The following is a 281,216-nucleotide window of genomic DNA, read 5'->3' on the forward strand; positions in this document are numbered from 1 at the left end:
GTGGGATCTCTTCACAAAGGGAGGTAAGGGAGGGTCATTGGTGTGGGCAGACTTGATGGGCCTTGGCCCTTATCTGCTGTCACTTTCAATGTTTCTATGTTATCAATCCCAAAGGATTGCCCACAGCTATACATCATATGCCTCTCCATAGACAACTTGTTTCCAGTTATTCAAAGCAACACTAGATGTTGGTAGATATCCGAATAATTTGGCCCATCCAGTCTAACCAGCTAAAACAGAAACAAGGATATGACTGCCTGTCTAGACCTCCCATCTTTAAGTCCCTCTCAGCTTTATCCTTTCTTTCCCTCACAGATCTTTTGTGTATCCAATTCTTTCTTGAATTTTCTGATGCCATTTTTGTCTCTGGGAGGCGGTTCTGTGTATCCATGACCATTTTAGAGAAGAAGCATTTCCTTAGATTACACTGGCGTCTTCTACCTTTTACTCTCATCCAATGACCTTTTCTTCTATTTATATATATATTTACAAGAAAGCACATCTTGCTTAGGATAATACAGCAGAAATAAATATTCAAATGTTCAACATCACATTTTACTAGAAAAAAAAAAATAAAAAGGCAATACAGACCTGTTTTCTTAGACCACAAAAAAGCTATTAAGGGGGGTTAAGCAGGTAACTAAGAAGTTAATCAATCATGTTGGGAAAAAGGTACCATAAAAGGCTATATCATAACAATTATGTATTCTAATTCAATTTATCACCTATACAGCAGCGGCCATTTTCTTCAGCTCCAGAAAAGATCTTAACTGCTCTGGTTGAAAGAAGACATACTTGACTTGAGCATATTTGACAATACATTTACATGGATATGCGAGCAAAAAGGACGCCCACAAAGCCCTAGTATCCTGTCGCATTGCTAGGAAAAGTTTCCTCCTTTCCTGGGTAACCTTAGTTACATCCAGGTATACCCATATCTTTTTTCTATAGAACAGTTCTTTAGAAACACGAAAGTAAAGTTTCATAAAGGAATCAATGTCCTGTTGGAAAATAAAAGATGCCAAAAGTGTCATTCTTGGTGTCGTATCTGTAATGGATTCCTCTAAGATGGCTGAGATATTATTTATTATTAATAATAATAATAACTTTATTCTTCTATACCGCCATAATCTTGCGACTTCTAGGCGGTTCACAATGAAGAAAAGCTGTACAGACAGCGAATTACAGAGTATAGGTTGATGAGAGAACATTGCCAATTAAGTCCAATTGTGAAGTCTGTTCTCCAGCCCCCATTGTATCCTGGTTTTTAGGTGAATAAGGCAGGTAATAAACTTTGTTCAAGGAAGGAATATTATCCGAGGAATACTTTAAAATTTCCACTAAACATTTCTTGAACATATCATAGGCTAGTATCCCGGGTACTTTGGGGAAATTCAAAATCCTAATATTCAGCTTTCGATTATAATTTTCTATATTATCAAGTTTATGATGCAGAATCGCTGAATCTTTAATTGCAGCATTTTTAAAATCCAAAAGAGATTTCACCTCTGTTTTTACTTCCATGAAGATTTTTTTTGCCTCAATATTTTAATGTTCCAGGATTTTGGTTAAATCCTCCATCTTACCTCTGTAGAAGTCTTCGTTGCCTCAGAGTCCATCTTCTGTAGCAGTCCCCAAATCGCTGCTAGCGTCACCTCACCGGAGAGGATAAGTTCCCCAATGTTGGTTGCCATCGGCAGAAGCTCATCATCTTTGGGCACTTCCCCCATTGGAGCTCCATGTGCAACTTCGGCAACACTTCCCGTTCCTACTGCCAAGACAGCAGAGTCAGCCGGACAGGTTCGGTGAATGGAGGCGAGAGTGAGATCTTATTTCCGTGTGGGCTAAAGCCTTCTTTGCTCTCTCCCACTGCTGGAGTTATTTCGCCTCGCTGAATACAGATATCAGGTAACAACTGCTCAATCATCTGCTGGCTAATTGGGGGCAACGGCGTCGAGGAAGCTGGCGCTTTAATGCTCCCTTTCCTCTTATGGGGCATTTTTTTTGTGTGTTTAAAATTCCCAAAGCAGAGAGAGCTCGATCTCAGCGTCTGGTTGATGCTGCCATCTTGGCCCACCCCTGGATTCGCAAACAATTTCTTCCCAATGACCTTTTCTTCTAAACTCTAGAGCCCATCCTTGAGACACACCCAACTAGTCTGGTTTCCAGGATATCCACAATACTTATGCATTGGACAGATTTACAAGCATTGCCTCCATCATATGCAGATATTTCTCTGGCATATTCATTGTGGATCTCCTGAAAACCTGGCCAGGTGTGGTCCGAGGACTGGGCTGAGAAACAGTGCTCTAGTCTAGAGTTTCATCTCCTCACATGTGAATTCTTTTTCCACTTGCTGGAAGAGTTCTCCATGCAGAGAATCAGGATCTCCTTGCTTCTACTTGTCTCTTCCTATGCTACACTAAGGGCCTCTTTTATTAAACTGCACTAGCAGTTTCTAGCACGGGGAGCCGCGCTGAATGGCCCGCGCTGCTCCTGATGCTCATAGAGTTCTTATGAGCATCGGGAGCAGCGCGGGCCATTCAGCAGGGCTCTCTGCGCTAAAAACTGCTAGCACAGTTTAATAGAAGAGGGGTATAATTTTATCAGCACTTACAGAGTGCTATAAACCATTTTGGTTTTCTTTTATGATATGGTTTTAATCTTTGTTTGGGCATTGGATCATACAGTAACTAAACAATTATTTTTTCTTTTTCTCTTTTGACTTTCTTTACATTTGTACTATAATTATTAGTGTTCCTTTCCTTTTTAAGTGATGTACACCGCACTGATGCTGTAACAAAGAGCGGTATATAAATACAAATAAACATAAACACGCTGCTTTATATATACAGTGTGTATATATTTTTTAAAACTACAAGACGTGAGTCCTTGCTTCAGTGCTGACAGTCTAAGGCAGGGTCTCGCAAACTTTGTCGAGCCGCAGCACACTAAACGTAGTGGCCGCGGCTTGAGGCATCTGGAAGTGGGTTGACGTCGACGTCCACGCATGTGCAAGGGCTCTCCAGATGGGCCCTGATCTGCCAGTAGGGGGTGCCGGCAGGGAAGACGCGCGGAGTGAAGGAGCGGCGCCAGCGCCTCTCCTACTTCCCAGTGTCTTTTGGCACACCCGAAATCTCATGAGGCACACAGTATGCGATATGCTGGTCTAAGGGATGGATTGACTGGAACATAAACTGCTAAAGTTCCATTCTATAAAATAGGTTCCATTCCCTGATCTTTTGTGTTAGCATGCCTTTTTTTTAATTAAAATTTTATTGCAATTTTACAAATACAAAAGTATAAGAATAAAACAAAACAATAAGCTACAGATACCAAAATATTCATAATAATATGCAAAATATAGTATAGTTAATATACACAGTAAAGTTAATTAAGATTTACATGAGTCCTTACATATTTATCAAGAAGGGTCCAAATTTTTGTGAATCTGGCTATGTTATTTTGTTTGAATGTTATTATTTCCTCATACTTTCTGATGATACATATGTGATTCCACCATTCGTAAAAATTAAGCCTAGAATTGTCTTTCCAATTGGAAACAATATGGTGTGGATAGCTAAGGCAATCGTGAAATCAAATATTTTTTTATATAACGTTGGTATTGATATATCTGGATTAGAGGAATTCAATATGATTGATTTATAGGACATGGGCAACTCATTAATATTCATGTTTAAAATTGAGCAGATTTTGGACCAAATGTCTGACCAGTAAACTTGTAAGTTAGGTCATTCATATAAGAGGTTAGCGTGCTTTAATACACTGGCCATGGTAGTAAACTTAGCCCTAAGAATGTACCAGAAGCATCCTTCCATGCCCTTACCATAACACATTGTACTACAAATATATCTCCCAACTGTCATCCATACACCACCTACCAGAGGTCATTCTTTCTCCATTTTGTCCTTAGCCAGGCAATTCTACATTAACAGGAAATCCAATGGATCTTCAAAGACAAAACAATTTGACACCACACAGAAATGTCTACATATTTGCTACAAGTTAATGAGTCTCTAGCACACTTTGAAGTTTGTTGTAATTTTGCACATTTTTCTTTGAGGAACTTGAACTGACAGAAGGGGGTCCATGAGCAGTGTTAGGTAACAAGCTGATAGTCAATAAAGCGCACATTTTCTTCTTCGGTATAAAAACAAAGAGGAAGGGCAAAGTGAGCTGAGCTAAGGTAACCATGAGAGCTTTTCCTCAATGGGTGGCTCCTCTTTGCTGCTGGCTAATGGTTTTCAAGCCTGGCCAGCCAGAAAGACTCTTCCACAGTAGGGACCACTCGGATCTCCAGGATTCTTCTTCAGAGCAAGCAAAACCAGTCACTGACCTACACTCAGCTCAGGTAGGAGTTCTTAAGAAATAAATAAATATATATATATATACACACATAATAAAGTTATATTTTATAATGGTGGTTCCTAGCTCTGTCTTTGGGGATCCCCACTCAATTGGATTTTCAGGACATCCACAGTGAGGTTGTATGTCAGGTAAATTTCCATGGAATGGAGGCAATGTATTCAGATTTATCTCTCACATATTCAAGTGGCTGGTCTTCCTTTAAGCAGGCTCGGGAACTGCTGATTTAAAACACTGCATAACCTAAATCAAGTGTACCCAGGTCCTTGAAAGCCCTTTGTCTCCATAGATTGGTTGGTCAATAAAGCGATTCCTGCTTTGGCCAATTTCAAAAAATTTTTTAAAAGAGTTTATGATCTAAACTGGAGCACAATGAGTGCTGGAGGTTGGGGGTTCAAGTTTCAGAACTCTGGTTCAGCAACTGCACCACATCGAAGACCAGAATGTTCCTCTCACACCTCTTCCCATAGAAAAGACTGAAACCCTTTTTAAATCAGAGATAAGAGAATGCTGCCTTCTGGCGCTCCAGCAGGGTTTTTTTTTTAAACATTTAATGTTCTGTTTTCACACCTGTGTGCCTCCAAGTGACTTCTCATATAAGCTTTTCCCATTTTTAATTGTCTCAATATTGATTTAGCTGTATAACACCAGGGTGAAGCTGTGTTTGTTATTATTAGGAAACAGCTTTTTTTTTCTTCCTGATAATTAATTTACATCTCAATTTAATTAGAATTTTTGCCCAGCGCTAGGGTGCCTTGGATTTATGTAATTCATTTTCATTACTTTGCATTGGGTTGGCTTTACAATCCTCTGTTACCAAGTTTTTGCTAGTTAATTGCCCCTTCCCGTGCTGGTTTTCATGAACTGCAATGCGGAATCATTTTTAAAACTGTGTGAAAGTTTTAGACTGCATTCTTTCACATCTTCAGTGAGATATGGATGGAATCGGTGTGTCCCAATGCAGTTCCGAGGCATATGTAACCATTGTTAGCACAGGAGCTATGAATATGCAACAGGTAAATTTGCATAGATTGGGTCTTAGGGCTAGATTCACTAACTCCCGATTCCATGTCCGATCCATGCCCGATATCTTGCAGGCCAACGAATTCAGTAAAGGCCTGCATGCAAATGGGTACGATCATTGACATGCCCCCCACCCACAGCGTGGTTCGCTAGAGAGCAATCCTTGAGCATGCGCAGCCCATCTTCTTTGCCAGACGGTTTGCGCCTGCTCTCAGTAGGAAACTTTTTTTTTTTTTTTTTTTTTTGCAAGCCCGTGGTTTTAACCCACTTTAAGCCTGCGGGTTAAAACCATGGGCTTGCACTGTGGCGAAAGGTGGGAGAGTCGGGGCTGCAGGAGTTCAGGGCAGGCAGGAGATCGGGGCAGGCGGGAGAGTCGGGGCTGCAGGAGTTCGGGGTAGGAAGGAGCAGTGGCGTACCTAGGGTATGTGGCACCCGGGGCCCATCATTTTTTGACACCCCCTCCCCACCCACCCTCCATGTAAAAAATATTTTTTGTAATAACCATGAAACGGTATAAATGGTCAGAATAGAAACAGGCAGTGAAAATTTTCTTATATTCCAAACATAACATAACATAAATTATGTCTGAATTGTCATGACATCAGAAGTACTTATGGTGTAGTTGCAGGTGATACTTGGGACAGTTCTGATTGTGTTAGTTCGGTTTTATGTGTTTTTTGAATAGAAGGGTTTTTATTTCTTTTTTGAAGGTTTTGTAGTCTGTGGTCAAGGTCAATAGGTTGTAGAGTTGGAGGTCAAGTGCTAGGAGGTTGTCGAACAGTTTTTTTCTTTTGATGTTTTTGGTTGGAGGGTGTGTGAATGGTGCGTGAGTTCTCCTATGTCTGGTTGAGGTGGATTTAATTATTTAGCTGACTAAATTAGTTACCCCCCCCCCCATTCCACACACATTAATTCTCTTCCATTTTTGTTCCCATTATAAAAAACACTGATAAGTTCCCAGAAAAAAAATACATTAAAATAAGAAGTGAAAACAAAGGTCCCTACAGATGAGAACATAACATATGAATAGCCTAACTGGATCAGACCAATGGTCCATCATGCCTAGTAGCCCATTCTCATGGTAGCCAATCCAGGTCACTAGTACCTGGTCAAAACCCAAAGAGTAGCAACATTCCATGCTACCGATCCAGGGCAAGCAGACACTTCCCCATGTCTTAATAACAGACTATGGACTTTTCCTCCAGGAATTTGTCCAAATCTTTCTTAAAACCAGCTAAGCTATCTGCTTTTACCATAACTTCTGGCCACTTCATTTTTAAGCTTAGATCTTTCCTTCCAAACAGAGACCTTGCTAGATGTCAAATACAACACAAGGGAACTTCACACGGACTTAGCTGTGCAGGAAATGTGAATCTCCTCATACACCCACCTATAGTGCAAAAATGTGCAAAGGTCTGTTTTTTTTCTTTCGATCACTAGATAGCCTAATGACACACAAGCAGCACTGTTACAAAAGGTCAATGATAAGGTTAACAAAGTTTCCTTCCTTGGACCACAAGGAAATACTGACAAACCACTGGAAGAGATCCCAAAACAACTACCTAGGCACAATACCCAAAGACCCACTCAGTGTGTGAACTAGTTGAGTGGAGTGGACTAACTGGGGGGTGGAAATGGGCCCGGAGTTTGCTCAGGAGAATTTCCCAGACCACCTCTTCCTCTCAACACATTGACACACTACCGCCACCACCACCACCACTAGGAACACCACACTGGGTAGGCCAGCAATGCTTATAAACTTTATAAAACACATTATTATATTTTTTTATAAAGCACATATTTTAACTGAACTCTCTGACATCCTCAGCCTTTCCATTCACAAAAATAGAAGGAAGAAAAGTTCCCATTTCCTGCTGTCTCATGTCCCCGGTCTATACAATATTTTTCTTCTGCAGACCCTTCAAAAGTCTGACCAAATCCTCATTTCACTTGCATTATAAAGTACTGAAGATGCCATCTCTCCCCAATCCCAGGTCCTAAAGTCTGAGACAGTAGCGCAAACTGCCCGATTCAGGAAGAAAAATTTCGATTCAGCCTATTTAATTGGTTTTTCGATTCGATTTTCCTGCCCAGTTGGGTGATTTTTTGGTTGGTTTTATAGCTTTTTCACCCCCTTTGGCTTCTCCTAACCACACTGGCGCTGTGGTGTAAATAAAATAAAGAAACAAAAAGGACTTTTCCTCTTTCTGTTAAATCCTAGCTCACGTTTGCAGTCCAACACTAGCTCTGGCAGGATACACATTTCAAATCTGACATGTTATAATCACAAAACAGAAAATAAAATTAATTTTTCTACCTTTTGTTGTCTGGTTATATTTCAAATCTTGTTGGTCCAAGGCTCTGGTTTTCTTCTGATAACTTGCTTGCCAGGGTCTCCTTCTTTCTGCATGCTAACCATCCATCTGCCAACTCTGTCCTCCCTTTCCATTTCCCTTCCCTTCCCAGGAAGTCTGGTATCTTTCCTTTTTTTCATCTCCCTCCACAGATCCACCTTTTCTTAAATACCCTTTCATCCGGCATCTCTCCCTCCTTCCCCACCATCCCAGAGTCCACCATCTCTCCGTTTCTTTTCCTAATTACCCTCCTATCCAGTATCTCTATCCCTCCTCCACACCATCCCTTGTGTCCAATTTCTCTCCCTTTCTGTTCCTTCCCTCCCTAAATCCCATGGTCCATCATCTCTCTCCCTCTCCTCTATTTTCAGACCCATTATTTCTTCCCCCCCCCCAAAGTTTGGCATATGCATGTCTCTTTGAACACCCCCTTCCCTCCGTGTACTTCTAAATCATGGTCCCCCCCAAAGGCCTGTCCCCCCTTAAAGGTCTGCCTGTCCCACCTTGAAGGCCTGCACCCCCCTTGAAGGCCTGTCCCTTCCCCTTGAAGGCCTGTCCCCCCTTGAAGGCCTGCACCCCCTTGAAGGCCTGCACCACCCCCCTCAAAGGCCTGCACTCCCTTGAAGGTCTGCACCCCCCCCCGAAGGCCTGTCCCCCACTTGAAGGCTTGTACCACCCCCTTGTAGCTTCTCCCCCCCTTGTAGGCCTGTCCCCCCCCTTGAAGGCCTGCCCGCCTGCCTTGCCCCCCCTTGAAGGCCTGCACCCCCTTGAAGGACTGCATCCCCCCCCGAAGGCCTGCACTCCCTTGAAGGTCTGCACCCCCCCGAAGGCCTGTCCCCCCCTTGAAGGCCTGTCCCACCCCCTTGTAGGCCTGTCCCCCCCTTGTAGGCCTGTCCCCCCTTTAAGGCCTGCCTGCCTGCCTTTCCCCCCCTTGAAGGCCTGCACCCCCCCTTGAAGGCCTGTCCCCCCCCCTTGTAGGCCTGTCCCCCCCCTTGAAGGCCTGCCTGCCTTTCCCCCCTTGAAGGCCTGTTCCCCCCCTTGAAGGCCTGCACCCCCTTGAAGGTCTGCACCCCCCCAAAGGCCTACACCCCCCCTGAAGGCCTGCACCCCCCTGAAGGCCTGCCTGCCCCCCTTGAAGGCCTGCACCCCTTGAAGGTCTGCACCCCCCCCGAAGGCCTGTCCCCCCTTGAAGGCCTGCCTGCCTGCCTGTCACCCCCTCCCCCTTGAAAGCCTGCTTGCCTGCCCGCCCGCCCCACCCTGAAGGCCTGATGCCCCGACTCACCCCGAAGGACCGCTCGCCCCCCTGGCCTCCCCGCACCACCTATGAAGCAGCCGCAGCAGGATCGCGAAGTCAGCGTCAGCGATCCCTGCGCTGCTTCCTGCGCCACGGTCCCGCCCCTCCTCTGACGTCAGAGGAGGGGCGGGATCGCGGCGCAGGAAGCAGCGCAGGGATGCTGACGCTGACTTCGCGATCCTGCTGCGGGCTGCTTCACAGGTGGTGCAGGAAGGTCAGTGGGGCGAGCGGTCCTTCGGGGGTGGCGGGGGACTGAACGGCAAGGCCGGGAACACCCCCTTAGGGCTGGTACCCGGGGCGGCCCGCCCCCCCGCCACCCCCTAGGTACGCCACTGGGAAGGAGATTGGGGCTGAAAGTAGGAGTTTGGGGCAGAGAGCAGAAAAACAGGGCAGAGAGCAGGGCGGCAGAAGGCAGGGCAGTCGGAAAGGACCTAAACGACTGGTCCTCAGCAGTCGCTTGTTTGTGATCGGCCAGCCCAATCGGTGCTGCAGGGTTTTGGTTTGTGAATCGCTGCCTGCCATCATTTGAATGCCGTTCCCCCTCATTTGAATGCGCAGATTGGAGGATGATCGGGACACAGATTAGTGAATCGGGTTGGAGGGAAATCGGGTTGCAAAGGGCTCGCAAACCGATCGGTACACAATCGGTTTGCTTAGTGAATCTAGCCCTTAGTGTTCTCAGCTCTTGTGTCATGCATATTCATTATGGATCTGTGAAAGCCAGCTCAGGGGTCCTTTTACTAAGCTGCAGTAAAAATTGGCCTTAGCAGTTAGCACACCCTTGTGTGGGTCTTTCTTGCAAGCTAAGGCTATTTTTTCCACTGCCATAAAATACAACATAACATAAAATTTTATTTATATACCGCAATACACCGTGAAGTTCGATGCGGTTAACAGGTTAAAAATTTTCTATTTTTTCCATGAAAGACTGTGCTTTAACATTGCCATTAGCGCGTGGCCCTTTCAAAAAATTATGCCACCTATTATGCACCTGGATGCAGTAAGGGCTTCCACATTATCCATGCACTAACCAGTTAGTACATGGTATTGTAGATATGCTAACTGATTAGTGCAGGAATGCCCTCTCTTAAACCCGTCAAAAAAAAATATTAACCATGTGGTTAGCACATGCACATGGCAAAACTAACATGAAATGCTTTAGCTCATCCTGCTTTAGGTCATATTTACTATGCGAGGCACGATTTAGCACAGGGGTGGGCAACTCCAGTCCTCGAAGGCCAGAATCCAGTCGGGTTTTCAGGATTTCCCCAATGAATATGCATTAAAAGCAGAGCATGCAAATAGATCTCATGCATATTCATTGGGGAAATACTGAAAACCCGACTGGATTCCGGCCCTCGAGGACCGGAGTTGTCCACCCCTGATCTAGCGCTTAAGGCAGATTAGTAAAAGGGCTCCTCGCTTAGGCACACCTAAGCCACTTTAGCCTTTAGCCATCCCTTTTATCATTTTCGTCACCCATCTCTGTACCTTTTCTAATTCCGCTATATGTTTTTTGAGATACGGCAACCAGAATTGCGCACATTATTCGAGATGCAACCATACCATAGAGAGATACTCACCTTAATTCCTTTCTATGTTATTGCGAGCCCTTCAGGAACAGATAAAAACCTACCACATCTAAAGATATACCACTATAATAGCCATCACACTTGCAGGTGTCTTAAAAATTCAGGTACAGTAGGTATTTCTACATTCCAGGTTGGCTTATATATTTATTACATTACATTACATTAGTGATTTCTATTCCGCCATTACCTTAATTAAAACAGTTCTAGATAATAACGTCCTTCTTTTCTACCCTGGCCTTTTCTTCCTGTTCTATCATCATTGAAAAACTTTCTAATTTTGGTCCAACCCTAGTACCACCCAAAACAGATCTCCAATACGTTTCCTTGCTATTTAGATGAACTGCAATGTAAAATGTCCAGATTTGGTCTTTTGAAAATTGTATTAATGCATTTTCAGCAGATAGACCTTTTTTTTGTGAATGCCATTTTCAGACTTCTATCTGCTTTGAAAATGAGTGTCATGGAGTCCTGAAATAACCAAGCTGGGTTAATGACATAAATAGGCCAGTGGCTTTCATGCCTTTGACCCCACAGCCAGTTGGGTTTTCAGGCTGTCTACAATTAATTTTCTGCAGAACCAATATGGAAACCAGAGCTCTGCGCAATTGTTAGTTTACCACATAACACATGTGGTTTATTATCATAAAAAGAATTTCTATATATAACTAGAACATAAAAACAAAAGAAAACATCTCTATCCATCTTACACTAATCCCTTCATTCCTACTATTTTTCTTTTAAAGTACCATACTATTCATTCTCAAACATTATTCTCAATCTTTTCTATTTCTTAAACCTTTATTTTCCTTTTCATTCCTGTTCTCCTCTTCCAATCTCTTCTCAGCTTCTCTCAGCTGCATTCTTTCTTCTTTTATTTCAGTTTCTTCTATTAATATTTTTTTTATTTTCCTATATTTTCTCTCCCTATTGAATTTTGATTTTCTTCTTCTCCTCTTATCCATTGGGATTTTTTTAAACCTATATTTTTACATTCTGCCGTCCTTTCACCCTTCTTTCCATCTTTCCTCTTTTTCTCTTTCTCTTGCACCCTCCATCTTTCTCAACACATTCTTCCTTTCATCATTTAAAAAATTTTATTTATATACCGCCTATCAAGGTTATCTAAGTGGTTTACAATCAGGTACTCAAGCATTTTCCCTATCTGTCCTGGTGGGCTCAATCTATCTAACGTACCTGGGGCAATGGAAGATTGAGTGACTTGCCCAGGGTCACAAGCAACAATTCAGAATTTGAACCCACAACCTCAGGGTGCTGAGGTTGTAGCTCTAACCACTTCTTCCATCTCTTTTTCCTGCCTGCCATCCCAACAGCAGCAGCAACTCTGATCAAATACAGTTCTACCCATCTCCAATCTCCCTCCACCACCAAGTTCCTGCTTTGAACAGGTGGGCAGAAAGAGAAGGGGATTGGGGTGGGGGGGTGGGGAGAGGCTGTAGGGACAAACAGTGCTGTGCACTCTCTCATCTCCCTGCAATCTCCATTGCTACCATTGTTCAGTGCTCTTATAGGATCAGTTAAACAGCAGGAAGGTGAGGTCAGATTGCAGTATCTCTTCCAACATGCAGGATTTTCCTGATTCTGGATGAAAAATTGACTGCCCAATCAAACTGTCTCCTGTGAAATGCATGATATTGTACAATCTAGATTCTATTATAGCTGTGATATTGAAAATTTGTTTGTGTCTTGTTACAGCAATTCTTGTCTAGGTATGGATGGACAGAACCCGTTAACTGGGAGGAAAGCTTCTATCAAAATATCCCAGCAACAAATTATGATCAATTTCCAATAGAAATAGATCTAGTGCAGGAAGGGATATCCATTTCAAGGCGAGGGCAGGAATTTCCAATAGAGCCTGCCAAAGATCCTGTTTTCACAGAGGCACTGAAAAAGTTTCAAAGGGCAAATGATCTACCAGTGACTGGGATATTAGATGATGCCACCACAAAAGCAATGAACAAACCTCGGTGTGGTGTTCCAGACAATCAGGTCACTGAGAATAAGAATGCTACTCTTGTTACTCCTCAAAGCAACACCTTCATACAGGTGAACGATACAGCCCTCAACCAATCCATAGGCTCCAACTACACCGTAAATCATGAAAAATCACCCTCAAGAATCCGCAAGAAACGTTTTCTAAACATGTTACTCCCTCCAGACAGAGATAAGAATGGACAAGTTGTACTTGACAGAACTGAGACAACAGCTTTTGCCAGGAGAAGTCTGAAATGGAGACTGATTGGGGAGGGATACAGCAGCCAGCTCTCCATAGAAGAACAAACATATGCCTTTAAGTTGGCATTTCGAATGTGGAGTGAGGTTACGCCTTTGGACTTTGAGGAAGACACTACCTCACCAATCTCCCAAATAGACATCAAGCTGGGTTTTGGAACAGGTACCATGTTATTCTCATACGTATATCATCACCTGCTTCATTATTTTCATTGTCCTGTTCATGTCAAGTAAACATGTGGCCTAATCTCATTGCTAGAGTGGAAAAAGAGGTTTACAGAGCACCTGCACAATAAAACCCAACTAAATAATCAAACTATAGGCTACAGCTAGAATTCATAGCATCTATAAAAAAAATATCCTGTGTCATAATGATGAAATGACCCATCTTAATAATAGAAAATTGCATAGACTCACGGGCCAGATGGTGCTGGTAGCTTCCAAAAATTACATTAGTGCCCAGCAGCCGAGTTAATCAGAAAACTGGAATGCAGTGTTCCGACAAAAGTAAGAAACAACAAATATTTCAGCTTTTCAATAAAGAGAAGACAGCCTTAAATAAATCACCAGAAAGAACGGCAGGCACTTCATTCATATTAAAACAAAGAAATAAAGCAAAATTCCATTAGAGTGTGAGATATCAAGCAGCGTATAGGACTCCTTTTAGAAAAAACTGCAGTAATTGCTCCAACACCCAGAGGGATAATGGGCATAGGAGCATTTGCCATGTGGCAGTCGCTACTGCAACTTTGTAAAGGGGGGGGGAGGGGTTTATAACATGCTCTTTTGTTTCATGTTAGCATCTTCTCTTTGAGCAGATGCACTAGAAAAAGCACGTTAGCTGGCTTTGTGGGTTTGTTCATATTTTTTTGGTCTGTTCGAACATGAGAGGGTGCACTCACATCCATTACATTTTTTGATAAGAACATAAGATTTGCCACTACTGGGTCAGACCAGTGGTCCATCATGCCCAGCAGTCTGCTCACGTGACGGCCCTTAGGTCAAAGACCAGTGCCCTAACTGAGACTAGCCTTACCTGTGTATGTTCTGGTTCAGCAGGAACTTGTCTAACTTTGTCTTGAATCCCTGGAGGGTGTTTTCCCCTATAACAGCCTCCCGAAGAGCGTTCCAGTTTTCCATCACTCTCTGGATGAGAAAGAACTTCTTACGTTTGTACGGAATCTATCCCCTTTCAACTTCAGAGAGTGCCCTCTCGTTCTCTCTACCTTGGAGAGTGTGAACAACCTGTCCTTATCTACTAAGTCTATTCCCTTCAGTACCTTGAATGTTTCGATCATGTCCCCTCTCTGTCTCCTCTTTTCAAGGGAGAAGAGACCCAGTTTCTCCAATCTCTTACTGTACAGCAACTACTCCAGCCCCTTAACCATTTTAGTCGCTCTTCTCTGGACTCCTTCTTCATGTACGGCAGGGGTGTCAAACTCAATAACGGCCCGATATCCAAAACACAGGCTCTAGTTCTAGTTCAGTGTATCGCAAACTGTGTGCCACGGCAGATTCCAGGTGTGCCGTGAGATGCCGGCTGACTGCTTACAGGACATGCCTCTCATGGCGAGAGACACGTCCTGTAGACAGTCAGCCGTCGCTGATGACTCTCCCACCTCCCTTCCTCTAGGATCCCCCACCGGCAAAGTGACAGGTTCAGAGTCGTAGCCAGAGGGCCTCTGCGCATGCACAGATATCTACAAGATGATGTCACACATGCACGTGATGTCATTGCTTCGACGTCCATGCACTTCCGGATGTGGCACTGGGTTTAGTGTGTTGCGGCACCAAAAAATTTGCAGAACACCGTTCTAGTTAGACTGTTCTATGTCAAACAAGATGGGGGGTAGTGGCATAGCGAGGGTAGAAGGTGCCCAGGGCGGTGGTGCCCCCCCCGTGCTCTCTTCTCCACCCCGCTCCTTCTGAGCCCCCCTCACCACACTCACGCCCTCCCTTGCCCCCCTGTACCTCTTTAAATCTTCGCCAACATAAGCAGCTTCTCCAGCCTGCTGCTTGCACCGGCATTGGCTTTCCCCCCTAATGTCACTTCCTTGCCCCGCGACCCAGAAGTGATTTCAGAGGGGAGCCAGGCCGGCGTGAACAGAAGGCTGGAGAAGTTGCTCATGCTGGTGAAGATTTAAAGAGGTTTGGGGAGAAGGGAAGGAAGGGTGCAAGTGTGATGTGGGAGGACACAGAGATAAAAACACGCCCACCAATATGGAACCTGCAGTGCTCTCCCCCCCACCCCCCCACCCCTTACCATGGCACTGGGGGAAGGGGGTCATGATTATGTTGTATTCTGGAAGAGTGAGAGCACTTTTTCACCAACAACACTTCTCTGTATTGGTTCAATCAATCATTTTGTCAAGGCTGAATTACTGCAATTCAGTGTATTTGGGTCTTTCAAAAGGTCAGTCTGCAGAGACTTCAATTAATACAGAAGAATGCAGCTAAACTTATTTTCGGTAAGAGTAAATTTGATCACGTAACCCCTCTGCTCAAGGAATTACATTGGCTTTCAGTGTATCTCAGAATTCAATTTAAGTGCATTTGTATTGCATTTAAGATCCTATCTGGCATTTTTGCCACTTTGATTCCTTTAGACTGGAATGTTCATAGATCTCATCTTGCCAGAAGTTCTCAAAAATTAAAACTTACATTTCCCTCTCTCAGTGGTAAAAACAGAACCTTCAAGAGATTTAGTTATTCTTTTGCTTTTAAATTAACCGAATTCTGGAATGCTTTACTGCTTACAGTAAGAAGTTTAGGTTCTTTTGCTTTGTTCCAGAAAGTTCTGAAAAATTTTTGTTTGCTAAACATTTTGGAAATTAACTATTTCAGTCTACTTTTTCTTGTCAAATTTATGTATTATGTTTTACATCATTGTAAACCGAGTCAAGCTCCTCTTGGTTGATGACTTGGTCTATAAAACTAAGTTTTAGTTTAGTTTATATATATGGGGCCTATTTACTAAAGTATATCAGTATTCCAGTTCCAGTTATTGGAGTAAATTACCTGTAAAGTTATATGAAATAAGTACATAATTAACTTTTAGGAAAGGTCTGAAAATGTGGGGCCCAATTTTCAGTCCATGACAATCAGCAATCTGCTGACTTTAGCCAGCGCCATACCCAGAAATCCAATGTCAGGTAATGTCCAGCCTCCGACACTGAATTTCGGAGGACCTAGAGCTGAGAAAAACATAGCCAGTTAAGTTACTGGCCAGTTAAGCACTTAACCTAGTGTATTGCAAATGGTGCGCCTCCTGAGATTTCAGGTGTACCATGACATGCTGGCATGGAGGAGAGTTGTCCACGCCAGCTGAATGCCTACAGGACTGATTATAATTATTAGGGCTTTTTAAAAAAAAAAAACAACAACAAACAAACATAAAATCACTAAAAAGTGACATATATTGTGTTGGTTTTCAGTGTGCTGAGGCTACTTTTAGTGTGGCGTAATAGCTACATGTGAATTTTGAAATTAGCGCCTGGCCATTAGCACTTGAACCTTACTGCCACCTATTGAGTAGCTCTGTGCAAGGCCTTACCTTCTTATTTATTGGAACATTCACTCGCCAAATTTTACATAGCTTTAAAAACTTATCTTTTGGAAAAATAGTTTGGGCTAGATTCACTAAGGACACCGATCATGTCCTGACCACTTTGCGACCTGATTTTCCTCCGACCCGATTCACTAACCTCGTGTCCGATCATCCACCGATCCGATCCGCGCATACAAATGAGGGAAAATGGCATGCAAAATAGGAAGGACACAATTCACTAGACAAATTGAGGCATACCGACTGGGCTGACTGATCCAAAAACAAGCAACTGCTGAGGTCCAGTCGCTTGTGCAAAAATCCTGTTCTGGCCATAATTCTCCTTCTCTTGCTGCCCTGCTCTGGCCACCCTGCTCTCTGCCCCGATTCTCCTGCTCTGGCCGCGATTCTCCTGCTCTGGCCGCCCTGCTCTCTGCCCCGATTCTCCTGCTCTTGCCACCCTGCTCTCTGCCCCAATTCTCCTGCTCTCTGCCCCGATTCTCCTGCTCTGGCCGCCCTGCTCCGTGCCCTGATTCTCCTGCTCTGGCCGCCCTGCTCTCTGCCCCGATTCTCCTGTTCTGGCCGCGATTCTCCTGCTCTGGCCGCCCTGTTCCGTGCCCTGATTCTCCTGCTCTGGCCGCCCTGCTCTCTGCCCTGATTCTCCTGCTTTGGCTGCCCTGAAAGCCCCAATTCTCCTTCTCTGGCCGCCCTTCCCCCACAGTGTGAGCCCATGGTTTTAACCCACGGGTTAAAACCATGGGCTCGGGAAAAAAGTAAAAAAAAGTTTCAAGCTGCTTTGTAAGCATGCGCAGACCATCTACAGGCAAAGAAGATGGTCTGTGCATGCTTTGGGATCACTATTCAGCGATCCATGCAGTCAGTTGGGGGCGTGAATACGATCGCTCCCATTTGCATGAGGACGCTTCGTGAATCAGCCCCCCGGCCACAGATCGGATCCGATGACTCACTGATTGGATCGGATCCGTGGGCTTAGTGAATCTAGCCCTTTGTTTCCTGTTAAGCTTTTGTGAGAGAGGTTTGCTGAGAGCTTAACCATGCAGCAGTTAGCGTTTAATTGTATATGTACCTTGTATGATTATTTTGTTTCTGTCCTATTTTTAATGGTGTTCTTTTTCATTTTATATTAATTTCAATTGTCAACCACATAGATTTGCGCTGCAACAAAGGCAGTAGATCAAAAGTAATAAACGATAATCTGTCAGTGCACACCAATGCTCGCATGCTAATTAGTGCAGGGCACGCCCCCAAACACACCCCTGGGCTAAAGAGTAAATCTATTTTTTACTGCATGGGAAGCATGCATCATTTCTAAAACTACTACAGGACACCTGAGTGTGCTCTGTGAAAGTGTCCTTTTTTTTTTTTCATGCAACATATGTAAATTATTTGGGGGATAGTTTGTGGTCTTGTGGTTTGCAGAAATGTTTTATATGTTGCTGTATCTATGCGTTTATTGCATTTGTCATGTTTTTTTATGATTTTATTATGTACGTTACTTTGTAATCCGCTTAGAATTGCTGGATATGCAGACTATAAATTTTTTAAATAAATAAACCTGTGTTAAGCACACTCTAGTGCAAAGGACACATCCCAGTCAGGTTTCAGGATTTCCCCAATGAATATGCACGAGACCAATCTGTACACAATGGAGGCAGTACATGCAATAAATTTCATGCATATTCATTGGGGAAATCCTGATAACCTGATTTTATTTACACTGGACTACCGTGTTTCGCTGAAAATATGATCCAACCCAAAAATAAGCCCTAGCATGATTTTCAGGGTAGGTCTTAATATAAGCCCTACCCCCAAAATAATCCCTAGTCCTGGATTCGCAGGCAGCAGCCCTTTCTCCAGCCCCCCTCCCCCTGCCTCCGCCGCTCAGCTGAACCCCCGCTGACTCTTCCATCTCTCCCTCCCGTCCGAACCCTGCCGACCGTGAGACCTACTACCTCCCTCCACAAAGCAGTGTCGGCAGCACTCTAAACAAGCTGCTTCGTGGCCTTCTCCCACCTGGGCATTCCCTCTGACACATCACTGATGATGTCATAAGCAACATGGTGCACAGAAGGCCCCGGCAGGAGAAGACTGCGAAGCAGCCTGTTTAGAGTGCTGCCAAAGCTGCTCTGTGGAGGGAAGTATGTAGGTCTCATGGTTGGCAGGGTTCAGATGGGAGGGGGAAGGATGGGATGGTCAGCGGGGGTTAGGCTGTGCAGCAGGGGGGGCTGCTCAAGGGTTCTGCTGCAGCAGCATGGAAGGGAGGGATAGAAGCCTGGTAAGGGTTCTGCTGCACGAGGGATGAGAGGGAGGGAGGAAGGGATAGAAAGATGCTACAGAGGGAAGGCACAAGGGGATGGGTGAGAGGGAAGGAAAGATACAGCACATGTGGGGGAGAGAAAGGAAAGAGGAAGAATTGGGGTGGAGGAGAGGAAGGGAGAGATGATCATTATACATGAAAAAAATAAGACCTAATGCATTTTTTGGGCCCAAAATTAATATAAGAAACTGTCTTATTTTTGGAGTAACACATTTTGATTAACTTTTAAGAGCTTTACCACCTCATAAATGTATACCAGAAATCCCAGAGACACAGTCCATGGACCTTCCCTTCCATGCTCTCCAGCTCTGGTACCTGTTAAAATGCACTTCTTTCTGGCTTCTACAGGTCGGCACTTAGGTTGTGCACATACATTTGATGGTGAGGGGCAGGAGTTTGCACATGCCTGGCTACAGAGCGACATTCACTTTGATGACGATGAACATTTCACAGCCGCTGACACCGAGAATGGGATCAGTCTTCTGAAAGTAAGATACCCAGCATATTCTTGCTTACTTGATTTCCACCTGAAGATTACTACAAGCAATGTATAAACACTACAGGGGTAATTCTATAAGGAGCAGCTTGCTTATAGGCTTATGCACATAAATCGTGGTATTCAAGTCGCTTAGGCACGTAAGCGTCCGCTGCATGTAAATGCTTCCATTGCATGCAGATTTCTCTCATGAATGTTTATTATGGATATCCTGAAAACCCAACTGGCTCAGGTGTTTCCAGGACCAGGATTAAGAACCACTAGGCTAGTGCACAAATGTGTGCATGCATAGGGTTACCAGATGTCCTGGAAAACCCCGGACATGTCCGCTTTTTAGACCGTTGGGTGCCTGGAGGGATTTCCAAAATCTAGCAGTTTGTCCGGGTTTGAAAGTCCCTGAGCTTGGGGCCACATCTGGAGGCCCTCTGCGCATGCACGGACATCGATGTGATGACATCATATGCGTATCCATGCACATGTCATGATCGCATCAATGTCCTTACATGCAAAGAGGTCCTCCAGACCTCAGGGAAGGAGACAGAAGGTTCAGCTGGGGTAGGGCAGGGGGTAGAATAGGATAGAGCTAGAGATGGAACAGGGCGGGGCCAGACATCCTTTTTTTTTTAATGATGAAATCTGGCAATCTTATGCATGCAAGTTATAAATAAGATCAGTTGCAAATGTAGCAGTAATGCAGCAAATGAACTGAAGTAGGGTTACCAGATTTTCCATTTGGAAAATCCGGACCTCTAGACCCACCCCTCCACCCCCGCCACGTCCCCGCCCTGCCCCAGCCACTCCCACGCTGCCTGCTCTTGTCGGGCAGGAGGGCATCCACACATGCATGGATGGGCTCCTGCCCAACAGTGATTTGTTCCAAGCTTTTCAAAATCTGGACAAAGTGCCGGGTTTTGAAAAGATGTCCAGGGAAATCCAACGTTTGGTAACCCTAAACTGAATCCCATTCAATTCCTATGGCAGGGGTAGGGAACTCCGGTCCGCGAGAGCCGTATTCCAGTCTGGTTTTCAGGATTTCCCCAATGAATATGCAATAGATCTATTTGCATGCACTGCTTTCAATGCATATTCATTGGGGAAATACTGAAAACCCGACTGGAATACAGCTCTCGAGGACCGGAGTTCCCTACCCCTGTCATATGGGCTTCAGTGCATCTGCTGCAGGAGAATCATTACTGCGACTTTGTAAAAGAGGGCCTAATTTTTTCCATGAAGTGTTTGCTATCTCCATGAATGGCCAGTGTTTTGCAGTCTTCTGACTTCAGCTTGCTGCTTCAGGAAAATGGCACGGGCCTTATCACATTCCTATAACTATATACCGGTAACACATTTATTACTTAATTCTGACCCAAACTCCAAAACAAACTCTGATGTTCAAATAATCACTCTAAGACAGCTTCTCTACTTATTTTCGCACAAAAATGGCAGCTCAGCTTACCCAGATGCTGGCCAACATTGGAGACAGACCTATTTATTTCAGATAAATGGGTCTAATGATGCTTAAAGTTAAATTAATTTTTCACTAGCTGCGAATGGAGGGCTTTTTGCCAGTGACGGGAATGAATGAGCACAAAAGCTTACGAGTGTCCAAGAGAAGTTCTGAAGCTTTTTCCTTCTTTTATATCCACACTCATCATTTGTGTGACTGATATCGAAAAATAGCAATGCATTAATTGACTCACAGATGACATCGTATTGTGCAGATTGGCTATTATAGTTCTGTATGTACATTTATAGGTCGGAAACAAAACTATTCTCAGTGGAATATAAATGGCTGTGAGAATAGATGTGAGGGATAACAGTGCAAGATTTATGGACTGGAAGCTGGAGCTTCATTGTAGGTTGATGCGAGACAGAAGTAGGTCAGTGAATCGCAAACTGTGTGCCGTGGTGAGAATCTGGGTATGTTGCCAGGGTTTAAAGTCTAACATTAGAGAACTGTTTAAAATTTAGAGCTCGGGATCCAAGATGGCGATCTGAGACAGGACGCGCTGAGCTGCGTGTCCCAGGATTGTGCTTTTTCAACTTTTCTAACGGTAATTACTTACCGCAATGCCGAAGAGACGGGGCCGGAGTGCCGCTTCTGCCTCGCGGCGTCCTGGAGCCCCGGGTCTTGGAAATATTCAAGAACTCTTGTGGCGCATGCAGGAGGTCGCAGCGACGTCGGATGGCGGCCCGCGGAGAACACAGGGAGGCGAAACCATCGTGGATGCTCCTGGGCCCGATACCACACTGAGCCCCGACATTAGGGCACCGCCCCCGCAACCCCAGACGACCAGCTCTCCCAGGGGCGGGGAAACCCCGGATTCACTGGTTTTCTCCTCTCCAGAGGCAAGGGAAGATTCACTGGAGAGTTTGGAGGCTGGGGCCCACTTTTCCAGGGCCCCTATGGAGGTATCTGGGGGAATATCATCTCAACATGAGGGGGAAGGGCTGAAGACATCCCCCGAAGGACTTCAGAACGGTGAGCACTCTACATTTACACAAACCTCAATTGAATTGATTAAACCTGCAGAAGTGACTTTAGACTCTATCTGGGACTTATTGGCTGGTTTTGTTAAAAAAATTACTCCTACACTTCAACAAATTGAAGGGAAAATTAAGGAACATGATAAGGAATTGAAGGATTTAAGAAAAGAAACAAATACTTCTAACTCATCTGTTCTAAAAATGGAAAAAGAAATTGTATCATTGAAACAAATTCAAGAGGCCTTAGTCAAAGACAATATTAACCTAAGGAAGAAGACTGAAATGCTTGAGAACAATTCACGCAGTAATAACTTAAGGTTAATTAACTTTCCAAGACTTGAGTTAGTAACACCTAGAGATATGCTTAAGAGATATCTAGTAGAGAACTTAGAGATACCCGAAGATTCATTACCACCATTTTCACGGGTATATTATTTGCCTGATAAAGAACAAAATCAACAACCAAAAGAAAAATCTTCAGATCAAGAACCCTTAAATATATCACAGATTTTAGAAACATCTGAGAAAGATTTAGCATCACCAGCCACTATGATTATTACTTTAGCTTTGCCAATTGATAAAACATGGTTGTTAAAACTTTTCTTTAAAAATAGACAAAAAAGCTTCCTTGGGTATAAAATACAAATGTTCCCAGATTTGGCACGGGAGACGCAAAGGCGCCGCCGTGAATTTCTTCTGTTGAAACCTGGGGTTTTATCTTTGGGGGCAACTTTTTATTTGAGACATCCGTGTAAATGTATTGTATATCACCGTACTCTTAAATATGTGTTTTTTGAACCATTACAATTGACAAATTTCGTGGCTATGTCTCGTCTGAATGTTAACAATCCTTGAGCCCTATATTTGGGATATTGTGACCCCATCTCAGTGCTATAGTTCTCAGTTTCTTAATATTATAACTTTCTTTTTTGATAATTTCGCCAATTTTCTTTAATTCTTGGATCTTAATTGTGGACTTGAGCATAAATAGTATATTTGTTTAATTTAGGAATTATATTACTATTGTATTTGATTTCTATTCTATTCTTGCTTTCTGTACAAGTGTTATACTTGAAATTTAAGTTGAAAACAATAAATAAATAATTAAAAAAAAAAAAAATAATTTAGAAACAGTATCCATGATGTTTTTCATTGCAACTCTCAGAACAATAGTTAATTGGCTCTCAGTGGCACCACCTGGGACTCAAAACATTTTCATAGTCCGAGGCTTTATGTATCAGTTCCTCATCGAACCATTATTACAAGACTTATTTATTTTCTCTTTTTATATTAGACTTTAAAAAGTACTTAGCTTTGTGTTCGGGAAGTAGGGATATTAAGCCGACATGTTTCACCTACAATGGTTAGTTCAAGGCGATAATCCCTTCCTGCTTACAACTACTAATTTTGACAACAACCGTCATGCAAAGGTTTGAAGGACACATGACGTATACCGAGTGTCACTTCCGGCATCGGCGCCTCTGTTCCTCTCCACCCCCACACGAACTTCATCTTGTTTTCCCTGAGCTCGGGACCGCGTTTGGAGGGCCTTCAAGCATGGGTGGACGTCAATGTGATGACGTGAACATGACATCATCGTGTTGACGTCCACGCATGCTCAGAGGCCCCGAGCGCAGGGAAAATGAGAGGAGGTTTGTGTGGGGCGGGGATGGGAGTGGGGTGGGGTTGTGGGTGTGCCACAGAAAAACATTTGTTCCATTAGTGTGTCGGAGCAAAAAAAGAAAAAAAGATTGCGGGACACTGGAGTAGGTTTCCATAGGCAGTCCCAGGTCCATTTTAAGAGAAGCCAGCTTTATTTTTGTTGTTTTGCTAAGAAGCGTGGAGTAACCTGAATAATATGGATCCCCTGAATTAGCCAGTGTTAGGCGAAACAGAAAGCCTTTTGCTGACCAAAACAACAGACATCAAAGTTTTCCGAAAAGAAATCAAAACTCTTCTATTCAAAAAACACCTTCCATCATTCTAACCTACACGCACACGCATACCCCTTCATAAACACCACCCCTATAGTATCCCCCAGCCAAACTCTTCAAACCTTCCCCAAAATCATATTCAGAAACCTAAAAATACAACCTCCATCCGGGATCAGTATATTGCTTCCCTTAACGCTATGTAAGCAACCTCCATCTGTAACCAGAATATTCCTTCCCTCAACGCTATGTAATAATCTTCCTAATTTGTATGTATTGCTATTGATATGTAAACTTGATATGTATATGTTATATACCTGATATGTAAACTCCCTGGAAATGTCCAGTTTTCACCCAATTTTGTAATCCGCTTAGAACCACAAGGCACAGGCGGAATAGAAATCTCTAATGTAATGTAATGTAATGTAAGAAGTTTTTCATCTCCAGATGAGTGATACCTTTTCTTAGAGATATATGATACTCTGGTTTTACAAGCCACGCAGCTTAACCGTTTTTGTATGCTTATAGCTGAGCTGACTGCCATAGTTTAGCTAGTTTGGGATTTATTTACCTTCTTAGGACATATTTGGAGGTTGACACTGAAAACATTGAAAATACTGAAAGAGAGATTGAAAAATTGAAAACACAGAATTTATATGTATGAAAGTTATTTATACTTGTACGGAGATTTTTTTATAAACCAGTGATGATGTGGGCGGCTTAGGGCACATGTGTAGTCACGGCTGCCCACAATTGAGGTTTATTTTTCTCCGTTTTGTTCTATTATTTTGTCAACAGTTCCTTTTGTCTTTGTGGTATGAATGAATCCCTGCTGCTACATATTATTTACAATACGTTTTCAACCATATATTTTTTTGATTAGATACGATTGTACCTGCGGATATATTTAGGTTTCCATAGCATCATTCTGCCACCGAGGCTGAAGTTGAATCACTTTATAGCACATGGCGCTAACCTGCTGAGTCAGGGGGGGGGGGCGGGGCTCAGGCAGTTTGGGGGTTAAATTCCCTAAAGCAGAACAGTTCAGGGAGGCCCCAAGTCAAGAGATTTCTAGGAAGAGATCTCCGAGACAGATGATCAGAAACATACTGTTTGAGTAGTGCCAGCTGTAGCCAATCTAGCTTGTGAGTCGGTTCAGCCCCCAGTGCACAAAAGGGTTCTCAGTATAGGCTTACCAAATTTTCCATCTGGAAAATACAGACCCCTAGTGCCTGAGGGGAGTGCCAGGGAAGTGAGGCAGCCAGAGCTAATACAATTCTCCCTCCGTATTCACGGTGGATAGGTTCCAGCTATAGCCGCAAATATGGAAAAACCACGAATAACTATTGTATATGTTATTTGTGGGGTTTTTTTTTTTTGTAAAAGATGGCGGTTTTATTATTAAAACCGCGAATAACATATACAATAGTTATTTGCGGTTTTGTAAAAGGACTACTACTAAATACTATTCCTATTCTCAATATTGGTGGAATAACGATACAGTACTTCGATTTTGTAGGAGAAAGTATGGAAGCAGAGTGAATATTGGTAAAAGTTAAACCTTTTTTACATTACAGCAAAAGGAAAGGAACTTTAATCATGACGTGCACGCTGTGAACCAGCGATTTTCAGAGTGAAAGTTTTGAAACTTCGATTTTGTAAGGAAAAGCATGTAAGCAGAGTGAATGTTGGTAAACACTAAACTTTTTTTTACAGTACAGCAAAAGTAAAGGAACTTTAATCATGATGTAATTTTGGGGGGCGGAGTCACCCAATGAAAAATCACAAATATGTGAAACCGCGAGTGCCGAAACTGCGAATACGGAGGGAGAAGTGTAAGTGTTTCTCTGGTGTGAGGAACTGTAAATAGTCAAGTCAGCCTCCGGGCGTTCATGATACATGGGCAGAAGACTGCCACGGTAGGAGACAACCTTGCAGTGTATTCCTATAGAGCAGGGGTAGGGAACTCCTGTCCTCGAGAGTCGTATTCCAGTAGGGTTTTCAGAATTTCCCCATTGAATATGCATTGAAAGCAGTGCATGCAAATAGATCTCATGCATAGTCATTGGGGAAATCCGGAAAACCTGACTGGAATACGGCTCTCGAGGACTGGAGTTCCCTACCTCTGCTATAGTTTGGGGTTTGCCCAGAAGGGAGCTCAGATTGCATTAGTTGCCGTAGAGTTTGGGCTGACTAGGAGCCAGTACCATGAAGAGTACAGACTGGAACTATATTGAAAGTAGGTAAAATCCAGACCCATAGACACGCCCAGTTCTGCCCATATCAAGCCCTGCCCCTTCAACCTGCTCTCGTCGGTCGGGCATCCACGCATGCGCTATGCCCTCCCAACACCATCCCAAAGAAGAAGCTTTTCATAACCTGGATAAAATGCTGGGTTTTGGAAAAGCCATCCGGGTAAATCCGACGTCTGGTAACCCTAATTGAGAGATACTCTACTTCAGGGGTGTCCAACCTGTGGCCCAAGGGCCGCATGCAGCCCCGTGAAGTATTTTGTGTGGCCCCGGTTGAGGGCAATGCAGTGTTTTCCTCTGCTGCCCCCGGGTGTTTACCGTCTTGCCGGCTCCCTCCTCTGTCTTGCTGCAGCGTTTGTGCGGCCCCAGAAACATTTTTTATGGCCAATGCGGCCCAGGGAAGCCAAAAGGTTGGACACCTCTACTCTACTTAAAAGGACTAAACCTGTGAAGTAATTGATGCACATAAAGTATTTTAGAAATGTACCTGCAACCTCTGTGTGTTTCTGCCTAGGGTTACTATATTTTCTTCTGCAATACCCTGGAAACATTACCCAGCCCTGTCCCGCCTCCAGCCCTACCCCATTCTGCCCCAGCCCTACCCAGTTCAGCCTCCAACCGCGTTCTGCTCTGCCCCCAGCCACACCCCCACACAGCCTCCTCTCTTCCCCGATAAGCTCCAGCCGCGTCTGGACAGCCTGGAGCATGCGTGGATGTGTGTGACGTCATCTGCGCATGCTCAGAGTCCCTCCAGATGCGGCCGGAGCTCATTGGGGCTTTCCAAAGCCCAAACTGCTGGGTTTTGGAAAGCCCATCCGGGAACCCAGACAGCCCTCTAAAAAGAGGACATCCGTCTAGTAACCCTATGTCTGCCACATTTCTATGAGCCGTAAGCCCTAAGCCACGCTACCACAGTTGCCCTGGAGATATAAAAGATGATGAGATAGTCTCACTTGCAGGGCTTTGTTTTATTTTCACAGGTGGCCGTTCATGAAATTGGTCATGTTCTAGGACTGGCTCACAGCCACAGGAGGGGATCAATCATGCAACCAAATTACATTCCTCAGGAATCAGCGTTTGAGTTGGATTGGTCTGATAGAAAAGCAATACAGAAATTGTATGGTAAGGGACACACTGAACTGATCAATATTCAAAATGATTTAATCTAACTAATGAGCATAGTTTGCCGGTCTTATGTTTTCAGGTGGACTTCCTGGGACACCAGGCCGCTCAGTAGCATAAATTAATATCTAGATTTTTGAATAAGAAACCAAAGACTGGTCTGTGTGACATTTGGAGTAGAGAATGAAACGGTGACAAAATTCATCACCGTCCCCGTCCCCGCGGATAACCGCAGTAAACTATCTACATGTCATTCTTTAAGGAGAGAGGAAAGAATCAGAGTATGAATGGCCACTACCACTGACCCTGAAGCTTTGCTTTGAAGAATGCTGGTGTAGAAGGATTGAAGTTGAGATAGACACTACAGAATGACAGTCTCTGGTTCCAAAGCAGATATTGTGATGTCATAATGCCTCATTCCACCAGTGCCTAAGAGCCAATCACATCAGTGATGTCACAATGGCTTCATTATCTTTGGCTCACATAAGAATCAGAGTATGAATGGCCACAACCACTGACCCGCAAGCTTTGCTTTGAAGAATGCTGGTGTAGAAGGATTGAGGTTGAAATAGACACTAGAAAATGACATGGGATTATTTCCCGCGGTTATCCGCGGGGATGGGAACGGCGATGAATTTTGTCACCGTGTCATTCTCTAATTTGGAGCATTGAGATAAAGCATCAAATTACTGCGTCTCAATGGCCACAAATTTGGACTTGGAGGATGAGATGTACGGCGTCGGCATCTATGAGACAAACTTGGGGTTTTTTTTTGTTACATTGAGCATTTTGGACCCCAGTTCGTTTACAGAAATTAGATAGCTCTAAGTCTAGATGCTGGCACTGTCATCTCAAAGATGGGACATTAGATAATTTACTAGTATTCTATTGTCCATTGATACTTAGTTTTTGGAAATCCATCTGGGGCCAAGTGAATAATCTACTGGCATTATCATATGACTCTGTGTTATTTGGTACTTCCATGAGAGCCAAGAGTCAAATCTCTTCTAATAATAATAAACTTTTGCTCATCATGACAGGGGTTGCCATACAACAAATTATAAAAAACTGGAAAAATTGGGATCAGCTGAATTATAATTTTTGGTGGACTTCGTTATGCCAAATCTTTAAAATGGAATGGGTAATAGCCATACAGCAGGGGCATTTTAAGAAATTTAGGGATGTTTGGGAGCCATTAACAAAATATTGTACAGAATTAATATTATTTTCTCCCTTTGTTCATACACGTCCAGGGTGGGGAGGGGGGAGGGAATATTTTATGATTTATTATGCTTAAGTACAATTGTTGGATATAAGGGGGGGGGAAGGATATTTGATGTGAGTTAAACTTTGATGGTATTTTAAGTGATGTTAAAGAATAAAATGATTGTATCTTATGTTACACTTGTTGAAAGTTTTAAAAATGAATAAAGACTTAAAAAAAAACCAAAAACCCAAAATGATTTAATTGGCCAGAAAGGGCCACTGACTGGTTAAATTGCTTGCTTGGGGCTATCTGCTAATTTGCACCAGCACTTAAGGGACTTTCGCCACTGGAAAGTAGCAGTTAGCATCTAAGCAGCTATTTTGGCAGTGTTCTGGGGACAGAGGGCTAGATGCACTAAAGCCTCCGAGATCATCACTAAACCAGTTTGACTGGTTTAGCGACCGATCATATTTGCCAACCTGATGCTCTAAACAGACTCACTGCGTGGTTTTCCATGCGGTCCTATATTCTCTGATTCTGGCATGCAAATGTAATGTAATGTAATTTATTTCTTATATACCGCTAAACGAGGTCATTAATATTAAAACCAGGCATCCAATTGATGCCCTAAACTTGTATGTCAGAATCGGGTTAGTAGGACTGATCTGGAAACAGCAGACAGCGGTCTACCTGTTTGGGGGGTTTTTCTCAATTTTTTTCTATGGGTACAGCTGTGTGTATGTGTGTAACACACACACAATATCTGGCCCATAAAAATAATGCCGTGCCGCCTCCGCCTGCCCGCCCCCCTCCCCCCCGGAATTGCAAAACTCCCCTGTGCCAGCCAAAATCAGTAGGAGTGATGCCCACTCCCTCCTTAACCAGCTAGGGTAACTATAGAAATGGGAACACATAAAACTTTATGCAGAAATGCATAGCCACTTAAGTTCTAAACATGGACTTAATCAGGTATGTGTTATCTGATTCTGAATAAACGGGATATTCTGTGCTGAAGCCTGAACTTGGCCTAGCACTGAATATCCAGGAATAAAACTGGCGGCAGTCAGCAAGACATTAGGAATATAGGAGGACAGAGACGTAGGCAGATTCTGTGAAATTTAAAGGAGTAAAAAAACAAACCTTTATTTACAATTATAGCTTGCCCTAGCATCTGGTTTTCAGAACAAAATTTTCAAATATTTTTTCTTTTGCTTGATACAGAATTTTTACAGAAGAGGCTATTTTTTGTGGTGGGCAATATTAGGCCATCTCTACATCAGACAGTCTTACTGCAGTATAGAAGACTTATGTTCAAGTTTCCAGCTTGATTATAATCATTTAGTTTTTGTGAAGCAATATCCCTTATCTCTGAGAGGGATGGAAGACAGATGATGCTCTAGCCTTCAATGCTAACAAGGGCTTCCAGTGTTGCCCAAGCATGCTTTCAATGGTGGGGGAGGGGACATGGGATAACAAAATAAAACACTGCAAATTATAAAAAAATTCTTACACTGTATTCATTTTAGGGTCATGTGAGGGACCTTTTGACACCATATTTGACTGGGTCCGAAAAGAGAGAAACCAATACGGAGAACTGGTCGTACGATATAACACGTATTTTTTCCACAAAAGCTGGTATTGGCTCTATGAAAATCGTCACAACAGAACCCGCTATGGTGATCCAATTGCAGTGCTGATAGGATGGCAAGGGATACCAGCAAGTGACTTAGATGCCTTTGTACATGTCTGGACGTGGAATCAAGATGCAAGTTACTTTTTTAAAGGTAAAGTTATGGTTGGATTCAATAATAATAATAATAATTATTATTATAACAGTTTATATACCGCAGGACTATGAAGTTCTATGCGGTTTACAATGATTAAAAATGTTACAAATTGAGTAGAACTAACAAAGTTAAAAACTAGTGACTAAAAGCTCTAGAGATCAGTTATTGTGGGAAAGATTGTACAAATCAGCTACCTAAGTACTTCAGGAACAGATATGTTTTTAGGTGTCTCCTAAATTCCCCATAAGTATTAGTAAGCATAAGTAATTGTTCCAGATCTTTACCCCATAATGCTGCCTGATATGAGAAAAGATGTTGATGATGTCTTTTAAATTTACATCCTCTGGTGAAGAAACAAAATTCAAGTGTGAGCTCTTATGTCTATTGGTTGAGAAAGAGAAAAGATCAGTTATGTATTTAGGGGCTAAATCGAATAGTACCTTAAAGCAAAATCATCCAAACTTAAACTTCACTCAAGCCTCCATCGGCAACCAATGCAGGAGTCGGTAGGAAGGAGTTATTTGGTCGAACTTCTTCAACCCAAAAATCAGCCTGACCGCCACATTTTGCACCAGTTGTAATCGCTGCATATCCTTCTGGGAAATCGCCAGATAGGCGATATTACAGTAATCAAGTTGGCTCAAAATTCTAAATGATGAAGCATCAAAATATGCTCTAATGGACCAAAGCTTCCAGAGAGTAAAAAAACCCTTTCTAACCAAAGAGTCCAGCTGGTCTTTCATGGTTAGGCCCTGGTCCAGTATTACACCCAAAACCCTCATAGTAGATTGAATAGGGTAACTAAGTTTATTGATGCACAGTGATGTTTTAGTATCAAGCGGGTGTGACAAAGATTTAAAGAACATCATCATCAGGCACCTTACCAGCAGCACACAGAGGGTGATGTGGTGTGGCGCAATGGTTAAAGCTGCAGCCTCAGCATCCTGAGATTGTGGGTTCAAACCCACACTGCTCCTTGTGACCTTGGGCAAGTCACTTAATCCCCACATTGCCCACCGGGACAGATAGGGGAAAATGCTTGAGTACCTGAATAAATTCATATAAACTGTTCTGAGCTCCCCTGGGAGAACAGTATAGAATACTGAATAAATAAAAAAATAAATATACAGTATTCAAGACAAGATTGACTGAGGTGGCAATAATTACATTACACTAGTGATTTCTATTCCGCCGTTACCTTGCAGTTCAAGGCGGATTACATAAAGATATATCTGGCCATTGGTTCAGAGAGGAGAGGTGGTTCTTGTGGTGTTAGATTGTTTTGAGAATAGCGATGGTGTTAGGTTGAGTTCAAGGAATTGTTGGATAGTAGGGTTTTTTTGAATAGGATTGTTTTTATTTCTGAATGTTCTGTAGGCTGGGGTCGTTATCAGCAAAGTGGAGAGTTGGTGGTCTAGTCTCGCTGCTTGGTGGCCATTCATTTACTTGCTCTGAAGTGCTGTGAATGCAATTAGCAGCTAGATTCAGATTTACTAGCCAATGGCAATACAGCAGAAAGCAAATTAGAGAATTGAAATTTATACTTCCTCTTTAAATTATCATCAAGATACTTAGAGTATATAGCAGATGCAGGAAGCACTCAACAGCCGTCCATTTTTTTAAAGCATTGTCTGTTGTCAGCTAAATTATTCCTGGATATTCAATGTCAGGTCATGTCCAAGCACATGTGTTGGCCATCGTCACTTATGTAGATCTTGACTAAATATTGGTTTAATCCTATCCATTTAAATCCTTTTGAATATCATACCCAACGAAGTTTACAATCCAGTCAAGATGGCGAAGGCAAGGCACAGAATGAAAAATGATTGAGCTTAAGAGTCGATCCATGGAGGATTTTCATCACCTCTTGGAAAGCATTATTTGAAAATCCTGTTTCTAGTCAACATGAATACTGTAGCTTTGAAAAACCAGCAGTAGCCAATATTTATTGTATTTTTAATATCTAAAGGCAGAAATTGTAGTCAGCTGCAGCTCGGTATGTTTATAGATTCTTTGGAGGATTTTTCATTTCATGCTTGGTTTGTGTTGGCTATTTTTCCTGGTATTGACTTTGCTCAAACATTTATTACAGCATCAGTGTCCTGGAGGGGAGGAGTAGCCTAGTAGTTAGCACAGCAGACTGTGAACCAGAAAAACTAAGGTTTTGAATCGCACTAGCAAGCCTTGTTTTTTGTGGTGGTTTCACAGTTCAACTTGAGCTTCCTATTGACTTCTGCATTCATGTCATATCACTAATAACCTATACTTGCTCTCTCTCTGAAGTTCCATGCTACTTTTTTCCTCTTTCTTCCCTCTTATGACCTCCATTCATCAGACAAGCTGTTCTTATCTGTGGTCTTCTTGTCCACTACTAATTTCTATTTTGTATTTATTAATAGGCTATCGCTTTGATTACTCCTCAAACACATCAAAAAATATAAATAAAGCAGTATAATCATTGGTCTTTTCATATCATCTATTATTTAGGTCAGATATGCTTTTCCATTTATTGATTACTTTAAATCATCAGAAACTTATGAACAGCTTAGGAAACATAGAAACATGATCGCAGATAAAGGCCAAATGGCCATCTAGTCTGCCCATTCACAGTAACCATTATCTCTTTCTCTCTCAGAGAGATCCTACGTGCCTATCCCAGGCCCTTTTGAATTCAGTCACAGTCTCTCTCTCCGCCACCTCTTCTGGGAGACTGTTCCATGCATCTTTTCTGTAAAAAAGTATTTCCTTAGATTACTGCGGAGCCTATCACCTCTTAACTTCATCCTATGCCCTCTCATTGCAGAGTTTCCTTTCAAATTATGTAGGTATTTAAACGTCACTATCATATCTCCCCCTCCTGCCTTTCCTCCAAAGTAGAGAATGACACGGTGAAAAAATTGGTCCCCGTCACCGCCCCGTCCCCGTCTCACCATCCTCTTCACCGCCCCGTCACCGCCACTGCCACCCCATTCACCGCCCCGTCACCGCCACTGCAATCCCATTCACTTTTCTTTATTTACGTATAAAGGAAACATTCTTTAAAACTTTAAAACTTTAAAACTTAGTTAAATATTAGTTAATAACTATACAAAAACAAAACACGCAGAGAAAAAATTAATTAATAAAAATTCTCAAAACTGACACATTTTGATCACTAAATTTAAAATAGTTATTTTTCATACAGTTTTTCAATCACTAATCTTCCACCACCCCTGGGGCTAGCAATGCAAAAACAAACACGACATGTACTTTAAATGCTGCCGTGATTAGCATAGTGACCGCGGCTACGGCTGCAAGTCTCCCCTCCCCCCAGCGATCACGGCAGGAGGGCACCCAACCCCTCCTGTAGACCCCCCCAACGGCCCTCCCGACAATCGCAGCAGAAGGGTACCCAACCCCTCCTGCCGGTCCTCCCAATGGCCTCCCCTAAGATCGCCGGCAGGAGGGTACCCAACCCCTCCTGCTGGACCCCCCCCCAACGAACCCTCCCACCCAGGAACCCCCTTAGTCTTACTTTCCAAGTTGGACCGGACGGCTCCTCACACGTATGGCCAGCAGGCTTGCCTCCGTCCAAATGAGGCGGGCCCGCCCCTACCCTGCCCAACCCACAGGATCCTAGGGCCTGATTGGTCTAGGCACCTAAAGCCACTCCCGCTATAGGAGGGGCCTTAGGTGCTTGGGCCAATCAGGCCCTAGGATCCTGTGGGTTAGGCAGGGGAGGGGAGGGGCGGGCCCGCCTCATTTGGACGGAGGCAGGCCTGCTGGCCAGACGAGCGAGGAGCTGTCCGGTCCAACTTGGAAAGTAAGACTAAGGGGGTTCCGGGGTGGGAGGGTTCGTTGGGGGGGGGGTCCAGCAGGAGGGGTTGGGTACCCTCCTGCCGGCGATCTTAGGGGAGGCAGGGGAGGGGAGGGGAGGGGCGGGCCCGCCTCATTTGGACGGAGGCAGGCCTGCTGGCCAGATGAGCGAGGAGCTGTCCGGTCCAACTTGGAAAGTAAGACTAAGGGGGTTCCGGGGTGGGAGGGTTCGTTGGGGGGGGGGGGTCCAGCAGGAGGGGTTGGGTACCCTCCTGCCGGCGATCTTAGGGGAGGCCATTGGGAGGACCGGCAGGAGGGGTTGGGTACCCTTCTGCTGCGATTGGCAGGAAGGGTTGATCTGACAAATGAGGAGCACGGTGAAACACAGGTAAATGGCGGTTCCTAGAAGGGGGTACATTGGCCCGCGGGGACAAACCTGTTCACCGTTTCCGCGGTCGGTGAATGGCCTTGTCCCCGTCACCGCAGCGCTCCCGAGAGAGGTGGTGGAGAGTAAAACTGTGACTGAGTTCAAAGAAGCGTGGGATGAACACAGAAGATTTAGAATCAGAAAATAATATTAAAGATTGAACTAGGCCAGTTACTGGGCAGACTTGTACGGTCTGTGTCTGTGTATGGCCGTTTGGAGGAGGATGGGCAGGGGAGGGCTTCAATGGCTGGGAGGGTGTAGATGGGCTGGAGTAAGTCTTAACAGAGATTTCGGCAGTTGGAACCCAAGCACAGTACCGGGTAAAGCTTTGGATTCTCGCCCAGAAATAGCTAAGAAGAAAAAAAAAAAAAAAAAAAAAAATTTTTAAATTGAATCAGGTTGGGCAGACTGGATGGACCATTCGGGTCTTTATCTGCCGTCATCTACTATGTTACTATGTTACTATGTTCTTCCCCGTTTTCGGCGGTGACCCGCGGCTTAAATGCGGTGGCCGCGGGTAAACCGTCACCGTGTCATTCTCTACTCCAAAGTATACAGATTGAGATCTTTAAGTCTGTCCCCATACGCCTTATGATGAAGACCACATACCAATGAATCTTAACGCTCAATCATTACTTAGCACTCCTCATTAACCACAATTTTCACAAATTATTTTTATTTACAAATTTTCAAACTATATTAAAATAAAAGCATTTATCTGTGTGTTCTATCTTCTTTGTCAGCTTGGGACTCTCTTCACCCATGTTTTGCCAAATGGCTGTTTCAAGGATGTCCCCTATAACTCGTATGTCATAATAATAGGTCTATAGTCACCCAAGTAGTACATATTGTTTATCTTAAATAATTCCTTCTTTTTTAAATTTTTTTATTAAACAGTTTACCTACAATTGCTGTTTAGCCTGAGTCTCTCTACATTTATTGTAATTCAAAATGGCTGACTTTTTTTTTTTTTTTTTTAAAGAAACTTTATACTCAGCCTAGCAGATAGCCTATAGACAGCAGTAGAGAGGTTAATATCCAATAAAATGAACATAAGTCTAGAATTAATACAGGAGTTTTGCAGGCTCCGCTCATCCAACATTAGCAAGAGAAAAAGCATTCAATAGATGACATTAGATGGAGAGTTATAGATCAAGCAACAGTAGGGTGAGAGGGTGGTAATCATGAGCAGATATTAAACTATAAAGAGCAACATTGGAAATTCGCTTTAATATAGTGACTCCCAATGGATTAAACTTAGAAATCGAATGGGCGACTCTTCTATAATAGATCAGTTCTGACAGTTAATCAGCGTTACACTGGATTGGCTGTCTGTGATAGGTTGAGTATAAAGTTTCATTTAAAAAAAACAAACAAACCACCATGGCCATTTTGAATCACAATAAATGTAGAGAGACTCAGGCTGAACGGTAATCGTAGGCAAGATGTTTTAATATAATTTAAAAAAAAGAAAAAGAAAGAATTATTTAAGATAAACAATATGTACTACTTGGGTGACTATATTATGATTATATATATAGTAGGGGACATCCTTGAAACAGCCATTTGGCAAAGCATGTTGAGTAAGGAGAGTCCTTAACCGACATAGAACACACAGATAAGTGCTTTTATTTTAATAGAGTTTGAAATTTTCTAAATAAAAATAATTTGTAAACATTTTGGTCAATGAGTAATGACTGAGAGTTTAGAATTGTTAACAAGACTGTGCATATGTTTCCGATCTTTTTTTTTTTAAATTCTTTATTCAGTTTAAAACTAACAATAAGTGCAACATAATTAATAAAAACATTTTAAAATTTAATAGCACTTAATGTTCTATCAAATTATAGTACATAAATTATATATATCAACCACCCACACGCTATACACCCAACAATTGCCCTCAACCCTAAATAGATCAAAGTATTCCCACCCACTCTGGACGTGTATATTCAAAGGGAAAAAAATACTAATCATTCCTTACAAAATTCTGTTAATGGCTCCCAAACATCCTTAAATTTATTATAATGCCCCTGCTGTATGGCTATCACACGCTCCATTTTAAAAATATGGCATAAAGAGTTCCACTAAAAAGTATAATTAGTTTTTCCAGTTCTTCATAATGTGTTGTATGGCAACCCCTGTCATAACAAATAGAAGTTTATTATTATTAGAAGATATTTGGCTTTTAGCCCTCATTGACATGCCAAATAGCCACTGACATGCCACTGGATTTTCCAATAAATTATTCACTTGACCCCAAATGAATTTCCAAAATTTAAGTATCAAGGGGCAATAGAGCAGTAGATGATCCAGTGTCCCAATATCAAGATGACAGTGCTAGCATCTATTAGACATGGAACTATCTAATTTCTGCAAGGCAAATCATAGGTTGCATACGCAGGAGTTTCGTCAGCCGTAAGCCTGAAGTCATTATGCCATTGTATAGATCCATGGTGAGACCACACCTGAAGTACTGTGTGCAATTTTGGAGGCCGCATTACTGAAAAGATGTGCTGAGACTAGAGTCGGTCCAGAGAATGGCCATCCGGATGATCGCGGGTCTCAAGGATCTCCCGTACGAGGAAAGGCTGGATAAGTTACAGCTCTACTCACTCGAGGAACGCAGAGAGAGGGGAGACATGATCGAGACGTTCAAGTATCTCACGGGTCGCATCGAAGTGGAAGAAGATATCTTCCTTCTCAAGGGTCCCACGGCAACCAGCGGGCACCCGTGGAAAATCAGGGGAGGGAAACTGCACAGTGACACCAGGAAATTCTTTTTCACTGAAAGAGTGGTTGACCGCTGGAATAATCTTCCACTTCAGGTCACTGAGGCCAGCAGCGTGCCTGATTTTAAGGCCAAATGGGATAGACACGTGGGATCTATTCACTGAGTTAGGTGGGGAAGGGTCATTGCAGTGGGCAGACTAGATGGGCCGTGGCCCTTATCTGCCGTCTATTTCTATGTTTCTATGAACAGGGGTCCAAAATGCTCTATGTAACAAGAAAAAACATGTTTGTCTCATAGATGCAGATGCTGTACATCTCATCCTCCAAGTCCAAATTCATGGCCATTGAGACGCAGTAATCTGATGCTTTATCTCAATGCTCCAAATTTTCACGAAGACCAGTCTTTGATTTCTTATTCAAAAATTCAGATATTAATTTGTACCACTGAGCGGAAGTCTGTCTGGAAGCATAGTATTGGCAAGCTATACTGATTTTTAAGATTTTGCCAATCAGGGAACCCATTCTGAATGGCTTGCTTCAACTGCAACCATCTATAACTTTGAGACTTAGCAATACCGAATGTGTGTTGCAGTCAAGCATCTTTCCATCTGATACTACATCATCCAGAGAATGTATGCTTGCTTTCATCCAATGCTTCCAGATGACCTTAAACCCACCAATTTGAATCTTGGAGTTCAACCAAAGGGACTGACAAGTGGATCTATGGATCATAATAGGTGTTAAATTATTAATAAATTTTAAAGTCTGCCAAGTGTCTAACAAAATTCTATTGTCCTTATATAACCCTGGAAGCTTGATACTCAAAACGTGACCTAATCGCAGTGGAGACAGGAGTTGCCATTCCAACCATAGCCAATCTAAAAGATTTCCCATGAGCTCAGGGAGGATCCAATACATACCCTGACGCATTATATTGGCTTGATGATACCTATAAAAGTTTGGAAAATTTACCCCACCTGCTGCAATTGGTTTTTGCAAAGATACTAAAGCAATTCTTGCAGCTTTCCCTAGCCAAATAAATTTAGTCAGAATACAATTTAATTTCTTATGTTTCCGATCTTTCTATTTTGTGACACTTTGCCCCTGGAACTGCCTTGCTAAGTTGGTACTTCTTGCTCTGTCTATGACCTTGTTTAAATCACCCTTAAAACTCTCTGAAAGAACATAAGAATTGCTAAACTAGGACAGACCGAAGGTCCATCAAGCCCACTATCCTGTTTCCAACAGTGTCCATCCCAGATCCCAAGTACCTACCTAGATCCCAAGTAGTTAAACCGTATTTATGCTGCTTATTCTAGGCATAAGCAGCAGATTTCCCCAAGTCATCTCAATAATGGCCTATGGACTTCTCTTTTAGGAAATTATCCAAGCCTTTTTTAAACCCCGCTAAGCTAACTGATTTTACCACATTCTCCAGCAACGAATTCCAGAGTTTAATTACATGTTATGTGAAGAATTATTTTGTCTGGTCTGTTTTAAATCTACTACTTAGTAGCTTCATCGCATGCCCCCTAGTCCTAGTATTTTTGAAAAGCGTAAACAAGCATTTCACATCTACCCTTTCCAAACCACTCAGTATTTTACAGACCTCTGTCATATCACCTCTGAGCTGTCTTCTCCAAGCTGAAGATCTCTAGCTGCTTTAGCCTTTCCTCATAGGGAAGTCGTCCCATCCCTTTTATAATTTTCATCATCCTTCTCTGTACCTTTTTCTAATTCCACTATATCGTTTTTGAGATATGGCGACCAGAATTGCACACAGTATTCAAGGTGCAGCCCCTATTCTCATCTTAACCCTGTGATGCTTCAATGATTATTATAAATTGTTTTGGTTTTTTGTCTGCGTGCCTCAACTTGAATGTAAGCTCGTAGAGAAGGGTATGTTTCTTACATGTTATCTGTATAATGTCCCATAGTATGTGTACTAGGCTACAGAAATCTTAGATTCAGTAATTTAAGTGAATTAGAATAAACTCAGACCATGTCTATCTTTCCACAAATTTATGATGGTAATACTGATTTCTTGTGTGGGGGGGGGGGGGTTTCTATCAGGTACCCAATACTGGAGGTACGATAATGAAAATGACAAAGCCTACACAGAAGATACCCAGGGAGCTCATTATCCCAGACTCATTTCAGAAGGATTTCCTGGAATTCCCAGTCCCATTGACACAGCTGTTTATGATAGAAGAATCCAGTCTATATATTTTTTAAAAGACTCCTTGGTAAGTAAAATTGTTTTAAACATTTAGGGGGTAGTTATAGAACAGGTATCTCCACTTAGGTGCCTCAATAACACAGGACGAGAGGCTTAGTTATATAGACACTGGGGCACTTGTGTCTTTATTGAATACTAGTGAATATTTAGGTGCCTGTATTCACATGCCCATATGGGGGTGCCTAAATGTGGCAAGCATGCATGCAATTTAGTCTTGGTCTTATTTTCCATCCCTTTACTAATAATTCCTAGCATCCCATTTGCTTTTGGGGCTGTCACCGTACACTGGACAGATTTCAGCATACTGTCTACAATGACACCTAGATCTTTTTTTTGGGTGCTAACTCCTAAGGTGGAACCTAACATCTGAAATTGGGATTATTCTTCCAAATTTGCAACACTTTGCATTTGTCTACGTTAAATTTCATATACCATTTAGATGCCTAGTCTTCCAATGTCCTAAGGTCCTCCTGAAATCTTTCAGAAGTCAGCACATGTGTTAAGAACTTTGAATAGATTTTGCCTCCTCTATGAATTTAATCACCTCACTTGATGTTCCAATTTCCAGATCATTTATAACATATGTTAAATAGCAACAGTCCCAGTACAGATCCTTGTGGCGCTTCACTATTCATTCTCCTCCATTGAGAAAAATGGCCATTTAACCCTATATTCTGTTTTCTGTCCAATAACTACTGTAATTCCTAATCCACAATAGAACATTGCTTTCTATCCCATGACTATTGAATTTTCTCAGGAAACCAAGGATATTACAATACCTCTGTATCGCTCCATGGTGCAACCCCATCCCACACTCCCACCTTTTAAAGCAGCCATTCTCAACAAAGTTCTTGGGACATATCAAGTTAGTATGCTTTTCAGAATAGCCACAATGAATATACATGTTATAAATTTGTATACACCGATGGCACTGCATGCCATACTGGGACTAACCAAAGGTCCATATCAAGCCCAGTATCCTGTTTCCAACAGTGGCCAGCCCAGGTCCCAAGTACCTAGCTAGATCCCAAGTAGTAAAACAGATTTTATGCTGCTTATCCTAGGAATTGTCCAAGCCAGGCTAGAAGACTTGAACATCCGAGGCCAAAAGAATTGCCAGAATGGATTCTCTCTCCCACATGACTGGGCTAGAGACTCCATTCTGTGAATTCAAACAACAGACATGAGGAAAAGCCATGTAATAAACAATTAGAATTTATTAACAGTGCTCCTATTGTCTGGGAAGAGCAAGCCATCAAAATTTCAGTGCTCTTCAAATGGAGAAAGCAAGGAAAAACAGATTTATACCCTATGTGACATCATTTGTAATAATTATCATGCTTTAGAATACAATGGCACACACACACAGTTGATCACATGACTTCCTTTTCAAAAATGCCTTACATCAATTTTACATTTAAATCCTTAAATTTAATGTTAAGTCCATTCTGTTAAGTTTTTAAACCCGCTGTAGAAAAAACACAAAAAGGCAACCTAGTCACATCAAGGTTTGTGTGGGGGACGCTCAAGACGCCAAAATTGGCTCGCAACTAACAAACCAAAATGGGGTGAATATAATATAGGGTGCTCTCAGTGTGAACCCTCAGTGATAGGAGCACAGCTCCGACACTTCACTTCTGGGTCAAGGCGGTAAGCCTCCACCCACACACCATCATTGAGCACCCTGAGTGTGCTGAAATTAAAGGGACCACTAAATCAAACAAATCAAACAATCAAAGTGAGTAAATTAAACTCAACACAAACAACCTGAGCGACCCCCAAACAAACCCTGCCAGCCAGACCCCCCGACTAACAACCAAATCAAAAATCACCATGCAAAAATCAAATGAACATAATACTTATCTGAAACTATCTCACAAACTGATAAACACAAAAAACCGCGCCAGGAGGAGAGGTTCGAACGCGCTGGTTTCGGGAGGAGCCCTTCTTCAGGAACCTGACCCCCGACGGAACACGAACAAAGAGGTCGGCTGGAGGGCGGGGTGCCCGGGCGGAAGAGCACGCCGCTTAAAACGGATCTGTAGGTGACATCATGCACAAACCAACCAAACATACAACACTAACAACCAATCACACTCAGGGGCGAGAACACGCCCATGAATACACAACCATGCTAAACGAAAGACATAAAACGTGATCCATGCTAAAAACAACCCGATGACCCCAGCCAAAAACCCCCACTGAAACACAGAACCCAAATGGAAATACGATGAACACAGTTAAATAATGGTGTTCCATTCCACACCTTCATTAAGACCATTGGGATGGACAGATTGTAATTGGAAAATCCAATATTGTTCCCTAAGATTCAAATGGGACTGTCTATCCCCCCTGAAATCCCAAGGAACTTGCTCAAGCACGAACCAAGACAGATCGGTGAACCGATGGCCAAATTCAGCACAGTGCGGCACAAGGGGGGCAGAGTGAGATCCAGTGCGAATCCGGCTCCTGTGTTCTTGCAATCTGACCCTGATTCTTCTGCTAGTCCGCCCCACATAGCACAACCCACAGGGGCAGATGATGATATAAACTACCCATTCAGAATCACAAGACGTCTGAGATCTGAGGTGGTAAGTGCGTTGAGTCCGGGGATGTTGCCAGGTAGAAATAGACAAGGATAGAGGGCACATATCACAATGACCACATGGTTTATGACTGCCCCCAATATGAGCCCGACTCCTCGTGGCCAATAAGTCCTTCAAGTTTTTAGGACGGGCATAAGCTATACAGGGAGCCTCCTTGAAAACAGGATGGTGATCCAGGACGTGCCAGTGCTTCCTCACAATGTTCGCTACCTGGTGGGCTTGATTGGAAAACGATATGACACACACCTGCTGATCTAAAGGAGGCCTGGTGGTAGGAGCCCGTAATAGCTCAGGGTTAGCATAGCGTGCTCTACGATACGCTCTTCTGATGGTCCATTCAGGATAGCCGCGGGCCTTAAAACGCTGGAATAGTAGTTTAGCTTGAGCCTTGTACTCCCGCAAAGAAGAGTAAATACGACGAATCCTGAGGAATTGCCCCACAGGCAACGATTGGCGCAACCTGACAGGATGACAGCTGGTGTAATGTAAATATGAAGTCCGGTCCGTGGACTTCCGGAAAACCGTCGTGACCAATTGCCCATCCGTTTTGCTAACCCTGGTATCCAGATAGGTGACACTAGTTGCGTTGACAGTGGCAGTGAACTTTAAATGCCTATCAAGAGTGTTAAGCCAGGTCAAAAATTCATAAAAACTGGCCCTAGTGTCAGTCCATATGAGGAACACATCGTCAATAAAACGAAGCCATGTGGCAACGTGCGACATCCACCCAGACGGATATAACAACTGTTCCTCAAAATTTGTCTATTTCTACCTGGCAACATCCCCGGACTCAACGCACTTACCACCTCAGATCTCAGACGTCTTGTGATTCTGAATGGGTAGCTTATGTCATCATCTGCCCCTGTGGGTTGTGCTATGTGGGGCGGACTAGCAGAAGAATCAGGGTCAGATTGCAAGAACACAGGAGCCGGATTCGCACTGGATCTCACTCTGCCCCCCTTGTGCCGCACTGTGCTGAATTTGGCCATCGGTTCACCGATCTGTCTTGGTTCATGCTTGAGCAAGTTCCTTGGGATTTCAGGGGGGATAGACAGTCCCATTTGAATCTTAGGGAACAATATTGGATTTTCCAATTACAATCTGTCCATCCCAATGGTCTTAATGAAGGTGTGGAATGGAACACCATTATTTAACTGTGTTCATCGTATTTCCATTTGGGTTCTGTGTTTCAGTGGGGGTTTTTGGCTGGGGTCATCGGGTTGTTTTTAGCATGGATCACGTTTTATGTCTTTCGTTTAGCATGGTTGTGTATTCATGGGCGTGTTCTCACCCCTGAGTGTGATTGGTTGTTAGTGTTGTATGTTTGGTTGGTTTGTGCATGACATCACCTACAGATCCGTTTTAAGCGGCGTGCTCTTCCACCCGGACACCCTGCCCTCCAGCCGACCTCTTTGTTCGTGTTCCGTCGGGGGTCAGGTTCCTGAAGAAGGGCTCCTCCCGAAACCAGCGCGGTTGAACCTCTCCTCCTGGCGCGGTTTTTTGTGTTTATCAGTTTGTGAGATAGTTTCAGATAAGTATTGTGTTCATTTGATTTTTGCATGGTGATTTTTGATTTGGTTGTGAGTCGGGGGGTCTGGCTGGCAGGGTTTGTTTGGGGGTCGCTCAGGTTGTTTGTGTTGAGTTTAATTTACTCACTTTGATTGTTTGATTTAGTGGTCCCTTTAATTTCAGCATACTCAGGGTGCTCAATGATGGTGTGTGGGTGGAGGCTTACCGCCTTGACCCAGAAGTGAAGTGTCGGAGCTGTGCTCCTATCACTGAGGGTTCACACTGAGAGCACCCTATATTATATTCACCCCATTTTGGTTTGTTAGTTGCGAGCCAATTTTGGCGTCTTGAGCGTCCCCCACACAAACCTTGATGTGACTAGGTTGCCTTTTTGTGTTTTTTCTACAGTAGGAATTTTGGCAAATTTGGAGTGTATTGTTGTTGTTGTGAAGTTTTTAAACCCAGCAGATGGCAGTGTTTCACTTTTTCTTTCTAAATCAATTTTGATCTGACCTTTTCAAATATCAATCATATCAGTAAAAAGCCCTACTTCCTGCAGACACATTTTAACTTCTATATGACCTTCCAATTAGCATTGTATAAGGAACAGATTCTCTCTGTAAAACACCTAAGTTTCCTGTTCCTCTGAGAACCTATAACTCCATGGATGTATATGAAGAATGATACATAAATTTATGTCTTAAGAGTCACAAAATCAACCTTCTGAACTTCCGTAGCATACAGCATAATTACAAGGTCTCAAGGCTTTCTCACTAAACCTCATCTGAGTTTCCAAATTTTAATATATAGGTGCTACGTTCTAATTTATTCACTTAATTTTGATTCATTCACAATCTCAGTTTTCATATCGGTGACAACTCTCACACCTGTAAACAGGAAATCTTCAAAAGAATAAGCAGTGGATTTCCCCAAGCCATCTCCATAATGGCCTATGGACTTCTCTATTAGGAAATTATCCAAACCCTTTTTTAAAAAAAAAAAAATCCTGTTAAACTGATTTCATCATATTATTCAACAACGAATTCCAGAGTTTAATTACAGGTTGTGTGAAGAAATATTTTCTCCAGTCTGTTTTAAATTTACTACTTAGTAGTTTCATCACATGTCCCCTAGTCCTAGTATTTTTGGAAAGACTAAACAAGTGATTCACATCTACCCTTTTCATTCCACCCAGTATTTTATAGAGCTCTATATCATCACCCCTGACCTGTCTCTTCTCCAAGCTGAAGAGCCCTAGCTGCTTTAGCCTTTCCTCATAGGGAAGTTGTCCCATCCCTTTTATTATTTTTGTCACCCTTTTCTGTACTTTTTCTGATTCTGTTACATACATATTTATTGTGGATATCTTGAAAACCTGAATGACTAGGTGTTTCTCCAAGAACTAAGTTGAGAACCACTGCTCTAAACAGTTAAACAAGGTCATATTATTTTAATATTCTATTTTCACATTGGATTAACAGTAAAACAAAGATTAATCACAAATGCTTTTTTTTAAATTTTGCTTTGCAGGTCTTTGCTTTTGACATCAACAAGAATCAAATAGTTGACCATTTCCCCAAAAGACTTACTGATGTTTTTCCAGCTTTAGTAATAAATGACCATCCCATAGGAAATATAGATGCTGCATACTATTCCTACACCTATAATGCCATTTTCCTGCTTAAAGGAAAGGAATATTGGAGAGTGGTCAATGATAGAGAAAGGTGGCAAAATCCCTCACTGCCTTATAATGGACTTTTTGCCAGAAGAAATATATCTGAGCAGTGGTTTGATATCTGTAATGTTCATGCGTCCATGCTAAAAATGACTTAAGAATAGTTACATCTAAGTTGCATTGGGTAAGAAGAACATCTTAAATTTCAGGAACAAAACAAATTGCAAGGCATCATTATAAAATATATTTCAAGTTGTGCTTAAAATACATATTATAGTACTCAGTATGTCAGACTGTGATTTTATTGGGGGCTTTCTTTACAACCCCCCCCCCCCAACATAAACCCTCCCTCCATTTTCTCACTTCAATAACCCTTAACAAAGTAATAACAAGCCCCCTCATCCAACCAAGCCACCTGGGTTAGTAAAACTTTCCCTTTTTTAGATATATTCTGAATGTCTACTATTAAGTCTCTATCTACTTCTTCTGTCTGTGAAGGAGGCCTGCAGATCACACCAATGTAAATATATTCACTATTCCCTCTTTCCAAATTGTCCCACAGTGCCTCTTCCTTGCCCTGCAGATCCTGCAATTGTGCGGCTTTAATATGATTTTTAACATATAATGCTACTCCCCCTCCTTTTCTTCCTACCCTGTCTTTCCTGAACACATAAGCCTGATATAACTACATCCCAGTCCTAGTTCTCCGTGAACCACGTCTCTGTGATCACTACTATATCCAATTCATCTTCTTTCATCACAGCTTCTAGATTCAGAAGCTCATTTCCCATACTTGGAGCATTAGTATATACTGCTTTCCAGACATTGCCCCCTTTTCCCATCCACATAGAGGAATTCAATGATTTACTTACCCGAGGAAATCTTATACTCACCTGCGGGCTCTAATCACCCTGCCCCATCACTTCTAGTTTAAAGCCCTCTTCAGTAGATTAGCTAGCCTGCTGCCAAAGACACTTCTTCCCTTCTTTGATAGATGCACACCATCCCTTGGAAAATCATCCCATGGTCCAAGTAGCCAAAACGCTCTCGACACCATCCATGTAGCCATGCATTCATCTCCAGGATGCGAGCTTCTCTGCCCTAGCTTTTACCCTCAACATGGAGGATGGACAAGAATACTATCTGCGCACCTGTCTGCTTCACCTTCTCTCTCAGTGTCACAAAGTCGCTTTTGATACGCTAACAGGGGTACCTGGCAGTATCGTTCATGCCAACATGGATGAGCAACATTGGATAATAGTCATTAGGCTTGATGAGTCTCAGTAAGCTTGCTGTAACATCTTGGATTTTGGCACCAGGCAGACAGCATACCTTTCGTGACATCATGCCTGGTCTGCAGATGGATGCTTCTGTATCCCTCAGAAGGGAATTGCCAACTACCACCACCTTACGACTCCTAGTGGTCACGGATCCAGTAATTTTTGGGATGTCAAGCTTTTGTTCCTCCTCTCCTTGAGACGCTCTAATCTCCTCCACTTCCACGACAGCATACTGGTTCATCAGTTCAAGGGTGGGGAGTGTCATAGTACCAATCTTGCAGTGTTCCGTAATCTGAGACTAACTGTCTTCCCTCAGCACAGCCTTTTCTTCCCCACTGGTGGAAATCTTTGACGCATCATGAACCATAACATCAGTGTTAGAATTCTTAGTTTCTTCCCTAATTATAGTTAGTATTTGCCTGGTACTCCTGGTGGCCGAGGATCCTGGAAGGTATTTCATTATTTTGGACTCCTTGACCTGTGTTCCAAGGTTAATTCCTCTGTTGATGGAATCTCCTAGCAGCAATAGTTTTCTATTTTTGGCTTTTTTATTTATGCTTAGGGTGTTCTTTTCATCTCAAGTTACCTTCATCGGTTCTAGTTCCACCTCAATTCTTTTTTCTTGAGCATTGCAATGCTCTAATGCAGCAAAGGAATTCTGTAGGAGTAATAATTGTGATGGTGGCTGTTTCTATGTCAGAGGTCAGTCTACCTCCGTCTATTATGACCCATTTATTCCTGGGTTATTTTGATCTTTGAGGCAGTGGTGGTAAGTTGGTATGATTCTGTGGAGTAATGGAAGTTGCTTTAATTGTCTCCAATTCATGCTTCAGTTTCCAGAGAGACAGATGGGCAAGCCTTAAGTCTCCAAATGGTGTACCTTGGAACTAAAGCACAATGATTGCACTGAATAGAAGTCATCTTGATTGGCTGTAATGGGAATTGAATGAGTATTCTTGATTATTAACATAAGAACATAAGACTTGCCTCTGTCGGGTCAGACAGGAGGTCCATCGTGCCCGGCAGTCCGCTTACGCGGCGGCCCCTCAGGTCCAGGACCTGATACTGCTCCTACCCTAAAACTCACATATGCTTTTCGCTTTTGTCCTGTAGAGTAACTTTCTATCTATACCCTGCAATCCCCTTCGCTTTCAGGAAGTCATCCAGTCCCTTTTTGAAACCCAGTATTGTACTCTGTCCTATTACCTCCTTTGGAAGCGTGTTCCAGGTGTCCACCACCCTCTGAGTGAAGAAAAACTTCCTTGCATTCGTTTTGAATCTGTCCCCTCTCAGTTTTTCTGAGTGACCTCTTGTTTTTGTTGTCCCCGCTAGTCTGAAGAATCTGTCCCTCTCCACCCTCTCTATGCCTTTCATGATTTTATATGTCTGTATCATGTCTCCTCTCAGTCTCCGCTTTTCCAGGGTAAAGAGCCCCAGTTTGTCCAATCTTTCGGCATATGAAAGGTTCTCCATTCCCTTTATCATCCTAGTTGCTCTCCTCTGGACCCTCTCAAGTATCGCCATGTCTTTCCTAAGGTACGGTGACCAGTATTGGACACAGTATTCCAGATGTGGTCGCACCATTGCTCGATACAATGGCAGGATGACCTCCTTCGTTCTGGTAGTGATACCTTTTTTGATAATGCCCAGCATTCTGTTCGCTTTCTTTGAGGCCGCTGCACATTGCGACGCTGGCTTCATTGTTGTATCCACCAATACCCCCAGGTCTTTTTCTAGGGTGCCTTTCCCCATCTCCCTTCCTCCCATCGTATAGCTGTACATGGGGTTCCCTTTCCCGATGTGCAAGACCTTATAGGTTGTCTATATGAGTAGGAAATCCTGGAATAGGTGGGGTGTGGGGAAGGAGGGACTAAAATGCTATCCAGAGAACACAGAACAAAACTACCCCAATACAGTGAAGGAACAGAGGATTTTTTTTTTTTTGCTAAAAGCTGTATAGGAAATAAACTACTATAATCAGATTAAGACCAGAAGTATGAAATTCTAAATATCTTAGCTTTTAGAAGTGCTCTTTCTCCCAGAGCTGTGTCCTAGGGAATGCCTTACTCACTGTGCCATATGCTTACCTGCTTCAGTTCAGGAATACAGCTGGGATAAATGGAGAGGAACTCTGCCTCACAGGTTCACTGGATGAACGTGGTCTTCAGGCTGCCAATCGGACCAAGTTCGGACTGAGCCTCAACCCACGGAAAACCTTGCACCATGAAGGGGAACCATGCTGCTAGTCTACTATTAATCCTGGCCAAGCCATGAAGGAACCAAATAGCCTGTGCTCAAGATCCTGATAAATCAGGGATGTGAGCAGCTACACAGGGGACAGCCCCTAAACTAAAAAAAATACAAAAGCAGGCTAGCTAACTCCAAGGACTGATCCTGCTAGCAGCAGACTTCCACAGAACGAGTCTGTGTCTTCTCCCAGGCAGAAGTCTCAACAAGTGGGAACCTCTGGTTACCGAACCTCAAACCGAACATTTAGAAAGAAAAATACCCCCAAATAATAAAACCACAGAACAAACACTTCTGAGCAACTTGCTTACATAAAAAAAACTGAGGGGCAGCAGCAGCAGCTCCATGTAAAGGAGGTGGAGTTCAAAAGATGATTGACAGCATTCTGCAAGCAACTTGTGGGTTTAGTGTTCAGGACCACTAGTCACATCGCACTAGAAATACAAAATATCAGAGATGCATATTTCTTAAAACTCAAGAAAAGATTGTTCATTTTTAAAAATTATCTCAAAACTGGTGAATAGGTGAAGTCTCAACACTCGACCTCAGCAGTAGCACCCAGGATTACCTACATTTAGTATTCACTGGGACTTTATGCACCATAATTGTCATTGGTTATAGAAAGGCTCTTCAGATCTTATAAACAATTTTTAAGAACACAAAAAATTATCTTCTTAAACCAAACTTTAGATATATAAGCTCACAAAATCCCATTTTCTTTTTCACTTATGTCAGCTGGGGACCTCTTCTGATATGACAAATTTCATTGTCAGGCTGTTTTGAGGACATGTCCCCTTATTTAACCAGACCCTTCACCTTGACATCACATCTCCGTATCCTTTCCCCCCTCTGTTAAAAAAACATCTGCCCTCTTAGTCTCTTTATCCTCAAGTTCAATTTATTTTATATACTGCAAATATAAAATCAGGGTAAATCTAAGCAGTTTACAATAAAATGTAACATGAATAAAAAGAAAACAAAAACTGAAAAAATAAAATAGGGTAGGAAACAAAAAAAAAATTAAAGAAAACATGAAGTACAAAAAAATGGTCAAACATCATAGAAACATGAGGAGAGTAAGGAATTGGTAGGTTACAATAAAAGCAAAAGGTTGGGGAGAGGGAAGGAATGAACGATGGGTTTGGGATGGAAAAATTAAGTGCATGAGATGAAAAGGTCAGAAATGCCAGTATAAAAAAGGTTGCCTGCAGCATTAAGAACAGAAAGCCAAGGATAAATAGTAGGCCTTTAATTGCATCTTGAAAGTCAAAAATGATTTTTCTAAACGGAGATAAAGAGGCAGAGAGTTCCAGAGAGTGGCAGCCATGGCACAGAATGAAGAATTCCTATGAAAGTCGAGGAAGAATTTTCAAAATGAGGGAACAACTAATAACTCTGTGCCCCTTATCTTAGTCTGTCCAGCATCCACTCTCTGTGTCCATATCTCTCTCCTTATACCCAGCATTACTCCTATGTCCTTGTTCATATGCTCTCTCCAGGCCCAATGTCTCTTCTCTGCTTCTCACCATATCCGTCGTCTTACCTTTCTCTTGCAACCCCCTATGGTCTGGCAAATCTCTCTCCCTCCCTTCATAAGCCCAGTATTACTCCCCCACTCTTTCTTCTAACCCCCTACAACATCTCTCCTCTCTCTGCTTCCCACTCCAGATTCAGCATCTCTTTCTGTCTCACCTCTTCCACACATGTCCAGAATCTCTCTACCACTCACCCCACCATTCTTCTATAGCCTCTCCATCTGGGTCTAGTCTCTTTTTGTAGCTAATAATTTAAATGCAAATGCCCCCCACACACCTGGTCCTCTCAATGTGCGACAGGTTGGCAACAGACACGACAACTACATCTGGCTACCACTACTAGGGCCTTTCCTCTGCGGTGTCCCATCCATAGGAAGTTGCATCAGAGAGGCGAAACACAGAGGAAACTTATTTTTTATTGTTGCCTCTGCTAACAAATTGTCACATGTTGGGAGGATCATCAGGGCAGGGGAGCAGAGGAAGGGAGCGATGCTGGAACTGCGGGGATGAGGATCAACTGCAATTTATATTCTGTTTGATGAAGCATATGAGGCAGATTCCAACAATTATATACAGTATAATGGACTGACACCTATATGGAAACTTAGAAAAAAAATAAAAAGAAATAAGCTGATTCTGTACTTTATTCTTTAATAAATAAACTTTTTATAAATATGTCTTACAAGTTATTCACAGCTTGAAGTGGAAAAATGAAAACAAAATACAATAATGTATTTGAACATACAATTGTAAAATAAAGAGAAAATGTCTTCCTTTCATGCTGAGGTGAAGTGTGGAGATTTCAGTGCATGGCAAATTTCTTAGAAAAACCTGGCATGGTAACTCAAGGCACAGTTTCAGTTTTTCTGCATGGGAATTGTTGAGGTTAAAGGAAAAAACATTTTTCCACACCCAAATACTTGCAAAAGTCTTCACACTTCCAATTATATCATTTTTAAAAAGGATGTAAACAATTCAGTCTGTATGTCAACTTCACAAAACTGTTTTATACAATTGCATGTCTTAATTTTCATAGAAAAAAGAAACTTGTGCATGTCTCTGTGTATAAAAAGTAGATTTTGCATATTTTTGTCATAAAAGCTTTACATCTAGATTCTTGCCACACATTTAAAACATAAGTAACAAAGAAAAAGTCTTGCTAGAGGGGAAACAATGGACTATATTCATCCACTGGCTCAGCTCCGGTGGTTTGGACATCTGCAGTGTTTCTTGCTCCACAACTAGAAGCAAGAATCAAGATGGACTAAGCTTGGCAAATCCCAGGTTTCAAAAAGGCACTGATCGTATCCAATACCCAACACTTTTTGTACGTCAGGTCACAGTTACAGTATCACTTGCTTCTCTTTTAGGAGACAGCTGATCCAATAAATTTATAACAGTATCTATTCTTTCCAATAGAGAGGTAGTTTTATTCGCAATGGCCCGGAGTAGGCTGGAGTAAACTTGCTTGTTTGTCTGAAGTACTGCCTCTTCTTTACTTCCACTGAAAATAGAATTTGACACTTCATAAATTTATATAAATTGTCAACACAAAAATGTAAAATTCATCTATTGCCTCTATACTCATGAATTTACAAATCAAAATTGCCTTCTCTGTTTTGAATTTAGATTCTGCATATCATCACACAGATAGTTTTTCAGGGTTGAAGAGAGCTTTTTTGTAAGTACTATATATAGAGACTGTATATATCCCAGTAACAGCACAAGGACAGCCTGGGCTAGGTAGATTAGACCAGTGGTTCCCAGCCCTGTCCTGGAGGACCACCAGGCCCAATCGGGTTTTCAGGCTAGCCCTAATGAATATGCATGAGAGAGATTTGCATATAATGGAAGTGACAGGCATGCAAATCTGCTTCATGCATATTCATTAGGGTATCCTGAAAACCCGATTGGCCTGGTGGTCCTCCAGGAAAGGGTTGGGAACCACTGGATTAGACAGTCACCTAGGGTGGAAAGTTCTAGCTGGAAGCAAAGAACAGTTGCCATTAAAAGACCCTGGCAGACACAGTAACTCAAGAAGCCATCAACTTGCACTTTTACTTGTATGGAGGGCAGTCTATTTTCTAATAGCCCATGCACCTGGGTAAATGTAATTCAGAAATTTCCTTCTTGAAAGAAAGTACAACAAGTAAAAGCTGGTGTCTAATTATGCACTTTTACAGAATTGTTTGGAGAGGAGGGGTTGTTGATGTTATCATGTTTGTTCAGTCTATTTATCATATTTGTGAGGGAAAAACGGCTGACAGTCAGAGCTAAAAGGGAGGTTATGATCATATAGGATATCTCCATTCTGACCAATAAAAAGCTAGATCACGATAAACCAGAAATATGGCAAAAGAGAAAGCACCACAATGGCATTGATCATATAGGTGTCCGTCTCAAGCTATTGCTCTGTGAATGAAAAAAAGGCAGATTTTCAAGTACTGAGAAATGCAATCTGAAATAAAGAAAATGTAGCAGAAGGATACAGAAAGTTTTCTCCTCCTTTTGAGTTTCATGGACCTGATTAAAAGGAATTCTCAAGCACACCTGGATAAGTTGTCCATAAATGTAGGATGAACTCCAGAAGGAAGCTCTTTGGCATGATGAAAGTATTACAGTGAGCATTTGAGATCATACGCCACATGTCTTTGCTTACGAGTTCACAATAATTATCCTCTAGGAGATTTTTTTTAAATTTATTTTATATTTACTATATCACTGCAATCATACAGGACAGAATTACAGTATATACTCAAATATAAACCATGGTGATCCCCCCCAAAAGGAGGAAAGAGGTTGATGTGAATATAAACCAGGCTCTGCACCCAACCTCCCTCCCTCCCTGCCCAGCCCAGCCCCCAGCCCTACTCCCAGCCCTCCAATGCCAGGCTCTGCATCTAGCCTCCCCTCATTCCCTCCTCTGATGCCTTGCAGGCCTCTCCAGGCCTGACATAAGCCCTGGTGGTCCGGCAATGGGCCAGGAGAGGAAAGATCCCTCCCACCTCCTGTCCTGGCTGACTGACACATCCCACCTCTCTGACTTTTAAAAATACCTACCTCTAAAGTCCTGGTGGTCCAGTGGTGAACCGGGGCAGGAACAATCTTCCTATGCTCCTGCCCCATGCAGATCCACTATCTGAAATGGCTGCTGCAAGTTCTCATGGCAACCTTGTGAGTTCCTGTAGGCTCACAAGGTTGCACAAAGCAGGAGTGTAGGAAGATCACTCCTGCCCCAGTTCACCACTGGACCACCAGGGCTTAAAAGGAAGGTTTTTTTAAAAAGTCTGGGAGGGGGCATGTGCAAAGAGTTGACTGGAACAGGAGGCGGAAGGGCCAGCCCACCATTGGTCCACCAGGGCCTATGGCAGGCCATAATTACATCTGGGAGGGGGGTGGATAGGCGCTGACCCAAATATAAACCAAAACCCCCCATTTCTGGGCCATTTCTTTGGCCCCAAAATCTCAGTTTATATTCAAGCATACAGTAAGTGGTTTATAATCTAAAATTTTGAGAAAAAAAGAGAAAAAGAATACCATTGACCCCTCCCCTGAAATCTGCCTAGAGCACATAATATTTTGCATCAGCTCTGAGGATAGGTGGTTATATTAGAAGCTCTATTCTTGTTTTGGATGTCTGAAAAGTGGCATTTAGAAGTCCATATTGCATGGATGTCCAAATTCTAATTTCACAAAGGCAATTTGAACTATATTCACATCATTCTCTTCTTGGTTGGGCTGAGAACTTTTCAGCACCCCCTCGTACAGAGAAAGCTGATGTTCATAGCAAGGAATTGAAGGAACAGGATAGTGAATAGAGCAGTCTAGTAATGGAAGGAACAGGAGTCCATAGACAGCAAAAACCAAGGGCAAGAAACTGAGACTGATGCAGAAAGCTGCACAGTAAGAGCCATGCCGATAGCTGAGTGCATGAGTTGTACTGCAAACTTAGTGAGAAAGATCTACCACTGCTGCTTTTTAAGATCCTCTTTGATCCCTTATAATTGTTTTGTATTTTAATACCTTAATGCATTTTGTAGTATATTTTATTCAGCACATAGTAAATTTCATGCACATTATCTTAGGTTCTGCTATTTAACACCTTTGAGAGCTGCATTAGATCACCAAGTAAAGAATTGTCAATTTAAGATGTTAATAAATATGCTTTTGCAATGTACCATAATGCATGACTGATTGCACACTTGGGGCCCTAGAAGGAAGGGCAGTTCAAGTTTCTCAGACAATGCAACCGCAGTAGCCTATGTAAACAGGCAAAGAGGCACCAAGAGTACACCGCTGAGCTTGGAAGTTCACCTGCTCTTTGGTGGGCATAAGCCCATCTCTTGGCCATATTGGCAGCTCACGTAGCTGAGACAGAGAATGTGCAGGCGGACTTCCTAAGTTGGCAGATCTTGGATCCTCGGGAGTGGCTTCTCTCTCAGAAGGCCTTTAACTGCATGATCAGGCACTGGGGGCGTCTGACATTCAACCTCATAGCCTCAGTATCCAACAAAAAGGCAGCCCATTTCTTCATCTGAAAGTATGAGCCAGGAAACACTGGGCTGGATGGTCTAGTCTAAGCCTGGCCTATGGAAGAGCTCCTGTATGTGTTCCCCAATGGTCAATGATAGGCAGAGTGCTTCGGTGGATCAGAATGCACCGAGGACAAGTGATCCTGGTAGCTCCATATTGGTCGAGGTGGCTGTGATATGTAGACTTAGTACATCTGCAGAGGGACAAGGCTCTAAGGTTTCTTTTGTCATCCGAATTTTTTCTCACAATGTCTCATTGTCCTGGAGAATCCAGAGCACTTTGATCTTAAGGCATGGTTCTTGAGCACAAAGGCTTAGGGCATAAAGTCTATTCACCTGATTTATTGCCACACTCCTGAGGTCTAAGCAGCAGTCCAAGTTAGCGGCCTAAGTAAAAGCCTGGAAGTGTTTCAGGACCTGGTGCAAGTGACAATGCTCAGACCAGGTGACCACACCAGTTTCAGTGGTGCTCGACTTCCTGCAGGTAAGTCTGAAGAAGGGCCTGGAGGTTGGCTTTCTCCAGATACAGATAGGAGAAGCAGCAGAAGTGGCCACGACAAGAGGAGGGAGGGAGGTGTGGGTGTGATACCAAGTTGAAAGCTCTGAGCACGGAAAACACCGAATAAAAGTGAAACACACCGAAAAAAAATAAGAAAAAGGGAGAGCAGCACAGAAACACTCCTTCCAGCTTGTGTGCAGAAGGGAAAAACTGCAGGTGGCAGTAGAGTTCCCAGTGAAGTAGGAGGATCACAGAAAAAAATCCATAGTGGAGTCCTTCTACATATGGCTTGCAGCAACAAGGAAATAAAACCCGCTTGTCCAGAATGATACACCTTTTGCACTGGACATGGTATTACAATAATTAATCGGGGATATAACAAAGGCATTGAATAATGTATGAATCAAGGGAAATCCAGAACTGAATAGCATGTATTCACAAAATCCAGAAAAACCCTCTCTATGACCTGCAATATATGCTGCTCAAAGAACAATTTAGCGTTATCTGCATATTTTATCACATCATTCATTGCTCTTTTGTAGATTAATGAATTAAAGAACACTGATCCTACTACATATCTTGGGCATTACTCTCCATTTGAAAAATTGATCAAATCCTCTCCTCCAACCCGTTACTAAGCCACAGCAGAAGATTTTCTCCTACCATAAGTCTTTTTTCAGGAATCTCCTAAGGGACTCTTAAATGGCTTCTGAAAATCCAGGATCTCTGGATAGATAAGGATGGGTATAGGAATATTCCAGATAAATTATACAGATATGAACCTTCTCCGTCAGTGTGCAGCTTGGGAGTGGTACATGACAGAAAGTTATTTATGATGCCCTATATCTGTGTGTTTGTTTTTCATGTTTTGTTCCAATGAAACTGATCCATCAGGCTCAGCATTTTATATGATATGGTTTAAGAAATAACAGTAAGTCAACTGTGTCAAAATTAAGGGTTGAACTATAAAGGAAAACTTGTACATATACTTTCATGACTAAGTCCATGAGGCTCATTTTCAAAGAACTCAGACACACAAAATATAGATTTCTATGGTAATTTGTATGTCTAAGTGCTTTGAAAATGAGCCTCCATGTATGCATTGTATTTAGAGACACAAATTCTGCAACTTTACCCAAGCCAGTACTATTTGTGAGAATATACCTGTTTTTCTTTTTTGTTGAAGTCAGCAGTTTAATTAGTTGAAGAAGCAGGAATGATAAACGTGATTCAAATATATTGAGAAGTTTCAATATTTCCTCTTTGTTGAAGCTGGCTGAGGAATTGCTTCCATCACTAGCATCCTTAAAAAAATAAATAATGAAGGCTGAGACATCACATGTTATATACCTCATGCAAGGATAAATTCACATTTCTAATCTGCAATTAGACAAATTCCCCTGATATTTTTTAAAAAGGTTCCACAGAAGATCCGGGAAATTATAGACCGGTAAGCCTGACTTCTGTGCCAGGCAAAATAGTGAAAACAATTATAAAAATAAAATTATGTAACACACAGACAAATATGATTTAATGGGACAGAGTCATCATGGGTTCAACTAAAGGAGGTCTTGTCTCACCAATTTGCTCGACTTCTTTGAAAATGTGACTAAACATGTGGATAAAAGTGAGCCGGCTGATGTAGTATACCTAGCTTTTCAGAAAGCTTTTGGCAAAGTTCCTCATGAGAGACTACTGAGAAAATTAATGTTATGGGATGGGAGGTGATGTTCAGCTATGGATTAGGACTTGTTATTTGACAGAAAATAGGGGGTAAGGTTAAATGGCCACTTTTCTCAATGTAAGAGGGTAAGTAATAGAGAGCTACAGGGATCTGTACTGGGGCCGGTGCTATTTAACTTATTTACAAATGATCTGGAAATTGGGATGACAAATGAGGTGATGACACAAAACTATTCAAAGTTGTCAAAGCACAAGGACTATGAAAATCTGCAGGAAGACCTTAGGAAACTGGATGCCTGGACATCCAAATAGCAGATGAAATTTGATGTAGACAAATGCAAAGTGATATACATTAGGAAGAATAATCCAATCATAGTTATTCGATGCTAGGGGCCTCCTTAGGAGTCTGCACCCAAGAAAAGGATATGAGTATCGTTGTAGGTACTATGCTTAATTTTCTGCCCAGTGTGCGGCTGCAGCAAAAAAAAAAAAAAAAAAAAAAGCAGCAAACATGATGCTAGGAATTATTAGGAAAGGGATGGTAAATAAGACTATTATAATGCCTCTGTATTGCTCCATGATGCATCCTCACCTTGAGTACAGATACAGTTTTGGTCGCTGTATCTAAAAAAGATATAGTGGAAATAGAAAAGGTTCAAAGAGCGTCCAAAATGATAAAGGAGTTGGAACTCCTCTCATATGAGGAAAGACTACAGAGATTGGGCTCTTCAGCTTGGAAGAGAGACAGTTGAGGGGGAATCCTGAGTGGTGTAGAACAGGTAAGAGTGAATCGATTTTTCATCCTTTCTAAAAGTGCAAAAAGCAGAGGACATTCAATGAAATCACAGAGGAATATTTTTTTAAATAGGAGGAAATATGTTTTTACTCAAAGAATAGTTAGGATCTGGAACATGTTGCTAGATGTGGTGGTCACAGCAGTTAGTGTAGACAGGTTTAAGAAAGGTTTAGACAAGTTCCTGGAGGAAACGTTAATACTTTGCTATCGAGACAAATATAGGGGAAGCCACTGCTTGTCCTGGATCGGTATCATGGAATGTTACTACTACTTGGGTTTCTGCCAGGTACTATGACCTGGATTGGCCATCGTTGGAAACAGAAGACTGGGCTAGATGGACTGGTCTGACCTTATGTTTTTATGTCAAAGGAGGAGGGAGGATTAAGGATCCCAGACAGACATTATAATTTATAATATAGCTAGTTTGTTGCAACAGGCACAATACTGGATTCAGGGATCTAATTATTTTTGTAATCCTGAGCGGCAAATAGTGTACTCAAATACAAATGAACTATGTTTTGCATGCCAACAGAGGCCCTGTCCCCTTACTTGCAGAATAATATTCTCACACAATCTTTGCGCTGGGCATGGAAACAAAGCAGAAACATTTAGATTATCTAGTATTTGTTCTTCCTATCTTCCACTGTGAGGGAACACAGACTTTTCTCCAAGACTGCAGGGTATGGGCTTTTAGAAGTGGGAAGATTCAGGAATACATATGTGTGGAGGAATACCCAACAATCCAATCTTTTAACATGGCCTGGAGAAACAGCACAAATATCAGTATATGCAATTGTGCCACTAAATAAATCATTTTAATCAGTGTTCACAGAACTGGAGAAATGTAACTTTTGATCAATTTTGGCAATCAGAAGTAGATATAAATTGTATTTATTGGATTTAGAGCAGTGTTTCGCAAACTGTATGCCCCGGCAGATTCTAGTTGTGTCGCGAGATGCCGGTGTGGAGGAGAGGCACCAGCAGACTGCTTACAGGATGTGCCTCTTGCGGCAGTGCCTCTCTCTTCACCAGCACCTCTGCTCCTTCTCCTCACCTCTCCTTCTGTAGCATCCCCACTGGCGGTAATAGGAGGCTCAGGGCCGCAGCTGGAGGACATCCGTGCATGCGCAGATGTCGATGTGATGATGTCATGCATGTGTGTGATATCATTGTGTCGACAACCGTGCACTTCCGGGTGCCCTCCAGCTGTGGCTGCGAGATTAGTATGCCACACCTTAAAAAGTTTGTGACACATTGGTTTAGAGCACAGGTGTCAAAGTCCCTCCTCGAGGACTGCAATCCAGTCGGGTTTTCAGGATTTCCCCAATGAATATGTATTGAAAACAGTGCATGCACATAGATCTCATACATATTCATTAGGGAAATCCTGAAAACCCAACTGGATTGCAGTTCTCAAGGAGGGACTTTGACACCCCTGGTTTAGAGGATGACCTGGAACTTGAGAAAGAACAATTTTTATCTATATGGAAAGCATGTTTAATATGTAAGCTCTCCACATTGTCACAATTAATAAAACAGGAGTGCCTACCTTGACATTATGACAAAATCAGATGCATTTCTTATTGCGAATGGAGCACTTTTCAGTTATTAGTAGAGAAGAAGATCTCAATTTATCAGGTTGTGGACTCAACAACGCCTAGGCTGCAAAGTATGCTATTTAAGTTTGGTAAGCTAAATGGAAATATGTTTTTGTACTACTCATACTGCCTATGTCAATATCTGATATATTCCTGTGGAAGGAGTTTATATAGGGGACGGAAGGGGAATGGAGGATGAAATAGGGGGGGGGGAATGATGTTATATTCAGCTTAATAAAAATATTGTTCTATAAAAATACTATGTCTTCCATTTACCCTGGATCGGTAGCATGGAATGTTGCTACTCTTTGGGTTTTTGCCAGATACTAGTGACCTGGATTGGCCACCGTGAGAATGGGCTACTGGGCTAGATGGACCGTTGGACTGACCCAGAAATGCTATTCTTATGTTATGTACCTGTTCACACTCAGTTGCAAGTTCATTCCTGATTAGATGGAAAGCACATCGAGTGTTCACCATTATATCCAGAGCTCCTGAGAGTGTCTTTAATTTTCCCACACTGCTATTCTGACCTGAGATGATAAAAATTAAATCAAATTAGAAATAAGTTCAATGTGTTCAATTCATCAAATTTCCATGTATGTGGTTGCCTATTAAGACGTTCTCCATCAATGTTCAGAAATTAAGAATGCTCTGTTCAGCTCCTCTTTTGGACTATGAGTAAACTTCACCATTTTTTTTTTTCAGGCGGTTTTATTTATTTATTTTAAAAATCTATCATCCACTTAAAACCTATGCGAGTTACATAAAAACAACATAAAATCAAATACCAAAACCTAAAAAAAGTCACACATTGATTATAAACACCATGACTACGCAATTATAAATTCATCTTGCGAGCCTTCTATCCCCCCAAGAGAGCTCATGTAATGAGGATTAGTGCGGAGCACAGTTGTGGTAAATGCGAACAGCCCATGGCATCTTTTGGACATATGTTCTGGACCTGCCCATTGGTGTCTGCCTTTTGGTTGCAATTGATATCTGCTGTGGCCCAGTTGTGGGGGTGCTCTTGGAGACTACATCCGAGTTTCCTCATTACTCTACAGATTCGTTTCCATCCACCCAAGCCGGGCTGTTCGGCCTTTCTTAAGAGGACTATCCTGCTGGGGAGGAAGTGTGTTCTGTTGCAGTGGCTTTCTTCTCAACCCCCGACTGTTCAGCAGTGGAGAGCATTAATGCTACAGCAAATGTTGCTGGAGCGCAGAGACATTGTGGACTTGTCAGCCAAGGCTGGCAGACTTTTCCGTCAATGTTGGTATTCTTTTAGTTTGACCTTTACTCCCTGTATTCGTAGACAACTCTGGGATGCTTGAGATGCTTCTTGTTTATTTCTCACATTGGTTCTAGTTGCTGCTGCCTGGGTGGGGTGGGAGGGGAGGTTGGGGGGGATTGGGAATTGAGCTGGTATGGAGAAAATGTTTTGTTTGTTGTATGCTGTCTTTTTATTCTCTTGTTCAATAAACATATTTACACATAAACACCATGACTATCTTCTTACAGCACATATTAATAAGCAGTACCACCTGTGGAGCCCTTGGTAACTTTGCTGTCAGTGGCTTCTCCAGCATATGCTGGAATGTTTAACCATTCTTACTCAGAACACCTCAGTTAGAAATCAGTTAAGAGAAGCAGAACAAAAGCTGATGAATGGACTTGATTTTTCTACAGCAGAGGAACATTTCATGCATTCTTTATATTATTCACAAGACAAGGTTTACCATTCATCTCAGGTGGAAACTTTTCAATTATTTCCAAGCAACTACCCATGTACAAAATGTGGATTTTATCTAAAGATCTTCCCTTGTGTGCAAAGCAAAGGTCTTTCTGAATTAATTCAGGCTAGAAATTCTGCCACCCTCTATGGATTGCATAAAATTTTGGTACACACTCAACCAATTTCCAACATCAAAGGTTATGCACCCTTTCTCTACTCAACAAACATTCTCATAAAAAAATCTCACACATGGATAATTTTTTTTAATTATCCTGCATACGTACTTGCCATCTGGAATTCTGAAAATGCTACTCTCTCTAATTGTACACGAAGGAGTTCACACGGAGCATCTTTCAAAATCTGAAAAAGCTTTACAGCCTTGCTATAATGGAGGTCCGCCAGCATCCTGTGCTGCTTTCTCAGATGTTCACCACCAACCTGTAATTAGTGAAAATATTATGTAAATTTTCTTATGATATAGGCAAGCCCCTTTTGTTACAAACAGAAATTAATATCGTGAGTCAGGAAAACAAAATTGCTTTCCTATAGTAGTTTTTTCCTAAAGACAGCAGTTTACCAATCATACACTTGGGTGATGTGACTGTGTACTGATAAATATATTCTTCTAGAATTGCTTTGACAAACTTCTTCATCTGCCCTACAATTCCCAGTAGTTTTAACAAGATAGCTGTGGGGGATGATCTTCAAAGTTAAAGGAAAGCAAAAATTGGAAGATTGATGAACTGCTGCCTTCAAAGAAAGCAAAGTTACTAACTTGTACCAGGTGTTCTCTAAGGACAGCAGGATATAAGTTCTCATATATGGGCAACATCACTGACAAGAGTCTCGGGTGTGAATCCTGCCCTACGTTCTTAAAGCTTCTGGAAATTTTGGCAGGCTCAACCATGCATTCGTGTGTGTATGCCTTCCCACCCACCCACCCAACTTGCGTAGGACCCTAAGTTGCAAAAAAATAAAAATTAATTGATTAATTAATTAAATAATAAAATTCCTAACACCTGCTAAAGGTAAGCAAGTTCACTTTCTCCGAGGACAAGTAGGATCTCACATGTGGGGATGACTAGCTACTAGGCTTACCTAAAACAACAAACAATAGTCAATATGGAGTTGCAATGGCAAGGTCAACAAGAACCAATGACATCAATGACAAAAAACAAACAAACAAACCCCAGTCCTATTGCGAAGGTGCAGCCTGGAACAGAAAAGAATGGGCCATGAGGGTAGAGTTGGATTCTAGATGCCAAACAAATTTCTGTAAAACTGAGTGTCCAAACTGACTGTTGCGTCGTATTCTGCTCAAGACAGTAATATGATGTGACTATGTGGATTGTAGACAACATTGCAGCTTTATAGATCTCTTCAATGGAGGTTAGCCTCAAACGGACTACCTACACAGCCATGGCTCTGACATTTTGAGACATGACATGACCCTCCAAGAGTAGGCTCAGACTGGGCAGTGAGGTGGGCAGTGGTTAAAGCTATTGCCTTAGCACCCTGAGGGTGTGGGTTCAAACCCATACTGCTCCTTATGACACTGGGTAAGTCACTTAATCCCCTCATTGTTCCAGGTACTTTAGGTAGATTGTGAGCCCACCAGGATAGACAGGGAAAAATGCTCAAGTACCTGAATAAATTCATGTAAACCGGTCTGAGCTCCCCTGGGAGAACAGTATAGAAAATTGAACGAATAAATAAATAAATAAATAAAAGATGCAGTTTGCAAACCAACTGGACAAAGTGCATTTATCAATGACTGCCCCCTGTCCTGATAGTTCAAAAGAAACAAAAAGCTGGGTGGACTGTCTATGGGCTTTAATCTGCTCCAGATAGAGGCTCGCTTGCAGTTCAAGGTGTGCAGTGTGCTTTCACCCAGATGGGCATGAAGCTTTCCGAGAAATATTGGCAAGACAATTAACTGATTGATGGAACTCCAACACCATTGTTAGCTAAACTAAAGGTGAACAAAACAATGGGGCTGGATGGCATACATCTGGCACAGGAGGGCTGAAGGAGAAATTAGGTTCTTACCTGCTAATTTGCTTTCTTTCAGTTCTTCCAGACCCGGCACAGAATGGTTGGGTTTACACTCCTCTGCCAACAAGTGGAGACTGAGACATTGACTTTTGGCTGTAGTACAAGTAGGCTGTGCAGTCCCATCTACAATCAGTCTGACAAATAGCCAAGCAGGAACAAACTAAGAACTGTGAACTAGAAAACACCAACTGCACTCCCATAAGGAGAATACCAAATAATAGTCTAGATTGGACAGGGAAAACACTGTTGGATACTGATAAAAACAAAAATCTTCGAACAGCTCGCCAGCTAAGCTAGACAAACCAAATGCCACTGTTCTTACTACACTCTCCCAAAACAACAAAATCTGTACTCTTTACGAAGACACCAAATAAAAAATGACAGGGTGGGGGTCTGTGTCAGTCTGGAGGGACTAAAAGAAATAAAATTAGCAGATAAGAACCTACTTTCTCCTTCTTTAGCATCCCTTCAGATCAGCACAGAACAGATGGGACATGTCAAAGCAGTTCCCATCATGGGTGGAACCCCCCGAAGGGACACCACAAGAACATGCTCATCGAACACTGCGTCCTGACATGCCTAAACATCCACACGGTAGTGTCAAATAAAGGAATGGAGAGAAAACCAAACTGCAGCTTTACAGATATCTACTGGAGGCACCAGAGAATACTCAGCCCAAGAAGCTGCCTAGCCCAGAATGGAATGAGCCTTGAAAAAATCCGGAACAGGTTTCTTCTGAAGAAGTTACGTTGAAGCAATAGCCTCCTTGTTCCAACGTGCAATCGTAGCCTTGGAAGCACTGTCCCCTTTACGAGGACTTGCTAAATGGACAAAAAGACGATCCAACTGACTGAACTCCTGGGTATGTTGAACATAAGTGCGAAGTACCCTACGAAAATCTAACTTGCACAACTGTTTCTGCTCAAAAAAGCCATCTTGACTACCTAAGTCCATAAGGACAATGGACTGGTTGACATGAAAAGACAAAACCACCTTTAGCAGAAAGGAGGGAACCAGCTGCAGCGCGGCCCACTCCCTAGAGATCTCCAGGAAGGTGGCCTACATGAAAAGGCCTGCAGTTCAGAGAAACACATCTTATGGAAGTAATGACCACAAGGAACACAGCCTTATAGGTAAGGTCCTTCAATGTGCAGGAGCTGAGAGGCTCAAATGGAGGATAAGCAAGTATGGAATGAACCAGATTGAGATCCTAGGCTGGAACCGAAGAATGAACTGGAGGCCAGAGCAATTTTGTCGTTCTCAAGAATTGAATTACTTCCGGAGAAGAGGCCAAACGCTGACCATGCAACAGACTGCAAAAAGAAAACAAAGCAACAATCTGAGCCCTGAGGGAGGACCAGGCAAGGCCCTGGTAAAGGCCATCCTGCAAAAACTTCAAGATATAAGGCAAAGATGCTGAAGGGGAACAATGCCACGTGTGGAACACCACTCCTCAAAAATATGTCATACTCAAACATAAGCCCAAGAGGTGGAAAGTCTCTGAGAACCTAAGAGGGTGGAGATCACATTATCCGAATAACCTTTCTTACTTAGGCATTCCCTTTCAAGAGTCAAGCTGTAAGACAAAAGGGACATGGATTGAACATTGGAATGGGACCCTGAGTCAGAAGGTCAGGCGAGAGGGGCAATGGAAGAGGATCTGCCACGAGAAGACAAACCAGATCAGAGTACCATGGATGCCTGGGTCAGTCCGGAGCCACCAGGATCATGCGGCCTGCATGCTGAGCAATGCGAAGAACTCTGTCCACCAGTGGCCACGGAGGAAAGACATACAGCAGGCCATCTGTTGTCCAAGTATGCATCAGAGCATCCAGTCCTTCAGCCTAGTAATCCCTGCGCTGACTGAAAACCTTGTAGCTTTGGCATTGACACTCATGGCCATGAGGTCACGGCTGGCCCCAGGCTCCATGACCAGCCAGCCCCAGGCATGAACAATCAACTGGAAGGCTTCCAGTCTTAGACACCACTCTCCGGGATCCAGCAAATGACAACTGAGGAAGTCCACCTGGACGTTGTCCACTCCCGCTATATGGGAAGCCGAGATGTCCAGCAGATGAGTCTCTGCCCATTCCATGAGAAGGGATGTCTCCTGCGCTACCAGATGACTCTTGGTTCCACCCTGATGATTGATGTAAGCCTCCACAGTGGCATTGCCCAAGAGAACCCGAACCAACATATCCTTCAACAAAGCCTGGAAAGCAAGTAACGCCAACCGAATGGCTCTGGTCTCCAGAACATTGATTGAGCAGGATTCTTCCTCCAGTGACCAGCTGCTCTGCGCTGCCCTGCTCGGTTGGGGAGCGACTGAGACATTGAGCTCCCCAACCGAGGAGACTGGCATATGTAAGAAGCACTGTCCACTGGGGCTGATCCAGACTCACCCCCTGAATCAGATTGGAAGACTATAGCCACCAGTGCAGGCCGCGATGAACTAACCCCTGAAGAGGGACCGGAGAGTCCAGATCTTGAAACTGTGAGTGCGAGCCCACCTGACCACTTCCAGAGAGGTCACCATTGACCTCCCGAGGGCAACAACAATCCATCAGTAAGCGAATCTGCAAATGCAGTTTCAACATCTGGGCCTTGGGAAGGAAGACTCTTCTCAAACTGATGTCGAAGAGAACTCCAAAATACTCCAAGCCCTGCAACGAAGCCAAATGGCTTTTGGACAGCTTGACCACCCAGCCCAGTGACTGCAGAAACTCCGTAACCCAAGTCGTGACCCTGGAGCTCTCCTGAAAGGACTTCAAATCAACCAGTTATCCAGATAGGAATGAACCAGAATGCCCTCCTTGCACAAGGCTGCTGCCACCACCACCACCATAATTTTGGTGAAAATCCGTGGAGCGATGGAAAGACCAAAAGGAAGTGCACAAAACTGATAGTGCTTTCCCAAAATCGCAAAGCAAAGGAATCGCTGATGGAAGGCCCGAATAGGAACATGCAAGTAGGCATGTTGAGAGAAGCCAGAAATTCCCCAGGCTGAACGGCTAAAATGACGGATTTCAGGGTCTCCATGCGAAAAGATGGAACCCAAAGCGCCCTGTTGACAACTTTCAGATTCATGATGAGCCGAAAAGACCCCTCTTTCTTGGACACCACGGTTTCGTACCTGCCAGTACGAAACGCCTGAGGAGGCACAGGGACTACCGCTTTGAGGTCCAGCAACCTTTGCAGCATCTGATGAAAAACCTGCTTTTTCCTATTTGCCTGACAAGGAGAAGAGAGGAAATGATCTGGCAAGGGCCGGGAAAACTCCAGAGAATAGCTATCCCAAATAATATCTAGGATCCACTGATCCATTGTGATCTCATCCCACTCTCAGTAAAACTCTCACAACTGGACTCCCACCGGAACCACAGGAAAGACCTGCAATGAGTCATTGGGCCGGACGGACAGAGGAGCAGATAGAGTCATGACCCCCTCTCTCCCGGTGGGCTCCACAAAAGGACTGCATGCTCTGAAAGAAATGCCCTCTAGAAGGAAAAGAGGCTGCCCTGGCCAGGGCGATACAGATGAAAATCACACAAGCATCCAAGGGCGAAGCCACCCCGTGACGCCTGATGAGGACGGTCCTCTGGAAGCCGGGGTACCTTAGAATCACTCAAGGCCTGAACAAGCTTATCTAACTCCACCCCAAAAAGGAAGGAGCTTAGCCTTGGAGGCTGCATCGCCAATCAACCTTGAAGCCACAGGGTCATACATGGCATCAGATCATACATGGCATCCGAGAGATAAGAAGCGCTGAGATCAATTTTAGCCACCTCCTGATCCACCAAGGATGAGTCATCAGACTCCCGGTCCAGGACTCTATCAGACCACAGGAAAGTTTTCAAGTTCAAGTTTTTATTGGTATTTAATGGATCGCTTATTTAATTTACTAAGCGATGTACAATTTAATAAATCAAAACAAACAAACAGGGAGTGCTGATGAACAAAATAACTTCAAAGTTATTGGGTAAAACTTACATGAGTCGTGAGGAAAAAGAGAGAAAAGTTACAATTCTGTGATAGAGAAGAAGAAAAACAGTGATGGGAAGAACAAAAGGAAGGGTGAATTTGATTTAAAACTTGAGACGTCATATTATTGGATGGAAGGTAAAAGATTGAATGCGTCTTTAAAAAGGTGAGTTTTTAATTTTTTTTTAAACGATGATAAGTCTTTTTCTTCTCTGATATACTGTGGAAAAAATTCCACAGTTGAGGGGCCATAACCGAGAACATGTCGTGTCTTCTGGTGCCTATGATTTTCAGGAAGGAATGGAAAGAAGGTTATGAGAAGTCGAACGGAGAAGTCGAGAGGAGTTATACGGTATTAGCATCCTAGTGATAAATTGAGGCTCATTGAATCCCAGAGATTTAAAAACCAGCAATAATATTTTAAAAGTGATGCGATGGCTGATTGGGAGCCAATGGGAATTAATCAATAAGGGCATAACGTGATCATATTTTTTAGCATTGTAGATCAATTTAACGGCCGTATTGTGTATTAATTGGAGCCTTCTTTTTTCTTTTTGAGAAATGTTAAGTAGAAGAGAATTACAATAGTCAATTTTGGATATTACCAGAGAATGAATTAAAATGTTTATGGATTTAGGCTCAAGGAATTTAGTTAGCAAGCGTATCAGGCGTAATTTAAAAAAACATGATTTAACTACATTGCTAATATGGTCATGATATGTGAGTTTATCGTCGATGATGACACCTAAGATTTTTAAAGAAGGCACCAGTTCTAAGTTAATGGTATTAAGGGAAAAAGGAGTGCTAAGAATTGTGTCCTTTTTCCATGTGAAAAGCATCGATTTTGTTTTTTTAATGTTTAGTGCTAATTTATTGGAATTAAGCCAATTTTTAATAATATCAAGTTTCTTGTTGATAGCTCTAATGTCTTCTTTATTTTCTGGGTCTAGAGGATGAAGGAGCTGGATGTCGTCCGCATATGCAAAAGGTGTGAAGCCTATTGATGGAGCTATACTTAAAAGTGGGGAAGGAAGATGTTAAAGAGAAGAGGGGACAAGATAGAACCTTGGGGGATACCATAGGTTAGAGAATAGGATTTTGACATTTCGTCATTGAATCTAACTATAGAAGAGCGGTTAGAAAGAAATGAAACAAACCAATTTAGAACTTGGTCCTCGATACCCAAAGATTCCAATCGTTTGAGTAATAAATCATGATCGATTGTGTCAAAGGCCGCAGATAGATCCAGTGAGAATAGAACTATTGATTTATGGTGGTCCAGGTAGTAATGAATGTTATTTATCAACCCTATCATTGAATACTCAGTGTTATGAAATTTCCAAAAACCGGTCTGGTTTGGGTGGAGGGCGTTTGTGGATTCAATGAAATCTGAGAGCTGGTCAAAAACCAGTCTTTCAGTTAATTTGACGATGAAAGGTATGTTGGCGATAGGCAATCAGGCCACCACAAGTTGCCGCCTGGACAGCCACGTCAAAACTCGATTTACGAAGAAACTCCATCTTACGATCCTTGGAGTATCTCAAGGCCGAGCCACACTTACCTAGCACTGTATGTCTACCCACGAAAGCCGAGACCACCGCATCTACCACAGGAGACTTAAAGGTATCCCTATCCCCCTCAGGAATGGGATAGAGCCTGGTCATGGACCACTCTAAGTGAAAAGGCACGTCCAGAGTCTTCCAATGTATGTGCACCACATCCAGAATATCCTGATGCATAGGAAAAGAATGGGAGGCTGAAGAAACCTTAAGAATAAGCTCCTAAAGCTCTTCCCAGTAAAAAAAATGCATCCTCACCAACCGGCGTCTCATAAAAAGAGCAGACCACATCATCAGCCCCCCAAGAGGATCTTGGGGATCAATCAAAGGGTCCAAGTCCTCATCAGGCAAAAACGTGTCCGCGAATAAAAAATTCCTCATCCCATGAAACCTGCGGCCACTTGGATGAAGACAGTGGTACTGGGCAGGAGCAGACACCGAGGAGGGCTGAACAGGAGCAGATGTGGAAGGCAAAAGCTCCCCCCCAGAAACTAAAGACCCCCGGGGAAGAAGCAGGACTCCCAGCCAACTGTAAGTAAGCCTTGTACATGACTAAAACAAAAATCAGGGGCAACATCCACCCCAGCAGCAATGAAGCACTCACTGCAAAAGTAGGAGACCAGAAGGCGAGACCAGAAGGCTTTGAGCATGCGCAAATGCTCAAAGCCCAGTCCAGCCCGGCACAGGGAAGAGGGAGGATCTCCCTCGCACCGCCCAGCCCAGCCCAGCCCAACGAGGGAGGATCTTCGGGCACTGGCACTGGCACGTCCTGTGCATTGGTGTTGGTGCCCAATCGGGTAAGCGACCGATGTCTTTGCGGTGCTGGGGGGGATGTAGGATCGCGGGGGAGGGGGGTGACGCGAGCGGGGGGGGAGGATGCCGGTTCGCAGGGGGGATGCTGGATCGCACTGAAAAAAAAAATTTGTATAACGCGCTCACACATATAACGCACATGGTTATACTCGGTTTGTAAAATCGTGTATAACGCGCGCGTTATATGCATGAAAATACGGTAATGAAAAGGCATTAAAAAAAAAAAAAAGAGAATAATGGAGTTTCTGGAATCCAATGGATTACATGACTTAAGGCAACATGGTTTCATTAGAGGCAGGTCTTGTCAGACAAATCTGATCAATTTCTCTGACTGGGTAACCAGACAGTTGTATAAAGGGAGAGTGCTAGATGTGATGCATTTAGATTTTAGCAAAGTCTTTCACACTATTCCATACAGGCATCAAATAAATTGAGTGCCCTCAGTATGGGCCCCAAAGCGATAGATTGGGTTAGGAACTGGTTGAGTGGAAGGTGACAGAGGGTAGTGGTACATAAGGCTCACTCTGAGGAAAGAGATGTTACCAGAGATGTGCTGTAACATTTGGTTCTTGGGCCTGTACTTTTTAATAGTTTTGTAAGTGATATTGCTTAAGGGCTATCTGGTAAGATTTGCTTCTTTGTGAATGATACCAAAATCTACAATAGGGTAGACACCCTCGATGGTGTGGAGAACATGAGGAAAGACCTAGTGATGCTTGAAAAATGGTCCGGAATTTGGTAGCTAAAATTTAATGCAAAGAAATGCAAGATCATGCATCTGGGCTGCAAAAACACAAGGGAACAGTACAGTTTAGGGGTAAAGAACATTTGTGCACAAAAGAGGAATGAGACTTGAGTATGATAATATGTGGTGATCTTAAGGTGGCCAAATAGGTAGAAAAGGTGACAGTGAAAGAATATTGGGTACAATTCTGGATAACTCACCTTCAAAAAGATATGAATAGGATGGAGTCAGTCCAGAGGATAGCTACTAAAATGGTTGATGGTCTTTGTTATAAAATTGTACGAGGACATACCGTATTTTTCACTCCATAAGTTGCACTTTTTCCACCCCCAAAAAGGGGGTGAACTGGCAAGAACTGACAGGCAACCATTCGGAGTGCAGTGCGGGACCAAGCAGGCATGCAAAAAATGCGCGCCTGCCTAGTGCACCACTGTGCCGCTGCCGGAAGAAAGCAGGGGAACCGAGGCAGGAGCTCAGAAAGCACGCTGGACCGCCAGAATGGGAAAAATAGGTATGGGGGGGGAAGGCGGAGCTGGCTGGCTTGGGGTAGGCTGGCGCCTTGGGGCTGGATGGTAGGCTTGGGGCTGGCTGGCTGGCTACTACTATACGTGCCTACCATTAGACATGCCCACTACTAGACGTGCCCTGTACCGGCCTACCACTAGACCACCAGAGGGGGGACAGGTTACAGGGCACACCATTTGGTTTAGAATTTATTTTTTCTTGGTTTTTCCTCCTCTACAGGTGGGTGCATCTTATGGTCAAGTGCGTCTTAGATAGCGAAAAATACAGTACTTCAAGATCTCAATATGCATATTTTGGAGTAAAGCCAAGAGAGGGGAGATATGATAGAGAGTTGTTTAACTATCTAAGAAACACAAATGCATATGAGACAAGTCTCTTTCAATTGAAAGGGAACTCTTGAATGGGGTGGGGGTGGAAGGCATAGGTTGAAGGTAAAAGGAGATAGACTCAGAAGTAACCTCAAAATACTTTTTCATGGAAAGGGTGGAGGATGTAGAGATGAAGGCTAATCTGAAATCAAGAAAGCTTGGGGTAAGTACACTGGATCTCTAAGGGAGATGAAGGGATAGTAGTTAGCATGTATAGGCAGACTAGATAGAAAAATAAAGGTAGATAAAGATCACATTTCTTATGTTTTTCTATGGTTTCCTATGGCAGTAAAATCCTCAAACACTTCTCTGCACCAAGCTAAAATAAATAATGAAGACTGCCGACTACAAGAACAAAATCAGACAAGACAAAAACAGATTGGTCGATTGTCTAAATTGAAAATAAAATACCACAACATATCTAAGACTAAAATTATTATTATTATTATTATTATCTACAAGCTCTGTGTACTAATTTATTGAGGAGATAAATTGCAAATTACCTGGTTCCTCAAGCAGCTGTGGTACATAGAAGCCAATCTATGATGAATAGTTGCTGCCCGATACTGGCACAAAGGCTGTCGTGCTGATGGGGTATCAATGTCGCAGTATTTCAAAGATTTCTTCATGGCTTCAGTAACTTCCCTTTCGACCTACCCCAAAGAGAAAAATACAAACTATATTCAGCATTTCTAAACAGGGCAACTAATGAACATTTTATGTTGGAGTTTACTTGGGAAACAAATATGGGGGCCAATGCAGAAAGCTTGTTTTAAAAGTTGTGCGCTGATGGCTAAGTGCACACATGTAACACAAATGCAATACCCAATTTTTGCTTGCGTGCTAATGCAGTAAACAAATTATATGCAAAAGGACTTGCACAAAAATTTGTGCACTAATCATTATAGAGCACACTGGATGCATGTGCAAAATATTCTGCACTAAGGGCAGGTAGAACTGTGTGCACATCTGAGCAGAAATGTGTATCAGCACACTTCTGCCGAATTTTGTCTTTTTACACAGGATTTTCATGGAGGCCACATAAAAGCTGGTGGGTCCCTCATGCTGGCAGAAAAAAGAACAAGCATTACATTCTCAGATGTTGCTGCAGAAGAATAGCCCTTACATGCTTTCTCAGACCTGGCATTCAAATTTCTGCATTGCGCTCACACCCTAAGTATTCTGCACAGTTCTCTGCATTGGAGCAGAATATTTAATAGCTTCATTACCATTAACTTTTAATATGCTATGCTGTGATCTGATCTCTAATGCAAGATTTTGGGAATGGTTAGTTTCTGTAGAAACTACTCTTCTGGTTTGTGAATCCAGAAAATTATGCATGTGCAGATATCATGCAAGTTTTTCCCATCGGACCCACAGTCCTTTTCAAACTAGAGAGAGATCTGTGTTTGGATGGTTAGAAGGGAATAATTCCCTATAAAGGATGGAGGAGTAAGGAATTACAGTTTCTGATCTCTAGGGCAAAGACCAGGAAGCATACCTGCTAAAGCTGATAAAATGCTAGCATTTCGGAACTTGGAGGCGAGGAGGATGGCAGTTTGAGTGCAGAGCTCCTCTCCCTGCAGTTCGCTTGGAAAATCAACTGCTTTTACACCTAAGCAGCAGCAGGACCAGCCACCACTACCAAGAGCCCTTTGCCCCGATCCAGCCAGGCATGTGAGCTCCTCCCTCTGCAGTCCATTGGAGAGATCAATCTACCTGCTTTTAAATATCAGCAACAGTGGGAAATCAACTGCTTTTACACCTCAGCAGCAGCGGAACTATCCGCAACTACCAAGAGCACACAGACCCGATCCAACTAAGAGTGTGAGCTCCACCTCCCCCTGCAGTCCACTAGGAAGATCAACTGTTTTTTACACCTAAGCAGCAACAGGACCAGCCACCACTACCGAGAGCCCTTTGCCCTGATCCAGCCAGATAAGTAAGCTCTTCCCCCAGCATTCCGTTGGAAAAATCAATATGCTTGCTTTTAAATATTATCAGAAGTAGGAGATCAACTGCTTTTACACCTAAGCAGCACCAAGACCAGCCGCCACTATCGAGAGCTTTTGTCCCAATCCAGCCAGACGTGTATGCTCTTCACCATACAATTTGTTGGAGAGATCAATCTGCCTGCTTTTAAATATCAGCAGCATTGGGAAAACAACTGCTTTTACACCTAAGCAGCAGCGGGTCCATCCGCAACCACCAAGAACCCACAGACCCGAACCTGCCAGGAATGTGAGATCCGCCCCCCCTACAATTCGATAAGAAGATCAACTGTTTTTACACCTAAGCAGCAATAGGACCAGCCGCCACTACCGGGAACCCTTTGCCACGATCCAGCCAGACATATAAGATCTTCCCCCAGCATTCCATTGGATAGATCAATCTACCTGCTTTTAAATATCAGCAGCAGTGGGAGAACAACTGCTTTTACACCTAAGCAGCATTGGGACCAACCGCAACTACCAAGAGCCCATAGACCAGATCATGACAGGAGTGTGAGCTCCACACCTCCTGCAGTCCGCTAGGAAGATCAACTGCTTTAACACCTAAGTAGCAGCAAGACCAGCTGTCTATAATAGGAGCCCTTGCCCCGATCCAACCAGGCATGTGAGCTCCTCCCCCTATATTCTGTTTAAGAGATCAATCTACCTGCTTTAAATATCAGCAGCAGTAGAAAAACAACTGCTTTTACATACAAGCAGCAGCGAGACCTACCGCAACCACCAAGAGCCCACAGACCCGATCCTGCCAGGAGTGTGAACTCCTCCCCCTGCAGTCCATTGGAGAGGACAATCTGCCTGCTTTTAAATATCAGCAGCAGTGGGAGATCAATTGCTTTTACACCTAAGCAGCAACGAGACCAGCCACAGCCACCGAGAGCACACAGACCCGATCCTACCAAGAGTGTGAACTCTTCCCCCCATGCAATCTGCTAAGAAGATCGACTGTCGGCTCCGGGCGGCTTTCCCGCAGAGGAGAGAATCCTGCATTCACCGTGGGCCTCATCTGGGGCAACCTCCTTGGAGCGGCTGGGGCTGGGGCACGGGCAGTGTGTCTGGGAGGGAATGCATGGATGGGAGAACATCGCAGGGGAGGAGACATAGGCATCCTGGGACTGTCTGCCAAGTCTCTTCCCTGAAGAAGCCCTTTCTGAAAACGTCAATCGCTCCTCCTAAACTTACTTGCTCCACTTCATCACTGACGCTGAAACCGTGGATTGAAGACAAAGTTTTATTTTATTTTTCTTTCCAGCTTATGATTTATCTTTAATCTTATCTATTGTTTTGCCTTTTGTCTTTGTTTTGTTCTATTTCTATCATTTAAATTTCTCCAGAATTCTACTGTTCAACGGCTCCCCCTTCTGCTTCTATTCCTTTCTCTCCTCTCTTCTACCTTCCAAAGTATTTAGATCAATGCTGTCTTGTTAAAATGTTTATTTTATTTTTATTTTTCCTCTAACTCTACTTTTCACTTCTCTATTACCCTCCAGGTACTTTAGTTAGATTGTGAGCCTTCGGGACAGTAAGGGAATTTTTCAAGTACCTTTCTTATTTCTAATCTTAATGTATATTTTCTGTAAACCGCTTAGAACCTAACGGATGTAGCGGTATATAAGAAATAAATTACATTACATTACATTTCCATAGCAGACACCACCTCGTGCACATTTATGTCACATAGGTATTTAAATGTCTCTATCATTATCTTCCCTCTCCTATCTTTCCAAAGTATCCCTATTAAGAATTTTAAGTCTGTCCCCGAACTCCTTATGACAGAAAGAGTGGCTGCGGGGCCAGGCAGGCTTGCACTTTTTGGATGCATGGAAGACAGCCTGGACACTGTCTGCAGCTAAGTGTTTGTTTGTTTTTTCCTGCCTACCATTGACTATGTTCGAGACTCATATGTGCTGCTTGCTTTACTCACATTTTTTTGAAGTTTTGTTATTTGGCGTGCTAGATTTGGGGTTTTTTTTTTTTGAGGTAGTTCCTATGAGGGCTACTATAGTGTTTCTCACTGCTGAGTGAACTGATACATTTTGGACCTTGCTTAATGGTTGTTTATAAGTGGAGTTTTTTGCCATATGAAGATGAACTGAGGCTTTTTCTCCACTTTTTTTCTTGTTTTTTTGTATGTTAAGTGAACGAGCGGGTCTTTGTATGAGTGCAGTGGGTAGACCTGGTAGTGTCTAGGTAGGACCCTCCTATGGTTTCCAATAGGGCATAATTCATTAGTTTTAGGACTCTGACAGGGCCCCCATGCAGAGATTCTCCTCACCATTGCATTTCCAGACGCTTTTTAAAGGCAATCAACCACACATGACCATATGCCTGTCCACCCACCACTGCTGTATAGGACAAGTCAGTCTAATACAAAAAGCTGATAGAATTCAGCTCTTAAGTGGAGAAGGGCAGGGCTGTGTGGATATTCAGTCTGCTGTCCTAGAGAACTTATGAGATGGATAACTGTTTTATCTGAGGACAAGCAGAATGAAGAATTCAAACTGATGGGAATCCCTAACTATCAGGCTGCTTGGTACAAAATCAGGGGGAAAAAACCCTCAGAGCCTTTGTTGTTGTTGTTGTTTTTGGATAGCATGGAAACAAAATGGGCCTAAGAGGGTAGAGTTGAATTCTAGATGTGAATATGTGGAATGACGACATATATCGCAGCTCTGCAGATCTCAACAGAGGATGATCTCAAGTGGGCAACCAATATCAGCATAGCTCTGACATTTTGAGCTATGACCCAACCTTCCAGAGTCAGTCCAGCCTGGATATAAGTGAAGGAAATGCAGTCCGCTAAGCTAAACAACTGGATAGTATATATTTGCTGCAATTTCCATCCTTTTGTGGGTCAATGAAAAAAAAAGATGGGTGGACTATCTATGGGCTTTAATCCAATTCAAATAGAAGGCTAAGGCTCTCTTGCAGTCAAGTGTGCTCTACATTTTCACCATAATGGTCATGGGACTTTGGGAAAAAATGCTGGCAGAACAATTGTCTGGTTAAGATGGAACTCCACAAAAGTGAAAGTAAGGAAAAAGTAGGGAATTACAGGCCAGAAAGTCTGATTTCTGTGGTAAGCAAATTAATGGAAACACTTTTAAAACAGAGAATGGTAAAGCTTCTGAAATCCGATGGATTACAGGATCGGAGGCAACATGGATTCACTAGCCAAATCTGAACAATTTCTTTGACTGGGTGACCAGAGAACTAGATAGAGGGAGTATGATAGATGTTGTGTATTTAGATTTTAGCAAAGCCTTTGACAGTTTTCTACACAGACATCTAATAAACAAACTGAGTGCCCTCAGGATAGGCCACAAAGTGATGGGCTGGGTCAAGAACTGGTTGAGTGGAAGACGACAGAGGGTAATAGTCACTGGCGATCGCTCCGAGGAAAGGGATGTTACCAGTGGCATGCCTCAAGGTTCTGTTTTTGGGCCTGTTCTTTTTAACATTTTTATAAGTGATATTGCTGAAGGGCAGTCAGGAAAGATTTGCTTTTTTGAAGATACCAAAATCTGCAATAGAATAGACACCCTGGATTGTGTGAATAATATGAAGAAAGACCTGGCGAAGCTCGAAAAATGGTCTGAAATTTGGCAGTTACATTTAAGGCTAAGAAATGCAAAGCCATGCATTTGGGCTGCAAAAACCCAAGGGAATGGTACAGTTTAGGAAGTGAAAAACTTATGTGTACGACAGAAGAGCAGGATTTGGGTGTGATTATATATAATGATCTTAAGGTGGCCAAACAAGTTGAAAAGGTGACGGCAAAAGCTATAAGGATGCTAGGGTGTATAGGGAGGGGTATGGCCAGTAGGAAAAAGGAGGTACTGATGCCCTTGTATAAGACTCTGGTGAGACCTCATTTAGAATACTGTGTACAATTCTGGATGCCGCACCTTCAAAAAGATAAAAAATGATGGAGTTGGTACAGAGAAAGGCTACTAAAACTGTACTAAAATTGTACGTGGTCTTCATCATAAGGCATATAGGGACAGACTTAAAGATCTCAATCTGTATACTTTGGAGGAAAGGCGGGAGAGGGGAGATACGATAGAGACGTTTAAATATCTACGTGGTCTAAATTCGCATGAGTCGAGTCTCATTTGATAGGAAGCTCTGGAATGAGAGGGCATAGGATGAAGTCCCAAGTACTGCAAGCATCAGTTTGACTCTCTATTAAGGACATGGCCTTGGACCACCAGGAATAGTTCTTAAAACTACTAGGAGTTTTCTGGGACATAACTATGCTGAGCCACTAAAAACTTAAAAATGATGAAAACCTAACTGAACTAACAGGTGCGTAGCACAAGACACACCAGCCCTGCGAACTTCATGACTGAACACTACAAAGAAAACTTGTGAACTGCGATAGAGCCATAAAGAAATATGTAAGTCAAAGGGAGATGAAAAGCCTCTCTACTTTGTAGGAAAACAAGAGACTGACTAGTCCAGCGCAGCAATGGCAGGCAGGAAGGTGCACCAGGATGCAAGGCTGCTTTCTTCTAAAAGATTCTGGAAACGGAACCTTGAGGAGCTTCTCTATGGCAAGGCACCATCAGTTATGTCATTCATCAGTGTAGATATTCATCCTGCTTCTCTTCAGAGAAACAGAGTGCACCTTATTATGTCAACCTCTAAATGAGCTCAGGCAAATACCTATTTTCCTATAACATAAGTTCAAATACATCCAAGCAAAGGAGAATAACAGAGGCATTCAAATATCTAAAGGGTAACAACATGTTTTCTCTTACCTGTTCTTGAGCTTTTCTAGACAAGGGAGCATAATCTTGTTGTAATGTTGCCATTGTAAAATAGGAAGTGGATAGTTCCCAGTTCACAGAATCCCAAACAGCTGGGTGTGTGTCTCTTCCACCAAGTGATCGAAGAGCCTTGAAGTAGTAATCAACAGCCTAAGAAATATAATATACTGACTATAAGAACAGCTTTTCTTGCTATATTCACACTCTGTTTTCTAAGGTGTTAATTTTACAATGCACTTTGTCAATTATTTCTAATTTCAGATAAAGTAATTTAAAATATCTTTAAGTGGGAAAGTGATGTCAAACTAAGAAAGCAGTGCTCTGCATGAGGAACACAACAATCTTTGCAATCACAATAAATTAACTGTCACCATCACCTATAGAAACATGACAGCAGATAAAGGCTAAAAAGTCTTCTAATGCCCATCCAAAAATAAGAGATCTTTTTACATATTGGAGAAAAGAAGGCTCCAACTGACTGGCATCATTCCAATGTTACTGTATCTGAAAAACCCAAGGCCTGCCTCAAAAAAAATCCTGCTACAAAACTGATCTAATTAAAAGTGGAGCCTAAGAAAAAGAAAGTGTGGGAACCAACGGCCTGTACCACCAGACCACCACAAATGGCCGCCTGGACTCCAAGGCAGAGACATTAAAATTCTGCTTAAGGAGGGTCTCCAACTTACGCTCCTCAGAGTCTCATAAGGCAGAACTGCCCTCTATGGGCATAGTATGCCGCTTAGCAATAGCTAAGACCATCGCGTCTACCAATGGCGACTTCAAAGTATCACGATCCCCTCTGGGATGGGATATAGATGAGCCATGGAGCGCGCAAATCGAAAAGGCACCTCCGGCATCTTCCACCACGCCATGGCAATATCCCGAATATCCTGATGCATGGGAAAAGAGCAGGATGCAGAGCGAATCCCCCCTAAGAAAGAGGATCCATCTCTCGCAGGGTGTCCTCAAAGCGCAACACCGAGGAGACCTGCTAAATCAGATCCAGTTCATCCCGCTGAAAAATGCGCACCACGGACATATCCTCACTGGTAGACAGAATCTCAGAGGCCCCGCTACCAGCATTTGTCCCCCCGACAGGATCCTGGAGGTCTCCCCAAGGGACCAGGTCCTCATCCATGGAAAACTGCTCCTCAGAAACCAATTCATCATCCCAGGCCACCCTCGGGCGCTTGGACGAGGGAGGAGGAGGAGGGGGGAATAGTAAAGGCACTGAGATGGGCAGAACCGGAGCGGTTGCAGAGGGAAACATCCCTCCCCCCCCCCCGAGGTGGATGCAGGACCCCGGCCGCTTGAAAATAAGCCTTGAGTAAGGCAAAAAAAAAATCAGGGACTCACTGCCAAAGCAGAGGACCCATGAGAAACCTGCCCCTGCCATTCCAATTCAGGGGGAAGGTCACCTGAGGCTGTAGAAAAAAATGGAGGATCTTCCCGCCAAAATTGGTGAACATCCCGCTGAAAATGACCCCTCCGCAGCCTGGAAATCTGAACTGTCCCAGCCGCTAAAGCAGGCAAGCTGGCAGCAGCAGTAAGGGAATCCCCAGCAGCTGCGGCGGTAAGGGAATCCTTTTTACCCTGACCATGGGTGGCAAGGGAAGCCCTAGCTTCCCCGCTATCAGATGCCGATTTGCGAGGCACTAGCGGCGGGATGCAATGGCTGCCAGCACCTGATGCCAACGAGGCACCCCCACCGCTCTAGCCTGCACAGCGCTTGCGCAGGCTGGCCACGAGTGCCTCGTGTCTGTAGTACAATGAGCACTTTTTCCCTTGCAAAGTGCTCATTGCTCCACATGCTACCTATCTAAAAGAAAAGTGCCGGTTAGTTGAAAAATACAGTAAATTACAGCAAATTACTCGAACACACTGTTCACCGCCGTTGCCTGGACTTCCTTTACTCTCATAATATTCGACCTTTTCACTCTACTGAAACTGCCCTTGCTAAAATCTCTAACGACTTGCTCCTGGCCAAATCCAATGGGACTATACTCCATCCTCATTCTTCTCGATCTGTCTGCTGCTTTCGACACTGATCACCGCATCCTCCTCAATGTGTTGTTCTCGCTGGGATTAGAGAATGACACGGTGACAAAATTCATCACCGTTCCCGTCCCCGCGGATAACCGCGGGAAATAATCCCATGTCATTTTCTAGTGTCTATTTCAACCTCAATCCTTCTACACCAGCATTCTTCAAAGCAAAGCTTGCGGGTCAGTGGTTGTGGCCATTCATACTCTGATTCTTCCCTCTGTCCTTAAAGAATGACATGAAGATGGTTTCCCGCGGTTATCTGCGGGGACGGGAACAGTGATGAATTTTGTCACCGTGTCATTCTCTAGCTGGGATTCCAGGGTTCTGCTCTCTCCTGGTTTTCTTCCTATCTCTCTCTCTCTCGTCATACCTTCAGCGTACTTTATGGTGGATCCTCCTCCGCTGCCATCCCATTATTGGCATACCCCCAAGGCTCTGTCCTGGGCCTTCTCCTCTTTTCCATATATACCTGCTCTCTTGGTACGCTGATCTCCTCTCATGGTTTTCAATATCACCTCTACGCTGATGACTCCCAGATCTACCTCTCCACGCCATATCTCTCTAAGGGAGTTCAGGCCCGAATTTCAGCCTGCCTGTCTGACATTGCCGCTTGGATGTGTCGCCGCCATCTCAAACTGAATATGGCTAAAACTGAACTTCTTATCTTTCTGCCTAAACTCACCTCCCCCCTCCCGCCGTTCTCTATTTTGGTGGATAACACTATCCTCCTCCCTGTCTCGTCGGCTCGCAACTTTGGGGTGATCTTTCAGTCCTCTCTCTCCTTCTCTGCTCAGATCCAACAAACCGCCAAATCCTGTCGCTTCCTCCTCTATAATATTACCAAAATCCGTCCTCTTTTCTCTGAACACTTGACCAAAACCCTTGTCCACTCTCTCGTCACCTCGCGCTTAGACTACTGCAACGTACTTCTCTTGGACCTCCCGCATGCCCATCTCTCACTTCTTCAATCCATTCAAAATTCTGCTCTGCGACTCATATTCTGTGAGAGCCGCTATTCTCACATTACTCCTCTCCTCAAGTCACTTCATTGGCTCCCCGTCCATCTCCGAATACAATTTAAACTTCTCTTACAAGTGCATTCACTCTGAAGCCTCCCCCCCCCCCCCCCCGGATATCTCTTTTCATTTATCTCCTCCTATACTCCTCCCCCGTGATCTCCGTTCATCGGGCAAGCCCCTCTTATCTGTACCCTTCTCTTCTACTGCCAATTCCAGACTCCGTCCCTTCTTTTTTGCGGCGCTGTATGCCTGGAACAGGCTGCCTGAATCAATACACAGTGCTCCCTCCCTAGCAGTATTCAAATCCAAGCTAAAAGCCCACTTCTTTGAATCTGTTTTCAACTTCTAACTCCCACTCACTGCTGCCAGATACTTATACCCACTGTATCATTTCCTCTACCATAATCTCCCCAACCCCGAAATGTCCTGTCTAAATTAAATTGAAAGCTCTTCTGAGCAGGGACCGTCTATTGTATGTTAAAATGTACAGCGCTGCGTACACCTTGCAGCATTTTAGAAATAGTAAATAGGAGAAGGAGTAGGAGTCAATAAATAGGTACACTGCTGAAATATAATGGCTAATATAAACATCTAATGAGGTCATCATCCCTCCACAATGCACAGAAGTAAACAGGAGAATTTAACACATGTGCAATCTATGAAATTTATCATCAAGTGAGGCAGCATGGAAGGTTTAGTTAAGATGGCATTTACTAGTTTTTTTATGCACAAAAATATCAGATCTTGCAGCCTACATCTGGTATGTTTTGCACACTTGGAACTTGCATCTCAATAGCTTACCAATTTTACTGTAGAATATTTCTCATTAATCTCAAGGTAGAAGCAGAGTGCTCAGCTGATGACATACGGCTCTATTATATGACTTTCTGCATTGACCTCTAGGAACATATATAATACCACTCTGAGGTGGATAGATTAGTTCTATGTTTATGGAACCTGAAATGCGTGAGATCTCAAAAGATGTGCCAGTATGTAGCAACAAATACAATGATCATAGAATGCTTGAATTTTTATCCCAGGTCCTTCAGGCTCAGCTTGACCACTAGCCTACAAGTTTTTCTACAGGCTTATTTTAAAAAAAACAATCTGGTGTGTTACCTTATTATAATACAATGATTCTTCTGGTGTAAATTCGCCTCTTCTTAAATCATCTCCAACAGCACAATGTGCCTGGGCACAAATTCGCATCAATCGTCCCGTGTTGCACAAAAGGAGGGCAGAGTTTGTGGAATCATCAATAACATCAAAGTTTTGAATGCCTTTTTCAAAGCAAGAGAAGCTTTTTTTCCACAGCTCCTGTTCCATACTGGATACACCTTTGTTTGCTAAATTTAAAGGGGAAAAGTTCAGATATTCTCCGTCGATTGTTCCCAGTTTATCTATTTTGTTTAACAATATTTGATTATACGCTTCACCAAAAAGCAATGTTTTATTTTGAAATCACTAACAAATAAGTACAAAAAAAAGCACTCAAGAAACAATTAGTCCACAACTCAAGAGGAAGAAAGAGGCTCAAAGGAGATCCAACATACTAATACTAAACCAAAAGAAAATATCCTACCTGATCTAATTTAAGACAATCTTACATCTATATCCACCTAACAGATTAAACTATGGTACTTAGTTTCCCTAACAACTGCTCTGGTACAAAGAATGCATATTGTGTATTTGAAAAAGTTGACTGTGCAAGTACAGGCTATCCTTAATATTAGAAGTCCATGCTTGCTGCAAAGACCCAACCTGTATTCTACCTTCTTTAAGGAAATATCTAAAGAGAACCACTTTAGAAACCACATACTGAGAAAAGTCACAGTGCTGTTGGTACTGGAGCATTGCTTTGGTCCTCTTTACCACTATCCATTCCTCCAACAACAAAACTTGTGAGGAACCAACTTTTGACACTGGTACATTTGAGGTAGTTTCAATCCATAATCAAATTATCCCTCCAATCAGCAACACCCTTTCCTAAAACAGCTAAAATATTAGATATATCCACCAATATATTAACTCATAAAATTAAATCAGAGTATAAAAAGAGAGAAAGGTTCTTACCTTGTTAATATCATTTCTAGTAGATAGGTGTGTCATTCTGGATGGATGAGTAATATCCTAGTACTCACGAGCCATACAGAAGGGATACACTTCAGCTTTTGAATACCCTCTCCTTCACTAGCGGGCTGTGCTGCCCCTTCAGTTTGTACCAAAGCAGGCAATAGTCCTATATAGAAACATATGTGAAGGAGGGATATGGGGGAAACACCCCAAACTACAACTCTGTTCTGCTAAAAAAAAAATTTGAACATTGCCAATGAACAATTAAAACAGCAAAAAAATCATGCCAAACATAAACATTTATGGAGCTCAAATAATACTTCAATGTATTATAGCAATCAATGATTATTCATACCCTTAAGCTCGACTGACATCCAAATTTCACTTTGGACTCGAACTTTCTGACTGAAACAGTAGGCAGATATAGGAGATAACTGATAGGGTAGGGCTCCAGAATGACATACCTATCTACTAGAAAAGATATTAGCAAGGTAAGAACCTAATCTCTTTTTCTAGTGCAATAGATGTGTCATTCTGAACGGACGGGACGTACAAAAGCAGGATCCAAAGGCGCAGTCCTCCATTGCTGCTACATCTACCTTATAAAACTTGGAGAAAGAACATCTGGCTGTACTCATTGTCTGAGACTTGCACTTATCTGAAGACACACTAGGTCTGCAAACCATGAACTTCGTGGCCAATCTGGAGCCCTGGGAATTACTGTTCTCCGATGGTTTGAAATCCTGTGGAGAATCCAGTCTATCATCTCATTTAAAGTGGAACAGAAATTTAAAAATAAATCATGGGCCACGAAGGAAACACATACAAGAGCTTGCTCTTTGGCCACAGCTGGACCACAGCATCTAGACCCGTGCTTCCGGGCTTGGATCTTCAACTGATCGCCATCAGATCAAATGTCAGGTGACCCCAGTGATGAACAATGGCTTGGAAGGCTGCTGCAGGCAGCATCCATTCACCTGGTCTCAGTGCCTATCTGCTGAGGAAATTGGCTTGGACATGATCCACTCCCACTACAGAGAGCCTGAAAATGAAGCTCCGCCCATCTATAAGTGAGCTACCAGTCTCAGCTGCATACTCTTGGTGCCTTCCTTGTGATTGACATATGCCACCACTGTAGCATTGTCTGAGACGAACCGCTTGTCCCTTCTTCTGCAGTCTCTGCAATGCCTGTCAAATGACTCAAAGTTCTAATCTGTTGATTGACCACTACTATTGGGAGGCCGACCAACGCCCCTGGATTGGGGTACATTGTAGTGAGCCCCCCAGCCAAACAGGATGACATCCATTGTCACAGTTACCCATGAGGCTATTTGGAAGGGTATGCCCCATAAAGCATGTGGGCAAAGCCACCCAGTCCATACTGGCCCAGGCTTTTGGTGTCTAAGGCAGAGACATCTGCAGGGAGTCCAACTGAGGTGACCACCACAATAGCAATGTGTTCTGGAGAGGACGCTTGTGAGTCTTCACCCAGGGGACCACATCTATCGTTGCTGTCATAGAATCTAAGAGGTAGTGCCATACGGAAGATGGCTTGGCCAGCAAGCTTGTTAACTGAGTGCAAAGCTTCTGTCTGCATAGAAACATAGAAACATAGAAATAGACGGCAGATAAGGGCCACGGCCCATCTAGTCTGCCCACCCTAATGACCCTCCCCTATCTTTCTCTGTGAATAGATCCCACGTGTCTATCCCATTTGGCCTTAAAATCGGGCACGCTGCTGGCCTCAATCACCTGTAGTGGAAGACTGTTCCAGCGATCAACCACTCTTTCAGTGAAAAAGAACTTCCTGGTGTCTCCTCGCAGTTTCCCTCCCCTGAGTTTCCACGGATGCCCTCTTGTTGTCGTGGGACCCTTGAAAAAGAAGATATCTTCCTCCGCCTCGATGCGGCCCGTAAGATACTTGAGCGTCTCGATCATGTCTCCCCTCTCTCTGCGCTCCTCGAGCGAGTATAGCTGCAATTTGTCAAGCCGTTCTTCATATGGAAGATCCTTGAGTCCCGAGACCATCCGGGTGGCCATTCTCTGCACCGACTCCAGTCTCAGCACATCCTTGCGATAATGTGGCCTCCAAAATTGCACACAGTATTCCAGGTGGGGCCTCACCATGGATCTATATAATGGCATAATGACTTCCTCCTTACGGCTGACGAAACCCCTTCGTATGCAACCCATTATTTGTCTTGCCTTGGATGAAGCCTGCTCCACTTGATTGGCAGACTTCATGTCCTCACTGACGATTACCCCCAAGTCTCGTTCTGCTACCGTTTTTGCTAGGATCTCGCCATTAAGGGTATAAGACTTGCATGGATTTTGGCTGCCCAGGTGCATAATTTTGCATTTTTTGGCATTGAAGTTGAGTTGCCATGTCTTAGACCAGCGCTCCAGAAGGAGTAGGTCGTGCATCATGTTGTCGGGCATTGAATCTTCGTCTGTTGTGCATTTGCCCACTACATTACTTAGTTTGGCGTCATCGGCGAATAATGTTATTTTACCTCGAAGCCCTTCTGCCAAGTCCCTTATAAAGATGTTGAATAGGATTGGGCCCAAGACCGAGCCCTGTGGCACTCCACTGATCACCTCCGTCATTTCGGAGGGGGTGCCATTCACCACCACCCTTTGAAGCCTACCTCCAAGCCAGCTCCCAACCCATTGCGTCAATGTGTCACCTAATCCTATAGAACTCATCTTACCCAGCAACCTGCGGTGTGGTACACTATCGAATGCTTTGCTAAAGTCCAGGTACACGATGTCTAGGGACTCCCCAATATCCAGCTTCTCCGTCACCCAATCAAAGAAGCTGATCAGGTTGGATTGGCATGATCTCCCCTTAGTAAATCCATGTTGTCGGGGATCCCTTAGATTCTTTTCATCCAGGATTTTATCCAATTGGTGTTTAATTAGAGTTTCCATTAGTTTGCTCACTATCGATGTTAGACTCACTGGTCTGTAGTTTGCTGTCTCCATCTTTGAGCCTTTCTTGTGGAGTGGAATGACGTTAGCCGTCCTCCAGTCCAACGGGACGCTGCCTGTACTAAGGGAGAGGTTGAAGAGCGCGGACAGTGGCTCCGCCAAGACATCACTCAGCTCCCTAAGCACTCTGGGGTGCAGGTTGTCTGGCCCCATTGCTTTGTTAACCTTGAGCTTCGACAGCTCACCGTAGACACTGCTGGGCGTAAACTCAAAGTTTATAAAAGGGTCAACTGAGCCAACCCTTGTCTGTAGCTGAGGGCCGAGCCCCGGCGCTTCTCGGGTGAAGACTGAGCAGAAGTATTCATTTAATAGTTGGGCTTTTTCCGAATCCTTATCCACATAGTCTCCGTCTGGATTCCTAAGGCTTACAATCCCGCCTGAGTTTTTTCTTCTGTCACTGATATACCTGAAGAAGGATTTATCTCCCTTCTGGATGTTCTTTGCCAGAGACTCTTCCATGTGGAATTTAGCCTCTCTGACTGCTGTTTTGACGGCTTTTGATTTGGTCAGGTAGTCTGCTCTAGAGTCCTGCTTCCCAGATTTTTTGTAAGAGATGTATGCATGCTTCTGGTAGACAAACATAATCTTCTGCCGTGTTGAAGACATCCAGTTATTCCAGGTATTGGAATGGAACTAGCTGGCTCTTTGGAAATTCACTATCCAACCCAGGCTCTGCAGAACCCGGACCATGTGAGCCACTGCTTGTTCTCCTTCTGGAAATGACGGAGCTCTGATCAGCCATTCGTCCAGGTAAGGATGAACCAGTAAGCCCATCTTGCACAGATATCAGCACCATCACCTTGGTGAATATGCAAGGTGCTGTCGACAGCCCAAAGGGAAGAGACGAGAACTAGTAATGGTTTTCCAGTTGTATGTAACTTGTTGTAAACTGCTTTGAACTTATGTTGTAGCGGTATATAAGAAATAAAATTATTATTATTAAAAATAAAACAGGTTTTAAAGACCCCTCCCGATTTTCCTCATAGACTAAGCCTTACCGTGGCCTGTGCTGCAGTCTGCCTCACCTCCAAAGGTAGCTGGATCTGGGAGAAGAAATCACTGCCTCAAACACACCACTCCTCCAGCACTGTGAATCTTTGAGCTGCCAGTCTGACCGGTGTCTGACTGAGTCTCAAACCCCCATGGACCCAAAAATGAGGCAAAATGCAACCAGCACCCTATGGGACCCTGCTGAGCCCCCTACAGATGCCTGACAGCCTGCGCTCAAGCCATTGTGGCGCAGTAGGCGAGCAATGCTACAAGGGGAATGGATCCAGAGTTCCAAAAGGTTTCTGCAAGCTGGCCAACAGGTTTTACAGAGGGATTGACCCGTCACTGCAGAAATCAGTCTGCTTCTCTTCCATGCAGGCAGACCTGGAGTCTCAACTAGGAGAGCTCTTAGTACCAAAAGCAGTCAAAATTGTGAAAAAGACCAAAAAAACTAAAGAAATATACAGAGCTGATCAGAAAGACTCCTTCCAGCTTGCGTGCTAAAGGAAAAAGTGAAGGCGGATAGCACAGCTCTCTAGTGAAGGAGGAGGGATTAAAAAGCTGGGGTGGTTTCCTTCTGAATGGCTTGCTAGCACCTGGATATTACCTATCTGTCCAGAACGACATACCTATTGCACTAGAAACAATATTTTTCTTTGCTAAATTCATACAGGAAAATTAAAAAACAATATGTTTAAGTATCAAAAAAAATCTAATGAGTAGAAAATCATCTAAATTCAGATAGTAAATCCAATCCTGTTGCTAAAACAATGATCTGCTATTGCAGCAATACTATTCACAGCAACAAATAAGCTTAGTTAAGTGATAACGGTTTAAAGCGAGTTTTTAGCAGAGAACAATATTGCTGCAGCATAAGATCTGTATTCTGAAGGTCCCTTATATAAATTTTTCAATATATCACTGTTTAGGTATGGGCAACCTTTCTATATAGAGGACCATATGAATGTCAGTATTATCCCTGGTGGGCTACAATATTAGTGTCAGAACCAGAAACACACAAAGCTCCATAGATTTTGTGTGACAAATTTTTTCTTATTTATTTAACTAAAAAGGATGGAAACAAACTGCTGTGGTTATTCTGGAAAATATTTCAGAAATACAGTACTTAAGTCACTAAAACTCTGGTTAATGTTTGCTCTCATGGTCTCACAGGCCACATAAAATCAATGGCGAGCCACATTTAGCCTGCAGGCAAAGGTTGCCCATCCTTGTATTATATATTAGCAATAGGACTGGATTTAGTATTTGTATTTCAAATCATATACAAGACAATGCTCATCAAATGCGACTATTAACAATTAAATAAATCATAAGTTTCTTCTCTAAAATCCTTGTTGGATTTTTTTATTTTTTAAACAAATGGGGTATTTCCAATGTTTCTCTTGCATATGTACAGAACTTCTGGGGATTTCTTTCAGATAATTCACTGCAAACTCCTACAAGGCCCTAGCACATAAGAAATCTAGTAGTATAGCTATTTCATACAGCCTGCAGAGGAGCACACACAGTTCTGGCAATGAATTACTGTATATACAAGGGGCCGCTGAAAAGTTCTCAGCCCGACTAGGCCACAAACACACACATAATGCAACTGTAACACACATCCCAATTATGGAGTCATAAAACACACTTATAAAAGTAACATACTATTGTAGAGTTAAAAATTATTGAAAAGTTATGTCTGAAATGATGAAAATCCATTATATTTTGTTTATGTAATATACATATTGATTTATATACTGTGCTAATAAAACTTTTGAAAACCCAAGTAAAATAATGAGAATTAAAGTTCTTATCTGAACTTAATTGAAACTAGTTTTTAATGCAATAAAAAAAGATTATGGTGAAGACAAGCATAAAGGAGCCAAGAACATAGCTTTATATAGCACAGTTAATATAATAAATCATTTTGAAGTTATAATAAAAAGGAATTAAAATGGATTTTCAATAGATTAAATATATTAAAATTAGAATGAAATTATAAAATGAATTTTGCCAAAGTGCAAGAGGAGGCAGAGGGAGGGGAGGTAAAAGCAAAAGTCTTGAGTTCACACATATAGGGTTTTTTAAGGTGATAGATCTATTACAGGCCTCACCCCAGGCCTAGCTTATGCCCTGCTGGTCCAATGGTGAGCCAGGGCAACAGCGATCCTCCTATGCTCCTGTCCCTGTAGTCTCACTACTCAAAATGGCTGATGCGCATTCCCATAGCAATTGCTATGTTTATTTACTGCATTTTCATGAAGAGATTTACCCAAAGTAGTTATAATAGATCGAATAGTAATCGGGCACTCTTAAGTATTTTCCCTATCTGTCCTGGCAGGTTTACAATCTAACTGTGGTATCTGTGACAATGGAGGGTTTAGTTCAGTGTTTCTCAACTTCTTCAAGCCAAGTACCCTCTAAGTCTAACAAATATCAACCGAATACCCCTGTCCAAGCTCCACCCCCAGAACCCACCCCATAATAACAGTACTAATTATAATGCAATTTCTTCCATCCATTTTTCATATAAACATAATATAACCTTATTAATACATAATAGTAACCACAAAATAATTTAAAAAAACCCCAAAGAACACTGTATGCAGAGAAAATGTTAATTATCATTTATATTCGGGGGGGGGTTTCAAAGAGGTCAAGGCAGTATGGCTTTACACTAGTTATGTTATTTATGTGCTAATTAGCATACCTAGCTAGTTGACAGTATTTTACTAATACTTCTGTTCATAGGGGATCTATTAAGCATTCTGATTTGGTTTTAATGTTTTTATGATGGGTATTTTTATAAACAGATTTAGTATTAAGAGCCTTTATTTTATTTGACTCCCTTCAGGCTTCTTTCCTCTTTTCTTCACTTTTAGTGATTTTTGGAGGAGACACTACTTAGTTTATAAAAAGGTTACAATTTTCTTTTTCTTGAAAACAACATATACAGTCGACTCCACTTAAGTGCAAGGCCTCCGGATCGGACCGGACCGCGACATGTGCTTAAATGGAGTGTGTGTTTAATTGGAGTACCACTTTTTAGTCATGAAAAATCACAGTACACTGTAGACAAATGCAATAAAATTTTTATTCAGCAAAAAAACCCACAATTTAACACAGTTCAGTTTTAGAGACAGCACTGTTTCGTCTAATGCAATACACTGTAAACTTTTTTAAACCAACATTCTACTGAAATAATCAGTCATTATTTTCTGCACGCAGATTGCACGATTCAGACTGTCTATCTGACTACTGATGCTGTAAAACTGTCCATAGTCATGACATCCATTTATCTCCAGATGATAATGCAGCGAGTGTAGGGACTTCAGCACGTCTGAGAAGGAAACAATCTCTGCAGGTATTTCATTAGTCGTGATGACCACAGCAGTATCTCCATCCTCATCAGACTCTTGGTTGTCTGCAGTGCCCTTTATGACTGCACAGATATCAGAATTAGTGCTGTCAGATGATGTGGGCACATCGTTGTCAATAGCGACATACAGCTCAAACTCTTGTGGCGAGAGTCCAACTGGGAGTTCAATGGACGAAGTGTCAGCTTCAGTTGTCTCATCAGATGCGTGAACAAAGCTCGCCCATTGATAGCAATTTGAAATCGTGGATGATGAGACTCGACTCCACGCCTCTCTTACCATGTGAAGAGAGTCGAGCACCATCATTTTTCTCGCAAGTTCAGCTCGGGGGCTGGATTCCATGCTTGCATCAATCACTGCCATCACATATCTTAAGACGAGCAATCTGTAATGACATTTGAAGTTGGCGATTATCCCCTGGTCCATCAGTTGGATCAAAGAGGTTGTGTTTGGTGGCAGAAACACGAGTTTGATGTTGGTTAGTTTTAGGTCATTGCTGTGTGCTGCACAGTTATCACACAGCATTACAATGTGCCTCCTACACCTTCTCATCAGATTGTCAAGTTTCTGCAACCATTCAATCCACAGTGTCGCCATCATCCATGCATTTTTGTTGCTTTCATATTCAACAGTTTAATGTTTTTGAAGCACTGAGAATTTCGATTCTTCCCAATCACCAGTGGCTCGAGCTTTTCACTACTGTCCATATTGCAACTGAGCAGCAATGTCAAGTGTGCCTTTGGCACCTTGAAGCCAACAATTTCGCTGTGTTTGAAAGCCAATGTTCCATCAGGGATGGCACGCCAGTACAGACTCGTCTCATCGGCATTGAAAATGTCGCACGATTCATATCCACCAGTGACTGATGGCAACACTTCCATGACCCATCTTTCTGCACCAAACTAATCCGCATCTTGTTTTTCACCATGCTGCTATTTAAATTTTATGCCATTACGAACTTTCCACCTCTTTAGCCATCCGTTTGTTGCTTTGAAGTCTTCTACGCCCAGTTCTTCGGATAGCTATGCTGCTTTCTCCATCAGCAGAGGTCCACTGATTGGCAGTTGACGATTTCTAGCTTTAGAAAACCATCACAGCAACGCCTGTTCAACGTCTCCAGCCTTCCCAATTCTTTTCCGTTTCCTGGTAGGATTGCTGTTATTTTGCCAGTCTTTCCCATATGGCTTGCTTTTTTTTGTGAATCCGAAAAATCTGGCTAGGATGAACGCTGTAATAAACATTAATGTCTAGATTCAGTAAACATAAAATGATCTACAAGATAGCCTGGTAAGAGGCCATGTAATGCCTTATAACATACAACCAAATTTTAATATTACTCTTGCCTCCACTGGGAGCCAATGCAATTTCCAATAATATAGCGTCACATGATCTCTCTTTTTTAAATTGTATAAACAGCAAATATAAAAAAGCTATTTCTATATTTTCAAATTAATTTTTCTTAGCATCTTTTTATTAGTAATCATTTAATAGTATAAAAAATACAACTATTCCAATTCACAATTCTTTTTTTTTTCCATTATATTTTTATTTTCAAATTTCATAAAAAGTGTACATAATAATAAAATATATTTGATACATGCATGGTATCACTTTTATATCTATCACAATGTATGTCTGAATTTGATTTTCCCCTTCACCCTCCCCCCACCCCTTCATCACTTTAATATAATTTTTTCAAATTTTATAAAAGTATATAACATGTTTGAATACAATTGATAATTATTCAATATCATATTTATATCTACTGCAATATATTCTGTATAAATTTTATTCATTTTCCCTCCCCCCACCCTTCTATTATCCCTTAATCATTTGTTACATTTTGTATCATATATTATAATATATTATATCTAAATTGTTTTCCTTACCCCCCCTATATGTGTGTCATAAGAAGATCTCTAAAAGAAGAAAGGAAGAAAAAGTATTCTATTATTTAATCATTACAGTATTTTGTCAATGGCCCCCATATTTTTATAAATTTATTATATGTCCCCTTTTGTATTGATATTGTTCTTTCCATTTTAAAAACATGGCATATTGTATTCCACCAAAATGTATAATTTAGGTTGTTGTAATTTTTCCAATTGTTAGTTATATGTTGAATGGCAACCCCTGTCATAATTAATAAAAGTTTATTATTTTCTGGTGAAATTTGACTTTTTTTTCTCATCATTGTTCCAAATAAAATTGTATCATATGATATTGCAATATGATTTTCCATTAATTTATTAATTTGTGGCCAAATTGAATTCCAAAATATTTTAATATAAGGACAATGATATAATAAATGATCTAATGTCCCTGGTTCTAGATTACAGTGCCAGCATCTATTAGACTTAGAACTGTCTAGTTTTTGTAAACGAGTAGGGGTCCAAAAAGCTCTATGTAATAAAAAGAACCATGTTTGTCTCATAGACGCTGACACTGTACATCCCATTCTCCAAGACCAAATTAGTGGCCATTGAGATGCATTAATTTGATGTCCAATCTCAATGCTCCAAATGTCTCTTAGACCGTTTTTTGGTTTTTTATTCAAATATCCAGATATTAATTTATACCACAATGCGGCTTGATGTTCTAGGAAGTCTGCTTTAAAGCATAAGAACTTTAAACTATATTGATTGTTTAATGATTTCCATTCAGGGAACCCAACCTGAATGGCCTGCTTCAATTGCAACCATTTAAAACTTTGTGTTTTATTAAGACCAAATCTATGTTGCAATTGTGAAAAATCCAGCAGTTTACCTTCTGAAATAATATCATCTAGAGATCTAATTCCTGCAATAATCCAGTTCTTCCACAGGATTTGAGCTCCGCCAATTTTGATCTTGGAGTTTATCCATATGGATTGATTAGTTGATTTATATATTGGGATGGGTGTTAATTTATCAATAAATCTCAATGTTTTCCAAGTATCCATTATTATTTTATTTTCTCTGTATCTTTTAGGTATATTAATACTTGGTAAATGTACTAAATTTAGGGGAAACATAAGGCGCCATTCTAAATATAACCAATCTGGTGCATTATCTATAAGTTCTGGGAGGATCCAATACATACCCTGACGTAGAATATAGGCTTGATGGTACCTATAGAAATTTGGAAAATTTACCCCTCCCTCCTTAATTGATTTTTGTAAGGTTACTAAAGCTATTCTAGATGTTTTACCAAGCCAAAGAAATTTTGTTAAAATTCTATTAAGATTCTTATAAAAGGACCCCTGAAAATAAATAGGTATCATACTCATTTGGTAGCAAACCACAGGCAAGATCATCATTTTAATAGTTTGAACTCTGCCCCACCAAGATATATGTAATGGGTTCCATTGCTCACATAACTCCGTAACTTTTTTTAATACATATTTTTCATTTTCTTTTACAGTATCTTCAATTGTTTTTTTAACTTGAATGCCTAGATATTTAAATCCTTCTTCTTTCCATATGAATGGAAAAGTATCAAATAATCCTTTTACACAGTAAACATTCAAGGGTATAATTTCAGATTTATTCCAATTAATTTTATAACCTGAAAATTTGCCAAACTTATCAATTAATTCCAATAAAGAAGATAAGGTAGACTCTGGATTTCTCAAATAAAGCAAAATATCATCAGCATAAGCCGAAATTTTATATTCCATATCTGAATATGGAATTCCTTGTATCTCCCTCGTTTGCTGTATTGCTAACAATAAGGGTTCTAATACAACATCAAATAACAAAGGAGATAAAGGACAACCTTGTCTAACTCCCCTCTGCAATTGAAAACCATCAGATATCTTATTATTAATATTTAATCTTGCAATCGGGAAGCTATACAATGTTTTTACCATTTGTATAAATCCAGAACCTATACCAAACCATTCTAAAGCCTGATACATAAAATTCCATTCTACCCTATCAAATGCTTTCTCAGCATCTAATGAAACTGTAAATGCCGGTTCATCCATTTTTTTTGACAAGTTTAGCATGTGAAATAATAGTCTAGAGTTATTGGAGGAATGTCTTTTAGCAACGAAACCCGTTTGATGCATATCTATAATATGTGGGAGAGCTTTGGCTAATCTCAAAGCCAAAATTTTCGCCAAAAGTTTATTATCAACGTTTATCAAAGATATAGGCCTGTAGTTTGAAACCAAAGTAGGATCTTTATTTGGCTTAGGCAAAACAATTATTATTGATTCAGCCATAGTACCTTTTATATTACCTTTAATAAGTTGTGTCTGATATAATTTTAATAAATGTGGGGAGAGGATATTTTGAAATGTTTTATAAAATTCTACTGTGTAACCATCACCACCTGGAGCGGATCCAACTCTAAGAGATCTCAATGCTGTTTCTAATTCTTTTAATGATATAGGTTCTTCTAAACTTCGTTTTATATGATCAGGAATCTTAGGTCCATTTATTAGATCTAAAAATTTTTTTCCATCTTTTTGTTTCTCCAAATAAGGTTCGGAAGAATATAGATTCTTATAAAAATTTAAAAATTGTTTTAATATTATATTTGTTTGATTTGTTATTATACCATTATCATCTTTAATTCCATTAATAATTGTTCTCCTTTTTTTTGCCTTAAGATAATTTGCTAATAATTTTCCCGCCTTATTAGAATTTCCATAATACATCGCTTGTTTGGAAAACAAATCTTTTCTTATCATTTTTGAAGTTAATTCATTATATTTACCTTTTACTTTCAAAAGAGCTTGCAAAACTTCATATTCCCATTTGCTTATCAATTTAGCTTCTAATATTTTTATTTCTTTTTCTAATTCTATATGTTGTTTTTTAATTTGTTTCCTAATAAAAGCTGAATATGATATGATATTACCCCTCATAGTTGCTTTAAATGCATCCCATACATTTTCTATAGATGTATCTTCCACTAAATTTATTTGAAAAAATTCATTAATTTGTGTTTTAAAATTTTCCAAAAATTTGTCATCTACAAGCAATGTATTATCAAATCTCCAAAGAGGTCTATTATTTTCTAATTGATCTAATTGTAATTCTATCCATATTCCTGCATGATCCGAAATGATAATAGGATCAATGGAGGCTTTACTCACTTGTTGCACTTTATTTGTTGAAACAAAAATATAATCTATTCTTGAAAATGATTTATGAACCTGTGAACAAAATGAATACTCCTGATCATTAAAATGAAGAATACGCCATATATCTTTCAAATCACATGATCGAACTAAATTATCTAGACCTAAAGATTTAATATTTTTACCTGGTTTTTTATCCAATAATGGATCCATTACAGCATTAAAATCTCCAGCCACCACTAAATTAGAGGCAGCCAGTGGTAATAACATATTTTGTAGCTTTTTGAAAAATTCTGATTGATTCGAATTAGGGGCATATATATTAAATAACGTCAGGGTATCATTTCCCATACCTATATCGATATGTATCCATCTTCCATGTGGATCTGAATTTTTTATCTTTATATTGGCCATACATTTTTTATTTATAAGGATTGCAACCCCTGCTTTTTTACCCACTGCTGGAGCAAAAAAACATTCTTTTATCCATCCACCTGATAATTTTTGTGATTCCTTCATATTAAGATGGGTCTCTTGCAGACAATAAATATCTGCATTTTGTTTTTTTAAATATGTTAATATTTTTTCCCTTTTAATTACATGATTCAGGCCATTGACATTAATAGAATATATTTTAAAAGACATTATATATTTTAATACTTTTCATTTTCTTATTCTTCCTCTCCTCTTTCATATTTAATAACCAAAAAATTTTCTTCATGACACACATATTAAACCCTAATGTATCTCCCTTAATTATTCTAATAAATATTCTTCTTATCCCTCCCTTTCCCACCCAATACATTGGCTGCTTAAGGATACACATTGGAAATATAATCCTAACATTCTCCCCATTCCAGGCAATCAATATTCAATTGTTTAAACAAATTTCCCTTCTATCTATCTATATTGATCTTTTATATTTATTTAATCATTTTTCATAACATTTTATTAATGTATCATTTTCCATTTAACAATATGTTAATTTGTATTTCCTTAGTATTATGATTTCAACATATAATTATTTTAAACTTATATGCAGTGTATTATTTAATAATTTTCATATATTCTGTTCTTTCTTTCATATAATTATTATTGTCTTTTCTTTGTATTGTTTTCCTCCATTTCTTCAATATTTCGATATGTTGTATTTCCTAATTTTTCATAGAGTCTTCAAAACCTTTTTAATATATTTTTTTTAATATATCATAGGTTCTGGTTTAGAAAGAAACTCTTTTAGTTTTTCGGGATCCTCAAAATATAACGACTTGTCTCCAGATGACACTCTCATTTTCGCTGGATAGTATAGACCATATTTAAATCCTTTTTCTTTGAGTAGAGGTCTCATATCTAGTAGTCTTTTCCTTTTAGTTGCTGTGTTTTTGGCGAAATCTGGTAAAAACCATAATCTTGATCCTTTATAGTTTAAGTTTTTATCTTTTTTTGCAGCATTTAGTATCTCTAGTGCTTGTTGGTATCTCAACATTTTGAAAATGATTGGTCTTGGTCTGTTTTTATTTTCTGAATTTTTTATTGGGATTCTATGTGCCCTTTCAATTTCAATTGTTTGTTTCAAGTCTAATTGTAGAATTTTTGGAATTAAATTTTCAAGGAAAAGGATAGTATTTTTTCCCTCTAGATTTTCTTGTATTCCAAAGAGTTTGATGTTCTTTCTTCTTCCTCTATTCTCGTAATCCTCCAGTTGATCTTTTAATTTGTTTAATTCCAAGTTGTCGTTTTTACATCTTTTTGATTCACATTCTATAATTTCCATTTTTGATTCTAATTCAGTTGTTCTTTTGTTGTTGACTTCCATTTGTCTATGTATATTTAAAATTTCTTCTTTCATTTCAGACATATTAGTAATAGTTTCTTTCAGCATTTGTTTGATTTGTTTTAATTCTTCCATGACTTCAGCTTTGCTTAATGTGTCTGATTCTTCAATAGGAAGTGGTATTTTGCTTGGTGTTATTTGTTCTTGTTTCTGTCTTTTTGCAGATGTACCTGTCTCATTTTTGTTTTGTCTAGTACTTGCCATTTTATTGTTCTCTTTTCCTTGGTATTATTATTTCTTGTATTTAAATCTTTTAGATTTGGTATTCTTAGGTTTTTAATCTCTTTTCTTCCAAGATTTTGTTATATCTTTGAATTAGAAATTTTTCTTTTTAAGTTCTTTTCTTTTTCCTTTACCTATGTTAGTTTGAAAATTCTTTTCTCATTTTCATTTTTTCAATGATGTAGGGGAACTCTTTTTTTTTTTTTTTTTTTTCTCTCCTCTTACAAGCCCAATCGCAGCTCTGATTAAGGAGAGCAACCCTTTATTAGAGTTATTTTTTCTATTTTGACCAGCTTTAAGCAATTTTCTTCTGTTTTTTTCTCAGCGTCTCTCAAATTCTTCAATATCTTGCTGTTTCAGTTTTTTAAAGTTCCGTTGAACCTTTTTTTTTTTTCTGTCTCCTCTCTCACAAGCCCAATCGCAGCTTTGCCAGAGGAAATTGATATTCAGTTCAGTTCAGTATTTGTTTTTTATTAGTAAGCTGACATTTATTTGTCTTCAGTGCTTCAGCACCCAATTTCTAAGAGAAATGTAAGTCCTCCTCTCTCTCAGTTTTTTTAATCCCCTTTTTTATCAAAGAATAATTTTTTTTCAATATAACTGGTCAGAACACAAATTCCTTTTTTATATTTTTTCCAATCAATACTGATCTTTCACTTGTACTTCGCTGGTTTCAACGCTGCATTCAATTTCTATGAAACCGCCAAAATCACAAATGGTTTTCTGCCTTCCCGTTTCTTGTCTGCACTTATCTCACTTCAACTGCCGCAATTCAGGTTATATATTTTTTTTTTTGGCTATATTTGATCAGATCACATTCTGGTCTTTCACATTCAACAGTATCAGTACTGCTGCAAAGTCTTTCGAATCAGTTGAAATACAGACAGTTCTCAACTTTCCTGACTTTAAACAGCTTCCTTTTTATGTTTCAGTATATATTTGTTCAGACTATAAACTTTTCTCCTCTATTTCGCCAAACTGTTCAATCACATATACCACGCGGTTTCAGCGCTGCATTCAAACTTCAATAAACCGCCAGCACAAACGGTTCTATGTCTTCCCGACTCTCATCCGCACAAATCTCGCTTTAAATATAGTAATTCGGCTTTTTTTTTTTTTTTTCTTTAGTTATATTTTGTCAGAACATATTCATTCTTTACTTTTTCTCAATCTAACATATATCTCATAGTCTATTGAAATCGCCGACACTGACAGCTCTCTGCTTACCGATTCCCTTCAGCCTTTTTTTTTTTTTTAGTTTACGTTCGTCTCTCCGTCTCAGTGCTGCTTTCAAGCCTCTCCAAACATCCGAAAACACAGACTACTTTCCCGATTCCCCTCAGCTTCTTTGTTATATTTGATCAGAATATAAACACATACTTCAGCGCTGTATTCAATTCTATGTAACCGTCAGCTCAAACGGCTTTCCGTTTTTCCGTCTCCTGTCTGCACATACCCTTCTTCAAATATCGCAATTTAGGATTTTGTTTTGTATCTTTTATTCAGCTTTCCGTATATAAATTTATATACTATTATTTTGAAGGAAAAATAAATTTTTCTTTATTTCATTGCCTGAATGGTGAGGAGCTTCAGGATCACACCTCCATCCGTGCTCGCGCTAAGCCACGCCCCCCCTCCAATTCACAATTCTAAAAAGATTTTTCTATGTTAGAAAACAATAATTAAATTTGCTGATGACATAAAGTTGTTCAAAGTTGTGCAATCACAAGAAGATTGACAAAAATTGCAAGAGGTCCTTATGAGACTGGGTATCAAAATGGCAGATGATGTTTAATGTGAACAAATGCTAAGTGATGCATTTGGGAAAGAGGAACCCAAATTATATCTACGTAACGCAGGGTTCCACGATAGGAACCTTTGCCCAGGAAATGGATCTAGGTGTCATCGTTGAGGACACATTGATACCCTCAGTTAAATGTGTGGTGGCAGCGGCTAAGAAAGTGTTAGGAATTATCAGGAAACAAATGGAAAACAAAGATGAAAATGTTAATAATGTCCTTGTATCGCTCTATGGTATGGCCGCACCTTGAATACTGTATGCAGTTCTAGTCACCATATCTCATAAAAGATATAGCGGAATTAGTAAAGGTACAGAGAAGGATGACAAAAATGATTAAAAGGTTGAGATGACTTCCCTATGAGGAAAGGCTAAAGCAGCTAGGGCTCTTCAGCTTGGAGAAGAGAAGACTCAGAGGTGATATGATAGAGGTCTATAAAATACTGAGTGGAATGGAAAGGGTAGGTGTTAATCGCTTGTTTACTCTTTCCAGGACTAGGGAACATGCGATGAAGCTCCTAAATAGTAGATTTTTTCATACAATGTGTAATTAAACTCTGGAATTTGAAGCTGGAGAATGTGGTGAAATCAGTTAGCTTAGCAGGTTTTAAAAAAGGTTTGGATAATTTCCTAAAAAAGAAGTCCATATGCCATTATTGAGATGGCTTGGGGAAATCCACTGCTTATTCCTAGGATAAGCAGCATAAAATCTGTTTTACTACTTGGGATGTAGCTAGGTACTTGGGACCTGGGTTGGCACTGTTGGAAACAGGATACTGAGCATGACACACCTTCAGTCTGTCCCAGTATGTCAATTCTTATTCTTATTCTTATTCTCATTCTGAGTCTTCATTTATTGGTGTCAGGTCAAAAGCGTGCCGGGACAAAGGCGCACCCAGACAATTGAGCGCAGCGTGCGCTACCGCGCCACTCTAAATTACTGTTTTTAGCGCTCTGACGGGGGGCGTGGGGGGGAACCCCCCACTTTACTTAATAGACATCGCGCCGCGTTGGGGGGGGTGGGGGGGTTGTAACCCCCCCATTTTACTGAAAACTTCACCTTTTCCCTGTTTTTAGGGAAAAAGTTCAGTTTACAGTAAAATGTGGAGGGTTACAACCCCCCAAACCCCTCATAACGCTGGCGCGATGTCTATTAAGTAAACTGGGGGGGTTCCCCAACAAAACCCCCTGTTGGAGCCCCTAAAAACTGTAATTTAGAGTGGTGCGGCGGCGCGCGCTGCGCTCAATTGTCAGCGCGCGCTTTTGTCTTTCGCGCCGTTGTCTATGAACCTCATTTATTCAATTTAAAGCCAAGTTAAAAACCACATTTTTTAAGCTAACATTTTCTAGAATGTTCAATGAGAATTTGTAATTACTTTTCTGTGTTAATCTGCAGTGGGAGAGCATGTAGTCACAGCAGTACAAGGCTTCCACAAATTTCAAATAAATGGATTAGTACACCCTGCCATCCAAACAATATATAATCACTTTGGTGACACAAGAAGCCTTGCACTGCTGTGACTATAATCTGACCCCCTGATGTAGGTATTTTGCCAAAACCAGGGCCATGTCAGGTCCCTAAATGAAATTTGCTTTCTCCAACTTTTGGTTCTCCCTCATTGCTTCATCAGTGGCTCAATAAACTGTTGACCTTTGTTTGGATTGTGTTACTGTTTCCCTTGCATTAAAACTACTTAAGCAGCACTCTTGCCACAAGGCCATCACAGATTGCTGCCTGTATCTCAGGCTAGTCCTCTCGAAGATTTGCTTCACAACAAATGCCAGAATTGTCAAAGCCATACCCATCTCCATCTCCCAGCATGATGCCAGAATAAGGAATGCATTCTAGACAGCCTCTAAAGTTTCTCCTGCTCTTTTTTGGGAAGGGAGTAAATTTAGCTATCACCTTGTCACTCTAAAACTGGCATCCAGGGTATATCATTCTGCTGCTCTGTTTCACAAATGGGTTGAAGAAAGGGAAATGCCCTGGACTGCTTGCAAGTGAGGACAGGGTCCAATATGGGCATCTCCAAAGAAGGCTGCTTATCCCGGTTATACCCACAAAGACTTGCCACTTGAGAATAAGAGAAGCTAGTTTCATCTTGCAAAACAACTGCACTACCAAGACTGCTGCCTCAGAGGCAGAAGTTATTTTCCTTTCTTCCAGCTGTGAGGAAGATTCCTATTCAGGCTTTCATTAGTAACTCTTGAGGTCCTTCCAGGTTAACTGCAGTTAACCCTGTAGAGACCTCCCCTTTTCCTTCAGAGTTCAGGCATTCCAAGGGCTGGACCATCTTAACCCTTTGTCACTGCCTATGAGGACTTGTCCTCCATTTAGAACTATATGTCCTCTACTTAGAACCCTGCTGCATGTTGAGTTCTGGGTCAGTGCTCTGTACATCATCATAATAAACTCTGTAAAGAATTTAACTTACTGTAATCCTCTACTGACTGCTACAATGCCTTTGATGCTTCTGCAACCCTGCCTGGACGGTGCTCAGGCACCAAGGAGTTGACATGGTCATCTCTCCAGTCCTGCAGACATGCCAAATGGCCCAGTTCCAAAAGTAGCACTCTCTCTTGCTCCTGCAGGGAGCACCATCTTGCTCCCCACAGCTGAATCTTGGATAAAGAAACCGCTGAAGCACTAAAATTGCATGTCAGGAAGATGCAAATGTTCTCAAGTTCACTACTTTCACAGCTGTTCCATGCCAGAGAAGCAGCACTCACACAGGGACCTGGACCCAGTTCTAGCCCTGGATTGTGCAAACTGGATTGTACTTTGCCTTGCTGAACATCTCTATAGATGAAGATGAATGAGGAGCGGCGTTCTTCCCCCTCAGCCTAGACTCTTAGCTGCTGCCTTCCAGATTCTACTTCTTTGAGGAAGTAAAGGGGTAGATAGACAAGGGTGACCTGGTCGACATTGTATATCTGGATTTTCAGAAGGCGTTCAACAAGGTTCCACATGAACAACTTCAGAAAACTGCTAGCCATTGAATCAAGGGTGAAATACTCATGTGGATTAAAAAATGGCTGGAGCATAGGAAACAGAGAATGGGGTAAATGGACAATACTCGGACTGGAAGAGCGTCACCAGTGGGGTGCCACAGGGCTCGGTGCTTGGACCCATGCTCTTCAACATCTTTATAAATGATCTGGTCATTGGTACGACGAGTGAGGTGATTAAATTTGCGGATGATACAAGTTATTCAGAGTAGTGAAGACACAGGGGGATTGCGAAGACCTGCAATGTGACATAATCAAGCTCGAGAAATGAGCATCGACATGGCAAATGAGGTTCAATGTGGATAAGTGTAAAGTGATGCATGTCGGTAACAAAAATCTCATGCACGAATACAGGATGTCTGGGGAGGTACTTGGAGAGACCTCCCAGGAAAGAGACTTAGGAGTTCTGATCAACAAGTTGATGCAGCCGTCCATGCAATGCGCTGTAGCGGCAAAAAGGGCAAACAGAATGCTAGGAATGATAAAGAAGGGGATCACGAACAGATCAGAGAAGGTTATCATACCGCTGTACCGGGCCATGATGCGCCCTCACCTGGAGTACTGCGTCCAGCACTGGTCACTATACATGAAGAAGGACACAGTACTACTAGAAAAGGTCCAGAGAAGAGCAACTAAAATGGTTAAGGGGCTGGAGGAGTTGCCGTACAGTGAGAGATTGGAGAAACTGGGCCTCTTCTCCCTTGAAAAGAGGAGACTGAGAGGGGACATGATGGAAATATTCAAAATACTGAAGGGAATAGACTTAGCAGATAAAGACAGATTTTTCACCCTCTCCAATGTAGGGAGAACGAGAGGGCACTTTCTAAAGTTGAAAGGGGATAGATTCCGTACAAACGTAAGGAAGTTCTTCTTCACCCAGAGAGTGGTGGAAAACTGGAACACTCTTCCGGAGTCTGTTATAGGGGAAAACATCCTCCAGGGATTCAAGATAAAGTTGGACAAGTTCCTGCTAAACTGGAACGTACACAGGTGCGGCTGGACTCATTTAGGGCACTGGTCTTTGACCTGGGGACTGCCGCGTGTGCGGACTGCTGGACACAATGGTCCACTAGTCTGACTTAGCAGCGGCAATTCTTATGTTCTTATGTATTCTACCTTTTTTCTTTTCTTTCAATATTGATAACATGCATTACCTAGAAGCTAGAATAGCAGCACTTGCAAGGTCTTCCAGCCAACCTATAGCCTTCAATCAGCCCTCCTAGTTCCGGTCTCACAGTTAATATAAAGCAAGGAAATTACCTACAGATGATACAGGGAAATCAGTCCTCATCCCCATTTTCCACCAAACTTGTCTAAACATTCTTAACCACACTCAGGCCTATTGAGGGAAATAGAGTCTCAGCCCTCTGTCCTTAGCCTCCCTCCGTACACTACACTGTTCGATCCTCAGCTGCACCCACCTTAGCAAATAATTTAATTTGAAAAGTTTTTCTCGGTCTTCATAGGCTGGCAGAGGGGCATAACCCACTTTTGTGGAAGGGTATGGTAACAGAAGGAAGAAAGCCCTGTAACAATGAAGCTAAATTAAAATCATCACAAAATAGACAAACCTCTTTCAGCCTGTATGGCTGCTGCCTGGTTCATGTAATACACACCAATCTCATTCCGGATGTTACCAAGTCGCTTGAGAACTTGCTTATGCTGTTCTGGATTTTGATTGTCAAGGTGAGTGAAAAGTAGTGTTTCATCAGCTGCTTCATAGCATCTGCAGCTGATGGACAGTTGGCATTCGAGATCTGTAGACAAATCAGTTGCCCAGGCAAATCCTTCAAGACAAAATGTAAAAAAAAAAAAAAAAAAAAAAAGAAAGAAAGAAAATGAAAATGAAAATCTACTTGAATGCTCTTATGACCTGGAAAGCAATATAAAAATAAATTAAATAATATGTACACAACAGCGGTTACATTAAAAATAAAACTAGAAAATACTTTAAAATCTTATTTGTTGTACCTAAAATGTATTGCTCACAAGAGAAACTGTGTGCTAAAATCATATTTCAAAACTCAATAAAAAAAGTAACTTTTTTCAACCAAATGTTTCATTGTGAAACTGACCCGATTAAAACATAGATCTCTGATCCTTATCACTACTACTACTAATCATTTCTATAACGCTACTAGGCAAACCACCTTTTTTGTGGCTTAGATCAAGGGTAAGGTCTGAGTCATATGCTCAGGACAGTCATCTTTGTGGCTTTTTGAACAAGATATGTTTAATACAGGGGAGTTCAATTCCTGCCATCTACCGTATTTTTCGGACCATAAGACGCACCCACCTGTAGAGGAGGAAAAACCAAGAAAAAAAAATTTGATTTAGAATTTTTTTCTTCTTGGTTTTTCCTCCTCTACACGTGGGTGCATCTGGTGGTCTGGTGCTGGAAAGCCCAAAGCCACCCGCAGTCTGAAGCTCCCCGCAGCTCCCCCCCCACCCCCGGTACCTTTGTTAATGGCAGTGGTCCAGCGCGGTCTCCTGGATGGCTGCCTTTGTCTTAGAAGAGCAACGCACAATGAACACTAAGACCAAAGGGCCTGCAGAAAACACTGCATCACACAAAACAACCACATTAGACCCAAAGTCGGTCAACCTTCATGCTTTATCCATTGGCATCTCCTCACTTAACCTAAACACAGGCCCCACGACCAATTCGCTAGAGGAAAAGGCACAGGTGTGGCACTCTGGCATAAAGTCATTCTACGAAAAATTAGTTAAAGCCAAAGAAGTCAAAACTAACATAAGATCTTTCTCATTACCCTGGTTCACAGAAAACCTGAGAGAATGAAAACGGAGAGTCAGGAAAGTTGAAAAAAACCTGGTGCAAAACACACAGCGCTGAAAATAAAGCTATCTGGAAAACCCTCTTGAAAGAATACAAACTAGCGACACTCGAAACAAAAAAGGTACACTTCAAACCTAATATCCAAGATCCCAAGCAGATAAAAGGCCATCTTCTCACTGTCCAAAAACTTGCTTTCCTCCTCCCAAGGATCATACCACAACCAAAAAACAAGCTTAGACAGTGAATCCCTCTCAAACTTCTTCCCGACAAGATATCCAAGATACAAGAAACCCTAGACTTAGAAGCCAAAGTCCTGCCAAACATCCCAAAAACTATGCAACACAAGAACTCTTGCAAGTCAGAAACTCTAAATGGCTTCAAACCAGTATCCATTGATGACCTTAAAGACACAATAGTCTCCTTACACCCCACAACCTCAATCTTAAACCCATGCCCATCCACCACTCTGCTAGCTACCAATAAATCATTCCTGAGCTCCATTTTACCTCTAATTAATGAGTCCCTACAATCAGGCATAATACCTCAGAGCTGGAAAGCTGCTGTAGTAGACCACTCCTGAAAAAACCTACTATTGGTCCGGACTATCCAAGCAGCTATAGACCAGTCTCAAACCTCCCATTTGTCTCAAAAGTACTATAAAAAATAGTACTCACACAACTGCAAGGCTTCATGGAAACAAACACCACCCTCTCCAATCAGGATTCAGGAAGTACCACAGCACAGAAATGGTGCTTCTAGACATTGTAGATGACAGCTGGAAAATCTTCGATGAGGGTAAAGACGCATTGCTGGTTCTACTAGACCTGAGTGCCACCTTCGACACTATTGATCACTCACTTCTTTTATCCAGACTACACTCCATCAGAATCCATGATGTCGCACTGACATGGTTCTCCTCCTTCTTAAAAGAAAGATTTCAGAAAGTACTACAAGTCCCATCTTGTCAGAACCAAAACCTCTCTGCTATGAAGTACCCCAGGGTGCATTGCTATCCCCACTCCTCTTCAACCTGTACGTCAAACCAGTACTCGACATCGCAGAAAAATATCAAATCAAAATTCACTCTTATGGAGACGACATACAGCTCTACCTCCCCCTAGGTCAACATCGAGACGCACAAATCAAAAAACTTAATTGCTGCCGAACTGAAATAAAGAACTGGATGACTGCAAACAAACTACAGCTCAACGTATCAAAAAAACTGAACTTCTCTGGATACATAAAGATTCCTGTACATACCCCTGCCCATCCCTCTCCTGGGGAAATGACAACCTTACAGCCAAAGACAACGTCCGCAGCCTGGAAGTGATTCTCGACTCAAGCCTGTCACTCTCAGATCATGTATCAAAATTAGTGTCTTCATGTTTCTATTACCTACGCCAGCTAAAGTGCATCCGTGTTTACTTTTCAGTAACTGACTGCAGCCAATCATAGAGTGGCACAACCAGGCAAGAATCGCAAAGGTCGCGCTCCTATGTCGCTCTTCTAAGACAAAGGCAGCCGTCCAGGAGACTGCGCTGGACTACCGCCACTAAAAAAGGCACGGGGGGGGAGGAGGGGCCCTGTGTATTCAGTCCATAAGATGCACCCCCTTTTAGGGGGTGGAGAAAGTGCATCTTATGGTCTGAAAAATATGGTAATTTCAATGGATACACAAAATTGTTTGGACCCTGACCAAGCTAGAAAGATTAAACCTCCTATCAAGCAGGTAAATTACAATTCTGGCTTGGTGAATGTATTCATCAAGCCATGTCTTATTGTTCTTCTCAAATATTAGACAAGTCTTCTCTGTTTGACAAATTCATTACTTAGTTGGGTATTTTTAAGATTGTAATCACATTTTTAACTTTTAGTATGATTTTATTTTTATAGTATGAATGTATTTCGCTGACTGTTCAGTTTCTTATGGTGTAAACCGCCTAGAACTTTTGGTAATGGCTGTATAAAAGAATAAATTTATTATTATTATTGTAATTGTAATAAAATGCAGTGCTATGTAGTATTCTTTTTTTAAAAATTCTTTATTCATTTTACATCTTACAACAAGTGTATCATAAAATAACATTTGAACTTATACAATATCACTTGATTCTCTATCAATTTAACTTAAATTATAGTATTTAAACCCTCCCTCCCACTCCTACTAATTCATATGTAGTTGCATATATCATCTAATATAATAAAATGATAGGCCGCGCATGCGCACTAAAAAAACGTGTTCCCTGGTCCGTCGCGAAAACACGATTGCGCATGCGCGGGTTTCACGTCACAGCCACCTCACAATACGGAAGTTTCTTTACACGCTGATGATCGCCTTCACAAGCCTGCTCCGAGCCAGCCGACGATCGCCTCCACAAGCCGACTGGGGTACAAAGACCGCCTCCTGCCCCCCCCCCTGGGACGAACCGAAAAACTGACCCCGCCGCCCGGGACCCAAGTCCTTTGCCACCCCACCCTTCCCTTCCCGCGGTCCCCAGGAGGAGTTGGTTTCCGTGTAAGCCAGATTGTCGTCATCGCCCCCATCCCCCCCCCCCCCCGGCGCACACGAACCCCTTCACGCGGTCTGACCGCTACCCTTACTCCCTTGCCGCCCCCCCTTCACGTGGTCCCCACAAACCTCTCGCCTCTAGCAGCGGCCGCAGCACTCTACACACGCTGCTTCGCGGCCTTCAACTGCCCTGATTGCTCCACCGCGTCCCTGATGACATCATCAGAGATGCGGCAAATCAAATCAGGGCAGTTGAAGGCCATGAAGCAGCGTGTGTAGAGTGCTGCGGCCGCTGCTACAGGCGAGAGATTTGTGAATAGTTGCTTCTGACCAGGGGAGCAGGGAAGATGTGCTGCTGAGCGGGGGATCAGGGAAGAGGGACCAGGGGAGCAGGGAAGAGGTGCTGATGACCAGGGGAGCATGGAAGAGGTGCTGCTGACCGGTGGAGCAGGGAAGAGGGACCGGGGGAGCAGGGAAGATGTGCTGCTGAGCAGGGATCAGGGAAGAGGGACCAGGGGAGAGGTGCTGCTGAGCATGGAAGAGGTGCTGCTGACCAGGGGAGCATGGAAGAGGTGCTGCTGACCGGTGGAGCAGGGAAGAGGGACCGGGGGAGCAGGGAAGATGTGCTGCTGACCGGGGAGCATGGAAGAGGGACCGGGGGAGCAGGGAAGAGGTGCTGCTGACTGGGGAAGTAGGGAAGAGGAACCGGGGGAGCAGGAAAGAGGTGCTGCTAAGCAGGGAAGAGGTGCTGCTGACCGGGGGAGCAGGGAAGAGGTGCTGCTGACCGGGGGAGCAGGGAAGAGGTGCTTCTGACCGGGGGCGCAGGGAAGAGGTGCTGCTGACCGGGGGCGCAGGGAAGAGGTGCTGTTGGACCGTGGTGGGAGGGAGGGGCGTAAAAATGGGTTTGGAGCTGGGGCTGAAAATAGGGCACATGTGAGGGAAGGAGGCTCTCGTTAATGTAACGGGCTTAAACACTAGTATAATATATTATATAATCTGTCCTATTAATCTAATCATTTAATATCAAATCAGAAATCCCCCCCCATACTTTGCAATTATACCTATTAGGGAAAAATGATATTCCAATAATTATTCATTACAATATTCTATTAATGGCCTCTAAACCTCCTGAAAGTTATTAAAATTTCCTTTCTGCAAGGCTAACATTCTTTCCATCTTGTACATATGACATAATGAATTCCACCAAAAACTATAATTTAATCTATTCCAATTTTTCCAATTAAATGTAATCTGCTGAATGGCGACTCCTGTCATAATAAGTAAAAGCTTATTATTCTTTGCAGAAATTTGACTTTTCTTCCTCATTGACATTCCAAATAATATAGTATCATAGGATAGAGCCACAGGATTTTCCAACAAACAATTTATTTGGCCCCAAATCGATTTCCAAAAAGCCAAAATGAATAGATAATAGAACAATAAATGATCTAAAGTCCCCGCTTTGAGATGACAATGCCAACACCTATTAGACTTAGAGCTATCTAATTTTTGTAAACGAACAGGGGTCCAGAAAGCTCGGTGCAACAGAAAAAACCAAGTTTGTCTCATAGATGCCGACATTGTACAACTCATCCTCCAAGACCAAATTTGTGGACATTGAGATTCAGTAATTTGATGCTTAATTTCAATGCTCCAAATGTCTCTAAGACCAGTTTTTTGTTTTTGATTCATAAATCCAGATATCAATTTATACCACTGCGTGGCCTGATTTCCCAGGAAGTCCACCTGAAAGCACAAAAACTCTAGACTATATTGGTTATTAAGATTTTTCCATTCAGGGAACCGTGCCTGAATGGCCTGCTTCAGTTGCAACCATCTATAACTTTGTGATTTATTAAGCCCAAATTTATGTTGCAGCTATGAAAAATCAAGCTGTTTACTATTAGATATAACATCGTCCAAAGTTCTTATACCTGCCATAACCCAATACTTCCAGATGACCTTAAATCCGCCTATTTGAATCTTGGAGTTAAGCCATATAGTTTGATTTGTTGATTTATGTATAGGAACAGGTGTTAAATTATTCACAAATCTCAAAGTTTTACATGTATCTACTAACACTCTGTTTTCTTTTTATATACTAGGCATTTTGATACTAAGAACATGGTTTAATCGCAGAGGAAAAATGAGTCGCTATTCCAACCACAACCAGTCTGGAATATTATCAATGGGCTCTGGGAGGACCCAATACATACCTTGGCGCATAATATAGGCTTGATGATACCTATAAAAATTGGGAAAATTTACCCCCCCCTTCCCTAATTGACTTTTGCAAAGACACTAAAGCAATTCTAACAATTTTACCAAGCCAAACAAATTTTGTAAGACTACTATTTAACTTTTTATAAAATGACCCCTGAAAAAAAACTGGTATCATACCCATTTGGTAACAAATCACAGGCAGTATCATCATTTTAATTGTTTGGATTCTCGCCCACCAAGATAAATGTAAAGGATTCCATTGCTCACACATTTCTGTTACCTTCTTTAATAAAGCTTTTTCATTTACTTTCATTGAGTCTTCCACTGTATTTTTTATCCAAATTCCTAAGTATTTTATTCCATCTTCCTTCCATATAAAGGGAAATGAGTCAAACAAACCTTTTGTACAATGTACATTGAGTGGAAGAACTTCAGATTTATTACAATTAATCTTATACCCGGAGAACTTTCCATCTATTAATTCAAGCAAGCATAGAATGGTTGTTTCAGGGTTTCTCAAATGAAGCAAAATGTCATCTGCATAAGCAGAGATCTTATATTCCCGTTCTGAATAGGGAATACCCTGTATCTCCTTTGTCTGTTGAATATCTAATAACAAGAGTTTTAATGCAATATCAAAAAGCAAAGGAGACAAGGGACATCCTTGTCTAACCCCCTTCTGCAAACAAAACCTTTCCATAAAATTATTATTAATATATAATCTAGCAGTCGGGGAGCTATACAAGGATTGAATCATTTGTATAAAACCTGTCCCTATACCAAACCACTCCACATCTTGATACATGAAGGTTCATTCCACCCGATCAAATGCCTTCTCTGCATCCAAGGAAACGGAAACAGAAAAAGCTGGATCATTCATATCTTTTGTTAAATATAACATTTGAAAAGCCAATCTGGTATCATTAGAAGAATGTCTCTGAGCAACAAATCCAGTTTGGTGCATACCAATAATGTAAGAGAGAGCCTTGGCTAAGCGCAAAGCCAAAAGTTTAGCCAAAAGTTTACTATCTACATTAATTAAAGAAATAGGCCTGTAATTTGAAACCAAAGTGGGATCTTTATTTGGCTTTGGCAAAACTATAGTTAAAGATTCTGCCATAGTGCCTGTAATACAACCCTTATTTAGTTGAGTCTGATATAAATTTAACAAATATGATAATAGGGTATTTTGAAATGATTTTAAAAATTTCACCGTAAAACCATCATCACCTGGAGCGGATCCAACTCTAAGGGACTTCAACACTTTGCAATTCTTTTAATGATACAGGCTCTTCAAGACTTTCTTTTATATGTTCAGGAATTTTAGGTCCCTCTAACAATTTTAAAAATTCTAAACCATCTTTTTCTTTATCCGAATAAGGCTCAGAAGAATAAAGAGCTTTATAAAATTTTAAAAATTGTTTTAAAATAGGTTCAACTTGAGTGTAAGTATCACCTTTCTCATCTTTAATGGCAATTATTTTTGACTTTCTTTTTTTTGCTTTATGATAGTTTGCCAATAATCTTCCCGCCTTATTTGAATTTGATAAGGAATGATTTATTTTCTCAACAAGCTATGTAGTGTTCTTGGCATATCAGAAAGCTATTCTTGGAGTGTGGGGCTTCCCAATGACCTCAGCAAAAAGTTAGTTGAAATGATGTCAGAGAAGTAATTAACAGTTCAATGTGACAATTCAACAATGTAAGCAGAATAATATTTCAACCAAAACATTTTTAATATTATGTAACAAATTATCAAATCTCTGTCACCTGTTTTACTGCTTTGGATTTATTGAATGCAACATTTCTCATTGATAAGACAAAGATTTACCTTGACAGTTAGATTCGTACTGTAGGCTGTGCAGTATTTCATGGTCTTCCTTTGTTTGATAATTATACTCCTCAAGATAAGCAGCTCTGTTATTTGCATTCTGGGCCAACATCAACTGAATATCACCACAGAGTGTCAAATACTGGCAAAGTAACAGAAGTACATCAGGGAGCATGTTGGTACAGAGGCAGCAATAAGCATCTGTTGATGGAAAAGAGAAGCAGAATTCTGAACATTATTAGAAGAATGAACAAAGATCTCTATATTTATAATTTTTTTATCATTATGCAGGATCTGTAAATAAAAACCTTTAAAATCTGTTAGGATCATCCTTTTGATAAACTGTATATAAATATAATAAATCTGAGGAAGTGAGTGTCTGCTTGAACATGGGTCCCATATTGCTATAAGCAACTGTTGGCTTTACCAGCTTATAACCAAATTCCCAGTGCATAATACAAATGTATAACATATCATAATACTATTACTGTATGTTGGAGAAGAGCAAGATAAATGGTAAAATTTGTTCTTACCTGCTAATATCCTTTCTAGTGTGCAGATGTGTATACTCGGTGCTCCTACCGCTGATCCTTATTTCTCTACCTTTGGGAGCTTATTTCAGCAAATTCTATTTTGGTTTCCCATTACCATGGCAAGAACACCTGCGCTACCTTCTCCGGCAATAGAATGTCAGCAAGAGCACCACGAAAAGAAAAAGACAAGGTAAAACACGTGGAAGTTAAGATTGCGTCGCCAGAGTCCCCAGAGGCTTCTGTGTGCTCCACTTGGGTTTCAGAGATCGTACAAGAACTCAAAAGTGCTATCCATTCTTCTTTGGATAAAAGTTTACAAACGTTCATGACCAAACTCAAAGTGATGGACGGTCGATTGGAATCTTTAATGGGTGAATTCTCCACATGCTGCCAGCGTGTTTCGTACCTGGAGAATAACATGCAACGACTTGCCTCACAGAATACTGATCTCCAGGCTGCAATCCTTGGAGTCCAAGCTCGAGTATCTTGAAAAATGTTCCCGGCAAGGAAATTTACATTTGATGGGAATCCCAGAATCTATTTCTGAGTCTGAGTTACAAGGCTTCCTGGAAACTTGGACTCTTTAGCCTTGCAAGAAATCCCTTAATAAAGCGTAATACCATGAATACCCCCTTCTTATCATCCCCTCCCTAACCCCAGATCCTACTTATCCCTCTCTTGGAAACCATCTCTGATCTAACGTTGTAACCCTTCTTCCATAACTCTTTTTGTAATCCGCTTTGAACCGAAAGGTAATGGCGGAATATAATTGTAATGTAATGTAATCTTTTGGGTCACCCATTGTTATGATACGGCAATTGATAGGTTGCTTTTATTTTTTTACTGTGTTTCATTCATTTTTCTTCATGGTTTGTAATAAATTATACATTTTTAAAGTAAAAACAGTGTTATTTAAGTTTTGAAGTATGCAATAGTTTCACTGCTTCTGGGGGAAGAACAAGCTATACAGGAAGGATGGACTCCACCTCAGTGGAGGCAGAACGAGGCTACTTGCAAGCAACATCAAGAGAGAAATTGAGAAGTTTTTAAACTAGGAAGAAGGGGAAAGCTGACAATCGACCAAGAGTTTGATGTTTTGGGAAAAAGTATATCCAGAGGATACCATGCAGGAAGATAGCGGAGAAGACTCACCGAATCATAGGCAAGACAGAAATCCTGACAGATCGAAAGGGACACAAGAGGGAAGGAAATGAAAGAAAGTAACAGGCCGCAAACTCAAGTGTATGTACACGAACGCAAGGAGCTTAAGGAATAAGATGGGGGAATTGGAAGCTATGGCACAAAAAGATAACCTTGACATCATCAGCATCACGGAAACATGGTGGAACGAGGAAAACGTCTGGGATACTGTGCTACTGGGATACAAGCTATCCCGCAGAGATAGAGTAGGTCAAAAAGGTGGGGGTATTGCCTATACGTCAAAGAGGGAATTGAGTCTACCAGAGAGAACATGCTGGAAATGAAAAATAAGGTAGAGTTCTCTATGGGCCAAAATTTCAGGAACAAATGGAACGGAAACGAAGATCGGCATTTACTACAGACCCCCCAAGGCAGTCCAAAGAAAATGATGGAGAAATAACGGATGAGATTAAACGCAACAGCAAGGGAGGCAACGCAGTTATCATGGGCAACTTCAATTATCCGGGGATAGACTGGAACCTAGGCACCTCCGGCTGCAGTAGGGAGACCAAGTTCCTGGATGCTGTAGGCGATTGCTTCCTGGAACAACTTGTCAAGGAAAATACGAGAGGAAATGCAATTCTGGACTTAGTTCTAATTGGACTACGAGGATCGGCACAAGGTGTAGAAGTAGAAGGGACACTGGGAAGCAGTGATCACAATATGATCCACTTCAATCTGGATACAGGGGCAAAACATCGACCCAGAACGACGGCCAAGGCACTGAACTTCCGAAAAGGGAATTATGATGGGATGAGACTCATGGTGGAGAAGGAGATTAAGAAGAAGATAAGGACACAGTCACACGTTTCAACAAGGGATCCAAGAGGAAAAAGAACAAGTAACCGTCATGGCTCACTGTAGCGATGAAGGATGTGATCAGAGACAAGACGACTTCGTTTAAGGAATGGAAAAGGTCAAAAATGGACGAAAACTGGAAAAAGCACAAATATCATCAAAGCAGATGCCATAAGGTGGTAAGAGAGGCCAAAAGAGACTAAGAGGAAAAATTAGCCAAGGAGGCAAAAAAATTTCAAGTCGTTCTTTCGATATATGAATGGCACCAGTCTTCAGGCTGGTGCTGATCATTGCTTCTGTGCTGTCAGTAAACAGAGTTTGAAACATCTTGAGACTTGTAAAATGATTTCAACTAAAAAAAAAAAGGGGAAAAAAATAGTCCTAGTGGTAGTAGTTTGCCTAGTGCTCCCAAAATGGAACATGCAAAATGTCAAACCCATTAACTAATAAAACAATAAAAACTTCCTTTTTACAGCACAATAGTGTAACTAGTAGACAAGAAATAGAAAAAAATTACTAGTATAAGATGTAGTGCAGTAAAGTTGTATTAACCTGTCTTTGGATGGTTCTTCAAAAATGTTCTGAAAATTCAGCACCACTTTTTGACAATCTCTCAGCATGCCAGTATCTGCAGAAATGACTAACTCTGTGCACCACATGATAACATGTACTATCAGGAGGCAGACGTGTGAAAAATCAGACCTTGGTGATGAACTTTAGCAGTAGGATATAAATAACCGCCATTACTACCGTTCCAATATTGGAACATGAGGCATAAATGGGTTAAACACTTAACTGTCTATGAGTTATCGTATAAAGACAGAACTGCATAAAAATCGGTCCTATTTATGCAGTTAACCTAGCTAGTTAAGTGCTGACTCTGCCCCTGGAATGCTCCTAAAATGCTAACTAGTTATTTTCTGCAGCACTAACCAGTTAAATGTTGCTTAAAAATTAGCAGTTAGTCTTAATCAAGCAATTTAATCAGTCAAGAACCATTTCTGGCCAGTTAAATTGCTTTGAACTCCACATTGACACAGGTCTCTGCAAAGCAAGAAAGCTATAAAATTTGCCCAATTTCTAATGAACGGTAAAGTACAGAATCTCTATAGCACTTACTCCTGGTGGAATTTTGCGCGTGTGAGATAGAGGTTCACATAAACAGTCACATCTAAGCTGGCATAGGAGGAGGAAGTGACCTGCAGTGCAGCAGTTCACTTCCTCCTCTACTTCCCATATCTACCGTATTTTCACGCAGATAACGCGCACCCGTGTAAAATGCGCACACGGGTATAGCGTGCAGAAACCACGATTTTATGTACAAAAACTTTTGTATACCGCGCTCACGGGTATACCGCGCATGCAACCCGACTGTCCTTTCGCCCGCCCGACTCTCCTCTGGCCACCCCGACTCTCCTTTCGCCCTCCCCGACTCTCCGTGCGCTGTCCCGACTATCCGTTCACCCTCCCTGACTTTCCGTGCACTGCCCTGCCTCTCCGTGCGCTGTCCCGACTCTCCGTTCACCCTCCCTGACTTTCCGTGCACTGCCCCGACTCTCCGTGCGCTGTCCCGACTCTCCGTTCACCCTCCCTGACTTTCCGTGCACTGCCCCGCCTCTCCGTGCGCTGTCCCGACTCTCCGTTCACCCGCCCTGACTTTCCGTGCACTGCCCCGACTCTCCGTGCGCTGTCCCGACTCTCCGTTCACCCGCCCTGACTTTCCGTGCACTGCCCCGCCTCTCCGTGGGTTTATTTTATAGCTTTTTCACTCCCTTCGGTCTGCCTGTCCCCCTTGAAGTCCTGTCCCCCCTTGAAGGTCTGTCCCCATCCTGAAAGCCTGATGCCCCCCCCGACGTCCGATACATCCCCCCCCCCGGCAGGACCACTCGCACCCCCACCCCGAAGGACCGCCGACTCCCCGACAATATCGGGCCAGAAGGGAGCCCAAACCCTCCTGGCCACGGCGACCCCCTACCCCCACCCTGCACTACCTTACGGGCAGGAGGGATCCCAGGCCCCCCTGCCCTCGACGCAAACCCCCCCCCCCCCAACGACCGCCCCCCCCCCCAAGAACCTCCGACCGCCCCCCCAGCCGACCCGTGACCCCCCTGGCCGACCCCCACGACACCCCCACCCCCCTTCCCCGTACCTTTGGTAGTTGGCCGGATTGGCCCATCCGTCCCAAAGCTCCGCCTACTGGTGGGGCCTAAGGCGCGTGGGCCAATCAGAATAGGCCCTGGAGCCTTAGGTCCCACCTAGGGGCGCGGCCTGAGGCACATGGTCGGGTTGGGCCCATGTGCCTCAGGCCGCGCCCCCAGGTGGGACCTAAGGCTCCAGGGCCTATTCTGATTGGCCCACGCGCCTTAGGCCCCACCAGTAGGCGGAGCTTTGGGACGGATGGGCCAATCCGGCCTCATTCCGTCGTTGGCTGCCTGCCGGACAGGCGGGTTTGACTCCCGTCTGTCCGGCCAACTACCAAAGGTACGGGGAAGGGGGGTGGGGGTGTCGTGGGGGTCGGCCAGGGGGGGCGCGGGTCGGCTGGGGGGGCGGTCGGAGGTTCTTGGGGGGGGGCGGTCGTTGGAGGGAGGGGGGTTTGCGTCGAGGGCAGGAGGGCCTGGGATCCCTCCTGCCCGTAATGTAGTGCGGGGTGGGGGTAGGGGGTCGCCGTGGCCAGGAGGGTTTGGGCTCCCTCCTGGCCCGATATTGTCGGGGAGTTGGGGAGTCGGCCGGGCAAGAGGGCTTGGGCTCCCTCTTGCTCCGATCGTGGATGCGGGTGCGGGTGGGAGCGCGTGCGAGCGGTCGTTCGGGGTGGGGGTGCGAGCGGTCCTGCTGGGGGGGGTGAATCGGGCGTCGGGCGTGGTGGGAACTATGTAAAAAAATTTTTGTATAACGCGCGAGGGGTATGCGCGGTAGGTAAAAACGCGTATAACGCGCGCGTTATATGCGTGAAAATATGGTACACTGAATTCTGCTTAGCATGTACAGAATTCTATGTGTCGTGAGTGGATAAGGAAGCACAAACTCTGCACTTGCTGGATTTTACCAGGAGTAAACACTGATGTTTGCATAGCATGTTGCTTTTAAAACAAAAAAATACCTTGGGAAGTCTCTTGCTCAGCACTTATTTCTGTAAAACTGAAACTGCTACAAACTGGTGACATCTTACCTTGGCATTGCAAAGCTAATTTAATGTACCGAAGTGCTCTGCCATATTTCTGTAGACTCATTGCAGCATCAGACAGTACAAAGTATGCCTTTGAAGCCTTGAGAATTAGCTGTAGTTTCATCCTGAACTGCCAAGATGACGGAATGATTCCTGATCGGCTGGAATGTTTGCTTTCTTGAAATGAACCAACTGCTCCAAAGAAAAAAAGATAAGTGGTACAATAAGAGGCCAAATTGTCCATGGATTGCTAAATCTATAAAAGATACATGTATTTAATTAAAAATCAATGTACTAACTATTTCAGCTTATTGTATGAAAAAAAATTGCTTCCTAATAGGGCTCTCAGAAGACTGCACAGATCTGTTCTTCACAGGATTTAGTGTGTGTGTTAGAGGTCTCAAACCAGCTGCCTCAGAAAGCTCTAAGGTTCCTGATTTGAGTTGAAACAAAAATTAACCAAATTACACAAACCTGCTAACATTCAATGTTAACTGTATCAGTTTTTAACATGCGGTACACGTACCCTTAGAGGCATGTGAGCCGCTTATTGGGAGTATGCGCCACTGGCCACTGACGTCAAGGATATTCCTTGCCCACCCCCACCCCCACCGAAGACACCACTAGGGATCCCTCCTTCCTGCTCGCCCACTCCACCAAAGCCGACCTAAAAGGCTTCCCTCCGATGTCAGTGCTGACTTCGGAGGAAAGCCTTCGAGGCAGCGGGGGATCCCATTTACCTCCTTCCTGCCTTCAGTGACACTTGTTGGAAGGACGTATCAGCGGCTCTTTCACAATGCACGTAGCTGTCCCAGAAACTTTCTTGCTGACGTCAGAGGGAAGACTTCTGGGTCAGCTACATGCAGCATGTGAAGCGCTGCCTGCTCATCCCTACAACAACTGCCAGTGAAGGCAGAAGGAGCAGCCCAGCTAAACGGCCCTGAAGGAAGCTAGTGCGGCTCAAGCAAGTAAGGGAGAGGGGTGACATGATCTGGGAAAAAGGGAGAAAGGAGGGGGAGGGAGGAGCATGTTGGGACATGGGAGGGGCATGATTTTAGGACAAAGGAGGGGGGTGACACGAACTCAGGACACAGAACGGAGGGAGGAAGGGGACACTTGGAACATAGGAAGGAGGGAATAGAAAGGGAGAATTGTTGGGCATGAGTGTATGTGTGAGAGGGAAAGAGATGATGCACATGGAGAAGGGCAAAAGAGGAAAATTGGGAATAGAGAGAGGAATTAGGTAGAGATGCATGGGGAATAGAAGGATGAGGGATAAATGTTGGATATGGTGGTGGAGAGGGAACAGAAGGACAGATAGAAAGGGATGCAAGGGGGAGGAATATTGGAAATAGTGATGGAGGGAGAGATATCGCATGCTGCTGGAGAGGAGTGATAGAAGGAAAAATGGGCATGGGGTTGATGGGCAGTGGTGAAAAATGCTGCACATGATCCAGTGGATAAGAGGGAGAAATATTGGTTGTGGCAGTAGAGGGAGTGGGAGAGATGCACCCTGGATCTCTCTCTTTCCCCACTCCCTCTGCAGCAAGGGAGAAAATGAGAGAAGGACAGTGAGAGAAACAGGAAGACATGTTGCCAAGGGGGTGGAGGAGAGAGGAAGAAAAGTTGGACTCATGGAGAGACAGAGATGTTGGTTGACTGAAGGGAATGAGGTCCGGAGAAGAGGAAGCATGCAGGAGGCAGAAAAAAAAGCAATATTGGATGCACAGTCAGAAGGAAGTGCAACCAGAGATTCATGAAATCACCAGACAACAAAGGTAGGAAAAATGATTTTATTTTCAATTTAGTGATCGAAATGTGTCAGTTGAGAATTTATATCTGCTGTCTATATTTTGCACTATATTTGTCTATTTTTCTATAGTTGTTACTGAGTGACATTGCATATTTTAAAGTCATCTGGCTTGACCTCTTTGAAAAAAAAATAATAATTAACATTTTCTTTGTGAACATTGTGCTTTGTGTTTTTTAATTTTGTGGTTACCATTATTTATTAATAAGATTATATTGTATGTATATGAAAAATGGATGGAAGAAATTGCATGACAATTAGTACTATTATTATGGGGGTGGGGTCTGGGGCTTAGCTTGGGTGGGGGGTACTTGGTTGATATTTGTTAGACTTAGGGGGTACTTGGCTTGAGGAAATTGATAAACTCTTATCTAGATGGTAAACTAGGGCTACGAGAGATTTTTTTAAAACTATTTTTTTCTAACAGTTATATCAGCCAAATTATGGCAGCTTATTTACCATACCGAGTACAGCAAACCCATACTTCAACAGTTAAATTGCTTTGAATATTGAACCCACATTAGTCCTCTCTTCTCACTCCTTTTTCTTACCCAGCTTTCAAATTCACACCATCCATCAAATTCTTTCCCCATTCCATCCCCAGTAAATACCCTCACACCCTCTTTTTGCTCTGAATGTACCTTAAAGCCCAAATTGTAACGGGCTCTCCAATATTTCTCAAATCTCTCTAGTTTATCTTGCCTAATTTTCAAATTGCTCAGGAAATAACTTTACATAATCATTGATACACCATAGTTTTACTCAGACTCTGTAAATTTCAATTAATGTCAGCTCACAGTGCACCACAGTAATTACCATAAGGCTTATAGCATTTCTGTAGTCTTTTTTCCAACACTGGAGGGCAACAGTTGTAGGAGAAAGACCTTTCATAGAAAGAGGTAAGTGAATACTATTATCATAAGCCATTTCCCCATACACTTCCCAAAAGGATTTAGATTGGGAGCATTACTACCATATACTGTATGCACGATGAGGGGGTGCTGAAAAGTTCTCAGTCCAACCAATTTCCTAAATTCTAAGCATTATTTTCCTACTGTAGCTGAAAAGAGTGTTATTTTAATTTTGCAAAGTGCCAATTTGCATAATTGTAAGGAGAAATTTTCTATCTTTTATACTCTCCAAACCGGTGTAAAGAAGAGGAAACAAGAGCCGGCATGGTTAAAAGGTGAAGTGGTTTTAAGAAAGGTTTGGACAAGTTCCTGGAGGAAAAGTCCATAGTCTGTTATTGAAAAAGACATGGGGGAAGCCACTGCTTGTCCTGTTTCGGTAGTATGGAATATTGCTACTCCTTGGGTTTTGGCCAAGTACTAGTGACCTGGATTGGCCACCGTGAGAACTGGCTACTGTGCTTGATGGACCATTGGTCTGACCCATTAAAGCTATTCTTATGTTTTTATGGTATAGCTTCACTGATGGTTAATAGCTCACTTTGGCCAGCAGGTGGAGACTGAGACCAAACTTTGGTTGTAGTATTAACAGCTGTAGTTCCCTCTAGCAAAACCAGTCTGCCAAATAGCCAAGTGCTAATATTAACAGTAACACTCCGAACAGGAATAATAAACTAAACATATAGTAATACTGTTGGAAAGTGCATAGAACAAGCCCCAGCAGTAAAAATATTCCCAAAACACACCAGCTACGCCAGCTGAGCCATAGCCACTTTCATCTAACCCGGCCCTAGAAAAATACTAGAATCCACAGAAAAAGCAAAATCTTCATGCAAAAAAACACAAGAACGGACAGACAGATAGGATGAGTTGCTATACTGGTCTGGAGAGCCAAAAAGAAAGAAAATTAGCAAGTAAGAACCTAATTTCACCTTCTTTAGCATCCCTCCAGACTGGTATAGCTACATTGATGGGACGTACCAAAGCTGTACCCATCATGGGTGGAACCCCCAGTGGGCCGCCACTAGAACGCCACTAGAATACGCTCCACGAACACTGCGTCCCAACGCGCCTGAACGTCCACACAGTAGTGACGCACAAAAGAATGCAGAGAAGACCAAACTGCGGCCTAATGGATATCCACTGGAGGCACCAGAGAAGACTCAGCCCAAGAAGCTGCCTGACCCCGAGTAGAATGAGCCTTGAGAAATTCCAGAACATGCTTTTGCTGAAGAAGATACGCAGAAGCAATAGTCTCCTTGATCCAACACTCAATGGTAGCCTTGGAAGCGCTGTCCCCCTTATGAGGATCTGCCAAGAGGACAAAAAGATAATCCGACTTCTGGAACTCCAAGGTCCGGTAAACATAAGAGCAAATGACCCTACAGCCATCCAACTTGCACAACTGCCTCTATTATGATGAACCCTCCCGGCTATCCAAGACCAGGAGGATCACGGACTGGTTGACATGAAAAGGCGAAATCACCTTTGGCAGAATGGAAGGAACAGACCGCAGCACTACCCGCTCCCTAGAAAACTCCAGAAAGGGAGGCCTACAAGAGAAAGCCTGCAACTCAAAACACGTCTTACAGAAAAAATGGCCACCAGGAACACTGCCTCGAGAGTAAGATCCTTTAATGAGAAGGAACGAACCCAGGGTCTCAAAAGGAGGGCGCACAAGCATAGACAGGACTAGATGGAGATCCAAAGCCGGAACAGGAGGCCAAATCAATTTGGCCGCCCGCAAAAAGCAAACTACGTCCGGGAAAGAAGTTAAATGCTTACCATACAGCAAACCATGAAACGCAGACAAAACTGCCAGCTGAACCCGGTGTAGACCCTATCCAGGCAATCCTGCAAAAAAATCCAAGATGTGAGACAAAGAAGCGCAAAAAGGAAACCACCCCTCGTGCAACACACCACGCTTCAAAAATACACCAAACACGCACATAAGCCCGAGAAGTGGAAAGCCTCCAAGACCCTAAGAGTGTATAAATCACTTTATCTGAGTAACCTTTCATCCCTTGGCATTCCTGTTCAAGAGCCAAGCCATAATACAAAAAGGACCCAAACTGAACATGGCAATAGGCTTCCGAGTCAGAAGATCAGGCGAAAGAGGCAATGGAAGAGGATCTACCACCAGAAGATGAACCAGATCCGCGTACCATGGGTGCCTGGGCCAGCCAGAGTCACCAGGATCACATGGCCAAGGTGCCGCGCAATGCAAAGAACTCTGCCCACCATCGGGCATGGAGGAAATACATATAGGAGACCCGCCGTCGGCCAGGGCTGCACCAGAGCATCCAACCCCTCAGCCTGAACATCCCTGCGCTGACTGAAGAACCGAGGCGCTTTGGTGTTGACACTCGTGGTCATCAGGTCCAGGACTGGCTGACCCCAAGCCTACACAATCAACTCGAAGGCTGCGGGGCTGAGGCACCACTCTTCAGGATCTAGCACGTGACGACTGAGGAAGTCCACCTGGACATTTTCCACTCCTGCTATGTGGGAAGCCAAGATGTCCAAAAGATGTGAAGTGGTTTTAGGAGATCCAAGATGGGGGCAGCTTAGTGGAACGCTCCCGAACTAGGTCCAAGCTTTATGAATTTGCAGCAAAGAATGCCTCACACAAAGAGAAAGGGGAATGTGCGGTCAGAACCCTTGGCGACAAGCACTTCCCTATCTGCTCAGTGGTTTATCCAGAGTTTTGTTTACACTTCGTCCCCACTGGTTTCTGGAGTTCAGTCTGCTGTCTCATCAGCGGGAGGAGCCGCCGAAGAGCTGGACTTTGATACATCTCTCTCTCCTCCGGGTTGTTCCCCCGCCGCCTCCGGCTCCAGTCACGGCATCGTTGGGAGTCCCAAACGAGGAGCACTCGATCTGGGAATCCCCAATCCAAGGGGCAACTGCCGCGAGATCTGAAGAGAAGCATGGAGAGCTGGGAGGGGTAGTGCAAACTACTACCCAGCTAGTGAAACCTGCGGTAATTACTCTGGAAAGCATTTGGGAAGCTCTCCAGACACTGAACACTACAGTATCAAGATCTTCAAGTGAAATTCCATCGCTTGTGAGTACAGTTGAGAACCTGGGGAGGAAACTGGATGGGACAAAAATTGAATTTTCCTCTGAATTAAAAAAAAGTCTCAGACAAGACAGACAAACTTGAGGAGTTAACGTCCAGCACGGTAAAGGAAAAGATTGTTATTAATAGGAAGATTGAACAGATTGAAAATTTCAATCGCAGATTGAATATAAGAATTCTAAATTTTCCTAAGTTCCTGGTGATGACTTCCATTGATTTACTTAAAAAATATTTGATTGATGTGTTAGGATTTTCTTCTGATAATATTACGCCGGTAAACCGTATTTACTATTTACCTGTTAAAAAAAGTAATGGAACCTAAACCAGGGACTTTACAAACAAATACTGCTGATCCTTTAAATGTAACGGACATATTGGACTCAACTATTACTGAAAATACAGAAAGAGTGACCTTACTAGTGTCTTTCGTCTTTGAACAGGACGTTAACTCTATTTTTAGAATGTGCTTTAGAAAATCCTAGTTACCATTTTATGGGGAAAAAAAGGCTGGATATTTCTAGATGTTACAAGACAAACTCAAGAACAAAGGAAGTTATTTCTTGCCATGAGACCTGAGGTGGTTTCTTTGGGTGCCTCATTTTTGCTCTCATATCCTTGTAAATGCATGATAAGATGTTTGGGGGTAAAATATATGTTTTTCTCCCCTGATCAACTAAGGGCATTCATTGACATGAAGAAATTGGTTACTGGAAATGTTTAGTGTTACTGTACAGTTAAAATGGAATGTGGGATAACTGTTAAGCCATTCCTTAATAATTGTTTTCTTGATGTAATAATCTCCTCTTTATTTTCACTTGGATTCTCTGATTTACACTTTGATTGAGGTCTAAGGAAATTTGTATTTTTTCCTTTTCTTTTTTTACTAAATTCTTGTTTTAATGATTCTTTCTGTCTTTCCCATTTTGGCAGGTTACCCGCAGCTAGTCACGGGTTAACAGCCACCGTGTCATTCTCTAATAAGAGGCACCCATCTCAATTTTGGCTACTTCCTGGTCCTGGTGTGTTCTTGGACTCACAGTCAAGGACACACTCGGCCCACTGAAAACAGGCCCAAGCCACCAGACTGACACAAATCGCTGCCTGAACTGCTAATGCAGAGACATCAACATTCTGCTTCAGAAGAGACTCTAACCTAGGCTCCTCAGAGTCCCATATGCCGCTTCGCAATGGTGGACACCACCGTGCCCATAACGGGCAACTTCAAGGTATCCCTATCCCCCTCCAGAGTGGGATACAGGCGGGCCATAGAACGCATAAAATGAAAGGGCGACTCCAGCACTTTCCACTGCACAAGAACAATATCTCGAATATCCTGATGCATAGGAACTGCAAAGCTGCCACTAACAGCATCTGTCTCCCCCCCACCCCCCACCGTGAGGATCCTGGAGGTCCAGGTCCTCATCAACAGAAAACTACTTCTCATATGCAAAATCATCGTCCCAAGAGACCTTTGGCCGCTTGGATGAGAGGAGGAGGAGACGGGGATGCAACCAGAGCTAAAGGGGAGGGGCCGAATTGGAGTGGGAAGCCCCCCCTCCCCCTGCGCAGAAGGAGGACCCCCGACCGCCTGAAAATAAACCTTACACAAGGCAAAAAAAAAATCAGAGGGAAAACCCCCTGGCGGCCCAATGGGACTACTTGCCACAGCAGGGGACCCAGCAGAAACCTGCCTCTGTCTTTCCAATATAGGAGGAAGGTCACCTGAGGCTACAGACAAGATGGAGTTGCTTCCCGCCAAAATTGGAGCAGAGCTCGCCAAAAACAGAACCCTCAAGGCATGTAGCAGTTGAGAGGCCTGAATCACCCCAGCCGCTGAAACTGGCAAGCCAGCAGCAGCGGTAAGGGAGTCCCCAGCACCATCAATGGTAAGGGAAGCTTTATTTCCCTGACCGTCAGCAGCTGGGGGAATCCCTGTGTGGGCAGCGAGGGAAGCCCGGGCTTCCCTGCTGTCAGCTGCTGGCGAGCAAGGTACTTGTGAAGGGGATCCCTGGATGCTGGCACCCGATACCCTAGAGGATTCCCCTTCGCGGCAGCCTACATACCGCGTGCACAGGCCGGCTGCCTCACATCTGGAACACAATGAGCACTTTTTCTCTTTGGAAGTGCTCATTGCACAATATACGACCTAGCTGTAAGAAAACTGCCGGTTAACAAAGAAAAATCAGTTACAAAGCACTGAAGGATCTTTTCAGACTGGCACTGCCTCAGGATTTTTTTCAGAACAAACTCCAGTGGCTCTCTAAGCTATATGCCTTGCCAGTATCAGTGGCAAGGCTTACAGCTGAGGCACCTCTACAAAATTATGGGGAAGTGGAGGAAAGGGGGGGGGGGAGGACTTAACTTGTGACCTGTCAAGTGTGACACTCCTGAGGTCAGGCAGACTCCAGTCCCCCCAAGTTCAGGCCGACACAAGGAGCGCTAAACAAATTCCAACAGGCCTAATTAAGGGGAGACTGGCACAACTCACCTTTACCTGCTGAGAGACTGAGCTACAGCTATTAATACTACAACCAAAGTTTGGTCTCAGTCTCCACCTGCTGGTCAAAGTGAGTTATTACCCATCAGTGAAGCTATACCGGTCTGGAGAGATGCTAAAGAAATGGCATTTTCCACTTAAGTTAGATGCCAGTAGGGCACCTACCAGCACATAACTTAAAGTGCCGTTTATAGAACATGGGCCTTAAGAGGCAAATCACAATCTGAAAACCACTTCAAAAAATAAGTAGGAACATAAAGCTCACCCTTCTGGCCTGCTTACAGAATGTATGAGGCTCTGCTTTATTCCTGAAGTTAAAAACATGAAAATGTGAGACCTCCTGAATGAAAAAAGTACCAATTGTGGAGTTACAAATAGAGATAAAATGCTATAAATTTTGAAGGGGCAACTTTCGTTTTTTAAAGTTGTGTGTTCTATAAGATTAGTAGAATGTAATTTTCCCTTCCCTCTCTAATGGACATTCAATGACTAATTTAAACTATAAATTCAAAAGGAGCTAGAACATAAATTTCCACCATTTTTATTAAAACTGATTTTTCCCAATTTTTGGACAACATATACATAAGCTAATCACAAATAGCTTAATTTCTGGTACACTCCCCAAACTATGAAAAGAATCATCTGTGCATCCTATCATTAAAGATCACAAGATCAGATCATCTGAGATCGCTAATATTCCGTTTATTGCTAAGATCGCTAATATTCCATTTATTGCTAAGATTGCTGAAAAAATAGTTTTCAATCAATTATCAGAATTTGTTGAAAAGACTAAGGTACTCCACCCGAATCAGACAGGCTTTAGGAAAAATCACTAGACAGAATACTCATAAATAGGATTAACAACAACTATTCAATATTATATCGATTATCAAAAATCTGTGCTTCTTATTTCTCTTGATCTATCTTCAGCATTTGACACAATAGATCATGATCTGCTGCTTCAAAGACTCCAATCTGTAGGGATCAGCGATCAAGTACTACTTTGGTTTGAATCTTACCTGTCTGATCATTATTCTACATCCAAGTACTATCCGAATGTTTTTGAAATACCACAAGGTTCCATTTTATCTCCGTTATTATTCAACATTTTTCTAGCGCCACTCTTGACTCTTGCACAATCGATAGATTTTACTCCATATGCATATGCTGATGACATACAACTTCTCCATCCAATTGATCTCAATAATCAAAATGATACAACTAATATTAATCAGAAAGTGAAACAAGTAGGCAAGTGGCTTGATGAAAATATGCAGGCTTTAAATGGCGCAAAATCATTGACAATGCTTTTCCCTTGTAAAGAAGGAATAACATTAAAAGACTCACATCTGTCTCGATTCCTCCCCATTTCAAATAGTTGTGTCCATGAAACTATTGGGAGTTAAGTATGCTTGATTCCAAATTAACTTATAGACAACAAATCAGTGCAGTGGTTCAAAAAAGTTTCTATATATTACATATGATTAGATCACCTACTAAACTGCTTGAATCATCGTCATTGAACATATTGGTCCACTCACTCATTATTTCATGATTATTGTAATGCTTTATATAAAGGTTTACCTCAAAAAGAACTCGATGTCTTCAAATAATCCAAAACAACCCCATAAAACTGATTTCTAATGCCCAGAAATATGATCTTGTTAAGCCACTCTTGAAGAAGGCCCATTAGCTTCCGATTTCTCATCGAGTCAGTTACAAAATTCTGTTATTAACCTTTACAACTATAACAGATCTACCTGAATTTATCAACAGACTCCTTATTCCGTACACCCATACTAGAACCCTACGCTCTACCAATTAACATTTACTATCAATTCCTTCATTGAGACAACTCAGTACGACACGTTCAACCATCTTTTCGGTTAATGCGCCTAGCTTCTGGAATGCTATGCCTATAGAACTGCATGAGGAAACTATACTAGACTGATTTAAATCACATCTAAAAACCTTTTTATTTAAATATGCCTTTTTATAGAATCCTTTCTAATTCTTAAATTAGATGGTCCCTATCCCTATCTGTTTTTACCCTTTTTCTCTCTTTTCTATCAATGATGTAATTCTGCCCTTCCACTCTTCTGCTGTACGTCTGTATCTGTTTTGTTTTTGTGAATCCCAAATTATTTTAACAGTGTATGCCACTTAGAAAAATAAGTGGATTATCAAATTTTAAATAAAACTTGGAAACTTGGAACTATGCAACTATTTTCACAACTTTAATGTTTTTCATATTCTACAGTCTAAAAACTGAAGTGGGGATGTGATTTCTGGGGTTAATTTTGATATCCTTCTATCTTGTGATACAGGCAGTCCTTGGGTTAAGAATGAGTTCTGTTTTTTAAACCATTCTTAAATTGAATTTATATGTAACTTGGATCCTGTACCATACAGAGTCTATAAAAACATTAAAGAACATAAAGTACTGTAGTTTAAATATAAAAAAAATAGGAGGTTTACACTTATTTTTGTTCATTAGTCCCACTATTCCCTCTCCACCACCACATCCAACATTTCTCCCTCTCATCTCTCTCTTCCCCATGCATCTGTACCTTATACCTCTCTCACCACGTCTAATATTTCTTTCTCCCTCCCTATGCCCAACAATTCACCTTTCTTCATTTCCCATGTGCACCCTCTCAAACAACCATGCCCAACAATTCTCCCTTTCTATTCCCTCCCCACCTCAGCATCTCTTTCCCTCATTTCCTCCATTCTTCCATCCCATGTCCCAAGTTCATGCTACCCTCCCTCACTCCATTCTGTGTCCCATGTTCATGCTCCCCTCCTTTCTTCCATCCTTTGTCCCAACACGACCCTCCTCCTCCCTTCCATGTCCCAACGTGCCCCTCGTCATCCCCCTCCGGTCCACATCCCACATTCATGCCTCCCGCATTTACCTCCTCGGCTGGCTCCCTCCTTCCAGCCATAGTTCTCTTGGCAAAGCCGCTAGCGGTGGCTTCTGCATGCGGTCCACTGGTCTTCATGAAGCCACAACTGGCGGCTCCTGCATGCGGTCCATGGACCCAGAATCCTTCCCTCTGACATCTGCATCAGAGGGAAGGCTTCTGGTCAGCGGGCTGCATACACGAGCCGCCGATTGTGGCTTTGCGAAGATCAGGGGACCACATGTAGGAACTGCCGCTTGCGGCTTTGCCAAGAGAAGTGCGGCTGGAAGGAGGTAAACACCCGCAGGAGGAACGAATTTGAGACGTGGAATAAGGGGGATGACAAGGGGCACGTTGGTACATGGAAGGGGAGGGTCACATTGGGACAGGAAAGGAGAGGCAGTACCCCGGTTCGTAAGTACAAGTTCGACGTAAGTCGAGCATTCTTAAAACAGGGACTGCCTATATAAATAAGTCACATATCCCACTTTTGGTATCTTTTTGCTCAGCTGGTCGCATATCTTTCTGAACAGAGTTATAGTTACAATTTTGCTTACTTCGATCCAAAAACAAAGCCATGCGTTTTTCCAGGGACTCCAGGCCAGTTTTTGAGGATTCATCTTCATATTTTAATGGGATTGGTGTACTGGGATCGGCAGCAGGTAAGTCACCTTCTCTCTCAGTGCTACTATCAATGGATTTCAAACCCTTTGGAAAGAGAAAAATATCAAACCCTTTATGTGTATTACCAGAGTTTTTCAGAAGGCAATTCATTTTCCACAAAAGTAGATTAAGCCTTAGTACTATAGTATTCTTGTGAATTTACCTCGAGGACATAGCCGAGTACTAACCGACAACGCTCCTCAGTGTCATTGCAAACTGGAAATGCACAGCTGGGCTTCAGGGAATAAAAAACATCAGATTAGAGGATGCTAAATCTTTTTACAACACTTTGCTTGAATAATATATGAGAGCTTATGCTAAATGAAAGGACTATAGACTCACATGGAGAAGACTGCAATGCAATTCAAAAGGCTAATAAATTTTCACAGTAATATACTGCTGAAAAGAAAAACTACATCTCTCAAATACTAGTAATGCTCACCATCCATAAATATAATTTTTTATTTGTTTTTACATAGTTGAAGATGGCACATCAGTATGTAGCTTAGTATAAAGAGATTAGGTTCTTACCTTGCTAAGGCCTCCTTTTATCAAACCGTGTTAGGGCTTTTAATGCCGGCTGATGCAGTACATAAGAACATAAGAAATGCCTCTACTGGGTCAGACCTGAGGTCCATCGTGCCCAGCAGTCCGCTCACGCGGTGGCCCAACAGGTCTAGGACCTGTGCAGTAATCCTCTATCTATACCCCTCTATTCCCTTTTCCAGCAGAAAATTGTCCAATTCCCTCTTGAACCCCAGTACCGTACTCTGCCCTATCACGCCCTCTGGAAGCGCATTCCAGGTGTCCACCACACGTTGGGTAAAGAAGAACTTCCTAGCATTCGTTCTGAATCTGTCCCCTTTCAACTTTTCTGAATGCCCTCTTGTTCTTTTATTTTTTGAAAGTGTGAAGAATCTGTCCCTTTCTACTCTCTCTATGCCCTTCATGATCTTGTAAGTCTCTATCATATCCCCTCTAAGTCTTCTCTTCTCCAGGGAAAAAAGTCCCAGTTTTTCCAATCTCTCAGCGTATGAAAGGTTTTCCATCCCTTTTATCAGACGTGTCGCTCTCCTCTGAACCCTCTTGAGTATCGCCATATCCTTCTTAAGGTACGGCGACCAATATTGGACGCAGTACTCCAGATGCGGACGCACCATCGCTCGATACAATGGCAAGATAACTTCTTTCGTTCTGGTTGTAATACCCTATTTGATGATGCCTAGCATTCTATTTGCCTTCTTAGCAGCCTCTGCGCACTGTGCCGACGGCTTCATTGTCAAGTCCACCATCACCCCCAGGTCCCTTTCTTGGGTACTCTCATTTAAAAACATCCCTCCCATCGTATAGTTGTACCTCGGGTTTCTGTTTCCCACATGTAATACTTTACATTTCTCAACATTGAACTTCATCTGCCATCTCGTTGCCCATTCCCCTAGTTTGTTCAAGTCCCTTTGCAGTTTTTCACAGTCTTCTTTAGTCCGAGCTCTACTAAATAGTTTAGTGTCATCTGCAAATTTTATTATCTCACACTTTGTCCCTGTTTCCAGATCATTTATGAATACATTAAATAGCAGCGGCCCTAGTACTGAGCCCTGCGGGACCCCACTCGTGATCTTCCTCCAGTCCGAGTAGTGGCCCTTCACTCCCACCCTCTGTCTCCTACCCGCCAACCAGCTTCTGATCCAAAAGCTCCAACGCTCATGAGCAGGCTTGATAAAAAGGGGCCTAATATCTTTTCTAGTCAATAGGTGTGTCATTTTGAATGGATGGGTAATATCCCCATGCTTGCGAGCCGTGCAGAAAGAATTCACTCAAGATTTTGAATCCCTCCTCCTTCACTAGAGGGCTCTGCCTGCCTCCTTCAGTTTGTACCAAAGCAGGCAATAGCCCAATATAGAAACATATGTGAAGGAGAGGTACAGGGAAATTCCCCAAACTACAATTCTGTTCTGAAAATATAACAAACATGTTAAAACATTGCCACTGAACAATTGAAACAGTAAAATAATCACACCAGACAAACATTTATGGAGTCAAATATCCCCCAACTGACATCCAAATTTCAATTTTGACTCAAACTTTCTAACTGAGACAATAGCCATGCGCAGGAGATAACCGACAAAAGGTGTGGGGGGAGGCTCTAGAATGACACACCTATCCAATAGAAAAGATTTTAGTGCCAGTTTTTAGTGTCAGTCACAGCAGTAACAGCTCTGACACTCACAGAATTCCTATGAGCTTCGGAGATGTTACCGTTGAAGTCAGCGCTAAAAACCACGCTACAGTTTTGTAAAAAAGGGGAGGGGAGTTTAGTAAGGTAAGAACCTAATCTTTTTATCTAATGCAATAGGTGTGTCATTCTGGACAGAAGGGACATACAAAAGCAGTCCCAAAAATTTAGGCTGGGACCCCTGCATTGGCTCGTAACACTGAGGCCCCAAAGGTAGAATCCTCCCTTTCCACTAAATCCATTCTGTAAAACTTGGAAAATGTATGCAGTGTCCTGAAATCTCCTGGAAGAGACCACCTGAGCTTCCGCCCATGAAGAAGCCACTCTTCTAGTTGAATGTGCTTTTATGGAGAATGGTGACTTTTCCACAGGCAAAATATGCTGATGAAGTGGCACTACGGATCTATCTAGAACTCGTGGCCTAGGAGGCCACTGTGCCATGACTAGCCTGACTACTGAGCACAAAAAGATGGTCAGATAGCCAGATGTCATTGGTGACTTTCAGAAATCAAAGCAGCACCCTTTTCAAATCAATTTTAACAAAAATAAATTTTAACTATTTATAAACCATGTAATGCTCTCAATGAAAATATGGGTAAACTTAGAACAAATATAAAAGTGTAAAAAAAGGATAATGCTCATCAGTCTTGGACATCTTAAGGGACTCTTAAGGAGCATCCTAATGCTCTGTGACAAATACACTGATATCAGGATGCCAGGGAAACTAGGAAGACTGGAATCTCACTCTGCTCATTATAGAGCAGGGATAGAGGGGACCTGCTGAGACCCCAAGTTTAACTCCCACAAAGAGTCTGTGATAAACAGGGCTAAGGGTCTGAACAGCTAGCAGATCGTGGGCACATCCCCTAGATTTAGAGACACAACTGTATCCTGTGCACTCGCACCAACCTGCAATCTTGCATCTCCCGACATGGAGAGTTTGTTCTGTGACAGTAAAAGCATACAAATAGACTCCTCATCGACTGAGTCTACCTCAGAAATGCCCACCGAATCCTGGCCAGGATCTGACACTAAGGCAGATGTGCCTTGGGAACCCAAATCTCCTCACGCGCCTCTTGGTGTGCTACCAGACTTCTCCTGGGGATCTCATCCATCCAGATAAGCTCTCCACATCAGACTGATAAATTCTGGAGAAAATGTCATATTAGGCAGTGCGGAGTCTCCTTTAGATGACTCTAGTTTGCTTACAATGACCGCCATGCCAAGGCTCTGGAAGGGATCGACTCCCAACTGAGACCCTTGACCATTCTTCAGCCCTAGAGAGCAAAAGGAAGACTAAGCTGGCCTCTCCTGCCCCCCCCCCTCTGTAGTACAAGCCTGGCATGAATTTGGGGTAAAGGAGCCTGAGGACTCCATCCCAGCCAGTTTTGAGGCAAACAAGGAGATTTGAAGGTTCTGAATAACTTTGAAAAAAAAAATCAGAAAATTCAAGGTGGCCATGCATGCGGCAGCATTTTGGTATCAACAATGACTCCAAAACACTTTAACTAAAACAAAAAACCTGCAATTTTGGAGGTAGGGAAACCTAAGGGAAGGGGTAGAAACCTTTAAAAAATGGTTTCAAATTTTCTTCATAGATTGTAACAGCCTTATTCACTGTAACCTGTGCTGGAAATGTGCTACTGCCTGCCTCAGCTCCAAAGGTAGCTGGATCTGAGAGAAGAAATCACTGCCTCAAACAGACTACTCCTCCAACGCTGAATCTTCAGGCTGGCAGTCGGACCTGTGTCTGAATGAGCTTTGAACCCCTGCAGACAAGAAGGGTGGAGGCGAAATGGAGCTGGTACCCTGCAGAGCCCTAGTGAGCCCCCTGTGGATGCCCAACAGCCTGCACTCAAGACCCTGCGATGCAGTAGGTGAGCAATGCTACAAGGGGAGCAGACCCTGAACTCCAGAAAAAAGTTTCAGGCTGGCCAACAGGTACCACAGAGGGAGTGGCCTATCAGCTGCATACCTCAGTCTGTTTCTCATCCACGCAGGCAGAATTGGACCCTAGACGAGGGGAGCTCTGAACACCAAAAACCATTAAAAAATTGTGAAAAGATCTCCCCAAAAAGTATACAGAGCAGATCAGAAACATTCTTTCTGGATTCCTTCTGCACGGCTCATATGGGATATTACCATCCGTCCAGAATGACACACCTATTGTACTAGAATTACAAATACTTTTAGGTTTTATATATAAGGCTCTTCTTTCTCTTGCTATATCCTTCAATGATCCTCTCTCTTCTCCAAGACCACTTATTTCATAGATGTACTAAGCTTTCTTGCTGAAATTCTAAAAGTGACACCAGTCCTGCAAGAAGGCCTCAGACATGTCTAATCTATGTTATCACTCAGTTCTCAGATAAAATTTAGCATCAAACGGTTATCATGCTTTTCTCCAACATCAAAATCATTCTTCCCAGATGTAACACAAAAGAAAAAATGCAACAAGGGTCTTTGATGATGCATATGAAAATACTTAACTAAGATAACATCAAACAAGCATTCAAATGCAATTAACAGTGCAATTTGTATGCTGCAGAAATGCTGAATTAAATGGATGTCTTACTCTTATCTGATGGGTGGATTTATATTTCTCTGGTACTGACAATTCACCAACAGACTGGATTATGGCTACAGCCTTGCTGTCTGCATGCATATCAGAGTCATTGTTATAGCAGCCATTCTCATCACTGTCTGGCAGATCTTCCTCTTCTTCCTCCTCACTATAACTTTCATCCGAATTCCCACCGGAAGGTGCCTCTAAACTTTCTTCTTTTTTTGGTTCATCCAACTGGAAAAGCTCGGAGAGCATGTAATTGGCAGAAGCAATAATCTTATTTTAAAAAGGAAAAAAGAAAAGTAATTATACTGAATTACCTGTCACCAATTGTATGAAATTCTGTAAATAATGATGACTTCTAGAAGCATGATTGCATTCAGAGTTCTTTCAATTATGACCATAAAATTACTGGAAGTCAGAATGCCTTATCCTTAGACAACTGGATTATTATAACAGCATTTATTTGGGTTGTTCTAAATTTTTACAGGGAGAACTACAGACTGATTCAGATTAAATTCTTAGACTACCTTTGGGAGGAACGTAGGATGAGTACAAAGAACTACTCTATCATGGTAGAAAGTTGTATAAGGTAGTTCTACCACAAATGCCTAAAGCTAACCGACTCAGCATACAGAAATGATATAGATTAAGAAGACAACTTTCCAAGTGAGATGCTTTAAGGATGACATTGTAAGTGGTTCAATGTAAGTGGTTCAAAGGGAGGCTTCATTAGGTTTGAAGGTATAATATTTAGATTCCAAGCCACTGGAAGAAGCTAGATTGGCTGCTTAGTATGCAACAGACCTTTCATGATGCACTGACAAAGGTTTGTTTTTTTAAAATCTAAAAGAGCATGAAAAGCTGAAATAGTACCAAGACGATTTTTCAATGAAGTTTTGAGAACAGAATCACGATCTTTCACTGAAGTTTTGAGACCAGAATCTGAGAGATATAAAGTAGTAATCTAAAACCAATGGGAGAGGACAAGATATTGGATCCAAAGAGTTGAGGTGACACCACACTGTGAAGAGAGTCCACTTTAAGTGATAGCAGCACTGTGTAGAGGGTTTACTGGAAACCTTGAGTATAGCTGATACAGTGGAGCAAAGAGTGCAAAAGCATCTAGCAGTTGGAATAGAGATACCATACTGTGAGAGTCAATGTGTATAGATTGGAATGAGGAAGGGAGCCCTCATTCTCAGTCAGGAGCTTTGGAAAGATCTGAAGTGGAATGGGGTCTCATACACTGAATTGTAGAAGAGGAAACCATGGTTGACTTGGCCACCGAGGTGCTATGAGGATCATGGTGGTATGCTCCTGGTGAAGTTTGAATAGTTTTCCCGATTAGAGGTAGTGGAGGGAAAGTATACAGAAACCTGTTTGTCCAGTTGAGAAGGAAGGCATCGTACTCAAGCAATTGTGAGGTAGATCCTGAACAGAAAACGGAGTTTATGATTGGGGGGGAGGAACTAAAAGTCCACTTCTGGGGTACCCCACTGTACAAATATTTGATGCAACACAGCTGAGTTGAGTGACCATCTGTGAGGTTGTGGTAGCCTGCTTAACCTGTCCGACAGGACGTTCTGTTTACCTGCGAGATATACCACTTTGAGGAATATGTTGCATGGGATTGTCCAGTACCAAATCTTCATAGCTTCCTGACAGTGGAGGTGAGATCCTGGGCCCCCTTGTTTGCTTACATAGTACATCGCCATCTGATTGTCCGTCCGAATAAGTACTACTTGCTTGAGGATGTGCTCTTGGAATGAGACAAGCGCATTTTTGAATTGCTCGAAGTATGAGAAGATTGATATGGAGAGACTTCTCTTGGTGATTCCAACTGCTTTAAGTATGGAGATCATCAAGATGGGCTCCCCAACCTAGTCCAGATGCATTTGTCATCAATATCTTTTGATGCTGTGGAGTGTGGAATAGAAAACCTCTTGATAGGTTGGTCAGTGATACCCACCACTGGAGAGATTGGTAAGGTTACCTGTATGTTGTGGAATAATGAATTTGAGGCTTATGACCATTCAGTTGAAAGGGTCCACTAAGTTACCCTGAGATGCAGACAAGCAAACAGAACCACATGGACTGCAGATGCCATATGACCTAGAAGGCGCATATCTGACAAGCATATCTGATGTACTGAAGAGAAGAAACTTGTTTGCTGATAGAAAGCTGATTGTCTAGTCTCTGTTGTAGAAATGCACAACTGAATTGCATCTAAAAGAGCTCCTATGAATTCTTGAGTTTGTGTCGTTTATAGATGGGATTTTCTGATAGTTGACTGCAAATCCCAGAAGTTCTAGCAGCTGTACTGTTGCAGTAATTGTCTGGTGAGTTTGAAGAGGTGTCAGACCCTTGATCAGTCAATCGTATAGATAGGGGAAGCCACCACCACTAAGCATATTGTAAATACTCTAGGTGCCGATGCTAAGTGAAACGGGAGCACCTTATATTGGAAATGGTGCATCCCCACCCAAAAGCACAGATACTTTTGGTGTGTTGAGATGATGGGAAGATTGATATAAGCTTCTTTGAGATTTAGAGGCACTTTTTTCAATGGCATTTAGTTGGAGAAGAGCTGAGAGCTCTTGGTGAAGGAGAGCTGTCTGATGGGAATTGAAAGATGACTTTCATGGAGTGTAATCTGGGAGTTTTGCTTGAAAGTGAAGGGCATAACCATGTCTCACTACTTTGAAAGACCCACTGCTCTGTTACGATAGTCCATTGATGGCAGAAATGAGTGAGACGACCCTCTATTGGAAGGGTTTGTGATGAAGGCTGTGGTATACTCTTTAAAAGAAAGTCAAACTTTTTGGTGACATTGAGATGGCATTTTTTGGGATCTAAGTAGAAGGTACTGAATATCTTTGTTTTGGATAGTAAGAGGATCTCCTAGAGGTGTAAAATCTCTTAGATGACTGAGACTTAGAGGCTTTTGTGGACAATAGGGCGGTCATAGAATCCTCATCTCTTTTTTTTTTTGAGTCGCCTCAATTTTATCCCCCAAAAGATCATTTCCAAGCAGGGAATACTAGCCAACCTCTCCTGAACATTAGTATCGAGGTCAGAGACACGGAGCCATGCTTGCCTTCGCATGGTGATGGAAAGTGCCAAAGCTCTGGAAGTGATGTTGAAGGCATCAAGGACAGACCATGCTATATATTTCCTAGTTTCAAAGAGGTCATGTATGTTATGCTGAAAAAGCACAGTTACTTACCGTAACAGGTGTTATCCAGGGACAGCAGGCATATATTCTCACATGTGGGTGACGTCATCTACGGAGCCCCGGCGCGGACAGCTTTTCAAGCAAACTTGATTGAAGTTTCAAGTTTGCACACTGCACCACGCATGTGCATGCCTTCTCGCCCACTAGAGGGCGCATCCCACCTCGTGGTCCTCAGTTCCATAACTAGCAAGGAAGCCATCCCCGGGGAGGCGGGCGGGTTGTGAGAATATATGCCTGCTGTCCCTGGATAACACCTGTTACGGTAAGTAACTGTGCTTTATCCCAGGACAAGCAGGCATGATATTCTCACATGTGGGTGACCTCCAAGCTAACCAAAACAGGGCAGGTGGGAGGATGGCAATTTAGGAAAACAGATTTTGCAATACTGACTGGCCAAACCGGCCGTCACTCCTGGATAGAGTGTCCAGACAGTAGTGAGAGGTGAATGTATGAACCGAAGACCAAGTGGCAGCCTTACATATGTCCTCCATCGGAGTGGATCGGAGAAAAGCTATCGAAGCTGCCATTGCTCGGACCTTGTGACCCGTGACCCGACCCGGGGGAGGAAGGCCAGCCTGAGCGTAGCAAAAGGAAATGCAAGCGGCCAACCAGTTAGACAGAGTGCGCTTGGAAACTGGATGCCCTAATCGATTGGGATCGAAGGACAAAAACAATTGAGGGACCTTCCGATGAGACCTGGTGCGTTGAAGATAATATGCCAACGCCCTCTTACAGTCAAGCGTGTGAAGCGCCGTCTCGCCAGGATGGGAGTGGGGCTTCGGGAAGAACACAGGAAGGACAATGGACTGATTGAGGTGGAAGTCCGAAACAACTTTAGGTAAAAACTTAGGATGGGTGCGGAGAACCACCTTGTCGTGATGAAAGACCGTGAAAGGAGGGTCCGCAACCAAGGCTTGCAACTCCCCAATCCGCCTGGCGGAGGTGAGGGCAATCAGAAACACCGCCTTCCAAGTCAGAAATTTCAAGAGGGACTTGTTGAGTGGCTCAAAAGGGGGTTTCATCAGTTGAGCCAGAACTACATTCAAATTCCACACGACAGACGGAGGCTTAAGAGGGGGGCAAACCCTGAGTAGCCCTTTCATGAAGCGTGTCACCAAGGGATGGAGTGACAGAGGGCGTCCCTCCAGAGGTTGGTGGAAAGCAGAAATCGCACTGAGATGAACCCGCACCGAAGTGGTTTTCAAGCCGGAGCGCGACAAATGAAATAAATATTCTAAAACCGAGGATACCGGAACTGATACCGGATCCAGGTGAAAAGACGAGCACCAGGTGGAAAACCTGGTCCATTTCTGCGCATAGCAAAGCCTCGTCGAGATCTTGCGGGAGGCTTCCAACACCTCCTTCACCGATTGAGACAGGTCCGGAGGAGTCAGGGAACAAGAAACCAGGCTGTCAGGTGCAATGACTGCAGATTGGGATGTAACATGGATCCTTGACTCTGAGACAGCAGAGAAGGAGAGACAGGCAGGGGAAGAGGCTCTCTGGCACTGAGCTGGAGCAGCAGGGAGAACCAGTGCTGACGCGGCCACCGAGGTGCTATGAGAATCATCGTGGCCGTGGACGATTTTAGGTGTACCAACGTTCGCATGATCAGAGGGAACGGAGGGAATGCATACAGGAACCTCCCTTCCCAGTCGAGTAGGAAGGCATCCGCTTCCAGACGGTCCTGCGAGTACATCCGAGAACAATATAGTGGTAGTTTGTGTGTCTCCGGAGAGGCAAACAGATCCACCTGTGGCGTTCCCCAGCGAGCGAAAACCTCGCGTAGAACTGCTGAGTGTAGAGTCCACTCGTGCGGTTGCAGAAGTCGACTCAGTTTGTCCACCAGGCAATTCCGTTCTCCTTGGATGTAGACCGCCCGGAGGAAGATGTTCCGGGAGGCCGCCCACTCCCAGAGGCGAAGAGCTTCGGAGCAGAGGGGCCATGACCCCGTTCCTCCCTGCTTGTTCACATAATACATTGCCACCTGATTGTCCGTGCGGACGAGGACCACCTGGTCCTGCAATATGTGAACGAAGGCTCGAAGTGCTAGGAAGATGGCTCGCAGCTCTAGCACGTTGATATGACACTGACGGTCTTCTGTCGACCACAGGCCCTGCGTGCGAAGACCGTCGAGATGGGCTCCCCACGCGTACTCCGAGGAGTCCGTGGTCAGGACCTTGCGAAAAGGCGGAGTGCGGAACAATAGCCCCATGGACAGATTTGAAGAGTCTGTCCACCAACGCAGCAATTTCCGCAAGGGCGGAGTTACCGAAATGAGGCGAGACACCGGGTCGCACTCCTGACGCCACTGGGACGCGAGGGTCCACTGAGGGATCCTCAGATGTAGCCTCGCAAACGGCGTGACATGTACCGTCGAGGCCATATGGCCCAGCAGCATCATCATGCGCTTGGCCGACACCCTTGATAGTTGAGAGACCTGGCGGCTCATCCGTACCAAGGTTTCCAACCGCTGGGTCGGCAGGTAGGAGCGTAGGCGCACCGTGTCCAGCACCGCACCTATGAATTGAAGAGACTGCGACGGCCTCAACTGAGACTTTGGAAAGTTTATCTCGAACCCGAGAGTTTGCAGGAAGGCAATAGACTGTCGGGTCGCTGAGATAACCCCCTCCATGGTCGGGGCTTTGATGAGCCAATCGTCCAGGTAAGGGAACACATGGAGTCCACGTGACCTGAGGGCTGCTGCAACCACCACCATGCACTTCGTGAATACTCGTGGGGACGCGGCCAGGCCGAAGGGCAGTACCCTGTACTGGAGGTGGAGGTCCCCCACCTGGAATCGTAAGAATCTTCGACAGGCGGGGTGCACCGGAACATGGGTGTATGCTTCCTTCAGGTCGAGGGAGCACATCCAGTCCCCTTCCCCCAAGAGGGGGTACAAAGCCGGGAGAGATAGCATTCGAAACTTCTCCCGTGCCAGGAATTTGTTGAGCTTCCTGAGGTCCAGTATGGGGCGCAGGTCCCCGGTCTTTTTTGGGACCAAAAAGTAGCGGGAGTAAAACCCCGTACCCCACTGGTCCTTGGGGACCGGCTCGACCGCCCGAAGCTTCAAGAGGGCTTTGGCTTCGGTTATAAGGGTCGGTAGCTGCGAACGGTTGCAGGGGACTAAACTTGGGGGACTGTCCGGCGGCGAGGACACAAAGTTGAGCGAGTAGCCCTCGGAGACGATCCGGAGCACCCAAGCGTCTGAGGTAATCCCGGTCCATGCCTCCCGGAAGGACCGAAGACGGCCCCCGATAGGAAGGGGTTCCTGTGAAAGTGCGGAGGGGAACCCGCCCCGTCCGCTCAGCCCGTCAAAAGGAAGGCGCGGGCTTAGAAGGGCCCTGCGCCTGGGCTTGGGTTTGTCCCCCTCTGCCTCGCTGAGACGGACGTCTCGGAGGCGGTCTCGAGAAAGCCGGGGTCGACTTCTGAGGGTATCGGCGCGGCGGAGGCCGAAAGGGTTTCTGCGGCGGGGGCCTAGGTTTGGGGCGGACCAGGGATGCTAGAGAGCGCTCCTGTTTCGACAAGCGTTTGGTCGCCGCATCCAATGACTCGTCGAATAACTCGGACCCCACACAAGGCAAGTCTGCCAGGCGTTCCTGCAGGTTTGGGTCCATGTCGAGGGTGCGAAGCCAGGCCAAGCGGCGCATGGCCACCGCGAGGGCCGACACCCTCGAAACCAGCTCAAAGGCGTCGTACACTGCGTGGAATAGGTACAACCGCAATTGAGACAGGTTGGACATAAACTTATCGAATCCTGCTCTTTGGGAGTCCGGTAACGAGTTTCGATATTGAGGAAGGTCCTTCACCATACCACGCAAATAGGAGGAAAAGGTGAAGGCGTAATTTAGAACCCTGGTGGCCATCAGGGAATTTGAATAGAGGCGACGGCCAAACTTGTCCAGGGTCCGCCCCTCCCTGCCTGGTGGAACCGCCGCAGAAACCCGTGAGGGCTGTGATTTTTTAAGAGCAGACTCCACCAGAAGAGACTGGTGTGAGAGCTGCGCCTTATCGAACCCTTTAGGGGGAATCGTCCATTTTTGAAGGCACAGACGTGACTGTAAGAGGGTTTGACAAGTTATTCAGCCAGGTTTGCAGAAGGACACTGTTGAGAGGGAGTCTAGGCACCTCCCTAGGAAGAGTGGGGAGGTCCTGTTCCTCCAAAAATTCCTTGGAATACCGAGAGCCTACCATCAGGTCAATCCCCAGGGCTTGGGCCATGTCCTGAACGAAGGATGAAAATGAGGACGGCCTAGCCTGGGGAGACGGGGTTCTCGACCGCCCCACCGAGGAGAGGGGGGAGGCCTCATGGGAATAATGAGGATCCCTGACCGATCCCGAATCCCAGGATCCCCTCTCGAGGGCCCTCGAGGGGGAAGGGGAAGTTATCCTCCTCGCAGAGCCCTTGGGTGAGGACCCAGGGGTTCGTGGGACACTCTCCCGTTTCCTCGGCGAGGCGGCCCGGGAAGACTTCCCATGAGGTGAGCGGAGGAGCCTCGGGTTGTCGAGGCGCAACTCCGACACCTGCAGCGCCTCGCCCCCGAACGACGAGGAGCGGTCGCGCCGAGGCGAGCCTCGGGGTCGCTTAGACTTCCTCGATCGACGCCCCGTCCGAGGTCGCGTCGAGGGCGAGGCGTGTCTGGAAGACCCGGAGGAAGAGGAGGAAAGACGGCGCACTCTGCGCAACTTTTCCTTGGGCCTTACACTCCGCTCAGGGGGTTCCCCCGAGGTCGAGGTCCGGGGCGGGGCCGAGACCGAGGTGAACGGGGCCACCGTACCCGAGACCGAGGTCGCCGAGGTCGGGGCTCCCGAGGGAGCCGAGGCCGGGGCCTCCGAGACCGAAGGCGCCCCGGCCGAGGTCGAGGCCGCCGGAACCGCAGCACGCTGCAACACTTCCAGGGCTCCCGACAGCTCCGATGAGATCAGAGCTCGGAGGAGATCCTGGAAGGCCGGAATCCCCACGAAGGTGGGGAGTTCCGAGTCCGGGGCACACTCCCTGGAGGGCGACCTTGGTCTCGAGTATTCCCTCGGGGTGTGCGGAGTCGAGGTCCGATGCGGGGCCGGGGTCGACCCACCCGCCTTGGCCTGACTCGAGGATGGCTTCTTTGCTGAAGGGGATGGAACAGAGGACTTACCCGAAGCTTGCTTCACTGACGACGCCTTCGAGGAAGAGGGCCGAGGCGAGGCCGAGGCCCCCGAGGACGCCGAGGCCGAGGTCAAGGCCGGGGCCGAAGCCGAGGCCGACGTCGAGGCCTTAGGTGCGTCGACGGCGAACAATTCGGCCATTCTTGCCTTACGGCGACGGAGGGCCCTGTTTTGGAAGGTAGCACAGCGATCACACGAGTCTGTCGGATGTTCGGGCCCAAGACAGACAATGCACCACCGGTGAGGGTCGGTGATGGAAAGCAACCTTTCACACCGGCTGCACTTTTTGAATCCCGTAACAGGACGGGACATCCACGAAGGAAAAGAAGAAGGCCGGGAACGTACCGACGTCCCGCGGCCACGGATTCCGGGAGCCCCCGGAGTCCGAGGAAAAACGAAAGACTTTTTTTTTTTTTTTTTGAAAGGAACCGAAAAGAAAAACAGCACCGCGAACTAATTCGAAGGGAAAACAAACTAAACGCGGCAGCTAGAAGGCAAAAACACTGGAGCTCAGATCCACAGGGCTTTCTTGCTCCGCGGAAAAATTTGAACTGAGGACCACGAGGTGGGATGCGCCCTCTAGTGGGCGAGAAGGCATGCACATGCGTGGTGCAGTGTGCAAACTTGAAACTTCAATCAAGTTTGCTTGAAAAGCTGTCCGCGCCGGGGCTCCGTAGATGACGTCACCCACATGTGAGAATATCATGCCTGCTTGTCCTGGGATAAGAATTGAGATGATCTGATGGAATGTATTGATCATAGGCAGACAACTTTTGTAAGAGGGACTTAAAAAGTCATGTAAACATTATAATTCAGGATTCTCCTTGACAACATCATGCTCTGCAAGATTCTATGACCAAATCTATCCAAGGTTTTCCCTTCTCTTCCAGGTGGATTGCTGGCATAAGTCCTGGGACTATTAGATTTCTTTAATGCTGATTAAACTGGAAGTTAAAGTCTGTTAAACCATGGACAGGACTGAACTTGGTAGTGTGTGTCGAGTTTCCTGGGAGCTGCTGGAAATAGCAGAAGCATCTCCTAGTCCTTAAACATTTTCTCTTTCATCAGATTGTGAAATGGGAGCTTAAAGACAGTCCTTTGGCTATTCTTCATAATCCAGAGCATCCATAAGTTCAGCCGTGGGCTCGGCTTCAGACTCCATCTTTATTGGCAAGGCATTACCCATCTATCTTACAATAAAAATCTAGTGAAAGAAAGATTTTCTGGTGGCGACCTCCTTTGAGGAAGAAATGGAGATACGTTTGAAGGGATGCCATAAGAATCCCGAGTTTGATAGATCCCAATATCTGAGGAGTGTTGAGACAAATCAGTCATAATGATCAATGTCATACCGCAGGGATCAAGATGGTCAATTTGACGCACTTATAGGGATTCCAAGAACACAGCTTCTTAGCTTTGCGGAAAAGTAAGAACTAAGAATATAAGAATTGCCGCTGCTGGGTCAGACGAGTGGTCCTATGAGCCAATGGGTGGGAAGGCACCAGTGTATGTGCAGAATAGCCAGTCTCAAAACTTTGAAAAACTTTTTAAAGTGACAGTACACTTTAATACTGTCCATACCAGGCTCAGTGGATGATTCTCACATGTGAGAATATACTGCCTGCTTGTCCTGGGATAACCCACAAAATGATATAAACAGGTCTTTAGCACAGCACTACTATGCTTTCTTAGCAAGGCCCAAGAATCTAAAACTATCATAAATTGGATTTGCAATGTCATTTAATATCTCTTTAAAAACAGGTCACCCCATAACACAGTCATACAGCTCTTTCTACAACAGATCATCATCACGATGTTACAAGACAGCTTTATCCTTTCCAGTTTGTTCATCTCTATGAGAATAGTGTGCTTCTACTTTGCACGTTGCAGTGTAAAACAAAGCACTCATGGCTATGCCAGAGAGCAGGATGCCTGAACACTTCCATTTCCTTTCTGTGTTTTACTGGCAGCCCTATTGATAGAAACAAAAACAAAAACTGTGGATACAGATGTTCTGGAGATAATTTATTAAACACTGACATATAAAACCATGAAAATTCAATTAAAAAAGTACAATGATAAAAAATACTGTGATAAAAATCCAACCAGACCCTACACGGTCCGTGTTTCGGCGAACACGCCTTCCTCAGGGGTCCAATGGTTTGCAACCTTCTTAGCATTTTTTTTGCTACTTCAGCTTGTCTGCGGTGTTCTTTGCTCACATGTTTAAAGACAATATACTGTTTTCAGTCCAATTCTTTATATGTGAGTTTGCAAACCATTGGACCCCTGAGGAAGGCATGTTCACCGAAACACAGAACGTGTAGGGTCTGGTTGGATTTTTATCACAGTATTTTTTATCATTGTACTTTTTTAATTGAATTTTCATGGTTTTATGTGTCAGTGTTTAATAAATTATCTCCAGAACATCTGTATCCACAGTTTTTGTTTTCATTGGTGGATTATTTTCACTGTGGATCATTGGGTTTCCCCATTTTTCTTTGTTGTGCAGCCCTATTGATAGAAACAGTGGCAGCCAGTGAAACTGAATTTCTTCTTACTTAACAATATCCTCACTTGTGAGAAGGATAGATCCCAGGGCTATAGTCTATTACATATTAGCATGAAATTAAACTAATTCTTACTTGAGGATGTCTGCCTTTGTCTAACAATTTAACACAATTTAGGAGCAATGTTCTGATAGTTCCATAGTGCTTCCTGTTCTGGTTTTTCTTCAGCATCATGTTGTAAGCAACCCTGAAAGAAAATCAACACATAAAAATGATTGAGAATGGAAACAGTTTATTCTATCACCAACTTATTAAACAGATTCTTACTTCTGTCTACTATCAAATATTTATTTACTTATTTACTTATATACCACTTATATCCTAAGTGGTTTACATTCAGGTGCATTATCATATTTCCCTATCTGTCCCGGTGGGCTCAAACTCTTATCTAGGGGATTAAGTGACTTGCCCAGGGTCAAAAGAAGCAGCAACACATTGAACCAACAGCCTCAGTGTGCTGAGGCTGTAGCACTAACCCCTGCGCCACACCCTCCCACTGGGGGGAAGGAGGAAAGAAATACAATTTCTTACAATTCAAGGAAAATACTATATTATAGATAATGGCAGTATTTCAAATAAAGTTACTATGGAGATAATTTTGGCAGGAGGGGATATATATCATAGTCTATCTCATTATTCAGTCTTGAAAGTTTTTGCTACAGATGGCAGCCGGCAAAAAAAAAAAAAAAACAGGTCAGAATTAGGGCTGCACCATTGATTAAAAATTTTAATCGTGCAATTAATTGCATAAAGCGACCCTACACATATCCTCCTGTATAGTGCAATATATACATAACAGGCATAAATTCTCAAAACTGACACATTTCAATTCAATTGTGCCACAGAAAGGTGATATATCAAAAAGAGATTAGGTTCTTTCTTTCTTTATTCCATTTTATATACTGTTCTCCCAGGGGAGCTCATAATGGTTTACATCAGTGGTCTCAAACTCAAATCTTTTGCGGGGCCACATTTTGGATTTGTAGGTACTTGGAGGGCCGCAGAAAAAAATAGTTAATGTCTTATTAAAGAAATGACAATTTTGCATGAGGTTAAACTCTTTATAGTTTATAAAACTTTCCTTTAACAGTTAAAAGGAAAGATATATAAACTATAAAGAGTTTTACCTTATGCAAAATTGTCATTTCTTTAATAAGACATTAACTATTTTTTCTGCGGCCCTCCAAGTACTCTATTTTTTTCTGCAGCACTCACATTTAAAGTTTAATATCTTTTCTTTCTCAAAACTGGCACATTTCAATCACTAAATTGAAAATAAAATCATTTTCCTACCTTTGTTTGGAAATTTCATGAGTCTCTGGTTGCACTTTATTCTTCTGACTGTGCATCCAATATTTCTTCCCTTCTTTCAGCCTCCTGTATGCTTCCTCTCCTCCAGACCTCATTCCCTCCCCCAACTTTTTCTTTCTTTCTCTATGTCTGTCTTTCTCTGATTCTGTGTTCCATTTTTTGCTTTGTTTCTGGCTCCCTGTCCCCCCCTTCTTTGTTTCTTCCTTCCTGCCCTCCCCCATGCCACCGCTGCCGGGGAATAGGCTGCTGCTGCCGCCATCAGGAACAGGCCGAGATCTCCATGCTTCTCTTCTCCACGGGGCCGACCACCCGACGTCAATTCTAACGTCGGAAAGGATGTTCCGGGCAGCCAGGCAGCAATTGGCTAGCCAGAACGTCCTCTCGACGTCAGAATTGACGTCGGGTGGCGAGAGAAGCAGGGAGATCAAAGAGCACGGTGCCGGCCTGTTCCCTGATGGCAGCGGTGAGAAGGAAGGGAAGCAGGTTGGGCACCACTGCTCTAAACGAGCCACACTCTAGGGAGAACAGTGGAGGGTGGCCAGCTGTGCGGACCGCCCCCCCCCCCCCTTGGTACGCCACTGGAGCAGCAGCGGCCGGCTCGTTCCGTTCAAAGCGCAGGTGGCGGCTCCTTGCGAGATCCGCGCCTACGTCTGAAGCCTCTCTGATGTTGTGATGTCAGAGAGGCTTCCGATGCAGGAGTGGATAGCGCAAGGAGCCGCCAACCCGCGGCTTTAAACGGAACAAGCCGGCCAGACACGCTGCTGCTCCAAAAGGAAGAGAATGATCCAGTCCAGACTGCGGGCCGCAAATAAAACCTGGAGAGCCACATACGGCCCGCGGATCGTGTGTTTGAGACCGCTGGTTTACATTAATTTATTCAGGTACTCAAGCATTTTTCCCTCTCTCTCTCCTGGCAGGCTCACACTCTATCCTGGGGCAATGGGGGATTAGGTGACCTGCCCAGGGTTACAAGGAGCAGCATGGGTTTGAACCCACAATCTCAGGGTGCTGAGGTTGTAGCTTTAATCTTTGTGCTGCTGGCCCTGACTCTGGGAGTAGCCGATTCCTTTTAACACCTGTGACAGAGAAAAGTTGGCAATCCAAGAAATCCCTAGATTTTAGCCACGGAATAAAAGAACTTGCCCTGTCACTAGGGAAAGAGCCATAAATAACATCTTACCTTACTAATACCTTTTCTAGTAGATATGTCATTCTGGACAGATGGGTAATATTCCAATGCTTGCGAGTCATGCAGAAGGAATCCACGCCAGCTTTGGAAGGTAGGTTTCTGTCTAGGGAAGCTAGAAATTTCACTGGAGCTACTGCTGCGATGACTGACCACACAATTTCCATGCGAACACATGGAACCTTCAGGGCCTCATTGACACGTAAGATCCAGAATGGGTCTTCAGTCGTCAGAGCCTTATGAAGGATTTGGCAGTACTGGTTCTATGGCCTGAATTTCTACAAGTCTCTGTACTGTTGCTAAAACTCTGCATGACTTTTCTGGGCACCCCACTGGGAAGTCTACAAACCAGTTTGTTAGGGGATGAGCGAAATTGAGCTTGCACCCTCCTCGAATGACTTCCAGCACTCAGCGGTCTGATGAGATCTGCTTCCAGACCTCCGCATATAATAATAATAATAACAATAATAAATTTATTTTTATATACCGCCATACCACAAACAGTTCTAAGCAGTTTACAGGGGAAGAGACTGTATACAGACAGCGACATTACAGAGAACTTTCGAAATTACATTGGCATGTTAAGTTTAGTCAAGTTTATCTGGAAGTGTTTTGGAAGTACATCAAGGTTGAAGTGGGGTCAGAGAAATTTGTCCTTCCTAAACGTTTGGTACGAAAGTGCATTTGAGATGAAGTTGATTAAACATCTGTTCCATTTTCTTGCTTGGAATGATAATGTTCTATCGAGGTATCTCTTGTAGGTATAGCCCTTTAGGGATGGAAAAGCGAACAAGTAGGTACTACGTGCATTAACTGTACCTGGGAATTTGAATTGGTGAGACTGATAGGTTGGGGATGAACCTGTCATGGTTTTGAAGCAAAGGCAAGCAAACTTAAAAATGACTCTTGCTTCCACAGGCATCCAGTGTAGTTTTTTGTAATACGGGCCATAAATGAGACGGACTGCAGCATTTTGGACGATTCTCAGTCGTTTGATGGTTTTCTTAAGAGATCCCAAATATATAATATTTCAGCAGTCTAAGGTATTAGGATCAGGGATTGAACAAGCAGTCGAAAGGAGAAGAAATCAAAGTAATGTTTAATGGTACGAAGTTTCCATAAAGTGAGAAAGCAATTTTTGACTTGAGCGTTAGTGTGATCTTCAGTCCAGGGTGAAGCCAAGGATTTTAGTTGTAGGATTAATTGGGTAGTCTCAAGGAGGTGTTCACGATATTGTTTTTGGGACTTGCCAAGAAAATCTTGGATTTTTCGGGATTTAGTTTTAATTTGGAATACATAGTCCAATGTTCTACCTTGGTAAGGACAGATGAGATGAACTGTTCTGTCTCTTGGGTCAATGAGGTTATGGGAATAATTGTTATGTCATCCGCTTATATGTATGATTTCAGTTTTAAATCGGATAACATATTTCCCAGTGATGCCATGTAGATATTGAAAAGCAAGGGGAGCCCTGTGGCACTCCACAGGGATTGGACCAAGCTTGAGAGTAGGTTCCTTCACTGTAGACCTGGTAAGTATGTTTTTCTAGGAAACCCGTGAACCAATTTAGTACCTGTCCGGAAATGACGATGAAATCAAGGCACCTAAGCAGGATGTCATGATCAACAATGTTGAAGGCCTTCCTCCTATTCTCAGGGGAAGACTTTGGCCTTGGCATCACTGTGCCTTCTTGGAAGCTGAAGATGGACGAGGACAGGAGGCTTGGCTTAAGTCCTGTGAATCTCTGTCTTGACCCCTGACAGGATCTCTAAGAGCTCCTCCTCAATATTGATGAAAGCACCTGGAATTATGAAAATTAGACTGCCTAGAACCTCTAGAGGTTCACGGTCTGTTGTCCAGCAGAGATTTTGGCCGGCAATTTGCCACACTGGCCATCAGATCATCCAGACCCTTTCCAAACAAAATCTGTCCCTTGAAAGGGAGTCTGCTGAGAGTAGCTTTGGAGGTGGAAATCCCCTGCCCATTGCCTGATCCAAAGCATTTTGTGGGTTGAAAAGAAATAAGCTGAGACTTTGCTCATGACTCTGATGATGTCATTGAGAGCATCGGCTATATAACCACCCCTGCAAGCATAAGCTGCAGCAAAAGCTTGTCCTTTGCCAGGGTGAGCCCACACATCTTGGTATGAAAAGCATGTGCCACAAAAGCTGCTGTAGCTGCTTTGATCCCTAAGGCCAAAGCTTTGAAGAGTCTTTTAGGACCACATCTATTCTGTGATCCTGCATATCCTTTAATACTATGCCTCCCTCATTTAGCAGGGATGTGCGCTTAGTTATCTTAGCAACCAAGGAATCTACTTTAGGCTGAGCGAACATCTGTCGACACTCCTGAGCCATAGGATACAGCCTAGACATTGTTTTGGCTGCCTTTACAGAGCTCTCAGGAGCATCCCAGTGCTCATATCAGGATACCAAAGAAAAGATTTGGGCTGTACTCTCACTCCGCTCCATTCAAGATAGAACAATGAGTGGAAGAGGCCTGCTGGGAATCCAACTGTAACTGATGCAGGGAGTCAGTCATGAGCTCTAATAACACCAAAGGATTGAACCGCCAGCATACAGTGGGATCCTATCCTTGGTTGAGGACCACCATTGCTTCCTACTTACTTGCTCCTGTTTGTGACCCTATATCACCCAGCAGGGAAGACTCGCTCTATAACAGCAAGACAAACAGACTGAGCCCTCGACCTCTAAGTCCCTGCCAGAAAGGTCCACGGTATTCTGGTCAGTCGCTTCCAATTACCCTGATGCACCCAAGGCCAAATGCGCAACTCCTAGCTCACTGCCAGACCTTACATAAGGATCTCGGTTATCTAAAAAAGCTTTCCACATCAAATTAATAAATCAACTCCATCTTATTTCTCCAGGGCTCTGCGGCTTCCACGCTCTTATGCTTAGGTACACTGTTGTTCTGGGGCTCCAAGAGGGATTTTCTGTCAGTAGATAGGTCCTCAGAGGTTCCGCAGCTCTAGAGACCAAAGGGGAGGCTAAGCCCATTGCTCCTGCCTCCCCTACATGTACTGCGTGGCACATGGCGCAAGGGCACTCTTCCAGCATCTAAGTGCAAAACTGGCATTAACTAGGGGTAAAAGAGCCTGAGGACTCCATCCCTGCCAGCTTTGAGGCAAAATGAGGTGATTTGAAGGATCTGGAGAACTTTGGTGGAAAAAGAAAAAAGTTGGGAAATTCAAGATGGCTGCCATGGTAGTGTTTTGGTGGGAAAAAATGGCTCAAAAACACCTTAACTAAATGTAAAAAAAACCTCTGAACAGGATTTTAAAACAGAAACCTTCAAAAACAGATTTCAGACCCCCTCCCCCGATTCTGCCCTTAGGCTGTAATGGCCTTACTCACTGTGCCATGCTCTGAAGGTGCTGTCTGCCTCAGCTCTAAGAAGTAGCTGGATCTAGAAGAGTCCCTGCTTCAATCAGCCAGTCCTCCAAATGCTAAGATATTTAGTCTGCCAGGTGGACAGAAGGACTGATCCTCAACTCCCTGCAGAACCATACACACGAAGGAGTGGGGGGGGGAGGTGAGGCAAAAAAAACAGCTGACACCCTGAAGAACCCCTGCAGATGCCTGCACTCAAGGCCCTGTGATTCAGCTAAGCTACTAGGGATTTGGACCCCAAGTTCCACAAAGTTTTCTGTAGGCTGGCCAAACAGGTCCCTAATGGATTATCCTGCTGGCTGCAGACCCAAGTCTGCTTCTTCTTCATGCAGGCAGAGATTTTCCCACACTAGGGAGCTCTAGTGCACTGAAAGCCACAAAAACCACAAAAAATACTGAAAATAATAAAGAAATATACAGAGCAGATCAGAAAGACACCTTCTGGCTCGTGTGCACAAGGAAAAACCGAAGGGGGCAGCAGAGTCCTCTGGAGGGGGAGGAGTTAAAAACCTGGAATGGATTTCTTCTGCACAGCTCGCGAGAATATCCTACTGTCCAAAATGACACAACTATTGCACTAGAAATCCCATTACCCCCTTATTAAACTAAAAATAAAATATTTACCTTACATTTATTATCTTTATTTTTCCAATCATTTTCCAATCTTTATTTTTCCAATCATCTTGTTCCGCATCTCTGGTTCTGCTTCCCTGCTCTGTGTATTCATTCTTTTTCTCTCCTTTTTACTTCCTGCCTTATATCCATCTTTCACAATCAACGTTATCTTCCATTATTCTTCTTCCTTTTCAAATCTGTCTAGTTTCTATCTCTTCTTTTATCTTCCCTGCCATTCATGGGCACCATCTTCCTTGGGTGTATCCTCTTCCCTTCTCTCTTGCCTCCCCTCCCTCTCCTCATTACTCTGAGCTTAACATTTCTCTCCTTCCCTCCTTTGTCACCATCTCCCTTATTTTTTCCATCACTATTTCCAAATTCTGGCAGTCTCAAACATTACCCTATCCCCCTCCCCATCTGCACCTCTTTCTCCCAGCAAATCTTCCTGTGATGCTCTTCTCCCTCCCTCCGTAGTTGAGTATATCTTTCTCTCATGCTCTCCTCCCTTGTTGTATGGTCGGCTACCTCCTTTCCTTGTTAGGTCTCTCTCCTTCCTTCCTCCCTCCCTCTGTGGTCTGGTCAGTCACTCTCTTTCCTTCCCTCCCTCTATCCATTTATAGCCTGCTGGCAGTGCTAGCAATTAAAGTAGAGCACTGCCGGTAGGCTCACCACTCAATAGCTTCTCGCGATCTTTTCAGTCTCAGCTACCCCAGAATAGCTGATATAACTTCCTGTTCTGGTGTAGCAAGGACTGAAGACACCACAACAGATGAACTAAAGAGCCTGCTGGCAGTGCTCTGCTTTAATCGCTAGACCTGCCAGCAGGCTATAAAAACTTAGTTGGAGGAAGGGAGGGGATATAGTGGACTATGGTGGGTGGTAGGGTGGAGAGGAGGCGCTTTAATCGCATTATTAATGCATTAAATGTGAAGCCCTAGTCAAAATGAAGGGAAGGTAGTAAGGCATTATTTTGTATCATTTTTTGGTTGGGTCTCTGCTGCTAAGCAAGATTTTAGGAGATATATAATGCATTTTAGTAAACCCAAAAAGGGGAGAAAAAAGGCTTTACATTAACACTGAAATATTTTCAGTATAAACTACCTGGGTTTGTAATAAAAAGAACTTAAAACCTTCCTGATAATTTGCTTAAATACACATCCCTCAAATGCAGCAGAAATGTTCAGAAATACAAACAAGATCAAATAGTTGTTAACTTAAACAAAAATTTCAGTCACTCACAGCTTCCCCCATCACTTGTTAAATGCACAGACCATAAAATATATATTTTAACACACACGTATTCAGTCTGTGCCCTCTTAATACAAATATTGCTATAAAACCAGCTTGTGTGCCAAGACTATAATACATTCATTTATAATTTTTACTTATTCATTGGTCTTCAGAAGTGCCAGTATTAACCAATTGGTTTGAGTGGCCAAATACTATGCGGCACTAGCCTCCTCATTAGACCGTTATGTTTTATATAAAGTGCTTTAGTGCTTCTATACTTCAGTGCTTGAGTAAATAAATAAATAATCTTTCAACTTATCTTTTTTTTCTACATTTTTTGAGCTTTCCCTTTGTCAATAGTTATCGGGAAGGGACCTGTCATTCCAACATGTTTCGCCCGAAGGCTCTATCAAGAAAAAGTCCCCCCTTTTGCTTTAGCTCCACACCATCCCGATCATTGTCACAAAATTTCCAAAGATCGGGATGGTGTGGAGCTAAAGCAAAAGGGGGCAACTTTTTCTTGATACAGCCTTCGGGCGAAACATGTCAGAATGACAGGTCCCTTCCTGATAACTATTGACAAAGGGAAAACTCAGAAAATGCAGAAAAAAAGGTAAGTTGAAAGATTATTTATTTATTTACTCAAGCACTGAAGTATAGAAGCACTAAAGCACTTTATATAAAACATAGCGGTCTGATGAGGAGGCTAGTGCCACATAGTATTTGGCCACTCAAACCAATTGGCTAATACTGGCACTTCTGAAGACCAATGAATAAGTAAAAATTATAAATGAATATGTTATGAAGTACTGCTTGTGGAGAACACGAATGATGGCATAATAGTATAAAGGACTGCTGTACATATTACTTAAGACTATAATACGACACCTTAAACATGAGGCAAAATGTGCTGGTTTGTTTCTCAGAAAACATACAGTACTTACTTGTATAAGAGGATTGCTACTGGCATGGTGAATGGGTTTTGGTATTTATCTTCTGTTTCTTCGCAAAGAGTGGTAAGGTCGTATAGTTTTACTATGTCACTTCCACTAGCTGAAAGACAACAGTTCTTATTAGCTTCTGCTATTAGTCTCAGATACTAAATATGATTCATCAGTCAGGGTAATCAATGTTTCTTACCTTTGAAGAGCCAGTATGTATGCCCCTCTTTGGTACAGTTAGACTTCAGGAAAGATAAAATGTTCTGTGCAATATCTTTGATCACTTTAGTAGAGAAATTAGAGTTTTCCAAACTGGGAATATCTTCTGTCTTTATCATTTCATATTTCTGCAGACAGTTTAAAAAGTACAAATATCCCCCAAAGTATCATGAATATATATATATACCAAGAGTCCTCAACATGTTTACATTCAACATTGCTAATCTAGCACATACAGAGAGAGCGAAACTTAAAAAAAAAACAAAAAAAAAAACATACACAAATAGAGTAAGGCAAAAAAAAAAAAAATCTAAGCTCCTAGAGTTTTTTTCTATTTTCTTCAGCAACTGCTTTGAATTTCAACAAGAAATTTTACATACTTAGTCATCATATTTACATATTACTATTAAACAATATTTAATTATCTTAAGCTAGGTAGATCATACTTTTTTTTTAATTCTTTATTCATTTTTAAACTTTCATCAAGTGTACAAGAATCATAATAAACACTATTAATTAGATCACTTGAACATCTTATCATTGTATCTTAGAAATATAAATGCAACCCTCCCTCCACCCTCCTTCTAAGCCCATTATTCATTATAAGATCATAAACCCTCCCATTAAACAACTTCCCCTCTTTCATCACTAAGTGGTGTATAATTAATAGAAAAATGGCATTTAATCATGACAAAAAGATGTTAATAAGAACATAAGAAGTTGCCTCCGCTGAGGCAGACTATAGGTCCATCCTGCTCAGCGGTCCGCTCCCGCGGCGGCCCATCAGGCCCATTGCTTGAGCAATAGTCTATACCTATCTATACCCCCCAATCCCTTTTTCTTCTAGGAATCTATCCAAACCTTCTTTGAAACCATTTAATGTTTTCTTGTCTACAACAGCCTCTGGAAGCGCGTTCCATGTGTCCACTACCCTCTGAGTGAAGAAGAACTTCCTAGCGTTTGTTCTAAACCTGTCCCCTTTCAATTTCTCCAAGTGCCCCCTTGTACTTGTGGTGCCCCTTAATTTAAAAAATCTGTCCCTGTCTACTTTTTCTATGCCCTTCAGGATCTTGAAGGTTTCTATCATGTCTCCTCTAAGTCTTCGCTTTTCCAGGGAGAAAAGTCCCAACTGCTTCAATCTGTCAGAATATGGGAGATTTTCCATTCCCTTTATCAGTTTGGTTGCTCTTCTTTGTACTCCCTCAAGTACCGCCATGTCTTTCTTGGCTCCCATATTTTTATAAAACTTTTGTACTTTCCATTCTGTACCGCCAATGATCTATATAAGTGACACAACGAATTCCACCAGAAATTAAAATTAAGTCTACTGTGATCTTTCCAGTTATTAGTAATATGTTGGATGGCAACTCCTGTCATGATCAACAAAAGTTTATTGTTACTCGATGATATCTGACTCTTTTTCCTCATGGACATTCCAAATATCACAGTATCATAAGATAACGCTACATGATTTTCCAATAAACAATTTATTTGATCCCAGATTGAGTTCCAAAAGGCTAAGATATGTAGATGATACTGATATTTTAGTATTACTACCTAGCAATTTTTGCGCTTTAAAAATGCTCAAGCTGAAACACAGTAAAACATCATCATTCACCGATCTCCATTTTGGACACAGATAACAGTATTACTTACCGTAACAGATGTTATCCAGGGACAGCAGGCAGATATTCTCAAATGTGAGTGATGTCATCCACAGAGCTTTAAAAGTGCATCGTCACTTTAAGACCTTAAGAAAGTTTGTGAACTGCCCACACCACGTATGCAAAAGTGCCTTCTTGCCTTATGCGGGCTCACAGCTCCTCAGTTCCGTAAGCAAGCTAAAAAGCCAACCAGGGGAGGTGGGTGAGTTGTGAGAATATCTGTCTGCTGTCCCTGGATAACACCTGTTATGGTAAGTAACTGTTTTATCCCAGGACAAGCAGGCAGCATATTCTCTCATGTGGGACTCCCTAGCTTACTAGAATGGGATAGGGGGAGTGTTGACCATTAATAAAATTAATTTTGCAATACTGCTTGGCCAAAGTGACCCTTCCATCTGGAACTGAATTCCAGACAGTAGTGAGATTTGAAAGTATGAACCTGAGGACCAAGTAGCAGCTTTACAGATTTCATCGATAGGAGTTGAGCATAGGAAAGCAAGAGAAGCTGCCAAAGCTCAGATCTTGTAGGTTTGACACAGCTCCCAGTTGCAGCCCAGCCTGAGAATAAAAGAAAACAATACAAACTGCTAATCCTGTAGAGATAGTTCTCTTGGATGCAGGACATCCCAACTTATTAGGATCAAAGAAAATGAAAAGCTGAGGAGATGCTCTATGTGTCTGAATTCTCTGTAAGAAGGAAGTCCAGGCTCGTTGGAAATGAGAGTATGAAGCACCGTTTCTCCAAAATGAGAATGAGTCTTAGGAAAGAACACTGGAAGTAGAGTAGAGCAATTTAGATGAGGTCCATGACTTGAAACATTGAGAGGATAGGATGATATGTAGAGGGGAGAACAATGATGCTTCCTGATGTCTTCGGTACTGCTCCAATGAAAAGGAACGCTCTCCCAAACTGAAGCCAATGTGATGCTCTGTCAAGAGTAAGTAGATGATCTAGACCAGTGTTTCTCAACACGCAGTAAACGTACCCTTGGGGGTACGTGGGCCGCTTGTTAGTGTTTTATAAGTGGGTTGGGGTTAGAACTTAAAACACAGCTTCAAAAAGTGGGCTTTCAGCCTGGATTTGAATACAGCCAAAGATGGACCCCGACGTACCAAGTCAGGCAGTTTGTTCCAGGCATACAACACAGCATGGTAGAAAGGACAGAGTTGGGAGTTGGCAATAGGGGAGAAGGATACAGACAAGAGAGACTTACGGATAACTAAAAGCTTTCATTCTTTGCTGGTATTAATGTTCATTTTCACTGTTATTACTACATATTTCAAATAAAGATTTAGAAAAAAAAACCATCATTCAAACAATATAATTAACAATGGCAGAATTTTGCAATCACTGTGACTGCTCAAAGAGTCCACCACCATCTTTAACACAGGCAGTCACTTTGGGAAGTTCTTAACAACTTTGTTGATTGGTCCCTATGGCAAGCTGTCCCAGATTGCCTGCAGCACTTCCTTGAGTTCAGCATTTGAAGTTTTGTGAAAGGCATTCAGCATTGCTCCCCAGGCAAAAGTCTATATCACTGTGACATCACGAACAGCTGATACCCTGTTTTGTTTTTTCGAATAACAGTAGTTTTACAGTGCAAACATTTTTGAACACATGAAAATCTCTTGTGGTCAGACAAAAAAAATCTGTAACTTCACCATGTTTAGAGATACTATTTACATTTATGCATCAAGTGGAAATGAGATTAACAACAAACAACGCTATAAAGTTTCATGATGAAAATCCAAGTAGTTGCTGAGAAATCAGGGGGTTACTTTTTTGCCTCACTCTATTTTATTTATATACAAGTGTTTAAGCCCGTTACATTAAAGGGTGCTAGAGTAAATGTGTCTGTCTGTCTTTCTTTCTGTCTCTCTCTCTCCTTGGCTGCTTTCTACACTCAGGCCCAATTGTCCCTTTCTATTCTCTTCCTTCTTCCTTCCCATGTCCTTAGTACCCCCAGTGCCTCCTTCCCATGTCCTTAGTGTCTCCTTCCCATGTCCTTAATGCCCCCAATGCCCCTTCCCATGTCCTTAGTGCCCCAGTGCCTCCTTCCTATGTCCCCTCCTCACTGCCTTCCAGCCTTTGTCCCACCCCCCTCCCCCAAAGCTAGCCTGCCTGCCTCCCTCCAGTGCCGAAGCCGAAGCCTGCCCCCCACCCCCCACACCCCCGGACTGGCATCCACTGCTGCTACTTACCGTCTGGGATACCGGTGCCTCAACCCCCACCCCACCCCCGGTCTGCCGCTGACCGCCAAAACTAAACCAAAAGGAAAAGGGTTCGCCGCACACAAACCACCACAGGTTTCAGCTTGAACGCGTCAAACACTGCCACAGAGCTACACATCATGGAGGCAGGGATCACGAACTTGTAAGTGCGCACGTGCGCTTAGGGTTTTATTATGATAGATATGTCTGTCTAGCTGAAGAATCTGAGTGCTTTCTAGTTACTTTTTTTTATCACAATTAAAGAAAAGATCTTATTTAAAAGAATCAGAATAAAAAAACTCTGGGATATTATATAGGATTGAATTTATTACTTATTAACCACCTTTTTCATGAAGAGATTCACCCAAAGCGATTTACAATTCATTGAATAGTAATCAGGTACTCTTAAGTATTTTCTCTATCTATCCTGGTAGGTTCACAATCTAATTGTGGTACCTGGGTCAATGGAGTGTTAAGTGACTTACCCTGATACACAAAGAGCAAGCTGGGATCAAACATGCAACCTCAGGGTGCTGAGGAAACAGCTCTAACCAATAGGCCACCTCCTCCAGCTGTTCACTTCTGTAAGCAATCCAATTCCCTTACCCAAACCATTTTGTACTTTTCCCCTACACACCAACAGTTCCTGAAATAACTGCTTTTTATTAAAGAATAAAAAAAGAGGGTAAGAAAATGTCTATAGAAAACCTTACCTGAACAATTCCATTTACATGAAAACACATCACAAGTTCTGGGACATTACATATCAAATTATCCAACCAATAGTCAATCCCGGTTAGCACATTAATTGGTTTGTTGTTATCCCTATTAGAAAAAAACAAAACAAAAAAAACCCAAGGTATTAGCTGGATTTTGGAGCAAAGAATACATTTAAATATAATAATTATTCTTTCAAGATCCTAATTTATAAGAAAATTTTAAACGGTCCAATTCAGGGAACAGTACATTGCAATTGATACAAGAATGCAACATTTAAGAAGTTGAAAACTTTACAAAGGTCAACAAACATCACAGTAGGCAAGTTTAGCACCAACTTACAGCAAAAGCTTTTAACTATGATTTATATCAATCTTAATTTATCTTAAATTTGTTATTTAACTGTAATAGATGAGAACAAACACAACAAACTTAGCACTGCAAAACATTTACAGTCTGTAAAACTGAACAGTCCACCAGCTCCAAATACGAGGGTGGTTTGAAAAGTTTGGTAAAAAGGCAAGTTAAACAGCATAGTCTCCAACGAGGGCTATACATGTAGTCTGGCGAGTTTCCAGTTTTTGTTCCATCAGAAAAATAGGTTTTGTCAAACTCTGCAAAATACTTATTGACAGCATTGATGACTTTTTTTTTTTTATATTCTTTATTCATTTTCATATCTTACATCAAGTGCACAAATTATTAAATTACAACAAATTATTACACAATATCACTTTTATATCTACTACATAAAATTCTAAAAGTATTTTTGTCCCCTCCCCCCCCCACCCTTCACATCCTTTCTAATCACCCTATACACATTATATACCATATTATAACATATTTTGTAAAATTGTTTCCATTACCCACCCCTCCTGATGTGCCATAAAGAAGACGGAAAAGAAGAAGATAAAACCTGATGATCATTCACTACAATATTTTGTCAATGGCCCCCATATTTTTATAAATTTAGTATATGTCCCTCTTTGTATTGCTATTGCTTTTTCCATTTTGAATATATGACAAATTGTATTCCACCAAAATGTATAATTAAGGTTACTATGATTCTTCCAGTTATTGGTTATATGCTGAATGGCAACCCCTGTCATGACTAGTAAAAGCTTGTTATTTTCTGGTGAAATTTGACTTTTTTTTCTCATCATCATTCCAAATAACACTGTATCATATGATATTGCTACATGATTTTCCATCAATGCATTAATTTGAGGCCAAATAGCATTCCAAAAACTTTTAATGTGGGGACAATGATAAAGTAAATGATCCAATGTCCCAGGATCCAGATTACAGTGCCAGCATTTATTGGACTTAGAACTATCTAATTTTTGCAAACGTACAGGGGTCCAAAACACTCTATGTAACAAAAATAACCAAGTTTGTCTCATAGATGCTGACACTGTACATCTCATTCTCCAAGACCAAATTAGTGGCCATTGAGATGCAGTAATTTGGTGCTTAATCTCAATGCTCCAAATGTCTCTTAGACCATTTTTTGGTTTTTTTATTTAAATATCCAGATAATAATTTATACCACAATGCGGCTTGATGTCCTAGGAAGTCTGCTTGGAAGCATAAGAACTCCAAACTATACTGATTATTCAAAACAGCATTGATGACTTAATGGACTGTATCACCATCTCATGGAAATTTAACAAACCACCCTCGCATATCCTGTCACATACTTATATTAATCTTATAAGTGCTACAGCATCACAAATGATTATCAAACTGTCCAGTAAGCTCTCTCCCTTAAGCAAGTGTTCTTCAATTCCAATAACTTGTCTAAGATGCTTCATATCTGATGCTTCATATCTCTTTGTTCCGTGCAATTTACTGTTGAGCAATTCTAAGGTTGCTATTTCGTTCCCAAAATAAGTGACATTTATCTGTGTAGCATACAAACAAGCATTTTTGCTCTCTGGACTTATTCCCATCTTCAGAATTCTCCAAATGTACCAAGTGGGATAAATTCAGTTTGTGTATTCATAACTCTAACCCTTCCTCTGTACCTCCTCCCAAAATGATTGTCCCAGTCCAGACACATACAGTATGTATATAATCCCCCTGCAATAAACGCATCCCCTCCAACACACATGGTCTGCCAAGCTAAACCTTGAAAAAAAAGGCAGAATGGGTACAATTGGATCGATTATTCACTCCATCAAAAATTACAAAGCCATCAAAAATTGCAAAAACTAGGAGACACTAGAAGTTACAGGGAATACTTTTAAAACCAATAGGAGGAAATATTTTTTTCACTCAGAGAACAGTTAAGCTCTGAAACACATTGCCAGCATCCTTGACTACTGCAACATCATTTACCTCAACGCCACGAAGAAAACCACCAGGAGACTAAAAATAATCCAAAATACCGCGGTGCGTCTCATCTTCGGCCTAAAGAAATGGGAACACGTCACCCCCTTCTACCACCAACTTCACTGGCTGCCATTTGAATCTAGAGTCCTTTTTAAATTCGCATGCTTCTGCTACAAATCAGTAAATGGTTCAGCACCAAGTTACATCAATTCTCACTTTAGCCTCTACAACACAAACAAGAAATCCCGTAGAATTCAGCTGTTCGCCTTCCCGTCGCTAAAACTCTGCCATCTTAAAAGATTCCTAGACAAAACCTTCGCCTTCCAAGCAGCTAAGCTCAACCCATGGCTTGCACAAATGATACTCGAGGCCCCCACTTACCTCGGCTTCAGAAAATCACTCAAAACCTACCTATTCGGCAAACAAGACTCCTAACAACCCCCCCCCCCCCCCGCTTACATTACTACTCACCCCCACGCCCTCCCCCCCGCTCTTCTCCTCCCCCGAATTGCTTCCCTCTCCCTATCTTCCCACCGCCCGCCATCCCCTGTCAAGTTTGGTTAACACTTGTTTATATCCGATAAACTACTTATATCTGATAAACTGTCTATATCTGATAAACTGCTGTAAATCTGCTTTAACATTTGTTTTTATCTGATAAATTGTTTATATTTGATAAATCAGATAAATTGTTTATATCTGATAAATTGTTGTAAATCTGCGTGTCAACGCAGATACTACTGTAATTGATGTAAACCGCCTAGAACTCTCCGGTATGGCGGTATATAAGAATAAAATTATTATTATTATTGTGGTAAGAGCGGATAACTTAACTGGTTTTGAAAAAGGTTTGGACAATTTCCTGGAGGAAAAGTTCATAGTCTGTTATTGAGAAAGACAAGGAGGAAGCCACTGCTTGCCCTGGATCGGTAGCATGGAATGTTGCTACTCTTTGGGTTTTGGCCAGGTACTAGTGACCTGGATTGGCCACCATGAGAACGGGCTACTGAGCTTGATGGACCATTGGCGAAAAAGGAGGATGGAGAGATTGAAAGAAAAGTATATGGCAAGTTTGAGTGAGTATAGGATTCTGCTTCAGATTGCTCAGCAGGGATATTACCAACAGGAAATCACCCAGGTGATGACTAAACCAAGAGAATTATTTCAGCTTGTGAAACAGCTTATTTGTAATGAAGCAGTGGAGAAATCAGAGTGTTCTTTCAACACTGATGACCTCAATTGATACTTTGTTGCATTCTACAAGCTATTTCACCTGGCAGCTGAGGATGGGCATGTTGATTTGGATATGTATGGGGCATGGAAGATATTTGAGATGGTGGAGGAGTCTATGGTTACTAAGATTTTGTGTGCCTGTAGACCAATTGGGTCACCCAGAGATATCTGTCCATTAGGTGTCTTATAAAGACTTAGTGGTCAAGCTACCACAAGTATTACAACATTGATAAGTTGCTGGTTATGGCATACTTATGTGTACATGGGATAGCACAAAGATATCTGGTTGATAGTATTCTGCCATATGTTCCTCCTCCAAAACTCCGTTCTGTGGAATATGGGTAATATGTTTGTACCGCCTGTCAAAACACTTGCGTTTGCAGGTGTTGAGGGCAAGTATGTTTTCTTGTAGAGGCCCTTAGGCATGGAATGAGATTCCTCTAAAAATCTGGGAGCAGGGAAATTTGCACAATTTTAAGAAATTAATGAAAAAGTATTTGTTTTGTAAGATGACATATGGGAACTGAAGTTTTATGATAAGTGTAAGCGCTGACCGCCGATATATTTTATTTTTATATTGTATATGATTATATTATTTTTTTATATTGTATGTGAAGTGATAATATTATATAAGTACTTTCTGGAACCAGATTTGTATAAAGTGGGATATAAGCCAATAAACTATAAACTATTCTTATGTACAGTACACGAGCTCCTGGCTTTCATTATATAGATAATAGTTTGGCATTAAATTTGTTGCCAGTCCACTTTGTCCAACTCCAAAGTACTCAAATCCTGATTCCATTTACACTTCTCCCTCCGTATCCACGGGGGTTAGGGGCAGAGCCGGTATGCAAATATTAAAAAACCGCGAATAATATTCGGGCCAGTTCTGACCCCCCCCCCACTCCCCCCCTCCGGCATCCCTGCGTTGCAGCCAAGCAGGGAAGGTAATGGACACATTTTTAGAGCACCCTCCAATCTTACACCCTGTATAGCCACACTGCCCACATATCGCATGCTACAGCCTGTGTTTTGCAATGAGCCTCTTTTTCTCACGTTAGATGTGTTAGCACTTAAGCCCTCTTACATCCCTGTAACCTTACCTGGTGGTCTAGCGGGCTTTCGGGGCACAAGCAATCTTCCTACACTCCTGCCCCGTGCAGATCGCTCATAGCAAATGGCTGCCTTGAGCTCCCGTCGTAGTCTCGAGAGACTACAGGAGCTCAAGGCAGCCATTTGCTATGAGCAATCTGCAAGGGGCAGGAGCGTAGGAAGATCGCTCCTGCCCCGAAAGCCCACTAGACTACCAGGTAAGGTTCTGGGGGCTGTAAGAGGGCTTAAAAATAGCCCAAAAAATTAAAATCATTAAAAATAATTAAAAATAAAAAAAATCACAGATTCGGAGGGAGAAGTGTATTCTGTTAACCTTGTTATGCCTCAAGCTCTTTCTCCCAAATGTTTATGCAAAACATAATTTAGTAATCAACTAACCCTTGTGCCCCAAGGCTGCTGATATTTTCTCTATGTGGCTCCTAAATCTCCCAAATTTCTGAATAAGATGTGTACATTGTTTTTGATTTCTTATTTGCCTGTTGCTGCTTTTCTTAGAAGTGTGAAGCAGATCTTCCTCTTGAGAAAGCCAAACAAAAGGGGAAACATGTATTGTGCTGAAGGATATTGTATTACACATACTGTGTCGAGGAAGGAGGAAGCTTTGGAAGATAAGCAGGATATTGTAGATGAACTTTTACGATTTGGATTATATTTGGATGAGACTTGGACACTTTGTGGATTTTATATTTTTGGGTTTTTTCTTCTGTTTTCTTTTTTGCACTTTAAGCACGAAGTACTTTTTGGAACTCAGCACTTTGGATTAGCAGTAGCTGAGGCCCAGGACTCTACACAGTTTCAGTTGAGATAAGTACCCCCTTTATTTGATGTTTACTGAATGCTATAATAATTTTTTTGAACTTTAGTTACTCTTTGAGTTTTAGCTGTTTTATGGCAGGAAGGGAGGAGTGCCATGATGTATATAAGCCTGAACTGGCAGAGACCGTGTCCTCATGCTTTTGAGTTTTTATTGACTATCACTGAGCACTATTAATAATTTATTTTTTAGATAAGGTTATTTATAAATAATAAATTCTCTTTATGTAGAATATTCTAAATCTCAAACATCTTTTGAGCCTGTCTCCTTTATGATTCATCTACTTCAACTGTAGGTATAATCTAATCTAATGTGAATAGGGATAGCATAGGTTGCCCTAAGTTTTTCAAGAACTTTTTCTGAGATCCTTTTCATCTGTCCCAGCGACCTGAGTCCCGCTGCTGTCCAAGAGGGAGGTTCTCTGAAATAAGGGATGAAGATATTAGAGGTGAAAATTCCTTGCTATTGACCATAATTTTTTTCATAACTCATCTTCAAATTCTAATAAGTGCAATAATGGAGCTCACCCTAATCCATTTCAGCATAAGTGTAGCGGAGTCATCCTATATAATAAAACCCTAAGGGTTTCGTGTTCCCTGCCGCCGTGGTGTGTGATCCGTGGCCGTGTTCCATTTTAGAACCCAGCGGCAGGGAACACTCTGGCCACTCCCCTCCTCCCGCCCTCACTCACCAACCGCTGCTGCTGGAGAAAGCTGCAGGCAAGCTCTCTCCCAGCGGCGCCAGAGCCGCATCATCGCCTCCCAGTACCGCTGCCGACGCCGCTCTTCAAAGGAGTCTGGTGAGAATAGCGGCCGCCTGTAACAAACTTCGCAGGCCGCTCAGCACCTCAGTAGCACGTTTCCTCTGACATACGCGATCGCATCAGAAGGAACTTGCTACTGAGGTGCATAGCGGCCTGCGAGGTTCGCTACAGCTGGCCGCTATTCTCACCAGGCTGCAAACGAACATGCTGGACAGGGGGAGCAGGTAAGGGGCGCTGATGGGCCGGGGAGCAGGGAAGAGGGACACGGGGAGCACGGAAGAGGTGCTGATGGACGGGGGAACAGGAAAGAGGGACAGGGGGAGCACAAAAGAGGTGCTGATGGGCCAGGGAGCAGGGAAGAGGGACAGGGGGAGCACGGAAGAGGTGCTGATGGACTGGGGAGCAGGGAAGAGGGACAGGGGGAGCATGGAAGAGGTGCTGATGGACCGGGGGGAAGGGAAGAGGGACAGGGGGAGCACAGAAGAGGTGCTGCTGGACAGGGGGTACATAAAAGGAAGGAAGAAGGGCTACTGCTGGACAGGGGGAGCTGGCAAGGGGTGGTGGTGGACAGCGGAGGAAAAAGAGACAGAAAGAAAGAAAGACAGACAGAAAGCAGCCAAGGAGAGAGAGAGAGAGAAAGACACATCTATTCTAGCACCCGTTAATGTAACGGGCTTAAAGACTAGTAGTGTAATAAAGCTGCCAATCATGGTCTACATTTCTTCTAGATCAGTGGTCTCAAACTCGCGGCCCGGGAGCCACATGCGGCCCACCAGGTACTATTTTGAGGCCCTTGGTATGTTTATCATAATCACAAAAGTAAAATAAAACAGTTTCTTGATCATATGTCTCTTTAGCTATAAATTACAATATTATTATTAAGACTTAGTCAAAAGGAAAGATTTATAAACTATAGAGTTTTTACCTCATGCAAAATTGTCATTTCTTTAATAAGACATTAACTAATTTTTCTGAGGCCCTCCAAGTACCTACAAATTCAAACTGTGGCCCTGCAAAAGGTTTGAGTTTGAGACCACTGTTCTAGATCATTCCACCTCTGCTCTGGATCAGATCCAAACCAACCTCACAGTCAAACAGTATCTGGCATCTCTAAATTTCTCTCAAGAGGAGCAGAGAGAAAACCAAATATCCATGATATTGACAGAAATGCTGATTAGCTTGCTGCTTACCATCTGAAGGACAGCATCCAACATCATCCAAGTGTCACTCTTCCCCGCATAAAGCTCAGTCACTTCTGTGAGGTCACTTGAAGCAGAGAGAGAACCAGTGATTTGCGCCATTGTGAAGAGTGTTACTTGGCTTGCTGTGTACCACCTGAGGGCGGCATCTGGCAGCTGAGCGTCACTCTTTCCCGCATCTTTGGTGAAGTTATGCTTATCTAAGTGCCACTCTTCAGCTGCTTCTGGAGCCATAAAGGAGCTGGAGGAGCCAAGCACACTGCCTAGACCATCTGTAAAAGGCAGTGGCGGAGTAGCCTAATGGTTAGTGCAGTGGACTGAACTTGAGGAACTGGATTCAATTCCTACTGTGGCCGCTTTTGACCTTGGGCTCCATTGCCCTAGGTACAACAAAAAAAAACCTCCATAAAAAAACTTGTGAGCCCATTAGGAATAGAGAAAGGCAATATATCAAATCCATGACCCTTACTACATTTTTGTGTAGATTATAGTGAAGTGAAGTGGCAAGTACTCCTAGAGCTCTACGTCCTATGAACAGTTATGTTACCATGGGCAAATCTCCTTCTGCTTTTAACTGCCCATCATTCAGACACCTCTAAGTTCAGGGGACAGGCCTATCCCCTTCTCCACCGAAAACATCCTTGGCTATCAGGCATAAAGGGCTTTCTCTAGAAGGCTTGCCCCTGTCCAGGATACAGTATCCTCAAAAAATAATAAATATTCAAAAATCTGTTAAGGTATTACCAACTATGGTTAGAGGCCCTGATATTTCACAGATTAAACCTGAATTTGTCAATGTATTCTTGGCTGATATTTGACATGTTATTTACTAAGACAGAAAGAAGATACTTACCTGAAGCAGGTTTCTCCAAGGACAGAAGTTAAATATTCTCACATGTGAGCGACGTCATCCATGGAACCTGGTATGGAAACATACCAAGTGCACTATCACTTTAAATTTTAAGGCAGCGCCCATACTACGCACGTAGCGGTACCTTCCCTCCCAAAGTCAGCTTGCGGGACTAGCAATTCAGTAACAAAGCTAAGAAGCCAAATAGGGGAGATGGGCAGGTTGTGAAAATATATACATGCTGTCTTCAAAGAACACCTGCTACAAATAAGTATCTTTGCTTTCTCCGAGGACAAGCAGATATAATATGCTCACATGTAAGCCTTCCAAGCTGCCAGGATCGTGACTCTGGAGGAAGCAAGGAGGAAGTGGTTGGAGGAAAAGTTGGCACTTAGGAAGTAAACAGATTTTGTAGAACTGCTTGCTCAAACCAACTGTTTCTTCTGGAGCTTTGCTCTAAAACAGTAGTGGGAAGTGAAGGTATAGATTGAGGACCAAGTGGCCGCTTTCCCGATGTCCTCAACAGATGTAGAGCAGAAATGGGCTATGAAGCCACCATAGCCATTACATTACGTGTTGTAACATGGCCCCTGTAGAATCAGCCCAGGCTAAGTTTATGCATCTAGGAGATACAGTCTGCTAGCCAAGTGGAGATGTTTCTCTTGGTAACATGAATTCCAAGTCTGTTAGGGTCAAAAGTAGTATGTTAGAGCATGTTTGCAGTCTAAGGTATGGAGAGATGCTTCATCTGGATGAGAACATAATTTCGGGAAAAACACAGGTAAAACTAAGGACTGATTAAGATGAAATTCCAAGATGACCTTTGGGAGAAATTTTGGATGCGTCCAAAGGACTATGTTATGGTAGAATCTTATATAGGGTGGATCTAATACAAGTGCTTGAAGTTCACACACTCAGCTGCAGCCGTAAGGATATGAGAAAAACTACTTTCCAAGTTAGATGTGTGAGTGAGCAGTCCTGAGTGATTCAAAGGTAGACTTCATAAGAGTGGATAGTATGTGACTGCTTATTATGTAAAAACTGTTGATGTATTATGTTGGTTCAAATAGCCTAATTAAGACTTAGAATTGATTTAATTTTGGGTTATTGTATTTTAAAGAAAATTTTTCAATAAAAATATATTTTAAATATGAGCAGAGAGTACTACATTTAGATCCCAGGCTACAAGCAGGAGCTTGATAGGTGGTTTAGTATGTTAAAGTCCTTTCATAAATCTGGATACCAAGGGATGAACAGAATGCAGCTTTATTTATTTATGGAGAGTGAAACACACTAATGGCACTGAGATGAACTCAGTTAGTTTTTAAGTCTGAATTAAAAAGGTGAAGGAAGAAGGTAGTCCAGAATGCATATGAGTGGATATATGACAGATTTAAGAGACTGGAGGTCACATCAGGCAGTGAATCTAGATCATTTAAAACAGTAACACTTGTGTGTGCATGTTTTTCTGGATGCTTCAATAACATCTGACACTGGAGCAGAAGGTAAGGAGAAATTAGGTTCCTACCTGCTAATTTTCTTTCTTTTAGTCTCTCCAGACCGGCATAGCTCACTGATGGGTAGTAGCTCACCATGACCAGCAGGTGGAGACTGAGACAAATGTTTGGCTGTATTACAAGTGGGCTGTGCAGTCCCTAATACACTCAGTCTGCCAAATAGCCAAGCAGAATAAACTAACAAGTGCTACAGTAACAACACTCCCAACAGGAGTAACTAACAGAGCTATATTGTTGGAAATTGCATAGAAATACCTTCAGCAAACGTTCCCACAGCTTGCCAGCTGAGCCAAAGGCCACTCTTCTTTTAATCTCCCCTACTCTACTAAAAACACAAGATCCCGCAGAAAAAACCTCATTGAATGTCTTCGTAATTTTTGATGGAGTAAAAAAAATTGATTCACTTGTACCCATTTTACACCACTCAAGATTTTATAGACTTTAATCATATCTCCCCTTAGCCGTCTCTTTTCCAGCTGAAGATCTTTAACCTCTTTAGTCTTTTATCATACAAAAGGAGTTCCATTCCCTTTATTATCTTGGACCCTTCAGACTACCACTGCCTCAAGACTTATTTTTTTCGACACAACTTTAATTTAATTTGAACAGACTCCACTGGCTCTCAAAGCCATATGCCTTGCCGGTATTTGGTCCCCCAAGCTCAATCCAGCACCACAAACATAGACAAAAAAAGCCAATTTAAACAAATCCCAACAGCCCTACACTAAACCAGGGAAGACTGCACAGGCTTACCACCTCCACCTGCTGGAGACTTGAGAGCAGACTGATTGCAGTTGGGAAGGCACAGCCCACTTATACAACAGCCAAAAGTTTGTGTCTCAGTCTCCACCTGCTGGTCGAGGTGAGGTGAGCTATAACCCATCAGTTTCTATGCCGGTCTGGAGGGATGATAAAGAAATATATACTTGCTCTTCAGGAGACTGCCACACATACACAGATACACACACACAAAGTTCCAATAAACTTTTGCCTCATTTCATACTCCAATGTCACCTCAGAGGTCAGAAGTGGAGCTGGAGGGGAGTGACCCAGTACCACCAGGTGTCACCCAAGCTGGGAGGATGAGGGATCCAGAACTTCTGAGTGTTATCAAAGCTCAAATGAGGAAGTTTAGACTATAACCTGAGCAAAGATGACCAGTATAATCCCATGCTCAACTGTCACCTGAATTAACCAGGTCAGGAGCTACCAGCCAAGCACCAAGAAGTATCTGTACAATCCATCCACCATCTGCTTGGAGATAGAGAAAAACATTGAACATTCCATGCTGCATGATACCCTTACAGGGCAAAGCTCTTGGGACTATTTTTTTCTCTGTCTCCATTCACTGATAGATGGCCCTAACCCATTTGTTCTAGACTGGTCTGGCATAGAAATAATGGAAATATCTGATAAAATAAATGTATGTGTTAGTACAGTAGAATCTCAGTTAACTGGTTCTTGGTTAACCAGCACTCTCACCCAACTGGCAAAAAAATTGTAAGGGGAAAAAAAAAAAAGAAAGTCCCTCGAAGCACCAGTGGCAGCGGCCCTGAGCTGCAAACCCCCCTCCCTCCCTTAAGCCCCAAAGCACTAGAAGTAGTGGCAGTCCTGAGCTGTGAACCCCACCTCCCTCCTGACCCAAAGTACAAGTGCGGCAGTGGTCCTGAGCCACAAAGCCCCCCTCCCTCCCTCAAACCCTAATGCAGCAGAAGCAGGTGGCGGTCCTGAGCTGCAAACCCCCTCAGCATCCTCCCTCTCTCCCTGCCTTACCCAAAGCGGCAGCTGGTCAGCAGGAGGCAGCACTCAAAACAGGCTGCTTGTGGCCAGCCCCGGCAGGGCTTTTCCTCTGACACGTCACTTCCAAGGGGTTTCAACACTCAGGACCACCACCTGCTACTGCTGCTTTTAGGGCTTGAAGGAGGGAGGGGGCTTTGCTGCTCAGGACCGCTGCCACGCTGGTAAGTCAGAGTGGGGGGGGGGTTATTGAGATTTATGTTAGACAAGGTTTCTAACACGCTCTCCAATCCCCATGGGTGCTGGATAACTGAGATTCTACTGTATAACATTAAGATGAGCTCACCAATTAGTGACATTAATTTACAGATTAGCGAACTAGCATCACATATCTTTAAAAAAAATTAGTGACAAAAACACTTCTCAGCAGACCATGCAGAATTTTCAGTTTTCTATGAAATTGTATATACACTAAAATCAAGATGGTGAAAATTAAAAATCCCTTGTACAGAGATAAAGAATGTTATTATATTTCTCTGGTTACCTGAGACGTAAGCTGACAGCAGGGTATCTGCCACCTCCAAATATAGGCATATTAGATCCCACCAACATGTGAATGTCTTCAAAGGTCCACAGAATATTTCTAACAAAGTCATTTTTCAGACCCTGTGTAAAAAAGTATATTTTTTATTAAAATTAATTAATTAAAAGTAAGAGACAGAGACTTACTGGCAGAACAGAATATGAGATGTTAGAGAAGCAAATAAAAAATACAAGAAGAAATTAAAACTGGCTTACATATTTAGGATGAGACAAATTCAAATAAGCCACACAAGCTACTTCTAGAAGGGACTGGTTTCATTTTCGTTGAATGTCAATTTAGAGCAGGATTAAACAATGAATTTCACTTCAGGTGGTGGAAGGGAGCATATGTTTCAGCTCAGATTCCAGATAAAAGCATAGCTAGTGAAAAAAGTAGTTAGATTTTGCTCTTTAGGAAATGAGGCCACAAGCCTCACTATATATGAAGGTTCAAGAGACACACTAACCTGTGAAAAGTACAAGCTAGAACAAATGATTCTACTGCCATGCTTTAAATTAGACAAAATGTCTGGAACATATCTTGGTCATTCAAGGAATATATGCCAACATTCAAATTTTATTAAGAAAGGCTTTTTTCACACAAGGTAAGCAATTCCATCCAGTAAGGCGTCAACATTTAGGCATCAATAATGTACCTAAAAAATCAGCATATACCGTACTCATAAATTGGCAATATTCCAGCTTTGCACTATTGTATACAATTGGCACCTTGTTTGAAAGTGAGTGTACATATGGCTGAGTGCAGTTACACACCTTTTTATTTATTTATTTTTAAACAAGCTGGGCAGAAGATTTATACCAGTTCTATGGCCAGTGTAAATGGTCATGCCTAAATTATACAGACAGCGCTGCACAGCTATGCCCATTTTCCTATAAAGGCTCCAAACAGGCACCACTTTATCGAGCAGCTCTCAAGGTGCTTTTTTCCTGTCAGCGCGGGCTCACTAATTACTATGCAGGCATGGAATGAACATCCAAAGCTTTTCTCTGAAAAAGAGAGGAAATGTTCTCAGTTTTGGGATTTCCTCTCATCTCATCTGGCAGCAAAGATCTTTTAAATTGTCATGTCTAACCATCAGGTAGCACCTCCATTGCTTATAAATATTCACTACATTTTTTCAAAATGGCACCAGAGGCTAAACAAGATGCCGAGGGACCAATTCAGCCAGTTCCGGTGTCCAAAATTTCTTAAAGAGATGGTGTATTTAATCTGTAAATCCATCACTGTTCTAGTCTCAATAGATGTGACATAAGCTTTTGACATTTTCAAAGTTCATCATAGTGCCTTATCGGTGAGTAAAGCATAAATCACAATTTCCAGAAGCCTAAAACTTCCAAAACTGTGACCAGGAGATGAAAAGGTATGATCCAGTACCACCAATAAAAAACTGGCACCCTGACTTAAAACTATGTATAAAAAGTGAAGTTCATCACTGAAACAAATTATCACAGTTCTAGCTTTAATCTCCATAAACTGTTATATGCTGCACATGAAGTCCTCAAGCCATCAAGAAAGAGATACAGACCTAGATGATTCTATATAATTTAAACTACACTGTTTCTTAACTAACCTGATAACTTGTCACAGATATAACAAGATAATGCAATAAAAAGAAACCATCTACATGTACAGATTTGTTAATTCTTGTTTCCACATATCTAAATGGACTACTAGCACAGCAACTATAATTTGCTGTACATATTTTCCTCAAAATGTTATAAAGCTTTAAATACATTCTCTGAATTTCTAATGGGTAAAAGCATGCAAGATCACACCAATCAGTTTCTCAGACTAGGCCCGCCTCTTCAAAATGGGGTCATCGGGGGGGGGGGTCATCAGAGGAGCAGGAACCCCGACAGCAGGAGTGTGCATCTCTCATGGTATCCTTCAGTTTAAAGTGTGGGGGGTGTCAGGGGTTTGTTGGGAGGGTTGGGGACCTCTGGCAGCAGGAGGGGCTGGGCATCCCTCCTATTGGAGAAGCCTTAGGCACCTGGGCCATTCAGAGCCTTAGGCCCCTCCCCTGTGCATCCCAGGATGCACCAGGAAGGAGAAGGCCCATCATTTTGAAGAGGCAGGTCTGCTGGCCAGAGAAGTAGGCATCCCTCCTGCTGGCCTTCATCTTCAAGGTGGGAGGGGAGGTGTGCAGGGGGTTGTCGGGGAAGCAGGGACCCCAACGACAGGAGTGTGCATCTCTTCTGCCATCTTTCAGTTTAAAGTGTGGGGGGGGGCAGGGGACTCTGGGCAGTGGGAGGGACTGGACATAGCCCCTGCTGTCCTTCAATTTAAAGTGCAGGGGGGTGTCAGGATTGTTGGAGGACCCTGGTGGTGGGAGGGAGTGGGGATCCAATTTAAAGGTGCGGGGGGGGAGCTGTCGGGGATTTTTTTTTTTTCTATTTGCAGTCTCAGCTGTCCAGCCTTACTTTCCTATCAATGACTGAGCCAATTATGGGTATAGTCAATGAACAGAAAAATAAGGAAAAATTAGATCCTTACCTTGCTAACTTTCTTTCTTGTAAAAAGAAATTGTAGTCTTGACCAGTGGGTAAACCCTCATTAACTGTGAGGGTTGTAAAGAGCTCCATCCTCTTAGCCAGTACCAAAGCTTCTAGCAAGTCCTAGAATGCAAACATAAGAACATAAGAATTGCCATCTCCGGATCTGACCTTAGGTCCATCAAGTCCGGAGATCTGCACATGCAGAGGCTCCACAAGGAGTACCCTGGCATAGTTTTGGTTCCCATATCACTCTATGCCTCTCCTAGGGAGATGTGCATCTAGTTTACCCTTAAATCCTAGAACAGTGGATTCCTCAATTATTTCCTCTGGGAGAGCATTCCAGGTGTCCACCACTCGCTGCGTGAAACAGAACTTCCTGATATTTGTCCTATAATTGTCCCCCCTCAGCTTCAGTGTGTGTTCTCTTGTCCGTGTCACATTGAACATTGTAAATAACTGTTTTTCTTGCTCTATTTTGTCGATTCCTTTCAGTATTTTGAAAATCTCGATCAGATCTCCTCGCAGTCTCCTCTTCCCAAGGGAGAATAACCCCAGTCTCCTAAGTCGTTCCTCGTAATCCAAGTTCTCCATACCTTTCACTAGTTTCGTTGCTCGTCTCTGCACCCTCTCCAGCAGTTTTATATCCTTCTTTAGGTATGGAGACCAATGCTGGACGCAGTATTCCAAGTGTGTTCTGACCATGGCTCTGTAGAGTGGCATTATAACTTTCTCCGATCTACTCGTGATTCCCTTCTTTATCATGCCCAGCATTCTATTTGCTTTCTTCGCCACCGCCGCACATTGCACCGACGGTTTCAGGGTCCTATCTATCAGTACACCCAGGTCCTTTTCCTGTTCGGTCTTTCCAAAAGTTGCACCTGACATACTGTACTTGTGTTCCTTATTCTTTCTGCCTAAATGCATCACTTTGCATTTTTCCACATTAAACTTCATCTGCCATCTCTCTGCCCATTTCTCCAGTCGACTCAGGTCGCTCTGGAGTTCCTCGCTATCCTTCAGCACTCTGATTGCCCGGCATAGCTTTGTGTCGTCTGCAAACTTGATGATCTCACTGGATGTTCCTTCTTCTAGGTCATTGATGAAAATATTAAATAAGATGGGCCCAAGTACCGAGCCCTGGGGTACACCGCTAGTCACTTTCTCCCAGTCTGAGAACTTCCCATTTATGCCCACTCTCTGCTTTCTGTTCTCCAGCCATTTGCCTATCCATCTTAGTATATCTCCCTCTATTCCATGGCCTTGTAGTTTCCTGAGAAGTCTTACATGTGGAACCTTGTCGAACGCTTTCTGGAAGTCCAAGTATATAACATCCACCGGTTCTCCACCATCAATTTGTTTGTTCACTATCTCAAAAAATTGAAGTAGGTTCGTCAAACATGATTTCCCTTTCCCATCTTAGCAGAACATTTCAGGAACAAAATAACAAATGCAAGAGCCACCCTCAACTGTACCCCATCCCACCTAACCGAACACACGATTCAACCCACAGAAAAAGAATCAACTGCAGCAGACAGAACATGGTCCCATTTCCCCAGTATACATTGGTCAGAACTCAATAAACTCTATAAAAAGTACAGCCACGCATCCTGTGACCTCAACCGCTGCCCACCATACCTCCTAACAGCCTCCAGTGCAAAATTCCACACTCTACTTCTACTATGGATACAAACCATACTCGATGATGGCCTTTTCCCAACCAACCTTAGCGAAATCATCATCACCCCAATTCAAAAAGACCCAAAAGGACCAACTGACCAGCCATCCAACTTCAGACCCATTGCTTCAATACCTCTACATGTCAAACTAACAGATGGTCTAGTAGCCAAACTCCTCACCAACTATCTAGAAGACCACAACACCCCACATAGTCTGGCTTCAGAACCAACTTCAGCACAGAGACATTACTGGGATCCCTTATGGACACAGCCAGACAACATCTTAGCACTGGGGAAAAAATGCTGCTCATACAACTGGATTTGACCGCAGCATTTGACCTAGTAGACCATAACATCTTACTGCAAATTCTGGACACAATAGGTATCTCTGATAAAGTATACTCCTGGTTTGAAGGCTTCCTGAAATCCAGAACATACAGAGTAAAATTGGATAAAGTAAAATCTGAACCTTGGTCCAACCCCTGCGGCGTACCTCAAGGATCCCCACTATCCCCTACTCTATTCAACCTATATACTGCCTACCTCGGAACATACCTGGACAATCTAGACATTACCTCCTATAGTTATGCAGATGACATTACCATCCTCATGTCGTTCGATCAACCAAAGATCGCCATGACAGACACACTACATCAAACACTAGAAGCAGTAGCGACCTGGATGAAAGATCACAAATTGAAACTCAACCCAGACAAAACAAAATTCATCCTCCTTGAAAATAACAAAGCCCTAACCTTAACCAATATAGAAATCAACTCAATCAACTACCCCATCCAAACCACCCTAAAACTATTAGGAATGACTATAGACAGATGCTGCACCATGCAGTCTCAAATAAACAAAACAATACAGAAATCTTTCGCAGTCATGAGAAATTTAAGACAAGTACGAAAATTCTTCGAAAGACCACAATTCCAGCTCATAGTTCAATCCGTTATACTAGGCCTACTGGATTACTGCAACATCTTCTACCTCCCCTGCCCTGCAACAATGACTAAATAACTACAAACAATCCAAAATACAGTGTTGAGACTCATCTACTCACTGAAGAAATACGACCATATTACAGAAGCATACATTGATTCACACTGGTTACCAATTCAAGAAAGAATACTTAAATTCTACTTAATGCTATTTAAATCGTTAAACGGAGACAGCCCTATCTACCTAATAAGAAATCACTGAATCACTCTTAACTTATCAATTACCTTCCATCCTGCTGCCTTCACCCCGCCCCACAGATACTACCAGTTCTTCTCAATTTCTCTTGAATTCACCAATGATCTTCTACTGTATCCCACCATTTATATCTCTTTTTGTAATCTGCCTTGAACTGCAAGGTAATGGCGGAATAGAAATCTCTAGTGTAAAGTAATGTAATGTAATGTAATGAATCCATGCTGGCTGGCTCTCATTAGGTCGTGCATGTCTAAGTGCCAGACTATGCTATCTTTGATCAGCGCCTCAACCATCTTTCCAGGGACAGATGTGAGACTCCCAGGGCTGTAGTTGCCTGGCACTCTTCTCGATCCTTTTTTAAATATCAGCGTGACGTTCGCGATCTTCCAGTCATCCGGTATCTGTCCTGTTCTAATTGACAGGTTGGCAAGATTTGCAATAGTTCTCCGATTTCAACTTTCAGTTCTTTTAAGACTCTCGGGTGAATTCCGTCCGGTCCAAGAGATTTATCACTTTTAAGCTTATGGTAAATCTGGTCCAACTCCACTTCTACTGTCCTCTATGACCCCCTTGAAAACTTTCACTGTTTCAGGTATTGTAGCGGTGTCCTCCTTTGTAAAGACAGATGCAAAGAAGGAATTCAATCTGTCTGCAATTTGGTTTGTCATCCTTGATGCACCCCTTTTCTTCCCAGGTCGTCCAAGGTAAACAAAGCCATGGGACCAGATAGCCTACACCCCAGAATGCTCAGGGAGTTAAGGGAAGTCCTGGCAGAACCATTATCTGTTCTTTTCAATTTTTCCCTAAGCACAGGAAGGGTCCCCTTGGACTGGAAAACCGCCAACGTAATACCACTCCACAAAAAGGGCTGCAGGACAGAGACAGCAAACTACAGACCAGTGAGTCTCACATCTATAGTGTGTAAACTCATGGAAACACTGATCAAACAGAATCTTGACACAATCCTAGATGAAGAAAAACTGCGTGATCCACACCAACACGGGTTCACCCAGGGCAGATCCTGCCAATCTAATCTGATTAGCTTTTTTGACTGGGTTACTAGACAACTGGACGCCGGAGAGTCACTGGACGTGGTATATTTGGACTTCAGTAAAGCATTTGATAGCGTCCCTCATCGAAGATTACTGAATAAGCTGAAATCGATAGGATTAGGAGACACTCTAACTACATGGGTTGGGGATTGGCTGAGCGGTAGACTTCAGAAGGTGATGGTGAACGGTACCCCATCCGAAGCATCGGACGTGATCAGTGGAGTGCTGCAGGGCTCGGTCCTGGGCCCGATTCTATTTAACTTATTCATAAGAGATATGACGCAAGGACTTAGAGGAAGGGTATCACTGTTCGCCGACGCCGCCAAACTTTGCAACATAGTAGACAAAAGCTTATTACCTGATAATATGACACACGACCTACTGTTGCTGGAACAATGGTCAACTACTTGGCAGCTAGGCTTCAATGCTAAAAAATGCAAGATAATGCATCTGGGTAAGAGAAACCCGCGTAGAACTTATGTACTAAATGGTGAGACCTTGGTTAGGACCACGGCGGAACGCGACCTAGGGGTGATCATTAGTGAGAACATGAAGGTTGCCAATCAAGTGGAGAAGGCTTCCTCCAGGGCAAGACAAATGATGGGGTGTATCCGCAGAGGTTTCGTCAGCAGGAGACCTGAAGTTATGATGCCGTTGTACAGAGCCATGGTGAGGCCTCACTTGGAGTACTGTGTTCAGTTTTGGAGACCACACTACCGAAAGGACGTGCTGAGGATCGAGTCGGTTCAGCGAACGGCCACCAGGATGGTCTTGGGGCTCAAGGATCTCACGTATGAAGAAAGATTTAAAAAATTGCGGCTGTACTCACTTGAGGAAAGAAGAGAACGGGGAGATATGATTGAAACATATAAGTACATCACGGGACACATCGAGTCAGAAGATGATATCTTCTGGCTCATGGGACCCTCGACCACCAGAGGGCATCCGCTGAAAATCAGGGGAGGGAAGTTTCATGGCGACTCCAGGAAGTACTTCTTCACCGAAAGAGTAGTGGATCATTGGAACAGACTCCCACTCCAGGTGATAAAGGCCAGCAGCGTGACGGATTTTAAGAGAAAATGGGATACTCACGTGGGATCTTTAAGGGAGTAAATTCAGGGGAGGGGATACTTGGAATGGGCAGACTTGGTGGGCTATAGCCCTTTTCTGCTGCTTTTTTCTATGTTTCTATGTCCAGCGGTCCCACCGCCTCTTTTGCGGGTTTTTTCCCTTTTACCTATCTAAAGAAGGGCTTGAAATTTTTGGCCTCTTGTGCTATTTTCTCCTCTTAGTCCTTTTTGGCAACTCTCACCACCCTGTAACATTTCTTCTGATCGTCTCTGTGTTTGTTCCAAGCTTCGGATGTTTTCGTGCGTTTCCACGTTTTAAAAGTCTTTCTTTTCTTTTATGGCTTCCTTCACCTCTTTGGTAAGCCACGCCAGCTCTCGTTTGCCCTTAGTTTTCTTTACTTTGGACATCCGCGGAATGTAGAGGTTTTGCACTTCCGTGATAGTATTTTTCAGTAGGGACCATGCCTGTTCCACTGTTTTGACTTTGCCCATCCTTTTCTTGATCCGTTGTTTCACCATGGCTCTCATACTATCGTATCTTCCCTTTTTAAAGTTTAAAGTCGTGGTTGAAGTTTTGGTACCTTTCCCCTTCCCGACATCAAGTTTGAAGTTGATCATGTTGTGGTCGCTCGTCCCCAGCGGGACCATGACTTCTACTTACTTTGCCGGTCCCACAATGCCATTTAGGACCAAGTCCAAGGTGACGTTTCCTCTCGTCGGGTCTCCTACTATTTGTTCCATAAGAGAGGGGTGCGGCAAAAATCCCTAGAACCAAACAAGTTTGTTCTGCTCTAAATACACAACAGAAATGGAGACAGACACCTGTACTCAGAAACAACAGAATCCAACAGAAGAGAGCAGATCAAGCCTGGTCTTCAAAACCCACTTTAATGGCAACCAATAGTGCAAAACATGCATAAAACAATTAATCACTCTATTAACAGCCTTATAATACTAATTATTCTTCCGAGTGAGATCTGTTAAATAAGTTCAAAATACAAGAATCACACTCTCACTATATTATAAATATATTCTTTCTCTGCTTGCTTCCATTATTCTGTAAATTCTTTCAACAATTTCCAACAATTTCACAGTTGTTCAGTATTCAGTAGTAACTCTAATGTGACCTCAGCAGCTACACTTGGATTTCATATTTCATGTAAAACCAAGTTATACCGTAGCCAGCCTCCTCATCGGTCACTTTCCATCATATTTTTCAATTCTTTAATTAATTTAAATACTTTACATAATTTAACTTTAAATAACTTAGCTCAAAGTTGTTGCACTGAATGGAGCTCCGACAAGAATTCAGCGTTTCGCAGAAAAGCTGTTTCAAGGAGTGTCCCCATTTAAAGACTACACCACCATCTTTGTGCAGACATCAGGACCAGCTAATGTGGGCACACCCAAGGAATCGAGAAAACTAGTAATTAATGTTTCCCAATTCCCCACCTCAGCTGTATAGAGACGTTGATAGAACTGGACAAAAAGGTACTCCAAGTGAGCCTACTGGGTAACCACCACACCCTCTGAAGTGCGCAAGGACGAGATATTAGAAGGCCTGTCCAAGTTTTAGTCAATCTAGCCAGCAACCTCCCGGGCCTATTGCCAAAATGATGCAATCTGTACTTATAATAAAAAAAAAATAAAAAAAAATAGTACAGCATGTTCGTTCCTGCAATAAGGCTTTGTAAGCTACCTGGGCAGTGCAGAGATCATTTTTGTGTTGTAGAGAAGGAGACTAAACAAATATCCCATGACATATTTTCACTGGCTTTTCCAGATCTAAAGCCTTGCGGGCCATGATCTTATGTTTCTGAGAGCCATAGGCTATAATAGCTCCCTGTAACACAGCTTTGGTTGCACTCCAAAAAAGCTCACCCTCTCCAAAATGTTCATTATTAAAAGTAACATAGTCCTACCATCGCTGAACCAAATAGGTTGCAAATTCAGGATCCTGATATAAAGCTATAGGGAATCGCCACCGTCCCCCCCTTACCAATACCTCCTCCCCCCATATCAGGTATCTCAAAGTCTCTCCTTGAGGGCCACAATCCAGTCGGGTTTTCAGGATTTCCCCAATGAATATGCATTGAAAGCAGTGTATGCACATAGATCTCATGCATATTCATTGGAGAAATCTTGAAAACCCAACTGGATTGCAGCCCTCAAGGAGGGACTTTGAGACCCCTGCCCCACATCCTTGTCCAGCCATATGGGCGTATGATCCAAGCTAGCTAGAGCACCAGTATCTGCCCCATACACACCCTGAAAGGGGGAACTAGAAATAAAGATATAATCAATCCTTGAAGAGGTGCAGTGAACTCTGGAAGTATGGGTATAGTCACGTTCCCCAGGATGTAACGTGTGCCACATCTACGAGATCAAGGGTCTGAAGAAAAGCTTGTAACCTATTGTCTGAGCTAGTGATAGAATGAGAGAAGTCACCCGAGCAATCAAGACCTGGCTGCAGAACTGAATTGAAGTCTCCCAAAAGAATTGAATGTGTGAGGGAAACATCATGTAAAGGCAAAAGAGTACCCAATAGGTTCTTCAAAAAGGTACGCTGAGCAGTGTTAGGTGCATAAATGGAGGCCAGCACTATCTTGCTCCGATGTAATGGGTCCTGTACCACCACGTAGCGTCCTTCAGGGTCAGAAATAACATTGATCATTTGGAAGGGGACCAATTGGTGTACGAGGAGGGCCACCTCTGCCTTTGCTTTAGAAGAATAGCATTGCCCTACCCAGGAGCAGCGCAATTTGCCATGCTCAAGTTCAGAAATCTTAGTCTCCTGCAATCCCACAATGTCAGCCCTATGACGAGCCAGATACTGGAGGATCTTAGTTTGTTTTATCGGGGAGTTGATCCCGGAGACATTCCAGGACACACAGTGTATACCTCGTTTAGGGGTCAGAGATACAGATAAAGACAGAATACATGCAGAACAAGCCAGAACCAATGCCAGGGCGCCCAGCCTTCACCCCGACTCCATAGTAACACTCACCCTGACTCCATAGTAACACACACACTTCGTACAGTCACTTCCACGCCAGGCCACACAACACATCCCCTCCCCAAAGCCCTCACCCCCCCATCCCTCCCATCTTGTACTCCATAAGCCACCAAACCATCACAGAGGGTCCCACATGCCAATAATCTCCACCCCCCACACATACACACACACAAACACAACCCAAATTACCAGACCCCTAACGGAATCCACAGGCAACCAGGAAAACAGATAACATAAGTTAAACAAGTTCCTTGTCTCAGAGGCGAAGAAAATCATCCAAGCATCAAAGCGAGAGCTGGATCCAATGACACCAGGCCTCCAGGTGTACGGGAGCAAAAATCCAGCGAAGCGCAGTTGAGGGCGAAAAACCCCAAGAGATGTCAACAAAGGTCCTTCCAAACTGCACTTTCACCCCGCACAGGGGCCTCTTGTCCAGCAGGCATAGAACCACACCAACTAGGTGTTACCACATAAACAGTCAAACAGGCTGCTCCAACGCTGGAAACCATTGTCTCAGTTGGTCCTGGGCCCCTTCACTGTTCTCAAACACATAAGGTTGACCATTATGAACCCATAAAGAACCCGCAGTTTAGCCGGGTAAAGCTCAGATTCTTGTCCGCCAACTGTTTACAAATAAGCAAAAAACCTTGCCGAAGGGAGGCCACCTGCGCAGAGTAGTTCTGGAAGATGAGAATCTTCTGATTCTGGAAAGTGAGATCCTTTCGTTGCCGGTATGCTTTTATAATCAGATCCTTGATAGCAAAGTTCAGTATATGGAGGATCACAACTCTGGGTCGAGTTGCCCTGGCCTGCTTTTTGCCCAGCCTATGCGCTCTCTCGATCCTCAGGGGGCCCAGTGTGGAAGTAAGAAATAGTTCCGCTGAGAGCCATTTTTCCAGGATGGCAGTCAAATAGGCATCCGAGATGAGTTCAGGTATGCCCACAAGCCGGAGGTTGTTTCGCCTGGAGCGATTCTCATAATCCTCCAGCTTTTCCTCATTAGAATCTAGCTTGCGTTTCAATCAGATGAGCTCTGCGTGCACAATGGTCAGAGAGTCCTCCGCTGTACTCATGTGGTTCTCCACCTCTGCCACCCAGGAGGCAAACTCGGTCATGGAAGCTGGGAGGGTACCTTATCCATCCATGATCCTAGTGCCAGAACGACAGCCTCTGTAAGTTTCACCACCAGTGTGTCACTAAACACTTCCTGCTCTTCAGCAGGGCCCGCCATTTCCCCTCTGCACTCGTCTGGGCCTTGCCAAGGGTTAACTCCTTTTTTCCACTCTTCGTGGTCATATCAGTACTGTTTTTTTGGACAAACTTGTCCATACGAGGAGGCGGAACAATATGGTAAACGATTGGGTCAAGATGTGCTATGGAATTTCGATCAATCAAACAGTATGAGAGCTACGGAGCTCAAGAACAACTCAGCTCCCCCGCTCACTGCATGGCCAAGCCCCCCATTTTCCTGTTGATTTTAACCCAAAGCTTTATGTTTTCTCTGATTGCACCTTGTTTAGGCTAAGATCTAAGGAAAGGGGACTGTGCCACTTATGTGCGGTACAGCACCACACTAATGATTACTAGTAGTACTGATTACAAGGGCTATCTAAGTTTCAAAAATGAAAACATGCTTTTAACTTGCATTTCAAATTCTGAACCCTGACCCACAACAGACAGACATGTCTATGAATACCAGCAAGGTTCACTATTTGATCACAATGAAAGCAAAAATATCAAGCAGCAAAATCTGGGGAATAATTAACCTGATTGGTAGCATCTTCCGATACAGAGGATGAAGCTTCAAAAGGTGCTGGCCAGGAGGCACTTTCAGTATCACTTGTCTGGTCTAGAGTTGGCGTATCTTGATGCTCATCTTGAGTGGAAGGGATTGGTTGTGCAGCATCATCACCATTAATGCTGATAAGGGCAAAAAAAGGGAACAAAATCTATATAAAAGATTATGTACCCATATCTAACATTCTTCAAGAAAAGAGTCAACCAGAAGAAATTATGTCCACATTACAAAACAAAAGAAGCTGTTTAATGGCTCTTCATAGGCTCAGAAAAAATGCTACTGCACAGGGAAACGGAGGGGAAGAGAATGCTGCGGCTGCTGTACAGGGAAGTGGGGGGAAGGAAAAAAATGCTGCTACACAGGGAAATGGAGGGGGAGGGAATGCTGCTTTCGCTTCTGCACAGGGAAGTGGGAGGGAGGGAAAAAAATGCTGCTACACAGGGAAATGGAGGGGGAGAGAATGCTGCTTCCGTTTCTGCACAGGGAAGTGGGAAGGAGGGGAAAAAATGCTGCTACACAGGGAAATGGAGGGGGAGGTAATGCTGCTTCGGCTTCTGCACAGGGAAGTGGGGGGGAGGGAAAAAATGCTGCTGCACAGGGAAATGGAGGGAAAATGAATGCTGCGGCTGCTGCACAGGGAAGTAGGGAGGGAGACAGAAAGAAAGGAAGAAAGACACAGGGGCAGGGAGAGAGACAGAAAGACAGACAGACAGACAAAGGGGGGCAGGGAGTGAGACAGACAGAAAGAAAGACAGCGGGGGGGGGAGAGAGACAGAAAGAAAAAGATAGGGTAGGGAGAGAGACAGAAAGAAAGACATATATTCTAGCACCCGTTAATGTAACGGGCTTAAAGACTAGTTAATGAATAACCTGATAGATAATATGGGAGGGAGGGAGGGATTTCACTCTGTATAAGTCATGTAAGGATATTAAGTATTGTTTAAAGTGTAAATGTCTTCTTTAATGTTTTTACTTATTGAAAGTGTTAAAAATGAATAAAGAATATAAAAAAAAAAACAGCACTACTGCAGGAAAGAATATGAATGTGAAACATTCAGATTCCTTTGATACTTTTTTCAGCATTCTAGCAGAACTGGCAAGTAACAGCCTAAGAAAAAAGTTCTAGAAGCACTAGATAATGAAATGAGCTTCTCAAAGCCATAGTCAAGCTACCTGTAGTACAAAAACTTGGAAAGAATTGCCTTCTGGTACCAGTGCTCTTTACTCTTCTTTTTTCTCTGCCATTTTTGGTCTATTAGTCTTTGATAGAATTCTTTTAACCATGCCCAATCTCCTGTCTTGAGAAATCAGAACAAGCACAAGGTTAAATATGAGACTAACAAATATGCTCAAATATGAAACACCGCTGTCAAAATAGGTAATTATTCATGTTTGTACACGAAGTTGCGAGATAATACTTATTTTATATAGCTACTGGACTTAGCAGAGGATATTTTTGTTTAGTATCTTGAGAAAAAAAAATACCCAAATTACAAGAGTAAGAATAAAGAATTACTACATTTTTTGGACCATAAGACGCACCTCCCCCCCCCCCCCCCAGTACCTTTTTTAAGTGGTGGTGGTCCAGCACGGACTCCTGCTGGACGGCTGCCTCTTTGCAGAGCAACGCACAACACAGGAGAGCGACCTTTGCGCTTCCTGCCTGGTCAAGCGCCGCTCTGTGATTGGCTGCAGTCAGTGACATCAAAGATCGTGAGGCATCAAAGATCGCGCGGTCCCTGCAGCCCCCACCCGTCCGTCCGCCCACCCACCCAATCGATCGATCGTAGAGTTTAGCCAGCTCCCTCCCTCCACCTCACCTTAGTTTGCACTGTAGGCTTTCTTTTTCAGCGACCCGCACGCTTTCAAAGAGCCGCACACGCGCAGCTGCTCAGTGTTCAATCTTCTGCTGTGACGCAACCGGAAACAGGAAGTTGCAGCAGAGCAGAAGATTGAACACTGAGCAGCCGCGCGTGAGCGGCTCTTTGAAAGCGTGTGGGTCGCCGAAAAAGAAAGCCTGCAAACTGGATCAGTCTGAGATTCATCTTGGTGAAGTAAATTTTCATCTAACAAAGAAAATCAATTGCTTTCTATATGATCACAGAAATGACTCATCTGAGGAGAGCCAGCTGATGCAGGAAAGTTCATGTCCACAGAGGACAATTTGGAACTGCTAAAGCTGCCCTGAGGATGTGCTGAATGCAGCATTTGGAAACGATTTGAATTCAGTGTTGCACTGGGGTTAAGAATATGCTGGGTAGTTTCTTCCTTGGTCCCGGTTGCAGCTGAAAAAGCATCACTTATAGGAAAATCTGCTAGAGAGTGAGTTGATTGGCTGGTACTAAGAGCTGAGGATGACTGCAAAAGACCATTAGCGTGCTGTGATCGGTCGGGTGGGGGCTGCTGGACCGCACACTGGAAGGAGGGAGTGAAAGTGAAAAGGATTCTGGGCCAAGGGGATGAAGAGGGAAAGAAAAACCCACAGCAGGAAAGAAAGGGGAGGACAGGCAGGTGAGCCAGATGCAGGAAGCACGGGGGGGGGGGGGGGGGAAGAAAGAGGGAAAAAAGCTAGATGGGGTTGAAAAGAAGAGACACACTGGTATGGAAGAGTAAGATAGGGGAAATCTGGACACAGGAAGGTAACAGAAAGAGGGGAAATTATGTGCATGGGGCATACAGACAGAGACATAAAGGGGACATGCCATGGGGATGGTATATGGACACGGGGGGGTGGGGGGCAATGCCAGATACATAGGGGAGATATTAGAAATGGGGAAAATAGGAACACAGAAGCGAGATGGTTTGTGGGGATAGGACAGGGACCGAGCTCTCAGGCTCCAGCGGCTTGCACAAATTACATTGTAAAGTGCCACGAAAATAAGAGAGAGGGAGGTAGATAGATAGGCCACGCAAGAGGAGCTGAAGGGTGGTAGAAAGGAACAGATGGTAAAGGAGGGAGGGAAGGGTGGTGGTGGAAAGGAATAGAACAGACATTGAAAGAGGGTAGAGAGGAACAGACCCTGAAAGGAAATGTGGAAGACAGAGTGGGGAGAAGACGCTGGAAGGGAAGAAGACAGATGCCAGACTATGGGGGAGCGGAGGGAAGAAGATGGGTGCTAGACCAATTGGGGGGGGGTGAAGGGAGAGGCACAGTAACAGCAAATGGAAGACGCAGAGAGAAAACACACAGTGGATGGAAGGAATTGAATGAGAAGATGTGGAAAGCAGAAACCAGACAACAAAGGTAGAAAAAAAATTCTATTTTTTTTTTTGCTTTAGGATAAAGTAGTATATTAGTTGTGTTGATAAAAATTTATAAACAAAGCCCTGCCAGCTGAACATCTCTTTCTCTAGTTCAGCAGGAACTTTGATTTATAAGAAAGGAATAAGCTAAATATTACAGTACTAAGGCTTATATGGATGCTGCGGGGACGGTGACGGGGCGTGAATGGGATGACAGTGGCGGTGACGGGGCGGTGAAAGGGATGGCGGTGACAGGGTGGTGGTGGGAACGGCGGTGACGGGGCGGTGCAGAGGATGGTGGGCCGGGGACGGGGCGGTGACGGGGACAGATTTTTTCCCCGTGTCATTCTCTATTATAAACAGCAAGAATAACAGTAAAAAGGGTTGAACTTCATGGTTTCTGCATTTCTTTAAGTCAGTTTAATAAAAATAAATAATTAAACATTATAGTATTCTGCAGAGGGGCTACATTTACTATAATTGCTCAAGCTGTAATATGTTTAAAGTAGTGTTAAACCAAGTTCTGGATTTTAATTAAGTTCTTTGCAAGTTTCAAAGCAGTCCATCACTATCCTAAGAAGAAAGCTACACTAGATAAGCGGGAAGGAAATGATCTTTATTTTACCCTATTACTATTGCCAATTAATGCTTGTTTCAAAATAATAGAGTCCTACACAACCATCACTGGCACACATCACAGTCATATAAAGTGTTAGCAAGCTTAACCCTCAGAAGACAATGTACAATGACAATTTATTTTTTTAATGAAATGAAATGCTTAACCTGAGATGACCTCATGAAGAGCTCTTGAATATCCAGCTCGTCAAGTAGGAGAGTTCGCCCAATGCGGTGCACAGCCATGCTTACATGGGACTTGCTATAGGGGATCTTCAGAAGTTTTTTTATGTTCTTTGGGATTAGCATAATAAAATAAGAAAGAAAATCAGCATTAATAGTACATAAAACAAAGCAGATCATGACATCAGATGAGCTGCAACTTTATCAACAACAATCTGGATTCCTAGCAATCCAATAAGCTTCATTCATAACAAGGACTAAGAGCAGATGGAAAATTATGTCTTACCAGATAATTTTTTCTTTTAGTCATAGAAGATGAATCCAGAAACTTATGGATTGTGACCATCTACCAGCAGGTGGAGCTAGAGCTCAGAACTGAACTCAACCATTAAGACAGTAAGGCTCCTGGTGATTCAATATTTCCCATAATAAAGTAGAAGGTAAAGAAAACAAATAGACTTCTCCTTCCCCACAAAACAGAACTAGTAAAAACAATTCAAAACAGAGAAACCAACATAGGAAACCACATAGTCACTTACTAAGGGAGGGTTTCTGGATTCATCTGCTATGACTAAAATAAAGAAAATTATCTGCTCTGATGCTAAGGAAACCATAACAAAAAATTAGGTTCTTACCTTTGCTAATCTTCTTTCTTGTAAATCCACACTGTTCCTGGACAAGTGGGTTATGCAACTATGGTCACCAGACAGCTTGTAGGAAGCTTCATTTACATAATGATTTCAGCCCCTCCCCTCTTACCTCGAGTGCCCTCAAGAATCTAGTGTGTCTACAAGCAGACAGTCCTGTGAAACCAATAGTGATGGGATCTCAATATTGTCTAAATATATGCTGGCTGGCCGGTGCACCAAACTCTGATGAGGAAGTATATAAAAGTATTGGTAGTAATCCAGAAATACTTACAAGATCTCTGCATCTATTCTCACTAATTTCCCCATCTATCCCCCACCCCTACCCCATTATCTGAGGTATCAGTCCAGGACCCCTAGCCTGTTTAATCAACCCGGCGAGCAACTTACTGCTTTTCTTCTCATGAAGGTAAAGTTGATATTTATAATATTGGGCAAATCTAAGTGCCCCGGCATGAATATGCTCATTCAGGGTGACTTGCAAGGCCAGCAATTTAGCCTTACATTGAGCGGAATGGTCAAGGCTGTGTAAACAACGCTCTTTGAGATTCTATGTTGAAACAATTTCATTAAACAAGCAGGAAAAAAAAAAAACAGCAGCAAACACAAGTGTTTTTCATTAGAATACAGAACAATTCCTTTCCCAATTACCCTTATCATGGAGAGCGAGGCAATTATTCAGCAGTAAAAGCACCACATAAGCTTAACAGTTGTCAGCAACCTAAATTACTTATCTCAAGAAAAATCCCCCAATATTTTACCCCTATCCACACCCATACCCAAAGGTCTGCTAGTCTGCTAATAAAGTCCTCCCAGTTAAGTACCCCAGGTCCCTTCACAACCCCTCCCCCCTACCCCGCATTTACATCTTGTTTAACAGTAGACTATGTCCTTTCTGGGATGAAATTCTTACGTATGAGTGGATATCCTTTTATGAGAACCCTTGGCTTCTTTGGCCTCCCAGCTCGCCAGGGTGTGGAGGAACACAAACCAATGCCAAATATTAGGAGATTCTAGTGTAGTCCAATGCTGCAATATACATTTTCTAGCTACTAAGCACATTTTACGGCACAGCAATCTGGACTCTTTAGCCCACTTTCCAAAAGCTCCTGGTACATCTGGCATCAACTGATATACAGCTCTGAGATTAAAATCCTCATATCAGGGTACCAGGGAAAGGCAGAAGACTGGGAAGTGCACTCCACAAAGCCAGGAGGAAAAAGTGGACCAAGTCAGCTCAGTGACCAAATTCAACTCCTGCAGAGGCTCAGAAATAAGATCTGGCAAAGCCACTCCTGAGGACTCCAAAGAGCCAGAATACAGTCCTTGATCTCCTGTGCCTGGAAGCGCTACGCTGGAGACTATCATTATCCGAAGGATCACCCAGATCATGATCAGGCAGTGCTAGAACAGTGGCAGACTGAGAAAAAAATATGTGTCCATAGAAGTAACGCCGCTTAGAGACAGATCAGAGGTGGAGTGGGACTATACAGGGAAAGAACGGATTTCACAAATATGCCATAAAGTCTGAGAAGGCCTCTGGCTCCTGGGATGCAGAGTCACTGAGATGACGGAAGAATATGGTTCCGAGACTGCAGAGGGTCTGAAGTCTTACACACGAAACCAGCAGCCGTGCCGAGCTCCGAAAACAAAATAAGCTGCCCCACCAGGCTAGCCGAGCATTTACTCACCTGCTGAATCAAGGAAGAGGCTAAACCTTGTGCTGCCGCCACTCCTGGCAGCACCACACGACATGGTGCAAAAACACTCCAAAAGCACCAGATCTGCATAATCCTGGCAAGAATCCACATTAGGAGAGCCCAAGAACTCCATCCCAACAAGTTTGGAGGCAAAGATTGCAATTTTGGAAAAGCAGGAAGCTTTTGAAAAAAAGATCACTAAAAATCCAAGATGGGTGCCACTAAGAAATTGAAGCCAAAAATTGAGATTTTTCATATATAGTAAACATCAAAAATTGTGATTTTAGGATTTTTCAGGAGAGACATACAGAAACCTTCAAAACTGCAAACATCCCCCCCACCCCCGATTTACCTCATAGACTGTGACAGCCTTTACTCACTGTGACCTATGCTGAAATGCTGGAAATGTGCTGCAGCCTGCCACAGCTCTTACAGTAGCTGGAATCAGAAAACCACTGCCTCATGCTTAGAATGCCTCCATGATACTGATCTTCAGGTTGCCAGTTAGGCACCATGCCTGACAGCACCTCTACCCCTTCGGACCGACAGATGCACTCAGGAATGGGCAGAGGCACGGAACACAGCCGGCATTCTGCGAGACACCGTCGAATCTACTAGGTATGCCCAACAGCCTGTGCCGAATGTCGTCCAGCAGTAGGAGAAACAGGCTGGCTAACAGGTACCAACTGGGATTGGCCTGTCAGCTGCAGACAAAAGTCTGTATGTTCTCCAAACAGGCAGAGCTGAATAAACACTCCAAGCAGAAGAAATCCCGAAAAAACACTGAATAAATAAAAAGGAGGGAGCAGAACAAACGCATTCCTGCTGGCATGCATGCAGAAGGGGAAAAAAAACTGTAGGTGGAGCTAGAGAGCACAGTGAAGTACAGCAGTCACAGAGAAAAAAATCCAGATTGGATTCCTTCTGCATAAGGCACACAGCAATTGGGATACTAACCACTTGTCTAGAATGTCTCCCCTATTGCACTGGAATTAAGTATTAATAATTCCAAAAGATTAACCAACAAATAACTAGTACCTACTGCAAATCTTGGACACAATAGGTATCACTGATAAGGTATACTCATGGTTTGAAGGATTCTTCAAATCCAGAACCTACAGAGTAAAGTCAAACAAAGAAAAATCAGAACCTTGGTCCAACCCCTACGGTATACCTCAAGGATCCCCACTGTCCCCCATTTTCTTCAATCTCTATACTGCCTCCCTCGGTGCCTGCCTGGACAAACTAGGCCTAACCTCATATAGCTATGCTGTTGACATCACCATTCTCATACCTTTTGATCAACCAAAGTCCTCTATGACAGGCACACTACACCAAACTCTAGAAACGATAGTAACATGGATGAGATCATAAACTGAAACTGAACCCAGACAAACCAAAATTCATCCTCCTCGAAAATAACAAAGTCCCAACCATAACCAATATAGAAATCAACTCAATCAACTACCCCATTCAACCCACCCTAAAACTACTAGGAATGACGATAGATAGATGCTGCACCATGCAACCGCAAATCAATAAAACAATACAGAAATAATTTGCAGTTATGAGAAACTTAAGACAAGTTTGAAAATTCTTTGATGGAACACAATTCCGGCTCTTGGTACAATCACTAGACCTAGGTCTTTTAGACCAATGGTTCCCAACCCTGTCCTTGAGGACCACCAGGCCAGTCGGGTTTTCAAGATAGCCCTAATGAATATATATGAGAGAGATCTGCATATAATGGAGGTGCCAGGCATGCAAACCTGCTCCATGCATATTCATTAGGGCTATCCTGAAAACCTGACTGGCCTGGTGGTCCTCCAGGACAGGGTTGGGAACCACTGCTTTAGACTATTGCAACATTCTTTACCTCCCCTGCCCAGCAACAATGATAAAACAACTATAAACAATCCAAAACACAGCACCGAGACTTATCTATTCATTAAGGAAACATGACCACATCACAGAGACATACCTCAACTCACACTGGCTTCCAATCCCGGCAAGAATACTATTCAAATTCTACTGTCTACTATTTAAAACCATAAACGGCGACAGCCCACCCTACCTAAACAACCGTCTCATCCAAACTACATCAGCTAGACATAGGAAAACTCACACTCTATTCACTTACCCTCCAATCAAAGAAGTCAAACGGAATAAACTATATGATGGCCTCCTAGCCACACAAGCAGCAAAACTCGACAACCAAATCTCCAATCTACTAATTATGACCCCAGACTACAAAACATTCAGAAAAGAAATAAAGACTCTACTCTTCAAGAAATTCCTGCAAACGACTTAATACCGCTAGCTCCTTCCCACTACCTTCCTGATTCCCCAAAGCACCTCATCTACTCCGTATCTCTTCTAGAAATTACCAGATATCTTCTTCATGTAATACCTTTTTTGTAATCCTTTTGTAATCCGCCTTGAATTGCAAGGCAATGGCAGAATAGAAATCTCTAATGAAATGTAATATGCCTTCAGGAGCTTGAAGCAGAGGACTCCTTTTGCAGTATAAATACATGGGACTTGCCTTTGAAGAATATTTTTAAGCAGGCAGGATACATCAATGCAAACTGGATGTGCTCATTGTACAGTTCAGCACATATGAAGTACAGGCCTTATGCTGAGTAGCAACACGTGTTGAAAAATCTTGAAAGAAACAATACAGTCTTATTTTCGTAAAGCATCATGCCTTGGGTATGAATCGCCCAAAGTATTTCCATTTTATGTACGTAATTCAAAAGTTTTAGAATTACTAATCTAGGTCTCTCTGAATAAGTGCACTTTGGGCCTAATCAATGTGCCCTCTCTATAGGTTCGCCATGGACTGAAGCTGCAACATGCTTTCAAGCCAATCTTTGCACACATTTCGGCATCTGCTTAAGACTCTGGAAAGCCCACCAATCTTAAATTCCCACATCCGGACCTGTTCTCAAGGTCATTAAGTTTATCTTCTAGTGTTCACATCTTCGTTTTAAGATCCGTGTTAGTGGTCATTAATTGTTGCACCAAATCCTCCAAGTCTATACTCTCTAGTACCACGCAGCAAATTCTCCTTTCAAGGATTCCAAATGACCGTCAACAACATCCAATGTGTCTTATCTGTTGCACTCTTTTAGCCAAAGGGAATTCAATGACACTTCAAACCTCCGTAATGATTTATTGTATCCACACGGAGCATACTTTTGACAACTCGGGTTTATCTGAGTTGGCTATCTTAGCATCCTGTGATCTCGCCTTTTCTCTCTTTTAGTAGAGATTTCACCAACATATCCTTTCTTACAGTCCTGCAAACAGTACTCTGACCAACTTCCAATTATGGCAAGTTATAGTAATGCTTTCAAAATACAGGGGATTATAAAGAAGGTACCGTACATACTCAAATGTAAACCACGATTTTTGAGCAAAAAAAAATCCCAAAAACGGGAGCCTCAGTTTACATTTGAGTCTCCTTTTATGATGCTGCTTTTTTCCTCCCGTCCCCAACCGATGACCAATGCTGCTATTTTCCACTCCACACCACTGCTGATGCTCGACACTGCTATCCTCCACTCCCTCCAATGATCAGTACTGTTGTCCCCCTGATGACTGGCATTGCTATCTTACTCCCCCCCACCACGATGACCGGCACTATTCTCCACTACCTGCTCCCCCCGCCCCAGACTGACATGGCACTTTTATGAAGGTGCGCTAGCGGTTTTAGCACACACACCGGATTAGCGCACGCTAGCCGAAAATCTACCGCCTGCTCAAAAGGAGGCGGTAGTGACTAGCGCGCACTATTCCGCGTGTTTAGGCCCTAGCGCGCCTTTTTAAAAGGAGCTCTTAGTTCATGGACTCAAGAAACCGACACCGACATTCTGTGCTGGTGAAGGGCCTTAAGTATCTGCAAGTGCTCAAGGCCTGCTGGCTCCCACTTTCTCCTGGATTCTTGAAGGGAGTCCAGCAAGCCTTAAGCACCTACAGATGCTGAAGGCCCTTCACCAGCACAGAGTGCCGGATCAGCTTCCTGAGTTCCGGAACTGTAAGTGTGATGTTGGGCTGGAGCAGGTAGTGAAGGACAAAAGTGCCTAAAAGCCACTGTTCTTAGATTCTCCAGTGCTGTCGTGGCCTCCTCTGTACTGTTCTTTTGCCGCGGTCCACCCCACTTTGAAGCAACTTCCTATTTCCGCTTCAGTGGACCATAGCAAAGAACACTGCAGAGATGGCCACGGGCAGTGTAAGAGAACTGCTCCCGCGCTGGTAACCTCTTTGCAGTTTTTGTGGGTAGGGGTGCTACAAAACTGTTTGGGGAGAACATTTGGTAGAACTGGGGGAGGTGGGGAGAAATGCTGAATGGGAGGGGCAGAGGAGAGGAAGGAGATGGTGGCACATGGACAGAGGGACAGGAAAGAGGAGGAAAGAGATGGTGCTCACGGATGGAGGAGGGGGAAAGGAGCTGGAAAGTTAGATCTGAGATGGAGGCAGAAAAACAGAAGAAAACTGAATATGAAAATCACTGCCAAAGATGAACGTAGTGCAAGAGGTGAAGGAGCGGAAAGAAACAGCAAATGCATAAGGAGGCCTTGGAAACAGAGCAAAGAGGGAGCAAGACGATCAGAAAAATAAAATCGCCAGATAAAAAAGGTAAGAAAAATGTTTTTGTTTTCAATTTAGTGATTGAAATAGTCAATTTTGAAAATTTACATCTGTTTTTATGATTTGAATTCTTCAGGAAGAAATGCATTTATTTTTATTTCTTTTGTGGTGTACTGTCTGGCATATTAGGGTTTCGTTTGTTTACAATAGTACTTTTAATTTGTGGGTTTGTATTTGAAAAGGGTTTTTCTGTTTTCTGTATGTGTGACTAAGGCCAGATGTTCTGGTGGGGATAGAAGTCCAGAAACTAGTTGGCATCATGTCCCCAAGTAGGAAGATATTTGTCAACTCTTCTTCAGGTTTTTTAGATTTGAAACAGCCCCAACTGAAAAATTAGTGATTACTTACGACATACACATACCCAAATTTCTAATCTCGGTTTATATTCAAATCAACAATTTTTCCTCCTTGGGGGGGGAAGGTTACATTGGTTTATATTCAGCTTAGTTTATGTACATACGGTATTTAGAGATCGAGGGTCCAGCAGCTTGACTTCTCCACATCCGCTTCTTCAGCATGGCATTGTGTGTCCCCCTTTTTATTTTATGTATGGATTTATGTCTTTGTGTTTTAACATCAATAATCGTACCATACTGATTTAAATTGTACATTTTTAATCTGCCTAGAAATTATATGATAATGCAGTATATAAATAAAGAAATAAAAATAGAAGAGTTGGCATTGATGATTTGATGTACCAACGCCATAGCCCTGTGTCTCAGACACTATGGCATTTTCATGACACAAAAACTGACCTAGCAGCAGCTACAGATGGCAGGACACACCATAAAACAAGGTTTGATATTAAACATATTGGGACCCAAGACTGAAATTTGGGAGGAGGCCCCCATTGGTATATTGTTCCTTCCTTGGCTTCAGAACAGAAGCCCAAAGGGAATTGCCCAAATGCCCTATCCCTAAAACAGACACTGCATTGCCTCCATTATCAAGCCTGGAAAAAATGCATTTACTAAAACTAAAGCATGTCTTTCCATTTTTATGACTGATTATTTTCAGTTATTGCTGAAATACAAACAACCTGGTGATAGAATTGCCAAGTAATTCTCATTTGACAGCTGCCTCCTACATACATCCAAATTTATACTTATAGCTACTAAATGCAGAACACATTCACAAACTACTGTACCAATATGCTCCTATTAACCCCCCCCCTCTTTTACAAAACCCTGATAGCGTTTTTTTAAGTGCAGGCCACTGCACTGAATGCTCTGCGCTGCTCCCGACACTCAGAGTTCCTATGAGTTCGCATTCAACGCGGTGGCCTGCACTAAAAACCGCAATCGTGGTTTTGTAAAAAGAGGGGGAAAATTTCACATTTTTCAGAATCCTAGGAAGCAATGTTCTCATATATGAGTTTCAAGCTTTTGCTATCATAGAGGTCCTTTATGAGCACAAATACCTCAAGGTATTAAAAACATACCTCAGAATCCGAGACAACATCAACGTCATTTCCCACAGAATCAATGAAATCATATGCCATTCCAAAGCTTTAAAAATAACAAAAAATAAAAAGTTATGCATAGAAAGGCAAGTCAAAAATGGGTCAAAGTATCATGCTGTAGGTGATTTTGGTCTTTGAAATTATCTATTTAAAAAATTTCAAATCAAAATGTGAAACTTTTACTAAGCTGCATTATGCATTATTGTGCATGAATAGCTTAAAATGCCGTACCGTGGAAATCAGTAACAGCCAAATCTGCATGTGCTAACAGCATGTTCCTGTCCTAAACCGTGCAGCTACACTAACTTGTTAGCACTGAATTACCACATGAATCCTTGTCACCCACAAAATGGGTGGCATTAAGTTCTTAAATGATAATTTTATTTAGTGGCCACAACCTTTAAATAAAAGCTAAGAATTTTTATGGGTCAGAATCTATCTGGTAGGTGCAAGCAGAAATTTCCCACACTGTACTTGCAGAAGTGCATTTTATCAAAAGAATTACACCTTAATTACTACTGTATGGTCTTTTCCCCAAAAAAAGATGACTGTGATAGATATTTGATAAAGGGTTTTGCACATCTTGGGTACAAAATTTCATTCCAAAGATAATCATGTTTTACCTTGAAAATGGTTTGCTCTTCTTGCTGGAACCAAGTATAGTTGGTCCCAGTTTTGCATTTTCACGTAACCAGTTGGCAGGTGGCAGCTTCAAGTCCGTCTTTTCCTGAAGACGTGAAAATGCGGCTGGAGGTGGAGCAGATGAATATTTTACCACCGCACTACTTTTCACTTCGCTGCCTCCAAGAAACATCAAAGATTCCTAGGTTGCACAGCAGAAACAAATCAATTCTAAAAACAAATACCTTCTAAAAGCCATTTTAGGTACTGATGTAATCACATCATGTTAAAACTGATATGGTAATGAAACTAATAATATGCACATGACCAGAATAATGATGTCAGCTAAAGAAACTCGGATCTTGTGAAAAACTCAATATTATTTAAAGTACACTTTCACAAGAAAAATATATAAAATGTCAAGTGGAACCTACACAGCACAGCTTAGGTTTAGATGTAATGTGCAATAAACAATGGAGGAAAAAGCCTCAGACTAGGACCCTCCCATCTCCACAAAGGTGGTTGACAGGTGGTTAGGAATTAACCTCATTGGCAAAAAACCTCCGTTGCACTCCAGAAAGTAAAAATCTTAAGCAGAGCTGTTAGTGCTGAATGATAGGAGAAATAACTTTCAACTTATCTTCTGTTGATCGGTACACCAACGGTGGCCAGCGTTTCACAAGTCTGCTCTTTCAGGGTGTAATGTATCCGATCAAGCTTCAATTGGGACGCCAAAATGCATCTCCTGATGTACATTACATCCAAACGATGTCAGGTCAAAACCGCGGAAGACAAAGGCGCGCGCCAACAACTGAGCGCAGCGCGGAGGCGCGCGCCAAAGAAAATAACTGTTTTTAGGGGCTCCGACGGGGGTGTGTGGGGGGGATCCCCCCACTTTACTTTATACAGATCGCGCCGCGTTGTGGGGGCGTTGTGGGGGGTTTCGGGGTTGTAACCCCCCCCCACATTTTACTGAAAACTTTACTTTTTCCCTAAAAACAGGGAAAAAGTTACATTTACAGTATAATGAGGGGGGTTACAACCCCCCAAACCACCCACAACGCCGCCGCGATCTGTATTAAGTAAAGTGGGGGGGGGGCTCCCCAACAAAAAAACCCCGTCGGAGCCCCTAAAAACTGTCATTTTCTTCGGCGCGCACCTCCGTCTTGCGCTCAGTTGTCAGCGCGCGCTTTTGTCTTCCGCGGTTTTGTCTATGAACCCATCCAAACCTAAGCTGTGCTGTGTAGATTCCACTTGACATTTTATATATTTTTCTTGTGAAAGTGTACTTTAAATAACAGAATAATGATGTCATACACTGCAGCTCATGTTTCTCTGTGTTAACTAGCACAAAGCGAAAGGGCCATTTGACAAAGAGAACATCAAGTTTCAAGTTTATTTAAAATTTCTTATACCGCCCAATCAAGCTCTCTAGGCGGTGTACAAAAAGCAGTTACTTACCGTAACAGTTGTTATCCAGGGACAGCAGGCAGATATTCTCACAACCCACCCTCCTCCCCTGGTTGGCTTCTTAGCTAGTTATCTGAACTGAGGTACCTCACAGGAGACGCGCGTCCTGACTCGGGCGGGAAGGCACTCACGCATGCGCAGTGCAGCACTCGTAAGCTCTTACAAAGATCTTCAAGCAAGTCTGCTTGCAAGGCTGTCCGCTGTGGGGCTCCGTCGGTGACGTCACCCACATGTTGAGAATATGCTGCCTGCTTGTCCTGGGATAAACGCCAAAACAATGCGCCAATTAACATACAATTTAAACAAAAACAAACCAGGGGAAATGACATTTTTTTTTAAAGACATTGATGAACGGGAACAAAAGGGAAGAAGGGTTAGAATTACAATTGATAGAAATAAAGGAAACACTCAAGGGAAAGAATAACAAAGGGAGGGGGAACTGAAGGTGGAAACCTTTCTTGAATCCAAGTCGTCCTTAAAAGGACAGTTTAAGTTACAAAAGCATCAAGGAAGAGAAATGTCTTTAACTGCATCTTAAAATTGGCAAGAGTTGTTTTTTCGCGTAAATAATTTGGGATACTGTTCCAAAGAGATGGGGCACTAACCGAGAACATTGTAGCCCTCATTGTACTGATATGTTTCAATGAGGGAATGGTAAGAAGGTTGTAAGCTATAGATCTTAAGGTCCTAGTTTGATTATATGGGAAAGTAAGTAATTTATAAATTCTGGCTGGTTATTTGCTCTGATTTTAAAAGTTAGTAGGAGATGCTCTATTGGTAACCAGTGAGCATCCCCCATAGACTCCCAAACAGGCCTCTGTGGCCTTCTCTAGCTCCCTTTCTGTTAGTCTATATCAGTGTTTTTCAACCTTTTTACACCTATGGAACGGCAGAAATAAAATAATTATTCTGTGGATTGGTCCGTGAACCAGCGGTTGAAGAACACTGGGCTAAGTTGTGGGCCAGACCCTGCCCATCTCTACCCAATCTCCACTCCAGACACTGCCCCCATAATAGTACTAATTGCACCTTGCACGTCCCGTGCCTCATCTGGAAGCCTTCCCTCTGACGTTGCAATGTCAGAGAGAAGGCTTCCGGTTCAGGCGCAGTTTGCCCGTGGCTTTGTGCACTGAATCAGTTAGGAAGAGGGAGCTGGCTCGAAGATAATGCCGCATCGATCGCACCATGGACCGGCAGTTGAAGAACACTGTTTTGGGCCTGATGCATGTGCTGGCCCTGTGGACCGGCAGGAAATTTCTGTGGACCGGCACTGGTCCATGGAAGAACACTGGTCTATATAATAACAAAACATAACAGAAGCTGATGACTTTCTTATACTCTGTGCCACAAGAAGGGCTTCCTATTTCTGTCCTTGCTGCGGAACTGGATGGTTCTTTCGAATTATCACATAATTGAACTGGTCCCCACAAGCCAGAGAGATACTGGTAGAAGTGAGTAGCTGCAGAAAATGAAACCCCTTCCTCTACTACTTATTTCTATAGCACTACTGCAGGGGTGTCCAATGTCGGTCCTCGAGGGCCGCAATCCAGTCGGGTTTTCAGGATTTCCCCAATGACTATGCATTGAAAGCAGTGCATGCACATAGATCTCATGCACAATTATTGGGGAAATCCTGAAAACCCGACTGGATTGCGGCCCTTGAGGACCGACATTGGACACCCCTGCACTACTGGATGTATGCAACACTGTTCACATATGCAGATACACGTCATTTAATCCTACATTGCCTCAGGTACAAAAATATGTTCCTGTATATATGTAAACCACTTTGAATGTGTAACCACAAAAAGGCAATTCCCTTTTCATTGTTCTGTCTATGGTTGGCTCACATGTTTTGGAGGCTTTTTGTTTTGTCCCTGGGTCAGACCAAAGATCCATTTAGCCCAGTATCCTATTTCCAACAATGGCCAATCCAGGTCATAAGTACCTGGTAGAGTCCCAAAAAGTAGCAAGATTTCATGCTACTTAAACTTATGGATAAGCAATGGCTTCCCCCAGGTCTACCTTAAAAATGTATGGACTTTTCCTCCAGGTACTTATTCAAACCTATTTTAAACACAACTACATACCTTCTCGTCCTCTGCTGTCTGAATATCATATTTTATATACTGGGTCTTCAGGCAAGAGAGGAAAAGGATGTAGCCTAATGTGTTGGACTACTTCTGTCATACTCCAAGCGTAGGGGGGTGATCAGTGAAGGCAATGGGAAGGGAGCGCTGATAGTATTGGTAACGACAACAGTGGCAGAGAGTGAAGTGAGGAATGAACACAACAGGAGAAAAATATGATTGCATATGCTGCAAACAATGTTCCCTCTCATTTTTGGCATGCTATGTGTACAAAAGAGGATTTTTTGGTGCAACTTTTTATAAGCCGAGCTCAAATTTATGTGCTATAAGCCAAGTGTACCTCTGTAGTCAGCAGGTAAAATGCAAGTATCAGAATTTCAAGAGTGTTATTTAAGTAATTGTTTTAATTAAAATTCTGTATTGTTAATCAATCATCATTTATTTTAAATAATTAGGAAAAATGGTGCTGTAGGCATGATAGAGATGCAAGAGACAGAGAAACTCCAGCAGATTTTCACATAAAACCAGAAAGATAAGTGGTTCAAACTGAACCCTTATCCATATCTGCAATCCCTGGCGCAAGGACTGAGTGACAGGAATGCAATTTCAGATCCAGTAGTGTATAGTGTGACTACTGCGCTTTGCAAGCCATATCAATAAAGCCTTAATTTTCTTTCCTTTAGTCAAACCAGACGACTCCCTGCTCTTATTTGTGTCTCTATATCACTGAAGGAGAGTTTTTATTTTTGCCAATTTTTCTCTTGTTGAATAAATGCTTTTTGCATTACTTCAGCAACTGTTTTCCACTGCTTTGTTACAGTATCTAATACTAAATTGTCTGAGTTAAGACATACTGAAGCATAATTCTGTACTGTATCTCCATCTGCTGGTAGATGGATGCAAACCACAAATTATGGATTCATTTGATATGCATGACAAGGAAACCAAGAATAAATTCAGGCTAAGCTAGGTCAACAGAAGGCAATTTTGGTTCTCAAGAGACCCCCAAGTAGTTCAGGTTTTCAGGATATCCACAGTGAATATGCAAGAGATAGATTAGCCCAGAAGGAAGATACGGTGAGTTGCGGGCAAGAGTAAATTGCTTAACTGCAAAGAACAAATGCTGCCCTTCAAGAAAGAATAAAAGGACAACATAAAAATGAAGGAATGTAAAAGTTGCCCAGCGATTACCTTGCTGAAGTTCTTAAATCATCTGTTATGTCAAAATATACAGAGATAAGGTTCTTACCTTGATAATATCCAACAGACTGCCAAAACCCATCATTTCCTTCTCTACAATATCATCAGACTGTTCCTTTCTGAGCGCATTTCCAAGACCCTCATCACGTCTCACCTAGACTACTGCAACCTCCTCTCACTGGCCTTCCACTAAACCATCTCTTTCCCTTCAATTCATTCATATCTCAGCTGCATGCCTCATATTCCGTCAATGTCGCTATGCCCACATTACCCCTCTCCTCAGTTCACTTCATTGGCTTCCTATTCATTTCCACACACAGTTCAAACTCCTCTTACTGACTGACTGTATTCGCTCCGCAGCTCCTAAGTCCCCACAGTTTCAGTTTTCTCTCTCCCCACACTCTCCCTGGCTCTCTGCTCATCTGTACCCTTCTTCTCTACAGCCAACTCCAGACTCCGTCCCTTCTACCTTGCTACACTCAATACGTCAGGCTCCATCTCTGGCAGTATTCAAATCCAGACTCAAAACCCACTTCTTTGAAGATGCTTTCAATTCCAAACTCCAACCCACTTTCTAGGCACCAATATCTCTGTCTTATCATTCTCTCTGTAATTCCCCCACCTGAGCACAGTGCATTGATGCACCTTCTTGTCCATTTGCCTGTCTTGACTAGAAAGTAAGCTATTTTGAGCAGGGACTGTCTCTTCTGTGTTTTGATGTGCGGCACTGCATATGTCTAGTAGCGTTATAGAAATGATTAGAAGTAGTAGTACAATAGAATCCCAGTTAACCAGTATTCAATAACCGGCACTCTCAACCAACCGGCAAAAAAAAAAAAAAAAAAAATTGATGGCAAAAAAAAATTGTCTCCCACACTCCTCACCCAACAACCTCCAAAGTCATGCGCTTCTGATCAAACAACCCCCTTCCTCCAGCCCCCAAAGCACCAGAGTAGCAGTCACAAATCTCGCTCCCTCCAGTCCTCGAAGCAGCAGTGGCAGCCGGCCTTGACAATACCCCCTCCCTCCAGCCCCAAAGCAGCAGGCAGCCAGTCCTGGCAATCACCCTCCCTCCCTCAAGCCAGCCCCCAAAGCAGCAGGCAGCAAGCCCTGACAACCCCCCCCCCCCCCCCCCCCAGCCCACCCCCAAAGCAGCCAGTCCCGATAACCCCACTCCCTCCCCCCAGCCCCCGAAGCAGCAGGCAGCCAGTCTTGACAACCCACATCTCCCTCCCTCACTTACCCAAAGCAGTAGCAGCAAGTGAGCAGATGCAGCGCCATAAACAGGCTGCTTTCAGCCAGCCCTGGCAGGGCCTTTCCTCTGCCTCATCACTTCCAATGCGGCATGAGAGCTGGCATCATTGTGGCTTTCTGGCTAGCATTGCAGAGCTAGAACCAGAACCTTGGTTCCTCCAGTTCCCGGAAAATCTGTCTGGAACCTTGATAAGCTCTCTAGTTAGAGGATCCTGTTGACTACTGGCGAGAGCATCGTAACCCACAAAAAGATCCCCAGCTCTGGCTGCTCAGGGTCTGGTAAAGATCTTTGACAGCAATCTTGTACACTGGCCATAAGATCATTTCAACCCTTCCCAAATAGCATCTGTCCCCTGAACAGCCTGCTCAGCATTGCTTTAGAGCAGTGTATCGCAAACTGTGAACCGCAGCACACCAGTGTGACTCCTGAGATTTCAGGTGTGCCGCAGTACACTGGAGAAGAGGAGAGATGCCGGCGCCAGCTGACTATCTAGAGGACGTGCCATTCGCGAAGAGAGGCACGTCCTATAAGCAATCTCTCGACACCGGCATCCCTTTTCTCTGCCAGCCCTTCTCTCGGCGCAAGGCCCGCTTAAAGGGCCTTTGCGCATGCGTGTAACATCATCACGTCGACACTAGCATATTTATTTATTTATTAAAGAGCACAAAAACAGTATGAAAAATTAGAATTAGAAACAGTGTGAAGAATATAAAAAAAGAAAAAAAGAGATTAGAAGAGAATAGAGCCAGTGACGAGTGCTGCCACATTGTACTGCAGAAATCAACAAGCAGACAAGTGGCATTCTGAGATTCCCCTTGTGTCTTTTAAAAGTATTATAAGCTGCTTCATAAAGCATGATATAAATTTAAACAATATTTTGAAAAACCTTCGAGTAAAAGATTTAAGGCAAAGATTACCAAAACGCAACTGGTAAAACACACCATCTTTTGACCACAAAAGATCAGGCAAATGTGAACAATTAGGTGTTATAAAGCAGCAGAGAAACCAAATGAAGTATTGCTGTATTATATTTTCTGGTATGCACTATTTTTTGCCACATGAGTGGGGCCACAGTCTGTGTACAGGGGAGTTCTAGGGGTGTTTGGGGGAGCAGAGAGTAAGAGGATCATGGTAGAAGAGAAAGCTGTAAAGGGAGAAAGTGTCTGAAAATACTGAATGGATCAGAGTGTGTATAAAACTGTGTGGAGAGAGTGGAGGAATTAGCGGGGAGATGCAGGAACAGTGATGGATACAAAGAGGTATGGGGAGAGAAATCAGAGGAGAGACGGAGGGCATTAAGATCTGAGAATAGTATGAGCTGTCCGTGGATAAAGTAGCTAAGATAAGTCATGTAAAGAAAAACAATTCAATGCTCTCAATAGCTGGGGTGAAACTTTGGAATTAGGAGTGGTCGTGCTGTGGGAAACCAATTGTGGATAGAGGTAAACTAAGAACCCCATTTAATCTTTATGGGTGTGGAGATGTGAATGATTTAATGGTGAAGATTTGGGTAGATTTTTTATTAATTAACTTATTATTATTTTTAGGGATTTGTGCCCTGATGAAACATGTTGGCGATTGATCCCTTTGAATGGACCACTTTAGCTAAGTATTAGCTTCATATTTAAAACACAAGTTAAGTGAATTGAGAATACATTTCTACTTAAAATATTTATAAATATAAATGACCCGGTGAGGATTCAATGTTTAAATCCAACCACTATGAAAACTATTGGAGTGAGTGGATGGTGGCATTTCTGAGGGTCTGAAGAAAAATATTATTTGAGTGGATTTATAGGTAGTGGCCATTTCTAGACCACCATCCTCCAGGTTTAGATGACATTTATTCTCTCATTAAAATAACGTTTTGTAAACTTCCTGGGTATAAAATTATTCCTAGGATAAACATCATAAAATCTGTTTTACTATTTGAGATCTAGCTAGGTACAGTATTTGGGATCTGGGTTGGCCACTGTTGGAAAAAGGGCTTGATGGACCTTCAGTCTGTCCCAGTAGGGCAATTTTTATGTTCTTATGCTTCAGCAAATCGATTCAAAATCAGACAGCACTACTGTACACATTATATGCAAGTACCTGTCCATAGTGGGCTCACAATCTAAGTTTTGTAACTGGAGCAATGGAGAGTATTTGCTCAAAGTCACAAAAAGCTGCAATGGGAATCAAACCCAGTTTGCCAGGATCAAAGCACTATACAATATGCTACTCCTCCACATAACTGTAATTTATTACATAATATGCAAATACATTACAATACCACATTAAACTAGAAACTGTGCCTTTTAACTAAATGATCATCATACACTTTTAAGGACAAGATTTCACTTTGTCAAACTTTGGCCTCAATATATTAGCCAGTGGTTACCAAACCTGGTCCTGGAGGCACCCCAGCCAGTCAGGTTTTCAGGATAATTTGTATTAATTTGTACTGATTCATGTTGATTTGGGTTTATTTATTTCATATAACAGTTTTAGTGGATATGTTTTAGAAATGTTAATTTCTGTGATGCTCTCAAGCTCTGCCAGTGACGGATCTGTAAAGTGTGCTATGCTGGGAGTTGTATTAAGACCTGCACTAAAATATGACTTATCAGGCCATTTCACAGACTTTTCTATCTCTTAAAGATCTATCATATGAAGAAAGGCTGAACGAATTGCGGCTATACTCTCTCGAAGAGACATGATTGAGTTGTTTAAGTATGTCACTGGTCGCATCGAGGTAGAAGATGATATTTTCCTTCTTAGAGGACCCTCGGCCACAAGAGGACACCCGCTGAAAATAAAGGGCGGGAAGTTTCATGGTGACACTGAAAGAGTGGTTGACAGCTGAAATAAGCTCCCAGTACAGGTGGTCGAGGCCAGCAGCGTGCCAGATTTTAAGAACAGATGGGATGCTCATGTCGGATCTCTACGAGGGAAAAGGTCATCAGAGAGCGATTAACTAGGGGGGTCAATGGAGTGGGCAGACTTGATGGGCCTCGGCCTTTTTCTGCCATCACTTTCTATGTTTCTATGTTTCTGTCATTATTATTTCTATTTTTTATCTTTGATTTTTGATCTTGGAAATGTATTATATGCTATTACATATTTTTAGTTTATCAGGTACTTTAGCTAGATTGTGAGCCTTTGGGACAGATAGGGTAGGTTTTCTCAAGTACCTAATTTCATTTTAGTTTGATACATTGTAAACCGTTTAGGTCAGTAAAATGCAGGAGCGGTATATCGAATCTTAAATAAACATATCCACAGTGAATATTTGTGAGGGAGATTTCCATGCAGTAGAGGCAGTGCATGCAAATCTCTCTCATGAATATTAATTGTGAATATCCTGAAAACCTGACTGGCTGGGGTATCTCCAGGACCAAATTTTGGAACCACTACATTAAGTTATATGATGTTATCCATCTATGTCACTGCAGTGCCTGAGATGTGATAAGATTTTCTGGCATTAATAGATTGTTTTAAGTCTCTTAGATATTAACACTGGACAGCCCATTAAACACCAATATCTAATAAGGAAAAATACAATATATATATCAATATATATATATTTTTCCCTAGTTGGGTATTCTGCTTGTTCTTTGGCCTTTGGTGGCAGCACATATTAAAATTGCTATCTGCACACGTTAACACACTTTGTACAAAGCTATTAGAAACTGTAAATAACTGCATTAACATTTGCCGATACCCATTAGTACATAAGTCCCTCAATAGTTCTTTACCAGATGTTTCTGTCATTACACGAAGACTACTTAAGGCTGCAGCTACATATACAGTGGTACAATCCAACTGACAATAGGGGGAAGGAAAAAAAACAAAACAACAAGCAGAGAATACCTTTGTCAATCAAGAATCTGGTTGGCTGAACCTCTCTCAAAAATTACACACATGAACACAACCAAGTCAGAACAGCAACATTATGTTGAGGTTCTAGCCACATTTTATATAGCTCAATGGCTTTGGGACAGAGGCTGGCAGAATTATTTATGGAGCCTGAAGGTCACTTTCTGCGGCTAGTGCAGCCACTGACAGGCAATATAGATAGGAGCAAGTTCTCTCATCTATACCAGTTTATTTATAATTCACCACCTAAACTCTTCCAGCTCACACTGCACTATTTCGTGGAATCATGCTCCCCAACCATCAATAAAGTTTCACTTTCAGAACTACTTCAATACAGGAGTTTGAAAAATACAGAAGATAATAATCGAAGTCCTGACTGTCTGCTAGAAAAACAAGCCATCCATCACTTCCTCTACAGACGTTCATGCTTGGGAAAGGGGGGATAAACGGCCGGAAGAGTTTTTGCCCAATGTGTAGCGTAAGCTCTACAGAATCGGTCCTCAGCAACAGCACGGGGAGGCCGGGGTCGTGGCAGGGACGAGCGCCCGGCGGCGCCGCGGTTACCTGGCCAGCCTCTTCCACGTCATCTTTGCTGCTGTTACCGCTCGGGGGCCCTTGCTCTCCCGGAGCTTCTGGCCCCTCATCCCCCATGTTCTACCGGGAAAGGTACCCTCCCCACCACCCCCCAGAACGGAGGGTGATGACAAAACAGCCAGAAACTTCCAAGCGGCTGAACACCGGTTCCAGCCTCAGCAGCCCGCCCACAAAACCAACGAGTCGGGAGCTGCGGCCGCACGGCTTAAGGAAGCCAGAGCGCCACCTATAGGGTGCCTCGCCGCCTGCGCTTCATCCCTGCTCTAGCATCCTCTAGGAAAGCCCTGGGGCTTAGTTGGGGAAATGATCTTGAATTATGACTGTAGTCTATATGGCAAAATAAAGAGTGGAATTGTATTAATAAAGACTGGTGAACACAAACTGTTGGGTAAATGTCCTTTTATTCATCCAATGGTTCAAATGATTTTATTCATCCAATAACTCAATGACTCAATTGAACCACTGGATGAATAAAAGGACATTTACGCAACAGTTTGTGTTCACCTGTCTTTATTAGTACAGTTCCACTCTTTATTTTGTATATTTGAGTTTGTGGATTTGTTTCCCCTGTTTTATTCCTGTGGTTTATATGGCATCATCAACATTGTTTTTTTAGAAACAACATTTCAGTTTTTTAAATGCCCAAAGCAACCTTCAACAAATTAAACATAACTTGCATCTGATGAAGTGGACCCTGGCCCTTCAAAGTTCAACGGGAGGGGGGAAAATCCACAAAATAGGAAGCACATAAAAGACAGTGGATTGTGTAAGCTGTGTTGTACCAATTATTGTGGCATTTGCATTTTGCTGTATCATTTTTGTCTCATATTGGTCCTGGTTTTTTTTTTTTTTTTACAGTCACATGGACTCCTGAGTAGAGTTGCCAGATTTCCTCTTTAAAAAAAAGAGAATACCTGGCCCCGCCCCATTCCACCCCCAAGTCCCGCCTCATTTAACCTCCAGCCCCACCCTCACACAAACCTTTATGAGCTTGAAGGTCACATTTGAAAGCCTTTGCGCATATGCAGACATTGTTGCGATGATATCACACGTATGCATGTGTGCGTTTGATGTCATCACAGTTATGGCCAAGCATGCACAAAGGCTTTCAGATGAGGCCTCTGAGCTCAGAATTTTCAAAACTCGGACAAACTGCTAGCCAACCGGACAGTCCTCTAAAAAGGTTTTCCCGGACGTATGGTAACCCTACTCCTGAGAAAGGAATCTTTGGGCTCTTCTACCCCAATTCATGTAAAGTTTGTGCAAATTTGGCACCTATGTGCCGCATAGCGTGGTCCAGAGAGGTGGGAATGGCCACCTTAGCCTCTCCTCTCAGGCAGGTGACTAAACGGGCAGCCTTATCTATTTTCAGGGCTAGAATTTTAGTCTGGCTGCCCGTTTAGTCACCTGCCTGAGGAGAGATCATGCAGAAACATCCTGAAACCAGAAATTCAGACCTCCCTTGATTCACTTCCCATGCTGTAACAGCCTTGCTCACTGAGTCACCAGAATGACACGGCCTGGATGGACCTTGATCTGCTGAAAGACTCAGCTTAGCATGGGCCAGGGAGGAAAGACATACAGGAAGGTTTCCTGAGGCCACGGCTGCATCAGAACGTTGAAACCTGAGCTCGGACCTTCAACTAAAGAATCGAGCTGCTTGCATGTGTTTTGCGATAGCCATGAGGTCAAAACAAGATCAACCCTAGCCCCGCACAAGGGCTCAGAATGCCACCAGGGTCAGCGCCCATTTGCCCTGAACCAAGGGCTGTCTGCTGAGGAAGTCAGCCTGAACAATGTCAACTCCCACCACCTGGAGGCAGATGTCCACCCATATAAAGAGAAGGTGGGCCTCCTGAGCCAGAGAATTGCTGCTGGCACCTCCCTGGCAATTGACATAGGCTACTGCCATTGCATTGTTGGAGAAGACTCTGAATGCTTGGCCCTCTAGTGTTCTGCTAGTGCACTAGAGCCAGCTGAAAGGCTCTGAGCTCCAACTGGTTGAACAACCATTTCCACTGAGAGGGACGCCGAGTATAGTGGACTCCCCAGCCCCAAAGGCTGGCATCTGTCAGCACCACGACCCAGGAGGTGATCTGCAGTGGTACATCCTTGCATAGCAATTGAGGGAGAAGCCACCAATAAGGCTGGCCCAAGTCTCCAGACTCCAGGGAAGACTGGTCTGTAATGCATCCCAGTGCAGAGCCCAGCGAGAGAGTAAGACAAGGTGGAAAGGTTGAATGTGCGCGTTCGCCCAAGGAACCACATTCAATATGGTAGCCATGGATCCCACACCAAAGGAATCCAGGAATGCAAAATAAGTACATGTGTCCCTGGAAGACAGATGTGGCCCGCAGCCATGTCAAAGAGAACACCTAGGTATTCCAAGACTGCTTGGGTGAATGACTGCCCTGTCTGTAATGCACAATCCAACCAAGGTCCTCTAGCACTTGGATCACCTGGCCCATCATGTGTTGACCTTCGGCCAACGAGGGAGCTCTGACTAGCCAGTCAACCAAGACAGAGTATACTTGCAGACCCATGTTACTTAAGTAAGCCGCTACGACCGCCTTGACAAACCCCCATCACATAAGAACATAAGAAGTTTCCTCCGCTGGGTCAGACCAGGGGTCCATTGCGCTCAGCAGTCCGCTCCCACGGCGGCCCATCAGGTTCATGACCTGTAAGTGATCCTTTGTCTAAAACCTTTCCTTGGCAAAGGTACAAGGAGTTGTTGCTAGTCCAAAGAGCAGAGCCAAAAACTGGCAATGTTTGTGCAAAACGTGAAACCACAAATATCTGTGGTGGGCTGGAAAGATCAGAATGTGCAAGTATGCCCCCATGAATCCAGAGGCAAGAGGCTCTCCCAGGGCCACTGCTGCTGACAGATCACACTGTTTCCATGTGAAAGTACAGAATCTTGAGAGCCTCATGTACATGCTGCAGCTCCAGAATAGGCCATCAGACATTTGAGCCTTTCAGTGGTACGATAAAGCATATGGAGTATATGCCGGAGCTGAAAAGATTGGGCGGCACCTGCTCTAGAACTTGAATATCTAGCAAGCACTGTACATTGAATGGAAGTAGAGAAAGGGGAGCAAACACTGAATGGAAGTGGTGAGGAGAGAGAAAAAAGGGCACATGCTGGATTGGGGGAAGAGGATAGAGTTAGATACTGGAAGGAAAGAGGTAGCAAGCTGTAGGTATACACAATGAAAAGAGGGAAATTGAGGACCGGAAAGTAAGAAAGACTTTAATCTAGACAGAGGCAGAAAATAATTTGAGAAGGAAGACCAGGAAAAAAAAGGAAGGGAACGGAGATAAGAGATGCCAGAGCATGGGGGAAGGGGAGGAGACAGATACCAGATCTTGCAAGGGGGGGGAAGGAGGGAGACAGATACCAGATCTGAAGGGAGACGAGGAGAGAGATGCCAAAAATCGCTGGGGGGGGAGGGGGAGATGGAAGGGAAGAAGACTGATGCCATACCATGGAGGGAGTGGAGGGAAGAAGATGGATGCCAGACCAATGTGAAGGAGGGAGAGATGGGAGAGGCAGACAGTTTCTGGAAGAGGAATAGAAAGAGAGCAGATGCCATATGGAAGAGGTAGAGAGGGGGCAAACTGTGGATGGAAGGAAGAGAATGATGAGATGAAGAAAGCAGAAATCAGACAACAAAGGTAGAAAAAAAGTTATATTTCTTTCATTTGTTTATTTTTTGCTTTAGGATAAAGTAGTATTGTAGCTGTGTTGATAAATGTTTATAAATAGAAAATGGAAATAAGGTGATCCTTTTTTTGGACTTTTTATACATTTTTAACTAATTCAGAGACCAAAACCTCCTTCCTCAGGTCAGGACAGGGATGCTGTAACAGCAGTATACTTTACTGACCTGAAGAAAGAGGTTTTGACCTCTGAAAGTTCATTGAGAAATGTATTAGTCCAATAAAATGGTGGGCACTAAATTTTCTTCCTGCCATGCCCCATGCCTCCTACCCAAATGCAAAATATAAATACCTAAGTTGGTAGGCTTCCCAAAGTCCTGCCGGCTGAAGCTCTCTTTCTCTAATTTGGCGGACAGAACTCTTCAAGCTCTGCAGCTGGTGGCAGCTCAGAAACAATGCCACTAGCTGCAGAGCTTGGAGATTACTGGCTGCCAGACTGGAGGAAGTGGTCTTCAACTGGCAGGGTTTTGAGATCTCCACCAGCCACAGCAAGGGAAATGGCTATTTTTGGTGGGCCTGGGATCCCTGTGTATTCAATACAGAAAGAAATGCTTATCTTTTTTTTTCTTTCCAGTGTTGTAATACTTGCTCAGTTTAATTTCTTGGGGTTCCCAGTTCAATTTATATTTATGATCCTTTGGTAAAGGTCTGTCTGTGTTTTGTGTGTAAAGAAGTAAATTAAAGTTGTTTTATGTGTGGTAGTAAAGGGACATGGGGATATCAGTTTGTGTGTAGGGGTGCAGAGAGAAGAGGGGATCAGGGGCTCCCTCCTTAATTTCTGCCCCGGGCCCCAGCATGTCTAAAACAGGCCCGGCCCGTAACTCATTTAGAGCACTGGTCTTTGACCTGGGGGCTGCCGCGTGAGCGGACTGCTGGGCAGGATGGACCACTGGTCTGACCCAGCAGCGGCAAATCTTATGTTCTTATGTCATATTGTAACCTGTTAACTGTATATTATGTATGTTAACCTGTAACCTGTTTTGAGCTCTTTAGGGAGAACGGGATAGAAAACTAAATAAATAAAATAAGTGTCAATTAAGCGTTGGAAATGTTCCTTGATGCCAGCAACATTGAATGAATTTGTTGTAACAGTGATGGAAGGATATTGCAGATGGTAGGAATCTGATCAGCAGACAATACTTTTGTTCTCACATCACAGGTAGAGAAGACACAAATGATGTAATTTAACAGTGCTTTATTTAAGTCCAAAGCAGCTTCTTTAGTTGCTGGTTGTCTAAGATGTGCTAAGTTTTTACATATTGATACTAGCATTTTATAGATGCTGTTTCATCTAGTCTATTAAAGGCTAATACTAGAGAATGATGTGGGGACAAAATATTTGTCCAAGTGGGTTCTGTTCCCATGTCATTCTCAAATTTTGACAAGGGATTCCCCCCTATTAAAAGGGACAATATTCCATGGACCCCAAAGATCTCATGGTCTGTTGTTCATCCCTTGTCAACATGACCCGGGGATAGAGCAGTTACTTACCGTAACAGGTGTTATCCAGGGACAGCAGGCAGATATTCTCTACATGTGGGTGACGTCATCCATGAAGCCCCGTCGCGGACAGCTTTTCAAGCAAACTTGATTGAAGATCTCAAGTTTGCTAGCACTACCCACGCATACGTGCCTTCCTGCTCCACTAGAGGGCGCATCCCCTCCTCGTGGTCTTCAGTTCAGATAGCTAGCAAAGAAGCCAACCTCGGGGAGGTGGGTGGGTTGCGAGAATATCTGCTTGCTGTCCCTGGATAACACCTGTTACGGTAAGTAACTGTGCTTTATCCCATGACAAGCAGGCAGCATATTCTCTGCATGTGGGTGACCTCCAAGCTAACCAAAAGGGGATGGAGGGAAAGTTGGCAATTTATGAAAACAGATTACTCAAGACCGTCTGGTCAAACTGGCCGTCGCGCCTAGAAAAGGCATCCAAACAGTAGTGAGAGGTGAAGGTATGAACCGAAGACCAAGTGGCAGCCTTGCAGATCTCCTCAATAGGCGTGGACCTGAGGAAAGCGACAGATGCCGCCATAGCTTATGTCCTGTAACCCAACCTTGCAGCGAGAGACCAGCCTGAGCGTAGCAGAAGGAAATACAAGAAGCCAACCAGTTAGATAAGGTGCGCTTGGAAACAGGACGGCCCAATCGATTAGGATCAAAAGAGAGGAAAAGTTGAGGCGCAGTCCGATGAGACTCGGTGCGACGCAGGTAAAAGGCCAATGCCCTCTTACAGTCAAGCGTGTGAAGCGCCACCTCACCAGGATGCAAGTGGGGCTTCGGAAAAAACACCGGAAGAACAATGGACTGGTTGAGGTGGAAATTCGAAACCACCTTCGGCAAGAACTTAGGATGAGTGCGCAGGACCACCTTGTCGTGATAAAATATAGTAAAAGGCGGATCCGCAACCAAAGCTTGCAACTCACTGACTCTGCGGGCAGATATGAGAGCAACTAAGAACACCACCTTCCAAGTGAGGAACTTCAAAGGAGTCTTGTCAATGGGCTCAAACGGAGGTTTCATTAATTGAGCCAAAACCACATTCAGATCCCAAACCACCAGAGGTGGCTTGAGCGGAGGATGAACATTGAAAAGGCCTTTCATAAAGCGGGAAACCACCGGATGGACAGAGAGCGGTTTCCCATCAAGCGGCTGATGAAAGGCAGCAATCGCACTGAGGTGGACTCGAATAGATGTCGATTTGAGACCAGACCGAGACAAGTGGAACAGATAATCCAGCACCGAAGACAAGGAGGCCGAGGGCGGATCCATGCAGTGATCAGCACACCACGCCGCAAATCTGGTCCATTTCTGAGAATAGCATTGGCGGGTGGAACTCTTCCTAGAGGCCTCGAGAACATCCCGCACCGACTGTGAGAAACCTAAGGAGGGAAGCACGTGGAGAGGAACCAAGCTGTCAAGTGGCGCGACTGCAGATTGGGATGTAACATATAACAGTGAACCCCGACTCTGAGACAGCAGAGAAGGAAAAACAGGTAGTAGCAGAGGTTCCTTGACACTCAATTGAAGGAGCAGGGAGAACCACGGTTGCCGGGGCCACCAAGGAGCTATCAAGATCATGGTGGCACGGATCAACTTGAGATGCACCAGCGTCCTGAGAATCAGAGGAAAGGGAGGGAACGCATAGAGGAACCCGTCCATCCAATCGAGAAGGAAAGCATCTGCCTCGAGACGATCCGGGGAGTACATCCACGAGCAGAAACAAGGCAACTTGTGATTGAGGGGCAAAGCGAACAGATCTATTCGTGGAGTCCCCCACTGAAGAAACACCTGTCGCAGGGTGTGAGAATGGAGCGACCACTCATGCGGCTGAAGCAGATGACTCAACCTGTTGGTTAGACAATTCCGCTCGCCCTGGATATACACCGCCCGAAGGAAGATGTTGTGGCGCAGCGCCCACTGCCAAAGATGAAGGGCTTTCTTGCAAAGCGAGAGGGAACCCGTACTCCCTTGCTTGTTCACATAATACATCGCCACCTGGTTGTCCGTACATAGCAGGACAACAGAATCCTGCAGCAAATGCCGAAAAGCCACCACAGCGTTGAAAATGGCCCGGAGCTCCAGCAGGTTGATGTGGCACTCGACCAAAGGCCGTCGAAGTGTGCTCCCCAAGCGTATGCCGAGAAGTCCGTCGTCAGAACCTTCTGATGCGGAGGTACGAGAAAGAGCAAACCTCTGGAAAGATTGATAGAGTTGGCCCACCAACAGAGCGAGCATTTCAAGGAGGGAGTCACCGCAATGTGCTGAGAAGCGGGATCCCGATCCCTCCGCCACTGAGACGCCAGAGTCCACTAAGGAACCCGAAGATGCAACCGGGCGAACGGCGTGACGTGAATGGTGGAGGCCATGTGTCCCAGGAGAATCATCATCTGCTTGGCCGAGACCGAATTCCGCTGAGCCACCAGCTGACTCAGCCGCAGAAGAACAGCCTGCCGAGACGGCGGCAGAAACGACCGGAGGCGGAGCGTGTCGAGCACGGCCCCGATAAACTGCAGGGATTGAGAGGGGCACAACTGAGACTTGGGGAAGTTGATCTCGAACCCCAGACACTGAAGGAAGATAATAGTCTGACGGGTCACTGAGGTAACCCCCTCCCTCGATGGGGCCTTGATAAGCCAATCGTCAAGGTACGGGAAAACCTGAAGGCCTTGCAACCGCAGGGCCTCCACAACCACCACGAGGCACTTCATGAAGACCCGTGACGACGAAGCAAGTCCGAACGGGAGGACTCAATACTGCAAGTGGAGACTTCCCACCTGAAAGCGGAGAAACGCCAAGAAACTGGATGTATCGGGATGTGAGTGTAGGCTTCCTTCAGGTCCAGGGAACACAATCAGTCCCTCTCGTCCATCAATGGATACAAAATGGGAAGTGAAAGCATGCGGAACTTCTCCCGAACCAGGAACTTGTTCAGTGTCCGCAGATCCAGGATGGGGCGAAGGTCCCCGATCTTTTTGGGAACCAGGAAGTACAGGGAATACACCCCGGTGCTCAGGGAGAACCTCTTCCACGGCCTGCAAATGAAGGAGTGCCTGCGCCTCCAAAAGAAGCAGAGGAAGCTGCGTCCTGTCGGAAAGAAACCTTCCGGGAGGTCGGTCCGGAGGCAAAGCCCGGAAATTGAGGGAGTACCCCTCCCGAATGATGGAGAGGACCCAAGAGTCCGCAGTGATCTCCGCCCATCGATGATAAAAGGCGCGGAGACGTTCCCCGATAGGCAAGGGAGGAATCCCCAAGGCGGAAGGGGCCAGCCCCCTCCCGCCAGGCCAGTCAAAAGGACGGCTGTTGCTTAGGCGCAGCAGGGTCTGTGGCTTAGGGGGAGCTCTCTGCTGCTGCAGCCGACGAGGCGGAGGGTGAGAAAATGCCGGCGTAGACTTCTGCGGATATTGCTGGGGAGGCAGCCGGTAGGTCTTGGGCGGAGCGGGTTTCGCTTTGGTCCGGATCAGGGAGGCGAAGGAGCGTTCGTGTTCAGAGATGCACTTCGTGGCAGCCTCGATGGAATCATCGAACAACTCATTACCCATACAGGAAAGATTGGCCAATCTGTCTTGCAGGTTCGGGTCCATATCGACAATGCGGAGCCACGCCAATTGACGAATGTCCACCGCGAAGGCCAAGACCCAAGACGACAGTTCAAAGGCATCATAAGAGGCCTGGAACATATATAGCCGAGCTGTGACAGTATATCTAGAACCCGGCGAAATTCTGCACGGCGCAAAGAAAGCAAATCGTCCTCAAAGGATGGCAAGGACTTGATGCACCACTTCAGATAAGAAGTAAACGTAAAATTATAGTTCAGGACTCGGTTTGCCATCATGGAGTTCTGATAGCGGCGCCTTCCGAATTTATCCATGGTCCTGCCTTCCCGGCCCAGCGGGACAGCGGCATAGATCTTCAATGGGTAAGACTTCTTAAGGATAGTTTCCACGACCAGAGACTGGTGAGAGAGCTGCGCCTTCTCAAATCCCTTGCAAGGTACCGTCCGGTACCGAGACTCCATTTTGGAGGGGATAGCCAGGATAGCGTAAGGCGTCTCTAGGTTACGGAAAAAGGTCTGCTGCAACACCGGATTCAGAGACAGCTGCAGGGATTCCCGAGGAGGATGGAAAAGCTCCTTGATATATCTGGAATCCGACTGAAGGTCCAGGTGCGTGGCCCTGCCCATATCCTGCACAAAACGGGTGAAGGAAGAGGGCCTGCTGTCCGAATGCTCCCCAGGCGGAGTGGTGGAACGAGACTGCAGGGCAGCCAAAAGGAGGGAGAAGCCTCCCGAGAATAATGTGGGGATAATAATAATAATAATAATAACTTTATTCTTGTATACCGCAATACCATGGAAGTTCTATGCGGTTAACAATAGAAGAGACTGTACATTTACAGCGAAGTTACATTTACAGCGTTGTTACATTTACAGCGATGTTACATAAATGGCAGTGAAAATTAACAGCGAAGTTACATACATTTACAGTGAAGTTACATATTACAGCGTTTTTACAATTACAGCGATGTTGCATATATGGTAGTGAAAAGGCATGTGCTAAGAGGAGGCTGTACATTTACAGCGATGTTACAAATTATAACGGTGTTACATTTACAACGTTGTTGAATATAAGGCCGTGAAAAGGCATATGCTATGGAGGCCTGAGGGGCCTTTAGATCAAAACTGAGATTGGGTAAGAGGGTCATATCGAGGAAGGGCGGGAGCAGGGAAGGAGGGAAGGCAGAGTTAGCGGAATTTGTCGAAGAGGAAGGTTTTTAGTGACTTCCTGAACAGGTGATAAGGCGGGGAGTTGGAGATGAGGTCAGTTAGGCAATTGTTCCATTTGCCCGCTTGGAATGCTAGGGTTCTATCAATGCATGGATGTCGAGGAAGCCCCATTGAAGGATCAAGGAGGTGTCGACGAGAGCTTGCGCCTCGATGTCCCTGGAGGGGAGGAACGCGAGGCATGGACCGTCGAGATCCGAGGTCGGTGCCCTGGAGAGCCCCTGCCCGAAGACAAGCCTCAGGAAAACGAGCCCGGTTCCCCCGAGGCAGGCTCCTCCCGGATCGGGGAATCCAACCGGACTGGTGACCTCAACAAACTCGGGTTAGACAGAGTGAGGTCCGAAGTCTTAATGGAGCCAGTAGTGCAATTTCCGGGGGAGGAGTCCCTCGGACGCTTCGCGAGGTGCCTCGACCAGTGCCTCCTCGAGGGAGAAACATGCCTCGATGGAAGAGACGAGGACAGACGCCGAGATCGACGTGCCTTGCCTCGAGATACCTCGACACGACGCTCAGGCTGGTCCACAGCGCGTGAGGTCGAGGCCGGAGCAAGCTGAGCCAACGTCGAGGAGAGCTCCGAGGAGATGATAGCCTTCAGTACCTCCTTAAACATCGGCACCGTGACCATATTAGGCCGGGCAGGTGCAGCAGTGCGTTCCACCGACGGCGACCTCGAGGATGAGTATTCCCGTGTGGTGGAAGCACGTTTGGAGGATTTGGAGGGTGGTCTCGTCGAGGCCGGCGGGACTACACTCACCGCCTGGATGGCCAGAGACTTCGAGGAAGGCTTCTTCGGTAGCTGAGCTGAACCTGAAGGAGGAAGATGAGACTCACCCGGAGCCGAGGCCTTCGAGGTCGAGGGAGACTTTCCCAGGACCGAGGTCTTCGAGGCCGATGTCGAGACCGAGACCGAAGCCGAGGTCGAGACCGGGATCGAAGCAGGAGCAGTGTCCATGGCAAAAAGCTCCGCAATCCTGGCCCTATGTCGCCAAAGACGAGGTTGAAGCGTGGCACAGCGAGGGCAGGAATCCGACGGGTGAACAGCACCCAGGCACAAAATACACCAGCGGTGCGGGTCAGTGATGGATATAACCCGCCCGCACTGGGAGCACTTCTTGAACCCGGTGAGAGGCCGGGACATAAGGCAAAACAGCCGCAGCCACTCGAGGCCAAGCGGCCACCGCGAACCGGGCGCTCCCGGTCGCCGAAGCAAAATACAAAAACTCGAAAAACAAAGAAAACTAGTAATGAGCAACACGCACAGCGACTCCTCGATGAAAATGAAGAAGCCGCGGTGCTAGAAAGGCACTTAGAGAATGCAGAGAAGAGAAACAGGGCTTTCTGGCTCCGCGGAAAACTAAGAACTGAAGACCACGAGGAGGGGATGCGCCCTCTAGTGGAGCAGGAAGGCACGCATGCGTGGGCAGTGCTAGCAAACTTGAGATCTTCAATCAAGTTTGCTTGAAAAGCTGTCTGCGACGGGGCTCCATGGATGACGCACCCACATAAGAACATAAGAAGTTGCCTCCACTGGGTCAGACCAGAGGTCCATCGCGCCCAGTGGTCCGTTCCCGCGGCAGCCCATCAGGTCTATGACCTGTGAAGTGGTTCCTGACCATTTCTATAACCTACCTCTGCTTCTATCTGTACCCCTCAATCCCCTTATCCTTTAGGAACCTATCTAAACCTTCCTTGAACCCCTGTACTGTGCTCTGGCCTATCACAACCTCTGGAAGTGCGTTCCATGTGTCCATGTAGAGAATATGCTGCCTACTTGTCCTGGGATAACATAATTTTACCTCTGCCCCACCAGCTAAAGCTGAGGGGCAGCTGCTGACTTTTGGTATCAAAGATGTACCTTTCGCAAGCTGAAAGCAGCAATGAAACTTCCACCAAAGAATGAAATGTGTGTGTGTGGGGAGGTGGGGACAGAAGAAAGAGCAGTTATAAAGTTGCCAGACACCAGGTAATATAAGTAGTAATGAGCTTGGACAATAGGGACCAGTCCCAGATCATGTGAAGTGTCTTTATTGTCCTTACTATATAAAGTAAAGTTGCTTTATTGGATCAGACCAATGGTCCATCTAACCCAGTATCCTATCTTCACAGTGGCCAATCCAGGTCACAAGTACCTGACAAAAACCCAAATAGTAGAAAAATTCCATGCTATCAAACGAAAGCAAGCAATGGCTCTCCCCAGGTCTGTATCAATAGCAAACTATGGACTTTTCCTCTAGGAACTTATCCAAACCTTTTTAAAATCCAGCTATGTTAACCGCTCTTACCACATCCTCTGGCTTAAATATTCTCTGAGTGAAAAAATATTTCCTCCTATTGGCTTTAAAAGTATTTTCCTTTAACTTCATCCAGTGTTCCTAGTCTTTGTAAATTTTGATGGAGAAAAAAAAAAAATCAATCCACTTGAACCTGTTCAACACTACTCAGGATTCTGTACACTTCAGTCATATCTCCCCTCAGCCATCTCTTTTGCAAGCTGAAGAACCCTAACCTCTTTAATCTTTCCTCATAGGAGGGAGTTCCATCCTCTTTGTCACCTTGGTTGCTCTTTGAACCGTTTCTAGTTCCGCTATATCTTTTTTAAGATAAGGAGACCAGAATTAAGGGAAAGGGGATGGGACTTACTATTTTGTAAATTGTTTTTCACCAGTGGCTTAGTAAGGGCGGGGGGGGGGGGGGTCAGTCCCCCCAGGCACTGTCTTGGGGAGGGCGCAGGTACCCATCCTCCTTTCCACTTCCCCCTCCTCCACTGTCTTTCCCCAATACCTCTATAAATTTCCTGCCACAAGCAGCAACCCCCAACCTGCTATCGTGCCAGTGTCAGCTCTTCCTCTAATGTCACTTCCTAGACCTGTGCCTAGAAAGTGACATCAGAGGACGAGCCAATGTTGGCATGACAGCTCAGGCCAACAACGTTACAGAGGTACTGTGAAAGTGGCACATGCAGTAGGAGGGGCAGGGAAGGAGCATGTGGAGGTGTGGGGCAGAGAGGAGGCTGGGGGGGAGGGGCCCAACTGCCTCCCCACTACACCACTGTTTATCACCTTCACCTCTAAAAGTATTATTTTGGACATACATGCAATATTGCCATGCAAAAGAAATTGTCTGAATCTGAAGTAGGGCTCAGATTACACGGATGACTGGGAAAGACCAGGTTTTTCACTGCTACAGCAAGAAAAGCGAAGAATAGGTGGCAACATCTGTCTTCCACCCTTGGCTACAGAGTCAGCCATCTTATCCTCCTCTACTGGGATGAACCAGGACGAGAAACTACAAGATTGTTCAGATCCGTAGGGCTGGAACTTAATTTTTCCTCTCTCTCTTTCCATAAAACGAGCAGCCCCTTTTAGGTTTCCTTTCCGACACAAAATCTTCCCTACCATTAGGACCAGCCAGAACCCTGCACCCTGGAGACGAGCTACTCAACTTGTGCGCGCCTCTTTAGACATGCTGACTAGAGGCGGGGCTTCTGCCGGAAATGACCTTTCAGAATGTTTCTATGGTAACTTATAAACTAACGCTGGCAGCGGAGCTGGGGTTGGCCTCCTCAGTCCCGCAGTTAAAAGCGACCGTCTCAGCAAGAGGTTGGAGTTACAAACCGCAGCCGCTGTTAAAAAAAACCAGCACCTTCCCGGGCAAGAAATCGTAGCGAAATTTGTGGACAGGGTAAAGAGGATTGGCGGGACGTTCGTACTCACTTAAAGGCGTAACATGCCTAAAGGAAGACGTTCCAATCCTTCCACTGAAAAGGATGGCAAATGGGTAAGATTTCCACGCAGCCTCGTGAAGAAAGATTAGGAAGTCAGAAACCTGGAACTTCAGTGCTCTCTCCCTGTGCTTCTGAAAGAAAAGACAGTACTGCGAGTAAAGCATGATGAAGCCCTTCTGTGGTTTTCGGGGAAGGAAGGACCGGTGGGAATGTGAACTCCTAAGAGCCATGGAGTAAATAACATTTTTAAAAGAGATTTTGTAAACAGGCTTTTTCATCATCAATTGAATGCAATTAAGGATGTTAAGCAACTTAAGCATGCTCAATTTCCCACAGTAAACATGTACTATACTCGCAGGTAGAGTAACATATCTGTTTATCTCCCATGCTGTTTAGTTCTCAGTACACCACCCTGTTCTATAATCATAAAGCTATAGGCAGATACATATATAAAATCCTTGATTATGTAGTTTTCTACCTTACAAAGCAAAGGGAAGGGCATAGTAGGTTGCCTACTTTTTAAGGCAGGCCAAGGGTAGGAAGCTCAAATTAGTGAGGGTGGGGTGAACTTTCTCCCTTCCCCTAGATTGTCATATATTAGCTTTCTCCCCTATCCCCTGCCTCCCCCCCCCCAAAAAAAAAAAAATACACACGCCTCAGTGTTCCCATCTGTTGGATGTAGTTGCAGCAGTGTGACATCATAATAAACACAAAATCTGCATCTATCTATCTATCTATCCTCTAGTGGCCAAAATTATGGAAACATGTCTTTATGATTGCAGAACTTTATTCAACTGTTGCTCCATTTACTTTAATTCTGCAACATATGTTATTTATAAATATTCTTTGATAATTGTTTATAAACATTACTGGTAATATTTGTATAGTAATTTTGTTTATTTTATAGTTAGAAATGCCTTTTAGTGATTTCACATTAAAAAGGTAAGCAATCGGTTGTATTTCTTTTGATATGTATTGCTTAGATTTTGAGCACATACAGTGCAGTAGGTTGTTTGTGTATTGTTTTGATGCTCTGATGTTGTTGTCACAGATTGTGGGTGTTGTCTAAAGGTCCATTGTGCAATATGACAAAATCTAAATTGCTTTTTAAATTAATATTAATTGTCTAAATATACTAAAATCACAGCTGTATACTGAATTTTGTAGAAGAAATTTGACTGGTCACCTAAAAAAAAAGCAACAGTCATAACCTTAAGAAAAGACAATTACTGAGAGATTGCAGCCAAAATTGGTCAAGGTGTGTCACCAACCAGAGTATTGAAACTCTGCAAGTGCTCTGAAGATCAAAAACAAGGCTGGAAGGGGCTGGAAAAAGGTTACAACCCCTCAGAGTGATAGAAGGATAGTGAGAATAGCTCTATAGAATTGGAAATTAAAATTAACTGCTATTGACATCAATAAGTCACTGACTGAAACAGGGGTAGTGTTGTCAGGCTGGACAGTTTGCCGGAAACTGGTGAAAGCAGGCCTGCAAGCAAGAATTCCCAAGAAAAAATGCCCTTCCTCTACACAGTTCAACGTCATAAACATTTGAACTGGGCTAAAGGGCATGCCAACTGGACCACAGAGCAGTGGAAGAAGGTGTTCTGGAGTGATAAGATCCAAATCTCCATATTTAACAGGGACATTGTCCGCTATGTTTATCGGGGTCCGAGTGAGGATTGCTTGCCAGAGTGTACTACTGCCATGCACTCCGCCCCTCCCCCCACCTGACAGGACTACACTGAGCCAGTTGGAAGGCTCAGGGAGTCTCCCAGCACCCGTTTTTAGTTTGTCTCTTTTTCTTTTTGCTTTATTTGAATTTCACTTTGGCTGACATCGCTGAACCCAGGAGCAGGCAGGGAGGCTTGCCGGCGTGGGAGTGCACTCTGCCCCTCCCCCCCCCCCCACCTGACAGGATGACACTGAGCCAGTTGGAAGGCTCAAGAAGTCTCCCAGCACCCGTTTTTAGTTTGTCTCTTTTTCTTTTTGCTTTATTTGAATCTCACTTTGGCTGACATTGCTGGACCCAGGAGCAGGCATGGAGGCTTGCCGGTGTGGGAGCGCACTCTGCCCCTCCTCCCCACCCGACGGGACTACGCTGAACCAAGAAGCGATCCACCCCCACAACACTACCAAATGTAAAACCAACCGAAAAACAGCAGCCAAACCACCAAAGACCCTTCTACCACCTTTCACCAACCACCAAACAAACAAACAAAACCAAAACCAAAATGAAGCTAACCTCATGAGCCCAGCACTTCATACTGTTAATCCTTCTTTTAACCAGCGGGAAGACAGCAGCAAATAACCTCCTCCCTACACCCGCTACAGATATAAATAAATCTCTCTTCCAAAATAGGAGAACATCAAGTGACAGAAACTCAAACCTACAATCTAACACTCTACACTCCATTACCACAGCATGGAGAAGAAGACCAACACACACTAAGACTAAACCACACCTGCACACCAAATCACTTATATATCCAAACACAATTCACAACTATCACACAGAGATATCCACACTCAAATGCGCCTACTTAAATATAAGAGCGCTAGGTCCAAAAACAGAGCTTATAAAAACCTGGATAACACAAGAAAACCTGGACTGTCTTTTCCTCACAGAAACCTGGCTAACCTCCAACTCAGACCCCAGAATAACTGAAGTCTGCCCACAAGGATACAAAATTACAGTGGTCTACAGAGATTGTGAGCCTTCGGGACAGCTAGGGAAATCCAAAGTACCATTTTTATTTATTTTATTTTAATGTATCTTTAATCTATCTTCATTGTAAACCGCTTTGAACCTCATGGTATAGCGGTATATGAGAAATAAAATAAAAAAAAAAAAGGCGGAGGCCTAGCAATCTTAATCAAACAAGATCTAACCCTTAATATAATTGAGAAAACATCTAACTCGTACATGGACCTTTGCCAACTCTCAAGCACCACACTAAAAGACACACTAAACTGCATGATCTGCTACATAGCGCCGGGAAACTGGTCTTTAGCAAGAACCGAAGTGGAAGACTTCATATACCAAAACTCACTAATAGCAACGTACAACCTACTCCTAGGAGACCTAAATCTACACCTAGATGATCAATCATCCAAACAAGTAGACAACTTTCTCTCATTTCTCAAAGCCTTATCCTTCCAAATGCTAAATCCACAAACAACTCATGAAAAATGCCACCAACTTGATATTGCAGCCTTCATGACCCACCAACCATCCTTAACAGAAATTCATACATCTAACGGAACATGGTCCAGATCCATCTGGTCAGACCACTACACCTACACTTTCAACATCAACTGGGCCAAAAACAACAAAAAAAACTATAACAAAACTCAATAAAGTAACATACACCTCACGCAAACACATCGAACCCTCCATATTCTGGTCTAAAATAGATGAAACTATTCTAGAAAACAACCCCGAGGACTTCATCTTACATTGGGAAAGACTGCTCCAACAACCTTGATGATTTAGCCCCACTGCAAACCAAATCCAGACCCAGCAGGAGATCAGATAAATGGTTCGACTCCGAACTGCTACAACTCAAAAGACAATGTAGACGACTAGAGAGAAAATCGAACTCAGATCATACAAAATCCGCCTGGAAAAAATCAACAAACAATACAAATCACAATTAAAGGACAAGAGAAAAGCACACTACACCAACCTAATAGGCACTGAAACCCAAGACACCAAAAAACTATTCCAAATTCTAAAAACCCTAACCGACACCAAACCCTACCTGACCACTAACAATACTACCCCCCCTCAGCCACTCTTATTAGCAGAACACTTCCAAAATAAAATTACCAATGCAAGAGCTACCCTCAATGACACCTCTACCCATCCTAACGAATTCACAATTCTCCCCATAGATAGAGATTCTACTGCAGCAGATAGAATATGGTCTCAATTCCCCAACATACAATGGCCCGAATTCAACAAATACTACAAAAAATACAGCCATGCATCCTGTGACCTCAACAACTGTCCACCATATCTCCTAAAAACATCCAGCACAAAATTCCGTGCTCTTCTTCTAAACTGGATACAGATCTCACTAATAAACGGCCACTACCCTACCAACTTCAGCGAAATCATCATCACCCCGATCCTCAAAGACCCCAAAGGACCGATAGACCAAACAGCCAACTACAGACCCATTGCCTCTATTCCACTCTATGTCAAAATAATAGAAGGACTAGTTGCCAAATTCCTCTCCAATTACCTAGAAAACCATAACATACTCCATCCCACACAATCCGGCTTCAGAAACAACTTCAGCACAGAAACACTACTAGGATCTCTCTTGGACACAGCCAGACAACATCTCAGCACAGGAAAAAAAATGATGCTCATACAACTAGACCAGTGGTCTCAAACTCAAACCCTTTGCAGGGCCACATTTTGGATTTGTAGGTACTTGAAGGGCCTCAGAAAAAATAGTTAATGTCTTATTAAAGAAATGACAATTTTGCATGTGGTAAAACTCTTCATAGTTTCTAAATCTTTCCTTTTGGCTAAGTTTAATAATATTGTAATTTATAGCTAAAGAGACATATGATCAAGAAACTTTCATTTTACTTTTGTGATTAAGATAAACATACCGAGGGCCTCAAAATAGTACCTGGTGGGCCACATGTGGCCCCCGGGCCGCAAGTTTGAGACCACTGAACTAGACCTTACCGCTGCATTCGACTTGGTGGACCATAACATTCTACTACAAATCCTGGATACAAATAGGATACAATAGGTATCACAGATAAAGTATACACATGGTTTGAAGGATTCCTTAAATCAAGAACCTATAGAGTAAAATCAGACATACAAAAATCTGAACCTTGGTCAAATCCCTGCGGAGTTCCCCAAGGATCCCCTCTATCCCCGACTCTCTTCAATCTCTTTACAGCCTCCCTCAGCTCTCACCTGGACAAACAAGGCATAATCTCCTACAGCTATGCCGATGACATTACCATTCCCATACCCTTCGATCAACCTGAACTCTCCATGACGAACACAATATACCAAACACTAAAATCAATAACAACCTGGATGAAAGATCACAAACTGAAATTGAACCCAGATAAAACGAAATTCATCCTCCTAGAAAACAAAATACCAACCATAACCAACATTGAAATCAACGCAATCAACTACCCCATACAAACCACCCTAAAACTGCTAGGAATAACTATCTACAGATGCTGCACCATGCAACCGCAAATCAATAAAACAATACAAAAGTCATTCTTAGTCATGAGAAACTTAAGACAAGTTCGGAAATTCTTCAAGAAAACTCAATTCTAGCTCATAGTTCAGTCCTTGATACTAGGCCTACTTGACTACTGTAATATCCTCTACCTCCCATGCCCTACAACCATAACAAAACAACTACAAACTATCCAAAACACAGCACTAAGACTCATCTACTCATTAAAGAAACATGATCACATTACAGAAGCATATCTTTAATCGCACTGGCTTCCGATCCCAGCAAAAAAAAAAAAAAAGAATACAATTTAAATTCTACTGCCTACTATTTAAGACTTTATACGGAGACAGTCCAAACTACCTGAATAACCGCCTCATCCACAACACCGCAACCAGACATAGGAAAACTCACACCCCATTCTCATACCCCCCAATTAAGGAGGTCAAACGGAAAAAACTATATGATGGCCTCCTGGCCACTCAAGCAGCCAAACTAGACAACCAAATCGCCAATCTACTGATGGCATCCCTCGACTACAAGACTTTTAGAAAAGAAATAAAGACCATACTCTTCAAGAAAACTCTGAAAAAAGAAATACTGCAAGTCTCAAACTCCACCTCTCACTAAAGCCAACTACCCCAAACAAATAACCTTACCCATTTCTTACTCTTTTTGAAAATGACCAATTTTTTTCTTTATTTGTAAGATCTTATCTTGGATAATTCTTTTGTAATCCGCCTTGAACTGCAAGGTAATGACAGAATAGAAATCCCTAATGTAATGTAATGTAATTAAGCATGCTCCAAGTGTGATGGTGTAGGGCTGTATGTCTAGAGATGATGTGGGTCGATTGAAGGTGCTTGATGGAGTGATAAATGCTAACAAATACATAAAAGAGGTCCTGCCCTCAGCCAGAGATGTTTTTGGTACCAGTTGAACATTCATTTTTCAACAGGTTGGTACCCCATGCCATACAACCAAGAAATGCCTCACTTCGTTCCACGTAACACCTGTAGGTTTCCAAAGACTTGTGGACAGCATGCCAAGAAGATGTGAGGTAGTAATCAAAACTAAGGGATATCAAACATGCTACTAGTAAGACTGATGAAGTCATAGCATAACTGGACAAATTATTAGCTTGGGACTTATGAACAGCATTATTTTTGGGAAATTTGGCGAATATGCTGGTCTTGTTAAGTGATTACAGAGTTTCTGTTATTAGTCAAAAATTTATGCATTAAATATGTTGTTGTAGCCATGGGGTTTGTGTTTTTTTTAAAGTGTAATGCCTGCTGTTTCCACAATTTTGGTCACTGTGTGAGTTTGTGTATATGTATATATATTTTTTATTTTACTTAGATTTATTTTTTTTCTAGTCTTTCCTTGTTAATTCATTTTTTAGATTTTTCACATTTACCCTCTGATTTCTTTTTTCTTCTATACCCCCTGCCCTCCTGGAAAAAAAAAAGCAAAAGCTTTTCTTCCTTTTTCAGCCTAGCTCTTACCTGTATATTAGATGGGATAGTCTCTTCAAAACTGACTTGTCTTTCATTCTGCTATCTTTCATACTGCTGGCAAGGTTTATTTTACATTGCAGGACCTAGACTAGAAAGTAGCTATAAGGTTTAATGTGCAGTTGAGATTATAGCACAGAAACTGCTAGTTAGATTTATTGGGGATATTTGGAATTTAAAAAAAGGTAGATTTCAACAGAACTTGTATTTGTATCTATGGAACTGTTGATAGGGAACTCGGTGACTCATTGGGACTTATAGTCCCACCCGTCTATCTCATCCCAGGGTTTGCTACTCATATATGGACAGATCAAGAATATTCAGTCAATCCCCATTCCAACCAATCAAGATAACTTATATTCAGTGCAACCATTGTAGTGCTTTAGTTCCAAGGCACACTATCTGGAGGCTTAAGACTTGCCCCTCTGTCTTCAGCTTGCTATAATTAAAGAAGAACTCTGTAAAGTTAAGCATTAATTGGATGCAATTAAAGCAGCTACCGTCACCTCACAGAATCATACCAATTTACTACTACTGCCTCAAAGAATAAAACAACCCATGAATCAATGGGTCATAGTAAATTCAGGTAGACTGCAGCAAATGACACAGAAGCATCCACCCTCACAATTGTTGCACCTACAGAATTCCTTTACTCTGTTAGAGCATTGTGATGTGCAAGAAAAAAGAATTGAGGTGGAATTAGAACCAGTGAAGGTAACTAATGAAGACAAGCACCCCCAAAGCACAAACAAAAAAGCTCAAACCAGAAAATTATTGGTTCTAGGGGATTCCATCATCAGAGGGATTAACCTAGGAACAAAGGACAAGGAGCCCAACATTGTGAAATGCCTTCCAGGATCTTTAGCTACCAGGCAAATATTAACTCTAATTAGGGAAAAAACAAAGTATTCAAACCTTGTTATTATCCACCTCAGAACAAATGACCTAGCAAACAATACCCCACATGCAGCGCAGAAAGATTTTCAGGGGGAGGGGTTTAAACCTTTTGTAAAGACTAGCTTTTTCAGAGGTATTGCCAACTTATGGAACGGGAAAGGAAAGAGTACAAAATCCAGAGAACTTCAATAGGTGGCTCAAAGCCTGATGTCATCAAGAAGGCTTTAGATACATAGGAAAATAGAAGTAATACATAGAAAAACAAGAGACTATATTATAATAATAGGATTCTTTTTCCTGCCACAGTAAGGTGCAGCCAATCAGAGAAATTCAGGCAATATGTTTCTAGGCAGTTAAACTAGAAGTAGCATGGTGCATGAATGCAGGTCAGTTCTATTGCCCCTCCCCCAGCAAAAGACAAGATATGGTACAAAAGACAGCAATGAAAATAACAATATTAACAATTCAGTTCATAGCAATACAACAGGAAATGAGACAAAACAAAAAACTATACATAAAATGAGATTGCCATGAAATGGTAGCTGGAAAGCAATGACAACAAATGCTCACAATCTAAGCAACAAAAATCAGGATCTGCAAGCCCTGATATTAGAGGCTGACTTAGATATTGTTGCTATCACAGAGACATGGTTCAGTGATTACCACGGATGAGACAAAAGTACCAGACTATAATCTTTTTAGGAAGGACAGTGATGGTTGAAAAGGTGGAGAAGTAGCTCTCTATCAAAGCAACTGAAATGTAGGGGCCTAGGGGAAGGAAGAAGGTATATGGATTGAATTGAAAAGAGAAGATGAAACTTCTATCTACGTGGGTGTTGTCTAATCCGACTCAGTCGCATTAAATTGATAAAGATCTGGTGGCAAATATCCAAAAGTTGAGAAAGAAAGAGGAGAAGCTATTGCTGGGTGTGGACTGGAAGCTTCATCTGCGGAATCTGAATGAAATAGAGATATCGTGGATGCCTTTTAAGGGGCTTTACGCAGACAAATGGTGACAGAACTCATAAGGAAAAAACCCCAATATTGGATCTGGTGCTCACAAATGGTGAAAGTGTCTCTAATGTCTGAGTGGGAGCTAACAAATGGTTTGGTTTGACATAACAGCTAAAGTGGAGGGTGGCTACACAAAATTCAAAGTCCTGGATTTCAAATGTGCAGACTTTAGTAGCATAGGGAAGTATCTGAAGAAAGAGCTGATAGGATGGGAGGACGTAAGAGAAGTGGAAAACAGTGGTCCAAGCTGAAAGGAGTAATAAAAATGGTTACTGACCTCTATGTGAGGAAAATAGATAAAAACTAAAGAAACAATATAATTCTCCACACTAGTGGCTAAGAAAATAAAAGCAAAAGAGTTGGCATTTGTAAAATATATTTTTAAAAAACTCAAGAAGAGGAGTATAGAAAGGAATACCAGATGAAACTAAAAGAAACCAAGAGAGAGATTCATCTGGTGAAACACAAGTGGAAGAGAAAATGGCTAGAAATATTAAAAAAGGACACACAAATTTTTTGAGGTATATTAGTGAAAGGAGAGACAAAAAATGGAATTGCAAGATTGAAAGAAGCTATGAACCATTATGTGGAGAGTGATGAGGAAAAAGCAATCATGCTAAACAAATGTGTCTGTTCAGTGTTCATGGAAGGAAATTCTGGAGGACTGCAATTGGCTGGTAAAATTACACACTAGAGTAGAGTGGATACCGTGTCATTCAATGAAGAAAGTGTTTATGAACAACTTGAAAAATTAAAGATAGACAAAGCCATGGGACCGGATGGGATCTATCCCAGGATACTGAGGGAGCTCAGAGAGGTTCTAGCAGGTTCTCATAAAGATTTACTCTATAAACCCTTAGAGATGGGAGAGGTTCCACAAGACTGATCACAGAGAGGAAGTGGGAAACTACAGGCCAGTAAGCCTTGTAGCAAGATTTATGGTATACTAATCAGTTACATAAACAAGTTACGTGTCTGTTAGTTTTGTCTAGGGAAAACCATAAACGCTGATCCAGGTTCAGCTTTATTGCCTGTTTACACGACACAAGACCCAGGCTAATGAGAAATACTTTTATTATGAAAATAGAAAAATATAATTCACAAGCCAGCTGCAATATCTAAATATTGTTCACAAAATATCTGATTACATACATGAAACTCAGTACATAATTGTCACAATACACTTGTTAGATAACTAAGTAAAACTAATTGTTACACACACTAAACACTAAACAATTCCTTATAATAATAATAATCCCTGATTAGCAGCAAATGATTACAGTTATGACCAAGGTAGCTTTACAAACCTTGTCCTATATCACAATCGGATATACTTATCTAACCCCAGCTGATAAGATAATAAGTTCCGTATGCTCACCCTCTGATTAGGCCTCTGGCGAAAATGAGGTGAAATGGAAACTTTCTTGTTAGCTTCAGGAGATGTAAGAAATCCTTTGTTACAGGTACGTGTTCGTCAGCCCTGTGTAAGGCTATAATTCATTGGCAGACAAGTTTCCTTGTAGTGCTGGAATTCAGAGCTGTTTAGAGTCCGATTCACTCTCTCTTAGGCAGAGAGTCACACGAGGTAACTGTTCAGGTCTTAATTATTGAAGAAAAGGTTGCGTGCAGGACACCTGTGATAAGATGTGAGCTTCCTCGCATCCCAACACAGACTAAAACTAATTAGCACCTTTTCACTTGGATCTCGTCAGATGACTTCTTCGGACCAATCCAGAAACAGAACTTAGATGAATAGCCTTTCTGTGTAAGGTCTCATATCGGCTGGTAGACACAGGCGCCATTAGACAGATAAGAACAGGATAGGAGAATAACTCCCCCAAGAATCCCACAGTCTAATTATGCAGACATAGATGGATGTCCTTGAGTCGAATACCATTCTGGTACATACCCAGAATGCATCAGGCAGAAACAGCAAAGATGTTCTTCTTTCTCTCTTCTTGCAACGTTCATGCTGGAAAGATTTCTTGCAGACAATGGTTCAGGCTTGATGATGTCAGAGAGGCCTAACCTTCAGGTGCTAATACGGAAACACCCCTACAGCCTCACTTTGGTTATTGGAAAAATAATGGAAGCATTGCTGAAGGAAAGGATGGTAAATTTCCTAGAATCTAATGGATTACAAGATCCAAGGCAACATGGCTTTACTAAAGCTAAATCTTGCCAAATGAATCTGATTGAATTTTTTGACTGGGTGACCAGAGAATTGGATTAAGAATGTGCGCTAGATGTAATTTACTTAGATTTCAGCAAAGTCTTTAACACATTCCTCATAGGAGGTTCTTAAACGACTTGATAGGCTGAAGTTAGGGCCCAGAGTAGTGAACTGGATTAGAAACTGGCTGATGGACAGATGCCAGAGGGTAGTGATTAATGGAATTTGCTTGGAGGAGGGAAAGGTGAGTAGTGGAGTGCCTCAAGGATTGGTGTCAGGGCCGATTCTGTTCAATATGTTTGTGGGTAGCATTGCCGAAGGGTTAAAAGGTAAGGTTTGCCTTTTTGCGGATGATACCAAGATTTGTAGCAGAGTGGATACCCCAGAGGGAGTGGAAAACATGCAAGAAGATCTGCAAATATTAGAAGAATGGTCTAACATCTGGCAACTGACATACAATGCAGGGAAGTGCAGAGTGATGCTTTTGGGAAGTAGAAATCAGAGGGAGCAGTATGTGCTGGGAGGGAGAGGCTAATGTGCATGGATGGGGAGAGGGACTTTGGGTGATAGTGTGATAAGGCGGTGGCTGTAGCCAGAAGGATGTTACCTTCAAAATCTAATCATAAAATGCATTGTTAGTCCAATAAGAAAGGTATCACCTTATTTCCTTTACACTTTTGTTTTATTTCTATATACGTATTACCTTTCATGGCCTGTGGATGCTGCTGCTCAGCAACTCCAGTTCTGTGGACCAGGGAACTGAAGGTCTGACCAGGAATCAAAACACATCTTTTAGATGACTAAAGACAGAATATTCTTTGTGTATCCTCTCATATCTCTGATGTTCTGAACTTTAATGAAACTGAGAAGAGATTAAGGACCTATGATCCTTTTGACAAACTGGGAATATTTCCCACTCAGTTCACATAGAAAGCACAGTAGTAATATTTCCCTCCTCTAACATCTAAATCTCTTGCACTCGCAACCTAAATCAGGGTTCCCAAAACTTATTCTTCAAGGGTTGCAGATTTTTTCAGGTTTTCAAGATTTCCATAATAAATATACATGAAATCAATTTGCATTCAGTGGAGGCAGTGAATGGAAATAATCTCACACACATTCATTGTGAAAATCCTGAAAACCAATCAGGGTTGAGGACTCCTGGTCTAAATGTTGAAGGGGATGTCATAGAAAATTGTAATTGATATTTGGTAATGAAGGGTGGTATATCACATTGAAATACATAAAATAAACTTCTGTGTTCTACAAAAGTATAGTACAATCCTTTTCCTTTCTAGAAAGAAGTCCACAAGAGCTTATGGGCTTAAGTGGAGGAGATTTACTATCCAGTGTGAGGGCAAGAAAGAAGAACAAACGACCAAAGGTTAAAAGGTGAAGTGAAAGACTGTTATCACCAAAAGAACATTCTTCAAAAAAATGGAAAAAGGATCCAAATTAAGAATCAACATAAGCACTGGCAAGTTAGATGCAAAGTATTGATAAAGAAGACCAAAAGAGAATATGAAGAGAAACATGCCATAGTAACAACTTTTTCAGGTACATCAAAGCAGAGAGCTTGTGAGGAAATCTGTGGGACCATTAGATCATAAAGATGCAAAAGGGGCACTCGGGGAGGATAAGGCCATTGCAGAGAGACTGAATGAATTCTTTGTTTTGGTCTTTACAGAAGGAGATGTAAGAAATCTACCTGTACAAAAGTGGTTTTCAAAGGTGATGATGCAGAGGAACTGAAAGAAATCTCGGTGAAACTGGAAGATGTACTGAGCCAAATCAACAAAGAGCAGTAAATCACCTGGACCAAATGGCACACACCCCAGGGTATTGTACTGAAAGAACTCAAACATGAAATTGCTGATCTGCTGTTAGTAATATGTAACCTGTCGCTAAAATTGGCTATTGTACCTGAAAATTGGAGCATGTCCAATGTCGCACTAATTTTTAAAAAATGATTCCAGGGGTGATCCAGGAAATTACAGACCAGTAAGCCTGACCTCAGTGCTGGACGAAACAGCGGAAACTATTATAAAGAATACAATTATGGAACGCATAGACAAACATGTGCAGGCTTTTACAAATCTATAATGCCAAGCAGCACACACTAAATGCCAAACCTCCCATAGGAATAGAACAAGTGGCTCTGAATTCAGCTTGTGCTGCTCAGCAATGCAGCTTTGTAAAAGAGCCCATTGGTTTAATGGATTTAACCAAGGGAAGTCTTGCCTCCCCAATCTGCTTTACTTTAAAGGCATGAACAAAAATGTGGATAAAAGTGAGCTGGTTGATGTAGTGTACCTAGATTTTCAGAAAGCTTTTGACAAAGTTCCTTGGCAATGTTCTATTGTGTATTAGGAATTGGTTATTGGGCAGAAGACAGAGGGTAGGGTTAAATGGTTATTTTTTTCTCAATGGAGGAGAGTGAATAGTGGAGTGCCGCAGGGATCTGTACTGGGATCAGTGCTATTTTAATATATTTAGAAATGATTTAGAAATCAGAATGGGAAATGAGGCGATTAAATTTGCAGATGAAACAAAAATTTTCAAATTGTTATTCATGTGGACTGTGAAAAATTGCAGGAAGACTTTAGGAAATTGGGAGACTGGCCAACCAAATGACAGATAAAATTTAATGTGGACAAATACAAAGTGACACACATTGGAAAAATTAACCCAAATCATAGTTTACCTGATGCTAGGACCTACTTTGAGAGTTGGCACCCAAGAAAAAGATCTACAGTAGGTATCATTGTAGACAATACAATTCAATCTTCTGCTCAGTGTGTGGTGGTGGTTGCCAAGAAAGCAAACAGGATGCTAGGAATTATTAGGAAAGGGATGGTAAATAAGACTAAGGGCTCTTTTTACAAAGGTGTGCTAGGGCACACTATAGCACGCGGTAATTTTATGCGTGCGCTAAAAACCCTAGTGCACCTTCGTAAAAGGAGCCCTAAGAGTACTCTAATGCCTTTCTATTGCTCCATAGGGAGACCTCACCTTGAGTATTGTATTCAGTTCTGGTCATTGTATCTCAAGTTATAGCAGAATTAGAAAATGTTCAAAGAGGAGCAACCAAAATGATAAAGGAGATGGAACTCTCGTATGAAGAAAAACTAAAGAGGTTAAGGCTCTTCAGTTTGGAAAAGAGATGGCTGAGGGGGAATATGATTGAGATCTACAAAATCCTGAATGGCGTAAAATAGGTAGAAGCGAATCCCTTTTTTTTTTTTTTAACTCTTTCAAAAAGTACAAAGACTAGGAGGACACTCGATGAAGTTACATGGAAATACTTTTAAAATAAATAGAAGGAAATATTTTTCCACTCAATGAATAGTTAAGCTCTGGAACTCATTGCCAGAGGATGTGGTAACAGCGGTTAGCATATCTGGAATTAAAAAAGTTCCTGGAGGAAAAGTCCATAGTCTGCTAGATATAGGAGAAGCCACTGCTTGCTCTGGGATTAGTAGCATGTTATGTTGCTACTATTTGGTTTTCTGCCAGGTACTTGTGACCTGCATTGGCCACTGTTGGAAACTGGGTTAGTTGGACCATGGATATTGTATTAATCTTTCAGAATCTGGCCATGAAAAGCTAACATTTTTAGGGTTTATGTCTGAACAATTGGCAATTAGCTTAAATATATAGAGAACAACCCTGTTTCTGTACAGCTTCCAGTTCTTAGATTTGTGTAGGGTTTGCTTCAGTCAAAGTATCCCATAGAGTTATGGGGCATTAGCTGATAAGTCTACTATGAACATCTGGACTAGAGAGCTGTGCAGGAACAGTCATTGTGGGTAAACACATGGGTATTATTTCTGGGTCCATGAGATAATCTCTGGCAATGCTAAAATGAGGCTTAGTTGGAACATACAGAGAGAAGCTGCTGGAGACCTGATTGAGGCTTGGCATGCACTGAGAGAAGTTATTGGAGCACCGACTCCACTGCTATTTGGGAATCAAGGTTTTGCCATTCTGGAAGTATAATAGCTTAGAGTAAACATGTACTGTGTATATATCTTTTCAAAATGTCAGTGCCAAAAGATTAATCTGAAATAGTTGGAGCTTTTAAGAAAAACTGAATTTGCTCTAAAAATAAATTCCCAATACAGTATTTTGTTTTTGGCATTCTTAGTGCTGAAAGTACCTGTGGGGATGAAAGGGGATGGAATGAATAGATCTTAGCAGGTATGGGTGGTGATGGGTAAGATTTCTGTCCTGAGCAACTCTCTGCTTAAATACTGTACCTGGAAGTTTTTATTCATGATGTCTGTTGCTTCAACCCACAGAATAAGGAAGCTCCGTCCTGACCATGATGACTTGTCCACTTTATAAATTAGATATGTGCAGAGTATTATCCTAGTTCCTGCTGAAGGTGGCGTCAGATTTCCACCCTATCATTAGTCGATTGTCCTTAGGCCAAATCTCCATAAAGATATGAGCAAAAGTTGTCACAGTAGTGATTTCCACGCAGCAAATGCGATTCAGCCCATTCAGTTCCTGTGGGATGTGTCACTTACATTACTCCAGTACTTATTCCAGTGGCGTTGTAAAAGGGGGCCTTTGTTTCTTTACATGTGAAATTTGGGAATGGCATGACAAAGCCTTTTTATCTTAATATATTTAATTTACTTTTCATACCACAAAATCATAATATAATTGGGGCAATCTAATGGTCCTAAGTGCATTTTTTTTTCTTTTGAAATTAGAAGTGTTGTTTTGGAATCTATAAGTTATGTACATTATTTATTTTACTTCTGCACTATAAAAGTATTAATGACACATTCTGAAGCAGGACTTGCGATGCTGTAGAGGCCCAGGAATGCAGAGTTCTGGATGTGGCATTAATGCATGATCGTAGCCATGTACCATTTTGCAGTGACTAGACTAAAAAAGCCCTAGGTAGTTGAGCCCTGGTTCTAACTGAGTTGGAAGTTTAGGGGAAAAACAGTCAAAAACAAAAAAAATTTAAAATTGCAATATCTAATCTATCATTAATCATGGAAATTAATGGAACACACTCACTCAAATGGCATAAACTATAAACATTTTTGAGAAACAGAGACCTCAGATCTACACAAATTACAATAGCGAATCTTGTAAAGGCAATGTAATGCAATCACAGATGTTTTTAAAAAAAATTTAACCAATTCAGTGAGTAAAATACAGAATTGTATAACTACTTATTAATAACTCATGTAGCTCATTTATGAATTTTAATCTCAAAAACATTTATCTTAAAAATGATTGTAAATTATAATTCCAACAAAAGCCTCCATTTTGTATTGCTTATTTCAGATGAATTGCTTTAGAAGACCTGTGATTGTATCACATGGAGGGGCATAATAAAAAAACATCTAAGTCCCCTTATGGTCTAAGGCCCTAAATGCTGAAAGTAGCAGCAGGGAAAATGTCCATTCTCAAAAAAAAAGTCCAAAAAGAGTGTTTGGGGGTTTTGGGGGGAAGAATGGCCTACCTCTACGTTCAGCAGTTTAATCGCCCAGACCACCACTACGTCTAACCTTAGAATACATTATCAACCAAACAAATTGCCCAAGTCCCAAACGCCCAAAACAAGACCTTTTAGGCGAAGGAGGGACCAGTCCTTCACCTAAAAGCTGGATTCTGTAACCGGCATCTGTCAAAAACACCGGTTACAGAATCTCCTACCGTGGTTCGCAGCAGTTCAGGGGGGGGATCACGATTGCGGCAGGGGAGATTAGGCATCTTTCCTGCCGCGATCGTTGCGGGGGGGGGGGGTGAGGATGTTGCCGGGGCTGCTGAGCTGATTGCAGCAGCCGCAATCAGCTCAGCGGCCCCTATGCGGAACTTATACCTGTTTTGACTTGGTTTAAGTCAAAACGTATAAGTTCCGACTGGGCTACCTGTTAGTTTTTGGTTATACTTGCTGTACGACTAAGTCTAGGTCAGGCTACCTCCCACCCTTTCCCCTCCTATAAAAATTCCTCTTTTCGCTCAAGGTATTTAGAGGCAGGGTACTTGGACAATCTGGCTTTTTGATCGTCCAAGTACTGATTTAGGCCACTTTTTGAACGTGGTTTTTTTATTATTATTATTATTATGAGCCCCATAGCTTTTGCAAGATTCTCTGTTGTGATTTATGGTTGTGTATGTCCGAGGTCTCCTTTTTCTCCAAATGTTTTGAATTTATGCCACTTAGGTGGATGTGTTGTATTTGTTTGTAATTTACCCCCCCCCCCCCTTTTCACAAAAGCATAGCGCTGTTTTTTTTTGTTTTTTTTTGCACCAGCCATGGCGGTAACAGCGCTGATATATATAGAATTCCTATGAGTGTCGGAGCTGTTACCGCCATGGCTGGCACTAAAAAAATGCACTATGCTTTTGTAAAAAGGGGGGGGGGGGGGAATTATTCTACAGACACTGAGATTTGCTCAAGTCCTGCAGTGCAATAAATGGGACATAGTTTGTCATGTTGAACTTTTACAGAACAGCTGTGGAAAAATATTCAGTTTGCATTCATTAAAAAAAAAAAATCTGGTCCAAATTATTTTTATAAATTCATTTTGTCGTTAGATGCTTAGGGCTCCTTTTACAAAGGTACGCTAGGGCCTTAACGCGTGCAATAGCGTGTGTTAAATTCCTGAGCGCGCTAGCCATTACCGCCTCCTATAGCGCACGGTAATTTTGTGCGGGTGCTAAAACCCTTGCGCATCTTCGTAAAAGGAGCCCTTAGTTTGTGTACAGGTCATGTATCTTACTTATAATAATGAAGAATAATCTTAAATATTAGATAGCAATATAACAGATGACTTGTTTTTTCCCCCAAAAGCATTTCCAATACTGTATTTTAAATGCCTTTTGTATTCCTTCTAATATTTGCTACTATATTTATAAATTATGTCTTAGCTCACTATAGTTTCCTTAGAGCCATATGATACAGTGTAAGGTTTAACATTGTTTGAGATAGTTATAGGTCCAGTGTTTTGAATGTCAGCAAAAGATTTATTGTATTTCTAGTTCCCTCATGGTGCAGAATTCCAAAACCAGTTTATCTCAACTACAGCATCCATGTTAATGCAGACAATTGAGCCAGATGTTCAAGAAATTGAAACAACTCTGCCATTGTTATCTAAAATTCAGCCACAGGTAAACTTAGTACATTGCTTAATTTGTTAAGTTAGTTAATTTTGAGTGGTTCTAGTAGTGCTACTAGATACTTTAATAACAGACTACCGTTTACTAACGGTTCCTTGTGCTAATGGATTTAGCTTGAACTAGAGAATGACACGGTGACAAAATTCATCACCGTTCCCGTCCTCGCGGATAACCGCGGGAAACCATCTTCATGTCATTCTTTAAGGAAAGAGGGAAGAATCAGAGTATGAATGGCCACAACCACTGACCCGCAAGCTTTGCTTTGAATAATGCTGGTGTAGAAGGACAGAGGATGAAATAGACACTAGAAAATGACATAGGTTTATTTCCCGCGGTTATCCGCGGGGATGGGAACGGTGATGAATTTTGTCACCGTGTCATTCTCTAGCTTGAACTAAATGTTAAGAAGCCCATTTTATTCCTTTTGGGCTTCTTAGCATTTAGCACATACTAATAGTTTAAGTTCACACTTAATGGGTCCTTTTTCAAAGCTTCATGCTACAGGTTAAACTGCCTATTCTATTCCTTAGCAGTTCAGCTATGTAAAAGCCCATCTAAATAACATAAGAAAAATGTATTTATATCCCGCAGTACCTTAGGAGTTCTATGCGGTTTACAAAAGAAAATGGAAACAGTGGCAATAAAAACAAATAACCTAGAAATTACAAAAAATTCTTAAATAAGTAGGTTTTCAATAAATTCTTGAACTGCTGGTAAGAGACAAAGTTAACTAACAGATTTACAAACTCTTTATCACAAGAAACTGCCTGAAAATATGGGAGTCGTTGAAAATAGCTCTTGGGCATTGTGAATTAATGACTAGAAAATGATCCACAAGATAATCAGGTGCTAAACCATGTAAGACTTTATTAGCAAATCCAACCAAACTTAAATCCGATTCTGGCCTTGACTGGTAACCAATGTAGTCTTTGGTGCAACATGATCTACTTTTTTCAGATTGAAAATTAATCAGACTGCCGTGTTTTGTATGATGTGGAGTCTATGAAGATTTTTTTGCTAACCCACTAAGTAAACTATAATACAGAAATCCAAAATACTTAGAATTAATGACTGTACCAATGGTCTAAAAGAAGAAACATCAAAATATGGTCTAATCTATTCGCTTACCTTAGTAAAAGGACCAGTTCTATTTGGTGAATGGTATGTACAACCTTAATGTACAATTCAGATTACATGAAGGAAGTTATATTGCACAATTTTCTTGTCCTAATATATGGTTCTAAAATTTGCCTTTTTATATAGTTTGATAAGCTATGTCAAGTTAGGATAAAACTTGTATTGGAAACTTGCACTGTAAGGATAATTATGGCAAATTGTAACCTATAAACTGTATATTAGTATTAGACCCCTAGTATGTGTCAAGTTAGGATAAAAACTTGTATCATAAACTTGTACTGTAATTATGGAAAACCCAGTGCAAATTGTAACATGTGAACTGTATATTATGTATGTTTAACTTGTAACACGTTCTGAGCTCTTTGGGGAAAATGAATTAAATAAATTACCACAGCTTTCAGGAAGCCTCTAATTTTTGGGTTCTGCACTAGGATTGTAAATTTAATATATTTAGGGATTCTGTAACAAAGCCACTGTAGAGATTTCTATCATGGGCCAGCGAGGTAAATGCTCAAGGGAATTCTATGAGCATTGGAGCCTTTACCTCTTTGGACCATGGTAGAAACCTCTACTGCAGCTTTGTAAAAGCCAGTGCTATTTAATTAGTCTGCCTTTAAATGGCAGAAACCAAGATTTAAAACATACAAAAATTCCAAAGTATTTCAAGCAAATTAAATCAAAATAAAATCAAAATTACAAATATATACACCATATATAGTAAAATAAAGCAGAAGAAAGAGAAACCCACAAAATCCAAAACCAAAGTACAGCAAATAAAAGTGAATATAACAATCACTAATAAAAAAAATAATAATTATGTAGCAACACCTTGTGGCTCTTCCAAATGAATGAATTGATATTGTGTAGCAGTAGAACCTAAGAACTTTAGGCTAGGAAGAGTTTATCATTAGTAAAGTACGAATAGGAGAAGTCCTTGTGATAAAAAGGGAACTCTGAAATGTATGAGTAGTGCAATCAGGAGCATAATCTTATCTTTGGCTAACCAAGCCCCCCCAAAAAGCATTCTGTCCTTAGTTAATCAAGCCATTGGATAACCAAATGTTTGCATAAGAAGTAAAACAAAAGAAATCCTCAAGAGCAGAAAGAAGTGAACCTTGGAGAAGTAGGATGAATCAGAATACCCACAGGAATGGAATCCAGGAGGGAAAAGAGTTCCAGAGCCAGAGGGACCTTGCTTAAAACAGAGACCAGTATCCAGCAGCTTAAAGGTATTTGATTGGTGTTTGAAGAGAAGACACATACATGTATTTGACAAAGTCTCAGGAGTTCTTGGAGTTAGGGCCAGAGAGGCCCAGAAAGTGGAGTTTCTTTACCTAGGAGTGTAGACAAAGGTCATGGTTACATTTTTTTTCTTCTTATGCTAATATTCTGTATTGATCGGTTTCAATAAAAAAAAACAAACAGTTTATAAAAACCCCAATTGTTTGTCACCGCATTCTTATGACTTAACAGTTCTTTGGTAAAGAATAGATAGTTCTCACCTTTTGATTTCAGTTTGTCATAATTATTATGTTTTTAACTTATGTGAACTATTTAGTTTAGTTAGCAGTATAGAAATTTTTAATAAATTAATAAAATAAATTCTGCTCCCTGCAATTCGCAATTCACATATCTGCACGGGTCATGCAAAGGTCAAACACTACATGTACCATATTTTTTGCTCCTTAAGATGCACTTTTTCCCCCAAAAGTGGGTGGAATTGTCTTATGGAGAGTGAATATTGCATCACAGACTGTGATGTGCCGTGTTCTCCCTAGCATCTTTTAGCCAGGTGCTCCGCCCAGCTAATTTAGGTGAGCACTTGGCTATCTGCCAGGGAAACTTACAGTATATACCTTTTTTCACCTTTTTAAATCCTGGTGGTCCAGCGGTGTATTGGCAGGAGCGAGGTTTCCATGCTCCTGCCCTGCGCTGAGCCCCTCCCTTGCTGGAGGGCTGCCTCAGATCTCACAACCAGTGGTGCACAAAGCAGGAGCAAGCTTTTCGCGCTCCAGCCTGGCCCTACACTGCTCCTGAATGGCTGCTGTCAGTTTTTGCGAGTCCCGCAAGGACTGATGCCAGCTATTCAGGGAACGAAAAGTTTGTTCCTGCCTTGTGCGCTGCAAGATCTGAGGCAGCCGTCTAGCGAGGAAGGGGTTCAGTGTGGGGCAGGAGCATGGAAAGCTCGCTCATGCTGATACACCGCTGGACCACTAGGATTTAAAAAGGTGAAAAAAAGTATGGGGGTAAAAAATTGTTAGTTGGCTAGGATGGATCCCTCCTGTCCCAGCCTACCACTAGACCAGTGGTTCCCAACCCTGTCCTGGAGGAACACCAGGCCAATTGGGTTTTCAGGCTAGCCCTAATGAATATGCATGAAGCAAATTTGCATGCCTATCACTTCATCATATGCAAATCTCTCTCATGCATATTCATTAGGGCTAGCCTGAAAACCCGATTGGCCTGGTGTTCCTCCAGGACAGGGTTGGGAATCACTGCACTAGACCACCAGAGGGGGAACAGGGTGCAGAACCTGGTAGGGAAGGGAGGGAAGGAGGAGTGTGTGGTGCAGTGGTTGGATCTACAGCCTCAGCACCCTGGGGTTGTGGGTTCAAACCCTGCGCTGCTCCTTGTGACCCTGGGCAAGTCACTTAATCCTCCGTAGCTCCAGGTACGTTAGATAGATTGTGAGCCCACCGGGACAGAGAGGGAAGATGCTTGAGTACCTGATTGTAAAAACCGCTTAGATAACCTTGATAGGCGGTATATAAAATCCTAATAAACTTGAAACTTGAAACTTGAAGGAGGCTGGGTTCAGAGACTGGCAGGGAGGGGGGGGGCTGAGTGAAGAGCCTAGAAAACTAGAAGAGTGCTTGAAACTTAATTCCTCATTTGTTAATGACAGCGATGATGGTTCTTAATACTGCTGTTAACTTTACATGGTTGCAATATTATTCTGCTATATTTTATTAAATGTAATGTAATGTAATTTATTTCTTATATACCGCTAATCCGTTAGGTTCTAAGCGGTTTACAGAAAATATACATTAGGGTGCAATAAAATTATAAATATATTAGTTACACCATTTGGTTCAGAATATTTTTTTTTTCTTGTTTTCCTCCTCTAAATCTAGATGCGTCTTATGGTCAGGTGCATCTTTAGTGGAAAAAAAAAAAAAAAAATATGATAACTCATTCTTTCTAGTCCTGTTGGAGTGTTCCTGCTCTCATTCTCTAGCTCAGAATGTAACTTATAACCCTATCAGTCACCCTGGTCATTATGGGTAAGCTTTTGTTCTCACCTGGCTCAATGATCTCTGTTTTTAAATTTGGAAGTCCTAAACACCTCGCTCAGTTTCCTTCTCTGTATTCTGTGGGGCTCATTTTCATAACACTTAGGCACACAAAGTACCACAAATTTCTTTGGGACTTTGTGTGTCTAAGTGCTTTGTAAATGAGCCTCTACTTTATATTTCATTACCCTAGGTACAATTGAAATGTCTGCAAGATGATTATTTGCATTTGTTTTAATCCCAAATTAGAGCATCACTCATAATTTCAACTATCTACAGCAGAGGTTTTCAACCCAATCCTGCATACATTATACTGTATACAAATTATATTTCATTCATGTTCATTTCGGGTGTCCTGAAAACTTGACTTGGGAAAATATCTCCTCGTATAGATGTTGGTTGGGTTTAACTTGTCTATCAACTCAGCTAGCACAAGTTACCCGTATATACTCGAATATAAACCAAGATTTTGGGCCAAGAAAATGGCCCAAAAATGGGGGTCTCAGTTTATATTCAAGTCCTGAACTGATAACCATCACTTTTGTCCTCCTCACCTGACCCAATTATCGGTGCCACTGCTGTCCACCTCTCCTGATGCCTGGCATTTCTGTCCAGCACAAACATCCTTCACAAACCCAGCCCTCCCCTGATGAAATGTGCTACTTTCCTCCACAAACCTCTCTCCCCAATGACTATCCTCGTCCCACCCATCCATCATTCGACTTATTGTTCCGATGTTCGAAGAAACTGACACCAACGTTCCATGTGCAAGGCCTTGAGCTTCTGTACATGCCTACTCAGGCTTGCCAGCTCCCACCCTCTCTGAGAATCCCTGAGATGGTGGGAGCCAGCTTTGAGCATGTGCAGAAACTCAAGACCCCACATCAACCCGGCAAGGAACATTGGTGTCAGTTTCTTCAAGCACCAGAATGGTAAGCCTAATACTTTTGGCTCCTGAGCCAATCAGGCCCTTATGCTCCTTCCCAGTGCATCCCACAATGCTTCGGGAAGGAGCAGGCCCGCCATTCTGTATGGAATAATAACTGATTAGTAACGCTTATAAATTGTTACTTTATAAATTTTGTTTCTAGCGTAAGAAATACTTCTACCATGAAGAGGACTTGATGGATATTCTCAAAAAAATAAATAAATAAATTTCGTGAGCCGGGGGGGGGGGGGGGGGGGGGGGGGGAGATGGGCGACCCTGGGATTGCCCATTTTCCAGGCTTGGTATTCCTTGTTATTCCTCCTAGTGTGAGTTTTTTTTTTCCTCTCTCTTTTTGTGTTTGTCGTTGTCTTTGTGGGTGAGGAGGGGTGTTTTGGGGGGAGGGAAGATCCCTTTTTCGAGTCTTTAGGGGCCCATAAGAGTCCAGGGCCCTGATTTTCAAGCTTTTCCTCTTCTTTTGGATATTGTTTGGGACCTTACTGATTGTCCAATGTGATATTTGATGTCTCTTTGCCTTTCCTGTTCCTTGCTGTAAATTTCCTTGTTACCAATGTTGATGGGGGGAGCTATGTTGGGGGTTTTACAATTGTATTTTGAACAACTTCTATGCTTTTTGCTGTATTTCTTATACTTTTAACTTTCTGTTCAATAAAAACTGTTTATACTATTAAAAAAAAAATCTTTTTTAGGTATTTTTTTTTTTTTCTCCTTTTTTCTTATGATAATGATTTCCATTTTCTTATTATGTTTATGGATTATAAATGACAATTTGAAAGCTTAATAAAACCCCCAATAACAACTACTTTTATGGCACCTATTTATTTGGCATATGCAATCAGTTATTTGACTATCTAAGCAGAAGGCTCAATCCACACAGTATAGACCAGTGTTTGTCAACCTTTTTACACCAATGGACCGACAGAAATAAAAGAATTATTCTGTATACCGGCATCGGTCCGTGGACCGGCGGTTGAAGAACACTGGGCTATGTTGTGGGCCAGACCCTGCCCATCTCTACCCAATCTCCACCCCAGACCCCGCCCCATAATAGTACTAATTGTACTATTTGTACTAATTATACATTTAATTTGTACTAATTGTAACACTATTTTTTCCATTCATTTTTCACAGATACACAATATAATCATATTAACAATACATAATGGTTAACCACAAAATTAAACTACACAAAGCACACTGACAGCAGATGTAAATTCTCAAAATTGACATAATTCAAACACTAAATTCAAAAATAAATTCATTCCCCCTACCTTTGTTGTCTCTCTCACTCCATGCTATGCCTTACCTTCTGGCCTGCTCCAGCCTGGTCCTTTTATGCCGCCCCCAGTATTATCTTCAGGCCGGCTCCCTCTTCCTCACTAATGCAGTGCACAAAGCTGCGGGCAGCAGCTCCTTGCGCGTCCCATGCCTCATCTGGAAGCCTTCCCTCTGACGTTGCAACGTCAGAGAGAAGGCTTCTGGTTCAGACGCAGGACGCGCATAGGAGCCACTGCCCGTGGCTTTGTGCACTGAATCAGTGAGGAAGAGGGAGCTGGTTCAAAGATAACGCTGCATCGATCGCACCATGGACCAGTGATTGAAGAACACTGTTTTGGGCCTGATGCACGTGCTGGCCCTGTGGATCAGCAGGAAATTTCTGTGGACCGGCACCAGTCCACGGACCGGTGGTTGAAGAACACTGGTATAGACAATCTGATTATTAAGTTCATACTTTTGAAGGCTTGAGTAGCATAGACTATGGCCCAAGAACTCTAACAAAGAATGATTGCATCACATTCATGGCGTATCTAGGGTATGTGACACAGCCGGGGTCGATCACTTTTTAACACCCCCTCCATATAAAAAAAAATATATATTTTTAGTTAGTTAGTTTTATATCCCATCTTCCCCAGAGAGCTCAGAATGGGTTACAGTTTAACAGTCACAGTGTTACAATATAATAATAATAATATAACAGTTTATATACCGCAGGACTGTGAAGCAGTGGCATTCCGTGGGGGGGAGGAGGGGGGGCGTCTGCCCCAGGTGCACAGCTGGTAACTTACCGGGGAATAGGCTGCTGCTGGTGAAAGGCTGCCATTGCCGTCATCAGAAAGAAGTCGGTGCCGAGTTCTCCCTGCTTCTCTTCCCCGCGAGCCGACCAACTCTAATCGTCCGACGTCAATTCTGACGTCGGAGAGGATGTTCTGGGCCAGCCAATTGCTGCCCGGCTGGCCCGGAACGTCCTCTCCGACGTTAGAATTGACGTCAGGCAGCCAGAGTTGGTCGGCCCACGGGAATAGAAGCAGGGCGAATTCGGCGCCGGCCTGTTTCCGATGGCTAGTGGCAGCTTTTCCCTGGCAGTGGTGGCAGCAATATGTTTCCCAATGGCGGTGGCATGGGGGAGGGCAGGGAGAAAGAAAGAAAGGGGGGGACAGGGATCCAGAAAGAAAGAAAGGGGGCAGGGTGAAAGAAAGAAAAAAATGGGACATGGAGAGAGAAAGAAAGAAGGGGGAGGGTGAAAGAAGAAAGAAGGGGGCAGGGTGAAAGAAAAAAATGGGGCACAGAGAGAGAAAGACAGGCATACAGTAAGAAAGGGGGAATGGAGAGAGAAAGAAGGGGACAGGATTAAACAAAGAAAAAGTTGGGGGAGGGAATGAGGTCTGGAGGAGAAGAAGCATACAGGAGGCTGAAAGAAGGGAAGAAATATTGGATGCATAGTCAGAAGAATAAAGTGCAACCAGAGGCTGATGAAATTACCAAAGGTAGGAAAAATGATTTTATTTTCAATTTAGTGATCAAAATGTGTCCGTTTTGAGAATTTATATATGCTGTCTATTTTGCACTATGGCCCCCTTTTACTAAACCACGATAGCAGTTTTTAGCGCAGGAAGCCTATGAGCGTCGAGAGCAGCGTGAGGCATTCAGCGCAGCTCCCTGTGCTAAAAAACGCTATTGTGGTTTAGTAAAAAGGGAGGGGGTATATTTGTCTATTTTTGTATAGTTGTTACTGAGGTGACATTGCATAAAGTCATCTGCCTTGACCTCTTTGAAAACCCGTGGAATATAAATGATAATTAACATTTTCTCTGCATACAGTGTGCTTTGTGTTTTTAAAATTGTATTGTTGGTAGATCATTTTGACTTGGCCACGAAGGTAAGGGGGAGGGAGGGGAGCTGCTGAAAGACATCTAGTAATCCTTGCAGGCTTGACTGTGCAGGGAATTATTTTTGTAAAATCATGTTTTGTTGTGTGACTAGCATTATTTAGACTTTAATTTCTATGAATGAATAGAATGAAAATGATATAAAATTACTTTGCTTGTTTTTATATGCGTGCGCTGAAGGAAAGTGGAGAGAGAGTGGGCTGAGGACGCTGAAGGGAAATGGGGAAGAGAGAGTGGAGAGAAGACGCTGATTTATAAATTGACAATTGTACAGAATATTGTTTCTTTTTATACTTTAATATAATAAGTTCAATATAAAACAATTCAAGGCTTGTGTGGATGGAATCAGGTGGTTTGTGGGGATGAGGACCGAGCTTACGGGGATTAGTCCAATAAAATGGTATTTTCTTATTTCTCATTATTTGTTTTATTTTTATTTGTTAATTTGTAAAGTGGTGATTGTTATGTATCAGTTTTTTCAAATTTACATCTACTGTCTTTATATTTTGCACAGTATTAGAGGACATGTATTACTGTTTTTGTGGTGTTATGGTATTGCATTGTATGCAGAGTCTGGTTTCTTGACAGTTCAGTTTAACTTTTGTTTACATATTTCTATTTTTAGTTTGTGATTATTCCATATTGGGTGAGGATGTATCTGTCTGTATGAAAGGGACATGGCTTTCTGATTTTCTGATAGCATCGACTGTACAGGATCAATTGACTATGCAGGATCTGGTTTGTTTAGTTTTACAATGTATGTGTTGGTGTTCTAGTGCTCACTGCAGTATTTAAGATGCTGCCTTTTCCTAGGTACACTCTTGTTGTGCGATATGTAGATTGTTACTAAAAATCATATTTTTCATAGAGATGGGGGGGGGGGGTCAAAAAATGGTGGGCCCCGGGTGTCACATATGCTAGGTACGCCACTGCCGTGAAGTTCTGTGCGGTTTATAATAATTAAAATATGCTACAAATTGAGTGGATTTAACAAAGTTAAAAGCTAGTAATTAACAGCTCTAGGGATCAGTTATTGTGGAATGAGATTGTGCAGGTTAGTTGCCCAAGTATTTAGATATGTTTTTAGGCGTTTCCTAAATTCCCCATAGGGTTATAACCTCTCCAACCCCACCCAGGTGCTGAGGTGTAAACAAAATAAACCAAAAAGACTTTTTTTTCTCTCTTTTAGGTCTTAATTCATGCTTGCTCTCTAACAACATTCTCATACACTAACACACCAACCACCACAACTCACAGCCCAAACACTCAACCTACACATCTCCAACCAACCCCTTGACTCACCCTGAGGTACCCACAGAGCAAGAAAAACAAATGCAAAAAGCCTGGAAGCCAGACAAGGGGGAAACAGGCATGTCAAGGTCCATTCAGGTCACCAGATCACGCAAGCACTTCCACAGGTTAACGTAATGTTGCTTGGACAGATTAGAGGACAGAGGAGAAGCCCTAATCTCAAACTGAGCCAGTTCCCAAAGTCTACTCTTCCATTGGGCCTCCGGTGGAGCATCCTCTGAAACCCTAAGAGGATGGCATTGTACAAGAATCTGCAAAGCAGGAGGGTCAGACCCTGCACCCGAAGGGGCTCCTGAAAACCTACTCCACTCCAAAAGAGGAAGCACCCTCACACTGACACTTAACACAAAGGTCACTGTCCCAAAGCTCTATACGCGCCCCTTTCTGCCAGGTAATATAAGCTCTGTGGAGGACCTTGTATTGGAGTTCTTGAAAATCAGCAGATTTCGTGAAGACATACAAAGTCTTAAAACACTTAAAGAACTGATGCTCAGAAATGGGCTGCCCCAGGTGTGCGCCCACAGTGCTCCCAAGACTGATAAAGAAATAGAAGATTTCAAAATGTGATACCATTAAGACAGAGAAACTGATGTGGGGTAGTGGAAAAACGGATATCTAGCGGGCCTTTAACCCATGCCCCAGTATGCCCTCGGCATTCAGTTTCTCAGTAATGTCGAAGCTGGAAGTATGAAAATAAAGAGCGATGGGGAACATTCCAGTGATCACGAACTTGTTGGAAAGAAAGGAAATCAGTAGGGTGAAGGTCCAACACGTGCTCCATAGTCACACATCCCCGGGATGCCCAATCCCCGAACACGGAGCGGCCCCAGCCCGGAACAAATTGAGAATTCCCCTCAAGCCGCAAAAAAGGAGAGACTACGGTGCTAAGACCCTGTCTGTGGGTCCACCACTGCCAAGCCCTCCACAAAGGCAGTAAAAATTGGAAACGAGTCCAGTGTTGGCGAGAGGGATCAGACTGGAAATGAAGCAGATTGATAAAGTTAAAGGGATGGCTCCAACCTGCCATCCAACCCGGTGGAAAATACTGGTCACATCTCATATGCCCTTCGTGGATTCAACGCATACATTGTATAAGCAGATATCAGGAACATTAAGACCACCAAAGCTCTTGTCAAGAGAAAGCTTGAGCACTCCAATCCGAAGAGCTCTAGACTTCCAAAGAAACTGAGAAATGACCGATTTTGAAATGAAGCTCGTCCTGACGATGAAGCCAAAGGGGCATGGTCTGGAGGAGATACAATAATTTGGGAACCAAAACCATATTTACAAAGGCTGTGCGACCCAAAAGCCCCAGCGGGAGCTCCTTCAAGGCCAAGCATAATTTCTCAATAGCCTCGAGAGGACGGAGAACATTAGCAGTATAAAGGATAGTTTTACCCAAATAACACACGAAGTTGATTGAAGGAGAAATAGGTAATAAAGCATGCCAGGGCTCCGGGGGACCACCAGAAGGCAGCAAGAGCTCTCTCAAAATTCACTTGCAACCCAGACAAAGCCCTCAAATCACAGATCATCTCCAAGGCCCTAGGTAGATGAACCGAAACCTGGTCCAGGAACAGCAAATTTTGCATTCGTGCCCCCCCTCACCCGCATCACCTGGATTTTAATAGCAAGGGGTTCTATGGCCAGAAGAAAAAGAAGGAGCGAAAGAGGACAGCCCTGCTGCATACTCCGCTGCATCCCAAAAGCCTCCATGCGACCCCCCATTAATCAAAAGCCAAGCCTTGGGGGCTGTATAGAGAGCAGTTACCCAAGCAAAGAAGTGCCTCTGAAAGCCGTCAGTCCAGAACCCAAAATATATAATCCCAGGAGATGCTGTTGAAAGCCTTCTCCATGTCTAGTCCCGCAACTGCTGGCTGACCTCCTCGATCAACCTGATCATAGATGGCACCCAAAACTTTCATCAGGTTCATAGAGGCATAATGCCCGGGCACGAAACCCACCTGATCTGTATATATGAGACCAGGGAGAAAGAAATTCAGGCGACGCACCATAGTCATGGTCAGTAACTTAATATCATGGTCCAACAGGGAGATAGGCTGGAAAGAACCAACCAAGATCGGATCTTTGCCCGGTTTAGGGAACAAAACAACATGAGCAAGATTATCCGGAAAGGCCCCACCCTCGGCTGCCACAGCATTACACATTGCACTAAGTGGCTATGCCACCAAATCCTGGAGAATCCGGTAATATTCCGAGCCCAAGCCATTGGGGCCAGATGCCGTCACCAGGGTGAGAGATTTTATGGTCAGTAACATCTCTGGGCCCGTAATCGGGGCACTCAGAGAAACAGCCTGATCAGCCTCCAAATGGGGCACCCCCAGGCCCTGGAAGAAAGCATCCAGAACATCCCGATCTAATATTTAACCCAAGCCATTGGGGCCAGATGCCGTCACCAGGGTGAGAGATTTTATGGTCAGTAACATCTCCGGGCCCGTAATTGGGGCACTCAGAGAGACAGCCTGATCAGCCTCCAAATGGGGCACCCCCAGGCCCTGGAAGAAAGCATCCAGAACATCCCGATCTAATATTTTACTACCATACAAAGCTTTGTAGCACCAAACAAACTGCTCTGCAATTTGCTGTTCCCTTTCATCGCGGGTCCCCTGGGTATCTCTAATTTGACATTTTTTAAAGGGGCGGATGAGATTGGCCAAAAGCTTCCCGGATTTGCTCCCCCACCAATAAAGCTGATATCTGTGATAATAAAGTGATTGCTCCGCGTGCTGATTGAGCAAGGCCTCTATTTTACTCTAAATGATCTGAATCGGATAAGGTATTAATATGCACCCGCCTCTTAGCAGCCGTGGTATGCGATGATGTGGCCACGCAGCATTGCTTTGGAGGCAAACCAAAAAGTAACAGGCCCCAGATCAGGAATGTATTGGTTGTCTGATAGTCCACCCATCGGGCTCTCAGAAAAGCTCAAAAATCCGGGTCAGCGTACAAATGAGACAATTCCCATGACTGAGCCTATTGAGTAGGGGCCACAGTCAGAGTGAGACTGTGGCTTCGGATATCTTCACCTTGGTAGCCTTAGCAAACAACTGCTTATCAAGAAAGAGATAGTCCAGCCTAGTGTACACCTTATGGGTATGGAAATAGAAAGTAAAATCCTGGTCAAAAGGGTGTAAAGCATGCCACACAACCACCATGTCCAGGTGTTGGGAGAGAAAGCCCACTCCTCGCATATCATGATCCCGAGTGCGAGGTCAGGGCGGCTTACAATCCACACTCGGCTCCGCAGTAATATTCATATCGCTCCCTGTAATCTGGATAGCCAGAGAGATAGGTAAGAACAGAGGAAAAAATTTGTGACAGTAAACATTCGGAGCACAAATGCTACAAAGTAGTAATTTCAGCCCCCATAGTTCCCCCAACACTATATTATACCTCCCCTCCTTATCTTGAATTTGTTTATGTAAGGTGAACGGTAAGCATTTATGCATCAAGATAGCAACTCCTCGCTGTCTTCCACCAAAAGTAGAAGAGTAGACTTTCCCCACCCAACCCCTCTTGAGTTTAGCATGCTCAATCTGAGAAAGATGGGACTCCTGCAAGTACGCAACGTCCGCTTTCCTTTTAATACTGCTAATCTCTGAAGTTTTTCAAAAAGTAATCTGCTAAATGTTTCTGCCCCCCCCCCCCAATACTACCCGATGTACTTGGTAGTCTGTGGGGATCAAGGGCATGAGTGAAGCCCCCTTTCTGCTGCCCTTTGTGGTGAACCCTTGAAAATGGCTGCCGTGACCTCTCACAGCAGCTTACAGTAGCTACCTTGGAAGGTTGCCGCCGCCATTTGCAAAGGCTCACTGCAAGGGGGCTTTGCTTTTGCCCCCAACAACCCTCAAGGAGCACCAGGGACATTAGGGTAGGAGCTGGGTAGAGGGGGGCAGGAGGAAGAAGGCTTTTTTGGAGGCTGGGAAGGGGATTGAGGGGCTTTCAGCATTAAAAATAGTTATGTGAGTTCCAGCTGATATTCAGTGCCAGGGCCCCCTTAGCTAAGTGAGATAATTTTAGGACTGTCCTAAATTTACCCGCTTAGTCATAGGGGTACCAGCACTGAATATTGCTGGCACCCACTTAACCCTGGGGCCCGTCAGAGGCAATATTTAGTAGCACTGCATGCTTTAGTGATGTTGAATATTGGGGGCTAGGTGGTAGTAATCAAGTTAAGCAGGCAGGAGAAGCTCCAAGCCAAAGCTACCTCAAAGAGCAAATATGGTATTAGTCACCCTTTCTGAAATTTCCAAGGTGGCCATGGAGACGTCCATTCATACTTTCAAACATTATTCTCTAGATGAGTATATTTGGTTGGACTATACTTCAGAATCTTTTTGTATATGTCCCATTGACCCTTACAATATTATGTGGGTTGCTATGCAGGAAAAATGCTAATATGAGAACTCTGATCTTTGTGGTCATTTTCAGTATAATTGCTTTAGGCTGTTTGATATAGGAGAAAGCTGGATTTCTTACCTGTAATGAGATGTGTGGAGGGGGGGAGGGGTTCTCCATAGACCTCAGCCAAATGCAAACACACACCACCACTGAGGTCAGTCTCAAATCGCCCAGGGCAGTTCAGTTAAATTGGAGCTTCTATACAGATTAAAAAGATCCCTCCAATGTATCCTTCAAATGCACTATAATTTGTAAGTTATAAAAAAAAAAAAAAAAAAAAAAAAGCATAGGACAATTAATTAGACAAGTCATTCCAACCCAATTCTTGGGGCACACTTAGTCCCATCGGGTTTTCAAGATGTGTGTTATTTTGTAACCCACATAGATTTTTGAATATGCGGAATATAAATAAAATGGCAAATATATATTAGGTAGGACTTAAGAGTTGCCATACAAATAGATTAGATCAAATGTCCACCAAACCCAGCATCCTGTTTCCAGCAGTGCTCAATCCGTGTTTCAAGTAACTGTCAAGATTTTAAAAAGTAAATAGATTTCATGTTGCTTATGCTCAAGGATGAGCAGTGGCTCGCTCTGATTCTCTGGGATTATACCAGTTTATGGACTTTTCCTCCAGGAACTTGTCTAAACCTTTATTAAACAAACTATGATAATTGCTTTTACCACAGTGTCTCAAAGTTCAGTGACCAAGGATAATTGTGTGGAAAAAATATTTTCTACAACTTGTTTAAAACATGCTATTTAGTAACGTTATGGGGAGTTCTTTAGTCTTTCTGCTTTCTAAAAGAATAAACAACCAATTTATATTTACCTACTCATGATTTTTATAGACCTATCATATCTCCCTTTGGTCTTCTCTCCCAGCTGAAAAGCCCCAACTTTTTTTTAGCTTTTTCTATAAGGGAATTGTACATTCTCCTTCAGCATTTTGGTTTCCCTACTCTTTACCATTTCTAGTTCTGCTTTTTTTTTTTCTCTTTTATTTTGAGATGTGGCAACAAGAGTTGCACACAATGGTCAAGGTTGCAATACAGAGGCATTGAGATTTTCCATTCCTGATTCCTAACATTCTTTTTACTTTTCTGACTGCCACCTCATACCAAGCCCAGAATTTTCAAAGTCTTGCCTATATTCTTTTCTGGGGTGGCAACTTCTAATATGGACTTTAACATTAAGTAAATACAGTTTAAAATGCAAAAAGCACATGAGTCCTGAACCTAGGGGTAGTGCATCTTCACCTGCAAGGGATACAGACAGTATCATCTTACATTTTCAACTCTGCCTCCCTGCATCACCGGGCACTGCCCTCTCTCCTCAGCTTTTTCCTTCTACAAGCAACAGATACTGTTTTGATAGGGCAATCATGCAGGATCTCTGTGAGCAGCTCAAACCCCTCCTCCAGGCCCGCACCAAAGGTGTCCATGGTCCTTAGTGCACAATCTAGCACTGCTCAAGCAGCCTTTGTAGCAGGCCCACCATTTGGACCATGATCTGCCTCTGTGCATGAGCTCCAGCAGCCAGTCTCCATGCATGAGGAAGGATTGCTGCATGCAGGAGTTGGTCAAGGTGCATAGGCCAACATTGGGGGGCCCTGATGCCCCTCTACCTCCTGCCCTTCATCACCCTGCAAGGCAGGTTTGTCACTCCAGGGGTCCTCCTGCTTCTCTCCTGGGCTCTCACCCTGTCCCTTCTCTGCTCCTGCTTAACGTGCTTAATGCTTAACGTGACCATTTATTTTTTTCATCAAAAGGGGACATCTATTAATTGTCAGTCCCGCCCCCAATTCTGCCCTAGTCCCGCCCCAATCCCGCCCTAGCCCTGCCTCAACCCTGCCCTAGCCCCGCCCCCAATCCCACCCCTAATTTCTTCCATTCATTTTTCATGTACACATAATATCTTTATATTAATTCATAATGGTAACCTAAAAATTAAAAAAAACTACAAAGCACACTATACGCAGAGAAAATGTTAATTATCATTTGGGGTTTTCAAAGATGTCAAGGCAAATGACTTTAAAATATGCAATGTCATCTCAGTAACTATAGAAAAATAGACAAATATAGTGCAAAATATAGACAGCAGATATAAATTCTCAAAACTGACAAGTTTTGATCACTAAATTGAAAATAGAATCATTTTTCCTACCTTTGCTGTCTGGTGATTTCATGAGTCTCTGGTTGTGTTTCCTTCTTACTGTGTATCCTTTCTTTCATTCATTTCTTTCTTTCTTTCTACACTCAGGCCCAACAATTGTCCCTTTCTATTCCCTCCCTCCTTCCTTCCCATGTCCATAGTGCCTCCCAGTGCCTCTGTCCTGTGTCCTTAAAGCCCCAGTGCCTCTGTCCTGTGTCCCTAGTGCCCCCCAGTACCTCCTTCCCATGTTCTTAGTACCCCCAGTGCCTCTGTCCTGTGTCCTTAGTGTCCCAGTGCCCCCTTCCAATGTGCATAGTGCCCCCAGTGCCTCTGTCCTTAGTGCCCCAGTGCTTCCTTCCCATGTCCATAGTGCCCCCAATGCCTGTCCTGTGTCCTTAGTGCCCCCAGTGTCTCCTTCCCATGTCCATAGTGCCCCCAATGCCTCCTTCCCATGTCCATAGTGTCCCCAGTGCCTGTCCTGTGTCCTTAGTGCCCACAGTACCTCCTTCCCATGTCCATAGTGCCCCCAATGCCTCTTTCCCATGTCCATAGTGCCCCCAATGCCTGTCCTGTGTCCTTAGTGCCCCCAGTGTCTCCTTCCCATGTCATAGTGTCCCCAGTGCCTGTCCTGTGTCCTTAGTGCCCCCAGTACCTCCTTCCCATGTCCTTAGTACCCCCAGTGCCTCTGTCCTGTGTCCTTAGTGTCCCAGTGCCCCCTTCCAATGTGCTTAGTGCCCCCAGTGCCTCTGTCCTTAGTGCCCCAGTGCTTCCTTCCCATGTCCATAGTGCCCCCAATGCCTGTCCTGTGTCCTTAGTGCCCCAGTGTTTCCTTCCCATGTCCATAGTGCCCCCAATGCCTCCTTCCCATGTCCATAGTGTCCCCAGTGCCTGTCCTGTGTCCTTAGTGCCCACAGTACTTCCTTCCCATGTCCATAGTGCCCCCAATGCCTCTTTCCCATGTCCATAGTGCCCCCAATGCCTGTCCTGTGTCCTTAGTGCCCCCAGTGCCTCCTTCCCATGTCCATAGTGCCCCCAGTGCCTGTCCTGTGTCCCTAGTGCCCCCAGTGCCTCCTTCCTATGTCTTCTCTTGCCTTTGTCCCTCCCCCCGAAGCCAGCCTGCCTGCCTACTTCCTTCCCTTTCTCCAGTGCCTGATTCAAATCCCCCCCCCCGCAGATTCAACCCCCCCCACGATTCAACACTTCCCCCCCCACACGGATTTAACATTCCCCACCCGCAGATTCAACCCCCTCCGCGGATTCAAAACCCCTGCCTGCCCGCCCGTGTATCGCCGCTGCCTTCCAGTCTGCCTCCCTGCTGCGCCGATTGAAACGCTGGACCGCCGCCACTGCTTCTTGACTTCTTCCCGACGTCAATTTTGACATCGGAGAGGAAGTTCGGGGTCAGCCAATCGCTGCCTGACTGGCCCAAACTTCCTCTCCGATGTCAAAATTGACTTCGGGAAGAAGCCAAGAAGCAGCGGTGGCGGCCCAGCGTTTCAATTGGCGCGGCAGGGAGGAAAAGTGATCAGCTGTCCTGGTGCCCCGCGCACAGCTTCAGGACGCTGTCCCTGAAAACGGGACATTTTTGGTGTCCCGAAGCGGTGGGTCGGGACAACGGGACGGTCGGCCCGGAAACGGGACTGTCCCGTTGAAAACGGGACGTATGGTCACCTTAAGCATGCTGCTCCTTGTCACCCCCTGCTGCTCCTTAAGTTGGCCTGTGTGTGTAAAAGATTTACAGTTCGGATCACAATATGATACAGTAAACAAACCCTGCAAAAAGTCAACACATTTTACATCTATGTGATAACAAATGCAAAGTGATGCACATTTAGAAGAATAACCCAAATCATAAGTTACCAGATGCACTGAAACTTTCTGCCCAATGTGCCGCAGCAGCCAAAAACGCAAACAAGATGCCAGGAATTATTAGAAAAGGTATGGTAAGCAAGACTAAAAATGTTATAAAATGCCTCTATATCGCTCTATGGTGCAACCTCACCTTGAGTATTGTGTTCAATTCAGTTTGTTTTACCTCAAAAAATATATAATGGAACTAGAAATGTTCAAAGAAGAGCAGCGACCAAGATGATAAAGGGGATGGATCTCCTTTCATATGAGGAAAGACTAAAGAGGTTATGGCTCTATAGTTTGGAAAAGAGACAGCTGAGGGGAGATATGACTGAAATCTACAACAGCCTGAGTAGTGTAGAATGGGTACAAGTGGATCGATTTTTTATTTTATTTTTTTTTTTTTATTATTCCATCAAAAATTACAAAGAATAGGGGATACTCAATGAAGTTACAGGGAAATACTTTTAAAATCAATAGGAGGAAATATTTTTTTCACTCAGAGAATAGTTAAGCTCTGGAACGCATTCTCAGAGGATGTGGTAAGAGAGGTTAATGTAATTGGTTTTAAAATAGGTTTGGACAGGTTCCTGGAGAAAAAGTCCATAGTCTGATATTGAGACAAACATGGGGGAAGCTACTGCTTGCCTTGGATTGGTAGCATGGAATGTTGCTACTATATGGGTTGGGTTTTTGCCAGGTACTTGTCACCTGGATTGGCCACTGTGAAGACGGGATACTGGGCTAGATGGACCATTGGTCTGACCCAGTTAGACTAATCTTACGTTCTTATATAGCAGAAATTGAAAATGAAATGCAAATGATCAGGAATGCACATTTCCCTAAGCTGATATATAGAAAATTTAATTATCTCACTAGTTATTTCTATCTCATTTGTTAGACTTGGAAAAAACACTTGGTTTTTTTTATGCTGCCTTTACTTGTGACCTGGCTTGGCTGCTGTTGAAAATGTTTACTGTGATGGATGGACCTTTGCACTGACCCAGTACAACAGTTTATATTTTCTTAATCTGAGAATAAGCAATTGAGTTGATGTATGTATAGTATATATGTTGTGTATAATGCAAGAAACAATACAAAATTTGAATTAAAAAAGGACTATTTCTGAAAAGAAATTGGGACTTTAACAATCTGCTATTTTTTTTTTTCTCAGAAAGTATTAAACATGGAATTTCCATTTTCCCGTCATGATAATAGACATGCTCTTCAGAACACAGGAGAATACTTTGATACTGTAAGTCTCCAGCTTTCTATTGTTTTTAACAAAGACCTAGGCAGCAAAGGCAGGTTCAGAGCTGAAAACTGAAAGAAACTATGCTCAGAATAGTAGACTGTAGTTTAGAAAATGACCACTTTTAGTATTTGGCTAGCTTTCAAGGGACCGCAATAATGGGTCCAGACAGGGCAGGATTAACCAATAGGCCAAGTAGGCACATGCCTAGGGCCCGAAATGGTCAGGGGGGCCCGAAGAAGGAGGGCATCAACATTGTTTTTTCCAAACGGCAATGGGTCCCTCCAGCATCGATCGGCAACGCAGCCCTCCCCCGTCGACGGAAAGTAAGACAAGCAAGAAACGTGGGTAAGAAAGGCAATGGGAACTGTAATTGTGCAAGCGGTGCTGCTTGCCTAAAGCTTCCCTCTGACACAGCTTCCTGTTTCTGCCTGGCGCATGGTGGGGCGGGGCGGGGAGGGGCAGGGGCCCAGTGTACTTGTGTGCCTAGGGGCCCTCAACAAATTAATCCTTCCCTGGGTCCAGAAAGTCTCTCTTGTAGTAGTGAATCTCATTGAACAGGGCTATAAAGTATTGTTCCCATAGTATTACACTCTTACCAAACTCAAGAAACCGTGATCATCTTAATTTTTCTTTTTGGTGGGCAAGTTTATGTTTAAACTATAAGTATGAGAAAATGAATGCCGACATACTAGGGCATTTTAAGATATTTAACTTAGTTTGGGGTCCTTTAACATCTTTTGTACAATTGTTATAGTTCTTTTATCCTTCTTTTTTGTTGGTATAAGTCAGACACATCCAGGGTGGGAGGGAGGGGAGGGATATATCTTTAGTGTGATTCCTTGATGTAATTGTGGGGTGGGGGTGGGGGCTTATATTATTGCATTGCTACTGATTGAATTTAAGTGCTTATTTGTTATTGTTACCGATATGAATATTGTGTTGTACTTTTTGTTAATAATGGAAAATCAATAAAGATATTTTTTTAAAAAGAAACTATTTGCTGTGGGTACTGGAAGTTGTTGGAAGGAGTGTAATCAGGAAGGTTCCTTTATCTATATTTGGTGGGAGTGCATTAAAATCAAGGACTTTGGTCCAGAGTATATTGGAGACTGTGTTTAAAATTCCCATCCCTCTGGATTTCTATGTTTACCTGCTAAATTTTACAGCGGTGGGAGTGGAGATGGAACAGAGTCGACCGGTAGCATTGGTCATGACTGCGGCCAGATTGTTTGGCCTCTTATCAGAAGCGGGCAAATATACTCACGAAGAATTGTCTTCTGCGGAAGATTGATCACATATATCTTATGTCTAAATTCATGTCTAAATCTTATGTCTAAATTCATCGCCTGTCCTGTGTCCTTAGTTCCCCCCATGCCTCCTTCCCATGTCCATAGTGCCCCCACTGCCTCCTTCCTATGTCTTCTCTTGCCTTTGTCCCTCCCCCCGAAGCCAGCCTGCCTGCCTACTTCCTTCCCTTTCTCCAGTGCCTAATTCAACCCCCACCCCGCAGATTCAACCCCCCCCCCCCTGCGATTCAACACTCCCCCCCCCGCGGATTCAACACCCCCCACCCGCGAAGTCAAACCCCCTGCCTGCCCACCCGTCCGTGTACCGCCGCTGCCTTCCAGTCTGCCTCCCTGCCGTGCTTCTTTTATAGGATGTGGCATCCGTATAGTGAAGGGGAATTAATTAACATTGTTTATGCTGTTGTTTTGTTGCTCACTTGATTATGTCACTCCACATTGTAGTATTGTGTGTGTGTGTGGGGGGGGGAAGGATTAGGTGAATGTTGTTGCAATGGGTTCCTGTGTTATTATGGGCTCCTTTTACAAAGGTGCGCTAGCATTTTTAGCGCACGCACCGGATTAGCGCGCGCTACCTGAAAAACTTCCACCTCCTCAAGAGGAGGCGGTAGCGGCTAGCATGCGTGGCATTTTAGCGCGCGCTATTCCACACGTTAAGGCCCTAACGCACCTTTGTAAAAGGAGCCCTAAGTGTTGTTTTCAATAAAATTATAATAAAAAGAATCAGTTTGATATAATCAGAGCTATTTTTTTTAGCTAGTATGGTTTTTTTTGTCTGCTCCCCATCCATAGGCATTGGAATGGGGTGGGGGGAGGGGGAAGTAGCCTAGTGGTGCAGCAAATGCAATGCAGCCTATAGGAACTGAATACCAACTCAGTCAATGTAAAAAAAACCCTTCTCAAATGAAGGGGAAACTAATGCAAATACATAACTTTTTTATAAAGTTCCCCTATATACTCTTTCTCACCCTAAACACTTTTTTGCTAGTTTGAATTGGTATTCGGTAAAGAAAAATTATGCTCAGAGACCTGGAGGACCACGATAGGTGATGAACCCCAAATGTAACCTTACCATCCTATCACAGCATAGCATCTCCAAAATTCTTCAACAGTTTAAAGGACTGTAGTTTATCAAGCCACTTTGAATGCTGCACTTTTGAATGCCTTGAAGTATTATGAGAATCATTTTGACACTTTCAAACAAAGTTCCGGAACCTTCAAGCAGATAAGTGTCTAAAATGCAGTCCTTTAAACTGTTGAAGAATTTTGGAGATATTAAAAGCGAGTGAAATTTAAAGAATCATATGCTACGATTGGATGGTGGAGGCTACATTTGGGGTTCATCCCCTGTTGTGGTCCTCTGGGTCTCTGAGCATAATTTATTTTTACACAGAAACATAGAATATGACGGCAGAAAAGGGCAATAGCCCATCAAGTCTGCCCACCTAGTGACCCACCCTCAGACTTTATCCTGCTAGAGATCCCACATGCATATCCCATTTCTTTTTAAAATCTAGCATGCTGCTGGCGTTGATCACATGCAGTGGAAGTCCATTCCAATGATCGACCACCCTTTCGGTGAAGAAATACTTCCTGGCGTTGCCATGAAATTGCCCGCCTTTGATTTTCAGCGGATGACCAATTCAAACTACCAAACAAGGTTTAGTGTGAGAGTATATAGGGGAACTTTATATTAAAAAAAAAAATTGTATAGAAATTGAATGGGCTGCAGCTTTGCAAAAGGGGCCCTAAACGTTTAAACCAATTGCAAAGTATTTTGAAATATATAAGGGGTCCTGTTTGTTTGTTTTTTTTCTGGACATCAAATATAAGTATCAAATTCTTTCTTTTTATTTCCTCTAGGGTCTGGGCCGCAAGAAACCTGACAAAGAGAAGAGTCAACTAAATTCTCTGAACTTCAACCTTTGGTGTCATGACAAACCCCCAGCCGTAACATGCAGGTTGGATGGCTTTTCTAATTATCAAACATCCTATGTGTTTCAGCAGCAGGAACAGACGGAGCCTTCTTTTTATAGACGATACCCAAAGAATCACCTGGAAAAGGCTCAGTTGTTTAAACATCTTCCAGATTCAGCAGTTTGGATCCCAGATTATGACAGATACAAGACTCCAGTAACTTCTTCTGATTCTTCCTCCAAACCTGGTGCAGGTTCAGTAACTGCTGTTTCCTCCGAATCCAGTGTAGGATCTGGTTCTGATGTTTCTTCCAAAACCAGTGTATGAGAACACTCAAATTTGCATTTTCCACAAGACTGCAAATTCAGACAATGGAAATATTTGGGCAGCAAGTTCATATAATTTACTAGTGTTTTGTTTTATTAACAGGCCCTAGAAATGATAAAATCTAATACATACAAATAAATTAGATAAATGTCAACTGAAGGTGCAGTTTGTACTTTTCTTTTTAAGTTGTTTTGGAGAAGAGTCCGGATATCTTACAGTTTTATACCAAATTAGATTTTTAAATTTATTATATTACTTATATCCTAAGTGGTTTACATTCAGGTGCTTTATCATATTTCCCTATCTGTCCCAGTGGGCTCAAACTCTATCTAGTGTACCTGGGGCAATGAGGGGATTAAGTGACTTGCCCAGGGTCATAGGAGCAGCGAGGGATTTGAACCCATCGCCTCAGGGTGCTGAAGCTGTAGCTCTAACCCAGGGGTGTCAAAGTCCCTCCTTGAGGGCCGCAATCCAGTTGGGTTTTCAGGATTTTCCCAATGAATATGCATGAGATCTATTAGCATACAATGAAAGCAGTGCATGCAAATAGATCTCATGCATATTCATTGGGGAAATCCTGAAAACCTGACTGGATTGCAGCCCTCAAGGAGGGACTTTGACACCCCTGCGCCACACACTCCCACATAAGTGGTCTCTTTTTGAAAAGCAAGCCCCTCACTCAAAGTCTTTTATGGCATGACTAGATTGTAAACAACACAAATGGACTTGCCTGTGTACGGCACTGCGTATATCTTGTATGTATTTTGCAGTTAATAAATTGGGAACAACTGTGCCACATTATAGCAAAATCCAGCTGGCAATTTATTTCATAGGAGGGTATCTTAAAAACCAAAGAACTTTCATGGCAACCAGGGGTTAAATAAATGAAAATTTCAGGGTGCCTGAATGACTTGACCACTACAGAATTTTACAGGTAATACTTGCTGGAGTACCTATATTACCTTGCTTCAATGTAATGTATAGAACAGTCCTGTCCTCAAACACCACTCAGTTAGGTCTTCAGGATACCCACAATGAACATGCATGAGAGAGATTTTTATTTATTTATTTAATTTGATTTCTATCCCATCAGTAGCTCAAAACAGGTTACAAGCCAACATTCACAGTGGAATACATTTGGACAGTCCAACGACTATACAGCAAGTTAAGAAGAATGGAGAAGAAAGGGCAGAAAGGAAGGGGGAATATAAAGGGGGGAAGGGGAGTTGATTGCAGTTGGAATTTTAGTTGAAGAGGAGGGTCTTTACTGTTTTCTGGAAGGTCATCAACAAAGGATGTGCATGCTAATAGATCTCATGCAGACTCGCTGTGGACATCCTGAAAACGTAGCTGGCCATGTGGTTCCTAAGGACTGGGTTGAAAAACACTGGTATAAGACTGCCATTTAAATATTGTTTCCTCATTTAAGAAGCCAGTAGCCACCTACTGCTGTAGGATTCCTGGATAAGGTGAGCCGGTTGATGTAATATGATGTAGTGTATCTAGATTTTCAAAAAGCTTTTGACAAAGTTCCTCATGAGAGGCTCCTGAGAAAATTAAAGAGTCATGGGATAGGTGGCAACATTCAGTTGTGGATTAGGAATTGGGTATCGAATAGAAAACAGAGGGTAGGGTTAAATGGTCATTTTTCTAAATGGAGGAGAGTAAACAGTGGAGTGCCACAGGGGTCTGTACTAGAACTAGTGCTATTTAACTTATTTATTAATAATCTGGAAATTAGAACTAGGAGTGAGGTGTCATCTGCAAGTTTAAAGTTGTTAAAACGCATGCAGATTGTGAAAAATTGCAGGCATACCTTAGGAAATTGGAAGACTGGGCGTCTTAAATGGCAAATTAAATTTAATGTGGACAAATGCAAAGTGATGCACATTGAGAAGAATAATCCAAATCACAATTACCTTGGGGGGGGGAGGGTGGAGAGGGAAGAGGATTCTGTTTTCTGACATTTAGGGATGAGGAGAAAAGACCCTTATATTCAGCATACACCCTCACTTAGCCAATGGATTCTTATAACAGCAGCTTACAATTAGTATTCACAACTGAGATTTTGGAAAATGAGAAAAGAGGGGATACCAAAGGCCAGTGGCATACCTAGCATGTGTGACACCCGGGGCCCATCATTTTTTGGCACCCCCCCCATCTGTACGAAAAAGATGATTTTTAGTAACAAGCCACATGTCACACATGAGTACCTAGGAAAAGGCAGCATCTTACATACTGCTGTGAGAAGTACAACAGCAATACACCCATTATAAAACTAAACAAGCCAGACTAATACAGATCAATCCTGCAGTCAATCCTAACAGAAAACCATGTCTTTCGAACACACAGAGCACAGAAAACACCTTCGCCTAATATGGAATGTCGTCACAAACTTACCCCTCCCCCTTTTACAAAACTGTAGTGTGGATTTTAGCCACGGTGGTAACAGCTCTGACGCTCATATAATTCTGAGCATCAGAGCTGCTACCACCATGGCTGGCGCTAAAAAACGCTCCACAGTTTTGTAAAAGGGAAAATAGAAATACATAGACAAAAGGTTAAATTGAACCAGCAAGAAGCTGGACTCTGCATACAATGCAATACCACAGAAACAGTGACACATGTCTCCTAAAGCAATAAATAAATAGAAAATTTTTGTTCTACCTTTGTCTTCTCTGGTTTCTGCTTTCCTCATCTTCTTGTTATTCTCTTCCTTCCATCCACTGTCTGCCATCTTTCTGCCCCTATATGGCATCTTCTCTCCTTCTATGCCCCTAACAGAAACTGTATGCCTCCCCCTAACATCTCTCCTTTCACCCCCATTGGTCTAGTATCTGTCTCCTCTCCTCCCCCTCTGCTCTGGCATCTCTCTCTCCGCTCCCTTCCTCCTGTTCTTCCCTGGTCTTCCTTCTCAATTTATTTTCTGCCTTTTATCTAAATTCTTTTTTACTATTCAGTCCTCAATGTCCCTCTTTCACTGTGTCTACCTATAGCTTGCCACCTTTTTCCCTCACCCCTTCCAGTAACTAACTCTATCCTCTTCCCTCAATCCTGCATGTGCCCTTTTTTCTTTCTCCTCCCCACTTCCTTCCTGCATCTGCTCACCCTTTTCCTCACACTTCCATTCAGCAGCTGTCCTTCCTCTCCCCCACACTTCCATTCAGTGTCTGTTTCCCTCTCTCTACCCCTTCCATCTACTGTTCACCCTCTATCTCGCCCCTTCCATTCACTGCCCTCTGTGCTCTTTCTATCCAGTGTGCACCCTCTCTCTCTCTCTCTCTCTTCCATATGGCATCTTCCCTCTTTCTATGCTCCTTCCATAAACTATCTATCCCATGCCCCTTCTCTCCTTTGTGTCAACTCTCCATTTTTCTCTCTCTGTCACCACCCCCTCCCCTATGCTCTGGCATTTCTCTCTTCTCCTTTCTTTCCTTCCCACCTCACAGTCTGGCATCATCCCTTCCCTGATTCCCGGCATCTCTCTCCTTTCCTTTTCTTCCATCTCTCCCTCCCGCTCCATGCTCTGACATCTCCTCCTTCCTTTCCCCCTTCCTTTTCCCTTGATCTGGCATACCTTCCTCCTTCCCTCCATGCCCTGGCATCTCTTCTTCCCTCCAAGCCCTGGCATCTCCTTTCATTCCCTCCAGTTGGGTACAGCAACACTCACCCCAATTCTCTCCCCCTCTGCTCCCTTTCCTCCTTCTGTCACCCAAGGCCTGGTATTCTGAACTTCATCGGTCAGCAGTAGCATACACAATTCATTGCTGTTGCCCGCTTCAGGCCTTCCTCTCTGTTGGGTCCTGTCTTCATGAAAACAGGAAGTAGGCAGGACCCGGCAGAGAGGTGGCACCCTCTTTGTGAAAAAGGGCTATTGGGTGGTAGACAGGTGGGTATAGTAGGTTTGGGGGTGTTTGGGGGGCTCAACATTACTTATATGGGAGTTCTGGTGAGATGTTTGTGGCACCCTTTTTGTGAAGTTCGCAACAGTGCCCTGCAAGGTGCCCCACTACTCTGTTGCCATGTATGGGTGCCCAAGTCCATCACTTTCCTGATCCCTCTCACATCCAAAAGATCTTTTTCTAGGCATTTTAGGCTTGGACAATTTTTTTTGGATGAGAAAGGGGTATAATAATAGACGACTTAGCAGGCTGGACGATCAAACGGCTGGATGTAGAAGTAGACAATTCTTAAAAAAAAAAAAAAATTTTTTGGACGTATTTTGGACTAGCGCTTTAGACCCAAAACGGATTTAAGACTTTTTTTTAAAATTATGCCGCTCGACATCTCGACATCTCTACTTTACCTCTCCCACTCCACAAAAAGGGCTGCAGGACAGAGACAGCAAACTACAGACCAGTGAGTCTCACGTCTATAGTGTGTAAACTCATGGAAACACTGATCAAACAGAATCTTGACACAATCCTAGACGAAGGAAAAACTGCGTGATCCACACCAACACGGGTTCACCCAGGGCAGATCCTGCCAATCTAATCTGATTAGCTTTTTTGACTGGGTTACTAGACAACTGGACGCCGGAGAGTCACTGGACGTGGTATATTTGGACTTCAGTAAAGCATTTGGACTTCAGTAAAGCGTCCCTCATCGAAGATTACTGAATAAGCTGAAATCGATAGGATTAGGAGACACTCTAACTACATGGGTTGGGGATTGTCTGAGCGGTAGACTTCAGAAGGTGGTGGTGAACGGTACCCCATCCGAAGCATCGGACGTGATCAGTGGAGTGCCGCAGGGCTCGGTCCTGGGCCCGATTCTATTTAACTTATTCATAAGAGATATGACGCAAGGACTTAGAGGAAAGGTATCACTGTTCGCCGACGACACCAAACTTTGCAACATAGTAGACAAAAGCTTATTACCTGATAATGACACACGACCTACTGTTGCTGGAACAATGGTCAACTACTTGGCAGCTAGGCTTCAATGCTAAAAAAATGCAAGATAATGCACCTGGGTAAGAGAAACCCACGTAGAACTTATGTACTAAATGGTGAGACCTTGGTTAGGACCACGGCGGAACGCGACCTAGGGGTGATCATTAGTGAGGACATGAAGGTTGCCAATCAAGTGGAGAAGGCTTCCTCCAGGGCAAGACAAATGATGGGGTGTATCCGCAGAGGTTTCGTCAGCAGGAGACCTGAAGTTATGATGCCGTTGTACAGAGCCATGGTGAGGCCTCACTTGGAGTATTGTGTTCAGTTTTGGAGACCACACTACCGAAAGGACGTGCTGAGGATCGAGTCAGTTCAGCGAACGGCCACCAGGATGGTCTTGGGGCTCAAGGATCTCACGTATGAAGAAAGATTTAAAAAATTGCGGCTATACTCACTTGAGGAAAGAAGAGAACGGGGAGATATGATTGAAACATATAAGTACATCATGGGACGCATCGAGTCAGAAGATGATATCTTCTGTCTCATGGGACCCTCGACCACCAGAGGGCATCCGCTGAAAATCAGGGGAGGGAAGTTTCATGGCGACTCCAGGAAGTACTTCTTCACCGAAAGAGTAGTGGATCATTGGAACAGACTCCCACTCCAGGTGATAAAGGCCAGCAGCGTGACGGATTTTAAGAGAAAATGGGATACTCACGTGGGATCTTTAAGGGAGTAAATTCAGGGGAGGGGATACTTGGAATGGGCAGACTTGGTGGGCTATAGCCCTTTTCTGCTGCCTTTTTCTATGTTTCTATGTTTCTACCTGGGGAGGACTTAACTGAGGATGTACAGGAAACATTGTCAAAGGCTTACACTATGGGCTCTCAAATGAAAGTTCCTTTAAGATTTTACCGTAGATATCTCTTGGACATTGGAGTGTGTTGAACATCAGGTTTATAAGATTTCAGATTTTTGTAATGAGCAGTTTACAAGGGGGGGGGTGGGGGGAGATAGCGGAACTCGTATAGGAGGAGAAATACTCTAGTGTCCTTGTTTAAGAAAGTGATAACTAAATAATTCTAATGTACTGGTTATAAGTATTGTAAATAATGTATATTTGTTGTGACATGTTGTGGACACTTGAATAAAATGATTTAAACATTTGTATCTTAGGTAAATTGAGAGCGGTGCATTTGAAGAACTTTGGCCTGTGGGGCCTTCTCACTTTATTGAATTCTTGATATATTGCGCTGTACCTGTTTTTGGTTACACCTATCTCTTCTTCTCTATATGGGGGAGGGGAATAAATGTAAAAACGAGATTATTTTCTTGCAGTATTTTGCTCGAGTAAGATGGATGATTTAGCTAATTAAGGGGTCCTTTTACTAAGGCACGCTAACTGATTTAATGCACACTAAATGCTAAGGTGCCCATAGAATATAATGGATGCCTTAGCATTTAGCGCGCCTTAGTAAAAGGACCCCTAAGATTTCGACTTTTATATGTATAAGCCTCTTATTGTTCACTAGTATTGGCAAGTTTTTTTGTATATCAGTTTTTTTTCCCAATAGTATGTTTACAATAGAAAGGGCTGCTCTACTCAAAGTCTGAATCAATGAGTGAAGGTCACTGATTTACATATTCCATATACTCCAACCTGTACTTTACAGCGCCCTTCCTCTTCCACTATCTGACTGGACATAACTCATTAAACTGCTTTTTCACACGATATCAACTGGCTAGAAGTAACAAATCAGAATTCTCCCATCCCTCTTTTAAAATCTCTCAAAACCTAGTTATTTGGACAACCTTTCTCTTCCTAACTTTTCATTTCCTTTTGTCCCTCCCTTTCCTCACTGCCGTTTGTGGGCTTTTATTTTGTAAACTGTTTCTATGCAGTATGGTGAGTAGCAGTATATATGATATCTACACACAAACTTTACCTTCTTGCAAAAGAACACAATAGTATCACCCCAAAATTTGTAGAAGTTAACAATAGAATATTTTATAAAATTATAGATTTACAAGTCAACTTATCTATGGTATTAATTAACTCTATCCCCATCCCCCCCGTACAAATGGAGCCACTGTCACAGAACAGCAGTTCAGGCTTACTTTTAAGAGACAATGTTGCAGCAATCCCTGTTGAACCCTCTGGCTGAGTGGATTTCTGGGGCTACAGAACAGTTTGTTTAGCTTGGGGGCCAGAGAATACAGGAAGAAGAGCATACTTCTCCAAGGCCCCACACCAATTCTACTTTGCTTCTAGATTCTAGAAATGGCGTACAAGTTTGGGCATCCAAAATTGCAAGCAATGCTGATATCTGCATGCAAATTCTATACATTAATAAGCCCTTATCAGTACTTGGCTGTTAATTGGCATGCTGAATTCTCTACTCAAAGTACCCTCACCTCCAACCCCCCCTTCACTTTCTGTTTAATCTTGAATGCGTGTTGAGAATATGGAATGACGCAAACGAGTGAAGAAAGCTGAAAGAAATGTTCTCCGTTTTTCAAATGAGACAGGTGCTATTTTTGGTGAGTCCCTTCCTTTATAGCTGAAAGCTGTATTATCATAGCATAAGTTGGATTTATTTTAACTTTTAGAATGAATAAAATATTAATTCGTTTAACTTTTGCATTTTTCTAGAATCTTTGATGCCCATCGCATGAGTGTTTTTCTATATACTATCGTTGGTTCCCTGAGGCAGGAGCGAAACGTGCATGTCGGAACCTGCAAGGTAAAAGATAAGTTTGCTGAGTTCTTTCAAATAATCTAATGCAATCCTTTTAAAAGAACTTTTTAGCCTCTTTGGGATTCTTACGATTTACATCTTTAAAAGACTTGACATAATCTGCTGTCTACTTTTGTACATGCGATGATTGGGCGGTGAGGTGGTCTTTTCTGGGGTTCTCCCCAGTTACCCCTCCATGATTCTGAGCATAAAAATTTTTTGTACACCTGATTATACCATCTCTATTGCACCATTTATAACTATTATCTAGAGTGGTTTTTTTCGTTGCAAGTCTTAACGGTAACCAAAACAATCTATCTAGGCACTGAACAGGCTGCCAATCCAACCAAGCACTTCTTCAACATAAGAAATGGCCTACTGTAACCCCCACAACAGCACCAGCTTGCCTATTCAAAACGTAATATTGTCCGGATTATACTTGCTCTGCACAACCTTTGGTGAATTTCTTCAAAAAGTAGTAAATCAATCCAAATAAATGTCCACATCATTTAGTGACTGTGAGGTACAAATTTTACTTATCAGCTTTGGAACAAACCGCTCTGAATTGTTTTGTGGTATTGCGGTATACAAAAATAAAGTTATTATTATTAAATGTACAACCCTCTTTGAAAACACTTCAATAATATTTCTAATTCCTTTAAATGGAAGTTTAAAACTGTGAATTTGTGTCTCCTCTCTCTGGTTACTCTGTCCTAAATTTTCTCTTCATTTTGTCTTTTCCCTTCACTGGAGTTCCTTTCTACCCTAACCCTTGTTAACTGTGTCGAGCTTTGCGAATGTAGAGATGATGCGGTATACAAATCTAAGGTTTAGTTTGCAGAGATAACATGTTTCTCCCTCACAGCAAAAATGTTATAAAATTATACAGAGTTGAGAAAAAGACCTTAGCCCCTTTATTCCTTTGTAAATTGATGTATACAGAATCAATCCCTTACTTAAGTGCTAAGTTTATATATCTGCACAAGGAGCTAAGTGTGAGGGAGAAGCAAGGAATAAAAATGAAAATGAAACCTTTTGAGCAGAATACACCACAAGTCTTGGGATCTTTGTACATATAATCTTTGTGTATATAGTCTGCAGTATCATATTACTCTCTCCTTGGAGATATATAGAAATAAAACAAAACCAAAGGAAATAAAGTAGTACATTTTTTATTGAACTGATTCAATGCATTTTATGATTAGCTTTTGAAAGTAACCCTTTCTTTATCAGATCCTTGAAGGAGAAAACCTTATAATGGCAGCAGGCTGCAAGAGAGACCTAGATCGGGAATCTTTTAATGAAATTCCTCTTCCTATGGGTAAGGCAGGCAGACAGGTATGCAAAACAAAACGCAAACAAAGAAATACAAGGCCTGGTAGCTCAAATATGAATCATCATAAGTACTTTAATGAAGATGATAAAAGGAAAATGAACAGGCAGAATATTTAGGGCTCCTTGTATGAAATGTGCTAGTGGTTTTAGTGCATGCTTAGCGCGTTCTACAATGCCGCGCACACTAGACGCTAATGCCTCCATAGAGCTGGTGTTAGTATTTTCTGTGTAGTGCAGGGTTAACGCGCGCTAAAAACGAGTACCTTCGTAAAAGGAGCCCTTAGGTTGGTAAATGTTTTGATTTCATCATATTTCTTAAAGCTTTGAGGAACTCGTCATATTTGAGCAAAAATATATTTGTTATTATTACTGAATGTTACTGTCATTTTGATACAGTTGTTATGAAGAAATAAAATTGAATCAAGCAAACATTCCTTTTTTGGGAAGTACTTAGTGGCAGTGAATACAATGACTAATATTAAATAGGCAGATATGGTATCAATAACAAAATAACTATACTATATAAATAACTATACTATAAAATTCTGGGAATCTATCAACCTAAAGGATTCTGTAAACTATCCACCTTCGAGATCACCACCCTCCTGTTCTATAGTTTCAGAGTTATCTGTCTAGGATAGTGCTTTAATCACATCATATACAGTATATCACATATCCACAGTATATCAGCTAAAACAGAAAAAATCTGACCAACCAGGAACCATAATAGATAAGTTTGTGATAAAAACCAAGATTAGAAAAAGAGGTAACTGATGAAAAATTGCCCAGTTTGTTTATACAAAAAACTCTTCTTTTGGTCGATTGAACACCCACACATTACTATGGTTTAGTCATTGAGAACAGGATACAGTCCACCCAGCAGAGCAGATGTTGCAGGGAAACTGCTGGATAAAGCTTATAACAGAGAAATGGAACAATGTGCAAAACGTCTAGAGGGTAAGGGGCTCATAATCGAAAGAGAAAAATGTCCAAAAACCGGCCTAAGTCGGCATTTGGACGAACATTTCTCAAAATCGTCCAAGCGCCAAAAAAAAACCAAAACAGGTTTTGGACATATTTCTAAACGACCTAGGCCTTCATAGTGCCGCTCAACGTCCAAAGCTAAACGGGGCATTTCAAGAGGCATGTCAAGGGCGGGAGTTGGGCGGGACGTGGGCTGGCTTAGACTTAGTCGTACAGCATGTATAATCAAAAGTTATACAGCCCAGGATCGACGGAACTTGGACGTTGTGACTTAGACCAGTGTTTCCCAAACCTGTCCTGGAGGACCACCAGCCAGTCAGGTTTTCAGGATAGCCCTAATGAATATGCATGGAGCAGATTTACATGCCTGCCATCTCAATTATATGCAAATCTCTCTCATGCATATTAAATAGGGTTATCTCAAAAACCTGACTGGCTGGTGGTCCACTTAAACTCACCGGATAAGCACTGCAAACACATAACATAGACCCCCACACACTACCTCAGTGATCACCCCCACCCCATAAAAATTGTATTCACAACTTTAAATTTCAGCAATCACTGCATTGATACTTAAACATGTGCACTACCCTATACACCCCCAAAACCCTTTTTTACTGGCATATAAGTAGCTCCTGCAGCCATAAGGGCTATTGGGGTGGTAGATAAGTGGGTCTAAGGTATTCTGGAGGTGGTTTGGGGGGCTCACCATCACCTATAAGGGAGCTGTAGGGAGGAGAAGCCATGGCACCCTTTTTGTGAAGTTCACAGCAATGCCCTGTAACATACCCCACTATTTAGGTGGCATGTCTGGGTGTGCAGTCCATCACTTTGCAGACCCCTCCCACGTCCAACAGGGCTTGTTCTAGGTATTTTGGACTTTGACAGAAAGTTGGACGAAAATGTGGTATAAAGATGGACGATTTCGTGGCTTGGACGAAAATGTGGTATAAAGATGGACGATTTCATGGCTTGAACGATCAGATCGGCAGGACTTATAATTAGACGATTTTCAAAAGTAAAAAAAAGTTGGACATATCTTTCGAAAATGTGTCTTAGGCTCTTTTTAACTTTAGACGATGTGCGAGATGGATGTAAACGGACTTAGACGTCCCTTTCGATTATGCCCCTCCACACTTGTTAACCTAAGTCTTGATGGCTGAAGTAGACTAATGCTGTTGAAATTGCTAAATACTTCCATAACAATCATTTTCTAATCTGCAGTTTTTTTAAATCACAAACTTATCACATCTTTTTGAAGCAGCAGCTCTGAAAAGAATGGGTGGAACCAAGTTAATGTTCTCAAAAGATGTTAGACAGAACGTTGTAGTGGACTATTTTGAGCAGAATATCAAGAATCTGCCTATTATGATAGTTTCTGAAAATTTTTTAGAGAAAATAGATGGCACTGTTAGGTCAAAATCCTCAAACTCTGGGTAAAGACCTGCTCTTTTATTCTTCAAACGCCACACAGATTAAGGGCCTAGAGTAAGGCTCTATCTTTTCAGGTCAAAATCCTCAACATTGGGCTTAAGAGAAATGTTTAAGATATGCTGAGAATCCTGAAACCATTACCGAAGCTTTAAACAAAATACAGAAAAATAGCTGTTTTATTGCTGATGCTCTTGAAATTTGGAAGGAACTGAGGGAGCACTTAAGAGAACTGTACAATGACATAATTAAATTACCGAATTTTTCACTACATAAGACACACTTTTTTCTCCTAAAAAAGTTGGTGGAAATAAGGGTGCGTCTTATGAAGCGAATATACTGCCCCCCCCCCCCCTGGCGGTACCTTTAAATTTTAGAGGTCGGTGGATAGCTGCCTGCTGCTTGTCGGGGCCCGTGGCGCACAAGTGCCCTAATGCCTAGGCCTGTGACACTTCATAATTGTGCTAGTTGCTGGTGCTTTGCAGGGCGACTGCCTGTTGATTACTGGCACATCAGCTCCTCTTGAGCAACATGTCCAGTCCTCAAGCCTTCTTTTATCAGTTTTATTGCTATTGTAAACCGTTTTGTCAATACGTCCTTCCAGGGGTATATATCAAATGAGAATAAACTAAGCTACTACAGTATCTAATTTAACTAAAATTTCCAAAGTGAATCCATCACAACTGTGGGTTTAACAATGAAGGAGACATATTTGATTGCTCCGGATCATGATCTTCCTCTGCTGCCAATCTCTAGTCAGATTCCAACTCTGTCTCCAAACTGCATTTTGAGTTTCTTTAATTTATTAATTAATTAATTTATTAGCTCATTTTTATAGCCCGTCCTCCCCAGGAGTCCAGAACAGGTTACAATAAAATAAAATTAGGTACTTAGAACTTCCCTATCTGTCCCGAAAGCTTACAATCTAGCTAAAGTACCTGAGTAACAGTTATTAAATAGTAAAGATACTAATATAAATATAAATTATAATAATAAATTATTAGAAAAAAGAATAAAATTAAAATAAAACAAAAAACTCAAAGTCCCAAAACAGTCCAGCAATCCTCGGCACTAAAACATCAGCTCCGGACCACATCACTGACAAGCCAGTTAAGAACAGCCGCAGAGCCCAATGGTCAGCCTCTCTCTAAGCTGAGACATAACCAGCAACAGCAATTAATTACTTTTGAACAGTACGTAATTAGCACAACACTGCCATCCGATTATCATCTTTCTCGCCTTGGGACAACCTCTGACCTCTTGTCGGCTTCCCTCTGATCCCCCTTGTCCAGCAGTAGGCCTTCTGGCGTTACCATCACTTACCTGGCAATCAGCTAATGGAACTTCCTCTGATGCGAGTACTGTTACTAGTAGCTCCAATATAGTGGATGGCTCCTGTCCCCTCCATCTTCACCATCGCTGGTAAGCACTAGACGGGGCTCTATATCATGAAGGTATACTAGAAGTTATGGTGAAGCACAATCCAGGGCAGTATTATAATCCTGTAAACCTAAAGCATACTTCTACTCCATTTTTGAGCTTAGAAAATAAGTGTTTATATTGTTGATCCTCTTGAATAGGCCTGGGCTGGGCTTTCACATACTCCCATCATAGCAATATGGGGATTTAAACACAAGGTACAGCTGAAAAGACTCTTCATGAAATGCTTTCTATGGAAGGTATGCCACTAACAAGTTATTCACACACAGGAACATTTTGAAAAAGAGCTAAATTAAATTTTTATTTTTCTCACAGAGGTGCAACTTTATAAAAGATTTAAGAAAAAAATTCACATGAATTATAAGCATAAGCTATGAAATTTATATCCTGCACACTATTGTGAAAAAAAGATATTGAGTTCATACCTTCTATCTCTTCCAGTAGATAGGGATGGTATGCTGAACTGAGGGTCTTGCATCCACTCCCATGAGTCCATTGCAGGAGATATTGATCACTGTTTTCAGTACCTCCCCCTTCTTCCTGCTCTCTGCTGCCCCCAGTCTGTTAGTTTCAAAGTCAGCAATAGCCCTACAGGAGAGAACAGGAGAATGGGGAAACTCCCCAACAAGTCTTTGTTCTGCTCATAAATATAAACACGTGGAGGGCATAATCAAAAGATACGTCTAAGTCTGATTTGAACATATGGCACTAGACGCCCAAAGTCAGTAGCAGGAAAATGTTCATTTTTTTTTTTTAAAGAATCGTCTATCTGGATGTCCAGGCCATTGTTCGTCCAGACCACCAGGTCGTCTATCTTTATACCACATTCTCGACCAAAATTTTGTCTAAGGCTCAAATGCCCAGAACAAGACCTTTTGTACATGGGAGGGGCCGGCATTGTGATGGACTGGCCACCCACACATGGCAACAGAGCAGTGGGGTACTTTACAGAGCACTATGAACTTCACAAAAACGGTGACACAAACATCTCACCAGAACTCCCTTATAGGTTATGGTGAGCTCCCCAAAGCCCATTATACTCACCTGTCTATAACACCAGTAGTTCTCATGGCTGCAGGTGCCTCCTATATGGCAGTACAGTAGGGTTTTGGTGGGTGCACATGTTCCACCCACAAGTAGTGGCTAGAGTGGCTTATTGGCCTGGGTCCTCCTCTCTATGGTTCACTAGCCCCCCCCCCCCCAGGCTATTTAAGAGACCTGTGTGCAGCTCTACAAGGCTTTCCTATACTAGGTGCTGATGTTCTGGTGACAGGTATATACATTTTTATTCTGATCTTTGTGGGGGGGGGGTGAGGGGAATCGATGAACACTGGGGAGTGTGTGTGTATCTTTACTTTGTCTCTGCAGTGGTTATCGATTCATTTTGGATATTTTTGGGGCACCCTAAACCTGTTTTTACATCGTCTAACCACAACATATAAGTTCTGTCTAGCAAGTCTAGTAAAACATTTGATTATCTCTGCAGGATGACTAAGTCTAGGTTGGCCCACATCCCCTGCCCCAACCACTCCTCCAAATACACCCTTTCAGCTCTGAGCATACAGCGATATTCAGGGGCATAAAAAGTTCCTGGATACATTTAAAAAATAGGTGTATCAGCACTTGGTTGACCTGTCTTTTAGGTCATCCAAGTGCCGACTTGGGCAGGTTTTTAAGACGTGTTTAAATATTGATTATGAGCCCCATAGCTCAAACATGCCATGGAGAGGAAAGGAACAAATAATCTTTATTAGCAAAAGGCCATAAGAAACAGTGGAACTCTGGGGAAACCTCAAGCAACTATATACAGACAATATATGTCTTTCAATTTACGATAGCTGGCAGAAAGGTCAGAGACACAGCCTTCAAATAGCAAGAGGTCCAGGCAGGTGCATCGGCAATGATGGGCGGGGGGTGGAGGGGAGAGGGGGGTTCAGCATACCATGCCTATCTACTGCAAAAGATTATCAAGGTAAGAACCTAATCCTTTTTCCAGTGAAATAGGGATGATATGCTGAATAAAGGGATGTACCTAAGCAGTCCCAGAAACCCCGGGTAGGAGAGAGAAGCCTGTCTTCAAAACTGAGGCTCCAAAGAAGGAGTCCTCGAGCTGCTACATTCACCCTATAAAACTTGGTGAAAGTGTGAAGGGATGACCAAGTTGCATCCAACAAATCTCATCTGGTGGAATCATCCTAGCGAAAAAACAAAAATAAAAATCCAACACAGTCTGCAGTAAAAACAAAACAGCACACGGAAAACAAGGAAAAACTGCAGACAACCGTACAAGATGAAGGCTATGTTTATTATATCTATTACTAAATGTGGTTAATGTTACCACCTTTTAACAAACCAAGGGACCCAACACGGTCCATGTTTCGATTAACATGCCTTCATCAGGGGTCCAAGGTTGATAAGGTTTCAAATTAAACCGCAAACAGAAATAAACATAAGCATGTATAAATCAAGGGTAATTGCTGACCAACGGTCTCAGTGTAAACTTGCTACGAAATCAATGATGCTCTGAAACGCTGAGACAAAGGGACCACTCTTCCAGGTTCAGAGTCTGCCTGCTGAGAAAGTCTACCTGAACGTTTTGCACTCCGGCGACATGAGCTGCAATGATGGCCAGAAGATGAGTCTCTGCCCAGCGGAAGAGAGCTTTCGCCTCCTTCTGGAGGCCAATACTCCTGGTGCCTCCTTGCTTGTTGACATAAGCCACTGCTGTTGCATTGTCGGAAAACACTCTGACTTCTTTGTTGGACAAATGGGGCTGAAACTCAATCAGCACCAACCGGATGGCTCGGAGTTCCAGCCTGTTGATGGACCAACGGCACTGCAATGGGGACTATTGACCCTATACTGATCAGTCCTAGCACTGCGCTCCCCAGCCCAATAGGCTGTCATTCATTGTCAGCATGGTCTAGGAGTCGATCCTTAGAGGCATTCCTGAGGATAATGACTGAGGGCAAAACCACCAAGATATGCTGCAATGGGTCTGTCGGCCAGGGCAATTAAATATGTAGACGGTCCCTCTGCAGAGACCAGCGAGACAGAAGAGTGCTGTAAGGGGTGCATATACATTCTCTCCCAAGGAACCACTTCTATTGGGCTGCCATCAAGCCCAGAACCTGAAGATAATTCCAGCAAACTTTGAACAGTTGCTGAACCTGGGCTGCTTCTCTGGTCTGCCTACAGGCAAGTCCACAAACCAGGCAAAGAGAGGATGGGCAAACTCCAACTTGTAGCCATCCCTGATTATTCCCAGAACCCCCTGGTCAGTCGTGATAGCCTCACAACCTGCCAGGAATTCCTACCTCCGATCTTGTTCAGGAAGGCCAAGGGGCTTGGCATAATTGTGACTTCTTCAGCCGACACCCTGAGTGGGAGATGGAGCCCAGGGATTTTCTATTCCAAGAAAATCTCTGCTGTGGGCTCTGAAAAAACCTCTGGGACGAGGACCCAGAGGAGAAAAGGCAGGAATGGCAAGAGCCACTAAAGGCTTGCCCTTTAGGAGGTCCTACACTTGCCTCTGGGAGTGACTTTGGGTGGCAATCCAGGACACTAACCATGAGGTCATCCAACCCCTGGCCAAACAGCATATTGCTCCTAAAAGAAGCCTGCTGAACATGGCTTTGGAGGTGGAATCCCCAGCCCAATGTCTGATCTACAGGATTCTACGAGCAGACACAGAATAAGCTGAGACTTTGCCCACTACCTGAAGCAGATCATACAAAGCAACAGCCACACAGTCCACTCTCACCAGCAACAGCTGGGAAGGGGAATCCGAATGCATACCTCTTGGGTCACAGAATTTAGAATGGCATGCTCAAGCCACAAAGGAGGCTGCCACAGCAGTCCTCACCACCAGAGACAAAGTCTCAAATTGCCTCTTGAGCAACATGTCCAATCTGCAATCCTGTTGATCCTTAAGCACTATGCCCCCTTCACTGGAAAGCAACATGTCCTGTCTGCAATCCTGTTGATCCTTAAGCACTATGCCCCCTTCACTGGAAAGGGATATGCACTTGGTCATCTGAGCCACCAGAGTCCACCTTAGGCATAGCAAACATTTTCTGGAACTCCTGGTCCATAGGATATAGCTTAGACATTACTTTTAGCACTTTAAGGGAGCCCTCCTTGTTCTCCCAATACTCAGAAATTAGAGATTTTCATATCTGGGTGCCACAGAAAGGCGGTAGGCTGAGAGCGGACCCCGCTCAACAGGGAGCAGTGGGAAGTAGACTCAAAGAGAAGATCTATCAGAGCAGCAGACTTGAACAGCCTGCAAACTGAGGGGTTCTCGCTAGAGTTGCGCGGGGACAGAAATCCCACCTGTCCCCACCCATCCCCGTGAGGAATCCCCTCCGTCCCCACCCATCCCTATAAACTACAGAAATAGTTATTTCATTTAATTATGCTACTGAATTAAAGGCTCTGGTAGAAACCCATTTACAAATAAGCAAAAGGACTTTATTAATTTGGAAATATTAATTGGGAAGAATACATAGTTTGTAAACGGGTTTCTACCAGAGCCTCTAATGTTTATAAATTTTTATCAACACAACTAATATACTACTTTATCCTAAAGCAAAAAAAAAAAAAGAAATAGAATTTTTTTCCTACCTTTGTTGCCTGGTTTCTGCTTTCCTCATGTTCTCATTCAATTCCTTCCATCCACTGTCTCTTTTCTCTCTGCGTCTTCCATTTGCTCTGTTACTGTGCCTCTCCCTTTCTCCCCCCTTCCAAATTGGTCTGGCACCCATCTTCTTTCCTCCGCTCTCCCCCCCCCCCATAGTCTGGCATCTCTGTCTTCTTCCCTGCCTGCATCTTCTCCCCACTCTCTCTTCCCCATTTCCTTTCAGCGTCCTTCTCCCCCCCCCCATCTTCCCCATGTGCTTTCAGTGTTCTTCTCCCCCCCGTCTTCCCCATGTCTTTTCAGCGTCCTTCTCCCCCCCCTTTGTCTTCCCCATGTGTTTTCAGCGTCATTCTCCCCCCTCTGTCTTCCCCATGTCCTTTCAGTGTCCTTCTCCCCCCATCTTCCCCATGTCTTTTCAGCATCCTTCTCCACCCCTTTGTCTTCCCCAGTGCTTTCAGCGTCCATCTCCCCCCTCAGTTTTACCTTAAGCGTCTTTTCCTCTCCAATCCACCTTTCCTCCCTTTCTCCCTCCCTGCCCCTTACCTTTGTGGCGCTTCCCCGCCCAACTGACAACAGAACAGGTCCGGTCCGACAAACCTCCCTGCCCTGTAGCCGCGAATCTAAATTACCTTCTTACAGGTATTCTTAGAAGGATGTCATTCCTATGGGCAAATTGGAGTTTAAAACAGCACTCTCCATTCTGAAAGGGCCACAATGTGCTTTCTTTAATATTTAAAAAGCTATCCGAGTCTCTGAGACCTAGGTGTATGGCTAGGTTTTTTTCACAAGTAAAATCTGATTTTGCAACAAAACCAAGGACAATCGGAAAAAGTAGCAGCTCTTAACTGTATCAAGAAGAGTGAGAAATTTAGTCTTAATGGAAGAGTCTGTTCCCTCTCCATTACTGAACTGCATATATACTGAAACTGCTGTATTGAAGCTGCTGTAAGAAAGTAATTTAGATTCACGGCTACAGGGCAGGGAGGTTTGTCGGACCGGGTCTGTTGTCGGTCGGTCGGGGGAAGCGCCACAAAGGGGACCTGGCCAGCTGTGCTGCACCCGGGGCGGACCGCCCTCCCCACACCCCCCCTGGTACGCCACTGCCTTTTCCCTACCTGCCTTGCCGCAGCACACAGCCGACCGGAAGTCTTTTCGATGTTAGCGCTGACGTCGGAGGGAGAGAGGGCTTTGCTTAAGCCCTCCCTCCGACGTCAGCGCTGACATCGGGAAGACTTCCGTTTGGCTGTGTGCTGCGGCAGGGCAGGTAGGGAGAAGACGAGTACATCCAGCCCCGCGACCCTCGGAGGCGTCCCCACAGGATCCCCGCGACCCTAGGGGGCGTCCCCACGGGATCCCCGCGACCCGAAGGGGGATCCCGCGGGATCCCTGTCATCTCCGTTCCCGTGCAGCTCTCTAGTCCTCGCCCTGGTCCACAGCAGCACTCAGATCCTGATCCACTTCACCCAGTATCACATCGTCTCTACCAAGGCTTCATCCTGGGAGAGAGGATAAGCGTCCAGATCATCATCTTTAGGGACCTTGTCTGACCAGCTGTCAGTGTCCAGGGGAGACATGGACCTCCATGGAGAAGCAGATGTTGGAACATAGGGAGGCTGTGCTGATTGTCGCTCTCTAGCTGACCCAGAAGAAGCAGCAGCAGTGAGGCAGACATAGGCTTGCCAGGGCAAGTTCACAAAGTTATGTGTAAAGGGTATAGAGGACTGAGAACCCCCTTCAAGAGGAGGGTTAAAGCGCTTTTCTTTTCTGCATCACGGGACCCCAAGAGGGCAAAATCTTCCCCTATCCATCCCAACAGTCATTTAGCAGCATTAATAAGGTAGTCAGAGGCTAAACCCAAGGTCCCCACCTCCCCAGCATGTGCCATGGAACACATGGCGCAAAGGCACTCTTCAAGTGCCCAATTGGCACACTTTGCATGAATTCATATCATTGGAGCATGAGGATGCCATCCCTGGTGGTTAGAATCAAAACAAGGCTTTTTGAAGACGTTTGAGAACTTAGAATTCAAATCGGGAAAAATTCAAAATGGCCACCACCAGGATTTCTAGCTGAAAAAAAGGCTGTAACTCTACCGAAGGACCTAAACCCCCCAGCAATTTTAGAATTTATGGGTGGAGGAACAAGGCTACAACAAAATATAACTTTAAAAACCATAATTTCAGACCCCCCCCCCCCCCCCCACCCCTGAACTGCCCTTAGGACTGTGACAGCCCTACTCACAGAAAAGACACAGCTCCTCTCAGGGTAGCTGGAATTAGGAAAGGACCTCTGTAACCAAGAAAGCTGCCTCTTCAGCTTCCAGTAGGGCTACAGCTGAACTGAATCTCAACCCCCGGGATCTGAATCCAAACGCTGCGTATGGGGGGAGGAAAGTGCAGCAGACACCATGTGCACTCCAAAGAAATGCAATGAGTGTGCCTTTGGAGCCTGCGCTAGCACTCCTGATTAGGTCAAGGAATGAGCAAACAGCAGGGGAAGCCCCTGA

The 281,216-nt window shown here is 43.0% G+C and overlaps 3 protein-coding genes across 5 annotated transcripts; 2 read left to right on the top strand and 1 right to left on the bottom strand.

The window, feature by feature from the left end:
- The first annotated feature begins 4,218 nt into the window (after positions 1-4,218).
- On the top strand, positions 4,219-45,205 carry MMP21 (matrix metallopeptidase 21). The gene is made up of 8 exons (XM_033943275.1): positions 4,219-4,372; positions 12,363-12,395; positions 12,507-13,062; positions 19,130-19,269; positions 26,928-27,069; positions 29,803-30,060; positions 39,092-39,264; positions 44,903-45,205. Exons 1-8 carry the CDS (start codon positions 4,259-4,261, stop codon positions 45,203-45,205), a joined length of 1,719 nt encoding a protein of 572 aa, XP_033799166.1. The 5' UTR covers positions 4,219-4,258.
- A 5,530-nt stretch (positions 45,206-50,735) lies between these two features.
- On the bottom strand, positions 50,736-206,639 carry EDRF1 (erythroid differentiation regulatory factor 1). Of its 2 annotated transcripts, none has more exons than XM_033942621.1 (24): positions 206,427-206,639; positions 195,989-196,188; positions 195,345-195,411; positions 186,889-187,014; positions 184,036-184,160; positions 182,831-182,984; positions 170,496-170,617; positions 158,385-158,496; positions 153,777-153,924; positions 153,581-153,689; positions 144,960-145,071; positions 133,941-134,207; positions 129,296-129,367; positions 129,027-129,177; positions 117,270-117,458; positions 111,573-111,773; positions 103,784-103,999; positions 81,964-82,190; positions 77,771-77,929; positions 71,502-71,651; positions 61,237-61,390; positions 59,635-59,750; positions 56,305-56,444; positions 50,736-51,613 (listed from the first exon to the last, which is right to left on the bottom strand). In XM_033942621.1, the coding sequence occupies exons 1-24, from the start codon at positions 206,511-206,513 to the stop codon at positions 51,442-51,444; spliced, it is 3,576 nt and encodes a 1,191-aa protein (XP_033798512.1). In that variant the 5' UTR covers positions 206,514-206,639; the 3' UTR covers positions 50,736-51,441. The 2 variants fall into 2 exon arrangements, with proteins under 2 accessions (XP_033798512.1, XP_033798514.1); XM_033942623.1 differs by lacking the exon at positions 206,427-206,639 and adding an exon at positions 205,857-205,875.
- A 13,351-nt stretch (positions 206,640-219,990) lies between these two features.
- TEX36 (testis expressed 36) lies at positions 219,991-261,528 on the top strand. 2 transcript variants are annotated; one of them, XM_033940649.1, is made up of 5 exons: positions 219,991-220,236; positions 226,373-226,474; positions 238,027-238,155; positions 257,620-257,700; positions 260,868-261,528. In XM_033940649.1, the coding sequence occupies exons 1-5, from the start codon at positions 220,186-220,188 to the stop codon at positions 261,246-261,248; spliced, it is 744 nt and encodes a 247-aa protein (XP_033796540.1). In that variant the 5' UTR covers positions 219,991-220,185; the 3' UTR covers positions 261,249-261,528. The 2 variants fall into 2 exon arrangements, with proteins under 2 accessions (XP_033796540.1, XP_033796541.1); XM_033940650.1 differs by lacking the exon at positions 226,373-226,474 and having other exon boundaries at positions 219,993-220,236; positions 260,868-261,523.
- The last annotated feature ends 19,688 nt before the right edge of the window (positions 261,529-281,216 follow it).

This window comes from Geotrypetes seraphini, chromosome 4 (assembly GCF_902459505.1).
Source record: "Geotrypetes seraphini chromosome 4, aGeoSer1.1, whole genome shotgun sequence".
NCBI classification, from domain to species: domain Eukaryota; kingdom Metazoa; phylum Chordata; class Amphibia; order Gymnophiona; family Dermophiidae; genus Geotrypetes; species Geotrypetes seraphini.

Bases quoted from the DNA above. Each gene is read 5' to 3' on its own strand.
- MMP21 (XM_033943275.1), top strand. From the start codon at position 4,259: ATGGTTTTCAAGCCTGGCCAGCCAGAAAGACTCTTCCACAGTAGGGAC. The intron at 19,270-26,927 runs GTAAGATACCCA...TTATTTTCACAG, and splicing joins ATGGGATCAGTCTTCTGAAA to GTGGCCGTTCATGAAATTGG. The intron at 27,070-29,802 runs GTAAGGGACACA...TATTCATTTTAG, and splicing joins AGCAATACAGAAATTGTATG to GGTCATGTGAGGGACCTTTT.
- TEX36 (XM_033940649.1), top strand. From the start codon at position 220,186: ATGCCTAAAGGAAGACGTTCCAATCCTTCCACTGAAAAGGATGGCAAA. The intron at 220,237-226,372 runs GTAAGATTTCCA...ATTTTTCAACAG, and splicing joins CTGAAAAGGATGGCAAATGG to GTTGGTACCCCATGCCATAC. The intron at 257,701-260,867 runs GTAAGTCTCCAG...TATTTCCTCTAG, and splicing joins CAGGAGAATACTTTGATACT to GGTCTGGGCCGCAAGAAACC.
- EDRF1 (XM_033942621.1), bottom strand. From the start codon at position 206,513: ATGGGGGATGAGGGGCCAGAAGCTCCGGGAGAGCAAGGGCCCCCGAGC. The intron at 153,690-153,776 runs GTAAGAAACATT...GTTGTCTTTCAG, and splicing joins TACATACTGGCTCTTCAAAG to CTAGTGGAAGTGACATAGTA. The intron at 51,614-56,304 runs GTATATTCTCAC...TTCTATTTTCAG, and splicing joins TCAACAAAAAAGAAAAACAG to TGGAAGTAAAGAAGAGGCAG.